This window comes from Heterodontus francisci, chromosome 32, assembly GCF_036365525.1.
Source record: "Heterodontus francisci isolate sHetFra1 chromosome 32, sHetFra1.hap1, whole genome shotgun sequence".
In the NCBI taxonomy this organism is placed as follows: Eukaryota; Metazoa; Chordata; class Chondrichthyes; order Heterodontiformes; family Heterodontidae; genus Heterodontus; species Heterodontus francisci.
The window spans coordinates 26,632,068-26,917,528 of NC_090402.1; the positions used below are offsets into that span (position 1 = coordinate 26,632,068).

Genomic DNA, 285,461 nt, shown 5'->3' on the forward strand with positions numbered 1-285,461 from the left:
AAAAGGGAAATTGTTTTTTTAGTTGTCATCATTTTTAGTATGAAATACATCTCCCATACCAATGAATGATTTTATTTACAGAATAGTATTCAGATTTAAATGATAATTGCTAGCACAGCTGGATGTATGTGATAATTAAAATAGTTTTAATTTTCCAAAATGCCCTCGATTCAGGGAAGGTTCCGTTAGATTGGAAATTGGCGAATGTAACTCCTTTATTCAAAAAGGAGGGAGACAGAAAGCAGGAAACGACAGGCCAGTTAGCTTAACATCTGTCTTAGGGAAAACGTTAGAAGACGTTATAGCAAGGCATTTAGAAAGATTCAATGTAATCAGGCAGAGTCAACATGGTTTTGTGAAAGGGAAATCATGTTTAACTAATTTATCGGAGTTCTTTGAGGGAGTTACATGTGCTGTGGATAAAGGGGATTGTACTTAGATTTCCAGAAGGCATTTGTTAAGGTTATCAAAGGTTATTGCAGAAAATACAAGCTCATGGTCTAGGGGGTAACATATTGGTATGGATAGAAGATTGGCTAGCTAACAGGAAACAGAGCGTAGACATAAATGGGTCATTTTCTGGTTGGCAAGATGTAACGAGTGGTGTGCCACAGGGATCTGTGCTGGGGCCTCGACTTTTTACAATTTATATAAATGACTTAGATGAAGGGACCGAAGGTATGGTTGCTAAATTTGCTGATGACACAAAGATAGGAAAGTAACTTGTGAAAAGGACATAAGGAGGCTACAAAGGGAAATAGATAGGTTAAGTGAGTGGGCAAAGACCTGGCAAATGGAGTATAATGTGGGAAATTGTCCACTTTGGCAAGAAGAATAAAAAAGCATTTTTAAAAATTCATTCATGGAATGTGGGCATTGCTGGCCAGGCCAGCATTTATTGCCCATCCCTAATTGTCCTTGAGAAGGTGGTGGTGAGCTGCCTTCTTGAACCACTGCAGACCATGTGGGGTAGGTACACCCACAGTGCTGTTAGGAAGGGAGTTCCAGGATTTTGACCCAGCGACAGTGAAGGAACAGCGATATTGTTCCAAGTCAGGATGGTGTGTGACTTGGGGGGGAACTTGCAGGTGGTGGTGTTCCAATGCATTTGCTGCCCTTTGCCTTCTAGTTGGTAGAGGTTGCGGGTTTGGAAGGTGCTGTCTATGGAGCCTTGGTGCGTTGATGCAGTGCATCTTGTAGATGGTACACATTGCTGCCACTGTGCATTGGTGGTGGAGGGAGTGAATGTTTGGAGATGGGGTGCCAATCAAGCGGGCTGCTTTGTCCTGGATGGTGTCGAGCTTCTTGAGTGTTGTTGGAGCTGCACCCATCCAGGCAAGTGGAGAGTGTTCCATCACACTCCTGACTTGTGCCTTGTAGATGTTAGACAGGCTTTAGGGAGTTAGGAGGTGAGTTACTTGCCGCAGGATTCCTCGCCTCTGACCTGTTCTTGTAGTCACGGTATTTATATGGCTACTCCAATTCAGTTTCTGGTCAACGGCAGCCCCTAGGATGTTGATAGTGGTGGATTCAGCAATGGTAATGCCATTGAATGTCAAGGGGAGATGGTTAGATTCTCTCTTGTTGGAGATGGTCATTGCCTTGCACTTGTGTGGCACAAATGTTACTTGCCACTTATCAGCCCAAGCCTGGATATTGTCTTGGTCTTGCTGCATTTCTGCACGGGCTGCTTCAGTATCTGAGGAGTCACGAATGGTGCTGAACATTGTGCAATCATCAGCGAACATCCCCACTTCTGACCTTATGATTGAAGGAAGGTCATTGATGAAGCAGCTGAAGATGGTTGGGTCCAGGACACTACCCTGAGGAACTCCTGCAGTGATGTCCTGGAGCTCAGATGATTGACCTGCAACAACCACAACCATCTTCCTTTGCGCTAGGTATGATTCCAACCAGCAGAGGGTTTTCCCCCTGATTCCCATTGACCTCAGTTTTGCTAGGGCTCCTTGATGCCATACTCAGTCAAATGCTCCCTTGATGTCAAGGGCAGTCACTCTCACCTCACCTCTTGAGTTCAGCTCTTTTGTTCATGTTTGAATCAAGGCTGTAATGAGGTCAGGAGCTGAGTGGCCCTGTCGAAACCCAAACTGAGCATGGCTGAGCAGGTTATTATCTAAATGGTGAGAGATTGCAGAGCTCTGAGATGCAGAAGGATCTGGATGTCCTAGTGCATGAATCGCAAAAGGTTAGTATGCAGGAAAGCTAATAGAATGTTATCGTTTATCGCGAGGGGAATTGAATACAAAAGTAGGGAGGTTATACTTCAGCTATACAGGGCATTGGTGAGACCACATTTGGAGTACTGTGTATAGTAGTGGTCTCCTTATTTAAGGAAGGATGTAAATGCGTTTGAGGCAGTACAGAGAAAGTTTACTGGACTAATACCTGGAATGGGCGGGCTGTATCCGCTGGAATTTAGAAGAGTAAGTGGCAACTTGATTGAAACATATAAGATCCTGAGGGGTCTTGACAGGGTGGATGTGGAAAGGATGTTTCTCCTTATGGGAGAATCTGGAACTAGGAGGGGGGTCACTGTTTAAAAATAAGGGGTCACCCATTTAAGACCAAGATGAGGAGACATTTTTTCTCTGAGGGTGGTGAGTCTTTGGAATTCTCTTCCTCAAAAGGCGGTGGAAGCAGAGTTTTTGAATATTTTTAAGGCAGAGGTAGTTAGATTCTTGATGAGCAAGGTAAAGCCCTGCTACCCGCCCCAAACCCGACGACGTGTGTCAGGGTCGGGTCAGGCCCCCACTCTCGTTCCGGCTTTCAGGGTCAGGTCAGGCTCGGGCCGGACACACACAGTAAGTGCTCTGCTGGTAAGTATTGAAATTAAAAAACTTATCTCAGCTGGGAGTCCGGGACGAAACTGAGTCTGCGCAATGAGCGAGTGATGTCACTATGCCGTCATCACGCATGCACTGCAGCTTTCTGGAAGTTCCGAGTTGGAAGGTAATTAAAGGGATAGTCAAGTCAGGGCTGGGCTCGGGTCGGGTCGGGCTCGGGGCAAAATTGGAGGGACTCGGGCTGGGTCGGACTCTGATCTGCCGTGGATCAGTTGGGTTTGAGTCGGGTTCTTTTTCCCAACCTAAGCAGGCCTTTAAAGCAAGGGGGTGGAAGGTTATCTGGGGTAGGTGAAAATGTGGAGTAATCAGTTCAGCCATGAACTTATTGAATGGCAGAGCAAGCTCGAAGGGCCAAATGGCCTACTCCTGCTCCTAATTCGTATGTTCGTGTTGTGTGATATACTTATGTTGAAGAGTTGGGAAAGATGTGTGCATGTTTCCTACCGTGTGCAAGACCAAAGTCATTGCAGGATCCCATATACCTTTATGAACTGACTGCCCGATTATTTAATGTCATATATGCATTCAAAGTACTTTTGAGTATTCAACCCCATTTTTGACCATTTCTTGGCATTATGTCTGGATGAGTTTACGAAGCAGCTGAAATACTAATAGTAGAAAAGTTGGTTTGTGCCATCTATAGGAAAATTATAAGAAAGTAATTTCCACTTTCTGCTAAAGTCATAGAAATTACATGGACTCATTTTAGAGAGTGCAATATAATGGATGGTCAGGAAGAAACTACAATTAAATGAGGCTGAGATGGTTTTAGATCGGAATGTGTAAGGGTGCAGATAGATGCCAAAATCAAAAGGGACACCAGTGGATATCAGTAATCCAGTCTTGAAATATGGATTGTTTGTAAAATCTAGACAGTTTCATCTTTATTTTTCATCTATGAAAAATGTCCAACTTGTCAGCTTAAGGGGGCCAACATTTTAATTTCGGATATGGCCACTTTAATGAGCTGAAATGCTGTGATTTGCAGTGAGAAAATCATGTGATCTTGGAATTGTGGAAATAACTCCTTTTATAAACACAGTAATTTTTTTATGATCAGCATTGTTGAATCTTTATGTAATGTGTTCCAGCGTGAGAAATACATTTATTTGGTGCTACACTTGGCAGAATTTCATTTTATTTTCCCATTCATGTCTGTCAATGCTCATGATGTCTATATGGGAACACTTTACTTCCTTCAAGCATGTTACAAATAATCAGGCAAGATGTTTACCATCCGTGTTTCAACAGGATAGAGCCTTTTACTCCTTTTCAATGATTGGATAACTGCTTGTATGTGATGGTAAAAATCAAAAATTAAAAATGTAAATAATTATATCTGTTTGTTGCAGGGCTTTCTGCTTATTTCAATGTCCTGCACTAGCAATTACATTTTTAAAATTTATTTCCTAATGAAAAAGAAGTAAACATCATATATATTTTTTTGTCCCAGGCACAGTCCCATTGAATTCTAATCATTATCTTTGGATGTGACAGATTGAATCCTCAAATTCTGAGATTGCATGAGACATCTGGGGTTGCAAACCCTAGACGTGTGTGTGTGTTATCATTAACAGCCCTTAGAAATGCCACTTGATAAGCACAACTAAGAATATGTGGTACAGTTACAAAAAAATTTGAATTGTGACCGGAGCCTGTGCGAGCTACATGGTTGCTGTTTTCAGAAAATATATGATATGAACTACCTTAGATATAAAACTAATAAAAGTTTGATAGTTCACAGTTTTTCTTTGGCTGGGAAATTCCTTAGAGCTGCTCCTTCTCTGGCAAAGTAGTGCTAGCAGAGCAGGAGCAGCTCTGAAAAATATCCTAGCCTTTGTCCCTTAACAAAGGTTTGTTTCTAACCATAGTGTATCACACTCAAGTTGACATTTCATTGTCTCCTCTGCACTGCATGATGCTGGCTCTTTGAAAGAGCTATCCAATTAGTCCCACTCCCCTGCTCTTTCCCCATATCCCTGCAAATTTTCCCATTCAAATATTTATCCAATTCCTAATTGGAAGTTACTATTGAATCTGCTTCCACCACCCTTACAGGCAATGCATTCCATATCATCATAGTGCATAAAGAAGTTTCCACATCTTGCCTCTTGTCCTTTTATCAATTACCTTAAATTTGTGCCCTATGATTACCAACCCTCCTGCCAGTGCAAAGTTATTCCCAATATATCGTATCAAAACTGCTCATAATTTTGAACAACTCTATTAAATCTTCCCTTAACCTTTGTTACTCCAAGGAGAGCAGTCCCAGCCCCTCTAGTCTCTCCACATAACTGAAATATTTTGCAAATATTTTTTCACAATTTCTGGCCATGCGCTGCAGAATTTGGAGTTTTATCAAGTCTCTGTCGGTTGTGATTATGCGAAAATGTATGTCCATCCTTCTGAATAGTGCAGAAATAACAGGTTAGAAATTGCAGAGAAAAGTAAGCAGTGATGGAGCAGTCACAAGATATCACTGTCCTTGTAGTTTCTGCTGCAGTTGGTGTTTGACCTCAGCATCCTGCAATGCATATGATGAGTTTGTCAGAGTCATCCTGCAGCTGCTTTGCAAAACTAACGTTTCCACTTGATTTGTGCTGACAGTTGTGGCTTTGTGGTCCCTCAGAAGGTGCACTGGCATGAAAGGGGGATGGGGAATTACCTGCGCTACATAGTTCTCATCCTTAAGAAATGTCACTAGTATTTACCATATAGATTGTGTAATATATCTTACATATAAGAATTGCAATTATGTGATCCTATAAAACTTGACAATTTGATGATCAGAAATGAAACCCTGTTAATTCCTGATTACTTGTCTGCCAGAGTAGTTAACATATTTAAAGTATAATCTTTGTATAAAGTAACTACAATATGAGGAATTATTTAAGAATAAAGTGAAAGTTTGGTAACTGAGGAAGTTCGGTAAGGAGGGAGTGAGGAGCTCCTTTCATTTCCTACCTGTCCTCAGTGAGGGGAGCTGAGAGCTTCCAAAGAGCACAGCTGACTAGGAGAAGACTCGGAGGGCGGAGTTCCGGACCGGTAAGTATAAAAAACTTACCTCTGGTAAAAAAAAACTGAAAGTGAGTCACAGGAAAGCTGTGACCTGATTGGCTGGTAGGGAATTTTTTTTTACTGAATTTGAAAATGAAACTGATAAAAATTGATTAAAACCCTAATTAACTAATTAATAAGTAGCGTAACTAAACCAGAGGGAGGAGATTACTGTATTTAGTTAGCATTTAATATTTATAGTAGGAATCTAGCACTAGGGACCATATAGTTATTATAACAATTTAATAAGGATTTAATAAGTATTTATTTATCTTAAATTAATTTATTAATTAGTGCTAGAAATGTCAGCTAGAGTGGTGAAGTGCTTCACCTGTGAGATGTGGAAGGTCCGTGACGCTTCCACCGTTCTGGACGACTACATCTACAGGAAGTGTACCCAGTTGCAGCTCCTCACAGACTGCATGGATCAGTTGGAGCAGCAACTAGATGCACTTAGGAGCATGCAAGTGGCAGAAAGCATCATAGACAGGAGTTTTAGAGAAGTGGTTACACCCAAGGTGCAGGCAGATAGATGGGTGACCGCTAGAAGGGGCAGGCAGTCAGTGCAGGAATCCCCTGTGGCTATCCCCCTCTCTAACAAGTATACCGTTTTGGATACTGTTGGGGGGGATGGCCTATCAGGGGAAAACAGCAGCAGCCAGAGCAGTGGCACCACGGCTGGCACTGTTGTTCAGCAGGGAGGGACAAAGCGCAGAAGAGCAATAGTTTATAGGGGACTCTATAGTCAGGGGCACAGATAGGCGCTTCTGTGGACATGAAAGAGACTCCAGGATGGTATGTTGCCTCCCTGGTGCCAGGGTCAAGGATGTCTCTGAACGGACAGGGGGCATTCTGAAGGGGGAGGGTGAACAGCCAGACGTTGTGGGACACATCGGTACCAATGACATAGGCAGAAAGAGTGACGAGGTCCTGCAGGGGGAGTTTAGGGAGTTAGGTAGAAAGTTAAAAGACAGGACCCCTAGGGTTGTAATCTCGGGATTACTCCCTGTGCCACGTGCCAGTGAGACTAGAAATAGGAAGATAGTGCAGCTGAACACGTGGCTGAACAGCTGGTGTAGAAGGGAGGGTTTCAGATATCTGGACCATTGAGATCTCTTCAGGGACAGATGGGACCTGTACAAGAAGGACGGGTTGCATCTAAACTGGAGGGGCACAAATATCCTGGCTGCGAGGTTTGCTAGCGTCACTCGGGAGGGTTTAAACTAGCGTGGCAGGGGGGTGGGAACCAGAGCAGTAGGACAGCAAGTGAAATAAATGAGGGGGAACTAGTAAATAAGGCCAGTAAGACTAAGAGGAAGAGCAGGCAGGGAGATGTTGCGGAGCACAGCGGGACTGGTCGTCTGAAGTGCATTTGTTTCAATGCGAGAAGTATAACGGGTAAGGCAGATGGACTTAGAGCTTGGATTAGTACTTGGAACTATGATGTTGTTGCTATTACAGAGACTTGGTTGAGGGAAGGACAGGATTGGCAGCTAAATGTTCCAGGATTTAGAAGCTTCAGGCGGGATAGAGGGGGGATGTGAAAGGGGTGGGGGAGTTGCATTACTTGTTAAGGAGAATATCACAGCTGTACTGCGGGAGGACACCTCGGAGGAGTCGTGCAGCGAGGCAATATGGGTGGAGCTCAGGAATAGGAAGGGTGCAGTCACGATGTTGGGGGTTTTCTACAGGCCTCCCAACAGCCAGCGGGAGGTAGAGGAGCAGATATGTGGACAGATTTTGGAAAGATGTAAAGGTAACAGGGTTGTAGTGGTGGGTGATTTTAACTTCCCGTATATTGACTGGGACTCACTTAGTGCTAGGGGCTTGGATGGGGCAGAATTTGTAAGGAGCATCCAGGAGGGCTTCTTGAAACAATATGTAGATAGTCCAACTAGGCATGGGGCCGTACTGAACCTGGTATTGGGGAATGAGCCCGGCCAGGTCGTCGAAGTTTCAGTAGGGGAGCATTTCGGGAACAGTGACCATAATTCCATAAGTTTTAAGATACTTGTGGATAAGGATAAGATTAGTCCTCGGGTGAAGGTGCTAAATTGGGGGAAGGCTAATTATAACAATATTAGGCAGGAACTGAAGAATTTAGATTGGGGGCGGCTGTTTGAGGGTAAATCAACATCTGACATATGGGAGTCTTTCAAATGTCAGTTGATTAGAATCCAGGACCAGCATGTTCCGGTGAGGAAGAAGGATAAGTTTGGCAAGTTTCAGGAACCTTGGATAATGTGGGATATTGTGAGCCTAGTCAAAAAGAAAAAGGAAGCATTCGTAAGGGCTGGAAGGCTAGGAACAGACGAATCCCTTGAGGAATATAAAGACAGTAGGAAGGAACTTGAGCAAGGAGTCAGGAGGGCTAAAAGGGGTCATGAAAAGTCACTGGCAAACAGGATTAAGGAAAATCCCAAGGCTTTTTATACATATATAAAGAGCAAGGGGGTAACCAGGGAAAGGGTTGGCCCACTCAAGGACAGAGATGGGAATCTATGTGTGGAGCCAGAGGAAATGGACGAGGTGCTAAATGTGTACTTTGCATCAGTATTCACCAAGGAGAAGGACTTGGTGGATGATGAGCCTAGGGAAGGGAGTGTAGATAGTCTCAGTCATCTCATTATCGAAAAGGAGGAGGTGTTGGGTGTCTTGCAAAGCATTAAGGTAGATAAATCCCCAGGGCCTGATGGGATCTACCCCAGAATACTGAGGGAGGTAAGGGAAGAAATTGCTGGGGCCTTGACAGAAATCTTTGCATCCTCATTGGCTACAGGTGAGGTCCCAGAGGACTGCAGAATAGCCAATGTTGTTCCTTTGTTTAAGAAGGGTAGCAAGGATAATCCAGGAAATTATAGGCCGGTGAGCCTTACGTCAGTGGTAGGGAAATTATTGGAGAGGATTCTTCGGGACAGGATTTACTCCCATTTGGAAACAAATGAACTTATTAGTGAGAGGCAGCATGGTTTTGTGAAGGGGAGGTCATGTCTCACTAACTTGATTGAGTTTTTTGAGGAAGTGACAAAGATGATTGATGAAGGAAGGCCAGTGGATGTCATCTATATGGACTTCAGTAAAGCCTTTGACAAGGTCCCTCATGACAGACTGGTACAAAAGGTGAAGTCACACGGGATCAGAGGTGAGCTGGCAAGATGGATACAGAACTGGCTCAGTCATAGAAGACAGAGGGTAGCAGTGGAAGGGTGCTTTTCTGAATGGAGGGATGTGACTAGTGGTGTTCTGCAGGGATCAGTGCTGGGACCTTTGCTGTTTGCAGTATATATAAATGATTTTGAGGAAAATGTAGCTGGTCTGATTAGTAAGTTTGCGGACGACACAAAGGTTGGTGGAGTTGCGGATAGTGATGAGGATTGTCAGAGGATACAGCAGGATATAGATCGGTTGGAGACTTGGGCGGAGAAATGGCAGATGGAGTTTCATTCGGACAAATGTGAGGTAATGCATTTTGGAAGGTCTAATGCAGGTAGGAAGTATACAGTAAATGGCAGAACCCTTAGGAGTATTGACAGGCAGAGAGATCTGGGCGTACAGGTCCACAGGTCACTGAAAGTGGCAATGCAGGTGGATAAGGTAGTCAAGAAGGCATACGGCATGCTTGCCTTCATCGGTCGGGGCATAGAGTATAAAAATTAGCAAGTCATGCTGCAGCTGTACAGAACTTTAGTTAGGCCACACTTAGAATATTGCGTGCAATTGTGGTCGCCACACTGCCAGAAGGACGTGGAGGCTTTGGAGAGAGTACAGAAGAGGTTCACCAGGATGTTGCCTGGTCTGGAGGGCAATAGCATTGAGGAGAGGTTGGATAAACTCGGATTGTTTTCACTGGAACGACGGAGGTGGAGGGGCGACATGATAGAAGTTTACAAAGTTATGAGCGGCATGGACAGAGTGGATAGTCAGAAGCTTTTTCCCAGGGTGGAAGAGTCAGTTACTGGGGGACATAGGTTTAAGGTGCGAGGGGCAAAGTTTAGAGGGGATGTGCGAGGCAAGTTCTTTACACAGAGGATGGTGAGTGCCTGGAACTTGCTGCCGGGGGAGGTGGTGGAAGCAGGTACGATAGCGACGTTTAAGAGGCATCTTGACAAATACATGAATAGGATGAGAATAGAGGGATATGGTCCCCGGAAGTGCAGTAGGTTTTAGTTTAGGCAGGCATCAAGGTCGGCGCAGGCTTGGAGGGCCAAATGGCCTGTTCCTGTGCTGTACTGTTCTTTGTTCTTTGTAATAAACTCTTTTGCCATTAGGAAATGTGCATTTTTAGGAAAAAAAAGAGAAAGTTTCCCTCTTGACAGTGTGCCAACGATGACAAATTGAATTGGTGAACTACTCAGGTCTCCACCAGAATAATTCTAACCTGACCACTAGAAGGTGTAAGAGAGCACTCTGAGGCATGCTCTCCCTCTGATCTTCCTTTGTCGTTTGGCCTGGGGATTTGAATAATTCAAGAATTGAACCTGTATCTCCCTGCTCAGTCATACAACATATTCTGTCACATCACCCACCAAGGAAAATTTGGAGTCGTTCTGACATGGCATTTGATACAGTGCCACACAACAGACTTGTGAGCAAACTTGTAGCTCATGGAAAAAAAGGGACAGTAACAACATGGATTTGAAACTGGCTGAGTGACAAGAAACAAAGAGTAATGGTTAATGGATGTTTTTCGGGCTGGAGGAAGGTTTGTAGTGGAGTTCCCCGGGGATCAGTATTGGGACCTTTGTTTTTCCTGATATATATTAATGGCCTAGCCCTTGGTGTATAGGGCACAATTTCAAAGTTTGCAGATGATACGAAACTTGGAAGTATTGTGAACTGTGAGGAAGATAGTGTAGAACTTCAAAAGGACATAGGCAAGTTGGTGGAATGGGCAGATGGGTGGCAGATGAAGTTCAATGCAGAGAAATGTGAGGTGATTCATTTTGGTAGGAAGAACATAGAGAAACAATATAGAATAAAGGGCACAATTCTAAAGGGGGTGCAGGAGCAGAGGGACCTAGGTGTATCTGTGCATAAGTCATTAAAGGTGGCAGGACAGGTTGAGAGAGTAATTAATAAAGTATACAGTATCCTGGGCTTTATTAATAGGGGCATAGAGTACACTGGTTCAGCCTCAGCTGGAGTATTGCATCCAATTCTGGGTGCTGCACTTGAGGACAAGACGTGAGGACATTGGAGAGAGTACAGAAGAGATTCACGAGAATGGATCCAGAGATGAGGAATTTCAGTTATGAAGTTAGATTGGAGAAGTTAGGACTGTTTTTCTTGGAAAAGAGAAGGCTGAGAGGTGATTTGATAGTGGTATTCAAAATCATGAGGGGTCTGGACAGAGTGGATAGAGAGAAACTGTTTCCACTCGTGAAAGGATCGAGAGCGAGAGGGCACAGATTTAAAGTATTTGGTAAGAGAAGTAAAAGTGACATATGGAAAAACTTTTTCACGCAGCGAGTGGTTAAGGTCTAGAATGTGCTGCCTGAGAAAATGGTGGAGGCAGGTTCAATTGAAGCATTCATAAGGGAACTAGACCATTATGTGAAAAGGAAGAATGTGCAGGGTTATAGGGAGAACGCAGGGGAATGGGACTGAGGGAATTTCTCTTTCAGAGAGCCAGTGTGGTCACGATGGGCCGAATGGCCTCCTTCTGTGCTGTAACAATTCTGTGATCCTTGAGGTCCTGCTCCTTTAAACTATCTCTTAATTTATGGAACCCCCTTTCGAAGACCTCAGTTCTGTTAATTTCTGTGGCTTGGTTCCAGATTAAACTGTTCCATTTTCCGCCCTGAAATCTTTTGCAGATGCTCCATGATATACCTTAGCCTGGCACCATGAGACAGCACACGATTATGGTACTCACTTAAGCTACAAAAGCCTTTCTATTCCCTTATTATTACTGTGTTTCCAAATTATGTTTCCCCCTCTCCACTGTCATGGTTAGCTTCCTCTGAGTTGTCATTGTCACAGGTATTCAATAACAAAATGCTGTTTGGCAGTTGAACAGTCTCAGCATCTCTCTGCTGCCTCCTGTCTCATCTTCCTACCCAATGGATATCACCAAATTCTCAGTCTACCTATGGGGAATGATCAGCTCCTGGAATGTGCATTCCAGGAATGCTGCAGCCTCCTGTATTTCACAGTGTCACATTCAAAAACTTTGAGTTCTAATACAAGAAGTCAGAGACACTTCCACCACATGTGGTTATTCCAGATGCAGAAAGCATCTTCCTCATCATGCAAGCTTCTCCATACAGACTCTTTTCTTAAATGTTTAATGAAATCAAGTTTAACACCTCTCGCATAACAGTAGGCTGAACACTTAACTAGACTGCACATTCTCTTGCTCCCCAGTAGTTAATGACTGCTCAAGACTCACTGTTATCTTTCTCAATCATTTGATGTTTAATCTCTTTGGTCATGTCACTTTAATGTAGCATACCTTTACCTAGCTGTCATCCTGTAGTTCCTGTTTATATTGATGAAATGTAATACTGTTATGGAGTAGCAGCTTATGGATAAAGATTGCCCTAATCAGCAGACCAATAGTTTTCATTAAAATAATGCCAGAAGACAAGAAGGTCTCTCTATTATACTATAAATATTGATAGCCCAAAACATATGTTTATGCTCCACCTAACCCATTCCTGAAGTACAGAGTGGTTTGAAAGTTGGTGCTTTTGAATCTTTAAGCCTGAGATGGTCTGTATATGTAGACTGTGATTTTTCAGCCTTTGCTCCTCAGTGGGTAAAATTAAATTTTCTTCCTGTTTTCTTCAGCATTGTAAGACCCACACGACACTATACAGTCTTCCTTTCTGAGGATTCCTCTGATGATGAACTTCACCATGAAGAGGACTCTATATCTGCCTTCTCTGAAAGCTTTCACTTCACTCCTTTTGAATGGTCTACTGACTCCTTCATTTATATTCTTTTGATTGCGCCTTATGCATGACTTCATTATGAGTAAATGTACAGTATTTAGCATTGTATGTGGTTTCCACAGTATGTATCTATATAAATGCATGACTGTCTAGATTTGGGAAAAAAATAGCAGGCCATGAATATTAAATGTCTATTATATTTTCTTGGTGGTTTTGCAAAACCTAAATGTTTTGCTGCTTTTGGGTATATTTACTTGCAGAATTATATGGCAGCTATTCCTATTGATCATACAGTAACAGTTTTGTGCACTGCAGATATTTCACTTTATCTTGTAACTGTGGAAACCAAAGTGCAGTGATGCTGATCTACATCTATAAACCAGGAATTTGCCAACAGTTAATTCATGACAATTGAAAAAATTCTTGGATGTTTATCTATAATCTAGTGGCCATTTACTCAATAGATCACACTTTCCAGCATTATAACTCTGTTATCTTGAACTATCAAAAGGAAATCTTGAACTATCAAAAACACTTAGAGCATATTTTAAAGCTACGCTACTGTTATATTTTCTGTTAGCTTGAGAGTTTAAAGTGGAATTTCTCTTCTGGTTTCTTTTCTTCCTCTTGCTGTCTAAAATACTATAGCAAGTAAATATTTTCAGGGTTCTCATTTTACCAGTCAAAAAGTAGCCACCTTATTGGCTGTTCCAGGCAGAAAATACCTGCGTGATTGACAATTGGTGGGTTTACCCTTGGGTGGGAATTCTGACCAATGCTCAATTTTTTTAATTGTATTTTTGCATTGGCATCAAGGGCCAGGATAGATGTCTTTGAAGGCAGACCAGTTAAATGTGTACTTCATTCACAATACTACGCTAGAATGATTGAAGTGCTTTTACTAAAAATCTAAACTCTGCATTCTGGTGAAAGCACTACCAGTTATAATTAATGTGATAGCCCAGTAGATGGCACTTCTGTGCGATTTTCAATCATGATGGTAACTGGCTCAGTAATGAACCCAGTTAAGTTTTGGAAAACAGACCAAAACATCACAAAAACCATCTGAATCTCGATATTCATAACACTCCATTTGATTATTTTATCTTACTGATTTTCATATGCACAATAATTTTCTAAACAATTGCTATGACTTATTGAGCATTGCATTTCTCCGAATAATGACAGTTTTGACATACCACAAATTAGCGTAGAGTTGTGGAATTAAGACTTTATTCTATGAGACAATTCATTTCTGAGGTCTTTCTCTTGAATGTTGTAAGCTCCATATAACACTTCTGTTTTGAGTATTCTCTGCAGGCCATTAATATGTAATTGTGTTTTAAATTGCTTTTGATTTGCCTTTCACAATGAGTTTATTGTAAGCATAGAGAGTATTTAATGATCAGAAGGTTCTTTGAGCTGCCTATCATTTCTCTCCAGTAAAATCTGGCAGTCTCTTTAGCAGGACTGAGGAATTAATTTAAGATAGTTCTTAGTTTAAGATAGAAGGTATTGCAGCAATGATTCATGAGGACAGGTAATGTGATTAGAGCTCAGTCAATATGTGAGAATGTAATAGGTTGACTCAGAAACTGTATGATCTATGCTGTTGAAGTGTCCAGTCTGCCACTTGTAATATTATTGTACTTGATTGGAGATCAGAGTTTGCATCCACCAAAAAACTGGCTCCATGACTCAGATCATGTATTTCTTCTTAGGGTAAACTAAATGATGAAAATAATCAGGTCTGCAAACAAACCATTAAGAACCTTTAGGCTATTTTAAGAATTACTTAAGGAATTCTTTAAGCTTAAGAGTAATTTTAGAAAACAACATTTTTAAAACTGTAACTTTAAAAATCAACATTTATTAACAGACTATTCACTTTTTTTACATGTTAAGCAATTAGCATAGCAAATTGGACTCTACTGGAAGGCAGTACTGGACTAAAATTACTTACAAAACTTACACTCCAGCAAAAGTACAATGCATGACGTTGAAAACTGTTATACGTTGGCACAAAACCTGGAATCAATACTTAGAATCATGACAACTTTGTCCTCTGTGTTAATGCAGTTTAACTTTGCATTTCACAACTTTTTTTAATGGCAAATATTAAATTGTTTAGCTAAGTGTGCTTCATTCTCTTAGACACAAACCTAATTTTGTCTTTATTGTCACCCAACTACCAGGCCTCAACCATATAAAACTTTAAAGGAATCTGATATCGCTGATGGAGAGGCTTTGAGTAGAGAGAAAAGGGACGGGCATGCTATCTTTCCCAGCCTCTCGGTGCCGGGAAGGAATATGGATGTGAATTTATTAAATGACATCTTCAGCAGTATGAAGGTAACTTCACAACACCAGCCTCTCAGTCAAGCCAAAAGTATGGAAGATCTGAGGACCCCTAAAGAGGAAGAAATAGAAAATCCATTTGGACATCAGGTTTGTGTAAATGATTTTGTGCTATTTCTATATTTTTTGACCATCCCATCATAACTACATTCTTCATGCACGTACATTGTCCTAATGATGGTGAACTACAATCAGCAAAGTGTACTTATAAAATTAAAAATGTAGGTGTACAGCCAAGGTCCATTTATGCGGTATGAGACCGAATTTGGAAATAAAATTAGTTAAATTGAGAAGCGGTGATCAGATGATCATATTCTTGAGCTTTAAAAGCCTGTAATATTGTAGAAGGAAATAAAGATTGAAAGATTGAAGAGTTATGTGATTATAAAGACCGAGAAAGAATGGATAGAATTTTATTCTGCCCTTGGAAGCAAGAACGGAGGCAGGGGGACAAGCACAATGGCAGGAGGTGCGATCCTAACATTGCCCAGGCCACCTTCCATTATGTTTGGGGCAGGGAAGGCTGAGGACGACCTTCCTGCCTAGGCCAGTTGAGGCCCTTGGCGACTTGAGCGTCTCTTCCCACCTCCACCTCAGTTTTGATGGAGGCGGAGGGTCCCACCGCCACTGGGAGAAGCCACCAGATAAAATCTAGCAGCCTCCTAGTGGTGTCGGGGGTGGTCCCTCCTTTAGGGGCAATGCAGGGCCCCCGGAGGGTCCATATGATGGAAATCACTGCTCCACAACCCCCCCCCCCCCCACCTCCCGCCAGGACCTGTCTGAATTTCCCCGGTGACCATGGCCCCACTTTCCTGTCCTGGGGTCTCTTTCAGTGCTGCTGCGTCTCCTGCAATACCAACAGTGGGCACCACTCCCAGTGGCACTGCAGGTACTGCAGAGCTGCCAGCCTTCCGATTGTCTGCCAACTCTCAAGGTGTGAGCTTGTCACTTAAAGGGATGGTGTCCCCAACGGTGAGCAGTTAATTGGGTGCCCGCCGCCAGGATCCCCTGTCGGAAGAATAAAATTCAGCCCAATGAGTCAGAAGAGGACCTGGAAAGATGCATCTTGATTTTAACGCAGTGAAGATGCAGAAAAGGGGGAGGGCATGTAAGACAGTATATTTGGAACTTTGAATAACCAAGAGAGGAAGGTGCTAAGGAGTAATGGCTTTAGTATCATCCGTAAACTGGAGAGGGATTGGAGGCTGAAGGCAAGAAGAGGAGACAACTTTGGAATGAGAAACTCTCCTGTACCTTGTCCAGCATTGACAAGTCCCATGCAACATCCTAATTAATGGCTCTGCTTCCTTTCTGGGTGAACTTGCCACTGTAGCTAACCGAAAAACAAAGCAGCCCTTGTTTTTTTTGTGGGCTGGTGCAGATCCTCTCTATCCCACTGACCAGTTGCTCCTCCTCATCAAAGGTACACATTGTTTCTTTTTAAAGTCCATTCCACAGGTTAGTTTCAATTAGCTTGATGGTGAGTGAAGAGGTAATGTAAGCAAGATAGAGTCATACAGCACAAAAACAGGCCCTTCGGCCCATCATGTCTGTGCCAGCCATCAAGCACCTACCTATTCTAATCCCATTTTCCAGCACTTGGCCCGTACCCATGTATGCTATGGCATTTCAAGTGCTCATCTAAATACTTCTTAAATGTTGTGATGGTTCCTGCCTCTACCACCTCTTCAGGCAGTGCGTTCCAGATTCCAACCACCCTTTGGGTGAAATTTTTTTTCCTCAAATCCCCTCGAAACCTCCTGCCCCTTACCTTAAATCTATGACCCCTGGCTATTGACCCCTCCGCTCAGGGAAGAAGTTTCTTCCTCTCTAATCTGTCAATGCCCTTCATAATTTTGTATACCTCAATCATGTCCCCACTCAGTCTTCTCTGCTCTAATGAAAATAACATTAGCCTTTTCAGTCTCTCTTCATAGCTGAAACGCTCCAGCCCAGGCAACATCCTGGTGAATCTCCTCTGCACCCTCTCCAGTGCAATCACATCCTTCCTATAGTGTGGTTCCCAGAACTGTACACAGTACTCCAGCTCTGGCCGAACTAGCATTTTATACAGCTCCATCATAACTTCCCTGCTCTTATATTCTATGCCTCGGCTAATAAAGGCAAGTATCCCATATGCCTTCCTAACCACCTTATCTACCTGTGCTGCTGCCTTCAATGATCTATGGACAAGTACACCAAGGTCCCTCTGACCTTCTGTACTTCCTAGTGTCCTACCATTCATTGTATATTCCCTTGCCTTGTTAGTCCTCCCAAAATGCATCACCTCACGCTTCTCAGGATTAAATTCCATTTGCCACAGCTCCGCCCATTTTACCAGCCCATCTATATCGTCCTGTAATCTAAGGCTTTCCTCCTCACTATTTACGACACCACCAATTGTCGTGTCATCTGTGAACTTACCGATCATACCTCCTATCTTCACGTCTAAATCATTAATGTACAATACAAATAGCAAGGGTCCCAGCACCAATCCCTGCGGTACACCACTGGTCACAGACTTTCATTTGCGAAAACAACCCTCGGCCATCACCCTGTGCCTCCTGCCACTAAGCCAATTTTGGATCCAGTTTGCCAAATTGCCCTGAATCCCATGGGCTCTTACCACCTTAACCAATCTCCCATGCGGGATCTTATCAAAAGCCTTACTGAAGTCCATGTAGACCACATCACCTGCTTTACCCTCATCTACACATCTAGACACCTCCTCGAAAAATTCAATCAAGTTAGTTAGACACGATCTCCCCCTGACAAAGCCATGTTGACTATCCCTGATTAGTCCTTGCCTCTCCAAGTGGAGATTAATCCTGTCCCTCAGAATTTTTTCCAATAGTTTCCCAACCACTGATGTTAGACTCACCGGCCTGTAATTACCTGGTTTATCCTTGCTACCCTTCTTGAATAATGGTACCACATTCGCTGTCCTCTAGTCCTCTGGTATCTCCTCCCTTGCCTCATATAACAGCCTGGGATACATCTCATCTGGGCTTGGGGATTTATCCACTTTTAAGCCTGCTAAAACAGCTAATACTTCCTCCCTTTCAATACTAATTTGTTCAAGTATATTCCATTCCCCTCCCTGATCTCTATACTTACATCGTCCTTCTCTATCATGAACACAGATGAAAAGTAATCATTTAAAATCTCACCTATATCCTCCAGCTCCACACACAGTTTGCCGCTTTGGTCACTATTTAAATATATATGTATGTTACTTTCTCATTTTATGTATCTTTGCAGTGGAAAGTAATGACGTCAGCTGAGAAGAGCAAGACCATGTCGGTAGGACTGCATCATACGCTGCCTAATACAAAACTTCGGAGCATGGGCCAAGATGACATGGCTCTAAATATTAAATCTATCAATGGTTCATCATCTGGCAGTATTCATTTTGGAAGTTTCTTAACTGAGATTGATCCAGAGGCTTCAAACAGGGACAGTTCAGTGCCTACTTCAGATATAATTGCAAGTGGACAAGGCAGCATTACAATCCCAAGGCCCCATGGTAGGAAGTCTACAGAAAAGGGAATAGTGCTTCCACCTCCAGTAGCTGCTAGTCGAGGAGTCAAACAGCAGGTATTTCCTGGAGTTAATCAAGTATCAACAGTATTACAGGATAGCTCTAAACTAGATGTAACTGTGTCCAGCACTGGCTCAGTTTCAGAGATGTTACAAGAATCAACTGGAGTTGAAAAGAAACCCCAAGCACCAGACTTAAGACGAACATTGAATTCATCTCCTCAGCCCCTGTTAAGTTCATGTGCTGTTGATATCCTGAAACCTATTAAAGTCAGCATAGAAATGGATAGCAGAAACGATCTCTTAAGTCTTTTGGATCCACTGAGTGCCAGTTCTAGCCTCGACAGAAGCCAATCTCCAGGTCCCAAAGGTTCATTTGCACCTCCACAATCCTTGTCTTCAACTCCTGCTCCGACTGGTTTTGCTCCACCAGGAACTGATCTTGGAATAAGTACTCCACCAGCTTCCTTACAATTCAGCCAAACACTAGGATACTCAACTCCTAGCCCAGCACCAGTGGCTCAGTTTCCACAGCCACCATCCTATCCATTTTCTCAAACAATGCCAGCAGCTCTTCAGTTTCATTCAACGCAGTCCCCTGCAAGTCATTTTGCTCCGCCTGCTGCATCTGGTTTTGTTTCAAGCTTTTTGCCTTCAAATTCAGGTTTCTTCCAACCCCAAATGCCTCATAGGAACTATTCAGCACCTTCCCTTCACCACTTGTACAATCAGCCCACAGCTATCCCTCAGTCTGGTACTTTTATTCAGAAAAGTGCAATTTCAGCAAGCCTAGGTGGTATAAACTACTCAAAAACAGCAGGAAACGCAGTTACAAATGTGGCTGATTCCAATCCAGTGATGAGTGGTGCAACAAAAAATTTGACTGAGCCACCGTTAGTCCCACCAAAGCCTTCCAAAGGTCTTGAAAGAATATTACAACCATCCAATCCTGGGGAGGCTCAAGATCCATTTGCAGATTTGTTTAATGCAACTAAGAAGGAGACATCGCAAAGTAGAGTGGACCAGCTCAGGAAGAAATGGGAGACCTTTGAATAAAAGCAGAAATAAAAATGTTCCAATAATAATAGTGACAGTAGAGCCTCTCTATACTGCTGCCTTTGGGTGCCACACATAAAAGTATCTGATAGCAAAGGGTGCATTATGCGAGAGGATGTTTTGCCTGGTTTCTCTAATGGCTAGAGAACCATAAAGAATGCATGTTGTATCCAAGAATATTATAGCGAGGAGCTACTACACTATACTTAAGACCTACAGCAAGCCTTTTATCGTGGCTTGCATGTGGTTTGTTCTGTTTGGTGATTAATTGTGACTTTTGAACTTATTTTCTTGTAAAGAAACACTCCAGAAAATTGCTGAAACTCAGATTGAGGTTACCTTGTTTCCTTGATTTCTGATTTTTCTTTTTGTCAACTCAGTGATGTCATTGATGTCTAAGTCACTAATATTAATGTACTAATATTGCAGCTCACCATTTATCAGCATTGAAACAAAACTTTTGCATTATATTAAGGCCATTAGGTACACACCTTACAGTTATCAGTGTAGGAATTACTTTTGCTGGTATTACTTTTGCTACATCTTTCTCAGTAGTGCTTTTGATCCTGTAATATTTTGTTAATTATACAGGATATCATAAAATGAATGCTATATTTATCAAAATTTTATCAAACATTCTGCGTTTTCCTATATCACAAAGAGTAAAATCAATGCCTCCTGAACGTAAACATTTTTTGAAAGAGTTAATTACGATAAAGTATTGTGGAATTAATGTAAATGTGTGTGGATGAAACCAAAAAGGAAACAAGGTAATTCAGTATACAGCTATATCATGCGTTTCTCTTACAGCTCAGTGCTGCTGCTGTAATTCAGTCTTGTTAGTAAAGTATTTACACTGGCTTTGCTGTGAGATAAATGCTGTGTCTATTGATTGTGCCTAGGCTAATAGATAATTAGATTTGTTCAAAAAATCCACAGCTCTTTGTCTAATGTACAGCTACTACTGGTGTTGTTAATAACACGCAACTTTGACGAGTATTATAATTGTAGACATAATATGCCTTGCAGTCCAAATGGAACAAAGCTCTTACAACCATTCTATAACTGGATGTAAATGATGCAAACGTGTTCTTACCACTAGCTGTTCAAACAAAAGTACCAATGCACTGGACAGCAAGAAATCGGAGTCTTGTGCTGATTCAGGTGGGTCCTCTTCAAACTATTGTAAGTCCTCACAAGGCACATTGATGAAATTCTTGATCTCTTAATAGGCTTTTAACTCATGCAGGCAATTTAATTCCACTTCTTGATTTGCGCAAACATGACTGTTCTCTTATGGTTTTTTCCAAATAATTTTGGTGATCATCAGAGGAAAATAATGGCTTTGAACTTCCTCGGATCCTTAGAACATTTAAGTTTTTATATCATTAATTTGATTGGAATTTATCCCATTTCAGTCTACTATAGTTAAGTATTACTTTGCTACCATTATGCCATGCATTAAAATTGCCTGAAAGGAAATCTAAAAGAATAATCCATTCTTGGGAATCTCTGTCAACCCATGCATCTAATTAGCATTTATATTAGGACAGTTTTTTTCAGATTTTGAGAAGGGAAAGTTTGTTAATGCATCTGGCACTATTTTTAATGTATTTTTCTTCTTGCGAATGTTAATGAGTTTGAAAGGGCTTATTCAACTGGCATTCAAAGATCATGTCTGACATTCTGCTTTTCTTGGATGGTGCAGCTAGGTGAAAAGGGATTAAAAGGCTAAATTTACATTCTGAAAGCTAAGTATTTCAAACCAGATTTTACCTCTGTTTCACATTTGTTTCTGTAACTTGTTGAACAAATACAATGCAATGTTGATTGGAAATACTGCATCTTCGAAGGTTCCCTTAGTTCTGCAGCCTACTCTAGGTCATTCGATAAACTTCAATCATAAATCCAAGCTGAGCCAAGTTTAAAAGTCATGGGTAAGATAAGACATCTCTCAGTTGTACACTTTATTTGTATTCTTGCAAGTTTTGTAACTGATCATGGATGTAATCACAAGTTCCACAAGTATCAATTCTTAGATTTGATAATAGTGACAAATTCAGTATTTATAAACTTGAAATATATTTATGTGTGACACATGTTACACCCTCAGTGCAGTATCATTTTCCCCATTTTGACCTAATCAGTTGACAGTTTAATTGTTTCAGAAATCATTATTTTGGATATTGAGTCATTTTTCACTTTTCCTTGATAAAAGTGGACTGTTGCTGCTGTTCCACTGCCACTTGTAGGTCTATTCCATTAGAACATGATTGCCTTCAATTGCAGACACTTTTGTTAAGCTTTAGAATTTATTCTTTTCCTTGCATTTCTCCAGGCAGTAACCTTCCTGTGTCCAAAAGGCTGAGGTGACTAAATCACAGGTCTCCAGCAATGCCTTATGAGAGATATCCACTGGGTGTGTAAAAGTAACATGGTTGATAACTGTCACATAGGCATATGCACACACACATTTGCACACGCACACGGTTTCCTTCGTTGATCAAACTCTGCAAGTGTCATTACATTTCAGTACACAATCTCAATTCAGACCACTTCTAATCATTTATAAGGTAAGGATCAGAGTAGGATTGTGATCACTGCGAGAACATGAAACAAGCACCACAAAATAATAGCATTTAAACATCTATATTGTCTATATAAAGTATGTTTGTCTTTCAGGTATGTTAATATTCCAATTTATTGTGATTTTAAAGGTGCATTTTTCCTTTCTATTGGTCATCAAGCCCAAGCAATATCCAACTTTTAATATTTTCTTTTCATTTTTAAACTATTTTTCACCAAGTATTTTCACACATATTGCTCAAGAAGCTTGAAACACTAATTCTTGCAAGTGATGGCTGCTAATAACACAAGCAGCCAAACCTTCATTTTAATTTAATTACAGAATTTGAAATTAACTGAGATGAGATTATTGGTAGCTTTAAACATCGGTATCTTGTTGAGATGTTAGTCGAATGTCCAAATGTTAAAAGATAGAAAATATGGCTCATAGTGCCCAAGATAAACATGCAGATAACTGCTCAGTGTTTTGCTGTTAGTGTTTTATATTGCATATTTTGCACTGGTAAATTGCATACCAATGATAATGGGAGTAGCTTTGTTGGCATGGATACTCTGCAATTGTACAAAGAATTTGCCTTCATGGCCAAAATTCTTTTCATGTATTAGCGCACAAAATAGTGATGAAAATTTATTCAGTTTTAGGTTTATGAACGAGCTATTGTGAAGATGAGAATTGTGGCCATAATAAAACTTAAATGGTTCATGAAACCACAGAAGGTAAAGGTGCTACAGTTCAGTACTAATGCACATTTTATAATCACATTATTGTTCATTTCTATAGATGACTAATGTGGATACATATTAAAGCAAGGAGTCAGTGTGAAAATCTCTCCACAAAGTAAACCTTATATAAGCTTCCAGATAAATAATTGGTCTCAATGAACTTCTATACATACCTATAAGATCTGAGGTACTTAAACATGTGTTAGATTTCTGTATCAATGCAGGTCTTAAATGTTTGAATTAGACTTTATATTCTAAATAATCTAACATTTACTTTTGGAAAATCCATCTTAATGGGTCATTGTTTAGTGTGATATTGCAGTTACTTTTGTTTGTTCTCACGTTAGCTGTGGTCTACACACTTCCTGAGAATTAGGATTCCTTATTAACTTGTGCCTCAAACATTTCTGGATGCTATCATAGTCTGAAGCTGAGATTATATACAAAATAACTCTATATTAGTGAGTCTTTCTGATTTACCCTAGGTTGCTGCAGTAATTCCTTACTATGATATTACTGGCATTGTACAATACGATGTAGGAGGTCCTAGCTTGTTTTGGAATTCTTGTCGAAGCTTACACATTGCTTTTGTAACTTGGCCAAATAAGTTGCTGCTAAATAAGTGTACCAAGTTTCTAGAGGTATTGTAAAGAATATTTCTTATACAACAGTACTTACAGGTATGCAGTTTAGTTCTATGCATCTATTTCTGTTTTGATATATTTGTCAGTAATACTGTGAATATGTGTTCTATGTATTGAATTTTAAAGTATGTAGTCAAAACTTTCAATTCTCCCTGAAGGGTTTACTTAACGTATTTAATAACAGCAAAGCAGATTTAATAAGCAGCTGCGATAGTTTCCGCTGAGCTTCAATCTAGACTGACTGCAGATATAAGTATATCTACAGTGAATTTCAGCTGGCATTGGCATTAACCAATAGCTATTATGTGTTTAGTTGTGATTGGAGTAATAGTACATCTAGTATTTGTAACTAAGGCCCCAGTGACACTTCAAACTTAATCACTGCTATTAGCAGCTTTTCCTCGAGTATTATGGAGGGCCCCTGGTTTTCGTATTAAAGGATCTATTATTTTATAGTAGAAGCTTACTCACGTTATATTTCTCAGTTGAACATTTTTCAAAGATCCTTCCAGTACATAAAAATATGCCACATGTTTGGTCTGATTCATTCACAGAAAAGTGTAATTAAAGTTATTCCACAAATGCAAAACACAGGTTTATTTAAGCATTTCTTCTGCTCTACCCCCTGTGCTCCAAGAGTTCTTTATTCATGGCTACTTTCCCAAAGTTGGTTGTATATACTTGTTTCTGCATTTCTCTGTCCAAAGACACTGTTTGGTTTCTGAAGAGAATTGGAATCAAAGATATTTAGATATTGATTCACTGCATGATTTACTACTAGTAAAAATTGCATAGCACAGAAACAGCAGGGCTGAGATTCAGTGCAATATTATTTTTGTGTTCTGTTATTGGTTCTGACTCAAATGACTGTGAACAAATGATTTTTGTAATTAAGATGGCGAAATGGAATTGTAAACTGACAGAGTGATGCCATGGGACTTGAAAGTAATAAAAGTAATGATTCTCCTGTGTAATCTCTCTCTGTTTTTCCTCCATTATTTATTAGAGGTCTCCATTTTTGTTCCCCGCAGCTGTACTCTTATAGAAAGTTTAATGAATCTCTTAATTGTTGTCTATCTCTGAAGATACTGTCACAAGAAGAATATATTATTATTTTTATATGGCAGTGCTCCAAGTATGCAAAAACGTTGAAAAATAATACTGGAGACATTTTGGCCTGAGTTTTTTGAAAGGGTAGGTCATGCCGCTGCCGGGACCGAAAGCAGGGTTTGACTATGCGCAGGCGGGCAGCGGGACTTCAGGTGGCATTTTATCATTGGTGGCCAATTAAGAGGTGACCTCTGCTGAGGCTGCAGGCAGCAGAAGAGGGCACCTCCCCATTGAGGCACCCTTGAAGGTTAGGTAAGTTTTTTTTTAACTGCGCCGGGGTCAAAGAGGCAAGTCTGAGCGATTAGGCGGGGGTGGCGTGGGAGTGCACCCTCCAACAGCAACACCGTAGCCATGGGGGTACCTAATGTTGCCAGTGCACCCCCTCCGTGGGCCATGGAGCAGCCATAAAGGAGGAATCCCTTCTGGGAAGCCGTTGGAAGGCCACCACGGTTTACCTGGCAGTCTTCCCACATGGCACCAGCCCCTCCCTACACCAGTAAACTGCCACCGGGGCTGGAAGTGATCCTTAATTGGCCACTTAATTGATTTAATTGGCCGCCCTCCTCCTGTCGATGGGCAGCCATACCGCTGAGGTTCCCGCCCTGGAGAATATCCGGTGGTGGCAGAAAGACATTGGGTCCCCACCACCCCAAACACGTTCCGCCATCATTTTACGAGGCCACCCACCTCCCAGCCCGTCTCCAGAGGGCTGGTAAAATCCAGCCCCTGTTGACTTGAGGTTCAGTTGTTAATGCTCAGTTAAAAACCTAACATGCAAAATTGAATAAATTACAAAGGGTTATTTTCTGCAAAGTCAGCAAAACATTGAACACCCAATTAACTAGGGCTTTGAATAGTGCATATTCTTGTGGACATGCAGGGGAAAGGTCCTATTCCAATAGAAAGAAGAGCTTAAAATGCAACAAGAAAACCTGAAATTTCTAAACTGGTAAATTGCAGGTTTTAAGAAGTTTAAAAATCCAGATTTTGAAATGGTTTAATGAGTTCAGTAACTTTTTGTAGGTCTAAGAGAAAAACTTTGTGATTATTTTCAAAATTGGTTGATGTTACCAATCCAAGAGAAATCACACTTTTCTTTTTGAGCTCTGTTTTATTGTTGTCCATCCATATTGCCAGCCATAGTTCAGTTTGCAGCACTCACATCTATGAATCAGAAGGTTGTGGGTTCAAGCCGCACTCCAGAAATTTGAACACTAAATCTAGGCTGACATTCCAGTGCAGTATGGAGAGAGGGCGGCTCTGAAAGGTCCCAGCTTTCAGATGAGACTTTAAACTGAGGGCCTGTTCTCCTCATCAGATCCCACCCCACTATTTAGTAGAACAGCATGGGCGTTCTCCCTGGTATCCTGGCCAATATTTAACCTTGAACCAACATTAATAAAACAGGTTATCCAATCATTATCTCATTGCTGTTAGTGGGAATTTCTACTGCGTGCAAATTAGCTTCCATGTTTCTCTACAATAGTGTTTGCCATGCAGAAGTAATTAATTGGGATGACCTGAAGTTGTGAAAGGCACTCAATAAATGGAAGTTCAGGTAATAGTCAGGGTGTGGCAGCCCAGTGGGTTTCATGGTGGACTTGCGACCCAGAGGTTGTAAGTTCAAAATCACATCATTGTAAATTGGGAGCCTGCCATCCCGACCCGGTCTAAGACTCTAGTCCTCAGGACAATTAGGGATTGTGATGAGAAGCTTTTTGTGTTGTCTGATGCAACATAAATGAGATTCGTAGAGTTCAGGTTGTTGAAGATCTCAAACAGGTTTATTACACAGCAAACAAGTATAGCTAACTATTTACAGGACCTCACTCTTGGTGTTACAGTTACAGTGTGAGTCTGGCATGTAGTCACATGACTGCATTCTAGTACTCAGCTCATTGGCATACTAAGCTCTTAAAGGCAATCACACAACATCCCCTTTCTTTCCAAAGATAAGTCTTGTATGCTAAAAGTAAGAAACATAAAATTAGATAACATCAGAATTATTTACACAGGTATCGTGATTATGAACTTTACAAGTATAGAGGCTGAAAAGTCTGTATGTCATCTCGGTGGTTTGACAATTCTTGCTCGGTGAGTTTGTATCTCATCTGTTGCTGTTCTTTCTGAGGTTTTTCCCTCTCTGCATTCCGTTTCTGTTGCTCAGTCTTCAGTCTGATTATATACTCTGTTGCTTTTCTCGAGATGACCACCTTTGAGGCCTTGTCATTCTTGGAAGGTTCCGGCACCTCATCTTGAAGAGTCAGTAGACAATGCTTCAACTCCTTCCTCCTTTGCCTCTTCAGGACATTGTGTTTCCTTTGCCTCTCCACATGCTCAGTGTCTGAAGGCTTGGGGCTCAAGGTTGAGGACTTGTTGGGGGAAGAGTACTTGGTGTCATTGGAGATACCTATCCGTTCTGGCTCGTTGTGATGCTGGCAGTTCTCTAGAGAGGAGAGGTGAAGGCATGGCATAGTTGTGCTGTTGCTGGGTTTCCAGACTGCACTGTTTGTTGCTGGTCAGAGTCTGTAATCAGGTTCCGGTCCTTGGAGATTTCTCCTTGGCAGTGCTCTCATGGATAGTTATGATGTTGAGGTCGTTGCATGCTGGTAGTCCTGCCACTGCTGGTCCGCTCATGTCTACTAGGTATAATGTTTGTGGTTTCCATGCCAACTTGCCATAGCTGCATTGCATTGTTAATGCGCACTGCAAGGAATGGGTGACCCATTAGATGCAGATAACTTGGCAGTTGTAGGTTGTATCATTGACTTCCAATGACCCCGGTAGATATCTTTGAGGATTCGGACTGGTAGGATATTACACTGGTGTCAATCTTGACCTTGAGTGTATGCCAGCTCTCTTTGGATACATGATATTAATAGTGGCAAAAGCTTCCAGTTGTTGGACTCCATCAACGTTGTGTGTCAGGTTAACAATGTGGAATGCCTGTTCGTCTTATGTCTGAGAACTACTTCTCCCTTAGTCTTGTCTCAGGTCTGTTTGGCTGTGTACTTCGTGTATCTTTTGGGCCTCCTTATCTCGAGAGACAATGGATACGCGCCTGGAGGTGGTCAGTGGTTTGTGAAGCAGCGCCTGGAGTGGCTATAAAGGCCAATTCTGGAGTGACAGGCTCTTCCACAGGTGCTGCAGAGAAATTTGTTTGTTGGGGCTGTTGCACAGTTGGCTCTCCCCTTGCGCCTCTGTCTTTTTTCCTGCCAACTACTAAGTCTCTTCGACTCGCCACAATTTAGCCCTGTCTTTATGGCTGCCCGCCAGCTCTGGCGAATGCTGGCAACTGACTCCCACGACTTGTGATCAATGTCACACGATTTCATGTCGCATTTGCAGACGTCTTTATAACGGAGACATGGACGGCCGGTGGGTCTGATACCAGTGGCGAGCTCGCTGTACAATGTGTCTTTGGGGATCCTGCCATCTTCCATGCGGCTCACATGGCCAAGCCATCTCAAGCGCCGCTGACTCAGTAGTGTGTATAAGCTGGGGGTGTTGGCCGCTTCAAGGACTTCTGTGTTGGAGATATAGTCCTGCCACCTGATGCCAAGTATTCTCCGAAGGCAGCGAAGATGGAATGAATTGAGACGTCGCTCTTGGCTGGCATACGTTGTCCAGGCCTCGCTGCCGTAGAGCAAGGTACTGAGGACACAGGCCTGATACACTCGGACTTTTGTGTTCCGTGTCAGTGCGCCATTTTCCCACACTCTCTTGGCCAGTCTGGACATAGCAGTGGAAGCCTTACCCATGCGCTTGTTGATTTCTGCATCTAGAGACAGGTTACTGGTGATAGTTGAGCCTAGGTAGGTGAACTCTTGAACCACTTCCAGAGCGTGGTCGCCAATATTGATGGATGGAGCATTTCTGACATCCTGCCCCATGATGTTCGTTTTCTTGAGGCTGATAATTAGGCCAAATTCATTGCAGGCAGACGCAAACCTGTCGATGAGACTCTGCAGGCATTCTTCAGTGTGAGATGTTAAAGCAGCATCGTCAGCAAAGAGGAGTTCTCTGATGAGGACTTTCCGTACTTTGGACTTCGCTCTTAGACGGGCAAGGTTGAACAACCTTCGTGTATGGGCTCGCGTTTACACAGGTCTCTGGTGCTTTCTTTGCTGCGGTTACAGTGCTCCTGCGCCTGTCTTCTGTTGGCTCGTGTCCTACCATGGCTTCTGGCTGCGTCTTTGAGTCAGAATTACTGCATAGGTGGGCCCGGTGTCCTTTTGCACCTCGTGCCTTGCACAGGTTGTGAAATGCAGGACAACTTCACTGTGAGTGGGACTAAACACACTTACCACACAGCTTGGTTGCCCTTTTTGACTTGGTTCTCACGCCAATACTGTTGGCCGCACCTAGTTCTTGCAGGTGCTGTAGTCCAGCTACAATGGCTTCATATTTCCTGCCATCTTCCAGCAATGCGTCAATGCTGTGACCTTTCTTTTTCACCAGGAGATCTTTCTGAAATGCTTCAATGGGTGTTGTTATGAGCAAGGCGGGAGTAATGCTCTGTTAATTCAATCCCACTACTCTACAGGTCATATGATATTAGTAAAGTTTGCCACTTATTGGAAAAATAGCCAAATGAAACACACATTATCCCCCAGAATAAAGCATACCAAACCAGGTTTCTTTAAACAACAACAAAATTAACTATTAATCAATTAAATCTTAAGCAATAATGAGATAAATCTATATATGAAAAGATTTTATAATTTCTTATTCTTCCTAACCCTCATGCACCCACCTTATTCAAAAACCAGTTAACCCGGGGTGGGGGGAGCTTTTTTAGTGTTCAACTGTTTCTTCGGAATAATAAAAATAATTGAGTTTTCATGATCTGGTAGGATATTTCCGGGCCAGTGAGGTGTCCCTGAGTCGAACAGTCGGATGCCACTCGAAGTCATTCAGGCGCGGTTGACGAACAGTCTGTGACAGGTAGGCATTCACGGCAATTCGTTTGCAGCAGGCGTCATGCAGATCTTTCAGCAAAGGGTGTAGCAACAGGTCTACTTAGGTTTTGGTATATAGCAGTCTAGTAATAGAAGCTTTCTTGAGCTTTTAGGATCTCCCAAAATATAAGAGGCAACAGGAATCACTCCTGAGGTAGAGATTTTTCAGAGACTGGAGGCAACAGGAGTCTGCTACCTTTTAAAATGCAGGGCTTCCTCTCAGCAAAGGAGTCTTTCTCCACAGCATGCAGCAACTCCTCTTCCTGGGTCTTTCCTCTCCGAGGGGTCTTTTTCTCTCTCCAGACAGACCACAGCCACCACCTCAAATGTAGAATTTGTTTTTACAAGGGAGGCAACCTTTTTTGTTCCAGAGAGTAGGTCTTTTCTCTGGTCTGCAAACACAGGTCTCAGCCAGCTCACTGCACTGCTTCCCAGCTCCCTGGTCCTTTTTACACACTGCAAAACTGAAACTAAAACCCACAATCAAGTTATGTGGCAATCATAAATCATCTTGTCATTTTCCTGTTGAGTTGCTTAGAAACAAGTACCTTGCAGTCTATGCACACAGTTTAAACACCAAGTTTCAGCTTTCAATGTTCACAAAAAATCCTTTTTCTCAGTCTTTAAAAGCACACAGAATTCTTAGCTTTCAATAAAAAAAACAAAGCTCTTATGAAGGTGTTGATACAATCACCAACTCCATTATTCGGTCTGACAGCTCAACTTCTGAAAAATCACGCTCGTTGCCCTTGCTGCAGCATCTACTGATGAACTGGTTGATTGATTCCTGTAGCTGTTGCCTGTAGGATATCAATTCCAGGCGGTGAATTTGAAAATTCACTCTTTTCCTGGGTCTTTTTCTCTTTCCAAACAGACCACAGCCACCACCTCAAATATAGAATTTCTTTTTACAAGAGAGGCAATCTCATTTTCCCAGGAAAGATCTTCCAGCACTTTCCATATCTTTGCGGGATCTTTCTGGTCTTGTTCAGAGAATCAGAGACAATCCCACATTTCCAATTGCTATCATTTTTACAGCCTGTTTTTCTGGTTCTACAATTTACTTGGTCTGTAAAGCATAACTGCATTCTTTGTTGGAATAGTTTGAACTCAGATAGGATAGCCAAGGTTTTCCAGTTCATGCTGGGAAAGCTGGTATCCATGTTTCTGCTGTTCTTTTGCTTTAAAACTTGCTTTAAGAACTTGCTTTGTGACTCTGTACTGGTTCCCCTTTTAAAAAGATTCTCTGTTCTATAGATTGGCTGGTTTGATTTACAGGAGCAGCTTCTCTAACTTCCAGCACTCTGTTTATACAGCTGTACAATAGGCATTTCAAGTGCTTTTTTTTTACTCGAGTCTGTTTATACGGCCGTTCAATAGGCAATTCTTTGCGTTTGAGCGGTTTTATGAGTTTTTTAACTTAGGCTGAGTGAATGAAAGCTCTTCACTCTGGAGTGATTTAATGGGTTTCTGTTTATAGCTCAGCTACGTGAATGGAAGATTCCCATGCTTTTGCTGTTGGGCACCTCCTGTATTGGCACAAACCTGATGATCCTGTGAGTGCCATTGAAAACAATTGATCAGCCTGAGATAGGGATTGGGTTTTCCCTGTTTTTTCTTTTACTGAGCCTTTAGAAAAAACATCTTTGCAAGCACCGCAGAGTATCGATGGCCCACTGACCCACCCGCTCACTGTGATTGATTTGCAGCCTGTCGTTTAGCTCTGTTTTCTACAGCTGGAGGTGAGTTTTTCTTCTTTACACTGTTTGGGCCAGTGTTTCTTTTAACTTTCTCTCTTTTAGCTGTAGGTAGTTTTAAAGCTATTTTCCTATGGTTTTCAATTTTGGATTTTGTCTTCTTACCTTAAAGGGACATCACTCTTAAAGGCAATCACACAACAGGGATAGACGATGTTGCCAGTGTCACCCACATTCCAAGAACAAATAAATAAATTTATTTATGATGTATATAATTACACACAATAAAAAACAGTATGCAACTACCAAAGCAATACGTCCACATTTGTTAAATGGGAAACAAGAAAGCACACAAAATTTTAATGTCCTTTCTGGGATTTTTAATGGAGTTTCTGATATTTTATGTGGAGCACTTTCATCACCACTTGCATTTGAAAACATGGGAATGGATATGGGAAAAAATCAGCATGTGTGCAAAACCAAAGACACATCAGATTGCAGAAGTTATTTTGCACTAACCGCTCAGATTATTAATCAACTTTACTGCTCACATAAATAGGATGTGAGCAGCAATCTACTGGTCATTCTGATGGTTTTGTTTGCTTTTGAAATTTGGGGCTGAATTTTCCGCACACCCCCCCCCCCCCAAAAAGAGCGGGAGGGTGGCGTAAAATGGAGCGGGAGGCTCCAGGAGCCCTTCCCGGCCCACTTCTGCCTCCACCACCACTTTGCGCAGGCGGCGTTGGCAAAAAATGGCCCACCCGCCCCAGGCCAATCACGGCTCTTAAGTGGCCACTTAAGGGCCTTTGCCCGCCTCCACGGGCATTTTACCCTTGGCTAGTCGGATGGCTGAAGCTCGAGAAAAGCCGCCTGTCTAAAACAGGTGACTCTGAAAGCTTGGGGGGAGGGGGCCCATGATTGGGCACCCTGTGTCTGACGGAGGGCTGCTGCCGCTGCCCCAACCACCCCCAACACGCCCCTGCGTCCCCCCAATCGACCTCCCTTGCCTCGCCAGGACCCGCCCGATCACCCCCAGCGAGGCAACCAAAACTTAGTTGTTCCAGGCTCCCCGACATCATCATCTTCAAACTGGGCTGTAGTCCCAGCAATAGCCACCGCTCCCAGTGGCGCTGCTAGGCCAGTTGCCAGCCCGCTGATTGGCCGGCAGCTCTATTCGGTGGGACTTCCTACCTCAAGCAGGTGGAAGTCCTGCCTCACACCAATTAAAGCCCGACGGCCCGAAAAATATGGGTCGGATCCCCAGGCAAAGCAGAAGCGGGTTCGCCACCGACTTTTCAGTCGGTGGCCGGCTCCCGTCCGCCAGGGTTGAATCCCAGCCTTGATCTCCATATCAATCAGTTTGTTTGTTCTCGTAGCCACGTTTGCATTGATGTAAGTTTGCATTTATTAACATTTCAGAAAATGACATTCTTGATGCAATTGTGAATCCATGTATCCATGACTTTGCATTAGGAAATCAATTGCATCAGATAGTCCCCATAAATGTTCAACTGTTTTGACGTGTTGTCTTTTTCTCGCACAAGTACAAGGGACCTCTTTTAAGAATGTGGCTAACTGATGTCATAGAGTCATTTATGGCACAGAAGGAGGTCACTTGGCCCATTGAGTCCATGCCAGTTCTTAAATTTACAAGATCTTGCTTGACTGAGATTATATGAAAACATACGGTTTTACAGATGGAGATTTTACAAAGCTCTGCCACTGCAACAATCCCAGTTCAGTTTTCATCTTTATAACAACCATAACACAATCCATTGTTCTTATAACAACTCATTGTACTCAGATCAACCCTTGCTTAGTTACTGCCTTCATCGCACCCTAAGCTTAATATGTTGTCTTTATAAATATCCAAGCTCAGTTTTTTTTTTACAAACCTGCAGCACAGTTTCTCATCCTCATTAAAAATTCGACTTGTCTTTCACCCTCATAATTGGCCCAGCTCAATGCATGGACCTGATGACAGCTCCAACTCAATCCATGAACTTCCCCTCAGCTCGAGCTCAGTCCACTGTTCTTACAAAAGCTCAAACAAGGCCTGAATATTTGTAAGTATAAGTTCATCAAGCAGCAACTTCGTTTAATTGCCCTCCAGTTTAGAGAAAATGTTTTTAGAGTGCAATGGAAAGAAACAATTTGGAAGATTACCACAGTGGTGACATGGTTTTGATGTGTAGATATAGGACAAAGTATGGTAAAGTCTCATAGTTCATACTACAGGTTTATGCAAAGCATGGTTTCTTGAACTTCTAATCAGATTTTAAACTGTAAATAGGAATTTGTAGCCCAGCAGCTATCAATTTTTTCAAGGCTTATATGTTTGGTTGTATTTTTTTTTTAAAGCTTTCTAATTCTAGATCCTCTGAAATGGACAGGAAGGAAGATTATTGATGAGGAATTTGTTCAATGGGAATAGGTAAGTAAAAACAATGCATGGGAATACATTCCCCCCCCCCCCCCCCCCCCACCCCCTTCACCACTCCACGATGGGACCGTAATTTAAATATTTAAATAAATAAAAATTAATGAATTAAGTATACTTACGCTGCTGCCGTCTTCCCTCCTGCTCCAATCTTCGGCCCAGTGGCCGGCACTCCCATGCCTCGGATCCCCATCCGGGGAAACGAGGAGCCACACTGACGGGGAGGGGGGAGAAGGTCTGTTTCTCAGTGCGAGAAATGATGGGGGGAACAGGGTCAAAGTAACATTATTGGTGTAGGGGATGGTGGGAAGATTGGAGGTTAAAGTTTATGCAGTTTTGGGGGGGGGGGCGGTGGGGAAAGGTCAGATTATACAAGCAAGTGTTTGGGGGGGATGGAAAATTTATAATTTTATGGTTATTGGGGGGTGGGAGAGGGGTGAAATAAACATATTTAATTTTTTTTTAAATCCCTTCATCTTTAAATATTTAAATCTGCCGGTAAGTCTAACAGCCCTTTAAAAATGGCGTCAGCGACTGTACACAGGCAGCTGATGCCAATGCCAGGAACGGACAGGCCGTCCTCTCCAAGTGATCGGAGGTGGGGGGCAGCCCCCCCGGCCACTCAAACGAGCCACTGCAAGGAAGATTGTGGCGGCTCCACGACATGCGGCTGGCGCGGGCAGGCTGCCATTTTCTTTGCCTGCCGCTGACCTCGGCGGCGGGCACAGAAGATTCAGTCCCATGCGTTGATTATGATGCCCACTTGTGCATTTGTGAAATGTTACAACACACAAGCTCTTGATAACACCACACAAAATGTGGTAGGTAATCACAGAACTAGTGAAATGGAGGCTTCAACCGGTATACATTTTTACCATTCTTTTGTGATTTTATAAATTTTGAGGACTAACACAGAAGAATAACTGAACAGAAAATCCTAAACAGAAAATGGTTGCAAACTGAATAACTAAATATGCATTGAAAAATAAAAAAGGCTTTGTGGAGGGCGGTGTTGGGGGCGGGGGGGGGGGCTGCGGCTGGGAAGAATGTAATAAATATTGCAGCAGCAGCATTATGCATATTCAATTAGGCTTATAATGTCTTTCGTGATTCCATCAAAACAAGCAAATAATCTTAAGCATTTCTGGAAAATGAAAGGTAAATCTCTTTCAAAGAGCAATTATTCCAAACCTATATGTGCCTTACTGAGGGGACAAAAACCATGATATGACCAGCAAGAAGCAAAGTAACCTATTTTACCTCTCCATACAAAGTCTTTATTGTGAGTGAATATATGTAATAAATCATATATTCCTAGAAATTATTTTTAATAAAATTTCTCCTTTAGGTTCCTCTCCAGCTGTGTTTTACTTACAGTTTCCGGAGGTGTGAGAGGACATTCTGGGCTGTTACTCAGTAAGCTCCTGGCTTGACTTACCAGTCATTCTCCCTTTTTTCTCCAGAATTGGAATGTTTCATTACCAAAAAGACACACCATCCAGCTACCCAGCCTAAAAGTGGAACAATTTCATCTACTAAGAGCAAAATAAATTAAAATGTCAGCCTTGTTTGGAATTTAAATTCAGTCCCCAAACTGTAGAAAGAAGCCCAAATGTATTATACTGGCATTATTTCTGAAAATGTTGGTATTTTAACAAGTATACAGTGCTTGAAAAAAATTTCAAATTAGGTTACAGAAATTAGACAATCAAGAACTACTTTTGTGTATATTATTCCATGTTTAGAAATTAATATCAACAGGAATATGTTTCTGCCACATTTAACATCCTATGGGTATTGTTTGGTCAAATTAATGAATCAGTAGTTTTGTGTAGATCAAGATTACTATGAAAAAATAGCCAACTTGCATGTCCTTGAAACACAAGTCTTTAATCATTCATTCAACAATTCAGTGTGAACAGAAACTGAACAAGATCATTTTTTACACATAAGCCCTTAGACTAATACAGTGTGCTGCTCTTTTTGAGTTACTTTAAGCAATGGATTGACTATATTTATAGTACTTGTGACAGCTTTATGCCTGGATCAGGAAGTTTGGATATTACATCTGTGCTCATCATAATGAAGGTATTAGTGCTGAGGAACAGAACATGCAGTTTTGCACCCACTGTCTACATTTTTTTTTCAAATCAGTTGTTGCACAGAATTGAGACACAGTAAATATTTTGTGTGTGCAAACAATATGCCTTACCACAACTGTAGAACAGTACTAACACTAGCCTATCATGGCCTCACATTTGATTTTGCAATTTCATGCTAAATTACAGGCAGCATTGTGCAGGGACCCGGGTTCCATTCTGGGTACTGCCTGTGCGGAGTTTGCAAGTTCTCCCTGTGACCGCGTGGGTTTTCACCGGGTGCTCCGGTTTCCTCCCACAGCCAAAGACTTGCAGGTGGTAGGTAAATTGGCCATTGTAAATTGCCCCTAGTGTAGGTAGGTGGTAGGGAATATGGGATTACTGTAGGGTTAGTATAAATGAGTGGTTGTTGGTCGGCACAGACTCGGTGGGCCGAAGGGCCTGTTTCAGTGCTGTATCTCTAAATAAATAAATAAATCCCTTTCGGCTTAGCTTGAGATTACATCAATTCACCCAGGACCCTTACATTGAATGCAAAGAAGAGACTTTCACCTGTATCAGACTTTGCCGGTTCAACCGAAATGGCAGAAGGAAAGGACAATGTACTGTCTTACTGTATCATTGACATTTCCATGGTCACCAAATTATACAATGGGAGTGAATCAAAAATGGATTAAAACATTTGAATTTTATATAATAGGAATGAATGGGAAACATCTTGAGATCTATTTTGGTTCTACAGAACTGAAATGATTAGGAAGTAGTTTAACAATTGAAAATTTTATGCAATGGCAGAAAATAGGAAGTGTTTTAGCCCATTGAAGCAGGTAACATTTCATCTAATGTTAAATGTAAATGTTGTTTGGGGAAAAATACTTATTGGCACTTTTAGGATTTCTGTATAATTTAATGAGGAAATATTTAAAATGTGCAGAATAATGTACATGTAATTTATTTATTTGCCTATCAGTATTATATGGGAAAATTTTAATACAAAAATCCATATTGAAAATAGCCAAATAGTTGAGAAACAAAACTGATGGAGCTTCTTGATAAATGCAATGAAGGGTTCTAGCAGCAATAATGCATTAAAAAAAATTCAAATGCATTATGTATAATGACTCAAAGTAAATAAATATAACAAATAATTCTAGCTGTAGGTACTGATAATGATTTATTTGTTCACATGCTATTAATATCCTGGAGCTAGTGAATGATGTACAAATTATTATCAAACTCTGTTATGGAGTCTGTTTGTTATGGAAAAATGTAACAATACAGTCCAGTGTGAAGTTAACAAATACCCTCAGGAAATAACTGTACAGCCCAGGAGATCATTCAGGGAATATCCTTTTGAATCACTTAATCAGGAAATGGGTTGTATCGCTTTCTGCTTGTTTGTTTCATACAAAATAAACACAAATATTATGCCTCAGCCACAAGAAACACATTTCATTCAATGCCTCTTTTTTGTTATTGCATAAATCTTTTGCCTTTTACTGAAAACATGCTTCATATTTCATTTATTAAGAATATTGGGCCAAATTTTGCTGTCGAAATAATGGTGCTCGCCTTTATTTTTTTATAAATGGTACATCAGCTTCACGCAAGGGGAGATGCGTCATTAAATATGAAATTCCAAAAAGTTGCTGTCGAAGTTGCACTGCTTCACTGTTAGCATCGCTAAAGGCATTTTGCTTTCTGCTTCACCATTGACATGCAGTGAATGTCATGAAGTTGTTTTTGGGCAGTAGATACAAAAATAAACTTGCTGCAGATATTTAGGGCTATTACCCTTTTAACAATTACATAGTTGTTAATGACTGCCAATCGACCTCTCTGACACCAAAAGCTATTATGAATTGTCGTCTCATTCCCTCAGGCTATGAATTATTTTAGAAGATTTTAAAATGCCAATTTTTTTTCTTGCTATTCCTTTGTGTCTAATTTCTCTCTGTCTCTTTTAACCCAATCTTTCTTTCCTCTTTATTTCTCTTTCTGTACCTGATTTGACATTGAATTCACACCTTTGATTTCACCCTCCTACTCTGTCCTTCCAGTTTTTATCTCCCAATCCTTAAATATCATTCATTAAGGAAATACCCTATTCACTCTGGTCCCAGATGTTCTGTTTCCTTGCTGCACAATTATTAACTCGCACTTCCAGCAACTTTGTCGGCAGAAGTTTTTTAAGCTGGAGGGTGCAGGGGTAAATCTAATAAATGACAGATATATTTGGATGCCCTGCTGCAGCAAAATCTAGCCCATTCTAGCTAATGCTACTGCTAAAGGGGCCTGAAAAATAATGGGGGTGGGGTGATGGTGTGGGGTTTACATCTCCATTTCATAATGGTATTACAGTGACTGAGTTTGTTCTCTGACTTTGTCAGTTTCCCGGACAGTCTAGTGATAGTATGCCTCAAGCTCAGCCTTAGTAAAAGACCCAGATTTTAAGCCTTCAGAAGTCACCCCAATATGGTGATAATGCATTTTTCTTCTTTGCTTTTTTTAAACTTTATTACTTGTGTCTCTTCTTGGGTTTTGGGTTTCTGAAGGTACTGTTTAGCACATGATGGGCTGAATTTAATGCCCCCTGGAGACTGGTTAGGAGGCAGGGGGGCCCATAGAATTGGGGAGGAGGGCCTGTCGCCTCCAGTCACACCAGAATTTAGTTAGGGGCAGGATAGGCCGATGAAGGCCTTCCTGCCAAGAGGCCAATTGAGGCCCTTGTGGCCTATAACTGGCCACTTAAGGGCCTCTTTCTGCTGCCGCTGGAATTTAACCAGCAGTGAGGGGGGCCTCCACCATGCAGGGAGGTCGCCCAGTGAAACGAGGCAACCGCCCTGTGAGCTTGGAGTGTGAGCCTGCCTCCGTGGGCAATCTTTGGCCCATGGAGAGCCCTCACCAGCAAACAATCCACCTGTGTGAACTTCCAACAGGCCTGCCAGTCTGGCTGCAGCGACTCCACCTCACTTTCCTTGGGTCCAGGCTCCAGCGCTGGGCCTGGGTCCGAGGCCTCTTATAGTAACGGCAGTGGCCATTGTTCCCAGTAGCGCTTCCGGCCCTTAGATTGGCCAGCTGCTCTTGGAGATAGGATCCCTGTCCTTAAAGGGACAGGGATCCCGGCAGCAGGCACTTAAATGCCTGAGCGCCATTAAATCGTGCCGGGGAAGGCTCCAAAAGACTGAAGTGGGGGTTCCCCTCACCTTTTTGGCCTGATGTGTTTCCGTCTCAACAACTTTCATAAAACATTTGCTTCATAAATTGAATTATTTCTTCTTGGCAGAAGTAAGTTTAAATCTTGAAAGGAAAACCTATATAATTGTTGCTTATTAATGGAAGATGGCACTGCAACTGTGGTAGGCTTTGGTAGAATCCTATTTTTATTGCCTTTTTTGTGATAAAAGTAAGTCATATAACTATAAGTCTTGTGCATAGTGGGTATCATAGCACCAAAACAACTGCCAAACTTTACTGATTGGATGAAATAACTATACTATTCAACTGTGGACAAGTAGAAATCGTACCAACACCCAAATTATTTATTCACCCACCCTACTAAATATCATTGCAAAGTTCAAGAGTTCTGAAAGACTCATACAAAAGTTACCCATTATATTGTAGTATATATTCAAATAATAAAACAGGGAGCATCAAAATTATGCACATTGGGTTGCTGTTTCCTTCTTGTGACATGTAAAATGAATCACTTTTATGGTAAACTGAGTCCCCAAACTCCAAAATGGATGGAGCAGTCAGGGGAAAGGAAAAACAAGGTTAGTAAAAGATTTTAATGTTGTTTTGAAAGGGGCAAAAGGGTTAGAAAAAAAGTAAAAGGTAAAATAAAATGGGAGAACATTTGGATGATGGCTAGCACAACTAAGATGTTTAAAAATATTAAATTAACACTGAAGTTTTCTTAGTTTTTCTTCTTAATCCCATTGTAAGTCAACAAAGTTCAACTGAGCTCATTGTGAGATAGCAACCAGCACATGTGCACAATTCCTGTTAAACAAACATGTCAGATAATTCAATCAAGTGACCCTCAATTAGGCCAATTAAGTCCAACTTTGGTACAATTATACTGATCAATACAAAGTGAACTTTGTGGTTTTGTATTGGTCAGTTTGGAGTATGTGACAGACTGTGCTGCTGAGATTAATCAAATTTTGCATTAGTGACTTCTTCATTAAAGCTCATGGTGACTCTGAGAGCAGTGGTATTACACAAAGAGTATCCGAATAAGCATCAGCTTAATTTACAAACAATACAGAAGTGCTGAAGATATGGTTGTCCCCATCATTATGTTGTAGCAGTACAATGTATACAAATCAGTGAACAACCTGAAACAGAGCTCCTCATTAGGTGTTAACCTTCTGACCCTAGAATGGCAACTGAACAGCTTGAAGAGTGCAGCTTAGACAAGCCAGTTAAACAGTGTTTGTTGTAAAATTTATGAGATCATTGCATTTTATAACTGATGGCAATACTTTTATGGTTCATTGTTATCTGAACTTCAATAGTGTAAATGCCTTGTAAATCACTTGCAGCCTTTGTTCACTGTATATGGCATCAAGTATAAAGTAGTTAACCTCCTGTTGATCAACTGAACTAGAAGCAATAATAGTATTTTTATAATAAATTTTAATGAAAACAGTACTGTTTTCTTGTGTCACTGTCCTCACTTGCCACTACTAGGCTCATTGGAATGAAGTTTGTCTGATTTTTATGAAAACCCTGCTGTCTGTCATCCACCAATCTGCAAATGGACAAATGGGTGCTTGTCCATTAATTTATCCTTTGTTCTGAATCCGTCAACACCAATGAAGCATTTTGTGAAGGTATATTTATATGGGTGTCCGTACTTTCTGCATTTGGTTCAGTGTTCATCCTATTATCAGTGTGATTGATATAATATTGCCATGGTTTTAAATTCAACCTCATTGTCCCTGCTCCTCCTTCCCTGATCAATATTTGATCAAATTGAAACTAATCTAATGAGTCTGGATTGTACTTTGGCTCAAGAATCATGCATTCTATATGAATGAATGTTTGTTGATACCATTTTTACAAATCAAATTCACAATATCATTAGACTAGACTGAGGAGAGAGTGAGTAATTCTGGCTCTACCCTTGGTGCACAGAAGGTTAGCAGTTCTCTGTTCCTTGATATGTATTTGTAAGATGTGTGGGTGTACAAACTTAAACTTTGGAGTAACATGAATCACCTCAGAGGACTGATCTCTTCCTGTAAATCTCTCGTGTATGTTTTGGTGCCATAAAGTAAGTTACAGTTTCAAACTATGAAAAGAAACTTCACTGGATGGTCAGCTGTATCTTTGCAATTGCACTTGGGCTGATAAGTGACAAGTGCATTTCACACCACACAAGTGCCAGGCAATGACCATCTCCAACAAGAAAGTACCTAAGCATCTCCCTTTGACATTCAACAGCATTAACATCACTGAATCCCCCACAATCGACATCCTGGGTTACCATTGACCAGAAACTTAACTGGACCAGCCATATAATTACTGTGGCTACAAGATCAGGTCAGAGGTTGGAAATTCTGTTGCGAGTAACTCAGCTCTTGTCTCCCCAATGCCTGTCCACCATCTACAAGGCACAAGTCAGGAGTGTGATGGAATACTCACCATTTGCCTGGATGAGTGCAGCTCCAACAAGACTCAAAAGTGCAACACCATCCAAGACAAAGCAGCCTGTTTGATCAGCACCCCATCCACCACCTTAAACATTCACCCCCTCCAGTACACAGTAGCAGCAGTGTGTACCATCTACAAGATGCATAGCAGCAACTCTCCAACACTCCCTCAACAGCTCGTTCCAAACCCATGATCTCTACCACCTAGAAGGATAAGGGCAGCAAATACTTGGGAACACCAGCACCTGCAACTTCCCCTCCAAGTCACTCACCATCCTGACATGGAACTATATCACCTTTTCTTCACTGTTGCTGGGTCAAAATTCTGGAACTTACGAACAGCACTTTCGATGTACCTACATCACATGCACTGCAGTGATTCAAAAAGGCATTCACCACCATTTTCTGAAAGGCAATTAGGAATGGGCAATAAATACTGCCCTTGCCAGTGATAGTCACATCCCAAGAACAAATAAAAGAAAAAGTCCTCCCAAATTAGTTTTTCTGATGTAGAGTTCGGAGTTAAAGAAGTTGCCCGGTAGTTTGGAAGGAAAATCTACCTGACCTCTGCTGTTTGCCCTCAGTCTGGCTTTGTGATTTATTATAAAGGGCAATGCTCAAGAGGTCATGCATTCAAAGGGAGCCTATGCATTTCTGAAGTTGACAATTGGTACAAAATGTACCTTGGATGGAGTTAAAAAGAAAATTCCTTTCACAGACTGTTTTGCCTAATAACAAATTATATTTATATTGCACCTTTAACATAAAATGTAACATCCCATAGCACTTCACTGTGGCATTATAAAACAAAATATGACACTGAGCCACATAAGGAGATATTAAGTCAGAAGACCAAAACCTTGATCAAAGAGGTAGGTTTTAAGGAGTGTCTTAAAGGAGGAAAGAAAAGTTTAGGGAGGGAATCTCAGCTTAGGGCCTAGGCAGCTAAAGGCACGGCTACCAATAGTGGAGCTATTAAAATCAGGGATGCTTATAAGGTCAGAATTGGAGGAGCAGAGATATCTGAGGGCTGTAAGAGTGGAGATTATAGAGATAGGGAGGGAACAGATCATGGAGGGATTTGCAAACAAGGATGAGAATTTTAAAATTGAAATGTTGTTTAACCGGAAGCCAGTATAGGTCAACAAGCACAGGGGTGATGGCTGAACAGCATTTGGTGAGACTTGGGACACGGGCAAGAGTTTTGGATGACCTCAAGTTTATGGATAGTAGAATTTGGAAGGCCGGCCAGGCCTGTGTTAGAATAGTCAAGTCCGGAGGTAATAGAGACTTAGATGAGGGTTTTGGCAGCAGAAGAGTGGAGTCGGGCATTGTTGCAGAGGTGGAAATAGGCGGTCTTAGTGACGATGGCATGGATATGTGGTTGAAAGCTCATCTCGGGGGTGAAATATGACAGCAAGGTTGTGGACAGTCTGGTTCAGCCTCACACAGTTGCCAGGGAGAAGAATGATATCAGTGGCAAGGGAGTGGAGTTTGTGGTGGGGACTGAAGTCTTCCCAATATTTAATTTGAGGAAATTTCTGCTCATCCAGTATTGGATGTCAGATAAGCAGTCTGACAATTTAGAGACAGTAGAGAGATGGTGGTGAGGTAGAGCTGGGTGTCGTCAGCGTATTTGTGTAAACTGACCTTTTTCAGCTGATGATGCCAGGGGGCAGCATGTAAATGAGAAATAGGGGCCAAGGACAGATGCTTGGCAGCTAACAAAGGTAACTGTGAGAATGGGAAGAGAAACTATTGATGGTGATTCTCTGGTTACGATTAGGTAGATAAGAATGGAACCAGGCGAGTGCAGTCCCATGCAGCTTAACAAAGGTGGAGAGGCATTGAAGGAGGAGAATGGTGTGATCGCCTGTGTCGAAGGCTCCAAAAAGATCGAGAAGGATGAGGATAGTTTGCCTTCTACTTGGATGACAGTATAGCAAAGGTTGGGGGGGGGGGGAGGTGGGGGAACTTACAGCTCCTATAGAAAGTCCATAAAAGTTCACAAAAACAATTTTATGACAAACCATTTCGTAAAGAAATAAATTGAGACTAAACAAATATTTTTATTTTTAGAGATACAGCTCTGAAACAGGCCCTTCAGTCCACCAAGTCTGTGCCGACCAACAACCACCCATTTATACTAACCCTACAGTAATCCCATATTCCCTACCACCTACCTACACTAGGGGCAATTTACAACGGCCAATTTACCGAACAACCTGCAAGACTTTGGCGGTGGGAGGAAACCGGAGCACTCGGCGAAAACCCACGCGGTCACAGGGAGAACTTGCAAACTCCACACAGGCAGTACCCAGAATGGAACCCGGGTCCCTGGAGCTGTGAGGCTGCGGTGCCGCCACTGCGCCGCCCTGACTTGAGTACTGAGTTCTTTAAACTGATATCTAATAATTAAAACTTAGGAGGGAAGACTTAAAAGTTTATTTGTGTTTGACTAATAAAAGTGAGTATGGTCCTTGTATTAGAAGTAGAGCTAATACTGAGCAATAGCTGGTGGATAAGGTTGTTGAATGGCCATGTCCAAGGCTGAGCAGAACCCCCGCCCCATCATTTTTGGCAGTGGTATCTTGGAAATTCTCAAAATGCGCAGAGCTAAGCGGGTGTTTGTACAATATACCGGAGAAAAGTAGCAGCAGTGTTAGCAATGCCATACCACAAACCCAGCTGATCTGCATTGCAGCTCGCCAACACGGTGCGGCCAGTGGCCCGATTGTGCGCGTGCGCGGCATGTGAAGCCCGGGGCGCGAGATGCCAGCCAATATGCGCCTGCGTGGAAGATGCACTTTGCGCACAGGTGTGTTCGCGGCACGTGCTAGCTCGGCAGGTAAGAATGTGAAAATGTCAGACACTGAACTTAACGGATAAATGAGTGTAAAGCGGGGGGCGGGGACTTACCGAGGAGAATCAATTACCAAAATGTATTTTGTTTTTACAGAAAGTTGAGTTGAAGTTATTATTTATGTCTGAGCTACGTTCTGCTATTGAGCACTAAAGAAATACAAATTGCTGCTGTGTTCTTCATTCGTGTGATTTGCATTAAAATGTTATTTGTTCTTTTCAGTCATTTTAGGATGTGATAAGTAAGCCGCCAACCCTGATGTAGCCATGGTACATACTGTTATACTACCTTGTGATGTTACGATAGACAAGTTAGCAATGACAGTTTACGTTAATAAAGTGCCTTTAACATAGGAAAATGTCCCAAGACATTTCACGAAGCCTAATCAGGCAAAAATTTCCACTGAGCCAAAGAAATGGATATCAGGAGGAGTGACTAAAATTTGGTCAAACTGAGGTTTTAAGGAAGAGAGGTAGGCGGAGAGGTTTAGGAAGAGAATTCCGGTGCTTCAAACCAACCGGGCTCAAGGAGCGCTGCAAATGGTAGGGCAAAGGGAATGGGGGATGCCTATGATGGAGGAATGGAGAGTTCTTAGAGTTATGGACCAGAGCAGGTTATCAAGATGGGGAGGGATGAGGCCATGAGGGGTGTGAACACAAGGATGAGAATTCTAAATTGGAGGCCTTGGGGCACCGGAAACCAATGTTGGTCAGCAAGTAGAGGGGTAAGTGGTTAATACTAGTGATGGATATATCCACACTTTCACATGCAACAAGCTCATGTTCTACCATGTATTTTCATGTCACAGGTGAGACTTCAGATTTTGTTTTTCGTGGTAAATGGAGCAAATTCTGAAATGATTGGAAACCATGTCAAGTATCAGTATTTAACTTATTCGGTCACCTTAAAGCTGTAGCCTCTAGGGCATTGTTGTTGTTGGTTATTATTTTTAGTTTTCAGCTTCTTTGGAGTTGTTAGTTTTCTAGGTTTCCATCTGCGGGCTTGGTCTCGAGACACTTCCCAATTCCTAAAGACAAGATCCCAAATCAGTAAGTTATCAGATGTCTGAGAAAATGTGCTGGGTGTTTTATTGTAATTCTATTTGTGAATGTTTTTTGAGGAATGTTTTCAGATAAGTTTGTCATACTCGATATATCCACCCCCTCCATCACCTGCGGCTGCAGTTAAGTACAATCTACATGATGTACTGCAGCAACTCACCGATTTCTCGACAGACCTTCCCTCTCCTTTGCCTTCTGCCACTGGGTTCAAGAGCAGCAGTGTTTTGGGCACACCATCATCTCCACATTTGTCTCCAAAGTCTCTCACCATCTTGTCATGGACATACATTGCAGTTCCTTCATTGGCGTTGGGTCAAAATACAGGCATTCCTTACTGTGCACCACAAGGTCTGCAACAGATCATAGAGAAAGTCCACCACTGCCGGTGCTTTTTTTTTCTACCAGCATGAACATCACTTAAAATAGTGTTTTGGTACAGTAATAGGGGGTTACATTTGTTCTCTTGAGTTAAGGGAATGGGAGAGTTAGAATGCCATTTATTTTCCTCTAATCATGGTACTGTGCACTCCCAGATCAGGTGCAAATTTGTTATCTCTTTATATGTTTTTACTCCAAACTCTTGTGCTGCATAAACCATGTATCTGCATCAACTTTCTGGAATAGTCTTATACATTATGCATTATTATGTGTTGTAGGTTCACCTTGACTGGAATTTAGGATCAGTAAAAGAAAATGTAAAATATTTTTGGCATAGGCTTAACTGAGACAAACATGTGTACAATGAAGAGGAAAACCTGCACATAAGTTCATTTTTAAAAAATATCTAAATAACAACTTTGCCATTTAACCACACTTTATTTTACACAACTTTTGTCAGTTACAGGTATTTAAATATAGAAGCCTATAAAATTTACAACAAAATCTTATTTTGCAAATACAAAATTCACACCACTTATTTTGTTAACATAACCTAATTTTATGAAAGTCAGCAGAAACGGTATAGAAAATCATTAAAGTAGTTGACTGTGCAGTTATGATTCTGTTTTGGATGTTTATCATGAAGTTGCTCCTGTTTCAGCTGAGAAGCCCTCCTGAATCAATACTTTGATATAACTTGTATCAGTTGCGCCAACCTGTATTTCATTATGTAAACCCCATGACCAAAACTCCATGTTTATCAAGTCTCAATGTTTGTCTCCTTTGATATTGGCTGATAAATAATGGTGGCTCTTTCTGAAGTATTATAAAAGTGAGGGGAGAAAACATTTAATCTGTGGGCATGAAGCCTAATTGTATTGGTGGTTTTTCATCTTGCAGTACTTTTTCATTATCCCAGAACTATTCATTTCAGTAAACAATGGCACTGTATCATATGGTCTTGTTAGTAGAACATTGGACATTATAGGGAATCTTAATCTTGCTGTTGGACTCCTGTGGAGCAGCCTCAGCAGCTGATCTGGTGTCACTGAACAGTCTGAGTTGTACTTCCCAACCACTTCCCACTCAGGATAGGTGGAAAGTCAGCCAACAGGATTTAACTGAGGCCCAGGAGATAAATACCGCAAGGGTCATTTCTGGGTCAGCAGTGAGTTTCTCACCGCATGTCCCGAAAACTGGTCTAGAGTTAAAATCAATTGAGTATCTTATAAACCTATTTTGTCTTAAGGGAGACTGGACTTTCAAACACTGAAATTTAAATTAATAAGGGAATGTCTATGCTGAGCTTGAGTATTTGCAGATCCAGTTACTTTTTATCTTTTTAGGTTTTAAAAAGTACACCGGCCCGTATTTTACAGTAGGAATAATAATGAGGCTATTGGCACTTAGCATTATTAAGGAGTAAATTGGACAGCAACTTCCACCATCCGCACTTACCTAGTTAAATGCAGAACTCAGGAAGTTATTGTCTGATTTGCCCTGCTCCTGTAGAAGCTGTGCTATATCAGTATCTTGCTCAGAGACTCAGCATTGAAATACATGCAATAGTGTAAAGTTGTGACACTTGTGTTATAGATATCCACTAAACAGACCAGAAAAAAGTTTGGGCTTATCCATTCAAGTGTAAGTGATTTTAACAGCATTATAAGTCTTAATTGCTATGAAATAACCTTTCTGGCACTGAAAATTTGCTTTTACAAGTGTGGAGTCTCATTCCTTCAAATTTTGATTACTGTTGGAGAGTTTATAAAAAATAAAATTCCATCTAGTTTATCTCTCTTTAATCCCATTTTCATTCTCTTTACTTTTCTGTCTGTACTTGATTTTACACTGAATTAAATATTCTAAATTACACTTCCTGGTTCCGACTTTGCACATCTCTAAGGATTCTTCAATCTGATTGTTTGAAGAGTCATGCTGTTGTTTATCCTGTTCACACTGATCTCCGAACCCCGGTAGAGGGCACTGTGCTGAAATTATTCTTTAATTACTGTAAATAGCCGTGCAGAAACCCAATGAAATTCTGTAGCCAACTGAAGTGCATTGAAGAGTTAGTGCTGTTTATTCACCACTGACTGCAAAATTCAGGCCAGAGATTTTAGTTGTACATTTAATTGGACCATGCCCAGATCGTAACTTGATGGAATGGTTGGTGTGCTTCATTAAATGTAATAATGCCTTACGGGTGAGTAACTAACCCTAGCTTTGGTGTGGCTTCCTTCAGAAATATTGTAAATTTGCCAGTTTAATGCTATAGCCTTTTGGTTGGTATGACTGCATTCATTGGTGTTGGTATAACCCTACCACTTTTCACCATCACCAAAAACATTATGCTGCTCAAAACAACTAATGGAATGTGGACGTATGAACAAAATGGAAATGTTAGAAGTTTTTGCAATAAAGTTAACTCATCAAAATTGATGCAAATTTGGTGCTTTGACACCAACAGAGATACTTGCATTGAATTTGAACCACTGATTTCTATCCAAATGCAACCCAATGATCATTCAAGATTGCATTATATCTAGTACCTTTATTGTATAGGTGCTAATCTGAAGTGGCATCTTCTAGTGAAATGTTAATGTTTACAATTTGTATGATGATGTACATGCACTCAGGGTAAAATGTAAAATGCTTCAAAGGCAATTTTGCCAAGAAAATCCCTTCTGAATCTAGTCAGACCACCCACTTTTCCATCTGGAATCTAAAATATATTACTTTCATGCACTACAATCTGATTCCTCAACGTATGCATTGATTAAAAAGTTATGGAGGTTTTCACTCATGAATTAATTTTGTGTTATGATCTTATGAAGATCAATTCCCACTGTTTGTTAAAACTACTTAAAAACATTTTATTGAGAATGCTGTTAATTCATCAGTGTTCAGTGCTTTCCCAGTGAATTTGATAATATTCTGTTTTTATACTGTTGTGACATTACCTGTATTAGTGTACAACCCAGTGTTGCACAGCTTTCCCTGCATGCAAGGCGATATTAGTGTGCAGCAGTGAAGTCATCCCAAGATATTTTGCAATATAATTTTCTTGTTTATAAGCAATAAAGTAGAATACCACATTTCCTTCAGTCCTGCCACATTATGTACCATGTTATTTTACTTAGACCTATTCAGAAACTTGTTATAATTATTACTTTGGCCAATGGACCAATATTTTATATACTTGTGCTACAATATTACATTGCTTATTGTGTCAGAGGTGCAAAATTTATTTAAATCTGATTAAGGGAATCAGACTCGAGAAGTATTATTTGCCTTTTATTTTATTTCTCACTCCCAATAAATCCAGATATGTTTTAGTTTCGTTGTATAAAAAGAATAAAGGATAAATCACCTAATATTTAATGGAAGACTAAAATTAATACTATTGTAGAGGTATTGTGGAGCAAGGATTAATACACTTCTTGGCAAATAAAATTACACCTAATGCTCTCCTCCTAAAGTCTAAAAGCAATACAGTCTACAATATACCTTGTTGTCCACTGTCAAGTAAAAGTTATCTACTAATACCATCACTGATTATTGTTCCTAGTGCAATCTCAGCAACTCACTGAGAGTTGTCAGTATCAGTATATCTTATACAAAAAACATTGCTTAACTGAACACTTCCCTTCATTATCCTTAGTGTATACTTTTCAATATTCCCTACTTTTCTGTTTTGTTTATCACTTTTCTTTCTATTACACTTCAGGGACCTTTGTGTACCTCATTCAGGCCATTGGGTAGGCCACCTCAAGCCACCAAAACATATCTGCTCAAAATGAAGATGTTGGCCTAGGCCTAAACTGACTCTTCTGCAGTGGGGAGGAGTGTTTTCCACACATATTCTCCTCCTCCCAGTGCCTCAAGGTGAGAAGCTACTAGGGGAAAAGTGGTAATGAAACCGATGGTTGTTCGAACAAGTACTGGAAGAAATAAGACTTTTTTTTAACAACTTGTGAGCTGTGAACCAACTAGTGAAGTGTAGTGATAGGAACATAGGAGCAGGAGTCGGCCATTCGGCCTGTCGAGCCTGCTCCGCCATTCAAACAGATCATGGCTGATCATCTACCTCTATGTTGTTTTTCCTCACTCTCCCCATATCCCTTGATGTCATTAGTATTCAGACTAATGTATCTAATACTTAAAAACACATTGGAAAATTTCAGTCAGTCTTTTGATCAAACAATGCAATATGGCACTAATGTTTCCATTTTGAAAATGTCTACAATTCAAAAGCGTTAGATTACTTCTTCTGCACTTCTGTTCCTTCAGTTCCCTGTACTTTACTTCACATATACAAAAACATTTCAATAAATGTGCTCCACCATCACCTTCAGAGGGACTCTTTAACATGGGGCATAACTAGTACTGATACAATTTTATGATATGCATTTTATGGAGGCAACATCCAAATATTATGCAGTGTATGGAGAAATTAGCTTTAACTTCCGAGCAGGATGAATGTTGCTAGATCACACTGATGGGATAGTAATAAAGATTTGAGTCATGCTCTGTAATTAAGAACATTTACATTGATATGGCTCTGAGGTCCAGTTGTAAAACACTGCACCTCTTCACCACTACCTTGTTTCCCTGCTATTGGCATGTTGTGTGATATATTTACTACAGTTTGAAACCGTTACAATGCAATAGGAAACATTACAAACAATGGAGTGCTAGTCTAACAGCTTGTGTACCTGAAACAACAAATATTAAAGTTAGCTTTAGGGCTCTTAATGCCGCTGCTACATGTTGAAAATAGATATCCATCATTGTTCGCTATTGCTCCTCTGTCCTGAATTTCTGGTTAAAATTGTTTCTCAAGAATGATTGTGCGAAAATAGAGCTACTTTTCATGAATATAAATGTAATCTTGCATGATATCAATTGCAAGGGGAGAGATAAATTAGCTTACAAAAAGGCCATAATTTTAACAGCACATTGGGAGCTCAATAAATTATCCATCATTCACCAAACCAAGAATTACAGTACTACTGGCAAAACTGTAGTCAAATGCCATCATTGGTAGAACTTTAAAAGGAATTCTTGTTATTTGTTAGTCATCCCACTACCATTTACAAAAGTGTAATTATAAAGGTACACCAAAGTCATGGTCTCTCTTCCAGTGTAGGAAGAAAGGAACATAGGAACAGGAGCAGGCCATTTAGCCCCTTGATCCTGTTCAGCCATTCAATGAGATTATGGCTGATCTGTGACCTGATTGCAAATACCAGCATTTGTCTCATATCCCCTTTTCTTTTTTGAAGACCCGAGCAGGCCTTTATCCCTTAATACTTATGGTTACCACAAATTTATCAATTTCAGTTTTTAAGTTAACAATTGATCTAGCATCAATTGCTGTTTGCTGAAGAGAGTTCCAAACTTCTGTCACCCTTTGCGGATAGAAGTGTTTCTTGATTTTGCTCCTGAAAGGTTTGGCTCTAATTTTTAGACTATACCCCTTAGTTCTACAAGATTCCCCTGTCAGCAGAAAATGCCTCTCTCTATCTACCTTACCTGTTCCCCTTAATATCTTGAAAATTTCCATCAAGTCACTCTTTAACCTCCTAGATTTCAAGGAATACAACCCTGGTTTGCTTAATTTCTTCTCGTAATTTAACCCTTGGAATCCAAGTATCATTCTAGTAAATCTACGCTGCACTCCCTCCGAGGCCAGTATATCTTTCCTAAGGTGTGGTACCTAAAATGTATCAAAGTTAACTGCACTTGATTGGGACTTCATAAAATTCAGTGAAAGGCACTGATGGTTAAAAATCTTCTTAACCCTTTCTCACGCAAAGTCACCAAGCAAAGCCCAACTGACTCCCACTAAAAATAAATAATGGAAATTTCATGATTTGGGGGGGGTGGGGGGAAGGATCGCTGTCCATACTTCTAAAATTCCTGAAATTTTTAGTCCCTAAGGGGGAAGAAGCTTAAAAGGAATGTTCTGATGCAAGGTCACAGACCTGAAACGTTAACTCTGCTTCTCTCTCCATACATGCTGCCTGTTGAGTATCTCCAGCACTTTGTTTTTATTTCAGATTTCCAGCCTCCACAGTATTTTGCTTTCACTTACCTAAAAAAAACATGTTTAGTTCCATTGCGTACAGATGTTTTGATTTACATTGTAAAGTTTTTAAACTTTTTGGCTAATTTGTACTAATTATTTCAGAACTATTTAACCAAATATAAAATGAAGTATCGGCCAGGCAGAAATGTAATATTTAATGACTTAATTTTCAAGAATATTTCATTAAAAATAATAGAATTTACTCTAAGCCCTATTTGAAATGGTATAAGATTAGATGTAGTGTTGCATGCACATTGAATCCCCTAGTGTTGTAGTTTTAGATTCAAAATATTAAGAATTCCAACATATTGGTTCCTAATCTTCCCTAAATTGAAATGGATACAATTTGAGTCTGAGTACAGGAATTCATTGTATTTCCTGACTAAGAATTCACTTGACAACACCTCGTTGGATTATTCCATGTTCTGTGGTCATATTCATTTTAATACTGCAACCAATTAATTACATAATTCAGGAATACTGTTGAAAATTTGTTTCATTTCATATCACACTAATGACACTGTGGAGACTACCGTAAATTAAATGGAAGCAAAGCACTTGATTACAAATTGTAATTGCCTTGAAAGTAATCAATCAGAAAAAGTAAAACTGATCTTTTCAGTAGTTAATCTTATAAGCAGCTCAATTGGCGACAGTGTTAATTATTAATTCAGGCTGCGCCAGAAGACATTAAGTGATAGTGGAGCCAACAATTATTTAGAAAGTTGGAAACTTTTGTGTACCTTAAGATATTTAGTGTAAAATTATGTCATGCGCTGCATTTCTGAGCAGCAAATAATTTTACTCTCACCAGTTATGTTCCTCTGAGATTAACCTATTTCCACACACTACCATTTTAGGTTTTACCAGCTCAGCCATATTTAGTGCCAGAGTCTAGTTCAGATCACTCATTACCATCTGAAACCCATGTATTGTCTTCAGTTCCGTACAGATTAATAAGCTTCTGTTTAATTGTTTCCTGTTTGTAATAAAAGTCAAATAAGCCTTTCTGTTGGTGGAGGCTTCATTATATTCCACATTTCCACTCTTGCTCCATCCTTTTCCTGCCAACTGGGGCTATAGGTTCCCTGGGTTGCCCTCTTCTTTCTCATAGTGACCACCAGAACTATGATGACAATGATGAAGATGACAAGTCCTCCAGCTGCAGCCACAGAACCTGCGATAATGGGTGTGTCATTTCTCTGGGTAGTTCCTATCTGTTGTAGAACATTACCATTGAATAAAATGGAAGTGAGAAAGTTACAGTGTCTATTGTTCTTGTCCAGCAACGTATATCTAGACTCGAGTAACAAATCTTCATTCTGACCTTACTGGGTGATTTTTCACCCAACAGCAATTTGCAAACAAAATAGGCAGGGACACAGTCTGTCAATAACTGTTGATGCAACAACATAGGTATTTTCAAGCTGTGTACAGACTTGATCATAGTGAACATGTCTTTAATTAGACATGAAAAATAGAAGACAGTGATGTCAGACCCAGAGAAGGTTAGTTCTCTTCATTTGCATAAAGAGCACAATTACCTCATGTTAACATGGAACCATTTCCTAGCATATATAGATATGGAAAATGCCTCCTCCATTAACAGTTAAGATTTTTTTTATGTAACGTCAACTTAAATTTCAAGGCTACATGGCATTGTATCTTTAAAAAAAAAGAAACATGGTTCATTTAAGATTTAAAATTACTTAAAAATTCACAAATAAATGAAAAAAAATCCACCCATAATTTCACATCAATCAGATCACCAGAGCTTATTTAAAAGCCTTTCAGTAAATGCAAGATGCTGGTGAAGGATTACAATAACAAGGACACCAGTGAAAGCTACTTCTGAAATGCACATGATCTTAGAGAGGTGATGTTGCACAGTATCGTTACATGAATGGGAATGCTTGAATCTGTCTTGGTTGACTTCAGTAGATAAAAAGTCACGTCATTCATGTGGCATTGCAATGAGCAGCATACTTAGTGTGAATTTTCCCACTAGATGTTTCACTAGCTGCATTTACTTAGAAAAAGTTACACAGCCAATATATCAACCTCTCAATGAAGCAGATGCCTAGAATGAGAGAATTCGCTCATTGTATCAGCAGAAATCAGTAGCTGTGAGTAGGAATATCGCTGAAGAAATGCTACCTGCAATGTCAGATATGAGGTCTACTCAAAACAAGAGCATCTTTTCCTCTAAATGTTCAATCAAGTAATCATATCAAGCGCTCTTCGGGTGGCACTTTAAGGACACTATCCATCTCTAGTCGAGCCCCCGCCACTTCCTGTTGGCTTGGATTGTACGTCCCTTCTGTCTGACGCTTTTTACGTGCAGTAAGAACCACAAAAATAAGAGCTATTACAATCAGCAGCACACTCCCACACACCACAGGCACAGCTACTGCCAGTAACGGGACAGGGTCGGCCTTTTCCCCTCTCTGTAAAGATAATGGGAGACAATAAGTGGGCCGCAAACTGCTGCAGATTCTGTTAAATGCATTGTTCATAGTACCCTCTCCATCACCATAGGAATTGACTAAAATGTAAGTTGTATGATGCAGATACCAGAAGCAAAAGTGCAACAGACAAAACCCTGGACAAGGAAACAGACAAACAGGGAAATTATACTGAGCATTGTTAATAAAACAATAATAGTGTGAACACACCAAATTAATAATGTGGCTTGGATTACCTTAAACAACCATTGACTCATGCCAGTGGCACTTGAGATTATTCAGAGAAAGTGTCCCCCGCCCCCCCGCCCCCACCCCCCACTGGATACGTACCTGAATGATCTCACATTCTCACATATAAACAGCAGAATGTCCCACATTCAGTGGGCTTGCACAAAATTGAGGCAATTGATATACATGGTATGCTTATCATCTGGAACAGAAGGAGAACTTTTAGCATTAATTGAATGCTGGGTGTCTGTAAATTTTCAGGTTTTTTTAATGTGAATAATAACTATCACAGAGAACAACATACCAGAACTGCTCCGACATGAGTTTATGTATCACTTCTGTTTATGGTGATTTCAATGCATTTATTTATGTTTTTTTACTGGTCATTATATTTAGCTTTGCTTGTGAGTCTTATAGCTCTACATCTGATTAAGCAGTTCTGAGGTGATCAATCATTCAATTTATGAAACCTTATAAATCTCTCAGAAGCACAGCACACAGAAATTAGTGCTATACCTCGGAATAACCAGTGAGTACTCTCACCATTAAAGGTGAGATCTACAGTTTTTTTCTCTCTATTTTTTCCTGTTAAATTTCCTTTGTGCACGAATTGATCTGTTGAGAAAATTACTTTCATAACATAAAGCTTCAAAAGGACGAATAGAGTTACGAACTACCCTTGAACTGGAAAGCACTTTTTAAAAATTTAAATTGCAACAAAATGTTCCAACTTGCAATTTAATGTAACTTTCTACAATATTTGCCCTTTTATTACATGATTTCAGATCAGGTTAGAACTGTTTAAGTTAAAGCAGGGCAACAATTATTAACTTGCCTGCTAAGCACTTGGGTTACTCTTCCTGTCCATGAAAGTTTCAACAGTGCATCTGTGTCAAAGAGCACTAACTCCTGATGTTATGTAGAGATATTATTGCTTTTTATTCAGTTACTCCTAACCATTAATCTTCCAACCTGCAACTTGCAACAGACAGCATTCTTGATGGATCTAACCAGTGAAGCTGAAAAGCTCTTTATGAGCCTGCAACTAGTGCATGCTTGATAAGGAATGGAACTGTTCTTCGCAAGCAGCAAAAGTGTCTCTCAAGTTATTAAATATGCTAAAAATGAACAATTATTTGAATTACATAGGATCACAAGCTAATCAAGTTATAATTTACTGGAGATGTTCCACAGATTTTGACTACGAATCTGAATGACAACTGTCTTTTTTCTGTGTAAATTTATTAGCTGCAGTTTGCTATGGGCATTTAAAGCAAGAACTAATCATTAATATTATTTATTCTAGGAAATTTATGTCCTGGACCAAAGTTCAATTTTGTAAAGAAATTTTCCCTGATCCCCATTGATTTCAGTTTTACTAAGGCCACACTCGGTCAAGGGCAGTCACTAGCACCTCACCTCTGGAATTCAGCTCATGTCCATCTTTGGGCCAAAGCTGTAATAACTGGGGCTGGAGCCAAATGGTGCCGGCAGAACCAAAACTGAACATCAGTGAGTAGGTTATTGGTGAGTAGGTGCTGATTGATAACATTGCTGATGATTAGGATAGGCTGATAGTGCAGTAATTGGTGAAGTTGGATTTGTCCATTTTGCAGACAATTCATAACTGGGTAATTTGCCAAATTTTCAGGTAGATGCCAGTGTTACCACTGTACGGGAGTAGCTTGACTAGGGACATGGCTAGTTCTGGAGCACGAGTCCTCAGCACTTACAGGTAGGATGTTGTCATGACCCCATAGCCTTTGATGAGTCCAGTGCATTGATGGCACGTGGAGTGAATCAATTTGGTTGAAGACTGGCATTTGTATTGGAGGGGACCTCAGGGAGGGCTCAGCACTTTCCATAAGGGGGCTAAGTAAGCCCTAGTAACGGTGCCAAGAAGAATAATGAAGTTTATACCTGGTGTCATAGAGAAGAACTATGAAAATGACTTGATAAGCTGCAGCTCTCAGCCTCAAACAGACATCTCCAATGGGACTCTTGCAGATTATACAGGTTAATACAAATAAACTGACTTTGTTAAATTATTGCAGACAGGAATACCGTACAAATGGGTTAACCAGTGTACAGAAGAAATTTAACCTTAATATCATTAGATAGTGAGTGGACAGGTGAGATGCCTGTACAACTTGGTGTCACCTGAGGAGCTTGTCTAGGAGATAATTGAATGATCATTCTAAAAATATTCAAGAAGTAGAACTTACTGTTTTGTGGATTTTGAGGTTACAAGTTTCCAGCTTGCTGCAGATAAAGTCACATTTGATGAATGATTGGGCTTGATTGTCTCCTGGCAGGCCCTGTAACAGGACTACTGAAGCCCTGCAGGTTGCCTGTAGAAGACTAAATCCAGCCATACGGCCACGTATACACATTCAAATACACTGTATAATGAACCACATTGATGCACAAATGATAAATGCTTCACTAATGGGAGAGTTACTATTTAATAATTGTGTAAAAGCTTCAGCGAGGTTTCCATTGCAAACAAGGTGTGAGCATTTTCCTACCGGCAGACAAATTGGAGATAATAGTCAAACCCAGATGAATAAGTACTTGATAAGGAAGCAATTTAAATTAAACAAACCAGCATCCCTTCATTGCAACTAAAATTCTCAACACAGTAATAATTTCTCCAAGCCAACACATACTGCATCTTGATAACACCATTCTTAAATAAGCCTTTGATATTTGGTTTGCTGATGAATTCTATTTAGTGTTGATCCTGCAATAGTAACATCTTTACAATGTTAACAAATGGGAGTAATTGGGGCAATCAGCAGTAATTGGTTCATAATAGGTACTGCAGTCTTAATAGTCTCATAATTTTATTTAAAAAAAATTAAAATGCAATACTCCGGCCTTTGATTTTCAGGAGAATGTGTTTTTATTATGTTACAATAGGAACTTGGTCTCAATAGTAAGTGTGAGGCTATTGTTAGCAGCAGAAGAATCATAGAATGGTTACAGCACAGAAGGAGGCCTTTCAGCCTGTTGTGTCTGTGCCAATACTTTTTTAAAAATGTAACCTATTTTATATTCAAACTGGAAGTTATAATGATGTACAGTAATTTATTATTATTTCAAACAATAGGAATTCTTAATTTCTATTGATCTCTATGGAAAAATGTCTGTTTTACATACTATTCAGATTCTGATATTGGGATGTGACCCTTACTGTGATTTTATTTTTCCTCCCGAGTAATGTATCGATTTTATTCGTTCGTGGAATGTGGGCGTCGCTGTCCAGGCCATCCTTAATTGCCCTTGAACTGAGTGGCTTGCTAGGCCATTCCAGAGGGCATTTAAGAGTATTTCAGCAGATATGGAAAGTTTTGTAGTTATTTGAGTATTAATTGCTCTCATGCTTAACATGTAATTTGTAACATTAATTCTAATCTTTACCTAGAAAAAAATCCAAAGTATTTAATATTAGAGTTGAAGAAGCTGGAGCTGAGAATTGTTTTCATATTGTAAATCATGAAAACCAAAGAAGGCAAAAGCTAATCTAGTAAACATTGGGCAAATTAGTTCTGGTTAATCTAGCAAAACTCTGGGCGTGTTAAGTGACAGGAGCAGTTTATAAGTGGCAACACAGAAACCTGAACCCCTATGGGCTGAAGGTGGCGAGCTGAAAAAAGGGGCCACACACCAAAGATCCGCTGCAATCTTAAGCGAGGCAGCTTATTTAAATAGCCGGGGCGGCCCGCCCCCCTCAAATCACGTGGAGGGAGCGGGCTGTCCGTCCCAGCAATGGCGTCAGCTGCCTGTGTGCCATTTTTAAAGGGCAGTCAGCCCTGCCAGCTTATTTAAATATTTAAAGACATATTTAATACAATTAAATAAATACATTTCTTTTGCCCCTCTCCCATCCCCAATAACAATTACAATAACTATTTGCACCCCCCCCCCCCAAAACACTTGCCTTTACCATCTGAGCTACCCCTTCCAAACTGCACAAAGTTTAAAGTACAACCCTTCCCACCATCTCCCACACCATGACATTTATTTGATCCCACCCCCCCCCCTGCACTGATGAACGTACCTCCTGCCCCCCTCCCCACCATTGTGGTGTGTTGTTTCCTGGGATGGGGATCCAAAGACACTGGAGTGCCAGCCGCCACACCGAAGATCATGGCGGGCCCTCAAGATCTGAGGTCAGTATATGTAAATGCATTAATTTTATTGATTTGAATATGGTGATTGTGGTCCCGTTGCGGAGCAGCAGGTGGGCCACCACGATGCCTCACCGCCGCTGGGAGGATTGGGCCAGGCCCTGCTGGCGTTGAGATCCGTGGCGGGCCTCATCCGGAGCCATCTTCAGGCCCGCCTACTACAGATCTCAATGTCGCGGGATGCCTAAAATCCAGCCCTATAAGTCAGTGCAGCATTAATCTCAAGTTAATATAATGCAATAATAGTTTACACTGATTTCATGTATTTAAATCAGTAACATCTAATCCTATTTTCAAAACAAAATACTGAACACTTGATTGTTGTGCAGATATAAAAATTGGTGCTCACCTTAATGTGCATGTACCTTACTACAATAATACAGCAGTCTCTCTATCTATTCCAAATGACTAGCTTCTTTTAAAATAGATTTTAAGAGTGTTTTATATTTTATATTTTATTTATATTTAGAGATACAGCACTGAAACAGGCCCTTCGGCCCACCAAGTCTGTGCCGACCAACAACCACCCATTTTATACTAATCCTACATTAACCCCATATTCCCTACCACCTCCCCACAATTCTCCTACCACCTACCTACACTAGGGGCAATTTACAATGGCCAATTTACCTATCAACCTGCAAGTCTTTGGCTTTTCCCGCAAGGTTGTTGGAATGGTTTGTATGTGAGCCAGTTGGCTGCAGGAAACTTGCCAAGAAAAGAATTGCCTATACAATTTAATGTGACAAAAGAATGTAATGGATAGGAGCTACACTTTATATCATAGCAAAGGTATTACATATGAAGATCATATGTCTATAACTAACTAATTGTTTTGATACTTAAGTTTAATATGTCCCCAGCAGTTAAACAGCATGAAGCAAAACACAACTACCTCAGACCACAATCTTGCACACTCATTATAAAGTGAATCATGGAAACTAATACAACATTTAAAAAAAAAAAGGATTTAATCATTGAAAACCATGTTACAATATTGGTAACATCTGTGTTCCTATCTTTTTTCATCTGAAAGTCCCATGGTGATTTTCATATACATGTGCAGGAGTTAAATTGCTTCTTGCCACAAAATTAATATTGAAAAATGATCAACTTCGATCATTTAGCATCAGAATTTTTGTAAGTGCATTATAACTGTTAGTACCAGAGTAGCTGATCCATGAAGACTTGGCCCTGAAAGCAAGGATAACACTCCAGTGCAGTACAGAGGGAGTGCTGCACTGTAGGAGGTGTTATGGGACGATCTTAAGAGGACCACCTTAAGAAGCTGTAAGTGAAGGTCACTGGAGGAAGTGCTGTCATGTCACACATGACCAGGGAGTTGTGGGTATAACCTGACAGAGTGAGGTGTGTGTTTGTGTGGCTCCTGTAGTAGCTATGCATACATAAATATGTTCTAGTTAAGTTATAATAAAAACTCACATTTGCGTTGGATATTACTTGCAGTCCTGTGAATTTTACAATAGTTCACATACCAAAGGAACATGGTGGCAACGTTTGGGATATATTTTTTCTGAAAACCACCAAGTATCACATCGCGGCAACGCTGGACTTTTTTCTGAAGAAACACCAAGAGAAAACAAGAAACAGCCGATTACCTATGTGGAGTGGCTGAAGTTTCAGTCAGGGAGCACAGACAGGATCCTGGGAGGTAAGTACAGTAGGTAATTTGTCAGGAGATCGGATCTTTCAACTAATCTGGCAGTGGGTCGAAATATTTGATAAGAAATAGTACAGCCATTACTGCTTTAGTTTTCCATTTTCTGGCTTCATGAGTGGGGCCTAAGCTGAAAAGAGCGAGAAGTGCTCCACAGCACCACTCGAGGTGCAGCACAAAATAGAGGCCTGGTTGTGGCAGCTGCCGATACTGCAAGCTGCAGCTGTCTTTAAAAAAAAACTGCTTGTAGCTTGTTCGTTTTTTTAAAAAAACGATGTAAACAAAGAACTGCTCTCTTGGTTTAAAAAAAAAAGCTATGTAAACAAAGCAGCTGTAGTCTCACTTTTAAAGGGGCAGGCCTGCAAAAACAAACCTATCCATGAAAGGAAACAGAAAGCTGTATCAATGAAAAACCTGTAAAAGTCCTATATTTATATAGTTGGATCATCCAGGAAATGGCTTCCAGGTGTACAGTTATGGACTGGAAGGTGTTGGACATTGTGTCTGAATTTAAACTGTTTCAACAATGGTTGAAATGGTGTTTCCCAGAATAAGAAGTGAGCAAACCAGAGAAATGAGCTAGCAAAATCAAAATCGCACTGGTCAACAAGTGCCTGCAATGGATTAATATATCAGGATTGTCAACTGAGAATCAGAAGGACCTTAGCAAGCTATGGACATTCTGGAGGAGCAACTCAAGGTGAAGGTCAATTTCCGAGTGCATAGGCTTGAGCTTATGGACTACCAGCAAAGGCAAGATGAATCCATCGTCCAGTTTGTTGCAAGGTGCTGAGACAAAGCTCAAGACTATGACTTTGCAGATATTGAATTGTAGGAATGGGTTATAGAGCTAGTAATCACGTTTACCCAATAAAGGCATTTCAAAAAGACCTGCTAGAGAAGAAGAAAGCACACCATCAATGCACAATTCAATGATGGAAGGAAATTTGAAGCCATCATGGCTGGGCACCAACAGTTACAAGCATTGGGTGCGGCCACAACAATTGGTATGGTGCCCAAGGCTCAGAAGTCAGCTAAGCCTTGTGGCAAATGTGGCCTGATTGACCCAATTCGCAGTTGTCCGGCAGACCAGGTACCAGGACCAATGCAAAGCTTGTGGCATGTGAGGACATTGGGCAACGCAGTGCAGAAGGTCAAGCTCAGATACTGCACACAGGAATGGTGGCAGATCACATGCAGAGAGAACGTCTGCAAGAAAGGATGGCAAACGCAACAAAAGAAGCCCAAGCAGATACATCAGGTCAGCAGAGACAGATTAGCAGGAGGACATGGATGAATAATGCACTGGTGCGAACAGCGTGCATTTCAAGTAATTAATTTGGATCAACATGTCAATGCCATTATGCAATCTGAGGCATTTGCCATGATCGGGATTATATGTCTGCAGAAGAGTGGCAGGCATAAGCTCAGAGTAAAAATCGACACCAGAGCAAGTGCAAACATTCTGCCCATCTGTATACTGAGGGACATGTACTTAAAGAAATGGTAATTTATGGTACGACCTACCACAGCTTGGCTGACTGCCTACAATGGTTCTCCAATCAAGTGCATGGAATGATAATCTTGCAGTGCAGCTATAGGAGCCTGAATGGCTACCACAAATGTTTATCTTGTAAACACAACTGAACCTGCTGTCGCAGGACTTTGAGTATGCCAAAATTTGCGATTCGTCACAATACGAGGCCAGCACCGCACCAAAAGATATGGAAGTTTGCAACACAGAGTGCACTGAGTCAGTTAGAGAGCTGAAACTACTAACCCAGATAGATTTGTTGCAATCGGTGATTTCAAGGGTGATGTCATATTGCATGTGAGGAAGGATGCAGTTCCTACTATCGATGCACCAAGGAAATGCAACACGCATAGTCAAGAGATGTTTAAAGTGGAGCTGGATGAGATGGAGCACAATGGACTCATCCATCTAGTGCACCAGCATTCCGATTGGTGCAGCTCCATTACCTGCGTGCTGAAGAAAGATGGCAATCTCAGGATTTGCTTAGACCCATGATGACTGAATTTAGCCCTCAAGAGAGGCCCGTATAAAATCCTGACCCTGGAGGAGCTTAATCGTAAGTTTACTGGTGCTAATTTGATTTTATTTTTATTTTAGAGATACAGCACTGAAACAGGCCCTTCGGCCCACCGAGTCTGTGCCGACCAACAACCACCCATTTATACTAACCCTACAGTAATCCCATATTCCCTACCACCTACCTACACGAGGGGCAATTTACAATGGCCAATTTACCTATCACCTGCAAGTCTTTGGCTGTGGGAGGAAACCAGAGCACCCGGCGAAAACCCACGCGGTCACAGGGAGAACTTGCAAACTCCGCACAGGCAGTACCCAGAATCGAACCCGGGTCCCTGGAGCTGTGAGGCTGCGGTGCTAACCACTGCGCCACTGTGCCGCCCCCCACCCCCCCCCAAATTATTTTTCAAAGCATGGCTACTGGTCTGTCCATTTAACCAAGAAGTCCCAGCTACTCACAACTTTTAGAATGTCATTGGGGACAGTTTCAGACGGTTACCATTTGGTCTGTGCATCAGCCAGGATGTTTTCCAACAATACATGGACAGGATAACAGAAAACGTCCTGGGCTGTATCTGTGTAACTGGCGATATTGTGGTGACGGGGCGGACCAAGACTGAGCATGACCAAAATTTGCATTTGCTCATGCTGGTTACTCGTCGTGAGGGCCTTGTGTTTAATAGCAAGATGTGCCAGGTCAACGTTGGGCACATCAACGTTTTTGGGTCGATATATTCCACCACAGGAATATGCCCTGACCCAATAAGATTGAAAATGTCAGAGCCATGTCAACTCCTCAGGACCGGGAAGACCTACAGCGGTGCCTAGGTCTGTTTAACATTTTGGCCCTGTATATCCCCAATGTTGCTGAGTGAGCAGCGCCACTTGGGGAACTGCTGCATAAAGATACACCTTACTTGTGGCAGAAAGACCACCAGCAGGCGTTTGAGTCCTTAGAGTTAGCTCTGTCAAGTCAAGACCGCATGCTATAGTATTATGACCTGACCAAAGAGAGCACGCTCGAGGTCGACATGTCCCAGAAGGGATTAGGTACCTGCATCAGGCAGGACGGGAAGCCAATCGCTTTTGCGTCAAAGATCCTTAGCTCTGGTTTTTAGTATCACTAGGTTTCACACCTATTTGTTCAGAAAACATTTTACCATGGAAACTGACCACAAGCCAGTTGAAACCATAGGCGCAAACTGCTTATGAGTGCTCCTCTGTGGTTTTAGAGACTTTTGGTGAAGGTCCAGGACTACAATTGTGATGTCCGATATAAACCTGGCAGCAGAATGGTCACATCTGACACCTTAAGCAGGTTGCCTAACCCGAATAAAGATGCTGATGTCTCTTTAGATTTCTATGGCCATGGTGTGGATACTGAGATTGAAGATGTCCTGAAGATCAACCGCATGAGTTTTGGACCCCACAAATGCAAGCAACTAAGAGATGAGATGGCATATGACCCTACCCTATCGTGCTTGTGGAAGGATGGCTAGACACCGTACAGGAAGTAACTGAATGTCGATGCTGCTTCTGGTTATATCGTGACGAGCTCAGTATATCACAAGCAGTGATTTTCAAAGGGAAACAAGTCCTGACACCCGAAGTCTGCATTCTGATATTCTAACCCAACTGCAGCAAGGACATCTGGAATAGAACGTACCAGGCACCTTGCCAGAGAGATGGCCTACTGGCCAGGAAGCAACAGTGATGTTGAATGGTGGTGAAATCATGTGAGGCATGTCAAAGTTGTCAGCCAGTTCAACAGAAGAAACCCTTGATTCCACATGGAACATCTTCACATCAATGGGCGAAGATCGACACAGATTTATTTCATGTTCAAGGTGATGATTTCCTCCTTCTTACAGATTACTTCACCAAGTTTCTGATCATCAGGCGATTACAAGATACATCAAGTGCAGTAGTTGCTGATACTGTCAGTGATCCGTTCAGCCTATTTGGCGTGCCATAAGAAATCATTTCCGATATTGGGCTGTAATATGCAGGAAGACATTCCAAAACATGTGTGCCAGGTGGGGAGTCCGTTACGTGACATCATCGCCAGATTATTCAAAGTCTAATGCATGGCTGAACGCATGGTGCGTACAATCAAGTCACTAATTTTTGAAGTGTAGGGAGATGGGACAAGATCTCAAAGTTGCAATGCTGCACCTCCAAGCTACTTCATTAGATGTGGGTTTACTGTCACCTGCAGAATTGATGTTTGGAAGGCAGATAAGAACTACCCTGCCAAGTCATCATCATCTCTAAGTTTTCCACAGTAAAGTATGTACTTTCTAAACAAGGGAAGATGAAGGCATCGTATGACAGGCAAGCAGGACCAGAATTAGCTCAATTGCGAGTAGAACAGAAGGTCAGAGTCCTCAATCATGCGTCGGGAACTTGGTATCCTGCAGAAGTTGCTAGGATATGCAACCAGCCCAGATTATATGAGGTTCAGACACCCAATGGTGTGATTCTCAGACGGAATTGATGTCAACTCAGAGAGCTGTATGACAACACTACATGTGACAACCCTGTGGCATTGCGGACAGGTTCAAAGACAAAGTCTGAAGATGAACGTACAGAAGCTACGGGCACAGAGGAAGAACATGCTAACCAGAGTTCTGAGTCACCAGAGTCTCAGAGTCGTCGTCAAGATGGTTTACCATAACAAGATCAGGACAAATGAGCAAACCTCCTTTACGTTTTAGACAGTGTTAAATTTACTTGTAAGTAATGTTTTGTTTTAATCATGTATAGTTAGTCCAAACCACAAAATCATTGTATATTGTACATATGTTTTTTATCTTTGGAATAAATGGGGATATTGTGGGCTGACCTTAAGAGGACCACCTTAAGCTGTAAGTGAAGGTCTGGAGGAAGTAATGTCATGTCAAACATGACCAGGGAGTTATGGGTGTAGCCCTACAGAGTGAGGTACATGTTGGTGTGGCTAAGTTATGATAAAAACCCACGTTTTCTTTGGATATTACTTGTAGTCCTGTAAATCTTACAATAGTTAACAAACCAAAGGAACAAGTAATATTACAGGAGGTGCCGTCTTTTAGATGAGACGTTAAACTAAGACCCCATCTACCTGCTCAGGTGGGTGTAAAAGATCCCATGGCACTATTTTAAAGCAGAGCACAGGAGCTATCCTTGGTGTCCTAGCCAATATTTATCCCTCAATCATCATTGCCAAAACCAATTACCTGGTCATTATCACTTTGCTGCTTGTGGAAGCTTGCTATGCGCAAATTGACTGCTGCGTTTCCTACAATACAATAGTGACTACACTTCAAAAGTACTTCACTGGCTGTAAAGATTTTTGAAATGTTCAGTGGTCATAAAAAGCACCATATAAAAGCAAGTCTTTTTTTTCTGTCACCTCCCCGACCCCATTTAAGGACCAATTCCTCTGTGGACTGAAAGAGAAGATTCCAAGCTATCAACATCTTTATTCTTTATAAACCTGTTGCAGTGTAGCCTAAATCTGATCTCACAACATGCACTATATAGTGATACAATTTTGTGTTTGGCGTGGGCAGGGTATATCAAGCATGACACAACTCGAAGGATCTGACTTTTTTAGTAGCCTGAGCCAGATTCATATTTACATGGTTTAAGCTGTTGGTTTCCTGTTGTGGAAGTTAGGGAATGACAGCCTGGAGCACCAGAATTGATAATATAAAATTAGGTTGAAAATTTAAAATTATTTTGTTAAAATATGTTTTTGAAAATGGGATCTTTCAATATCCTTTTGATAAGTCTGTTTCTCATAATTGAGTTTAGCTGGGTGAGTCAAATCAAGACATTAAATCTCATTTTTCTACTGACTCTAAGGGTCATAAGTGGCTCAACCCTCTTGTGGTTAACAATTGCAATGCCAGTTATTTAATCTCTCAATCAGTGATCCTACAGTTGTGACTTCTGAGGCTGGAGGTTGAAATAGTTTGTTGGGGCAAATTTAACAACAACTTGTCTTTATTATAATGCCTTTAATGTAGGAAGATGGAATACGCTCCTTGTTGGGTACAGCTTCAATAACACTCAAGAAGCTTGAAGCCATCCAGGACAAAACAGCCCATTTGATTGGCACCCCATCCACCACCTTAAACATTCACTCCCTCCACCACCGGCACACAGTGTGTACCATCGCAGCAACTCATCAAGGCTCCTTCGACAGCACCTTCCAAACCTGCGATCTCTACCACCTAGAAGGACAAGGGGAGCAGGCGCATGGGAATACCAGCACCTACAAGTTCCCCTCCAAGCCACACACTATCCTGACTTAGATCATACGATTATAAGAACTAGGAGCAGGAGTAGGCCGTCCGGCCCCTCGAGCCTGCTCCGCCATTCAATAAGATCATGGCTGATCTTTTCGTGGACTCAGATCCACTTACCCGCGCTCCCACAGTATCCCTTAATTCCTTTATTGTTCAAAAAGATATCTACCTTAGCTTTAAAGACGTTTACTGAAGAAGCGTCAACTACTTCACTGGGCAAGGAATTCCATAGATTAACAACCCTCTGGGTGAAGAAGTTCCTTCTTAATTCAGTCCTAAATCTTCTCCCTCTAATCTTGAGGCTATGCCCTCTTGTCCTAGCTTCACCTGCCAGTGGAAACATCCTCTCTACTTGTATCTTATCTATTCCCTTCATGATTTTATATGTTTCTATAAGATCCCCCCTCATTCTTCTGAACTCCAATGAATATAATCCCAATCTACTCAGTCTCTCCTCATAAGCCAACCCCCTCAACTCCGGAATCAACCTAGTGAACCTCCTCTGCACCCTCTCCAGTGCCAGTATATCCTTTCTCAAGTGAGGAGACCAAAACTGCACACAGTACTCCAGGTGCAGCCTCACCAGTACCTTATACAGCTGCAACATAACCTCTCTGCTTTTAAACTCAATCCCTTTAGCAATGAAGGACAAAATTCCATTTGCCTTCCTAATTACTTGCTGTACCTGCAGACCAACCTTCTGCGATTCATGCACAGGGACACCTAGGTCCTTCTGCATAGCAGCATGCTGCAACTTTTTACCATTCAAGTAATAATCCTTTTTCCTGTTACTCCTACCGAAATGAATGACTTCACATTTACTAACATTGTATTCCATCTGCCAGACCTTTGCCCACTCACTCAATGTATCTATGTTCCTCTGCAAAGTTTCACAGTCATCTGCACACTTTGCTCTGCCACTCATCTTAGTGTCATTTGCAAACTTTGACACCCTACACGTGGTCCCCAACTCCAAATCATCTACATAAATTGTAAATAATTGCGGTCCCAACACCGGAGGCACACCACTAGTGACTGCCAACCAGAATAGCACTCATTTATCCCCACTCTCTGCTTCCTGTTCGTCAACCAATCCTCTATCCATGCTAATACTTTACCCCTGACGCCACGCATCCTTATCTTATGCAGCAGCCTCTTGTGCGGCACCTTGTCGAAGGCCTTTTGGAAATCTGGGTACACCACATCCACTGGGTCCCCATTGTCCACCTTGCTCGTAACGTCATCATAGAATTCCAAAAGATTTGTCAAGCATGACCTGCCCTTCATGAACCCATGCTGCGTCTGCCCAACGGGACAATTTCTATCGGGATGCCCTGCTATTTCTTCCTTGATGATAGACTCAAGCATCTTCCCCACTACAGAGGTTAAGCTAATCGGTCTATAATTCCCCATCTTTTGTCTACCTCCCTTTTTAAACAGTGGCGTCACATCTGCTGTTTTCCAATCTGCTGGGACTACCCCAGAGTCCAGCGAATTTTGGAAAATTACCGTCAGTGCACCTGCTATTTCTCCCGCCATCTCTTTTAGAACCCTGGGATGCATTCCATCAGGGCCAGGAGACTTATCAATCCTTAGCTCCATTAGCTTGCCCAACACTACCTCTTCCGTAATAATGACGTTCGTCTCTTTGTCAATTACTGGCATGTTATTAATGTCCTCCACTGAGAAGACCGATACAAAATACCTGTTCAATGCCTCGGCCATTTCATCATGTCCCATAACTAATTTCCCCTTCTCATCCTCTAAAGGACCAACATTTACTTTAGCCACTCTTTTTCGTTTTATATATTTATAGAAACTTTTGCTATCTGTCTTTATATTCTGTGCTAGCTTTTTCTCATGTTCCATCTTACTTTTCTTTATGGCTCTTTTTGTAGCTTTCTGCTGACCTTTAAAGTTTTCCCAATCTTCTAGTTTCATGCTGCTTTTGGCCACTTTGTATGCCTTCTTTTTCAATTTGATAGCCTCCCTTATTTCCTTAGACACCCATGGCAGATTACCTCTTTTCTTCCAGTCCTTCCTTTTCACTGGAATATACTTTTGCTGAGCACTTTGAAAAATTGCTTTGAAAGTCCTCCACTGCTTGTCAACTGTCCCACCGTAAAATCTTTGTTTCCAGTCCACTTTAGCCAAGTCCTCCCTCATTCTATTGTAGTCCCCCTTGTTCAAGCACAGGACCCTGGTATTGGATTTTATCTTCACACTCTCCATCTGTATTCTAAATTCAACCATACTGTGATCACTCCTTCCAAGAGGATCCCTAACCATGAGGTCATTAATTATTCCTGTCTCATTACACAGTACTAGATCTAGGATAGCTTGCTCCCTCGTCGGTTCCATTACATACTGTTCAAGAAAACTATCACGGATACACTCAACGAATTCCTCCTCAAGGCTACCCTGACTGAGCTGGTTCGACCAATCTACATGTAGATTAAAATCCCCCATGATAATTGCCGTACCATTTTTACAGGCATTAGTTATTTCTTTGTTTATTGCCCGCCCCAATGTGATATTATTTGGTGGCCTATAGACTACGCCTATCAATGACTTTTTCTTCTTAGAGTTTCTAATTTCCACCCAAATGGATTCAACCTCATTCTCCATAGAACCTATATCATCTCTTAGCACCGCCCTGATGTCGTCCTTGAGTATCAGAGCTACACCACCTCCCTTACCTTCTTGTCTGTCCTTCCGAATGGTCTGGTACCTCTGGATATTTAACTCCCAGTCGTGACCAACCTGTAACTATGTCTCCGTAATGGCTACCAAATCATATTTATTCGCGATGATTTGTGCCGTTAACTCATCAACCTTGTTACGAATGCTACGAGCATTCAGGTAAAGTGCCTTTATGCTAGCTTTCTTACCCTCATGATTTCCAACATCTCTAATAATAAGTCCTGAGTTATTCTTCCTTTCTGCTTCTTTCATCGTCTGCCTTGAACCTAAACCCTCCTGCACACATGTTAGCCTGCTGCTTACATTTTTATTTATCATCATACTCCCTGTAGTTTTCCCTTTCCCTTCCCCCCGAGTCACTAGTTTAAAGTCCTAGAGACCACCCTATTTATCCGTTTCGCTAGAACACTGGTTCCAGATCGGTTCAGGTGGAGACCGTCCCATCGGTACAGATCCCCCCAGTTCCAAAACTGATGCCAATGCCCCATGAAATGGAACCCCTCTTTCCCACACCACTCCCTTAGCCACGTGTTTACTTCCCTAATATTCTTATCCCTAAGCCAATTTGCACGTGGCTCGGGCAGTAATCCAGAGATTATGACCCTCGAGGACCTGTTCCTTAATTTCAATCCTAGTGCTTTATAATCCCCAAACAGGTCCTCCATCCTAGCCTTGCCTCTGTTGTTAGTCCCAACGTGGACCACAACAACTGGATCCTCCCCCTCCCGCTCCAATATCCTTTCAAGCCGGTCAGAGATGTCCTGCACCCTGGCACCAGGCAGGCAACACACCATGCGGGACTCCCGATCCGGCTTGCAAAGGATAGTATCTATCCCCCTAATTATAGAATCCCCTATAACTACCACTTGTCTTTTTGCACCCCCCTCTTGAATGGCCTTCTGCACCATGGTGCCATGGTTAGTTGGCTCATCCTCCCCGCAGCCCTTTTCCTCATCCACACAGGGAGCAAGTATCTCATACCTGTTGGATAAGGTCAAAGGCTGAGGCTCCTCCACTCCAGAACTCAGGATCTCCCTACCTGGCTCACTTGCAATCACACCCTGTTGTCCCTGATCACTAACTGAATTTGAATTACTTAATCTACCAGGTGTGACTGCCTCCTGAAACAAAACGTCCAGGTAACTCTCCCCCTCCCGGATGTGCCGCAGTGTTTGAAGCTCAGATTCCAGATCATCAACTCTGAGCCGAAGCTCTTCCAGCAACCAACACTTGCTGCAGATGTGGTCCCTGCCGCTCACAATGGGGACAGCCAGCTTCCACATCATACAGCTACAGCACATCACCTGCCCAGCCATCTCTACTTAGTTAATTACTTTATTACTTTATATAAATTGATGAGTTAAATACTTTCTGATACTTCTCTCCTATGGTCTTTTTTAAATAACCAATAGATAAATCAAAAAAAGTAGTAAGTAAAAAAAAAAGAAAGTAAATTTTTAACCAATCACACGATACAGAAGAAATAAAAAAAGCTTACCTTATCACACACCAGAGTCCTTTTTTTTGGTTAGAAGAGGAGGGCGGGTGGGAGACACTACATGTGTAGTGTCTCGGGTTCAGCCACTGCCCAAATATATAAGTTTTTACTTACCCAGAAGTCCCCTGTTCTACCGAAACAAACGGTAATCTACTTTAGGCTGAAACTGACTTCCCAGCTGTTCTTTCGCTCCCACAGCCTCTGCTTCCGAAAAAGCTGCTGCACTTGGAACTATTATCACCATTCCTTCACTGCCACTGGGTCAAAATCCTGGAACTCCCTTCCTAACCGCACTGTGGGTGTACCTACAACGCATGGACTGCAGCGGTTCAAGGCGACGGCTCACTACCACCTTCCCAAGGGAAATTAGCGATGGCAACAAATGCTAGCCTTGCCAGTGATGCTCATATCCCATGAAAGGATAAAAAAAATTCAAAAACATAGGTGTTTCACAACCAACGACTGACACAAAGCCATCCTCGGAGATATTAGGAGGCAGCTAATGGCTTGGTCAAAAAGTAGGTTTTAAGGAAGGCCTTAAATGCTGAGGTTTGGTTGGGGGGGTGGTGGGAAATGCCAGAGCTTAGCACATAAGTGACTGTAGGTACGGCCGCCAATTGTGGGGTGAAGCAAGTGGGGATGGGCATGGCCAAAGTTACAGGAATGCAGTGTTCCGAAGGTTTTTAAAGCTGAAGGAGGTTATAGAGATGTGGAGGGGTGAGGCCATGAAGAGAACGGAAGACAAGGATGAGAATTTTGAATTGGATGTATTGGATCACTGGAGGCCAATGTAGGTGAGCAGGCACAGGGGTGATGGGTGAGCAGGACACCTTGGCTTAGACTATGAGCAGCAGAGTTTTGGATGAGATGAAGTTTATGAAGAATGAGAGACTGGCCAGGAGTGCATTTAAGTAGTCAAGTCTGGAGGTAACAACATGAGGGAGCAGATGAACTGGGGCAGGAGTGGAGATGAACAATGTAACAAAGGCAAAAGTAGGTGGTCTTTATGATGGAGGAGATACGGGGTCAGAAACTCAGCTCTGGATCAAATAGGATTTGGAGGTTGCAAACAGTCAGCTTCAACCTGTGATAGTGGGCATGGAGGGAGACGGGGTTGGTAGTGGGAACTTTTGTCTTCCCAATGAAATTGCAGCTCATTCAAAACTGGATGGCAGACAAGCAGGCTAGGGCAAAGAGTTTCTGATGTGTTCAGGAAAATATTATTGATCAGTATGTTTCCAGCCCAACAAGGAAGGATGCATTGCTGGATCTGGTTCTGAGGAATGAGGTGGCTCAAGTGGATCAATTAGGGAACAATGATCATTGTATCATAAATGTTATGTTATTTATGGAAAAGGACGAGGGACAGTCTAGAATAAAAAAACTTAATTGGAGGAGGGCCAATTTCAGTGGGTTGAGAGCGGATCTGTCCCGGGTATTTTGGAATCAAAGATTGGGAGGCAAAACGGTAAAAATGGGCTGCCTTTAAAGATGAGATGGTTCAGGTACAAGTGAGGTACGTACCCGTGAAGAGAATAGGTAGGACCCCAAAGACAGAGTTCCCTGGATTACAAAAAAGATAGAGAGTAAGATGAAGCAGAAAAGGGGTGTTTATGACCGATGTCAGGTTGCAGGTTGATAATACAAATGAGAACCAGGCTAAATATAGAAAGTTCAGAGGAGAAGAAAAAAAGAAAATGATAGGCAAAGAGAGAGGATGAGAAGAGACTGGCAGCTAATGTAAAAGGGAATCCAAAAGTCTTGTATAGGCATACAAATAGTAAAAAGGTAGTAAGAGGAGGGGTGGGGCCAATTAGGGACCAAAAAGAGCATCTACGCATTGAGGCAGAGGGCATGGCTGAGGTACGAAATGAGTACTTTGCATCTTTCTTTACCAAGGAGGAAGATACTGCTGGTCATAGTGAAAGAGGCACTAGTTGAGATACTGGATGGGTTAATGGTTAATAGAGGAGGTATTAGAAAGGTTGGCTGTATGTAAAGTTGATAAGTCACCAGGATCAGATGGGATGCATCCAAGGTGAGGGAAACAAGGGTGGAAATTGCAGAGATAGGTGCCATAATCTTCCAAACCTCCTTATATACAGGGTTGTATCTGGAGAATTGCAAATGTTACACCCTTGTTCAAGAAAGGGTGTGAAAATAAGTCCAGCAACTACAGGCCAATCAGTTTAACCTCGGTGGTGGGAATGCTTTTAGGAATGATAATTTAGGACAAAATTAATAGTCACTTGGATTGTCTGGATTGATTAAGGAAAGCTAGCACAGATTTGTTAAAGGCAAATCATGTTTAACTAACTTGATTGAGTTTTCTGATAAGGGTTAATGTAGTTGATGTGGTATATATAGACTTCCAAAAGGCATTTGGTAAAATTTCACATAATAGGCTTGCGAGCAAAGTTGAAGCCCATGAAATAAGAACAGTGGCAGCATGAATACAAAGTTGGCTGAGTGACAGGAAACAGAGAGCAATGGTGAACAGTTGTTTTTCAGACTAGAGGAAGGTTCCCCAGGTGGTGATACTCAGACCACTGCTTTTCTTGATTTGGGTGTATAGGACAGAATTTCAAAATTTGCAGATGACACAAAACTTGGAAGTATTGGGAACTGTAAGACAGATAGTGATAGACTTCCAGAGGACACAGACAGGCAGGTGGAATGGGTGGTTACGTGGCAGATGAAATTTAATACAGAGAAGTGTGAAGTGATACATTTTGGTAGGAGGAACATGGAGAGGCAATATAAAATCAAGGGTACAATTCTTAAAGGGGTACAGGAACAAAGAGACCTGGGGTTATATGTGCACAAATCGTTGAAGGTGACAGGACAGTTTGGGAAAGTGGTTAAAAAAGGTATGAGATCTTGGGCTTTATAAATAGAGGCATAGAGTACAAAAGCAAGGAAGGATGGCCTCAACTGGAGTATTGTGTTAATCTGGGCACCTCACTTTAGATGTGAACACTTTAGAAAGGGTGCAATAAAGATTTACAAGAATTGTTCCAGGGATGAGGGACTTCAGTTATTGGAGAAACTGGGCTTGTTTTCCTTTGAGAAGCGAAGGTTGAGAGGGAGGGGTCTAGACAGAGTAGATAGGGAGAAACTGTTCCCATTGGTGGAATGGTCAAGAATAAGAGGACACCAATTTAAGGTGATGGTACAAAAATCAACAGCAACATGAGGAAGAAATTTGTTATGCAGTGAGTGGTTAAGATCTGGAATGCACTGCCTGAGAATGTGGTGGAGGCAGATTCAATCATGGCTTTCAAAAAGGAATTGGATAAGCACCTGAAGAGAGAAATATTGCTAGGCTACTGGGAAGAGGCAGGGGAGTGGGACTAGCAGAGTTGCTCTTGCAGAGAGTAGGCACAGACACGACTGGGCGAATGGCCTCCTTCTGTGCTATAACCATTCTATGATTCTATTCTGTGACACAGTGAAGGGGTCAAGAGAGATGGCAGAGAAATAGATCTCGGTGTCATCAAATATGTGGAACCGGATGCCATCTCTTTGTATAATTTGCTGAGGGGCAGCATATAGATGGGGAAGAGGATGGGAGCAAGGATAAATCCTTTCCCTAAATATATTGTGCTACACATGACCTGAAGTGTTAGTTATTGACACTGAGCTGAAAAAATGTTCCATTCTGCAGCACAGACATACCATGCTGCAGTATCAGCAAAGGGATACTTAACCCTATACCAGGAAGAGGCATCAATGTATATATTTGTTCCAAAATAGTATATGCACCATAAAGCCAGCAGAATTTAAATGTACCCCATTTCCCCACTCCTCGTTAATTTGGCTTTAGCTGTGATAGCGAGGCAATAAAAAATCTTTATGCACGCCAGATACAAATAAGGCAAATTTGAGCCTCTGTTGGGTAACAAACAGGAGTATCCACTTATTTTTGTTAATTGAGAAACATAAGTGAAGGGTCAAAGCTCACAGTGCAGGGTTGCATCAAGTCTGAAAAAAGATTAGATAAATCAAGAAGCCATAATTGGGCAGATCACTCCTGGTTTCAAATTCAATTTACCAGTGAACCATTATTAAATTTCACTCTGTGTCTGGCATTATTGACTAATTTTAAGAAGTCTGGTAGTTCTAAACTAAGGTGAGAAGATGGCAGTATGACAAACTAACTGCAGTCTATTATTCGTGAACTGTTCTAATTGCTGCACTTAGTCATAATGTAAACATCCAAGAAGTGTTTGCAACTTCTATAATACTTAGTCATCTTTTTAATGTTTCTGATAAGTAACAAGCTGTTAACATAATGAATCTGCATGAATAATAAACCCCTTCACTATATCTTAATCTTAATGCTAATTGCACACGCAGACGCAGCATGATCAAACATACAGCCATGTGTCTCGGAGATTACCAATTAATGCTACAGTCCCGTCGGTGACAGAAGATTAATGCCATCCTTACTGAAATAACTGTCAGTCACATCTGTTTGTAAACCTGGACCAATGCTTATTCAGATAAACATCCCAGCAGGAAGTACCACATGAATGTATCCATGGGTTGGATAATTATGTAAAGTGCCACTGGTATGAGCAAGATCCAATCTTTTTATGCACTCCGCAAATATATCTTGGTAAGGACCATTACACTGAAAATGAAAAAGCACATTGAAAATGAAGGAGCACAACCAGCAGAAAATATACAAATGGTTTATTCCAATGCAGTGCACAACTTGGAATTCAGGGAATGTTAATAGACAAAAATGATTGTAATAATGATAGAGCAAATTCTTAGTAAAAGCTATATCAGAGAAATTATCTCTGCTTGTTAGAGAGAAACAGTTAATGTGGTTAAAGGGAGAACAGACGTACAACAGCTAAGGTATTACCAGCAGATTAATCCCCTCCTATTTATTAACTTTACAAAAGGACTTCTCTGCCTTTTCAGGGATCCAATGAGCATGGAGTTCCATACTCCTGCCAGCAAGATATAAACAAATAAAACTATACATTCTGGCAGATATACTACATAGGAAAAGACTGTGGACCAACTATATTTTAATGAGGTGTCGTCAGCCATCCTGAACGGGAGAGGATTAGTCTTTTTGGATGCGCTAAATACATTGGAGGAAGGGAAATTTGGAACACTTCCTCTTCCCAAACAGATAACAAAATACACATGGTGACGGACAAGAAGACACAAAAACAAATACTTAAGGCAGATCACCTTATCTTTTAAACATTGCCCCAAGTCTAATGTGTTTTTTGCTGCAGATTAAGAACAGTTCTGAGGTGAGGAGAAGCAATAGCAAATGAGGAGTAAGAAATTCCAAGGTCATAAATAAAGTTATCCTCAGTGTCAAGTAAGGCACTTGATTGCACACATTAGCATTCTCCATGGTAACCCATGCTCTTTCATAAACTATATCCAGTGCCGCCCTAAGAACCCAGCACATTCCAGATATTCATTCCAAGACCACATTAGCAACAGTATAAGTTCATCCTATGAAAATAGGGTAGAAGAAGCAGTGCAGTCTGAAAGAAGGAACCATTTGAATGATAGCAGATTCAAGCATTCCCATGTGATTAAACAAGCATTCTCATGTGATTAAACAAGCATCCCAACATGCACTAAACCCTAGAATGAAAGTATTAATGGTTCCCTGCAGATCTAAAAAAAATTAACATGATCTATTTATAACCCATTTACAGAGTCCAAAATATTCTTTATCCATTAACTGTGATCAAGTAAAAATGATTGCAGCTGTTCATCATGCATATTCTTATTCAAGCTGGTTAGTTTGTGGTTATACAGCACATAAAGGTGCAAGGAAACCCCTGAGAGTTGATGATGTTTCTATTTTGTCAAAAATGGCAATAAATTTGGTTAGAAGTGTTCATACTTGTCACTTTTTCTCATGGGGTTTTATAAAGCCATTTATTTTTAAATTAAGGTAATCTATTTTAATAATCAAATTATTTCAACTTTGAAGTTTTCTTGTTACTTGGCCTTGTTAGTGAAATGATTGCATTCAAGTTCTATTGAAAATCATCAACCCATGAAATCCTACCAGGTTAATCAAAAGTATTTATTTGAGCAAACACTTGCTGTAAATGTTAATCATATTTGTAACACAGATTTGTCTTCAAGCCCTTCTACCGAGTGCTCGTCTTTATTAGACAAAATAGGGCATGCAATGCTTTGTCCTGGAGCTCCAAGAGTCAAGGTAGGAAAAGGTGCAAAGTGTATATGCAATGATTCAACCTGAACCTGTACAAACTTTAGTAGATGGAATAGTTGCAGCTTAAGTGCTGGTGCTGTAACTTGTATTGTACAATATACTGAGGTTCCTTTCTTCAACAGGTTTTGAGTTTCTAATTTACTGCCAGTTTGCTTTTACAACCATCTTAATTTAGGGAAAATGGCTGGGATTTTGCTTGCCAAAATCAATTCTTTAGATTGATAATTGAAATCTCACCGAGTGCTCCTTGGTTTATTATCACTTTAACCTTATAGTTTTGGATAAATTCCTTGCACCTTTAAACTCTGTGATAGCTATGATACAGCACAGCTTTAGAAAATACTTTTTTCCCGACTAATAAATTACTAATGAAGTGGAACCATTGGAGAAATGCTTATTAGTACCATTTATTAGGAAAATGGTGAATTTTTATAGTGGAAATCAATCTTGGGAAGGTGTGGTTTGTCTATGTACACCCCTAAATTCCTGAGAGTTGCAGTGTGATGACTTGGCAATCAACCACTTAAGTACACCTAACAGACCAGGAGTTTCCACTAGATGCACCTACACTAATGCAGTTGAGGGGAATCAGGGCAGTAGTTGTCGGGTCAAGATGAAGGTACCGCTGTTGCATGATTTAAATGTAAGAGATTTAGAACTGAGGACAGGAGAAACCTCTTTGCAGAGTTGTGAGGTTGTGAAATTCATTTCCAGGGCTGGTGCTTGAGGCAGAAACTGTCAACATTCAAGATTAGATTGGTTAGGTAAACGAATAAAAAGGAGTTGAGTTGGATATGGAAACAGGGTATATAAATCTGATTAAAACTAGTTGCTTGTGCAGAGGGTAAACACAGACCAGTTGGGCCGAATGGTCTGTTCCCATGTTTTTAATTCTATGTGCTAATGGCAAGAACTGAAAATTTTGTCAAAACAACATTGAGCAGAAGAAATAAAGATTGCTTACATCAAGCTCACAGTGTTCGCCTGCAAAATTGGCTCCACAAATGCATGCAAACTTGTTGATCAGGTTCTGGCAGGTCCCTCCATTCCGGCAGGGATTTGAATCACATTCATTGACTTCTTCTTCACATCTAAATAGTCGAAGGTGGAAATTCAGTAAAGAGAAACCGTACTAATTTGATATACCAGTCCCTTTCCCAAGATGACGCTGTGTGGTACAGACTACTAGTCATGTGTAATGTTTATCAGTTTGTTTCTTACTGTTTGAAATTCACACAGAGGTAACTGACTGCATTGTTCATCAACACTGTACTTTATGTACAAAATTTTAGTTTAGAAATGCCATCTTATAGCATCAATAATACAAAGCCTTTCACTCAAGGCAATGGCTTTTATTGCCTGTTTCTCATTGTAAGGAAAATCTATTTATATTCCAAACCTCTAAGACATTTTAAAGAATTAAAATTAATTTCAAAGTAATCGCATACCTATCTTAATAAAGTCAGCAGTGCAATTTTTTAAATTTCCATGCCAGTACTTTGATCGTGTAAATTTCTGGAGCGTACAGCACCCATTTCCAGCTGTAAAACTGAAGAATCTGTAAGAGACTCATGGCCATCCAGAAATTATTCAGATCTATTGTCTTTATGAATGTCATTACTTTTCAATCGTGTGATAGTTCAGAGTACAATCTGTACCCTGTGAAGTTGGAGTGACTGAACAAAAACCCCATGTACAAGATCAAAGTTGTCTGGACATGTTTAAGGGTTCAGACATGATGCCTAATATATAGGTGCATTTTTAACAGGTAATAGTAGGCAGTGCAGTGCACAGGATTTCAATATTTTCTTTTCATAATTTTTTTGCCAATTTTCTCCGCTGACCTGAAGGCATTAACAAGTCCCACTTGCAGTCATCATTCAAGTGTCCATCATTCAAGTGGAAGCCTTAGTGAGTGTCAGCAGACTATATGGCTACAGGTGTGGGTTGGGGGAAGGAAAGTCATCACATCCAAGCCTGTTCCTATAACCAGCTTCACAGGGGCACCTACATATGTGTACTTGCAGTAGGGGGTGCTAGATAGGTACAGTTTTAAAGGAGGTGAAAGAACAAAGAAACCTGGTGGTCTATGTATACAAACCTTTGAAAGTTACAGGATGTTGAGAAGGCTGTTTTTTTTTAAAAAGCATACGAGATCCTTGACATAAGAAATGGAATTATGGGAGAAATTTTCACCCTTAAGAATGGGTGGGTTTGGGTCAGGTGGGATTTAAAAATCTGAAACCTGACCCCACCCAATTCTATTTTTATTCTCGGTGGGATGGAGCAGGCAACCAATCCTCTTGCAGGAGGTGTGTTGGTCATTTAAATGTTATAATGAAGCTGCATGCCACCATTTTAAATTTAACTCTGATCGGCTGGTTTCCTGGGCCTTGGGAAGCCCGGTAACTAAAGGGAGGAGAGGATTGTTGGATGCAGGAGTTAAGTGCCTTTCCACTTACCTTCTGGGTTTGGTTTACTTGCCTCATCCACCCCCTGTGATTGGATCCCTCTCCAATCCCGACCTTTCTGATCTTTCTTCTGGCCTCCAATCACCTCCAACCCCAGCCTCCAATCTGCTCCGGACCCCAATCTTCCCCCGAACACAGTCTCTGAACTCCTCTTTGCCACATCGTTGCTATTTCCCTATTGTCCTACAAATTTTCCCCTTTCAAGTATTTATCCAATTCCCCTTTGAAATCCACTTTTACCATCCTTTCAGGCAATACAGTCCAGATCCTAAAAATTTTGTGTGTAAATTTTCCCCTCATGTCACCTCTGGTTCTTTTGCCAATTGCCTTCATGCCCTCTGGTCACCGACCCTTCTGCCACTGGAAACAGTTGCTCTTTACTTATCTGTAAAAACCCTTCCTGATTTTGAATACCTGTATCAAATATCATCTTAATCATCTCTGATTTAAGGAGAGCAACCCAAGCTTCTCCAGTCTCTCTATGTAATCGAAGTCTCTCATCTCATTTTAGTAAATCTCTCTGAACTCTAAGGCCTCGACATTCTTACTGAAGTGTGATGACCAGAATTGGACATGTTACTCTAGCAGGAGCCTAACCAGTATTTAATAAAGGTTTAGCTTTTTTTCCTTGATGTCGTATTCTTATGGCCCCAATCTTATTTCTGGGGGTGTGGTGCAATTTTGCTGTCAGGCCCAGATCCTGTCAAATATATTGGCAGGACCTGATTAACATTTTTGTCTCCATTTCCCAACCACAGCCAGGCAGATTGAGAGGCTGGCTGGCTCTTTTGGGTGAGTAGGCCTTCAGCACAAGGCTGCAGACAGGGAGCAAAGAAGAGGGAGGGAAGGATTGTAAAGGCTGAGGGGGTAAAGAGAGTGGTCCAAAGAGCCAGCACAGGCGCTTTGGGCCAATTGGCTGCCTCTTGTGCTATGATTCTATTGTATTTAAGAATGAAAACCCTAGCTACGTTTTCCCTTTCTGACCCAGGGGAACTGAAGCAAATTGGAGCACCTCTACCAGTATTCCAGCTGCGAATGACTAAACACAGTTTGAGAATTGATCTGAGACTTCTGTTGTGTAAGGCTCAGACAGTCACTGGATATACTTACTGAACCATTAGTGAAGTACAAGATTTCCATATCTTCAATTAGAATTCATAGCTGTTATTTAATTATTTGAGTAGGATGATCGATGTGTAAAACTATATCAGTGAATGAGAAAACCTGATTTTCATGTTTTCTATCATTTCTATTTCTAAAATTTGATGTTGTCTAATTTGACTACTAAGTACTGCCTCAATATTAACATTCTGATAATACCCAGCAAAGAGCGCACATTATTTGAGATGCACAGCTAACAGCAAAGTTGATCAATTTAAAAAGAAGAATCAACAACAGGTCTCTCAGGCCAATGAGCCTCTTGCTTGCAACCAACCAAATACAATTTCTACTCTCTTGAACTCCTCAAATTTATTTTTATCACATAACTAGGTAGACAGGAGAAAACTTCTTGATCCCCATTGCAATTAGGTGAAAAACACGAGGACACCATTATTTAATTGCAACCTGTTGTGTTCACACATAAAATTGTTGTGTTCAGGACAGGATTTAAAGGCACAGTCCTATATAGAGTAATTAACTATGGCATATTTATCTCTTCAAAGTTTCTACGTCTTTCACAATGAAAGTCAGTCATATTGCTGTGTTTTAATAGGATTAATCAATAGAGGATTAACTAACTTTGTTAATGTCTGATAAGTTCTGTTCATGGATGTTAAATACCAAGTAGTTGAAGGTAATAGGGTGAACAGGTGTTGGGTGTTGATTAGTTAATTGTACTCAGATGTATATATAAAGAGCCAGCCAGCACTGGCTGGATGTTGTTAGGAATGGAGAAGTAAGCAATAAACAGTCTCCACCACAGCATCCTTGTCTCAGTGTCTTTTTTACAAACTAGCTTGGAAGTTTCTCTAACATTGGTAGCAGAGGATGGTTGCCTGAAAGTGAAGATTGGAGACTAAGATTTGTTTTCAGACAGGAGATTAGAATTTGAGTTTTTTTTTTGAGAAGGCTGCAATTGGATTTTTTTTTTGAAGAAAGATGACTGAAACCAAGTATAAGGTGTCAGGATATGATTTTCCACCACTGTTTTGTGAAGCCGAACTTTACGATGAATGGATGTACAAAGCTGATCTATGGACATGGGTTATGTCTTTGTCAAAAAGGAACCAAAAAATAACCCTTGCACTTTCACTTCCTGTCAGAAGCAAGATCAGGGGCAAAGTGTTATCAGAGCTAGAGGCTCATCATTTGGACAATGAGGAAGGTTTGGACAAACTCTTTAAAGTTTATGGATAGAATTTATATGAAAGGTGACTGATTGAGTGCCTATGAGGTGTGGTCGGACTTTGATAAATTTAAAAAATGGATGGTTCTTCCTAGAAGAATATATTGAGTTTAACCGACTATATGCAAGGTTGCAGCGATTCTACTTGGAAATTCCTACATCAGTACTTGCCTTCAAATTGTTGGATTGTGCTAGGATATCAAACCTGGATAGGCTGTTGGTATTAACCGGAGTTAGATTCACAGAAAGAGATACGCTTTTTGATCAGATGTCTGATGCCCTGAAAGGATTTTTGGGAAAACATTCCTTTCCGGCAGCTTTCATGGCGCAAATGGGATCTTCAGTGGTAACACTGAAGGTGGAGGATACACTGCTAGCAGCATTTTGAGGCCATTCAAATATGGGGCCCAAACGTCAGTACGAAAGGAGAACCACAAACAAAATGCATGAGGATAGAGACCCTTTTCGCAGCTATAAAAGCCGGCAGGAATTGGGCAATTATGGCAGAAGGATGAACCCCAAGTATAACCAAGGGGTGGTCAACCGGAGTTTCTGATGTAACTCAAAGTATCATTATGCGTTGCATTATCCAAAAAGGAATAACAGGATTTTTGAGATGACACATGACCTGGAAGGTTCAGAAGGCGAGGATGATTCCAATGATCAATCAGAAGGAATTGTACTGATCACGAGCAGCTTCAGTCCGGTAATGAGTGTCCTAGTCGCAGATTTATTCAATTGCGCAGTACCAGACAGTGGATGTATGTCCATGGTATGTGGAGTGGATTGGTTATGGTGTTACATGGATCCTTTAAGTAAGGAAGACCGAAGTAAGGTCAAAGAATATGACAGTTCTACCTGTTTCAGGTTTGGGGATGATAACATGTTGAAATCACTAAAAAGAATGGTAATTCTGTGTAAAATAGCAGGGGTAAACAATTTTATTAGTACTTATGTAGCATCCAGTGAAATACCTTTGCTGTTAAGTAAACCATCTATGAAAAATGCTCAAATGAAATTGTATCTGGAACATGAAAAGGCGATTGTCTTTGGAAAATCTGTAGCTTTGCAGTTTACACAGTCGGGACATTATTGTATTCCTTTAGCGAGACCTAACATCTCTAAGGATAAAGAGATATTAATGGCATCCGGGGGTAGGGATTTTAGGAGACAAGGCAAATGACTTCAAAACTACATCAACTGTTTGCACATCCATCTTGTCATAAGTTGAAGATTCTGTTAAAAGATGTAGGGGTAATAGATGATTACACTAAACTTATTGAAGATATCAGTAGAAAATGTGATATCTGTAAAAATACAGGAGGATGTCATCGTGACCCATAGTGAGTCTCCCATTAGCAAGGGACTTTAATGAAATCGTAGCGATGGACTTGAAGGTGTGGGATAAATATTTTTCTTCTACACTTTATAGACATAGGGACTAGATTCAGTCTGTCAACAGTAATTTATCGTAAAGACAAAAAAGTAACAGTGGTCTAGATAATGGAAAGGTGGATAGGAACAGAACTGGGAGCACCAGCTAGATTTCTAACTGACAATGGAGTAGAATTTGCCAATGATGAGTTCAGGGGTATGTGTGAAAATATGATTATTGTACAATGCACATGGCAGGCAGGAAGTTCTTTCAGTAATGGGATTTGAGAAAAATAACGCGTGATTGGTGAAATGCTTCAAAAAAGTTTAGCCGACCAACCAAATTGTAAATTGACGGCTTCTCTGGTGTGGACAGTACATGCAAAAAATCTGCTTCAAATGGTTGGGTGCTACAGCCCCTATCAATTAGTTTATGGCAGGAATCTGAAAATACCTTCGGTAATGTATGGTCATCCCCTGGCTTTAGAGGGGCCTACAATAAGTTCAATCTTTGTGGAACATTTGAATGCCATGCAGGCAGGGAGATGAGCATTTATTAATGCGGAGGTTTCAGAAAAAATCAGGAGAGCTTTGAGATATCGGATCAGGCCATCAGAAAAGAATTTTAATACTGGGAACATGGTCTTATTACAAAAGAGAAGGGCAGAAAGAATGGAGAGATCCAGGAAAAGTTATAAGCACTGATTGCCATGTTGCAAAATTACCGTTTTGCAATCAAACCATTAGAGTACATTCCTCGTGGCTTATTGGCACTGATTATACATTGACAGAATCTGAACAAATGATGGACACTGATGATGCACCACGTACTTTGCATGCATATATGTCAGACCTTTACGAGCAACAGATTGTGGCAAATAACGTGCTAACTGAGAGTGAACCAAGTGATAGTGAAGATCGAGAAAAGGCCATTTATCCCAAAGGACAACTCCCAAATGTTGGGACTAGAGTGACGTATATGCCAGTAAGGGGCTAGTGAACGGAGGGAAGCCACTATTATAGGAAGGGCAGGAAAGACCACAGGTAAATACAAACATTGGCTGAATGTGCAAGACAAGGGACGGGATATCAGACCTATAGATTGGCAGGAGGAAGTGAAAATGTGGAAGGCCAGAAAACATAGTGAGAGTTCAGACAGTGGGCCTGAAGATGATCGTAGTCCAAGGAAAAGGTCACAAACTTGTGAAAGGAAGTATGGTCGGAGGAGGGATAGGTAGTAGCAGTCCAGGACGGGATAGGAAATCTAGTAGGGGATGTGGTTTCACAGGAGCAAGGACCAGACAGCAGGCAAGGAGGGCCACAAGAAGTTCGAGTGCTTACGATAGAGAAGTTCTAGTGGTTACCAACAAATTAGATAGTAAGTTGGCAAAGGATGAAAAACAATAAGAGCTTGACAGTTGGAGAGAGTTCGGTGTATACACAGAGGTGCCAGATAGAGGACAACCAGCATTGTCCATAGATGGATCTGTTCAGGGAAAGTACTTCCCGATGGTACATATAAAGCTAAGGCCAGACTTGTAGCTCAGGGATTTGAGGAATGACTTGGCAACCAAGAAGTTAGAGTGGACTCCAACAGCAGGAAAAGCAAGTTTGAGGATTTTCCTAGCCCTTTTAGCGACACATTCATGGGAATGTAAGTCCATTGACATCAAAGCAGCATTTTTGCAAGGGGAGAAATTTCAAAGGAAAGTATTTTTAAAACCACCAAGAGAAGCTGAAGATATGGAGGGGAAATTATGGAAGCTAAACAAGTATGTTTATGGGCTAAACAATGCATCCAGGGTGTTGTATTTTTCAGTTAGTTTCATCCTACTAAAAGCTAGTTGTATTCAACGAAAAGCAGATCTGGCAATGTTTTATTGGTATTATGAAGAAAAACTAGCAGTCATTTCTTGATGCATGTAGACTTTTTTTTGTGGAGGATCTGCCGCATTTGAGAAATTTGTGGTAGATAAAGTTCTACAAGAACTTAAAATTGGAAGTCGGGCTTACGGAGCTCTTAAATATATATAGGGTTGAATATTAGGCAGACTAAGTAGGGGGTAACCCTAAATCAACAGTCTTACCTAGAGAATGTTAATAGGATCCCAGTAAATCAGGCCAGATCCACCCAAAAGGAAGACTCTGCAACCAAGGAAGAAGCAGACCAGTTAAGGAGCTTAATCGGGCATTAAACTGGTTGTGCACACAAACTAGGCTGGATGCTTGCTCTGATGTATTAGAATTGATCACGGTGCTGAAACATGCTACTGTTGGGGAAGTGCTGAAAGCAAATAAGATATTGAAGAAATTGAGTTTAGACGAATGTACACTCAAGTTTCCAGCATAGGTGACCCAGAAGAAATGAAATTAGTCATTTTTAGTGACGCTTCACACGCTAATCTTCCTGATGGTTAGGGTTCATTATATTTTTGGTGGGAAGAAATTATAAATGTTGTCCATTAGTCTGGGAATCAAAGAAAATAAAGAGGATAGTTAAAAGCACCTTAGTTTCTGAGACACTTGCACTGATAGAAGCGATAGATATGGGTACGTATTTATCGAGTATTTAAAGGAGCTCTTATATAAGGGGCAATCAGAGAAATATTTTCCTGTAGAATGCTATATAGATAACAATTCTCTCTGGGACAATGTCCATTCAACAAAAAGTGTCATGGAAAAGAGGTTGTGGATTTATCTCATGAGTATAAAAGAAATATTGGAAAGAAAAGAAATTTCCAAAATAAAATGGATCGATGCAAGTCAAGTCATCAGTTGTTGGATTGTCTTACAAAGAGAGGTGCTTGTTCAAAGAAATTGTTGGATGTCCTCGAAGAGGGCCACCTTGTGTTATGATGAGTTAGAAAAATGTGGGAAATTTTTTATGTTACGATCACTTTGTAATTCCTTTAGTAATGGGATTTGTTTAAAGAGAAAGGAGGGGAATATACAGTATGTTAATGGCTGACGCTGTTTTATTTTGTCTCTTTTTTCATTTATTTTTTGTGCGTGTGTGCGTGCGCGTGTTTGTGTGTGAAGAAAAGAGAGAAAGCTGTTAGTGTCTAATATGTTCTGTAAATGGATGTTAAATACCGAGTAGTTGAAGGTAATAGGGTGAACAGGCGTTGGGTGTTGATTAGTTAATTGTACTCAGATTATATGTAAAGATGAGCCAGCCAGCACTGGCTGGGTGGTGTTAGGAATGGAGAAGTAAGCTCTGTGATGAGCAATAAACAGTCTCCACCAAGCATCCTAGTCTGTGTCTTCTTCACAACCAAGCTTGGAAGTTTCTCTAACAACCTTCACTAAAATAATATTCCACATCTGTTATCTTATGCAAAATCTTACATCTGCATGTCAAATTTGACTTATGCCCCACCCTGTAATTCCTGTTATGACCAGGTAAGGGAGGGGTCTCGGACTCCCCTCTCATCCCTTCTCTGGTTTGGCCATAATAGGATTTATCTTTTTTAAACAGTGATTTTAGCTTACCACCTCAGTGAGCTCTTGCTCACTTCATTGGTTCATTTGCAATTGCAATTAGAATCAGTCGGGTTGTCTTGAGTTTAAACAAGAAAGATGTAAGTTTATTAACCTTATCACTCTAACCTGGTTAAAATCACTAAAATATACGATGCATCCACGCTCACGTGCACACGAGAGACACACACACACACAAATAGATACAGAGGGGGAGAAAGAATTGGGAAGTTGAAGTCGAGTTGGCAATAAATGGAACACTGTCCTTAATATCCTTAATGTAATGTCCTTGATTGAAGTTAAGATCTTAGAGTCCTCACTAGGGCCACATGCACAATTCCAGGCTTGCTTCTCTGGTACCAGAAGGCTGAAGGTAGGTTTCAACTGTCTTTTTAGTGGTCATCTGTAAAGATCTGCAGTCTTGAGGTTTTAAAAACTGCCACCGTGCTTTCCCTGGGACTTTGGACTGGCAGAAGAAAAGTCTCTCTCTCCCCCTCTCTCCCTCTCCAGCAGATGCAGTCTTTTGTTCACACTGAGGCACAGTTCAAAAAACCTCTGTTACCAGCAGGTATGTTATGTGGCCATCTCTTTGTCTGAAACAGCAATTTCTAGAGGAGTCTTTGAACATCAGAGTCCATCAGACATACTCGGTAGGGGGGAGTTTAGCTGTTTCAAAGTCAAAGGGTGTTGATCATCAGTATTGCCAAGACTAATCTCGCCAATTGAATCAGGGAGCACCCCCCCCCCCCCCCACCCCTTGTCTCTCTCAGCCAGCCCTTGCCTTCTCAGAATGCAAATGTGTGACCATCTTTTTAGCTGTTCAGTTCTGCATTTTTCTTTTTAAAATAGTCATTTGTAGTGTGCAGTAAAAGATTCAAGCAGTGTCCCATATGACAAAATGAATATGTTTCCATTTGGCAGGTGTTGTTTCCGTCACATTCCCCTTCAACTAAAGATTGCACTTGATCTTGATGCCTGGTGTGGACTATCTCAACAGATTCCTCTACTCTCTCGTCTTACTTGACGTTTGTGAGCATTGTAGGGGTGTCTTTTTAGTCTTGAGTTAATGGAAAAATTATTTTTGTAAAATGGGAATACACCAAGGAAATGTTTTATTATAAGGAACTCAGGGCAATAATACACATTTCAATTTTCACACTTGCCATATGCTCGCCAGTAAGATTAATGCCAGGACAAATATTCATATGGCCTTTATTTTCATGCAAAATGGCAGCTGTGGAAATTTGTGAAAATAACTCTTCTAGCAGCTGTCAAACAGTGTTTTAAAAACCTGAATATTCTATTTTCTTGATCTTTCTAATGATGAGATATCCAGATATGTTTACCTGCTATTCATAACTTGTATAAGTTAACAGTGTAAGGCTTTGAAATTGTGCAAGGTGACGTTTGAACAGTTTCTGCATATTTTTTGCTAACAAGGCAAAATATACTATTGTGTTTTTTCTTGGTATTAACCCCTCCCTCTAGCCATACCCACCTACTTATTCGTACCCCCCTCTGAATAGGATCCCCACATTTGTGCAACTGACCACATGTAATAAATAGTTAATGTGAAGTACATTGGAGTTCCAATAGCACGAATAAGATATGAAATATGCCACCACACCAAGCCAAGAAACAAATTCATTTATTAAAATATGGAAACCAAGTGAGTAATAGATTTATTGGGATTTAATGATTGTCATTACCTTACTCCAGAAAAGCCTGGCCTGCAGGTACAATTGGCACCCCACAATCCATCAATGCAAAGCCCTCCATTGTTACAGCTGAAACTCTCTCCACACTTGACTGGTGGGTAGAACCATCTGGAAAAAAAACAAGAATGCTTTTCATTCAAAAGCAAATTAGAATTCACCACAAAATCTGTTTCATGGACAAAAACAAGTAAAATAGACTTTTCAGTAAATACATACTGTATAGTATGTCTTGTATAAAAGTCAGAATTAGTACACATGTTTGAGTCGTTTGTCTCATGTCAGCTGTATGCCATTTGGACTGCATACAACACCAGTTTTATGAGAAGTATGTCATGTATTCAGCTGCTAAAAACTAAATGTCAGCTTGTCCTGCTAACATTAACCTTTTTATACAATAGACATAGGATTTGTCAGTTTAAAGCAGACAGGACAGCTCACCACAGAGACAGGTGAGCTATTAATGAATTCTCCCATTGGATAATTTAAGTTTCAATTTTAAGTTATTGTGTTTAGTTTTAACTTTCATTTGAGAAATCTAATCCAATTCTTTTTCTTTCCTCCAATTTTTCCCTCAGATATTCTCTCCTTACCTCCCACTCCCCACCCACACACAAACACAGTAATTTATATTGGGACATGTTTTGTCCACCATGATGGTACTCTGCCCAATACAGGGATGAGATTTTCCATCAATTTATAGAGTTATAGAGAGATACAGCACTGAAACAAGCCCTTCGGCCCACCAAGTCTGTGCCGACCATCAACCACCCATTTGTACTAATCCTACATTAATCCCGTATTCCCTACCACATCCCCTCCTACATTAATCCCATATTCCCTACCATTCTCCTACCACCTACCTACACTAGGGGCAATTTACAACAGCCAATTTACCTATCAACCTGCAAGTCTTTGGCAGTGGGAGGAAACCGGAGCACCTGGCGGAAACCCACGCGGTCACAGGGAGAACTTGCAAACTCTGCACAGGCAGTACCCAGAATTGAACCCGGGTCGTTGGAGCTGTGAGGCTGCGCTGCTAACCACTGTGCCGCCCCAAATTTAATGTCAATTTTTCTAATCCCGTTGCTCTTCTCTATTCTTATATTACATATGCTCTGATATTTTCATGGTATTGCACATTCTATGACTTCAGATACTCAGCAGTGCTTCAAATGCTTTGATTTTCTATGAGGAAAGAGCTCAAATTTATGGAAAACTCTAAACCAGCATTGCCTTTATTGACAAGGAATTCTTATCTGAAAATTGTGCTAGAGAATTTGTAATTGCAAACCTCAAACTTGGGAAGGCAATTTTTCAGTACTTTATAAATTTATTACTTTACTAGCATTGCAGAGAAATTGTTTCTTTCCAGAATTTTACTTGTATATATCTAGTCCATTTGTAACATACATCAGGGTACATATAAAATAATTTAAATGTGTTTATCAGTCAAGTACTGGATATATTTAAATCAAAAGAGTTCACCGTTGAAGAATTTAAAGATTTTATCTGATTCTATTATTTATATTTGATTATTTATAGATTTGAGATTTAGTTACTAATTTGCATTCTTTTAAATTCTGCTTTCTTTACATTTAAATCCTAACACCACCAGCCCCAAATACCCTCGTTTAGGAATTAGATGAGCAATTTTGAGGTTGTTCCACATCCCTGCAAGAGAAATTGGCAGGACATGGATTCAAATGAAAAACTAGAGGCTGAATTTTGTTGGCGCGCTGCACATCGCAACGGCACGCATTGAACTCGGCGGGTTTCAGAGCCAGATGCTCATTTAAATGGAACGGCCGCCCCCAATAACGTAGAGGGGATGGCTGCTCCATCCCCAGCAATGGCGTCCGTGCTCTGTTGCCAGGTCTGGTGCCATAAAGATTTGTACACATTAGCCAGAGGACAGTGTGAACAGCAGCTTGTAGTACATACTGACAGTGCAGGTACTCTGCCAAAGACAGGTAGTCTCAGGTATCTGTCCCTACTTTACCATGAATTTACAATGATAACTGAAGCGAGCAAGGCCTTTAAACCAACTGGCATTAAGGTAATAGGAATCCCAAATTAAGATAAATTAGAATTGGAGGAGTCTGGCAGAAATTCATAATCTTAATTCCTACCACTTTTTGTTGCTAGTTGTTTTCAATGCCTTGTTCAATTTTTGAGGAGTTTCAGTATATAAAACCGTATGCTTACTCGCAGTATTGTCCAGTGAAATGGTTCGGACAGCTGCAGAAGTATGAGTTGATGCTGTCAAGGCAGGTCCCATTGTTTTTACATTTGTGGTTCATGCAGTCATCTATATTATTCTCACAGTTCATCCCGGTGTAGCCCAGATCGCAGCTACACTCATAGCCTTCCACCAAATCGCTGCAATTACCATGAATACAGAGACTGGACACACAGTCATCAATGTTGTGTTCACACCTTGTGCCTTCCCACCCTGCAATGCAGTTACACTGGTAAAGGTCAAATAGATCTTCACATGTTCCATTATTCTGGCATGGATTTGAGGAACATACTTCTGTGCCAAAGCATCCAATTTGAGCTGGGGGACCGCTCAATATAACAAACTGTTCAGTGTTTGTCGAAGAAATTTGATTGAAGTAGGGAAGATATATTCCACCAATTTTAACCACTCCAAGGCAACCTGTAAAATTGTTGCTTAGTGTTATATTCACATTGTCTCGAAGAAAATTTAAGTTCCCAGCAGTGGCTGTGCTGGTAAAATTGGAATTTCCATTAACAATAATGATCCACCTTGATGACATCATAAAAGGCTCCACCATAGTAATGAGCACTGAATGCCACTGTCCATCTGAGATGTTGATCTTGCTGGAGAGAGTAAGGGCTTCTACGCTGTTTCCACTGTACAATCTGAACTGCAACTGAGAATTATGAAAACCAAACCAAACAGAATCAGCACCATCGCTGGCCTGCAGCAAAACAGCATTCATATCTCTGGTTTTGAAGTCCATGGAAATGCTAATGAGATCTCTTGTGATTAACTTATTGCCAATGTATACAATTGGATTTTCACCTTGAAATGTTGCATTAGCATGACCTGTGAAAAGCCACAAAAATAGAAGATACATTAAGTTATCTCATTGATTCGTCCACACCCTTGGATCCTTCAACAACCTCACCTTTCTGACGCATGGATCTGCTTTTGGAGAAACAAAGACATTTGCAACTAATGGTTAGCACATTTAGAACTGACTGCCTCCAATTGGCTACTATTTTGCTTGGAAATACCCACCATTGTGAAGAATTGCCAAATTACATTGGTTGAATTGTTGTATTTTAACCCAAAGTTCTAATGACACAAAGAAAAGGCTGCAATCCAGTAAGTTTCTTTAAGGATACCAGAATCTTTTTTTAAAGGATTTGTTAAACCAGCTTTCTTAGCAACTAATATCAGACCTTCCAAATTTCTCCTTATTCACATTCTGTGCATGGTATAGGAAGATGAGGAAGAAAAATAGAAGTTTAAAATTAAGTTAATTCAGTGTAGTATGTACTTTACGCTTTCAAAATGTGCAATAGATTTTTTAAAAATGTTTGTTTCTTAGTGTCTGAATATTTGATAAATGAATTCTTGTAGTTCTTACATTCATATCCACCTGGAAGATTCTGACAGTAACATCCTGCAGGACATGGATCAGTGTCACACCACACTTTCACCTCACAAGTTCTTCCAGTGAACGCCCGTGGACATTTACATTCAAAATCGTTCCATGTCACAGTACAATTGCCTCCATTTTGGCAAGGGGTAGTCTGCATAAAAGCAATAAGCATGTCGGTCACAGACCAATTTCTTGTTCATTATATATCATTTTGTCACATCAGTCAGTGACTACACCATCCTCTAGATTATGTTTCCTACGTTACAACAGTGATTGCATTTAAAGTACATAATTGGCTGTAAAGTGGTTTGGGTTGTCCTGAAGTCATGAAAGGCGCAATGTAAATGCCAGTCTTTAGTTGGTAGATTGTAATGAGACTGTACAAGGATCAGTTTTACTTTTGTGTTTGAAAATGCTAGTTCACTGAGAGTGAATCTCTTTAAAATTCACCACCATGCTTTTGGAGAAATGTTCAGCTGTCACCCAGCAAGGATAGTTTAACCAGACTGCTAGTTAAATATGTTTACTTGTACAATACTCCAACCTACAAATAGACCTAACACCAGCAATACATAATCAAGTAAGAAGATTAGCAGCGACTCACTGTAGCATTGAAATAAGCATCACCCTAATTAAAGGTTAACATTTTCAGGTTCCAGGAATACATCAAAAATAAAATGAAAATTTGTTGAGAAGTTCATAAACACGCTCTGTTTTGAATTACCCATAACTATTGCACTATTCCAGCAATGCTAAGGAAATAGAGACTAAAAGTTGGCTAACTTTCCATATAGTCTGGTTGCATAAATAGTTAATATCTATGTTTCTACTTCTAAATATGATATTTAATTTTATTTTTACATTTTTATTTTCTTCCCTTTTATTTTCTAGTCCAATTTTCACAATAGGTAGCTTGACTCAGTCAATAACACTCTTGATTCTTGAGCTCAAATGTTTTGGGTTTTGAACACACAAAACCAGGCTTGAAAGAGTGCTGCATTATTAGAGGTGTGGTCCTTCAAATGAGAAATTAAACCAAGTCCTTGCACGTCTGTTTCTCTTCTTCAGGTTGACCTGAAAGATCCTGAGGTACGTTCCCTCCCAACCAATACCATCAAGAAGTTAAATAATTATTCATTTCATTACACAATCATTGTGGCATCTCGTCGTGCCAAATTGCTGCTGTCGTAGCATAACATTGACTATACTTCAAAAAAAATTTATTATATATGAAACACTTTGCAATGTTTTTGAGAGACATGATTAATGTCCTTTTATCAATTCAAACAGAAAAATACCTAAATTGTAGAGCAGGAGTATAGCATCTTTGATCTCAATTGATAAACTTTTTTTATTCGTTCATTTGATTTGGGCGTCATTGGCTAGGCCTGCATTTATTGCCCATCCCTAATTGCCTTTGAATGAGCCGCTTGCTAGGCCATTTCAGAGGGCATTTAAGAGTCAACCACATTGCTGTGGATCTGGAGTTACATGTACGCCAGACCAGATAAGGACATTAGTGAACCAGATGGGTTTTTACAACAATCGACAATGGTTTCATGGTCACTATCAGACTATCTTTTTAATTTCAGATATATTAATTGAATTCAAATTTCATTATCGAATCCGGGTCCCCAGAGTACTATCCTGGGCCTCTCCTCTGCATTCCTAGTCCAGTGACATTACCACTACGCCACTACCTCCCTCATATCAAGTATACAAACCAGTTATTTTCTTACCGTACAATAATTATCACTGATGCAATCCTTGATCACATTTACAAGTGTTTTATTGTTGTAAACAGCCAGTGAAGAAGTGTAATTCCAGATTTCCAATGGGTAAAACTCCAGTTGGTTATTGTTGAACCTTATATCCTGCAGGCAGCCCTTGAAAGGTCCTCCCCATGCAGCAGAATCATTAGGATCTTGGCCAATGTAGACAATGTCTAAAGGTTGAATCTTCACAGAAGACAATAGATAGTCTAATAGAATAACATCTGATTCACTAACAGTTACCCAAGCTTCATCAAAGCGAATTTCTATCAGTCGTTTAATGCCATCAGCAAGGTTCATGGATGAGTCTACCATCATAGCTTTTGTCTTGATGTTAATGCTGCTGTTGTTCAGATATATTGTGAGATAAGGAACTATACCATGGTTGAGTTGTAATAATAAGCCATCTGCCTTTACTGTGCGTATGAAAAAAGAAATAACAAATTTTGTGCCAGGATCATCCGTGATAACAAAAGAGGCAAAGCTGCTTGAATTCTCATTGCTGAATGTTGCAGAGATGTATTCTGCAGAAAGGAGAAGAAAATGGATTTGTTTTATTGTTTAAAAATATACAGAGCACATTTAAAGATTTTTGGGGGAGAAATAGGTTCATTTCATGAGTTAGTTTATGGATGACGAAACAAATACTTGGTTCAGCATTCAATAGTTTTCTTTTGAATATTGATACGATTAGCTTAATGCTCCTTGGAGACAAACCAAATATTTACTGGTAATTTCTCTCCAAATTTGTGTTCGTTTCACATTCTTACAGACGAAGGCTGCAGCTTAGTGCAGGGTACCTTTTGATAAATTACTATTCTTTATTCACCACATTCTTTGGCCTTTTGTTTCAAGTCACTTGAATACAATCTGCAGCCTTTTCACAAATATTTCTGTTTCTCACTTTTTCTCCATTTCTGTTGATTAACATTTTCAGTGATTAGGAAATTACTATTGATTTTCACTTATTGCAGTTCAATTCCTGTTCTTTACAGTGCATGTTATCTGTCAATTTGTTTAAAGAAAAGAATAGCAAAATAGAAGTTTTATATGAATAAAATAAATTGCTTAGGTTCTTTGCTGTTATTTTGCCTGTGGTATTTAATCTGATTTCTTGCTGTAATTAAGATGGTATGATTACTGAAAGTAAATAATAAAAGCACCATTAACCATCAGGTAGTTGAAGTACATGCAAAATCTGCCATGAAGTTTATAAAGAATACAACCATTTCCAGACGTGTTTTGGGAATGTTCTAGTTAATTCTTTGAACTCAAATAAGTGTTTTGATCTTAAGGCTGGAAAAGATGAAAAAACTTTGAATACAAAAACCCATGTTACTATCTCCAGAGCTAAAGGGAATCTACTAATCAACATTCTCTTGTTTTCTTCTTCTCATGAAAAATTTTAAACCATTTTTTATCATGGGTCTTGTAAGCTGCTGCTGTATGCAGTGGCTCTGCAGCTGACCCACAAAACATCCAGAGCCAGTTTGGGTATCCTCATGATGCCAAACACAATAAAGATGCCCAATTAAAAATGTTTCAGTTGAAGTGGACTCCTATAATGACCTGGATGAAGGGACTGAATGCTAAATTTGCTGATGACACCAAGATAGGAAGGAAAGTAAGTTGTTAAGAGGAGGCAAAGAGTCTGTAAAGGGATTTAGATAGGTTAAGTGAGTGGGAACAAATTTGGCAGATGGAGTATAATTTGGGAAAATCTGAACTTGTCCACTTTGGCAGGAAGAATAGAAAAACAGTATACTATTTAAATGTAGAGATATTGCAGAACTTGGGTGATAGAGGGATCTTGGTGTCCTGGGACATGAATCACAGAAAGTTAATGTGCAGGTATAGCAAATGATTAGAAAGGCAAATGCAATGTTGGCGTTTATTGCAAGGGGAATCGAATATATGAGTAGAGAAGTTTTACTGCAGCTGTACAGGATGTTGGTGAGACCACATCTGGAGTATTGTGTACTGTTTTGGTCTCCTTATTTGAAAAAGGATATAACTACCTTCTCAAGGGCAATTGGGGATGGCAATAAAAGCTGTCCTTGCCAGTGACGTCCACATCCCATGAACAAATAAACAAAAAAGCAGCAGTTCAGAGAAGGTTCTTTCGACTCATTCTGGGGATGAAGGGCTTCTCTTATGAGGAAAGGTTGAACAGGTTGGGCCTAGGCACGTTGGAGTTTAGAAGAATGAGAGATGATCTTATTGAAACATATAAGATCCTGAAGTGACTTGAAAGAATGGATACCGGGAGGATGTTTCCTCTAGTGGGGGAGACGAGAACTTGGGGACACAGTTTAAGAATAAGAGGTCTCCCTTTTAAGATGGAGTTGAGGAGAATTTTTTTCTGAGTGTCATTCGTCTGTGGAATTTTCTTCCCCAGAAAGCTGTGGAGGCTGAGTTAGATTTTTGATAAATGAGGAAGTCAAGGGTTATGGGGGGCAGACAGGAAGGTGGAGTTGAGACCACAACCAGATCAGCCATCTTATTGAAAAGGCGGAGCAGGCTCGAAGGACCAAATGGCCTACTCCTATGTCCTATGTTTCTATAATGTCCACACACTGCACACATGCATAATAAAAAGGGTTTCTGCATTCTCTACTATTCTCTTACAAGCCTACAGAGAGTGGTGCCAGGAAGGTATTGTAACTAGGTGGAGGGAGGGTGGATGTGTGCAATGGTTGGTATAGGGCCAACAACTAATACAGTCTGCTCTACTTATAGTGAGTGCATTGATAATGTGATTCTTCCACTGTAATTGTTGGATGGTAAAACCATCATAGGATGTAGAAATTAAACATTAACCCCATACATTTCCCACAGAATTTAGAGTACATCATTAAAAGTTACAAAGCCAAAGCAAATCCAAGTATGTTAAAGGTAGCATCAGATGATGGAGACTAAATCAAATAAACTGCAAAAAAACAGTTCTAACAATTAAGTTGAGTTTAATATATTTGGATATTCATATTAAATGGTGCTTATATCTTACATGTTAATTTTTGAAAGACAATTACAAAGCCAACAGCTGCAGTTCAGGAGCTTGAAAACTGACCAGTGCATATTGAAAAAGGTAGGTGTTAGCAACATGTGTTTTTTTCTTAGAAAATAGTTTGTGAAGATTTACAATATCCACTGATTTCTCCACCTACGTACCTGACCCTCTCCCTCTCCCCCATTCATTACTCACTCACCTGGGCAGCTCGTAGAGGGAAACCACCACTGCCATTTGCCCTGTAGCCCTGGAGGCTTCAAACTCTTTCATTATGATTTGTCCAAAATGAGTCAATACAGTTTCTTTTGTTTAATCTGTTTTGCTGCTGAAATGGCGGAATGCTTTAGAGGATTTAAAATGCTCTCCATCAGGAAGGAAGATGCAAATGACTTATTGAATTGCCCGAAATAGCTGACATGGTTAATATGTTGTAACTAGCAGAGACCCGCAAAACATTTGCAGTCAAATTAGTATCTCTACTGCAACAGTACTTCTTTAAATACAGGATTTATTGTTATTCTTTCACTGAAGAATTTAACAGAATTGAAACTTCTCACTCTGGAAAAAGCTACATAAAGCTGTCCATGTGTAAAAACAGGCCTAGGAATATAAATTCAAATTTTGTCAATAGTCTGGCCTTGTGTCCTGTTTATAGCCATAGAATATGAAAGTAGAATTGGGAACTGTTTTTCTCTCCTGAGTTGAAAAGGCAGGTTTACTTCAAATGGGCTCAATATTATTCGAGGAATAAACACTCTATTTCCTTGAAGTCTGCCTGTTATCATTTCAGCATCTATCATTGAAGAAAACAGCTTCCTAACTACCAATCTTGTTCCATGACACAGTCCGTATTTAGGATTCAGGTTTCATAGAAATATTGTAACTGCTTCTTCCTTGAGTCTAAGTTTGTGTGGTGGCATGCCCATTGGAGTTAGTCTTTGAAACATTGGAGGGTGTAGATTGCCATCATCATCTTCGTCTATAGAATCAATGCTCATGTAGTCTTTTAATGCAGCTGACCGCTTTTCTAAAACATTTTCATTCAAATCTAGTGAATCTTCATTTTTAGCAGAGAATGTGTATCAAAAAATTTCCCCCCCACACTCATTGTGCCACACTGAACCAATCCCATCATTTCATCCACCTCTCCCATGCCATCCCCATCCCATGTCATTCCATCCCTCTCCTGCCATCCATATTCCCATGCCATCCCCATCTTGCCATCCCAATCCCACCCCATCCTTCACAGAAACAATCTCTCAAGTCAGGGTAACTTTGTTATTGGGCTCCCTTTATCGTCCACTGTTTTGTTTCTCCACCAACGACTCCCCCCACTCCCCCAAATCCCACCGCCACCAACCGTTGGCAGCCACACATGCGTCAAGTGCTCCAGTCCTCCGTGCACTCCATGTGCGCCAGACACCAAATAAACTCACCAACTAACCAATCAAAATAGACGGGACAGATAAAAACTGAATATTATTTAATTTCTTTGGCTCAGTATAGACAGTTGCCTGCCATATGTTTCGGTGGTATAAGTGGTGGGGACTGTAAGTAAAAATGACTTTGCTTTTTAAACTATTTTTTCTATTTATTACCCTTGTGCTTTTTGTTAAAGATTAGCTAGACCTCCATGAGTAAAGAATCAGAGGTACCAGGACCAGACCTGTACTGGCCAGTCACAACACTCCTATCTGAAAAGTTGCCTTAATATCTATAAACTAAATCCTGATGGAGAATCTAAAGTAGAAGTATAATAATGTCTTTGGTGTCATACTCTGGAGTAGAATAACCCTACATAAGTACACTCCTTATCTGTTCTTCTATCATATGTTCCGAAAAGAGATTGGATTGGGTGAATTTTGTGCTCATTGTTGGAAATGAAAGTCTGGATTAAGCACTACCATGTAAATAGAGGCTCAATTTACTTTCCTGAATAATGTGTCCAAATCACAACCTTAAAATAGTATTATCCACTACACCAATCAAAATTTCCCACACCAACAACTGTAGTGGTATTTTTGAGTGAAACTTCCAACTTAGACTAAATTGTAAGCAATTCTGAGCTGTGCACTGGTAGAACAAAGTTACAACTACCCAAACTCATTTCCTTCAGGACCTCAGAACTGGAGCCTTCATCCAGCTTTTTATATGCCACTGAATATGCTATGTAATTCCAGGACATTTTGTATTTCCTGAAAAATGCTTATTTGTGAATAGTTTTCTCTAAAGCACTTTTTTTTATTATGATTCCATTACCGATCCTCTTCAGAAACTAGGAGATTAGGGTTGCCATAAGAAAACTGGAAAAGGCCATAGCAGCAAATGCATACTGATACACAGCATCCTGGAGTTGATTTCTGTCCCTGCCATACAATGAGAAACTGATGGGTGGGGCATTGACTCTACTTGCCTGATGACTTGCCAAAAGACTTGCAGGTTGGCAGGTAAATTGGCCATTATAAATTGTCACTAGTATAGGTAGGTGGTAGGGAAATATAGGGACAGGTGGGTATGTTTGGTAGGAATATGGGATTAGTGTAGGATTAGTATAAATGGGTGGTTGATGGTCGGCACTGACTCGGTGGGCCGAAGGGCCTGTTTCAGTGCTGTATCTCTAATGTCTGATCTATTTTCTATCCGTGCTAATTGTGCTGCTTGTAGGGAGCTCACTGTTTGAGAGTGTGGAACTGTGACTGGGTAGAGACTGAAGTGGGCCTGCAGCATTATCTTAAGGGGAAGGGCTAAAAGGATTGCGGATGATTAACAGAGTAGCAGATTAAAGTGGCAGGGAAAAATATATAGAGCATACCGAGGAGCAAGGAATTTAATTTAAGGGAGCCTCTAAAATTCCAGAGTCTCAAAAGTAATCAAGTAAAAAGTCATTGCAAGATCTACTTCCAGTTTAGTCTGACTGGATATTCCTTTTAAATAGCGCTGCAAATAGTCGTCTTCCAACCTGAACTGTCCGTGGTTTGAGGGCAAGTTGAAGAAAAGGTAGGGACAGTGATGATTGCTCAAAGATGGCGGTCAAACATCCAAGGGCCCTCATTTTAATGTATTAATTAGGCTCCATTAGTTTTGGGCAGGAGTGATGGTTGTATAAATTGAGGCACCCCCCCCCCCCCCCCCACAACTCTCAATGGGCAGAACCTCACAGGCAGTAAGTAAACAATTTTTTAATGATTGTTATCACACTACAAAAAAGGCAGTAAGGATCCGAATGTGTAACTTTTTAATATGTTTTATTTCAAAATGAATCACTTTTGTGCTTAGATATATATCTGAAACCTTTATTTTCAAATCCATATCTAAATTCTAAGATCTAATAAAAGACCAGACGTACAAGACTGGGGACTTCCTTAACGAGGTCTAGAAGTTATCCTTGAGTATGATTTTAGTCTTGTTAACTATTATTTAGAGTGAAATGACCATTTTACTTTTCTTAAAGAACCTTCCTCTCTCTGCTCGGCTAATGAATAGTAGTTTAAACATTTATATGGCCCTTAGGAAGTGAAAATCAAAAACATGTTACTCCACTGATGACAGTTGCAGATTAACTTAAAAATTGGGAGGAAAACTTGTTAAACTCTGTATTTATAAATAAAGTAATTAATATATTCTTGTGCAAAATGGCTTTTTATTTTCACTCATGAGCCTGACATTTTTCTCCTGTTCATCAACACTTAAGAATTGCTATCAATTCCAGTAATTAAAGTAAGCCTTTATTACAGGGATTATGCCAAGTATCATAACTATTAAATATCTTAGCATTTCTTTTGGTGTTTTTTGCAGGTTGGGGTTAAGGCAGGAAGTTACCAAACTCATCATAATTTGAGCTGGCTTCACCAGGTCATAAATGCAGCTCTGATTGCAATTGGCTCTCAATATCTCTCAACAAACACAGTAAAATAAATGTTTCAATATGCTTACCATGAATGCACGTGGGACCTGCAAATGGCCGGAAGCAATCACACTTATAGTTCGTCCACAGATCCACACACTTCCCATTACTATTACATGGGTTCTGGTGGCACCAGTTTGTCTTCTTGCAACCAAGTGTAAAACTCCTTGACATATTTTCTGAAATAGTTTGTGGCAATATAGTACTGTTATCAATTTTCAAATCCTGTAAGCAACCAGTAAAATAATCCTGAATTGAAAGGTACATTCCTGGGTAGCCACCAATGTGTGTTGTCCTAAATGAATTTGGTGAAGGAAGGGAGGCTGTATTTATGGTCTTTGAGTCTGAACAAGTATAATTTGGACAACTTGGATGTGATAAGGTTACCAGGAAGCTTTTCCCCAGAAGAATTGTTAATTGATGCCACTCGCCATCATTAACTTGATGAGTGAATGAAATGCTAATTGTCTGACCATTTATCACAGCTATGGACATTAGCTGGCCGCTATAAAGTTGAATATGTATGTATTCATTGAGTAGATCTCCTCGATAGAGCAATAGCACATTTGGTATGGTTGTCCTAAAGCGTAGACTGATGTTAAATGGCTCATCACGTGCCGGAGTCCTGCTCTGATTAATATTTGCCATTTGCACAATCACATAGCCACTGAATAAGGAGAAAGTTGTTGATTTTGAACAAGTAGTGTCATAAAAACCAGGAGGACATTTGCAGATGTAACTGTGAATGTCATCCACCAAGTTTGGGATGCATGTTGCTCCATTATGACAGCGATGCTCAAGACAGCCAGCTAGTTGAATTGAACAGTTCTTTCCTCCCCATGTGACATCATCTTCATCCATTGTGAGGCAATGGCATGTGTAGTCTGCAATAAAGTCTTCACAAATGCCTCCATTTTCACAAGGACTGTTCTTGCATTCATTGATATCAATTTGACACATCACCCCTGAGAGAGGAAAAAAAAGTCATAAGACAGCGTACTTGTGGTTTCAAAACGATATAACTGTTTATGTTCTGAATATAAACTATTATTGTGTGAAATGTACCTGCCTTAATACTGTGGGATTCATCATAGCTACATTTTGAAGTGCATTGTGCTTGTTGAATGATGCTTGTATTGAGCAAAGATAGAACAGTAACAACCTAATCAAACAGAACTATTCCAATGTGATTTAGACAAATATGTATTGAACTCTTATGTAAAGGATTTTCAAGCCTAAAACCAAAATATACTAAACTATAACCAGATTTTGGAAATAAATAATGTATGTGCATACCTTTTTAATCCCTAATACTAGTAGTCCATGGCTTTCTGGGCCAGCTGTATTATTAGGTTTGCAGCTTACAAACTAACCAAAACTGACAGTAAAGTTATTTAAATGTCAGGACGGGTTTCATTGCTGTAATAACCAGATGCTCCAAAAAATTGTTCTGTTTGTGTTTCTTTCACTTTACTTTCTGTTCCTTTCTCCTCCCTCTCCTATTTTTTTTATTTTCTATGGCATATGTTTGAAATTTGTTACTTGCCTATTTTCCATATTGTTAGTCAGAGATAAGTCAAAAAAAAACTTAGGCTGAAAACTGCCTCCAAAGGTCAGTTTTTCAGACAAATAAGGCTCAGTAATCTAACTGTTGACATCCTATATCTTTGACATAATTTTCTCACATTAAATAGTGGAATCCTATCACACAATGAGTTATCTTATCCACTCCTCAGGCTGAGAGATCATACCCTGTAACCAATAGTTAATATGGAGTATTTAAAAATCTCAATGGCACAACACAGTGGCATTCCGACACAGATTGGTAGAAGGTAGTGTTTTGCACAACTTTCTCCCATCTCTCGAATGAAATAGGTATTCTGAGTGAATTGTTAAGTGCTTACATATAATAAAAATATCAGCAATCAGAACATAGTGAGAAGTTCGATACAGAACCATTACCTGGAGGCACTATACGATTCCTCTTACAATCCTCTGACATTGTACATGTCATTAGATTGACCAACTATCAACAGAATATCTTTGTTTTCAATTGGTTTGTTGTTCTATGATCTGAAAATATTTTGAACTATGTTTCTAATGTGGAAAGCCTCTGATGGGCAACATAGGCATCTGTGCAATAGCTTCAGCTTGTAAAGCGCAACAACTAAAATCTGTCCATCAGGCCGATATATCTGCATCTAAATACAAGACTGTTTATCAGCAGAATACCAGCACTGCCTTCATTTTGATATTTCTATATTGTTATAGTCAAGCGAGGAGGGGTTGAAGGGCTTCCCTCTTTCCCTCTCCTTGTTAAACCACAACAGGTTTAATTCTTACTTAAAATGGATGTACTGACCAATTCAGTCAGTGTTTGATTACTTACTTGCGATGAACATAAGAACCAACTGGGCAGATTTTCTTGAGTTAACAAAGAAAGTGGTTAACTTTATTGTACTGAAACTGAACTTTAAAAAAATAAACTAAGCACCAACTTCCACTCTCTCTCTCTCTCACACACACACACACACACACTAGAGCTTTACATACACACAAATAGGTTACAGAGTGGAGGAAAGTAGATTGGTTGAGTTAGAGTCCATAGAGAAAAGGTATACAGTCTGTGAAGTTTGGTGATTTGGCTGGCTTCTAGCTGAAATCAGTGGTCCTGAGGCTTTCAGTTTGAAGTGGTAGATGATTGGTTTGGTGAGTCTCTTGGAGATAGTGATGCTGATGATTTTCTCCAAAGGGGTTTCTGATTATAGCCGGAGTATGCAAAGGTGGTCAGTCAATATGCAGGAGAGTCCAGTTGCTTCTCCTCTGCAGCAGAGAAAAACACCAGTTTAAAAACCACAGATGGGGAGGGGCTTGTCACATGACCATCACTCAGTCATTCAAACCTAGCAGTTAGCAGTGTTTCTCTGCTTGCTGAGAGAACAGGTAGTTCCTTTAAACTTCCTCTTTCTTGCTTCTTGCTGGGGACGTCGCAGACATTTTGTCTCTCTCCTCACCATCCTTTGCAATGCAGGATACATTGTCTTTTTTTAAAAAAATACAAATTCAGATCTCCAGCGAGTGAACCAAAAAAAATGATCAATCAACAAAACGCACTGACATAACACCTGCCCACCATGTGAAATGCAGTCTGACAACAGGAACATTTCATTATGAGGCAACAAATTTTTTTGAAAACTGTACACACAAACTCGGCAGTCTCACTGTCATGGCCATACTCTAGTTTAATTAATTTTCCTTATCCGGGATTGTGCGCGAGCATAACTGGACAATTCCAACTCCTCTGATTGGGCTCAATCAGCTTGTGCTGCAGCATAGGCTGAATTTCTTCTTGTATTTCTACAATATCTTCCCTTTCCATTTTCTCTATATCAGTGAACTCAACCCTGGATTCAAAGTTGTTCATAACTTTGTGAAAATCATCCAGTGCTTTTTGCACATGTTTTTCTCTGTGCTCATCCAGCCTGGCCCACAATTTCTCCTCAGTTTGGATACTTGACTTGCAGTCACCACCACCATCTTCCAAATCTGCCACAAAAACCTTTTCGGTCTTAGGGTTTTCCTTTGGTTTATGAGCTTTTCTGTGTCTCCCTTCAGAATTTAAATCTTGAATTTCTAGGTCTTCAGTCTGAATTTCCTCCTGAACTGGGGTCAGTTTCCTGGGACCTAGGTGATAGGGATTTTGTTTTCTGGGAGGGGTCTCTCCTATATCCACATCGTGTAGGACTTGGTTTGTCCCTGCAAATCTCTTCAAACACTGTGAGCAGCCTTATTCGGTCTCCTCTCTGTTCTGCGTTTAAATAGGAGAGTACAGTGTCTAATTTCCCTAACTGTACGGAAGGGGGTTCAATTTGAGAGTCCTCCAGGCCTCCTTGTAACTTGTCCTTGCAATACTTTCACCCTCCTCTTTCCTGACTGCCTGACATACCTGTGCTTGTTTGTCCCCTTCCCGGTTGTGATACAGTTTTGACATATTGATGTGGCACCGCCTTTGCTTTTTGCTATGATCTGGGGTGTCAATTATATAATTCACTTGGTCAATTCTCTTTATTACTCTCTACGGGCCACTGAAATGGGCTATCAGTGATTCTCCCTGTATTGATAGCACAAACACATGATCTCCGGGCTGAAATGTTCTGGCCTTGGCATGTTTATCCACCTGCCTTTTCATAGCTATCTGGGAGGTTCTTGGGTGTTCCTGAGCCACCACACAGGCTCTCGTGAGCCATTCTTGGAACATGGAGATGTAGTCTAAAAGGGAAGATTCATTCCTGGATTCCAAAAACCTCTCCTTGATTAGTTTTAGAGGACCACTCACCTCATATACATAAACTAATTCAAAGGGACTAAAGCCAGTGGACTCATTAGGTGAGTCTCTGGTAGAAATGAGAAGTTCCAGTCATGGGGGTACTCATAGAAGTATGCCCTGATCATTGTCTTTAGGGTCTGGTGGGACCAAAGCCCCTTGTGACTGTGAGTGGTAGGCTGAAGAATTTAGCGGGTTAAGCCAAGATTACCCATAATCATTTGAAAAATACTGGATATAATATTTGTGCCCTGATCCGACTGGATCTCAGCAGGCAGCCCATATAGGGTGAAGAATTCGGTAGCCCCCCTACCACTACCTTGGCAGAGAGTTCTTAGAGGGGATAGCCTCTGGAAATAGAGTAGCCACATCCATAATGGTGAGAAGATACTGGAAGCCCTCTTTTGTTTTCAGCAGGGGGTCCCACACAATCTACCAGCACTCTGCTGAACGGTTCCCAAAAGTCAGTATGGGAATCAGGGGTGCAGGTTTCATTGCAGGTTGAGGCTTCCCCACAACCTGGCACATGTGGCAAGTCTCTCAGAACACGCCCCCGCCAGATCATTACCCAGGAGCAGGTCAACCCAGTCCACAGGTAAACTAGGGACATTCCCCAGGGTTAAAGGTATAAAGGTATGGACATATACTTTCCTCCAATACTGTTTACTAGCACTTTAGCATTCAGTGCACTCCCTGGGCAAAAGGTCATGCCTTTTCCCAGCAGAACGGATTGGGAGGCCCCTTTATCCCTAAGTAAAGACAAGGTTAAGGGCGCTCTACCTGAATGCAGGCAGCATTCACAACATGATAGATGATTTAAAGGCACAAACAGAAGTAAATGGGTATGATCTAATTGCCATTATAGAAATGTGGCGACAGGGTGACCAAGACTGGGAACTGAATATTCAAGGATATTTGACATTTAGGAATGACAGGAAAAAAGGAGGTGGTGTTGTGCTGATGAGGGCTGATATCAGTACGTTAGTAAGGGAGGATCTCAGATCGGAAGAACAAAATGTGGAATCTGTTTGGAGCTAAGAAACAGCAAGGGGCAGCGAACGTTGGTAGGAGTTGTTTATAGGCCACCAAACAGTAGTGGTAGTGTGGGGCATGGTATTAATCAGGAGATTAGAGAAGCATGTGGCATGGGTAATACAGTAATTATGGGTGACTTCAATCTGCACATAGACTGGGTAAACCTAATGAGCACTAATGCTGTGGAGGATGAGTTTCTGGAGTGTGTTAGGGATGGTTTTCTAGAGCAGTATATTGAGGAACTGATTAGAGAACAGGCTATTTTAGATCTAGTTTTATGTAATGAGAAACGGCTAATTAATAATCTTGTAAAAGAACCTTTAGGGATGTGTGATCATAATATGATAGAATTTTACATTATGTTTGAAAGTGAGATAGTTCAATCTGAAGCCAGGGTGTTAAATTTGAAAAAAGGAAATTATGAAAGTATGAGGGGCAAATTGGCTGAGATGGATTGGGAAAATACATTAAAAGGTATGACAGTGCAAAGACAATGGATAGTCTTCAAAGAATTATTATAGGTTACAGCATTTATACATTCCTTCAAGGCACAAAAACCCCAAAAGTAAAGGCAGTCAACCGTGGCTAACAAAGCAAGTTAAGGATTGTATAAGATTAAAAGAAAAGGCCTATAAAGTTGCCAGAAATAGTAGTAAACCTGAGGATTGAAATAATTTTAGAATACAGCAAAAGAGAACCAAGAAACTGATAAAATAATGTAAAGTAGCAAAACACATAAAAACGGACTGTAAAAGCTTCTACAGGTACATAAAAAGGAAACGTGTGGCTAAGACAAATGTGGGTTCATTACAGACAGTGTCAGGAGAATTTATAATGGGGAATAGAGAAAGGGCAGAGAAGCTAAATGATTACTTTGTGTCTGTCTTCATTGAGGAAGATACAAGAAATCTCCCAGAATTAGAGGTCCTAGGGATTAGGGGGAAATGAGGATTTGAAGGAAATTAGTATTAGTAACAAGGTTGTATTGGAGAAATTAATGGGGCTGAAGGTTGATAAGTCCCCAGGACCTGATATTCTACATCCCAGTGTGTTGAAAAAGGTAGCTATGGAGATGGTAGATACATTGAAGATCAACTTCCAAAATCCTTTAGATTCTGGAGCAGTTCCTGCAGATTGGAAGGTAACAAATGTCACCCGACTAGTTAAGAAGGGAGGGAGAGAGAAAACAGGCAACTACAAACCTATTAGCCTTACATCAGCAGTAGGGAAATGTTAGAATCTATTCTAAAGGATGTGATAAATGAACAATTGATAATAATGATCTGATTGGGCACAGTCGACATGGATTTATGAATGGGAAATCCTGTTTGACGAACCTGTTGGAGTTTTTTGAGGATGTTACTAACAGAATTGATAAAGGGGAGTTGGTGGACATAGTATATTTTGATTTTCTGAAGGCTTTTGATAAAGTCCCCCACAAGAGGTTGGTTCGCAAAATTAAAGCACATAGGATAGGAGGTAATATACTGGCATGGATTAAGAATTGGTTAACAGGCAGAAAACAGAGAATAGGAATAAACGGGTCATTCTTGCGTTGGCAGGCTGTGACTAGCGGGGTACCGCAAGGATCAGTACTTGGGCCCCAGCTGTTCACAATATACATCAATGATTTGGATGTGGGGACCAAATGTAATATTTCCAAGCTCGCAGATGACACAAAACTAGGTGGGAATGTGCATTGTGAGGAAGATGCAAAGCGGCTTCAACGGGATTTGGACAGACTTTGTCAGTGGGCAAGAACGTGGCAGATGGAATATAATGTGTAAAAACATGAGGTTATCCATTTTTGTAGGAAGAATAGATGTGCAGAGTATTTCTTAAATGGCAAGAGATTAGAAAGTGTAAATGTACAAAGGGACCTGTGTGTCCTTGTCAATAAGTCACTGAAACCGAATATGCAGGTGCAGCAAGCAATTAAGAAGGCTAATGGTATGTTAGCATTTATCGCAAGAGGATTTAAGTACAGAAGTAGTGAAGTCTTGCTTCAGTTGTATAGAACCTTGGTTAGACTGCACCTTGAGTACCGTGTTCAGTTTTGGTCCCCTTACCTTAGGAAGGATATTATTGCCATAGAGGGAGTGCAACGAAGGTTCACCAGACTTATTTATTTACAGTTGAAAAGGAGGATAACTTGCCGGAAGTCCCGAAAAAAAATTAATAACCAATAGGGGACAGGGACTTAATACAATTAACATAAGTAAAACATCAGTAACAAGGAAATTAATGGAACTAGTGAGAAATCCCCAGGACCTGATGGTTTCCATCCGAGGGTGTTGAAGGAAGTAGGGGAGCACATTGTAGATGCCCTAACTATAGTCTTTCAGAGTTCCCTAGATTCAGGAGTGGTCCCCCTGGATTGGAAAGTTGCACATGTCACTCCACTTTTTAAGAAGGGTGAAAGGGGAACCAAGGAAATTACAGACCAGTTAGCCTGACATCTGTGGTGGGGAAGTTGCTGGAGTCTATAATCAAAGATAGGGTGACTGAACACCTCGAAAAATTTCAGTTAATCAGGGACAGCCAGCATGGATTCATGACAGGAAGGTCATGCCTGACAAATCTCATTGAATTTTTTGAAGAGGTGACTAAGGAAGTGGACAGGGGAATGTCTATGGATGTTATTTATATGGACTTCCAGATGGCATTTGATAAAGTCCCACATAAGAGACTGTTAATTAAGGTAGAAGCCCATGGAGTTGAGGGCAAATTATTGACATGGTTAGGAAGTTGGTTGAGTGGTAGGCGACAGAGAGTGGGGATAATGGGTAAGTACTCCGATAGGCAGGATGTGACTAGTGGTGTCCCGCAGGGATCTGTGTTGGGGCCTCAATTATTCACATTATTCATTAACGACTTGGCATAGTAAGTCACATATCCAAATTTGCTAATGATACAAAGTTAGGTGGCATTGTAGACGGTCTAGATGATAGCATAAAATTGCAAGGAGATATTGACAGACTAGGTAAATGGGCAAAATTGTGGCAGATGGATTTCAAAGTGAGCAAGTGTGAGGTTATCCATTTTGCACCAATAAAGGATAGAGCCAGGGTACTTTCTAAATGGGAAGAGGTTAAGTACAGTGGATGTCCAAAGCGACTTGGGGGTTCAGGTGCATAGATCTTTAAAATGCCACGAGCAAGTGCAGAAAATAATCAAAAAGGCTAATGGAATGCTAGCCTTTATATCTAAAGGATTGGAGTATAAAAACACAAAGGTTATGCTGCAGCTGTACAAAGCCCTGGTTAGACCCCACTTGGAGTACTGTGGGCAGTTCTGGGCACCACACCACAGGAAGGATGTATTGGCCTTGGAGGGAGTGTAACGTAGGTTTACAAGAATGATACCTGGACTACAGGAATTAAGTTACGAGGAGAGATTACACAAATTAGGCCTATTTTCGCTTGAATTTAGAAGGTTTAGGGGTGATCGGATCAAAGTCTTCAAGATATTAACAGGAAAAGACAGACTAGATAAAGATAAATTATTTCCACTGGTTGGAGATTCAAAAAATTAGGGCTAGACCATTCAGGAGAGATGTTAGGAAGCACTTCTTCAGACAAAGGGTGGTAGAGGTTTGGAACTCTCTCCCACAAACAGCAGTTGAAGCTAGAACAGTTGTTAATTTTAAATCTTAGATAGATATATTTTTTGTTAAGCAAAGATATTAAGGGATATGGGCCAAAGGCAGGTATATGGAGTTAGGCCGCGGATCAGCCATGATCTCATTGAATGGCAGGACAGGCTCGAGCGGCTGAATGGCCTACTCCTGTTCCTATCTTCCTATGTTCCAGACTTGTTCCTGGGTTGGCGGGACTGTCCTATGAAGAGCGATTGGAGAAACTGGGCCTGTATTCTCTAGAGTTTCGAAGAATGAGAGATGATCTCATTGAAACCTACAAAATACTTCAAGGGATAGACAGGATAGATGCAGGTAAGATACTTCCCCTGGTTGAAGAATCTAGAACCAGGGGACACAATTTCAAAGTAAGAGGGAAGCCACTTAGGACAGAGATGAGGAGAAATTTCTCTCCTCAGAGGGTTGTGAGTCTTTGGAATTCTCTACCCCAGAGTACTGTGGAATATCCGTCATTGCGTATGGTGAAAGTAGAGATTGGCAGATTTCTAAATACCAATGACATAAAGGGATACGGGGATGGTCTGGGAAAAAGGCATTGAAGTGGATGATCAGCCATGATTGTATTGAATGGCGGGGCAGGATCGATGGGCTGAATGGCTTACTCCTGCTCCGAGGTTCCTATTTTCCAATGTGTGACTATGGGCTTACTCACCTCAGTCAAGGAGTACTGTGTCGCTTTTCCTCTGGACACGCAATCCTGGTAACTCTCAAGGATTTTGTTAAATTTTCCCGCATTCTCAGTGGTAGGTTTACTCGGGTTTTACTGCCACAGTTAAAGTCACAGTCTGATCTGCTGTGCTTTCCATCAGGGTCTCTTTTCCTGCACTGGTCTGGTGTACCCTGACTAAGCCTATGGGTTTTCCCCATAATTTCCAGCAGTCAGCTTAAAGGTGACCTGCCTTATTTCAATGGAAACATGCAGGCTTCTGGGCGTCATTCCTGTTCTCAGCACCTTCCTTTTTGGCCTGAGGAGGTTCCCTTATGTTTCCAGTTCTCCCTTCTCGCTCATAGCTGTTCATCCTCCTATCATTCTCCAACCTTCTATCCTTTTCAGCTTTTTGGAAGTGACTAGGGAAGGGTTTCCCTTGGAGCAAGGGCTCGTGAATAAGTGTATAATCATCAGCCAGGATTGCTGCCTGCGTGGTTCTTGAAACCTTTTGTTCCTCCGTGTGGTTGCTTATGGAAAGGGGAAGTGAGTTTTTGAACTCCTCGAGGAGGATCACCTCTCTAAGGTTTTCATAGGTGGACTCTATCTTTAGTGCCCATATCCATCAGTCAAAAGCGAGTTGCTTAACCCTGTCGAACTCAATGTAAGTTTTTTCCAGCTACTTTCAGAGAGTTTAGAACTTTTGATGGTACACCTCTGGTACTACTAGCTCGTATGCACTCAGGATAGCATTTTTAGTTATCTCATAATCTGATGAACTCTCATCAGGCAATAGTGAATAAACCTCATGGTCCTTTCCTGTCTGTTTGCTTTACAATAACAGTGTCCAGCTGTCTACTGGCAACTTCAACTGTTTTGCAAGTTTTTCAAAACCGATGAAAAATGCTACCACGTCCCCCTCATTAAACTTTGGTATCAACTGGGAGAACTTTAAGAGCCCAGTACCTAGTCCTGAGCTAGGGGAAGTTCCCTCAGTGCCTTCAGTGGGTACATTGGGTCTTCCCCTATTGCGTTCGAGTTGCCTTAACTCCCTTTGGAATGCTCTCTTTTTCCCTTTCCTCCCTTTTTCCCTTTCCTGGGATTCTGTCTCCTCTTTCTCTCTCTGAAAAACTCTTTTTCTTTTTCTTGGAATTCTTATTCCAATCTCCTCTGTTCTAGTTGTATCTTAGCTAACGTTAGTTTGTCTGCTTCAGATTCTATGCCTGTCTCCGGTTATTCAGTATTAATTTTAAAATAGTTGGCCACAAGTTTTAAGATTTTAAACTTCCTAGCTTTTGGACGGATAATAATTTCTAACTGCCCAGCTACATTCTTCAACTCTTCAACAGATAGAGCTTTTACCTGGCCCAAGTTACTTCACTCTGTTCTAGGAAGGTACTAGCCTTGAATGTGTACATTTTAGTACTCTAGCACTGAAAACCACAAGAAAACCTGTATTGAAGTTTTAAAAGTATTACTAGGGTTCAATTTGGTTTCCCGCTTCCAATTTCCCATTTGTCTTTGGGTTTGATCTCAGATATGAGCCACCAAATTTTTGTTACAGTCAAGTGAGGAGGGGTTGAAGGGCTTCCCTCTTTTCCCTCTCCTTGTTAGACCACAACAGGTTTAATTCATAAAGTGGATGTATGGGCCAATTCAGTAGGTGTTTGATTACTTACTTGCTATGATCTTAACAAACCAATTGAACAGATTTTCTTGAGTTAACAAAGAAAGAGATTAACTTAATTGTACCTAAACCAAACTTTAAAAAATAACAACTTTCACTCTCACTCACAGTAGAGCGGCTAGATTTTAAGAGCTGCTCAAAACATGGCAGCCTGCAAGCGCAGGCCACGCACCGTTGAACCACCACGATCTCACATGCAGCGGCTCATTTAAATAGCCGGGGCGGCCCACCACCCCCAATTATGTGGAGGGGGCAGGCTGTCCAACGCCAGCAATGGCGTCAGCTGCCTGTGCGCAGGCACTGGTGCCATTTTTAATTGGCAGCCAGCCCTGCTGGCATATTTAAATTTTTAGAGGTATTTCCCGCACCCCCACCCCGCTACACAAAAATTTAACGAAATAAATTCCCACCCGCAATAAAAATTACGGTCAATATTTGCCCTTCTCCCCCAAAACACTTAGCTTTGAATTCTGACCTTCCCCTCCCCAGACTGTACAAAGTTGAAAGTTCACCCCTTCCCACCCATCCCTACTCTGCTGATGCTGATTTGACCTTGTTTTTCCCCCCACCCCTGCAGTAAAAATCTTAACACCTCCCCCTCCACACCAGTGTTCGGCCTGCTTTCCCCAGACGGGGAATTGAAGGCACGGGAGTGCCAGCTGCCACTCCAAAGATCGTGGCGAACTTGGTATATTGCTGGTTAGTCTATTTAAATTTAATCATCTCCTTGATTTAAATATTTAGATTCAGTTCCGTCGCCCAGTGGCGGGGGTCTGCCACGGAGCCTTGCCACTGCCGGGAAGATCGGGCCAGGCCTTCCTGGCATTGGCCTCCGTGGCGGGCCTCTGCTAGAACCATCTTCCAGCAGCCACCAAACCACCCCCCCCCCCCCACCCCTCTCTCCAACCCAAGGAGCCTGACAACAGGGGCTCAGTAAAATCCAGCCCGAGGTTTACACACACACAAATAGGTTACAGAGTGGGGAAAGGTTGATTGGTTGAGTTAGAGTCCAGAGAAAAAAGGTTTACAGGCTATGGAATTTGGTGATTCGGCTGGCTTCTAGCTGAATTCAGTGGTCCTGAGGCTTTTAGTTTGAAGAGACTGGTTCGGTGAGTCTCTTGGAGATAGTGATGCAGAGGATTTCTTCCAAAGGGGTTTCTGATAGTAGCTGGAGTATGCAAAGGTGGTCAGTCAACAAGCAGGATTTGAAATTTTTCAAGCTGGAAGAGAGAGGGAGAGAGGGACCCCTACTTAGGGTCTGCTCATGTCAGAGTCTAGTTGCTTCTCCTCCACCAGAGAAAAACACCAATTTAAAATTCACAGATGGGGAGGGGCTTGTCACACAACAGTCACTCAGTCATTGAAACATAGCAGTTAGCAGTAGTTCTCTGTATGCAGAGAGAACAGGTAGTTCCTTTAAACTTCCTGGGTCTTGGTTCTTGCTGGGGACTTAGCAAACATGTTGTTCCTCTCCTCATAGTCCTTTGCAATGTGGGTACAGTGTAGCAAACTAGGTGATCATTTTAAGCTGAAAGGATGACTTTGCTGGCAGCTTGTCTATTTAAAAAAAAGTGTTTTTAAAAAAAATACAAATTCAGATCTCCAGCCAGTGGAGTAAAGAAAATTATCATTCAACAAATCGCACTAGCAGAACAATATTAATCACACAAACTTTCACTAACTTTTTTATTTCAAATTGCAGTGTTTTCTGCAAGTAGTTGTGCTTCTTTATTCATGGCTATTTTTGTTCCATGTTTTACATCATTGTTTTTCTTCATCGGATCATTTTCTTTTGCAATGATCTTCCCAGTTAGCTCAGTTTTAATGCCACTTGGTACAGTTGCATATTGTTTAACCCCAGTGGCCAATCTCAGCAGTTAAACCCTACACCTCCTAATATAGTGTTTAAAACCCTTCAATCTGGTTTCCACCCAGCACAGAAACTGCTCTTCTCCAAGTCAACAACAACATTGTGACTGTAATCCGTTCTCACTTCTCATTGCTAGCTGTTTGACATTGTTGACCAAAGTTTCTCCTTGGCAATTTGGCTTTGTAGCACTGTTCTTTCCTAGTTTCATTCATACTGTTCCAACAAGAACACTATCTCCCTTACAGACTTTTTTCCCTCCATCCCTGCAAGGTCATGTTTGATGAATGCCAGATTAGGTCCTTGGTCCTTCCTGAAGGTTATCTGTATACTTCACCTTGGTGACTGTAGCGTTTTAAGATTTGCATTGTACATTTTGTACACTTGATGCTGCTGTACAACACACATGAGCCAGCACAGGGAAAGTAAAAGTAAAAAGAGAATACAGAAAAATCCATTGTCGTTCAATAGAATGCTGTTTCTGTCTCGCATCTTTTACTAAACCTCGCTCCAGTTCCAAGAACACCACTGTGTTGACGAGGTAAATAAAAATGGATGGTGAAAAACAGGAAACACTGCTTTCAGGTATGAACATTTTTTGAAGGTTTTAGTGTTCATTCTGAAGACTGCATTTTAAGTTGGAAACTGTGTTAGAGACAGCCAGGAAGCTTGTACAGTGTAAACACACACTGATCTCTGCAAAATAACAACCAATCAAAAAAATTTAATCTTGGATCATTGCAGAGAAGTTTCCTCTGAAAGGAAAGTGATCCCAGATCCTTAATCATGCATTATCAGTGCTCTGCTGATTAATATGGCACTGTCTATGCCCAATCTACCACCTTTTGATGTACATTCAGGGCCATCATCTATATTCCCACGTTGGCAAAAGTGGCTGCAATGGTTCGAAGGTGCGATGGCAGATTTTACAATCACAGATAACAAAAGGAAAAAGGCCCTACTTCACTATGGAGGTGAAGAATTAGAAAATATCTTTGAGATACTTATGCCTGAGCAAAATGACTACAATTCAGCAAAAAATGCACGAACAGTCTACACCCAAGAAAAATACCATATTTGAAACTATCATCCGGCGCACTAAGCAAGAAGCAAATGAGATAATTGAGATGAAATGAGAAATATTGCATGTGATTGAGGCAACAAGAAACCAAATGTGGCTGGTGATGTTTTTTAGTTTTAGAGATACAGCACTGAAACAGGCCCTTCGGCCCACCGAGTCTGTGCCGACCATCAACCACCCATTTATACTAATCCTACACTAATTCCATATTCCTACCACATCCCAACCTGTCCCTATATTTCCCTACCACCTACCTATACTAGGGTCAATTTATAATGGCCAATTAACCTATCACCCTGCAAGTCTTTAGCATGTGGGAGGAAACCGGAGCACCCGGAGAAAACCCACGCAGACACAGGGAGAACTTGCAAACTCCACACAGGCAGTACCCAGAATGGAACCCGGGTCGCTGGAGCTGTGAGGCTGCGGTGCTAACCACTGCGCCACTGTGCCGCCACTAATGTTGAACATGTCGAACGGGAAATCAATACGCAAATAATCAAAGGCTGTCTCTCCATTCAACTATGCTGAAAAGCACTCAAGAAAAACAGAAAGCTGTTAGAGTTAGCTGTCAGAGTCCAGAGGTACTGAAGTTGAGGCTGCTAACAGTAACTACCACACTCCAAGTTCAACTCCTGTGAACACTGTTCATCGTTCACGTGCTGGGAAACCACCTGGAAAGCAATAACAACCGTCTCGCAGAGTTGCAGCTTGTCCTAAGAATGTTTCCACTGTGGTGGTCCTTACCCACACTGAACAGTGTCCTGCTACTGGTAAACAGTGTAAAGCCTGTGGAAAACCCAACCACTTGGCTTGTATTTATCGCTCATCAGCAAAATCAACTACTAAGGCCAATACCAACAGAAGGATGCCACATATGCGTAGCACAGCAAACTGGTGAGAGAATGTAGCTAATGTACAGGCAGCTGACCCTGAACATACTTTTGTCATTTCTCTCAGACACAGCAAACAGCCACATGTGACAGTGACCATGGGCTGCTCGGACATAGAAGTCTCAGATACAGGAGCATCCATCAATGTCATGGGAGACGAAACATTCAACAAACTTCAGGATTGCCCCATTCCCTGCAAACCAGGGAATACAAAAACTTTCCCTTGCAACAGTGACAAGCCACTGAAAGTCCTTGGGGCTTTTGAAATGCCAACCTCATTCAAAGACACTAGAACGAATGTCCAATTTTTTTTTAAATTCATTCATGGGATGTGGGCGTCGCTGGCCAGGCCAGCTTTTATTGCCCATCCCTAATTGCCCTTGAGAAGGTGGTGGTGAGCTGCCTTCTTGAACCACTGCAGTCCATTTGGGGTAGGTATACCCACAGTGCTAGAGAATGTGACACGCTTATCGGTTTCCACACAGCAACATATCTGCACACGATTGCAGTCATATACGCAATTCCTACACATAACAAAAACATTCTCAAACTGCATGCTGATTGCTTCACTGGTATCGGCAAACTGAAAGATGTTACATGCAAGCTGTATGTGCTCCCATTTGCGCATCAATGGTGATGAATACCATTTCATATCAGGAAACAGGAAAGAAGGAACTTCAATGTCTACTTGACCTTGACATTATTGAGAAAGTTGTGGATGAACCTACTCCTTGGGCCTTACCCATACAAGTTGTCAAGAAACCCAAGAGCAAGAACCAGATTAGAATCTGCGTTAATATGCAATCACCAAACCAAGCCATACAACGAGAAAGACACTTGACACCAACAAACAATAATATCATTAAAAAAGTAAATGGTGCTAAACACTTAGCTAAACTTGACCTCAATGCAGGCTATCATCAAAAGAAGCTTGCAGATGAATAGAGATATTTAACTGTATTCTCTACTAACATCGGACCGTTTCGATACAAGAGGCTCAACTTTGGAGTCAGATCAGCAGCTGAGGTATTTCAGCACGTTAGAATCAGCACGATACAATCTAGAATAGAATCATAGAATGTTTACGGCTCAGAAAGAGGCCACTTGGCCCGGTGTCTGCACTGGCTGATAAACGAATCACCCAGCCTTCAAGGACTTGAATGCACTCTCATCTACGGGTGCACTGAAAGGGAACTCGATATGCCTACATACATACCTCCAATGTCTCAATGAATGTAACCCCACTTTGAACAAAGACAAGTACTTGTTTAATGAAAGCAGAATTGAATTCTTAGGTCATATGTTCAGTGGTGAAGGAGTATCACCTGATCCATGGAAAGTTGAAGCCATTGCAAATGCTGCGGATCCTATAACACTGTTCATAAAGTCCGAGTCTGCTAGGACTTATCACGTACTGTAGTTGTTTCATTCCTGATCTTGCTACACTATCTGCGCCCCCCCCCCTCCCCTCAATGCAATCTGACAAAAGAGACCACCAAGTGGTAGGTAAATTGGCCATTATAAATTTCCCCTAGTATAGGTAGGTGGTAGGGAAATATATAGGGACAGGTGGGGATGTGGTAGGAATATGGGATTAGTGTAGGATTAGTATAAATGGGTGGTTGATGGTCGGCACAGACTCGGTGGGCCGAAGGGCCTGTTTCAGTGCTGTATCTCTAAACTAAACTAAAGCGGGAATGGACTAAATCACACAAACAGGCAGTACACCAGATCAAATAACGTTTGTCAGCAAGTTGCACAAATGCCTATTTCAACCCTGAGAAAACCACCCAGCTAGTTGTGGATGCAAGCCAGGTTGACTTAAATCCAGTTCTCATACAGAAAGACAAGACAGGTAACCCATCAATCATTGCGATGGCACGCAGATTGTTAATGCCTGTACAGCAATGTTATTCACAAACAGAGAAAGAAGCCTGCTCAATCATATGAGGTATCTTACACTTTCATCTCTACCTATATGGAAGTGAGTTTGAAGCGATCATAGACCATGGCTTGTTCAACAATTCACATTGCAAACCACCCACTCGAATAGAACATTAGATACACAAACTGCAAGAGTACAAGTTCCATGTTGAGTATCAGCCAGGCAAGCTCAACCCAGCGACTACCTTTCACGACATCAGTTGCCGATGGTCGGTCCTACTAGTCGTGAGGAAAAGGTTGCTGAACAACATCTTAACTGCGTAAGCATAAATGCGGTATCAAAATCGCTAAAATTAGCTGACATCAAAGCAGCAAAAAAACAAGATGAGACTTTGCAATTATGTATGAAGGCTATGGAATCACGAAACTGGAAAGATGTGATTGAGATCATCTACAAACGAAATCGCTCACACACTACAAGGTCCTTACAATGTTCGAAATGAGCTCACCATTAAAACCACATCTGATCTCATAATATGCAACAAATGTATTGTCATTCCACACTCATTGAGGGACTGGTTTGTCACTATAGCACAGGAAGGACACCAGGGAATTGTCAAAACCAAACAACTCCTTCAGGAAATGGTATGGTTCCCAGGAATTGGTCATATGGTAGACCACAAAATCAATCAGCGTTTGCCATGTCAACAACCACAATGTCAAATTTTTATGATCCTTTCGAGATGCCCAAACTACCTCCAGGACCATGGATTGAAGTTAGTGCTGACATCCGCGATTTTGCCACAGGTGAATACCTCCTTGTTGTCACTGATGACTACAGCCGATTCCCAATTGTGGAATTAGTTAACTTCAATGGAAGCTGTCATCCAAGAGCTTGACCAGATCTTGTTTGGAATCCCTCAAACGGTAAGAAGTGACAATAGACCCCCATTTAACAGCGATGAATTCAGTACATTCGCAATCTACCAAGGGTTCACTCATTGAAAAATCACACCCCGTTGGCCAAGAGCTATTGGTGAAGTAGAGAGATTTATGCAAACCTTGAAAAATGTGATACGTACAGCTACAGCTGAGAGCAAGTCATGGAAGCAAGAACTATATAGCTTTCTTCATCATTACGGAGTGACTCCTCACTTGACTACTGGTAAACCTCCAGCTACACTCATCTTTGCCCATCCTGTGTGCACCTGTTTTCCTGAGCTACCATGCAGAGCTAATGATCAATATGTACGTGAACGCGATCGAGCACAGAAGGATCGAATGAAGATAAATGCAGAGTGAAACATAAAATTTAGAGCTACACTGCTAACACCAGGAGATAAAGTATTTGTGAAATGTGATGGTCATATTGGAAAACAAACAGCCCTTTATGACATCCAACCATTTGTTGTGACCAACACAAAGGGATCAAATGATCACTGCTAAGCACGATTTGCAAATCATCACAAGAAATGTGTCATTCTTCAAAGCACTGAAAACACTATTTGTAGCATTGAATCTGATTCCGACATCATCATCGCAGATGAAGAACATGAGTCAAATGAGACTACACCTGATGTCAGACGATATCCTATTCATGAGAGAAAACGTCCACCATACTTAAGTGACTATGTTACGAAGTGAACTGTTTAAGTTTATTGTTTACATTTTTGGAAACTAACCTTTGAAACATGCTATGTCTCTCATTTACTAAGAAGGGAAGGGATGTAGTGTTTTGATATTTGCATTGTATATTTTGTACCCTTGACATGGCTGTACAACACACATGTGCCAGCACAAGGGAGTGAGGGTAAAAAGAGAATGACAAAGAATTCATTGTTGTTCAACAGCATGCTGTCTCTGTCTCGTATCTTTTACAAAACTTAGCTCCAGTCCTGAGAACGCCACTGTGACATCATCTGGAAGGGCAGAATCAGGTCATAAATGTATGTTGATAATACATAGCCACCAATCCACTTCCTCTTATGATTCCAAGGGTGTTGCTTGACTCTCCAACTAACTGTCCAACATTTAAGTGTTCACGGAAACAAAATTTAGGAAGCAAGACTGAACTCTTTTTTTTTTAGCTCCTTTGAGTATCTATCCTTAACTCCATCAACCTCCCCTGACTGCCACTGCAGGCTAAGTCTGGAGGTGAAGGACATAAGGATGCTACTTGATCCCAAACTGAGTTTCCTTCTCTATAATTCGCTCCATCATCAGGTTCTTCCAATGTTACCTGCCTTTGTCCCAATTCTCCTGAGAGTCTAATCCATGCCTTTTTTGCCTCCAGGCTTGATGTTTCTAATGACCTCCCGGCTTCAATCCTCCACAAACTGCAATGCATTCAGAATACTGCTGGCTATATCCTTACCTGCTGAAAGCTCTGCATTTCCATTATCCCAGTGTGTACAAGGCCCCATTTTTATTTTACACCACTCCATCTCAGTGAACTTCTTCAGCCCTGCTTGTTACCTTTGCTCCTCTGACATTGACCTGCTCACTATTGCTTGTCCTTCTCACTCCACCCTTGGTGGCATCTCTTTCAGCCCTTGCCCTCTTTAACTACCTTTCAAAATCCCTCCTTACCTCTTCCTGTCTGATTTCAAAATCCTATGTAAGAGTTTATTTTTCTACTGCTCTTTAGCTCCTGCTCTTAAATTAACTCAACTCAGCTCTAGCTATTCTTTTCCCTTCCACATTTCATTCTCCAATCTGTAAAGCATTCGGATATCTTTCTGACATAAGGAGCACTATATAAAAGTAGTTTTTAAATAATCTATTGTTTATCATGTTTCTTTATGTACTGTTTACTTTTCATAATCTGCACTATCACCATTGAAAATGGTGCTAATTTATTTTAGAATTAAATAAAAATTATATGGAAATTTGAAATATGTGATATAACTCTGTTTTATACACAATTGCAAAACTTCCTGAAGCAAACCAACAAATCTAACTTTTGTTTGGGCTTTTGTCCATTGTTTTTCCTCTTTAACTGAGCCTTCCACATGTGTGTTATCATCATTCAAGTGTTCTATTCTTAAGTAGCCTGTCCGTGATTAGCTCTCATTTAGCAAGGCTTTGCACCAAGGGTACATCATCAATTAATTTACTGTATTATTAAATGAGATAGATAAGGTAAATTAAGGTAAGCCAAGCCAATAGAGCAGGGAACACGGGCTAAAATTGATGTAATCAGTATTTGGAATTGTCTTCCAGATAGAGTAATGAAAACAAAAACTTTTGATTTATTCAAGACCAGTTAGATGTGTGTGGGGAGATTACGTTTATTCTGTTTGGATGATTAAGCAAACATAGACAAATTGTGTCTCATCTATATTCATCCTGTGATCAAAAGAATGGAATAGTTCAGACATGTGCATTGCTACAGACACACCTTGGCTGACTAATTAGGAATTACGCTTAAGTGCTGTGTCCTTGGACTAGTTTTCTTTCTGCCTTCCAAAAAATAACCAGAAAGACATCAAGGAATTTGACTCTAGGAGAACCGTGAGTAGAATTGTCTGTTGAGCATGGAAGATGAACCATAGGACTTCCTGACATGGAGTTCATGCTTTATGCACTATGTACCAGATTGTTCCAGATATTTAGCTTCATTATCATGTTTTTTTCCTAAGATGAGGTGAATATAATAGTCATGACAAAAATCATCATTAGGAAAAAGTACTTTAAACAACTTACTTTCTCCATACCTAAATAATCCCATGACTGCTATTCTTACAACTGCTTTTGATATTGTTTTAAACAATTCTCTCTCTTCCTCCTCCATCTCCAATTTTTGCCTCACTGCCATGTTCCCTCTGTTACTGAGGAGGGTGCATGCTCTCTAACTATGGGGTTCTTCACATTCATTAATGTGAGTCTGTGATCTCCCAATGGAATGCATAGTGAAGCAAGACAGCTGCTTTAATTTCTTCCCTATCCTCTAACCCTATCACTGGAGCCACTCAGCTGCCAGCAGTAACTGTTTATATGCAATTTTTCAATGATTCAGATTTTGGTTTTGGAATTGTGCAAAGATCTTAACATGAAATAAAAGGTATGAGGACTTAAAATGCAGTAATCAGAAAGGGTCATTCAGACCATCCGCCTTGCTCTGTCATTCAAACCCTGACTTAGGTCTTGATCTGATCATTTTTCACCTCTCTCCTCCTCAGATTCCTGTCTAATTTTTATTGAACCAGGAATTGATCTATGTCCATATTGAATGCTGCAGGTGAGCCAGCACCACTGACCTGGTGACCATCTGTTCCACAAGTCAACAACTCTTAAGCACAAATAAGTTACTTCAACAAAACAACTAGTATTTATAATGGGCCTTGAATGTAGTAAAACATCTCAACGCACGTCACAAGAGCATTATCAAACAAAATTTGACAACAAGCCACATAAGATATTAGGTCAGATGACCAAAAGCTTTCTCAAAGAGGTAGGGTTTAATGAGCATCTTAAAGGAGAAAAGAGAGGTAGAGAGGTTTGGGGGAGAATTCCAGAGCTTCAGTACACAGCAGTTTAAAAAAAATTATTTCATGGGATATGAGCGTCGCTGGCAAGGCCAGCATTTGTTCCCCATCCCTAATTGCCCTTGAGAAGGTGGTGGTGAGCTGCCGCCTTGAACCGCTGGAGTCTATGTGGCGTAGGTACGCCTACCAGTTCTGTTAGGAAGGGAGATCCAGTTTTTTGACCCAGCGATTTAGTTTCAAGTGAAGATGGTGTGTGGCTTGGAGGGGAACTTGCAAGTGGTGGTGTTCCCATGCGTCTACTGCCCTTATCCTTCTAGGCAATAGAGGTTGTGGGTTTGGAAGGTGCTTGCGAAGGAGCCTTGGCGAGTTGCTGCAGTGCCTTTTGTAGATGGTACACACTGTTGCCACTGTGCGCTGATGGTGCAAGGAGTGATTGTTTAAGGTGGTGGATGGGGTGCCGATCAAGTGGGCTGCATTTTCTGGATGGTGTCAAATTATCTAATCTCAGGTGGTACTTTTATGAGGGTGTTCTACTTGGAGTGATAGCAAGCTTAATTTCCTGGGCTAAACTGGCAAATAAAATCATCTGCCATTGCTGTTTGCTATCGAATGGCCCCTATGTGAGTGTGGATGTCAGGTGAGGGTATAAATGACAGTGGATCTGATGTCCATCCTTTTCCATACCATTAACAGACTGGCTGTTTGTACTATCTACACATGATGAAATCTTTGGTGAGACAGCACCTGAAGTATTGTGTACAGTTTTGGTTTCCTTATCTGAGGAAGGATATACTTGCCATAGAGGGAGTGCAACAGAGATTCACCAGACTAATCACTGGGATTGTCTTATGAGGAGAGATTGCCGAAATGGGCCTGTATTCTCTAGAGTTTCGAAGAATGAGAGGTGATCTCATTGCAACTTAGAAGATTCTTACAGGGTGTGGACACTATTGATATGGATAGGATGTTTCCTCTGCCTGGCAAGTATAGAACCAGGGGACACAGTCTTAGAATAAGGGGCAGGCCATTTAAGACTGAGATGAGGAGGAATTTCTTTACTCAGGGTGGTGAATCTGTAGAATTCTGTATCCCAGAGGGCTGTGGAAGCTCAATCATTGAGTATATTCAAGACAGAAATTGTTAGATTTCTGGATACAAATGACATCAAGGGATATGGGGATAGTGGGGGAAAATGGCATAGAGGTAGATGATCATCCATGGTCTGTTTAAATGGTGGGGCAAGCGCGACGGGCCAAATGGCTTACTCCTGCTCCTATTTCCTATGATCCTATGAATGGTCACTTGGACAGCAGGCAGCCAGTATCAGAGCAGCATCTGAGTCACGAGAGAAGAACAAACTGGGATAGTATGAGATGGCAGGTTCTCGAAGTGAAAGACAATCAGCACAGAATTCATTGCACTTGTGACTATGTGGGGCTGTATGTGTAACTTTCCTAGCCTCCATTCCCTCCCGTAACAATGGTTCTTGTGGAGTCCTTTCTGATTCCCTCTTTTGTACCTGTATTTGCTCCTGGCATTTTTAAACAGTGTAGATTTTATGCAAACTCACTTTTTTAAAATCCATCCTCCCTGTGTTGAGGTTTTCAGTGACCTAAGGGAAGCATTCATGTGATAAACTTTAAAAATATGCATTTTAAAAGTCAAAATTTTCACAAAATCTCTGCAGTACCATATTGTATTTTTGAGAAAAGAGCCAACATTCACCACCACCAGACTCTCCTCACCCTATTGGATGCCCCTTTCCCATATTAGAAAAAAAACCATAAAAGTAATCCGTGGGCACAGTATGATTGTAAAGTCAGCCAAATTTTCAAATTGTGAAAGAAATTCAGTGAGTTCACATGGAATATATATTCATCTTTTATACTCCTACACACATGAAATAGTATTAGTGTATCCAACGTTGAAAAAGTGGGATATGAATACAATATTATAACTTTATATGGAATAGTTGAGTTTAGGTAGACAGTATCTCTTTAAAAACTTTGAATCCTTTTTGAAACTGAAACTTGTATAAATCAATACTTCACAGAAAATTCACTGGCTCTCTAATAGGTGATTTGCAATTAAAATAACTACAAAGGTAATGACTATGCAATTGAGGACATCTGGCTTATTTCTGAAGATCGTGAAAAATTATGCACTATTCCGCTAAACACCAATTGGAAAGAAACAAAATAGAACTTTCAGCAAAAGGCTGAACTGCGCGTAAAAATACATTGGATGGATTGTATTTAAAACTAAAGCAACAGCAGAATTTCGTTCGTGCATATCTTGCCTGGAACACTACACTCTATTAAACAGTAACAACAGGTTAAAATTAAGCTTATATTCCACAAAAAGGCAGTCTTAAATGTTAAAAACAAATAACGATGACACCAGTACCTGTAATGAGAAAATGTCCACAAAACAACACTTGAGAAAGGAAAGATTTCATTGTGGTTTTCCTCTCTGCATTTATGCAAGTGTCCGACTATAACAAAACACTGAATGTGTGTGTGCTATCCTGCTGCCAGTCAGGCAAAAGCGATTAGTAATTAAACCAACCAATATAGAGAGGGTTGCACTTTAATATAAGTTGGTCTCGCTAGTAATCCGCCTCCTTTTTATCCCTTCCCAGCTGGCTTCTGTCAGGACTGACATGAAGAATGCTCGTTTCCTTTTTCTTGGATGTTATATATTGCTACAAAGGCCAATCACCATCAATTTGACCTAACATTTCTTTGAACTTACAGGGTCTTGCTATACGATGGAAATAAGTTAGAGATATACAAAAGAATTTTAGACTTCTACAGCTATCTAATTTTAGGGTTGCACTTTTCAGTGTATGGTTCTAACTTCAAGTCTGCAATGCACAAGTGCAATTTGCATGGTGTATCACAGAATTAACTACACACTGGACTGAATTGTGTTTCACTTTTAATTGGTTTGTTCTACTCTACGTGTTTAGTTCAGTAGGGAAGTTAAGGGGAAAGTTCAGTGGGGAAGACTCCACTGGTAGATTAATATGAGTCACAGAGAAAATGGCTTTGTATACTCAGTACTTGAGCTATGGAGTTGTTCCAGTGGACTATTGTAAACTGCATCTGTGGATTGAAGATTATTCTGTAATTTCCCTTGTTCATTTGTTTACATCCCTTTTTTTCATAAAATGACTTGATCCACTATGCATATCAGGTGGCAACTAAATCTCGCACACAATGTCAGCTAGAAAAGCTGCAGCACAACAGTAATTGAGCTGTCATGCCTGGCTCCCTTCCCCCTCACTAAATCCTGTCCTACTGTGCTTCAGAAGCTGAAAACAGGACTAGTAAAAACAAAGGCATTGCATGGCTAACTACAACACATGATCTGTTTCCTTCAAAGTGTACATAATGAGCCAAATGGCTTATTTGCTATTTTTATATTCATAAGCCTGTACAAGCATAAGAAAAGATCTGATCACAGAAACCATGGGCAGCATCAATGCAAACAATAGTTCTGTAAACTATGGATGCTTTCTCTTTAACAAGGACTGTATATTCTCATTTTGCTGTGTTGTCTGCATTTTTGCAACTTTTCTCAAAATATGTAAGTTTCAGTTCTATTATTTGTTCCAGCAAATATTATCTCGCAGGTCAGATTCTATGTCCTCACTCTGTTTACAATGTTCAAGATTGTAGATTTATGAAAGTGACAAAGAAGGTGAATACTTATTGTGGACAGTGAGTGAAAACCCTCTGAAGTGTTAAAAGTTTAATCTTTAGGAGATAAGAGCATTGGAGGCTTATGTAAGTATATTCTGAATCGTCAGAATTTGTTTTATTGCTGCAAAACATATTCAAAAATAAAAATTATAAAATGATTAACAGGAACAGCAGTAGGCTAGGAATTTATGTTTAATATCCTCAATAAATGAAAAATTAGTACTAGACTAGCAGGATTGAAGGATGCAAAGCCCATAAGTATATATGCAAAACCTTCATTTTCAAAACTCATAGACGCAAATGATTAAAGACATTTCCTTCTTCCGTTAAGTGATACCAGAGCAGTGCGAAACACTATTACAAAAGAAAAGGCTGTAAAACATAATTTGGAAGAAATCAAATACCCTAGGAAAATATATTTTCATGATATGTTGATTCTGTTTATCAAATATGCCATAAATTATGCTCATCAGCACACTGTACTTCATGAGGCATTATGATATCAGTAATGCTTTGTAATAATAAGTATGCAGAGAAACTGGTCTTATTATACAAAGTGATCTATAAATTCACAAGAAAAATCCTTAGTGTACATGACTGGCTAGGAACAGTTACTCTTCAAGAGAAAACTGGGACTTTCTCCTCTCCTCCAGCAGAATACCATGGGGATCATTTTAACTTTGGGTGATGGTGCATAATTGGCAATAATTCAATATCGCCCATTTTACATCATCGGTCATAGTTAAAATTAGCTCACACATTTCTACATGGTATGCGATCTTTTGACCTGGCTAAGATATAAAATGTATTCAAGGTCTCCCTTAACTTGAGTTTGCAACCTGCTTGGAGGTTAGATATTGAAATCAGTTAAGTTGTTTGCACACTTCCTTGGGGCTTTTTTTTGAACAGAACTCTCCAGTATTTATCACCATGCAGTGATACCATGCTGTCACACAGTATATTGCAAATGATGACATTCTTGCATGGAGTAAATTGCAAATCATGTTATGCCTGCATGCAGTGTATTGCAAATGTAGTTGCTGTATTATTGCTCAGAACGTGAATCATTTAGTTCAGTTGAGCCTGAACCTTCACTGGATATTTCTATACTCAGCACGTTGTCAGTTTTAATTTTCCATAGAATCCCAATATTTTAAAAGGAAACAAAACTTCAAAAAAGCAATATTACTCTAAGATAAATTGGGGCAAATCTCATCTTCGTACGATGTATTACTGTTTGCTGGAGATATTTTATGCTGATTCAGGCCCTTATTTTATAGTCATTATCAGCTTCCCTAAATCCACGGACTCAACTGACTTGGGTCAGGGGTTAACTTAATCATAATCTGTTCCATCTGAAATTGGTCAGCATGGGCCATTCAGTCAAAGCTTTAAAGTCTGATCAAATTCTGACTCACCAGAGGTCTGAGGTCCTACTCTTTGATTTGCTGTGTTTCTCAACTGAAATGTTTCTGGAACTTTTTCGATTGTTCTGTGATGCTAATTTGATGTAATAAGCTGCAACCAGAAGTTTAAATAGTGCTGCCATGGCTGGACTAATTTACAGAGCAGAGAAGATTAGCCGCTATTATTTTGCTGTCAGCTCCGCTCCCACGCACATTCATTCAGCCCACTGAATTTATGAGAGGGGTCAGTGTGACTAAACCACCTGCTGCTGTTTATTCAGTTCCCCTAAATTCTTTTCAAAACTTGTTTTGTAAAACTAAAAAAGTGACCTTGTATTTTAGTGTCTTGTATTTTCTCATTACTAAAGTTTGCTCGATTTCACCAACTGTAAAAACCATCATGGCTTTCCAACAGGCAAGTCAAATTTGGGTCAAAGGTCAATAACCAACCACCCTTTGCAGGAATGTAGCACTAGAAATCTCAGCAATGAGCAACTGGAATTCTCTATAAAAACTTTGGAAATTCTTCATAGTGCAAGAATTATTAACTGTCCATAGGGATTTATACAATTTTCCATAATTACAGAGATTGAACAAATTAGTTACCATATTGATATTAATCCTCTTCCGTTATATGTATAATCTGCTGACTACACTGACTAAAAGTTTCTCTAGTTCTTTACAGCTCATCAGAAAATTATGGGTAGTGGAGCATGATTTGTATCTGTGTTCACTAAGATGAGTTGTGACAGTGCTATGAATGGAAGATTTAATTATCCATTAACCAATGTATTTTCCCAGTTTTTACTTGACATTATTGGACATGTTGTAGGAATTACTAGCTTTGGGTGTGATGAGGAGAGCAATAAACTGCTAGTGTAACTTGAGTTCATGTTCAGTCTGAGTGAAAACCCATGGGACCCAGACCAAAGTGTTTTCAATCCCACCGTGCACATATGTAAAATGCACCCACAGCAGAAATATACCTTCTGCGCAAAATTGGGAAGGACTGGCCCCAGCACTACACAAGGAAAAATTTTTTCCTTGCCATACTACAGGGTAGTTTCAAATCAACAATGATCAAAGAGTTTGAAATATGCAATAGTTTTGCAATTTTAAGCTTCAGTTTCCAGTTACACAAACAAAACAATGTTTGCTGAAGGCAGTTTAGCAGCCTCGGATCTTGGTGTATTAATGCATCGTGCTATGGAGTGATAAAATGTAGGTCATTGAGGGAAGCACCTGATATTGTATGGGTACTTGCCCACAGCAACCCAGTTGCTCATGCTCACCTCTTATTGGATAGTTGCAGGGCAATACCTGAGCAGTTGCTTACTGATACTCTGGGGAAAAACGAACAGCAGGAGTCCAACTTACAAAATAGGAGAATGTTTTAATAAAAGAAGTAAGCATTAAACCAGATTCTTGCTGTTGATAATTATCCTGACTTCTGCCAACTGACAAGCTGTCAAGTAAAAGATCAACATTGAAAATGTGGAAATGGGTATCTCACAATTTACCAACTGATTGCCAGTTACAAGAAGCCTTCTATACCTGCTTTGAGAGACAAGCTTGGTGCACAGGTTTGTACAATGATTATTTTTGCTGAGGTTTGATGCCTGTGGTCGTGTGCATTAAATGAGCAGACCTCTTACCTACAGAGTAGTACATATTTGTCCAATTTCATTTCAGGATATAAATTCAGGTACTAAAAAAAAATCCCAATATGTGTTCAATTGTTTAATAATTTAAGCCTATCCGAAAGAAATGTTTTGTATGCAGACATCCTCGAGCTGTAACCAATGAAAGATGACTAACAGCATGATGTGCTCTTGTTCCAACATTTATCTGTCAGCCAAGACAATTTATTTTTGCCTCTTAGTTAAACAACACAGCTACTACCCTGGATTCATGCTGAATTCTATACATAGTTCGTGTACTGTACTTTTGCTCCAGTTACACACTGAAACTGACAATTGTGCTGAATTCAGTCATTTCTCCAGATTTTATACTTCTCTCAATTTACTTTCAGACAGTGAGGATAGCTTTAAAAAATAAGTCAAAGATGTATGGTCTTTTATTTAAACCTCAATTTAATGTCAAATGGGAAATTCCTCTGGTTAAATAACCTATGGGCTGGAATTTGTTCCCAGCCCGGCGTCGGGTTCCATGGTGGGGAGTTTGGAGAATCGGAGCAGCAGTGGTTGCCAGGGAACCCGACGCCAGGATTGCCAGACCCGATACTCCCGGGGGCAGGATAGGTCGACATCAACCTTCCTGCTCAGACCAATTGAGGCCCTTAGGTGGCCTACTCCCACCACCGCTGGGATTTTATTAGTGGGGGTGGTGGGGGGTACTTCAGCGAGCAGGGACAGCGCCTTGGAAAATCAGGTGCCCTCCCTACGGACTTGGGGAGGGGGGGGGGGGGGTTGTCCCTTCTTCATGGGCAATTCGTGGCCCATGGAGGACCCCCCCTTCTGGAAACTGCTCCACCTTCTGGGACTCCCCTCCCCCGAACCGAACGCCCACCCCGCCCCAACCGTCCTCATCGGACCCCTGCGGACTGGCCCCACTTACCTGCGCCCCAGGGTCGTCTCCATCTTCACTGCAGACCTCCTGCAGTACTGGCAATGGCCATGGCTCCCAGTGTGCTCCACGGTTGAGAAAAAATGCAGAAGCGTGGTTTCCGACACCCGGAGCCCCGCCTCCTGCATAAAATTCAGCCCTACGTCTTTTAAAAATTGCCATCTATAAAGCTCAGATATTTTTCCAGGACATAGTTTCCATAAAACAAGGTACAGAGCTAGTTCCTGGTGTTTGTAGTTTGCACTGATTTGCAAATTGATCATGTTTCTGACGGGTGCTGAATTTCAAAATTTGAATATGATTATTTTGAGGAGTCACAATGCTGCACCCCAAGTGCATTTGTTTTTTGCGGCTTGTGCTAGGAGAAATTTCCAAATCTAGAGTCTAAACCAATAAGAATGAAAGCTTAATAGTCTATTACAGAAAAAACATTCCCAAAATGTATGTTTGAAAAAGGAATTACTGAATCACCACAAAGATTATCTCATTTGAGCAGCTGGGTAAAAATATAGAAATTAGGAGAAGATAACTTACTTCATACGGATGAGAGAGCACTTTGGCAGGTCAATTATGGTCCTCTCACTTCTCGAAACTGATATGTTGAAAGTCTTGTACTTTTACTAAACCTGACTCGCAAGATTCGCACATAAATAATGGTCAGTTGGTCAAGGAAATGCAGAGCATCCCACAACTGTGGAAGCATTCCCTAGCAAGAAGTAGATCTCCTCAGGAGGGGTGGGAAGAAAATTGTCAGAAACACTCGGACTATTACCTGTAAATCCAGGTGCACAATGACATTGGAATCCATTGATTTGATCTTCACAAGTTCCTTTATTCATACAAGGATCAGACTCGCATTCATCAATGTTTACTGAGCAGTGCTCTCCTTTAAAACAAAATGAATAATTAAAAATCTAGTTGTATAAAAATTCTTAGTCTGCAAATTGAATTATCATTGGACTACCTTCTAATGAACATACTGATGCATGTAGTCAGAAGCCATGTGTTGAACCCTAAAATAAAAGCAAAATACTGCAGAAGCTGGAAATCTGAAATAAAAACAAGTAGTGCTGGAAACACTCAGCAGGTCTGGCAGCATCTGTGGAGAGAAAAAGGTCACAGACCTTAAACGTTAACTCTGTTCCTCTCTCCACAGATGCTGCCAGACCTGCTGAGTGTTTCTTGCACTTTCTGTTTTTATTTGTGTGTTGAACCCTTATAGGTAAAGGGCTTTGTTGAACACTGGCAAACACAAAGGAATCCAGGAAAGGGCAGTAAATCCTTGTTGCACCAGATTATAGTACCTTTTTCATTCCTTTATTCCCCATTAAGTAAGGTTATCACCGTTTGCTGAATTCCAACATGGACAGGAACAGAATAGGGATAAGGCAGGAGTAATATGACTCCGGTTTTGATAATTATGAAATTCTATTGAAAATCAGACACAATAATTAAGAATCCAAATTATAAGAGACAGAAGTACAAAGCAAAAATGGATGTCTTTGAAAAAACAGACTTTTGCTATCTTTTTATTTCAGAAATTTCCAAGAATCCTACTTAAAGAACGTTCAAAAGGAGTGCAATTTATTCAATGTACCTCACCAATACAGTAACATAATAGTGTCACCAGAATTTTGTTTGATATCTTGCAAAAATATCATCTTTCTTAGCCACACAAAAAAATTTTGAGTGGGGTCTCGCTGCTGTGCTACTCTAGTGATGTCAGTGAAGGGCACTGCCTCATCCATTCTGAACTGATTCAATAGGACGTGGCAGTAGCTGTGATTTAGGACTGGCCTGAGAGCCCAACCTTGAGAAATGACACTATATGCTAGGAAATCAGAATTTTCAATGAATATACAAATAAATATTTACTATTTAGAAAATCTTCCCATTTAATTTTGGCTTGCAAATTTTATTAGAGCATTATTCAGACCTGAGTGCTTCCTATCTCTATAAACTAGCTTAGTTGTGAGTCTGGGACTCAACCATGCTAATAAATAGACTGGGCAGCTTCATTTATTTTAATTCTGAACGACTGTTAATTGCTGTATAAATAATGTAGCTTTAGTACTTTTTTCAGCACCATATAACAAGCAATCAGCAAAGCTGGTTGTGGTGCTTGGACTAAAAAGTTGCTGGCTCACAGTGAGTTGTTATGATCTGGAATGTACTGTCTGAAAGGGTGGTAGAAGCAGATTCAAAAATGACAATCAAATGGGATTACATATACACTTGAAAAAGGAAAAATATGCTGGGCTATGGGAAAAAAAGAGGAGAGTGGAACTAATTGGATAGCTCTTTCAAAGAGCCAGTGCAGGTATGATGGGCTGAATGGCCTCCTTCTGTGCTGTATCATTCTATGATTTCATGATTCTAGTTTTGGTACTCTCGGCACAAAATCAGATAGATCCTTGTGCTGGTTTAGTGATCTCACTGTGAAACATTTTACAGGGCAACTACAGCGTAGTAACTAAGTTTGTAATGTATAGTGTTTTCACTGAGTACAAAAGGGAGAAAAAAGACCATTGTCCTACTCTAAAATTCTGCGGACTCCACTTGTAAAGAAAGTTTCCCAAAATAACAGAAGGGCAATATTCTGGTGGTAAAATACGTAGCTTAATTTCATGTTCATTGGACAAATTAATAGGCAATTTGAATAATCCCTGTTTATCCTATGAGTAAGGAAGGCTGCATAACTCACCACTCATGAAATCATGAATGAGTTTGAAAGATCTTGATTCTCTCTATATTCAAGTAGGTGACACTGTTCTGCTTTTTAAAGCCCAAAATTTAAGTTTTATAACTGAGAAACTGCTGTGGGCCAGCAATGTTTTAATCCCACTAGTTGTCATCTTTGCGAGGCTTTAAAAATAAAAACCCCATTTAAATTTGTCCATATACAGCAAGTTCCTCTAGAATGTTTAGGAGAGTGAGCAATGAAAGATACCGCTACCCTGCCTGCCTGCCCCCACTCAGTATTTTGCCCTCTACCTGTAAGAAGAGGTATTGAGAGCTGAATATTAAAATAATGCCCCTCCTCAAATTTGTAAGCAAATACACTTGCAACTTCCAATGTATTGGGAGTGTGCAGAGAGCTGTCTGCTTTTGTTCCATTTCACAACACTTCTAAGCCTGTACTTTTGAGTTCTGAGGTTCAAGTTTAGGCTGACCCGCAAAGCCAAGTTGACAAAGGCAAATGTAGCCAGATGCATCGGCATAACTGAAAGGAGACTTGAATTGTGGGAGATTGCCATAATATTCTTGAGTGGAACGTTCCAAACATGTGCCATTATTCATACAAGGCTCCATCGTGCATTCATTGATATCAATTTCACAGTGTGGTCCAATGTAACCTGTTAAAATGGATACAAATCACAAACATTAGATGCTTGTATTAATATAATTCATAACATTCGGTGAACTTATAACCTTATAGGACTAATCCAAGCACTACAACTAGCTTTGCTGATTGCTCATCACATGGTACTGTAAACAGTACTAAAGCAACATTATTTACACAGTAATTAATTGTAGCAGTTCAGAATTAAAATAAATGTGGCCACATGGCCCATCAGTAGCATGGTCGAGTCCCTTACCAATGTTAAGAGAAACGAGAGATGATAGAGATGAGAGTGGAGGGTGAAGCCAGATATCCCATTCATCTTACCATAGAAACCTACGGTCCTGTCTTCCTTCCATACATCAAAACACATAGTGGTCTTAGGAAGGAAAGTCGGAACATATGATTAGGCCATTTAATCCCTTGAGCCTGATCCGCCATTCAGTTAGAACATGGCCGATCTGTATCTTAACTCCATCTACCTTCTTTAGTTCCATAACCCTTAGATTCTTCTTAGGCAAGGGTATTATCAGTCTTCGTTTTAAAATTTTCAATTAAGTATCCCTAACAGCTTTATGGGGAGAGAGTTTGGTCACTTAGACACACCCGTATCATGTTAGTTACTTCCTCAAAAAAAAAATCAACTAGGTTCGGTAAACATCACTTGCCCTTTAAAAATCCATGTTGGCTCTCTCTGATCAGTTCATGTTTGTCCAAGTGCTCAGTCACTATGGCCTTAGTAATAGATTTTGTGACTCTTGAATGATTCACAGAACCTTTGCCTCCACAATACTACCCAGAAGATGTTTTTAAGTATTTATCTATCTTTCTGATGCCAAAGCAGCCTTTGATCACAGGATGATTTGCCCATCTTGATTCATCCTTCCAGAAAAATCCTACAGTCCCCCATAGCTGCATCTAATTGTTTTCTGAATGATTCACCTCCACTAAATAAAGAGAGGCTCCGGTCTCTGATTAAAATGTCAACATCTTTTATCTCTTCGGATGCTGGTGGCTCCTTTTTTTAACATTTTCTATTCATATTTGAGAGAAACTAAGTTTAAAAACTACCCCCAATGACCATTTGACTCCTTCTAACAGTTCTTGACTGGGACCAATTCTTTGCCTTAGTGGTAGCATTCCCACCTCTAAGTCATAAAATGCAGAGTTTGGACCCCCCGCCAGATGGTCTCGGCGAGCAGAGACCAGGCTCTGGCTCTGAATTAACATTCAGTATAATACTCATTTCTAGTGCGGGTGGGTTGCTCCCCTCATCATATGGGGCTATCCACATTGTTGTCTCTTATAAAAGATAGTTATAGCCCTGGAAGGACCGATCACATCGTGGCCTCAGGCTGTTAATCAGCTTGCAAATCATAAGATATAAAAAACAACCTGGTTCTTGACTGGGCTGCTGGATAGAGCACTTTTCAGGTTTGAAGCCAGAAAATCTAATGTAAACAAATGGATTACATGTCAGTTAACAGGATGGTGGTCACTCAATGGGCTGGATTTTGTAGTCCCGCCGCCGGGAGCAGCAGTGGGTGCGGAAAAGGGCAGCTGTCCTCCACCTGTGATTCTGCGGCGAGCAGCCAATTTACATATTCACGGCGGCCGCCTCCTCCCCCAATCACATGGCAGGGGCAGCATTGGTGACACCGTGAACGGCGTCACCAATGCAGAAACAGGTGCTGTTGCCATTTTTAAAAGGCTGCCAGCCCTGCAGACAGGGCTTTACCCACCCCCCCCCCTCCACTTCCCTATAGACAAAGTGCAGAGTTCACCCCTTCCCCACACCACTACCCATCAGAATGCAGACTTCACCCCTTTCCCACCCCTTACTCATCAAAGTGCAGTATTCACTCTTTCCCCACCCCCTTAGCCATCAGAGTGAGTTCACCCCTTCCCTCCCTCCATACCATCAGTGCAGAGTTCACCCCTTCCCCACCCCATCACCCGAGTGAAGGGTTTGCTCCTTCCCCACCTCGGTGGCGGCAGCTTTCCCTGCATGGGAAAGTAAAGGCGTGTGAGTGCCACTTGTTGCGCTGAGGATCAGGAACTGAAGGTAATTCGCTGCGGTTTATATTTTATTTCATGCAAATGTGTTATTAAATATGCTAAGTCAGGTCCCATGGTAGAGCAGCAGAGGGGCCGCCACGGAGCTTCCCCGCCGCCTGGAAGTCCTTGGCAATCCTGGTGTCGGGTTCCGTGGCAGCCACTGCCGCTCCGATTTTCCAGCCCCCCGCACACCACAGAACCCAACATTGGGCTGGCAGCAAAATCCAGTCCAATAAGCTTAACATTTTTCACAGAAAAACCTCTGCAGACAGTTGGAAAGTTGTTGATGTTAGTTGACTGCAAGCTTGCTGGAAAAAATAGAATCAATGTCTCTGGAGTTTTAATATTCCCTATCCCCTCCCTTTTGTTCCTGCGGAGCATACTCACCAGCCCAGCAGAGACAAATGTAGTCTTTCACTCCTTCCAGACAAGTGGCGTTGTTAGCACAGGGATCGGATGCACACTCTGGGATGTCTATCTCACAGTTATTGCCCACAAATCCAGTATCAACACAGTCACACATGTAACTACAGAAACAAAATGGAGCATGTGAGTATTGATTCTCAATTTCAGCAAAGGGGCTTAGAATTCAAATGTAGATTATCGGTGATTTTATGGCTCTAAGCATTTTAGTTTGGTTATTATGAGAGAATGGCAGATCCTTTGATACAGTATCCTTATGTCCTCATGCACTGTGTCACAGGTATAAACTTGTGCTTTCAATTTCCCCACACCAAGTTTGTCAGGTCCACAATAAAGGAAAAAGGATGGAGGGTAAGAGGCCACCTGAGCCAATGTCACGCCACATAGTTGCTGCTTAGGTGCATATTGTCAAAGGCCTTGCCTTTTTGCTTCAGGAATACTGCGCAGTGTGATGGAGGAAACTTAATCTTTTTGAAGTTGAAATTCCACTGTGCAATTTTTGTAATGCATTAGTTAACATGTTGTGAAATTCCTCTGGTGAGTTTAATATTAAATATTACCCAGAGGTATCCAATGTGATACCTCATGAGCATGTTAATCAATATGTTACAAATATTTAACAGCGGAATTCCAAACCTTCAGCCTTTTTAAAGAATGTTTGTTCTGTATTAAAATTGGTCTGTGGTTCTGCATTAGGTTCTCTTGTAGAACTAATCACTTTTTTAAAAAAAAGTGGTATTTGGAGGATTAGCAATTGTCCTGCCCAAGACAAATGCTGCCCAGATTGCAATATTACTACAGCTGTGCAAATAGATGTAGGATGCAGTATGTGTTCAGTCAAGAATGTTGCACAATGATGAATTGAAAGTGCAATCATGTGGCGAAAAAGTGAAAACCCACATCATTCTCAGACACAAATGTCTTTTCAGTGTGGTGCCAATACCAAGTTCCATTGCTAAGCAGCCATATATGTCCAAGCACAGATAGAGTGACCATATAGTAAGCACTTCTTTCTCTTCCAATCCTAAGATATTATGCACTGCAAAAGGATAAGATTCCTGTGGAGTTTCAAACTCCCAATGTCCTGCATCTCAGCCTGGCTAAGCCTACTGAGCTTACCATGTGGATCACAAGCTGGTTAATTCACTATCCTACCCAAATATGATTTTGTCGCTGTTGTGATTCACATTGCATCTGTGACAGCTTTAAAAATGTCATCGCTTTCAGTAATAAAAAAGCAGAAAATTCTCCTGGCATCTTTGACAATATTCACCCCTCAACACATCATCATCAAAAAAAAATCACTGATCATTTGTCTCATTTGCATTTGTGCCATGGTGCAGAATGATGACCACATTTGCCTCTATAGAAATTACTGCACTCAAACTAATTTGCTATGTGAAATGAAAACTATCTATCTCCCCTTTTGTCATTGTGGAATTTATGTAGAATTCCAGTTCCCTGTTACCATAAACCACTGGGTACCACATCAAGCTCATGAACCAATTTGAAAGATGTCACTTGAAGCATTGAGGACCTCAGACCACAATGGAATCTTTACCTCAGCTGACTCATTGTGGAGTTAGTGATCTTACCAATGGAGCAACCAGACAATTTCAGGAAATGTCCACTTGATCAATGAACCTGCTTCCTTATCCTCCTAATTTAACAGATTCACAGAATCACATAATTGTTACAGCGCAAAAAGAGGCCATTCAGCCCATCGTGTCTGCATGGCTCTCTGAGCAATTCACCTGGTGCCACTCCCCTGCCTTCTCCCCGTAACCCTGCACATTCTTCCTTTTCAAGTAACAGTCTAATTCCCTTTTGAATGCTTCAATTGAACCTGCCTCCACCACACTCTCAGGCAGTGCATTCCACACCTTAACTACTCACTGCGAGAAAAAGTTATTCCTCATGTTGCTTTTGCTTTTTTGTGATGAAAACAGCAATATTTGACCCTCTGGCCAATCCCACCCCTGCTTATCCATTTGGCTATGTACATGTAGGAGTCAAGAGCTATGGAAGTTTTCTGGTGCCCAACTCTGAGAAAGTAAGTTTTTAAATTTGTTAACATGAGCATTTACAGATCAGCATGAGCCAAATTTTGGCTCATTAATGTCACTGTGCTTACTTTGCACTATATAATGCATAAGATTAAGCTATTAAGTTTGGGGTTGGAAAACAGCCTTGCATCATTTTGTCAGGGTGAGATAGCTCACAAACCATGCAATACAATGTGTTGACATGAACAACATCATTGTATCCAAATTAGCAAAAAAAAAGTTAAACATTTTTGGCAGAAACTGTCCTATAAATATTCTTTTAAAAATGTCAAAGCAAGACATGAGGAAGATTTCCTGTAGTACTACATGCTATCAACATCATAGCATGGTGAGATGATTTCTTAGTCATTTCTATTTCTAGTGTAAACTTGTTGTTTTATAATTTTTTTTTTAAAACAGTGACTTTTAGAAATCTTTCTGCAATATTTGATGTTGACAACCAGGGGAAACCTTCGGCCAGTGTTGTGCCATTTGTGTGCCTGATGCCTGTGACATGTTAATCTTTTTGCCCCGTATATTAATCAGTAGTCAGGCACTGCAATACATTTTAACAGGAGTTCCATGAAATGCTCTTTTTTCAGATGTTAATCTGCAATTTATTTTAGTTCACAATAGTAACCATCTCTTAGTGTAACAGAATATAAATTCTCCTGTAGCCCCTGAGTACATTGAAAGAGCTAGCTGTAAGGTACAAATGTTGAGTTACATACTGTGCCTCCACCTAGGGGTAGAAATGAGAATACCATTTGAAAAGGTAAGATGTGAAAAATCACTAGGCTATTCTTTTTTTCTTTTGCATTTTAAATTGATTTTTCTTCCCTCAATTCTGAGGATGTTCCAGTAGCCAAGAGTGCAGGTAGGTTGCCTATACACAGGACCATACGTCTTCAGCCAACCACAAGAAGATGTATTAGAGTAAACCCTCTTTCTAACTTGCCCTTTCTCACTACTGGGAACTGGGTAACCTCTGTTTGCCAACTTTCCTGTTTCCATAGTTGAAGTTGGAACTTGTGTGGAAAAACAGAGGTTCAGTATTTGCTGTTGCTCCCAAATCACAGCTGCCTCCTATTTACTGTGTGCAATACTGTAATTGTCTTGGTGTCGGTCTATATAATGTCGTGAAGACCCCCACCTGCCAAGAATGAGGCATACTAATTTCATCATATGAATGTTAATTTTAAACTGTTGCTGGAGTGAAGAAATTACTTGTTTAAAGAGATCAGCAGTGGCTGGAAGAACATTTGCATACTAAGACAGTGCTTGGTGAGACAAAAGAATTGCTCACTGATTCAATTAACAGAGATTGTTCTGGGCAATGGTGAGCCACATCTTACCGGTTTAAGAGACAGCACTACACCCCACCCACCGAGAGCTTTGGAATCCAGAAAAGACGGAGACAGGAGAGTTTGTTGGAAAAACTTAGTCACATGACTAACCTGCTGGTCAATTTGGAGGTTTGAATTGGGCTCACAGGACAGTTTGGGTCAGGCTGCAGATTGTAACTGAACTGGAACAAGACAGACACTCTCCTGGCTGGCTCGCTCTCACTTTCTCACAGGCCTCCAGACCCACTGAAGACATGTAACCCTCAAGAGAGAAAAGACTCCTACATCGAAACAAGTTAAAGCATGCATTGGGCCCCAACGAACAGCAAGACTTACCGGCAACCAAAGACTCCACATTGAACTCAAAGGACCATAAATAACTACCAGATATTGCCTCAAACTTTTCCCCTTTATTCTTTCTACTTTTTCTGTCTCTATCTGCGTGTGTGTTTATCACTTTTGCATGCTAGTGTGGTCGCATCGCATATTCGTAGTCGTTAACCAAATTAGAGTTTAAGATTAATAAACTTCCACCTTTTTTGTTTAAATCTAAGAAAACCTGTCTGATTTCTTTGCCTTACAATTGGAAAGCGATGAACAAGGATTAATTGAGGGGGAGATAAAACACAGTGTTTTTAAAAATTAAACCCTGTTACGGTTAAACCAGGCAAAGGGTGAGAGGGAACCCCTAGAAGCCTATCTCATCTGGTCGTAACAATAGCATATACAACAAGAGATCTGGGAGTAGAGATCGTACATTTTTGGGGGCCCAGATTTTGCAGTGGTAATGACATTGAAACGGTCAGCCTTCGCCATCAGTACTCCACTGAAACTGATAATGAGTATGCGCATGTGTGAAATAATGCAGAAATCCAGAAGTTGCTATCAGTGATTCTTTGCTTCTCTGGAGGGTGCACTGTTAAGGCACCCCCAGACTGCAATCAATGGGAAATCAATTGAATTGTTGACAACTTCCACCCTTATGCTGTTAGTCTAGCAGCAAAAACCCTTGAAAAAGTTACATCTTGTTGAATGAGGTGTAACTGGGTTTTTAGTTTTTTTTTAGTTTTAGAGATACAGCACTGATTTTTTAATGGTGTATTAGCTTCATAATTACTTCTAAAACACCTTATTGGCCCTAAGAAGCTAATTTTGTATTTGTAGAGTATCAAATTTATACATAATTTTTAAAAATCCACATTTTAAAAAAAAGTTCTCTTTTTAAAAGTTTATCTTTAGCTTCTATGTTAATCCAATCATTAATTTTTAGATAGCAAAATAAATTAAATTAAGAATTGAAGCATATTAAGTGTTTTTAACTTTCTGATTGCTTTGTGTGTCTATTTCAGTGTGATTGGCTGCTTACCTGATTTGCTGACACCATTGCTGCTGCACGCCAAGAAATCCCCTTGACATGATGCTAGATTTAAACTGATGTCGGGAAAGGGGAAAACCACGCCGCTAAGATTGTTACATCTTTGTGGGCAGCTTTCTTCGAGGTGAATGGCGAGCACTGTTGCTTCACTGCTGACCGCAAAATCTAGCCCATTATTACAAACTCAACAGCCAGACTAGGGAATACTTGTCAAATGTTGCACTTTTAGGAGAATATTTCACCTGAGATTTTCAACTGACAAGCCAGGAAATGCAAGAATCCATTAAGGTTAAAAAAACAGAAAATACTGGAAACACTCAGCAGGTCATTGATCTGAAATGTTCACTCTGTTTCTCTGTCCACAGATGCTGCCTGACCCGCTTTGTATTTCCAGCCTTTTCTGTATTTATTTCAGATTTTTAACATCTGCAGTATTTTGCTTTTGTATCCAATATAGTGGTTTGTCAAGTTTTAACTGATTTCACAAGGAATCTTCTATATCATGTTGCAATTTTTAAAGGGGCACTATCTTCATTATGGCATCCTTCTGTATGGCATCATCAATTCTCCACACAAAGTCCTCCCTCAACTTCTCTCTTTCTCTGTCTGCCAGTCTATTGTCAACCTAGCCGTTTTCTTTAAACCTTTGAACACAACATTACTATCCGACTACATGTTCACCTCTGTCACTGCCCTTTGTTTGAGTCTCTCCATTCTGCCTACAGTATTGAAACCACCTAGGAGAAAGACACCAAAGATGTTCTGTGTGATGGATCCTGTCGCTCTAAATCACCTCTTGTCTTTAATGAGCTCTCTGCCACCTTCACTGTTGATCATTCTATTCTCCTCTGTGGTCCCTGTCTATGACACTGCCTTCTCATGGTTCCATTCATATCTGTTACTGTGCAGTTCATTATGCCCACACATTAACGCGACATGAAATCGTGTGACATTGATCACAAGTCGTGGGAGTCAGTTGCCAGCATTCGCCAGAGCTGGCGGGCAGCCATAAAGACAGGGCTAAATTGTGGTGAGTCGAAGAGACTTAGTAGTTGGCAGGAAAAAAGACAGAGGCGCAAGGGGAGAGCCAACTGTGCAACAGCCCCGACAAACAAATTTCTCTGCAGCACCTGTGGAAGAGCCTGTCACTCCAGAATTGGCCTTTATAGCCACTCCAGGCGCTGCTTCACAAACCACTGACCACCTCCAGGCGCGTATCCATTGTCTCTCGAGATAAGGAGGCCCAAAAGGAGGAAGGAACTTCTAGTGTATCCAGAACACCATCCTTTGTTATTCCCTATTCAACGTGTTGGTGGAAGGAGCTGTAAGCAACATGTTAGCAGGTATGGAACACCGAACTCTAACTCTTTATCACTGTCATCAAACCAAAGTCTGATGCTATATACTTGCTGCTAGCTTATCTGACATCCGGCTTAGTCTGAACAAAGTCGCCAGTCCATAACTTCATGGCAGTTGGAAAATGAGACGTCATCAGAATATCTGTGGGCTCAACATCAGCAAAAATTAAACAATCCTGTGTGACTTCCACCAACACCCACACTTCACCATCAACTTGTATAACTGTCATAATCAGTCACCAGTCTGCATTCTTCCATCTCTGAAATTTTGCTGCTTGTACTCCTATCTCTTCGCACCGCCCCCCCCCCCCCCCCTCAGTATTAAAATCCTAATACAATCAGAGGCTGACCATTGCCTTAAGCCTGTCCTCTGAATGCTCCCAAAACCACTTTGACTTAATACCTTTAGAAGCCTGTTTGATTATGCTTTTGGTGCGCCCTCCTACATTTCACATAGGGCGGCACAGTGGCGCAGTGGGTAGCACCGCAGCCTCACAGCTCCAGCGACCCGGGTTCAATTCTGGGTACTGCCTGTGTGGAGTTTGCAAGTTCTCCCTGTGTCTGCGTGGGTTTCCTCCGGGTGCTCCGGTTTCCTCCCACATGCCAAAGACTTGCAGGTTGCTAGGTTAATTGGCCATTATAAATTGCCCCTAGTATAGGTAGGGAAATATAGGGACAGGTGGGGATTTGGTAGGAATATGGGATTAGTGTAGGATTAGTATAGATGGGTGGTTGATGGTCGGCACAGACTCGGTGGGCCGAAGGGCCTGTTTCAGTGCTGTATCTCTAAATCTAAAACTAAAAATTTCCTCCTTTATTCTGCCCAGTGCACACCTTTTTCCTCCATGTTAAGAACTTTGATATTAATGAGCACTGCACAAATACAAGCTGTTGTTTTCCCAACACAACAGCGCAATGATAGAAATTACACTGAAACATAAACCTACATCACTTGTATGGCACAGTAACAAAAACCACATGGGAATTTTCCCTGTTTCCCTGTTCATACAAGAAGATTGCACAGCATTCAACTCTTTAAAAATAGAATTCTTTTCAAAAATGTAGCATAACTCTCAATTGTTTGTCAGCTTCAAGATCAACAAGAAATTATATTTATGATAACTGTCTGGACAATTGTAAGTAGTTGTCACTTTTCTTACTATCCTTTGCAAGATACCATGGCAGACTATTGTACAATCACAATGCACCGTGAGGTTGGCAGGACATAGGCTCCCTCATGAAGTTCCCCACCTGGTATTCCCTAAGGAGGAAGACGTGCTGTAGCAGGACCAAAGCAGTATCATAGTCCTACAAGCTGCTTTTGTGAATCTCCAAGGCAGTCATGATTAGGGATATCTTACTGTGTCTATTTTCTAGGTTCAAACATGGTGCATTATTCCAGGAATTATTTTATGCAATAAGTTTGTAATTTAAATCTCAAATTTGAAACAAACCACACTTGAGTTATGCTATATTTTCAAGTAAACTTAGCGTATTTTTATGCATGAGATTTTTTTTTTAAAAGTGTCCTATTGCTGCTTCTCACATCATGTCCTAAAGAGAATCTTGAAACACCATTGTTATGCTATATATGATCCTGTCTATGTTTCAAAAGTAAGATCATACTATGACATTACCTCTCTCCCACTGTGTTTTAAACTCTACCCTTTAAACATTAGGTTTGTGTTTGCTTATGCACAATCCAAGGTAAGTAAATTAGTAATTAATTTATTTTTCTTTCTGCCCATTTAGTTTTCAGAAATATTTCAACTTTTGAAATATTGTTTAATTCTATTTCTATAACTATTTAGTCAAAATTTTAAATATGGCAAAAAATGAGAATTAAAAAATTAAAATAAGGACACGAACATTTCTTAATTCCAGATTTAAAGTTGAGTTACTGGTAGTAATAAGAGGCTGTAAGCAAATTCTTTTTCTAAAATCATCGCTATCACTGAGGGCGTCATTATTATTTCTAGATAGTTGTGGATAAATTAGAATTTTTAACTGTTCCTCTCAGAATTATTAGTTTTTTTCTTTTTTCTTCTGAGGATTCACTTCCCCTTCTACAAAGCTTCTATTTGTGTCACTGATTGACTTTCCTTCAACTCAAAAATAGATCCAGGTGTGACATACTAATGGATCTGTGATGACCTTGATGCGCATTAGAATGACCATCCTGTGAAGTCTACCTGTTTTGTAAGAAAGTAAAATCATTAGTGTCAATGCTTGATAAGGAAGCAATGCAGTGTGTTCCTTACCCATTGATCATGTCCTTGCATGTTCCTCTGTTGATACATGGATTGCTGGCACATTCATCAATATCTGTCTTGCAGTCAACTCCCTCATAACCAGAAGCACAAATACAGTCATAGAATGCAATGTTGTCTTTACACGTAGCACCATTCTGACAGGGGCTAGACTCGCATTCATTTATTTCAACTTCACAGTTCAGACCTTCGGAAATTAAAAGACAAAGGTAGATTTTAAACAAAATCTTGTACTTGCACTTTTGATTTTCAGTCGGAGGATATCTATATAGAAAGTAATCCAAGGTTTGGAAAATAGGTCCTTTTATAATAGAATGAAAGGAAGGGAATGAGATAATGAGGGGGAAACAGGTAAGTAAAGAAGAAAGGGTGAAGAATTTTCTTTGGGGGTCAGCTAGAATTCCAGTATTAGCTAATATAGGTGTCAGCCAAACCTCAATCTGATGGGCACTGCTTATGTTATTCCTCCAGTCAGAATCAAAACAGTTTACCATGGTGACAGTCGGTTTCATTGATTGTATATTTGAAATAAACTAATTTAATTTTCTTTAAGTTTAGTATCTAAATGCCACAGCAATCTTCAATGGTTTAAGAAATGTACCAAAAGACTGAAACAAGAAAAATAGACAGTGCGTGTGATTTTTGCTAGATTTTAAATAATTGATTGAGAACAAAATGGGAAGCTTCTGCCCATTGGTGAGATTAATCAGCCATAAACATCTGACGGACACTATTTGAGAGCCTTCATTGCAGTTCAAGACAGCCATTTCTACATCTACTTACCAATGTTTCCATCATTACATAGAAATTTGAATGAAATTATCTTTCAGGTTTGGAAAATACTCTTTGTTCCTTCACCTGCAGCATTTTGCATTATGTCTGCTTGTCTGAAATCTGTTATCAATCTAAACTCCTCTAATTCTTATCTTTATCTCACACACTCACTCCTAGTTGAAGCAGTTCTGTATTCTGCTGGGACTCCTAAAAGTGTTCAATTTGTATCTATTCACGTTGTGGCATTTAAAAGTTGTGAATCATTACTCTTAATTCAGGATTTTTTATTTATTCTTTCATGGGATGTGGGTGTCGCTGGCAAGGCCAGCATTTGTTGCCCATCCCTAAAGTGGCTTGCTAGACCATTTCAGAGGGCAGCTAGGAGTCAACCACATTGTTGTGGGTCTGGAGTCACATGTAGGCCAGACCAGGTAATGACCGAGCAGATTTTCTTTCTTAAAAGGACATGAGTGAACCAGTTTGGTTTTTATGACATTCGATGATAGTTTCATTGCACCATTCCTTTGACTAGCTTTCAATTCCAGATTTTTATTATAAATTAATTGAATTCATATTCCATCATCTGCCATGGTGGGATTTGAACTTGTGACCCAGGGCATTATCATGGGCCTCTCAATTATTAGTTCAGTGTCATTACCACTATGCCACCATCTCCCTTGGCTGCTGCATTCTCCCTGATGAATGGGGAAAGACGACAACTGCAAGAAAACTGAAGCCACACTGGTTCTTCAGGGGACAGAGTGCTGGTACTGCACTTGACCACAAAAAATGGCAGGTAGTGTAGCTGTGCCTCTGGCATTGTAGGAGAAAACCACCTGTTCAGATGGTTCTTCACTCCTTAGGAGGCAGTAACACCAAAGTCAGGTCTGCCACCATTGAAGCAACACTTAATGGAAAATGCAGCATAACTCAGGACCCAGAAGACAGGATAAATACTATCTGACAATCAGTCTTACTTGTTTACCCATTCAGGTAAGTATTGCTGATAGTAAAACTTCAACAGCTCATAGCGACTGACAGTGTATTTTATCAAACATAACTTTCACTGTAGGAAGTGTCTTTAACATGAAGTACAGTGGTTGTCACCACATCACCTAGTGCCACATGAGCCACACCAACTTCTCTTAAGCCCACTAATCACTGGGGTTCAACAGGGTATTCACTGGATCCATAGACAGTGTGGTGACTAAATAGTAAATAATTATGCTTTCTTTAAAATTTAGTCCACTACTGAATGCATGATATTTTTTTTAAATGAAGTACATAGTAATTGTGCAATATGTTTTGTGAGAGTCAGTTGTCTTTATTCTTGTCTGGACTGTATGTCATGAGGAAATGATGACTAGTCATGGTCATTAGAATTCCTCACTAACAATCACTCCACACACACACCAATTAAGGATGGCGAAAGGGCTTCTGATGCTGCTGGCCCAATCAGAGGGCTGGAAGATCTGAAGCCTCAACAGCACCACCGAGGGAGGTGGCCGCTGCTGAGGAATGCAGGAGACCTGAGGCCTACAGGAAGTAAGTATTAAAAAAAACATAGAGCCCAGGGTCAGAGGGGAAACCCCTCTGGGGAAATCGTTGCCCACAGCCCCCCTCCCTCTTTGTTCCATTAAACCTCCCACCCAAACCCCAGGCTGCTGTTGGGGGGCAGCCTCCATTTAGGTGGCAGCCTCTCCATGTGGCAGGCGGTTGCCCCGCCATTGGCAAAATGTCAACGGCGCCATACTTAATTCGACTTTTAATTTTGGAAATTGGCTGGCTGTCTCCTGGTCGCGCCATCAATTAAATGCCCCGATGGCGGGACCGTATCAGGGAGTCAATCTGACGCATCTCTCCGCAATTTTGCTGGCCCACTGCCTCGCAGCCTACCTCCCGGGGACCGGTAAAATCCTGGTCACTAATTGTTTCTCTCTTCACAGGTGCTGCCTGACCTGCTGAGTATTTCCAGCATTTTCTGTTTTTGTTTCAGATTTCCAACATCTGAAGTTTTTGCTTTTTTATTATTTGTTCATTCATGGGATGTGGGCATCTCTGGCTAGGCCAGCATTTATTGTCCATCCCTAATTTCTCTTGAGAAGGTGGTGGTGAGCTGCCTTCTTGAAGTCCATGTGAGGTAGGTACACCAACAGTGAGTTAGGAAGGGAGTTCCGGGATTTTGACCCAGCGACAGTGAAGGAATGGCGACATAGTTCCAAGTCAGGATGGTGTGTGGCTTGGAGGGGAGCTTGCAGGTGGTGGTTTTCCCATGCATCTGCTGCCCTTGTCCTTCTAGATGGTAGAGGTTGTGGGTTTGGAAGGTGCTATCTATGGAGCCTTGGTGCGTGCTGCATTGCATCTTATAGATGGCACACTCTGCTGCCATGTGCAACGGTGGTGGAGGGAGTGAATGTTTGTGGATAGGGTGACATCATTTGGGCTGCTTTGTCCTGGATGGTGTCGAGTCGGACCCATCCAGGCAAGTGGAGAGTATTCCATCACACTCCTGACTTGTGCTTTGTGGATGGTGGACAAGCTTTGGGGAGTCAGGAGGTGAGTTAGACGCTTCAGGATTCCTAGCCTCTGACCTCCTCTAGTAGTCACGGTATTAATATGCCTACTCCAGTTCAGTTTCTGGTCAATAGTAACCCCCAGAATGTTGATAGTGGGGGATTCAGCGATCGTAATGCCATTGAATGTCAAGGGGAGATGGTCATTGCCTGGCACTTGTGTGGCATGAATATTACTTGCCACTTATCAGCCCAAGCCTGGATGTTGTCCAGGTCTTGCTGCATTTCTACACGGACTGCTTCAGTATCTGAGGAGTCGCAAATGTTGCTAAACATTGTGCAATCATCAGCGAACATCCCCACTTCTGACCTTATGATTGAAGGAAGGTCATTGATGAAGCTGCTGAAGATGGTTGGGCCCAGGACACTACCCTGAGGAACACCTGTAGTGATGTCCTGGAGCTGAGATGTTTGACTTCCAACAACCACAACCATCTTCCTTTGCACTAGATATGACTCCAACCAGCAGAGGGTTTTCCCCCGATACTCGGTCAAATGCTGCCTTGATGTCAAGGGCAGTCACTCTGACCTCACCTCTTGAGTTCAGCCCTTTTGTCCATGTTTGAAACAAGGCAGTAATGAGGACAGGATCTGAACCCAAACGGAGCGTCACTGAACAGGTTATTGCTAAGCAAGTGCCAATTGATAGCACTGTCGACGACACCTTCCATCACTTTACTGATGATTAAGAGTAGACTGGTGGGGCAGTAACAATGCATCTTTGTTTATTCTTCTATTAGTTTAACTCTATGATAATTTAATAAGATTTGTCTTTGATAAATTTGTGCTAATTTCTCAAGTGCATTTATTCTCCATTATTGAACAGAAGATACCAGAAGGTGGCCATGGCTGAACTGCCTTGAATGTTAGTCATGATTTTTAAAAGTATTATTTCATAACGTGTAAGAATACTTGTGTACTCTGAATTAGCTCCTCATTCTTCTGTGAGCTGGCTTGACAAAGAGAAGAAACCTATCAGTAAAAGAACCTGTCTTTATCATTCCTCGGTGAGACATACTGGTGATTATGTGCACATGAGCCTCTCAATTCTGGACTAATTTATTTTAAATTCCATTTTTATTCAGATAATTTGGTGAATTTTCCCCCTTTTTAGTATTTTTCATTCTTTTCTTCTACATGGATAAGACCATATGGCATGGTTCCAGACTTCAGCTGGTGCCCCCTGTCGGCACTTGCCAGGGACTGCAGAGGCGCCGCTCTTACTTTTCCCCCCACCTCACCTCTCCCACGAGAAACCACAGATTCCATTTGGTGCATATCCTTTGAACGTGGCTCAGATCAGGAACTGATACAACTGCTTATTTAGCCACTCCATGGTACTGCACATTATTGTTAACATTCACAACACTTGTGCCATCCATTATCACCTTAAATGTGCATGCGTCAACTGTATTTCCTATGTATCAACAGTTGCTACACTTCAAAAGTACTTTACTGGCTGTGAAGCACTTTGGAATGTCCTGAGGTTGTGAAAGGTGCTATATAAAATAAAACCTCCTTTAATTTTATAATAAAAGTGGAATTTTATCTACCTTGGTGAGTTTTGGCACAATCAAAAAAAATCTAAGATTAAAAATAGGTATGACTTGTACAAATAACTGAGAGGTAGCCACAGCAAATCTGCAGAATTTCTTTTTAACATACACCAATGGTGTAATGACTTTGGAATTTGTGGAGTTTCAACAACCTTGTTTTAACTTTCATTTATGGCTGCAAGTAATTGCACAGAATTGAACTCCTTCAGAATCTAATGGAACTGAGTGCTTGAACCTTAGCTGCTGATAACACTGACTGCTTTAACTTCACTGCCTCATCTATCAGACGTAACGCATGGCGTCAGTCCTCTGTAAAGCAGCACGGTACCAGGGTATGAGTGGAACCTGGGGCTTAAGGTCTCTCACTTGAGATGTTGCAGGTTGTCCTAATCCTGCTTTTACTATTCAGTGTGATTCATGGACTCTACAGATACCAGACAAGAATGTTCCAGGCTGTGTCACAGGTCATGGCACTTTGGTGGGAATTGAAATGAGTTTTAAAAAATTCCAGTCAGCTGAGGTCTTAAAGGAAGAATAATTTTACAAATACAGTCCCAGTTAATCACCAGTACCACATAGGAGTTTTACCTCTTCAATCTGTTATGGTATAATTGTGCTTTAGGGAAAAAAAAATTTCCTCTATTACATGAGAACGTATAAATATACATTTTTAGAAACTGTTTAAAGGAAATTTTATTTGTTTCTGAAAAACACAATTGAAATCTTACGAAGGAGGACACAATCTAAGCCCTGTTTAGTTATGGGAGCTTTGCAGAATATTGAAGTAAGATTAAGAATGGATGGTTATCTTTTTTCTCAATCGGAAAAATGTGCGCCAAAATTATGTAATGAAAATAGATTTTATGGGACAGTAAGCATTAGAATTACTTTCACAAAAATTGTGCCTCTTTATCCCCTTGAACTGTTGATACAGGAATTCTGCAGTTTGTTAATTAGTTGATGTATAGTCACATTATTGGCCAAACTGACACGGTAAATTCAATGGGCATAATTTCGGTATGTGCACAGGATGGGTTGGAAAAGATAAATATGCTTTAACAATGACACATCTTTTTTAAAAAGACCCCACTCAAATATAAACCTGTTCACTATATATAAAAAATTATCATTCAAAAATTAAAAGCTTAAAAAATGATTCAATTTGTTAGGCTGACACCCAACAAAGAACAGAAAGTATTTCCCGTATCTGAATATTGTAGTTTTGTGTTAATCACTTTCTCACTTGAAAATTTTAGGAATCTGTAATATTTCAATGGGAATTCACATCTGCTTATGGCCGCCTTGAGTAAGGAAGGTTTTTTTTTCAAAGTGCTTCTACTTCCGAGGTAAAATATATATTTCCAAAAAAAAAAATCAAATAATTTGAATACAAAGAAATTTGTCCAAGCTGTCAATTATTTTGTAATTTTAATGTACTGTCTAGATGATCCCGTATGAAAATATGAGTGCACCGACAGTATTATACTGCCCTATTCTACATGAATAACTACTATTCAAATACATTGATAGTTTTAAAACAAATAAGTTTGGGTCTAAACTATTTCTTTATAATTGCCTTTATATTTTATGTGCAATTATGATATGGAAGATTTTAATACTCATGTATTTTAGGTATAGACACTACATGTTCATGCATGTGTTTAACATAGTTAAGTTTACAAATGGGTTAGAATTTGTTGCTTTGACCCTTGTACTGCTAAATAAACAGGAAATGCATAGGATTAGCCTGTTTTTTTTTAAAGGTCAAAAGAACAACAAAGAAATGTAGCAACAGCACCATGCACCACACCAAGGCTGGTGGCAGTAACAAAGTAGCTAGCATGTGACAGACTAATGGAAATTTCAATGATATGCAATCTGCTCCACTGTGTGCTCATGGAATGGGTACTTAGTACATACAACTTTTCTGGTTCAAATTAGGTAGGAAAGTAAGAAAGAAGTTCATTTTATTTAGTGTATGACATCTCTTAGAGACATCCAAAGCACTTCACATCCAATAGACTACTTTGAAGTGCAGTGGCTGTTGTTACATAGGGCACATAAACACATATATAATACATCACAGGCACTAAATTAAATGGTCAATTTTTCTTTTGGTGGTAATATTTAAGGAAAGAATGTTGACCAGGACATCAGAAGAGTTCCTTGTTCTCCAAATAGTGCCATGGGATCTTTAGCAACTACCTGAAAAGCCGGAGGAGCGCCTCTAACAATGAAGCACTCTAAATACTGCACTGAAGTGTCAGCGTGGATTATGTCATGAAGAGCAACTTGAACCCACAAACTTCAGAAATGAGAGTGCCCTCAACTGACCCAAGTTGGCACTTGAAGAAATGCTTGGTTGAAATAGTAGTAGGAAGACTGATGGAAAATTATAGCTTATGAACTTTCCACCTTGATGCAGACAATAAATTTTTTGGAATCACAAATTCAAACAGTTTGTGATAAAGGTCACAGCATTTAAAGAACTGTTTTGAATTATTTTGGGATTTTCTGGTTTCAAAATAGTTACAAATATGTTTTAGAATTTACTTAAACTGCCAGCCTGGCTGAACCCCGTTTTCCTCCAGTCCTGGCTATGTCTCTGTCCCTATAGATCACGTTGCCAGAAATGCTGCTACATAGAAGTGTGCTTCCAGAGCTGCCTCAGTCTTAATGTTGTCCTAAAATCATGCAGTAACTGCAATTTACAGAAATGTCAAATTACAGAATTTCGGAACAAACTCCAAGGTTATTTTAGCATAGCATTTTGCCCCCAAAATTGCTTAATTGCAGCAATAGTGTTAATTTCCAGACCACATATTCTACATTTCTTTTTGAAAACCTATGTAACTGAAGGACAGTCATTATATTTCTGCACGCAGTACATATGTTGTTTGGTGGTTTGGTATGGGTAGGTAATGGGCATCTACAGTATCTGAAGTTTCAGCCCATTGGGTGAAGGTAGCAGCAAATTTAGATGAGAATTGATTGTGAAAGTGGAGGCATTATTCAGAATTCTTAAGTGCAACTAAGCACCCAAACTATTGCACACTAGAGGTCACTCTAGAAATCTGAGGATGAAGCATTTTTTCCTAGTCTGTATGTGAACATGTAAAAGTTGTCTACGGAGTGGGCGATTTAAGGTATGTCATTTTTAAAATGTGGTTGATGCCACCACCCACTCATAAGAGAATAACAGCATGATGGAAGCTTGATTTTTGGTTTAATATGGGGCATGTGGAACAACATATAATTTCTTTTATATTATAGAGTTCTGCATTTGTCATAAGAGAAACAAGATAATAGAAAGTTAGTAATCCATAATCTTCAAACCTATTGCTAGGCTTGCTGGACTATGTCGAGCATTTACTCCTTTAGCTTAATGCTACCATTTCCTACATTACAACAGTGACGACACTTCAAAAGTATTTAATTGGTTGTAAAGTGCTTTGAGACATCTTGCGGTCATGAAAAGCGCTATATAAATGCAGGTATTTTACTTATTTAATGTGCCTCGTTATGGAAAATTAGGGTTCATGGCCTTTCTAAAAAAAAAAATTGTGTTCCATAAGTATTTTGAAAAGTGGGCATCATATTTGCAACTTCATGATTCTGGATTTAGCTTATTAAATAAGGAATTTCTTCAGTACACTGTTGAAGGTTAGCTGTAGATTTCTACATCCTAAATTATTCATATTGTACCAGCTGGTTTAGTTAGACAGGAGATGGAGAAAGGTGGATGATCTTGAATGGCAAAGATTGCTTATTAGAAATATGCCAGTAAAAAACCCTTCTAATTGTAGGAAGTTAATTCATCATAATTATCTAATCAGGAATCGGCCAGGTCATGAACTGGGGTTTTAGATTGTGCCAACATCCAATTCTACAGACAAATGTAGAACACAAACCAACTCGATTCTGCACCAAAAACTATATGATGTATTCACAACATACTGCTTTGCCACGTTACGAAATGTTCTCGAACAGTTTTGCTCATGGAATAGTGGTGTGATTTTATTTTCTTTGGGTTCAAACTCACTTTAGAAAGTCTGGAATTCAAATTTTTGCATTAGACAAATGAGTGCTGCCATTCTGAATTCACTTTGAATTGTTACAATGATGCTGATGGATGTAATACTACCATGAGGTTTCCAATAAAAACTATTCTCTCACTACCGAAGACATTTGAACATAGTTAAGGTGAAAAATGTCATTGGGCTCAATCATGTTTACCTTAGCCATACTACTTCATGCACCATCATCTCAATTCTACTAATGCTTACTCCTGGGGGCAAGAAAAAAAAAACATGTAGGCAATTTTGAACAAACCATTATGAATTTCCTTTTTGACTCCATAAAACAATCAAACAAACTCTAGGAAACCATGGTTATCTATAACACATCACAAGATTTACTTAAACTAGTTATTCTACCTCTCCATCTAATATGTATTTAATTTCGTGTTATGGGGATCTAATAGAGATTTTTTAGAATAATGATGGATTTTGAGAGAGTAAATAGTGAAATATTGTTTTCACTGGTTTGTGAATAGGTAACCAGGGAGCATAAACTCAAGATTACTCAAGAAACTAGAAGAGAAAAATGAGAAGGGTTATTAGGACATGAAATGCTTTACCGCAAGTGGCTATTTTGATAGAGACTATAACAAGATTTAAAAAGGGAATTGGATCCATTTCTGAAAGGGTGAATATAAAAGAATATAGTGAAAGAGCAGAGAATTGAGATCGGAGCACACTACTTCTGTTGAGCTAGGGCTGAATTGTCTTTTTCTGCTTTGTAAAATTCTATGATTCTGTGCCGTTGATTCTACGTGTTTTTGTTAGCTGTTTAGTTCACATTTATTTGGAATGAATCAGTCATGAATACATAAATTGGTGATATGTTTCTTAGGATTCAGCTGTACTTATGAGCCAATGGATGCTCCACACATTTTCTGAGAGGCCATTATGACTCACAGCTTCTGGTACCAGTGTCACTCCACTACCAACTTGTAGAAGATACATTTGGAATACACCAGTCTTTCAGATGTGAAGCATATTGTTTCCATAAGATGTCCACTAGTTGTGAGCAACAGTGAAGGAACAGTGATATATTTCCAAGTCAGGATGATGAGTGAATTGGAGGAGAACTTGCGGGCGGTGGTGTTCCCATGCAACTGCTGCCTTATTTTCCTATGTGGTTGAAGACACTGGTTTGGAAGATGCTGTTGAAGGAGACTTGGTGAGTTGATGCAGTGCACCTTGTCGATGATACACACTGCTGCCACTGAGCATTGGTAGTGGAGGGAGTGAATGTTCAAGGTGGGAGATGGGGGTGCCAATCAAGCGGGCTGACTTCTTGAGTGTTGTTGGAGCTGCACTCATCCAGGCAATTGGGGAGTATTCCATCACACTCCTGACTTGTGCTTTGTAGATGGTGGACAGGCTTTGTGGAGTCAGGAGGTGAGATACTTACCACAGAATTTCCATCTTCTAACTTACACTTGTAGTCACAGTATTTGTTTGGCTGGTCTAGTTAAGTTTCTGGTCAATGGTAACTCCCAGGATGTTAATGGTGGGGGATTCACTTGAAGGTAGTACCATTGAAAGTCAAGGAGAGATAGTTAGATTCTCTCTTGTTGAAGATGGTCATTGCTTGGCATTAGTGTACTCAATATTTGCCACCTGTCAGCCCAGGCCTGAATGTTATCCAGGTCTTGGTGCATGTGGGCATGGACTGCTTCAGTATCTGAGGAGCTGCGAGTGGAACTGATTGCTGTGCAATCATCACTGAGCATCCCCACTTCTGACCTTATTATGGAGAGGTGGTCATTGATGAAGCAGCTAGAAATGGTTGGGCCTAGGACACTGCCCTGAGGAACTCCTGTTGCAAAGTCCTCATTGGCCTCCAACAAGCACAAGCATTTTCCTCTTTGCTAGCTATGACTCCAGCTGGTGGAAAGATTTCCCCTTGATTTCCATTGACTTCAGTTTTACTAGGGCTCCTTGATGCCACACTCGGTCAAGTGCTACCTTTATGTCAAGAGCAGTCACTCTCGCCTCACCTCTGGAATTCAGCTCTTTTGTCCATGTTTGGAACAAAGCTGTAATGAGTTCTGGAGCTGAATGGTCCTGGCAGAACCCAACCTGAGCATCAGTGAGCAGACTGTTGGTGAGTAAGTGCCTCTTGGTAGCACTGTCAATGACACCTGCCATTTGCTGATGATTGAGAGTCGACCATTGGGGCGGTAACTGGCCGAACTGGATTTCTCCTGCTTTTTGTGGCCAGGGCAAAACTGGGCAATTTTCCATTTTGTTGAATAGATACCAGTGTTGTAGCTGTACTGAAACAGCTTGTCTAAGGGACACAGCTAGTTCTGGAGCGCAAGTATTAAGCACTACAGTGATGTTGTTGGGGCACCTAACCTTTGTTGTATCCAGTGTGCTCAGCTCTTCCTTGATATTACATGGAGTGAATTAAATTGGCTGAAGACTGGCATCTGTGATGCTGGGGACCTCAGGAGGAGGCCGAGTTGGATCATCCACTTGGCACTTCTGGCTGAAGATAGTTACAAACACTTCAGCCTTGTCTTTTGCACTCACATGCTGGGCTCTGTCATCATTGAGGATGGGGATATTTGTGGAGCCTCCTCCCTGGTTAGTTGTTTCATTGTCCACCATCATTCGTGACTAGATGTGGCAGGACTGCAGAGGTTTGATCTGATCTGCTGGTTGTGGGATCGCTTAGCTCTGTCTATTGCATGCTGCTTCATCTTTCGTTAATTTTTCCCGGCAAATCAGGGTTTGAATCCTAGTTTGGGCTGTCACTTGCATTTGGGTTTCCCCTTGATAGAAATAGCTGATAGCAATGAGATTTCTAAGCATAACAATGACCAGACGGGAGATGCCCAGATAAGAGAAATTGGCAGGTTGCATATTATCAGCTGCTACTGGCTGGTCACAGACCAACATAATCAAAAACTATGAGAAGGAATTCAGTTGTCTTTGTATCATCCTTGGTGGCAACTTGTGTGTAGCCAATAAGAAGGAAGCCAAATGAGGGAGAAAATATTTTTTCCTCCATTGGGCCAGTATGACTTAGCAAGTTGTTCTGAAGAAAATGTACTTTCAAGGGAACTCCACTATAGTAGTATTTTTTTTCAGTTTAAATCCGTGTACAAGGAATAGTGACTATCGAATCCTAGATCCAGAACCATTGTTACAAAACACTAAAGGTTAGATTGTAGAGATATCTGTATTGCTCCAAAGTAGAAATGTAAACATTCGAGACTAACACAAGTTGCCAATGTATTATTCAATTGGTATTAATCCCTCAATCTTGATGCCATACATTTTTTACACAGGCTTGACACAACTATTTTGCAAAAATTGCCTGTGACAAAAGTACCTAAATTAGCAGTATAACTGTTTTACTTTAATTTACTACATGTCCTATGGAGGAGACATAAATTACCTTTGTAGCCAAGAAGACAAACACACAAGTATCGATCCACATCATGGATGCATGTAGCCCCATTTCTGCATGGTCTGGATGCACATTCGTTGATGTCAATTTCACAGTTAGGCCCTTGGTATCCAGGGACACAGAAGCATTTATACTCATTTATCCCTTGAATACATAGAGCCCCATTTAAACAAGGATTTGATGCACAGTCATCAATATCGGTTTCACAGTTAACCCCTGTATAACCAGGTTGGCAATCACAGGTATAATTCCCAATTCCATCCAAACAAGTTCCATTGTTCTTGCATGAGTTGATAAGGCATTCATTGATTTCTGTTGTACAGTTTTCCCCTGCATACCCTGGAGAACACAGGCAACTGTATCCATTCACTCTATCTATGCAATCAATATGAACCCCTTGGCAAGGATTGCTCTCGCATTCATTTATATTTAGGCTGCATTGAGTACCTGCAAAGCCAGGTAAGCAGGTGCAGTTGTACTGCAGACTTCCTGGTGTAGTCTTACAGGTGCCATTATTCATGCACAAGTTAAAATAGCAGGCATCAAACTGTAGTTCACAATTCTTCCCCAAGTAGATCACAGGATCCTGTGGACACTGACAGGTGTAGTTATTTAAACCATCAATGCAAATCCCATTGTTCTGGCATGGTTGTGATGCGCACTCGTTGACATCTGGAGAACATAAATTACCTGTGTGATTTAAAAAAAATATATATATTTCTTCAATATATTCAGTCAAATGAAATTAATCTCCAGTTGCCAATGTAAATGTTATGATATTGCAGGTCAGATTTATTAATTTTAAAACTGTGAACTCTGGCACATAGTTGTTAATATTCCAAACATCTTGTGACTCTCTTACTGGGCTGAATACACCAGGTTTTATTTAGATAATTTAATTAATTTTCTAGTATTCAGTCACCATTTGTTATATAACAGGAAAACAGGACAGAAGTTAATATATACCAAGATCAATTTGCATTTAACATCGGAAATATCCCAAAATGCTTTACTGAAAGGGGAAAAATAGAATAGACGCAGAGCAATGGTGGGAGAGCTATGAGACTTGACTGAAATGTTGGCCAAAAAGATAATTTTTAAGAAGGTTTTTTTAAAGGAGCTATAATAAATAAGGAGATGGAGAGGTTTGGGCAGAGGTCCAGGGAGTCGGATTGAGGCAGCTGAAGTCTCTACTACCAATGGTGGGATGCAGGAAGGAGCAATGAACAATATAAACTGCTATCATCTTATGCATCATTTAATGTGAAGACATTGTAAATAGTAAGAATCGTAGCAGGCTTCAGGAGGAAATAGATTCGTGAAATGGGCAGACACATGACCTCTGAAACTTAATGCAAGGAAGGTGAAGTTGCATTTTGGAAGGTAAAATTGAGATGCAACATAAATTAAATGATGCAATTTTAAAGAGACTGAAGGAAAATTGAGACAGTGGCCAGAATTTTACACCACCTCAGCGAGCTGGATGGTGGCGTGGGGAGGCGTAAAATGGAGCGGGACGCTCTGGGAGGCCTTCCCAACCCGCTCCCGTTTCCGCCCCACTTTACGTGGGGGGGGGGGGGGGCGCGGTGGTGATAAACAGGCTGCACACCCCAGCCAATCAAGGCCCTTAAGTTTTCAATTAATGGCCTCGTAAGGCCTTCGCCCGCCTCCACGATGATTTTACTCATGGCAAGCGAGCGACCTGGAGCCGGGAAAGGCTGCCAAATGAAAGCTGGTGGCATCTCAGCGCCCCAGGGGTGGGCCCTGACAAACGGGCACAGCGTGCCCAATTGAGGACTGCCCCCGCTTCCCCAACCACCCCCAGGACCCAAGATGCCCCCCTTCCCTACAAACGACCAACCTTGCCTCGCCGGGGCCCGATCGATTACCCCCGACGAGGCAAAATAAACTTACCTGCACTCCTGGCTCCATGTCCTCGGCTGGGCTGCAGTCCCAGCAGTGGCCACCGCTCCCAGTGGTGCTGCTGGCCCGATGATTGGCTGGCAGCTCAATGAGGTGGGACTTCCTCCCTCAAGCGTGTGGAAGTCCCGCCTCGGAACAATTAAAGCCTGGGGACCCGTAAAATGCGGGACGGAACCCAGGCTAGGCAGAAGTGAGTTCACCACTGACTTTTACGACGGTGGCCAGCTCCCGTCCGCCCGACGTAAAATTCGACCCCTGGGATTTCAAGTGCACAAATCTTTGAATGTCGCCTGGACAAGTTGAGAAGGCTGTTAAAAATGAATATGGGATACTTGGCATTATAAATAGAGGAATAGAATACGAAAGCAAGGGATTACTCAGCAGTCTGGCAGCATCTGTGGAGAGAGAAGCAAAGTTAACGTTTCAGGTCAGTGACCTTTTATCAGAACTGGCCAGCACTTTCTGTTTTTATTTCAGATTTCCAGCATTCACAGTATTCTGCTTTTACATAAGCAAGGAACTTATGCTAAACCTCCAGAAATCATTAATAGGCCTCATCTAGATTATTGTGTCCAATTCTGGACACTACACTTCTGCAAGGATGTTAAGGCCGTGGAGAGGGTGCAGAGGAGATTCACCAAAAGAGTACCAGAGTGAGGACTTCAGTTATGTGGAGAGACCAGAGAAGTTGGGATTGTTCTCCTTAGAGTTGAGAAGGTTAAGGGGGAATATGATAGTGATGTTCAAAATTATGAGGGGTTTTGATATAATGGGGAGAGACTGTTTCCACTGGCAGGAAAGTCAGTAACCTGAGGACAAATTTGAAATAACTGCCAAAAAGCTCCAGGAGGGAAATGAGAATTTTTTTTTACAAAGCAATTTGTTATGATCTGAAAGAGTGGTGGAAGTAGATTCAATAGTAATTTTCAAAAGGAAATTGGATATATACTTGAAATGGAAAATTTTGCAAGGTTATGGGGAAATAGCAGTGGAGTGGGATTAATTGGTGAGCTGTTTCAAAAAGCTAGCACAGACATGATGGGCTGAATGGTCTGTTTCTGTGCTGTATGATTCTATGATTTAATAGGCCAAGTTGATCAGCAGAACTTGGGCTGTTATTGACAAGAAACTTTAAGTGTACATGATACTTCCATAATGGTTATAATACATTTTACAAGCAAGTATGTTTGTTCTTGAAATTCTTTTAAAATTATGAAAATTACGTCTATCGCTGAAAATGGCTATGTCAAAAGATGATTAATATGAGAAGCTAGTACTCTAAGAAAATTTGTTGATTGGTTTTTGTTCGTAGTGGAGACATGAAGTCCTGTGACATTGATCACAAGTCGTGGGAGTCCGTTGCCAGCGTTCGCCAGAGCTGGCGGGCAGCCATAAAGGCGGGGTTAAAGTGTGGCGAGTCAAAGAGACTTAGCAGTTGGCAGGAAAAAAGACAGAAGCGCAAGGGGAGAGCCAACTGTGTAACAGCCCCGACAAACAAATTTTTCTGCAGCACCTGTGGAAGAGCCTGTTACTCTAGAATTGGCCTTTATAGCTACTCCAGGCGCTGCTCCACACACCACTGACCACCTCCAGGCGCTTACCCATTGTCTCTCGAGATAAGGAGGCCAAAGATGGAAGATGGGAGATGGAAGATGGAGTAAGCATCTTCAAAATATATATATTTGTAATATCCTTCCAATAGGTAAATGAATTAAGTTTAAAATGTTAAAATAGTTAATACATTTATTGCCTCATCATTCTTAAAAATGATCTTACAAAGAAAATACATTCAAGTTGAGGTGCTAGTGATTGAGATGTCCAAGTAAAATTTTTCATAATTTATATTATTCACTATTTGGACTACAACATTTAATTTCATATATAAATGCCCTCCACCACGCAGATCTGTTCATGCCCTGTTTATAATCTCCATGTGTTGGGGAGTATTCTAAAGTACTTGCCCTCAAGCTGCAAAATACTCTGCTCACCTGTTTCATGCACTGGGTAGACCTAAAGCTTTGATGCAATGACTTAAGAACCAGCAAAGACAGAATATCTGGTCCAAGATCACTATCTGTTATAATTTCAGTATAAATGCTGCATTTGTACAGTACTGGGCAGATTATGGGGACAGATTTATTTTAATGGTGCTGTAATCTCTCAAAAATCATACAGATTTCAAATTGGAGTAGCAATAAACTTAATATAATTATGATTCTCATGCACATCCTTAAGTACTCCAACACACTGGCATGAACGCAGGAACTAGTCCTAGCACTAACATTCACATTCAGGCACCACATGTGTTTGATAAGTTCTTGTCTGGATCAATGTGTGGAATGCCTTGGGGGAAGCAGAACATCTTACCATTTCACTTTATACCAAACACACCTCCTGACATTTCAACAAAGGACGGTAATAGTCTTTGAAGTCATTTAAGATCTATTCCATTTACCATCCTCCTGGCAAAGGGAAGATGAATGAGCCATCAGGGCAAGCGGCCACAATTAACCCTGCAGTAATATTGCACAATGGCAAAAAGAAAATGCTCCATAACCACAGGGGACAGAAGATCTGCAGCATGTGAGGTTCACACAGAAACTGTTCTCTGAAAAAATTGGAGATCGTCTCTAATCTCATGTACACTCCATAACCAGGTCACATTAATCAAATGTATTAGCTAAAAATTGCATTTTCTGAATCTTTAGCTGGGTATACCTTAACAAACTGCAAATGAGTTCTCTCTGGCCTTACAATGATATTGAAAGAAAGGCAATTAACCCCTTAACCTGCAGTGTTTGAATTTCTCTGTGGAATGGATCTACTGTTGTAAACAACAAACTGCTAAATAACTGAAGTTTTACTTATATGCACAAGTGTTTAGTTTTAAGCAAAGATTAATTAACTGAAGAATTTGCTGTTCTTTAAATTTGGAAGAATCCATAATAAGTGAAAATCAAGTCTATCCCTTCAGGGAGCCAAAATGCACATTGAAATGAATTATATTTGTAAATGTATTCAGCGAACACTATTATCAGGTAAATAATCACAAGTATAATTCCCAATTCCTGGCAACACAATTAAGTGCACAAAAATATAATAAATGCAATATATAATATTCCTCACTTAAGGACAATTAATCTCTTGAAGATGAAAATAACATGGTACAGCCCATCTCTATAATTCATAGGCAATTTACATAGGGAAGTTTTACTAAATCTCATCATTCTAAATGCATATTTATTTTGTGTTTCACTCTTGGCTTTTTTTTAAAGCATGTAGATGCTTTAAAACTACTAGTTAGCTGTATCCAAAGAGTGTATGTTTTATACTGAGCCCCCGCCCCCTGTTGTGCCATTGTAGAAATGCACTCTGAACATGAATGAGAATGGTGGGCTGTGCTCATTACTGTAATGCATATTATGCTACATCAATAGAATGCACTTCCCTTTCATGAGCTCACCCGTTTTGTCCTTGATGCAAAGTACAATCCTCACTGACTAATTTCTAAACTGAGCATCGTATAAGATATCATGAGTGTGGAGAAAGCTGCTCCACCACACTTTTGTGTACAAAATGATGCACCTGGTGTTGGTGTGGGATTTTTGACTGACATACTGTTGTAAATCAGTTTGTTCAATAAAGGTAATACTGCTCAACTGTGCTTCAGATTTTTTTTTAAAGTCATGATCTATGGATGAAAAATGGTAATCAATGTGCCTGTGATTTTCTGATATGTGCTCCCAGCAGGCCAAGTTCCTAGAAGTGCAATTTCATAAAAGCAAATACACTGCTCAAAAGGTAACATGTACAATAATACATAACTGGGATGCTTACAAGACAGTTATTGCTCAGGGAGGGTCAAAAAATGTTCTGAATCATGACAGCAAAGCCTAGAAATGATAGTGAGAGATATCTTCTTGCAAATTCTTAATGAATTCTTGTCAAATTACATTCTCTGCTATTTTAACTGAAGCACTAATCCATTTATTTCCAATTAATACTTCCATTAAATTACTAGGGAGGAATTTGATATGAACACATTACATATAACAATATCATCACACATCATTTCCAGGCTCTCTCACAAGTACTTTACAGGTGTTATTTAACTATGCAATAAGATTATCTCAAAGCCTTAAAATCATTTTTTTTTAAATGGTCTGTACATATATATATATATGTGTGTCTAAACTATCTGGTAAGGTGCTAAAAGGCTTGGATCGGTTCTTGTGCTTTACTGGTTGCATATGCTGACGTTAACAACCTATCCTCACAGTGCCATTGTTGGTGATATTGCTTGCACTGAAGGATTAGTGTCACCAGAAACTTATCTTCTAACTAACATTTAACAGTTGAGTTGATTTAACAAGGAAAGTACTCACAGAGGAAGCAGTTTTACTTCTATGATCTAGTCAATTGTTTGTTTGAGTCATTTTAGAACAATTGGGTTGGATTGCCATGTGACTGCTACACCCACCTTCCACCCACCTGTTAAGTGACTCAAGGCCCAACCAATTTTTGGGTCAATGCCAGTGAGTTGCTTACCAATTTAGAGCAGCAGCAGATTCAGGTAAATTAAGAGGACAGGAAGGTGATCCTGGGGAGAGCCAAGGAGAGTCGAGCATCATGGCGATCAATTTTTGTGAAGCCAGGAAAACCATTAACGTTCCTCCTGACCCCCTCAAAAATCATTAATAGATCTGTTTTTAAACTTTTGCCAAGCAGCCTGCAACAGTCTCTTTTAAGGACTGATTAGGCAGCTCAATGCCAAGTGCCATATGTGATGTACACTCTGCTCATTGGTACTTCAAAATTGCATCAAAATTGAAGTTGCAGGACCCTGATTTGAATGGGCTAATGAGGCTCTTGCCAATTTCAGGGCCACAGTCTAAATTACAGAGACCTGAAAGACATCAGGAATAAGGTCGTAGGTGCTGCACTGCTATTTTAATTGCTGTACCGGCAGGTGCAGGGGATGAAAATCAATCCAGTTGTATTCTGTTCATGTATAGTCAAATGCCGAGAAACCAAATCAGCCTATCGACTGTGGCAATGATACAGAACACCAACCAATCATGAGAACTAATTGCAACTATACCAACACTAATATTTAGTTTTCAGATTATAAAATTATACCGTGATAAATTAAATGAGTATAAAGCTGACCAGACTGGTATTTGGTGATCGTTATGGTCCCAAATTACACTGCCTGTTCCTATGTCACTCGCTGCCCAGGGATTATTATATTGAGAGAACTTTTACCAAGAATCTATTACCAAGTGGACACCTGTGCTGCAATAATGACAGAGGAGTAAATATGAGAACCATCATATGGAATATGCTATAAAATATCTGGTAGTGGGCGAGCATAAAGCAGACCATTCTGGTATTTGTTGACTGTAATGCATCCCATGTTACACTACTTTTTTTTATTTCATTCATGGGAAGTGAGCATCACAAGGTGTCAGTCAGCAGTCCATGTGGTCTAGGTATACCCAGAGTGCTGTTAGGAATGGAACCTAGGATTTTGATACAGTGACAGTGGAGAACTGCAATATAGTTCTAAGTTAGGATGGTGTGTGACTTGGAGGGGAACCTGCAGGTGGTGGTGTTCCCATGTGTCTGCTGCATTTGTACTTCTAGGTGGTAGAGGTAGCAGGTTTGGAAGGTGCTGTCGAAGGAACCTTGGTGAGTTGCTGCACTGCATCTTGTAGATGGTGCACACTGCTGCCACAGTATGCTGGTGGTGGAGGAAGTGAATGCTTAAGGTGGTCGATGGGGTGTCAATCAAGCGGGCTGCTTTGTCCTGGATAGTGTCAAGTTTCTTGAGTGTTGAAGCTGCACTCATCCAGGCAAGTGGAGAGTTTTCCATCACACTCCTGACCTGTGCCTTCTAGATGATGAACAGGCTTTGAAGAGACAGCAGGTCAGTTGCTCGCTGCAGAATTCCCAGCTTCTGACCTGCTCTTGTAGCCACAGTATTTATATAGCTGGGGCAGTTAAGTTTCTGGTCAATGGTAACTCCCAGGATGTTGATGGTAGGGGATTCTGTGATGGTAATGACGTTGAATGTCAAGGGGAGCTGGTTAGCTTCTCTCGTTGGGGATAGTCATTGCCTGGCACTGTGTGGCATGAATGTTACCTGCCACTTATCAATCCAAGCCTGAATGTTGTCCAGGTCTTGCTGCATGTGGACACTGGCTACTTCAGTATCTGAGGATTTGGGAATGGTACCGAACATTCTGCAATCATCGGCAAATATCTCCACTTCTGACCTTATGTTGTAGTGATGAAGCAGCTGAAGATGGTTGGGCCTAGGACACCACCCTGAAGAAGTCCTGCAGTGATGTCCTGGGGCTGAGGTGATTTGCCTCCAACAACCACAACCGTTTTCATTTGTGCTAGGAATGACTCCAAACAGTGCAGAGTTACCCCCTAATTCCCATTGACTTCAATTTTGCTAAGGCATATGATGGCATACTTGGTCAAATGATGCCTTGATGTCAAAGGCAGCAGTCACTCTCACCTCACCTCTGGAATTCTGCTCTTTCTTCCATGTTTGGACCAATGTCTGGAGCCAAATGGCACTGGTGGAACCCAAACTGAGTATCGTTGAACAGGTTATTGCTGAGAAAGTGCTGCTTGATAGCACTGTCAACGATACCTTCCATCACTTTGCTAATGATTGAAAGTAGACTGATAAGCAGCAATTGGCCGATTGGATTTGTCCTGCTTTTTGTGGACAGGATATACCTGGCAATTTTCCACATTGTTGGGTAGATGCCAGTGTTGTAGCTGTACTGGAACAGTTTGGCTAGGGGTGCGGCTAGTTCTGGAGTAAAAGTCTTCAGAACTACAGCCGGGTTGTTGTTGGGGCCCATAGCCTTTGCAGAATCCAGTGTGTTCAGCCGTTTCTTGATATCATGTGGAGTAAATCGAATTGTTTGAAGACTGGCAGCTGTGATGCTGGGGAGCTTAGGAGGAGGCTGAAATGGATCATCCACTGGAAACATCTGGTTGAAGATAATTGGAAATGCTTCAGCCTTGTCTTTTGCACTGATGTGCTGGGCTCCCTCATCAGTGAGGATGAGGGATGGTTTTGGAGCCTTCTCCTCCGGTTACTGGTTTAATTGTCCACCACCATAATAAAAAAATAATAATAATTGGACATAATTGCTCTGGAGAGAGTACAGAAGATATTTACAAGAATGTTGCCGGGGCTATGAAGAAAGATTGGATTGGCTAGGTTTGTTTTCCTTGGAACAGAGGAGGCTGAGGGGTGACTTAATTGAGGTGTACAAAATTATGAAGGGCCTTGATAGGGTACACGTGAAGGACCTGTTTCCCCTAGCGGAGAGGTCAATTACCAGGGAGCACTGATTTAAGGTAATTGGTAGAAGTATTAGAGGGGACATGAGGAAAAATTTTTTCACTAGAGGCTGGTGGGTGTCTAGAATTCACTGTCAGGAAAGGTAGTGGAGGCAGAAAGCCTGAACTCATTTAAAAGGTACCTGGACATGCACCTGAAGTGCTGTAACCTGCACGGCTATGGACCAGGTGCTGGAAGGTGGGATTAGATCGGGCGGCTAGTTTTTTCAGCAGGTGCAGACACAATAGGCTGAATGGCCTCTTTCGGTGTTGTAATTGTTCTATGACTCACAATTCACATTGAATGTGGCAGGACTGCAAAGCTTTGATCTGATCTGTTGGTTGTGGGATCACTTTGCTCTGTCTATTGCTTGCTGCTTCTACTGTTAGCATGCATATAGTCCTCTCCTGTAGCTTCACCAGATTCCTATGTTGCTGTCTGCTCAAGGATTATGAGGCTCTCGCATGTGTTTACAAATCCTAATGCCAATTAAGCTTCAATGTACAGAAGGAACGGATAGCCCTGTCAGCTCTCTGCTCACTTTAGATAGTAAAATAAATACTACCTCCTGGAGCTGGTCTCATACTTAATCAAGGGGACTTCTGATGTCTTCATACTTGAATTACACTGCATAGTTTGTGTAGATCTGATGGTGTAATAAACCAGCCTGTTTATGGATGTCATCTGGACTCTGAGATAAATAACTTAAGGTTGACATTTCTTCACAATGTCACCTGGGCTCCTTAATAATATCATTACCTCAATTCTTTCCCATTCTCACACATGAATGAGATTTTAAGCAGACAATATTGACACTATAACGAAAAATTGATTGCAAATTACAAAATAATTCATTTTCTCTAAAGCCCCAAAAGTAAAGTGTACCAATATCAACCAAATATCAAGCTGTGACCTGATTGGCTGGTAGGGAATTTTTTTTTAGTGAATTTGAAAATAAAACACTGATAAAAATTGATTAAAACCTAATTAACTAATTAATAAGTAGAGTAACTAAACCAGAGGGAGGAGATTACTGTATTTAGTTCGCATTTAATATTTATAGGAGGAATCTAGCACTAGGGACCATATAGTTATAACAATTTAGTAAGGATTTAATAAGTATTTATCTTAAATTAATTTATTAATTAGTGCTAGAAATGTCAGTTAGAGGGGTGAAGTGCTTCACCTGTGAGATGTGGGAGGTCTGTGACGCTTCCAGCATTCCGGACGACGACATCTGCCAGAATTGTACCCAGCTGCAGCTCCTCACAGACCGCATGGATCAGTTGGAGCGGCAACTGGATGCACTTAGGAGCATGCAGGTGGCAGAGAGCGTCAGAGACAGGAGTTTTAGAGAAGTGGTTACACCCAAGGTGCAGGCAGATAGATGGGTGACTGCTAGAAGGGGCAGGCAGTCAGTTTAGGAAGCCCCTGTGGCTATCCCCCTCTCTAACAAGTATACCGTTTTGGATACTGTTGGGGGGGACGGCCTATCAGGGGAAAACAGCAGCAGCCAGAGCAGTGGCACCATGGCTGGCACTGTTGTTCAGGCAGGGACAAAGCGCAGAAGAGCAATAGTTATAGGGGACTCTATAGTCAGGGGCACAGATAGGCGCTTCTGTGGACATGAAAGAGACTCCAGGATGGTATGTTGCCTCCCTGGTGCCAGGGTCAAGGATGTCTCTGAACGGACAGGGGGCATTCTGAAGGGAGAGGGTGAACAGCCAGACGTTGTGGTACACATCGGTACCAATGACACAGGCAGGAAGAGTGACGAGGTCCTGCAGGGGGAGTTTAGGGAGTTAGGTAGAAAGTTAAAAGACAGGACCCCTAGGGTTGTAATCTCGGGATTACTCCCTGTGCCACGTGCCAGTGAGACTAGAAATAGGAAGATAGTGCAGCTGAACACGTGGCTGAACAGCTGGTGTAGAAGGGAGGGTTTCAGATATCTGGACCATTGGGATCTCTTCAGGGACAGATGGGACCTGTACAAGAAGGACGGGTTGCATCTAAACTGGAGGGGCACAAATATCCTGGCTGCGAGGTTTGCTAGCGTCACTCGGGAGGGTTTAAACTAGTGTGGCAGGGGGTTGGGAACCAGAGCAGTAGGACAGCAAGTGAAATAAATGAGGGGGATCTAGTAAATAAGGCCAGTAAGACTAAGAGGAAGAGCAGGCAGGGAGATGTTGTGGAGCACAGCGGGACTGGTGGTCTGAAGTGCATTCAATGCGAGAAGTATAACGGGTAAGGCAGATGGACTTAGAGCTTGGATTAGTACTTGGAACTATGATGTTGTTGCTATTACAGAGACTTGGTTGAGGGAAGCACAGGATTGGAAGCTAAATGTTCCAGGATGTAGAAGCTTCAGGTGGGATAGAGGGGGGTGTAAAAGGGGTGGGGGAGTTGCATTACTTGTTAAGCAGAATATCACAGCTGTACTGCGGGAGGACACCTCGGAGGGGTCGTGCAGCGAGGCAATATGGGTGGAGCTCAGGAATAGGAAGGGTGCAGTCACGATGTTGGGCGTTTTCTACAGGCCTCCCAACAGCCAGCGGGAGGTGGAGGAGCCGATGTGTAGAGACAGATTTTGGAAAGATGTAAAGGTAACAGGGTTGTAGTGGTGGGTGATTTTACCTTCCCCTATATTGACTGGGACTCACTTAGTGCTAGGGGCTTAGATGGGGCAGAATTTGTAAGGAGCATCCAGGAGGGCTTCTTGAAACAATATGTAGATAGTCCAACTAAGGATGGGGCCGTACTGGACCTGGTATTGGGGAATGAGCCCGGCCAGGTGGTCGAAGTTTCAGTAGGGGAGCATTTCGGGAACAGTGACCATAATTCCACAAGTTTTAAGGTACTTGTGGATAAGGATAAGATTAGTCCTCGGGTGAAGGTGCTAAATTGGGGGAAGGCTAATTATAACAATATTAGGCAGGAACTGAAGAATTTAGATTGGGGGCGGCTGTTTGAGGGTAAATCAACATCTGACATGTGGGAGTCTTTCAAATGTCAGTTGATTAGAATTCAGGACCAGCATGTTCCTGTGAGGAAGAAGGATAAGTTTGGCAAGTTTCGGGAACCTTGGATAATGTGGGATATTGTGAGCCTAGTCAAAAAGAAAAAGGAAGCATTCGTAAAGGCTGGAAGGCTAGGAACAGCCGAATCCCTTGCGGAATATAAAGACAGTAGAAAGGAACTTAAGCAAGGAGTCAGGAGGGCTAAAAGGGGTCATGAAAAGTCATTGGCAAACAGGATTAAGGAAAATCCCAAGGCTTTTTATACGTATATAAAGAGCAAGAGGGTAACGAGGGAAAGGGTTGGCCCGCTCAAGGACAGAGAAGGGAATCTACGTGTGGAGCCAGAGGAAATGGGCGAGGTACTAAATGAGTACTTTGCATCAGTATTCACCAAAGAGAAGGACTTGGTAGATGATGAGCCTAGGGAAGGGAGTGTAGATAGTCTCAGTCATCTCATTATCAAAAAGGAGGAGGTGTTGGGTGTCTTGCAAAGCATTAAGGTAGATAAGTCCCCAGGGCCTGATGGGATCTACCCCAGAATACTGAGGGAGGTAAGGGAAGAAATTGCTGGGTCCTTGACAGAAATCTTTGCATCTTCATTGGCTACAGGTGAGGTCCCAGAGGACTGGAGAATAGCCAATGTTGTTCCTTTGTTTAAGAAGGGTAGCAAGGATAATCCAGGAAATTATAGGCTGGTGAGCCTTATGTCAGTGGTAGGGAAATTATTAGAGAGGATTCTTCGGGACAGGATTTACTCCCATTTGGAAACAAACAAACTTATTAGCAAGAGACAGCATGGTTTTGTGAAGGGGAGGTCATGTCTCACTAATTTGATTGAGTTTTTTGAGGAAGTGACAAAGATGATTGATGAAGGAAGGGCAGTGGATGTTATCTGTATGGACTTCAGTAAAGCCTTTGACAAGGTCCTTCATGACAGACTGGTACAAAAGGTGACATCACACGGGATCAGAGGTGAGCTGGCAAGATGGATACAGAACTGGCTCTGTCATAGAAGACAGAGGGTAGCAGTGGAAGGGTGCTTTTCTGAATGGAGGGATGTGACTAGTGGTGCTCCGCAGGGATCAGTGCTGGGACCTTTGCTCTTTGTAGTATATATAAATGATTTGGAGGAAAATGTAGCTGGTCTGATTAGTAGGTTTGTGGACGACACAAAGGTTGGTGGAGTTGCGGATAGTGATGAGGATTGTCAGAGAATACAGCAGGATATAGATCGGTTGGAGACTTGGGCGGAGAAATGGCAGATGGAGTTTAATCCGGACAAATGTGAGGTAATGCATTTTGGAAGGACTAATGCAGATGGGAAGTATACAGTAAATGGCAGAACCCTTAGGAGTATTGACAGGCAGAGAGATCTGGGCGTACAGGTCCACAGGTCACTGAAAGTGGCAACGCAGGTGGATAAGGTAGTTAAGAAGGCATACGGCATGCTTGCCTTCATCGGTCGGGGCATAGAGTATAAAAATTGGCAAGTCATGCTGCAGCTGTACAGAACTTTAGTTAGGCCACACTTAGAATATTGCATGCAATTCTGGTCGCCACACTACCAGAAGGACGTGAAGGCTTTGGAGAGGGTACAGAGGAGGTTTACCAGGATGTTGCCTGGTCTGGAGGGAATTAGCTATGAGGAGAGGTTGGATGAACTCGGATTGTTTTCACTGGAACGACGGAGGTGGAGGGGCGACATGATAGAGGTTTACAAAGTTATGAGTGGCATGGACAAAGTGGATAGTCAGAAGCTTTTTCCCAGGGTAGAAGAGTCAGTTACTAGGGGACATAGGTTTAAGGTGAGAGGGGCAAAGTTTAGAGGGGATGTGCGAGGCAAGTTCTTTACACTGAGGGTGGTGAGTGCCTGGAACTTGCTGCGGGGGGAAAATGGTGGAAGCAGGTACGATAGTGACGTTTAAGAGGCATCTTGACAAATACATGAATAGGATGGGAATAGAGGGATACGGTCCCCGGAAGTGCAGAAGGTTGTAGTTTAGGCAGGCATTAAGATCGGCGTAGGCTTGGAGGGTCGAATGGCCTATTCCTGTGCTGTACTGTTCTTTGTTCTTAAAACAGCTTATGTCATTAAAAGGGGCATAAGCTGTCGTCATGGCCAGTCCTGAAGGAGTAGTTCGAGAAGGTTTTACAGACTTGTTTGCTGAGGCCAATAAAATAAGTACAGCATGTTAAAAGCAGAGCAGAATTACTTTCTGCTTACTGAAGATTTTTTTTTAACACATGTTCAAGCATATTATGCATTTCCCTATTGAATATTTTTTCATGAAAATATCTTTAATGCTCAAGCCACTTATACCTTCTCTTAATTAAAAAAGGTATTTTGTTGTTTGAGAAATATGGGAGAATAAGCCAAAACACGTATTTATTCGATTCTTAGTTTTATAGTGAAACCACTTTGGTAGAAGCTTCCAGAGTGACGCAGCCTAATATTGTGTCAGCAAGTGCTTTGGAACTGCTTTGTGGGTCAATAAAAGTTATTTTGACCTTTTCAAGCATGCAAACTTTCCCACTTCCTGGAATCAAAGTATTTCTTTTATGAAGGCCACCCTGCAGGAGTAGTGCAGATGAAAGGAGATTGGTTAGAAATGTGGAGAATGGGCATCAAAGGAGCTGTGCTCAAGGGCAGCTTTCAGAAAAAAAATTGTCCAAATTAACTGCTGCATTTACTAAATGGAAGACGATGCTGATTATTTTTGTGAGTTTCTTCAATGGATTGTAAATGTAGTACAGAATGTTTAAACACATACAAATATTACATTTACAGTTCGTATCATGTACAAGGTCACTCTATGAGTATCAGTATTCAGCATCATTCTGTGTACAGCAGTGTTGGTGGTTGTAATGAGTATGTTTGATCTCCACAATGATTAGAGATCTCAGTTTCTTTTAGCAAATACTTGTGAAAATAAATAAAACACATCCAAATATCCTGTGATGGATTTTACACTGGGTTACTGGCATGATCTGTCTTTGTTCAGTAGTCATACCAGATCATCCCTGGTGTTTTCTGACAAATGTGCATTTGCATTATGTCATGTTGTCCTGAAGGTTTTGCTATTCTCCCCAGTTTCCCAGCTGGTGTTGCATTTTCAGAGCTGCCAAACTTTGGCTGGCATGTGACTGAAAAGCACTTTGACACCTCGGACAGCTGCACCCGAAGGAACTGTACCAGAGAGTTTTCTCTATACAAGTAAATGTTAAAAATAAGGGCTTCATCCTTTATCAACATGAACAAGCTCTCTTTTGTACTAAGAATGGCATGTTTTAAGAGATTATGTACCATAGATCTGATCTTTGACCGTTTTGATGCACATTGGATGCTTTATTCTCTCTTTCCCACTCTTTCTCTTTTCCTGAGGTGGCCTATGCAGGGGTACAGTGCCATGGATATCAGCAACCATTTGGTATCTCACCCAGGTGGCCATGATTGTATAAGAGATGAAATTGAGTGTTGGCTGTTTAATTGACCTTGGAAGGGACATTACTACCTCATGGTCCTCACCACAAGTTCACAAATGAGAAATTTCCAGCAGGGATTACTGGAAAAAGGATCAGGAGGAAGAATTCTGGGCCTGGCTATTCCTTTGCCCCTTCTTTAGTCCAGGGATGCTATGGCTAATCTGCTTTGTCAGGACTGAGATCAACTAACTGACCACTGATCGAACCTGGGATCATCTTTTCAGTGAGAGCCCACACCATATTGAGCCAAATGTTTATCAACTGAGCTTTTCTAAGTGGGGTGATTTTTAGTGGCAAATCTGGAACACTTTTGGATCAACTGTTCATACAAGCCTAGTTCGGTTTAATTCCGGGGTTAATATGAACTAAAGATATAAATCATTTTAATTATCAATAGGTATTTCCCCAAAAGAAAAGCAATGCCTGATAGCGCCAAGTACATTATAATAAACTGTACCTGGTTTGTGTAAGTCAAGCCATTTAAAATGATTGTCCCCACAGGCTCCTATTATGTGATGGTTCAGTTTAGTTGGGAAGCCATTTTCTCTTTCATAACTTTGCACATTGTCTGCCATGAGCATTGTGCAGTGGTTGTATAAGAGTTTTATGGTTCTACCATTATCATGATTTTATAAAGACACTTGCACTAGAAGCCATCTCCGTATTCAGTGGCTGTTGCCTGCTGTGTCCAGCTGCAATAAACATAACTCATGACAACCACAGCGCTGTTGAGGTCTAGGAGATGAAGTTTATGCTGTGGTTTGGTCCCAGCAGAGAAATTAGAGCACATGCAATAGGAAGCTGTGCTTTATAAGCTTCAAATTTCAGATTTTTTTTTTTGTTGCAACAGCGGCACCTTGGTACTGTTTGAAAAGTTAACCCTTGGATAAGCAACAGAAACAATGTCACTTTTTAAGACTTGCAATACAAAAGTTGGTTTTAATTTAGCTAGACTGTGCATTTTGGTGTATGATGAAAATTGTTACGCATTTACAAATACTGTATATCCACTGTTCAGTGCCTCTTGTTGTGGCTACATTGCATTGCACTCTGATACCTGCTATTTAACACCCATACTTGTGATCATTTCTAACATCACACGCTAAGGGCTGGATTTTGTGGAGGAGGTGGGGCTCCCGGTGCTGGGTTGAAAAGGTGGGGGGAATCCCTCCTTGGCCTTTTCATGCCCCCCCCTTCCCCCCCGGCCCAGAATAATCATCTGGTATTTTCAAGCCTAACAGTCCCGCGCCGGGATCTCCGTCCTTTTAAAGACAGGCATCCCGCCTTCAAGGGCTGCCGGCCAATCACAGGGCTGGTAGCTCAGCAGTAGCGGCAGCGCTGGAACCCCGGACCTCAGGTAAGTGAGGTGGGGTTGCCGGGGCCAGTCTGGAAGGCCCCGGCAAGGGGGGATGGCAGAGTGGAAGTGCAATCCAAGGGGAGGGGGATCTATGGAGTTGTAGGTTTTGCCCACAAAGGAGGGACTGCTCCCTCCAAGTCTGCAGGGAGTGCATCTCATTTTACAAGGCGCCCTCCTGCGTGACGGAGCCACCCCTGCCTGTTGGTTAGTTCCCAGTGGTGGCGGGAAGAGGCCCTTATGTGGCCTATTAACGGCCACATAAGGCCTCAATTGGCCTCTGAGTGGGAAGGCTGTAGTCGGCCTATCCAGCTCCCAGCAAAATCTCTGGGCGACAAGCTCTTTGACCCGCCACCCGTCGTGATTCTGTGGGCCCTTCCACCTCCATCCCTGCGTCAGGGGGGCCCTTGTATCCAGCCCACACTGACTGACTAACCATTTGTTAAATGTTCATGCATTCAAGTTTTGATTCTCATTTTGCTGGAAAACTTTGCATCTTGCAAAATTGTTAATGCTGTGATTTTTTTTTGTAAAAAGAGGCATATTTGCTACAAGTCTTAAACTGCATAGAATGCTTATCTCTGTTACTTTTAAAATCCCTTTTAGTGACCAGATAAATGGTTTGTAAAAGTATCTCAAAACAATGACAAATGTCAATTGGCAGGGAGGAGATATTTGTACAATTAATTGTAAAAATGCAGTGCAGCATCAGTTTGCTATTTTGTGCCATTCTGTTTGCATTAAAGAAACAGAAAATTATTTAAGAATAATGCAGAAGTATTGACACCTTGTTGCTGATCCCCTGGCTTTTATCAGAGTGACAAACAGCCACCAAATCATTATCAGGTCTAAAGCAAGATAACTGATTCCTGACGTGTTTTTCCTTAATCCCTTTGTGCCTCAGATGAACAGAATTATTTGTACAAAATAGTGAATAGGTCAGGGCCTGTTGATGACAAAACCAGCAATCAGCAGCTGCACCCTGGACACAGAGACATTTTGTTTCCATGTAGTTCCTTTTCTCTGTGATAGTGGAGAATTTCAGGAGCAGGATTTTGCACTCTTAGCCTAAAGTTACTCTTGTACTATCTGGTCTATATTATGCAATAAGCGTGATTTTATTTAATATGTTTTTATATAATTTACCCTGCTTTATTTTATAATTGTAACTGCTTAATATGATAAATTTTTCTAAAGTGCCCAGTTTGTAATAGTTAATTGAATCCTGAGGCGAGTAACTCACCTCCTGACTCCCCAAAGCCTGTCCACCATCTACAAGGCACAAGTCAGGAGTGTGATGGAATACTCTCCACTTGCCTGGATGGGTGCAGCTCCAACAACACTCAAGAAGCTCGACACCATCCAGGACAAAGCAGCTCGCTTGATTGGCACCCCATCTACAAACATTCACTCCCTCCACCACCGACGCACAGTGGCAGCAGTGTGTACCATCTACAAGATGCACTGCAGCAATGCACCAAGCCTCCTCAGACAGCACCTTCCAAACCAGTGACCTCTACCAACTAGAAGGACAAGGGCAGCAAATACATGGGAACACCACCACCTGCAAGTTCCCCTCCAAGTCACGCACCATCCTGACTTGGAACTATATCGCTGTTCCTTCACTGTCGCTGGGTCAAAATCCTGGAACACCCTTCCTAACAGCACTACGGGTATAACCTACCCCAAATGGACTGCAGCGGTTCAGGAAGGCAGCTCACCACCACCTTCTCAAGGGCAATTAGGGATGGGCAATAAATGCTGGCCTAGCCTGCGACGCTCACATCCCATGAATGAATTTTTAAAAACCCCACTTAAATCTTTTCACGCTCAATCCAGGTGTGAACTGCATTTTCAGAAGTTGCATGAAAATAGTAGCTTGTGAACAGCCATGAGAATTTAGTTATGATGTCGCCTTTAATCTGCTTTTATATTATAATTTTCAAACCAAAGACAAGAAATTACTGCTGGTGATATTAGGGATGAATACCTCCAAGGCATTCATGTGACGTTCCTTTGTCCACTTTTTAAGAAAGGTGTGTTTAAATAGAAGACAGGTGAATTTCCTACTAAGACGAACAACAGAATTTCTAGGCTCAACATAGTGCAGTGGAACAGCAATAAAAAAAACAAGCAACTATATTCTTTTCTTAATAAATTAACACAGCATTCGTAATTCGCCACTTTACTTGCCTAGTTTAATGGGCTATATCCTCTCATGAAATACTGTCCACATCAGAAAGTATTTCCATGTATGCTATTTTGAAAATCCTAATGTTTGTGCATAGTTCCTATCAACTTTTTCCATATGTAAACTTGTGCTACAATTACATTGCTCCCCTCACCCCACCCCACCAGATGGGGAGTACTGTCTTGCTGGTATTGGTTGGAGAATACAATCACAGGTACATTCATTTGGGCAATGCCAAAACAACTTATTTGTATCGCACCTTTAACATAATATAATGTCCCAAGGTGCTTCAGAGGAGCATTATAAAACAAAATATCACACCGAGCCACATAGGAGATGTTAGGTTAAATGATTAAAAACTTGGTCAAAGAGGTAGGTTTTAAGGAGTGTCTTAAAGGAGAAAGCAAGGTAGAGAGGTGGAGGGAGTGTATTTCAGTGCTTAGGGCCTAGGCAACTGAAGGCAAATGGTGGAGCGATTAAAATCAGGAATGATCAAGAGGCCAGAATTAGAGGAGCACAGATATCTTGGAGGGTTGTGGGGCTAGAGGAGATTAGAGAGATAGGGAGGGATTTGAAAACAAGGATGAGAATTTTAAAATCAAGACGTTGCTTGACCAGGAGCCAATGTAGATCAGTGAGCACAGGGATGATAGGTGAACAGGACTTAGTTTGAGTTAAACACGGACAACAGAGTTTTGAATGACCTCAGTTCACGGAAGATAGAATGTGGGAGACCTGCCAGGAGTGCGTTGGAATAGACAAGTCTAGAGGTAATGAAGGCAAGAATGAGGGTTTCAGCAGCAGATGAGCTGAGACGGGGGCAAAGTCGGGCGATGTTATGAAGGTGGAAATAAGTGGTCTTAATGATGCCGTGAATATGTGGTTGGGAGCTCACCTCATCTACCATTATAAATATGGACATAGGAATTTATAATGTAAACGTACAAATATGGACAGAATGCTTGACTTTAATTAGGGACTGAATTATGTCTGTGCGATCTCGTTCAATGTCCTCTGCCCTTTAACCCTGTTGCACTTGAAAACTGCACTTGTAGATAGTTGTAAAAACAAAAGAAATGCTTTCACAACACTGGAATCAGATCACTCAGCTAATCAGAAGACCGCCCAAAAATATAAAAACACGACTCAAAGATGTGGGAAAGTACACCATATGAAGCATCTAAAATCTAATATTCTGTGGAGCATGCCCTCAGATTTCCCCTAGAGAATAAATCCCATGCATGATGTTTAGTATACACAGACTCTCAATTGATTCTCAACCAATGTTTTCAGTTGTGAAGATGCTTAAAGTAATAAGGACTTAATATTGGGGAGAACAGCAATCCATCATGTTATGCAGACCATCAGGCCGGCCGTAGCTGTTAATACTGGTATGAGCTGGTAATAGCATACCTACCAAGTGTCCCAGATTGGCTTAGTGATCTGAATCCAGTGTCGCAAAAGCATTTCTTTTGTTTTCACACCTGAAGACAAGCACAGAGTGCTGCTTACTTCTCTCCTACAGTATTTAGTGATTTGAGTAAAACTAATAAATTAACTCAATGAAACCTGTGAGGTAGTACACTGGGCAATCAGAATTTAACGACTATAACAGCTTAATGCTTTGCTGCGGCTTCACTTCAAAATCTTTTGTATCACAGCTTATCTTTACTGGTACAAGACCATCACTTCCAAACATTCACTCATAGTGCGCTGATGTATATTTGCCCATTTTTACAAAATGTGTCTCCAGTATGGAGAGAAGATGAATGGAGATTGAGTAACAGGAAGGACAGAAACTTTGTTTAGGGAATTAGTTTGGATGTGATTTTCATTTTTTTAATTTGGTGTAGAAAATGCTAAGCAAAAAATTCATAAGGAGGAAGCAGCTGTGCATATGTTAGTATATTATACAAGACCTCATGGCAGCACCTTTGCTCCAGGCATTGGCATTTGCTTGACTATATCATCATCTGAGCAAGGGACGGCAAGGATGTTTGTATCACACATGCCATGATAGGAGCAGATGACTGCTGGACCGCCCATTGCCTAATCCGAGCTACTATCTCCATAAACCCAGTCCAAAAATGGCAGTGGCAGCAGAAGCACTGTCGCAGGAAAATCAACATCAATGGTATCAAAGACTCTGTGAAGAAAGACCTACTCAGGCAGCGTCCTACAAGCAACTTGGCGACACTCAACGAACAGGAACCACAGAATGTCAACAACGCCTGGTCTGCCCTCAAAGCTACCATAATCAGCACTTGCCAAGATACTCTTGGTTTCTCGACCAGGAAACATCAAGACTGGTTTGACGAGAACAACCAGGAGATCTAAGAGCTACTAAATCGCAAGTGCAAGGTGTTCCTGAACTGGAAGCATTACCAAAATTCGAGAGAGAAAAAGCAGGTATACAGACAATTGAAGGCCGAGGTGCAACAAAAAACCTGTCACCTAAAGAACAGCTGGTGGGCTGAAAGAGCGCAGTAAGTGCAGCAACTCGCCGACAGCTACAACATGCATGGATTCTTCAGCGCAGTCAAGACCATTTACGACCCAAGCACCCAAGGGCCTACCCCACTGAGAGCAAAGAATGGAGCGGCGCTGATCAAGGACAGAGAGGCAGTCAGCGCTCGTTGGAAGGAGCATTTTGAAGATCTCCTCAATCGCGACTCAGTCCTTGATGTGAGTGCCCGTGACCACATTCCACAGCCGGCATAGTCGGAATTCCCACCGAAATGCTAAAATAGGACAGAGAGGCACTCGTGACACAAATACATGGACGCAGCTCCCTCATCTGGAAGGAGGAGAGCATGCCAGGGGATCTCTGAGATGGCGTAATTGTGACCATCTTCAAAAAAGGCGGCAAGTCCGACCCTGCAGTAACTACAGAGGGGTATCCCTGCCGTCCACCACAGAGAAGGTCATCGCAAGAGTCATTCTCAACCGCCTCCCCCACTGTGGCTGAAGAGCTACTATCGGAATCACAATGCGAATTCCGTCCTTCAAGAGGCACAGTGGACATGATCTTTGCAGCAAGACAACTCCAAGAAAAATGCAGGGAGCAGCAACAACCTTTATACACGGCCTTCCTTGACCTCACAAAGGTCTTCGACTCTATCAGTGGATGGATTATGGAACTTCCTCCTCAAATTTGGCTGCCAGGAGAAATTTGTCACCGTCCTCCACCAGCTGCACGACGACGTGCAAGCTGTAATCCTTGCCAATGGAACTGTGATGGAATATAGGTATAATAGGCTTAATTAAGTAGAATTTAGAAATAGTTAAAATATTATACCTTTTAGAATTAAAGATTGAATAAATGGTCAGTTTTTAGAACTCACTGACATTCCCCTTTAAGAAGGTAGAGTTAGAAAATTTCAAGGTCCTTGTTATGAACCAGAAACAAGTTGGGAAATCCATTTGTGTCTCTGTTGTCAAGGGCTTGGAAAATAAACACACACATTGAAATATCCTGTCAGTAAGAGGTAGCAATAAACCTAATTGGTTTGTGCAGACAGGTCAGCTCTGGAGGTTGCTTTGGGGTGCCATGGAAAGGGCAATTATAGATAATGAAACAATAAATGGAATGGACTAACAGGAACAACAGAGGTTAAGTAAACACAATTATAAACATTTTGACCAGATGAATGCTCAGAACTTCAAAAGCAAAGGAAGTCCAGTAAAACATTAAGTGGAAATGGTAATTAAAGACATGGATTTTAAAAAGCAAAACACACACAGGAAGGTCACATTTAAATGCTAAAAGTTAGATGACACATCAGAAACAATATAAAATGAGAGGTTTTGAAGCAATGATTAGAAGTGTTGAATCCTCAAACAATGCTTCTCAACTAAGGGGAATTTAAGGTAAAAAGTTTACTTTAAATTTTGATGGATATTCAAAGATATTTTGCTGTAACATGAGCAAGGTTAAACTTTTGGATTCTATGTTAAAAATAAGATTATGTGTTACATCTTTTAGGAATATTTGATATTGTGATGTACTTATCCACTTAGTGTATTGCATGTTAAATTCTTTAATCAATCTATAAAAGTTAATAAATCGTCTCATGTAGCATTCTGTATACAACCACAAAGAACTCCCTCTGTCTCTCATTAAGTGGAGAGATACGTATTGAACAGAGTTCCCAGACCCTTATATCTGGGATATTTATGACTTAGCCATATTTATTAAAAATAGGCTATCTGAAAGATGGTAATATTCTCTGTTGGTTTTCTTTGAGGGAAAGCTAATACAATTCTTTGGACCCAAATAAGTGTCTATGAGAATTTGTCTGATTTGAACTTAATTAAAGGAGATTCATAGGGATGTACTCCTGATTTGGTTTAGTCCCTATAAGGGGTTAAAGTCATAAATCACTTCAGATGTGCCACTGACCCAATCTGAGTGTAAACTGTGACCAAGCAAGGCTATGTCATCGCACCAACGCTCCTTTCCATCTTCCTCGCCGCAACACTCCACCTCATCTCCATGAAGCTCCCTGCCGGAGTAGATCTACTCTACAGGACGAGCGGGAAACTGTTTAACCTACGTCACCTCCAGTCCAGAACCAAGGTCATCCCAATCTCTGTCATCGAGCTGCAGTACGCTGACGATGTTTGCATATGCGCACACTCAGAGTCTGAGGTTCAAACCCTCATCAAAGAACAAAGAACAGTACAGCACAGGAACAGGCCATTCAACCCTCCAAGCCTGCGCCGATCTTGATGCCTGCCTAAACTAAAACCTTCTGCACTTCCGGGGACCGTACCCCTCTATTCCCATCCTATTCATGTATTTGTCAAGATGCCTCTTAAACGTTGCTATCGTACCTGCTTCCACCACCGCCCCTGGCAGCAAGTTCCAGGCACTCACCACCCTCTGTGTAAAGAACTTGCCTCACACATCCCCTCTGAACTTTGCCCCTCGCACCTTAAACCTATGCCCCCTAGTAACTGACTCTTCCACCCTGGGAAAAAGCTTCTGACTATCCACTCTGTCCATGCCGCTCATAACTTTGTAAACCTCTATCATGTCGCCCCTCCACCTCCGTCGTTCCAGTGAAAACAATCCGAGTTTATCCAACCTCTCCTCATAGCTAATGCCCTCCAGACCAGGCAACATCCTGGTAAACCTCTTCTGTACCCTCTCCAAAGTCTCCACGTCCTTCTGGTAGTGTGGCGACCATAATTGCATGCAATATTCTAAGTGTGGCCTAACTAAGGTTCTGTACAGCTGTAGCATGACTTGCCAATTTTTATACTCTATGCCCCGACCGATGAAGGCAAGCATGCCGTATGCCTTCTTGACTACCTTATCCACCTGCGTTGCCACTTTCAGTGACCTGTGGACCTGTACGCCCAGATCTCTCTGCCTGTCAATACTCCTAAGGGTTCTGCCATTTACTGTATACTTCCCACCTGCATTAGACCTTCCAAAATGCATTACCTCACATTTGTCCGGATTAAACTCCATCTGCCATTTCTCCGCCCAAGTCTCCAACCGATCTATATCCTGCTGTATCCTCTGACGATCCTCATCACTATCCGCAACTCCACCAACCTTTATATCTCATCGATGCATTCGTGGAGGCGTATGAAAGAATGAGCCTTAAGCTAAACATCCAGAAGACAAAGGTCCTCTACCAGCCTTTTCCTGCAGTACAACACTGTCCCTCAACTATCAAGATCCACGGCAAACCACTAGTCAATGTGGATCACTTCTCATGCCTTGGGAGTCTCCTCTCAGCAAGGGCAGACATCGACGATGAAACTCAACATCGCCTCCAGTGTGCCAGCTCAGCCTTCAGTCATCTGAGGAAAATAGTGTTTGATGACAAAGGCCTCAGATCTGGCACTAAGCTCATGGTCTACAGGGCTGCAATGTCACCTGCCCTCCTGTATGCATCGGAAATATGGACACTGTACAGCAGGCATCTCAAAGCCCTGAAGAGATATCACCAGCAGTGCCTCTGCAAAATCCTGTAAATTCAGTGGCAGGACAGGCGCTCCAATATCAGTGTCCTCTCTCAGGCCAACACCCCCAGTATCGAGACACTGGTCATGGCTAGTCAGTTAGATTGGGTGGGCCACATGGTCTGCATGCCTGACACAAGACTCCTAAAACAAGCTTTCTACTCTGAGCTCCGTCACGGTAAGAGGTTATCAGGAGGGCAGAGGAAACGCTACAAGGATGTTCTTAAAGCCTGCCTGAAAAAATGTGACATCTGCACTGATTTGTGGGAATCTCTTGCCCGAGACAGCCCAAAATGGTGAAGAAGCATCCGCGAAGGTGCCAGCCAGTTCAAACAATGTCGACATGTCCAGGCAGCAACCAAGCGCAAACAGCAGAAGGAGCATTTGGAAATTCGAGCATCCCATCCATTCGCCTCATCAAACACCACCTACCCTACCTGTGGCAGAGTGTGTGGATCTAGAATTGGACTATTCAGTCACCTAAGGACCCACAACCCTGGAGTGGAAGAAAGTCATCCTCATTCCCGAGGGACTGCCTAAGAAGAAGATATTATACAATACAAACCAACCCAAAAATAAACTACCACTTCTCTGCTCTGCAATGTGGTATAACTTCAAATAAACCCTTGCTCATGAGAGGTTTATCAATTGATGAGTAGGCTTGGCTAGTCCTCCTGAGAAAAACAAACTGCTCTTTTATTTTACAAACTACTAGACTTTGCATCTGAAAACAGCTTAATATATTAACACTTTCAGAATAACCCCCTTGGGCTTCACTTTTATTCAGAAGATTATCTTACTATTGCTGCCAAAATAATAGTAGTAATGCACTGTAATTCATTTTAGTGGGGAAATAAAAGAGCTGGAAATCCCACTGCCAGGAATACCTTGCATACAGAAAATACTGTCCTCACAATTCATTTGTAATGTTAAGTAAAACTGATAGAGCTAGTATTGACCTTTCAATAATAGAAGATAATGAAAATATTGCACAATGATTACATGCTAAAATGCCTCTTATTCTCCTACAGCGAATACAATTTACTGCAGAGTGCTTAAGCTATGTGAGAGTGTGTTTTTTGTTAAATGAATATCTTTCCTCATACGCTCCATTTTTACACTTTTTTCCGATCTGTCTGCCTGGCAATAGTACTGAAAAAGGTACAAGAGACTGGTTTACATTTATTTTTGACCCATAACCTTTATGAAGCTACGGATGATTTGGGGCAATGAAGTGAGAGGTTTCAATATAGTTTTGATGTTGCATATTGGTTTCTTGTGCATTATTTTTCTTACGTATGTACCAGCTTGGTATAACATTTTTAAAATACCAGTATATTTAAATGCCAATTGTAAAGTTTTTTTTTCTGTTGCTTTTAATATAAGAAATCTGTTATATTTTCCATAACCCTGGTGGTAGCAGGAACATCTTGAAAGGTGGAGACTGAGGGGAAACTACGTAGAACTATATGCAATTGCAAATGGTATGGAATAAGTAAATCAAGAACACACTATAAACTAAATCATAGTTGTAGAATAAAGGGGTACAGATTTAAACTGGAAAGTGGAAAATTTGGGATTGATCTCGGGAAGATCTTCGGATAAAGAGTCACAAACATGGAATGTTAGATAGGGCAGTGGATGCGTTGAAGAGAACACTGTATTCTCTTTCCAAATGGATGAGTTAGGATGGGCCAGATGGCCTTTCTTGTCTATTATTTGTTAAGTTTTCATTTGGCATGTGACGTATTTAAATAATACATCATTTGTATAATTCTGCAACCAGTACACAAATACATACATTCAGAACATGGATACTGAAAATGTTAAAAACAGGAAATATACCATATTACAAAGCACTGTCCTATTGCCTGGTGTAACAGCAAACTTCACAAATAGAGTTTAGAATCACCAGAGTTGATTTTATTTGGAAACTTGCACATGCAGTGGTACTCAGTGAAAGATGTATTTCTTTGAGCCAGTGAGTATGAAGAGATTTTTTTTTATTCATTTGTTTGTAGGATGTGGGCGTCATTGGATAGGCCAGCATTTATTGCCCCTCACAAATTGCCTTTGAGAAGGTGATGGTGAGCTGTCTTCTTGAACCGCTGCAGTCCATGGGAGGCAGGTACACCCACAGTGCTGTTAGGAAGTCAGTTCCAGGATCTTGACCCAGCGATAGTGAAGAAATGGTGATATATTTCCAAGTCAGGATGGTGTGTGGCTTGGAGGGGAACTTGCAGGTAGTGGTGTTCCCATGCATCTGCTTCCTTTGTCCTTCCAAGGGGTAGAGGTCACGGGTTTGGAAAGTGCTGTCAAAGGAACCTTGGTGAATTGCTGCAGTGTATCTTGTAGATGGTACACACTGCTGCCTCTGTGTCTTGGTGGTGAAAGGAGTGAATGTTGAAGGCAGTGGGTGGGGTGCCAGTTAAGCAGGCTGCTTTGTCCTGGATGAAGTTGAGTTTCTTGAGTGTTGTTGGAGCTGCACCCATCCAGGCAAGTGTAGAGTATTCCATAACACTCCTGACTTGTGCCTTGTAGATGGTTGACAAGCATTGGGGAGACAGGAGGTGAGTACTCGCCACAGAATTCCTAGCGTCTAACCTGCTGTTGTAGCCACAGCATTAATGTGGCTGGTCCAGTTCAGTTTCTGATCAATGGTAACCCCCAGGATCTTGATAGTGGGGGATTCGGCGATGGTAATGCCATTGAATGTCAAGGGGAGATGGTTAGATTCTTTCTTGAGATAGTCATTGCCTGGCACTTGTGTGGCACGAATGTTACTTGCCACTTATCAGCCCAAGCCTGGATGTTGTCCAGGACATGCTGCATATGGACATGGGCTGCTTCAGTATCTGAGGAGTTACGAATGGTGAACATTGTGCAATCGTCAATGAACATCCCCACTTTTGATCTTATGATGGAGGGAAGATCATTGATGCAGCTGAAGATGGGAGGATCTAGGACACTACCCTGAGGAACTTCTGCAGTGATGTTCTGGGACTGAGATGATTGACCTCCAACAACCACAACCATCTTCCTTGGTGCTAGGTATGACTTCAACCAGTGGAGAGTTTTCCCCCTGAATCCCATTGACCCCAGTTTTGCTGAGGCTCCTTGATGCCATACTTGGTCAAATGCTGCCTTGATGCCAAGGGCAGTCACTCTCAGCTCATCTCTGGAGTTCAGCTCTTTTGTCAATGTTTGGAACACGGCTGTAATGAGGTCGGGAGCTGAGTGGCTCTGGTGAAAGCTGAATTGAGCGTCAAGTCAGCAGGTTATTGCTGAGCAAGTGCCGCTTGATAGCTCTGTCGATGACCCCTTCCTCACTTTGCTGATGATCGAGAGACTGATGGGGCAGTAATTGGCCAGGTTGGATTTGTCCTGCTTTATGTGCACAGGATGTATCTGGGCAATTTTCCACATTGCTGGGTAGATGCCAGTGTTGTAGCTGTACTGCAATAGCTTGACTAGAGGCGCAGCCAGTTCTGGAGTACAAGTCTTCAATACTATTGCCGGAACGTTGTCAGGACCCATAGCCTTTGCAGTATCCAGTGCCTTCAACTGTTTCTTGATATCACACATGGAGTGAATCGGATTAGCTGAAGACTGGCATCTGTGATGCTGGGGCCCTCAGGAGGAGGCTGAGTTGGATCATCCACTTGGCACTTTTGGCTGAAGATAGATGCAAATGCTTCAGCCTTTTCTTTTGCACTGATGTGCTGGGCTCCCCATCATTGAGGATGGGGATATTTGTAGAGCCTCCTCCTTCTGTCAGTTGTTTAATTGTCCATCACCATTCACGACTGGATGTGGCAGGACCGCAGAGCTTAGATCTGATCTGTTCATTGTGGGATACTTAGCCCTATCTATCGCATGCTGCTTCTGCTGCTTGACATGCAAGTAGTCCTGTGTTGTAGCTTCACCAGGCTGACACCTCATTTTTAGGTATGTCTGGTAGTGCTCCTGGCATGCCCTCCTGCACTCTTCATTGAACCAATGTTGGTCCCCCGGCTTGATAATGGTAGAGTCGGGGATATGCAGGGCCGTGAGGTTACAGATTGTGTTGAATACAATTCTGCTGCTGATGGCCCACAGCGCCTCATGGATGCCCAATTTTGAGTTGATAGATTAGTTCAAAATCTATCCCATTTAGCAAGGTTGTAGTCACACAACACGATGGTGGGTATCCTCAATGTGAAGATGGGACTTTGTCTCCACGAGGTCTATGCAGTGGTCACTCCTACCAATACTGTCATGGAAGATGCATCTGCGATAGGTAGATTGGTGAGGAGGAGGTCAAGTAGGTTTTTCTATTTGTTGGTTCCTTCACCACCTGCCGCAGACCCAGTTTAGCAGCTACGTCCCTTAGGACTTGGCCAGCTTGGTCAGTAGTGGTACTACCGAGACACTCTTGGTGATGGACATTGAAGTTCGCCACCCAGAGTATGTTCTGTGCCCTTGCTAACTTCAGTGCTTCTTCCAATTGGTGTTCAACATGGAGAAGCACTGATTCATCAGCCAAGGGGGTGCGGTAGATGGTAATCAACGGGAGGTTTCCTTGCCCATGTTCGACCTGGTGCCATGAGACTTAATGGGGTCTGGAGTCCCTCCCAACTGTAGTGGCTTTCTAGGCTATTTCAGAGAGCAGTTAAGAGTCAAGCACATTGCTGTGGGTCTGGAGTCACATGTAGGCCAGAGCAGGTAAGGACGACAGATTTCCTTCCCTAAAGGACATTAGCGAATCAGATGGGTTTTTACAACAATTGACAATGGTTTCATGGATGATTCAACTAGATATTTTAATTCTGGACATTTTATTAGTTGAATTCAAAATTCACCATCTGTCGTGGTGGTATTCAAACCCATGTCGCCAGAGCATTAGCCTGGACCTCTAGGTTACTAGTCCAGTGATATTACCACTACACCACCACCTCCCCCATTGTACTTGTGCCAGTAGTTTGGGCAGTTCAATGTAGATCTGATGGGGATTTCACGATGTTTGTTAAATGGGACATTAGTCTCAATTTTGGGAAGCACTACTGGTGGTGTGGGGTTCACCTGAATGGTATAGTGCAACCACGTCTTAATTCACATTTTCTAAAAGGCTCAGAGTGAGAAAGAAATGCTGCTTTTGGATTCAAATTATATCTGACTTTCACATCATTAATTCTGTGTTAAAGAAGAATACTGTGCAGAGAATTTTCAGTATGGAGTGTTCTCTCTGCTTTTCCTCTCTCACACCCTCCCCCCACTGCCTGCTCATCTAGGAGTTCATGAAGAAGAGTTTGATATCATCCTGAATTGTATTTGTTACCTTAAAAGTATTTACAGACCTTGACTAAATTACTAAAATATTCGAAGAAGGACCCATGCCATAACTCATGAATTTGGACAGGACTCTGCCCAAAGAAAGTAGGAGAATGAATGCTGAGCAGGCCTGTCCCGTTTAGTACTCCTTCTTAAAGGGAGTTTACTGTTACTTAGGTTGATTTGCAAGTTCCAGTGTTAGAACTAGGACCAGTTTCCAGCTTCTGCATTTAATACTTTGAAAGGTTTTTCTTGAAACTTTATTTGCACAGTACCTCATTTTGTTGTGCTCTACTTTAGTTTACAATACCAACTTGTCCTATAGGAATGGAGGAAAGCTTCTTAACAGAACGTCACCTGCACGTGCAAACACACATCAGTCACTATGTATGTGCTCTCATTATTCCAGGACCAGTGTTTACATACCATAGGCCGGATTTTATTCTGGCAACGGGGATCCTGGCAGCAGGCTGGAAGGTGGGGAGATCCCAGCCTGACCCTCTATCAGACCCTGTTGCAATCAAATGGTGGTCAGCTAATTAACTGCCCAATGTCGGGGATGCCATCCCTTTAAGAGACGCACTCCCACCTCCAGAGCTGTAGGCCAATCAGCAATCAGAAGATTGGCAGCTCTGCAATACTGGCAGTGTCACCAGGGGGTGGTGGCCACTGTGTTACAGCAGGAGACTGAGGAAGTCAGAAAACCCTGGGACATTTAAGTGGGGTTGGGGTCGCCGGGGCCATTCAGGCAAGTGAGTGGGAAGGGGGGGGGGGGTTAGTGAGGATCGGGCAGCCATCACTGCCAGGGGGGACCTGGGTTGCCCTCAAAGGAGGGCCCCCATTGACCCCTCAAGGCCACCAGGCTTTACCTGGAGACTTCTCCACATGGCAACGGGCCCCTGCGTCCTCCATAAAATTGGAGTGGAGGCAGGAAGAGGCGCTTAAGTGACCAGTAATCGGCTAGTTCAGGGCTTCAATTGGCCTGGGGCAGAAAGGCCATCCTCAGCCTTCCCCGCCCTGGATAAAATGGCAACAGACCTGGGCAATGTCAGGATAAAATCCTGCCCCATGTCACTCTTGCCAAGGCTTATCCAAGGAGATTTGCTATTATCATCTCTACTTAGCTATTTGCTGCTGTCAGAATTACAGATGGTCTCGAGGAATGGGACCATTTTTCTTATTGTCAAGATCATCACCTCGTTAAGCTTCTAAATAATGGAATCATTTTAGCCCATTTCAGGGGACATTGGCCAAATAAGCATAAACAAAGTGACTGATTCCATGTTTGCTGAGGGAAATGCCTTCCCTGAGGGAAGAACACAGAAAGGGCAGGGAACCATTGGCGTGCTTCCCAAGGGTTTAGGATATTGTCGATTTAATCCCCATGGCTATGAACTAGATAGCCTACAGGGACCCAAAGGGAGGAATTTTGACTGAGTGATTGTGTAAGATGGACACTATCGAGTCAGCCACTAGCTATACATCTCTTCTGATATTCATTGGAGTCAATGGAAATAGAAATTGGGAGGGATGTATAATGGGGGGCTGAATCCATGATTGGCCATTTTAAACTATCACCCATAGTCAAAGTTTCCCTCGAGGGTTTGCACTCAATAGAAATAATTTTCAATTTCAACCCAGCCAGTCACCTTGCCAATTTCAATGGAACGAAAATCGGATGAGTTCTACAATGGGCGGGCAATCAGCTTCACCAGGTTACCACTCAGACAGTGAAATTGCAAAATGCTCCAGTTATTGTACAAATTACATCTGACCACAGAAACATCATCGTGCATGTCAAGGGCTGTTATCCAGGAAGTAGTTGTCATTCTTCAATTATGCAGCTAGCCACAGTGCCCACATTTTTGAAAAGGGTAGCAACATTGAGGGTGGTTTTAAGTGACCAATGCTACATCTACAACCATGGCTACTGGCCCCACTGGGAGCCACCATTAAGAGTAGAGGAATACCTTGGGCTGGAAGCCTGAGTGTCTGCTTGCTGTCCCAAGATGCTACTTGCGCAAACAAGAAAAGTGTGCCATCCAGCTTTGGCACAATGAAAATGTGTTTGAAAGAGAGCATTGACTGTGTACAATAGTTTAGATAGTACCTTGGAAACTGGGAAAAGACTCGAGTAAAGATACAGGGCAACTGAGACAAAATAAATTGTGTGAAAAAGAGCAGTGCTATTAAAAAAAAGTTAACGAACATATATTAAAATTCACTGTGCAAAATAAACTGGGAGAACTGGAAGCAATTATTTTACAAGAAGATCTAAAACTTGATCTATTTGATGAGATGTTAATCCAAGGCCTTGTCTGCCATCTCAAATTCTCAGGTAATGAAAGATCCTACGACACTTTTTGAAGAGCAGCAGTGAGTTCTCTTAGTGTACAGACAAATATTTACTCCTCAACTATACCATTAAAACAGATTAACTGGTAATTTTTTTTTCATTTGTTGTTTGTGGGTCCTTGCTGTGTGTAAATTGGCGGCTGCATTTGTCGACATTTCAATAGTAACTACATATTATAAGTACTGCATTGGCTATGTAATGCTTTGGGATGTGCTGAGGCCATGAAAGGTGCTATGCAAATGCATGTTCCTTCCTACCTTGCAGAGGGTGCAGGCGATCCCAGTTTGAAATTGTGCTGGGTGAGATGTCATTCAATTGACATTCCTACCTGGTCTGCTTCTTTGTTCGTCAATTACTAGTGTAGAATTATGATTTGATAAATCTGATGTTTGCGTTGGAGCTGTGTGACATTTAAACCTATCTCCTCTCGTGCCTTTGTAACTGCACCTATCTGAACCCTCCTTTTCACCTATTCCATGACATTTCTAATCCTGCCTGATCTATTTTCTTAAACTGTGTTTTCAGGAACATGGTCAAAAGATAATTTATTTTGGGGATTAGCTTCATTCAATTTATTGTCACTCTGGCCAAAATGATAATTTTTCTACACAAATAATTTTCTAACATTCTTAAACCAAGTGGTGACATTGGTGTTTTCAGTGGATGATCCAGATTAAATTGTTATCTTTCCTACACTTGGCTTAGAGCTAGGTCATAACTTTCATGCTTATTTCAGTTCAAGAATGTATTAGCATACCTTTTAAATGAGAGTTTGGTTGTAATTCCTCAGGCTTTCCAATGTGTGCTCGGCAAGAGGTTTTCAAAAAATTGAGTGTCATTATTAAATAGAGCATCTGTAGAGCAGTGTTAAATTTTAATTGGATATACTAAATAGTAAAAATTTCCATAACTATCTGAAATGGTTCATTGTATTTTTAATTAGTTAGCTTAAATTTTTAATTTGCCTTTCCGTATTCTTGCTGCAGGCTCCGATGAAAGTCAGCTTTGAGCTAAGTCAGGCTTCTTTACTCTACCGCACTGTTGTGGCTGTCAATTGCTAAAACAGATTAAAAATAAATAACATGGTGGCAGATTTCTGCCATGCTGTTGTCCTCTTGTTGAAATGTGATGGGAAGGTACATGTACAGGACAATGTTGTGCAGGTTCAACTGCTCTTTGCGATCTAGTCTACCGCTGTCAATACTGGTTCTGGAGTGTACTAGCCCTTACTGGAAACTTAGAAGCACTTTAAAAATCACCTCTAAACAGTTACAGCCAAAGAGGTAGTTACTGAGGAAATTATCTCAGGTACCCAAATCAAATTTACATCATGCACTTTAGAGCCTAAACCCCAAAGAAAAGGTCAAAATATGGTTGGATGGTTTTCAATTTGTTATACAATGTTTGACAGTACAGTATTGGGTCTTATGTGCAATATAATTTCCCTTCCCCCAGTGTATGAAGCACAAGCAGGAGAATGGAAACAAGTATGCGGCAAGTATACTGGTTAGTAAGCCTTCCCACCCCTCTCCCTCTGGCTCTATCACTGCCTCTGGCTACAAACCTGCATAATCCATCTAGAATCAGAAAAACATTTGTTTTCCCGACACACTTCATAAATATTGACTGACACATTGAATATTTAAAATATTAAAGAGTTGATTCCAATATCTCAACCACTGCTGTGTAGAATTTAATGTTTTATATATCACATCACAGAATCTTTTGTCCTGGATTAATAGATTTCTTAAGGCCACACAATTACTTCTTTTATTATCATTAGAATCTAATTTAGAACTGTTCCTGTACACCTTAATAGTGAAATTTTAAATGAGAGTTATCTATTAACAATTCAGTAAGTCAGTGAGTGCAAGCTAACCTCATGCTTGCCCAGTCTTGTTTCCTTCTGGCACTATTCCATATGCTCCATGTGTTTAAGTCATTTCTGCCACTTGCTGTTTAATCACCCCTAAAGGATTTGTTTAGAGGAAGCTGAAGTAGAATCTCCAAACCACCTGGGAAGAAATTGCCTGGAGTCTTTAATGATTCATGAAACACAGCAAATGTGTCCTCACCCTTGCAAGGATTGAAATGAAAGGTGGGAGGTGGAGCATCAGCATCTATACTGACAATGTTGAATAGTGCTGGTGTTTGGTATTGCTTCCTTTTTATATTCTGACTTTCAGCCCTTCCTGTCTCCATCCTATACTCCTCCAGTTTGGATGGTTTGTGCCCCTCAGGTTTCTCTATGGCCATCATTGAAGCAATTCTGGGTCAGCTCACAGCCATATTTTATAAGGTCAATTGGAGCATCACACACATTAGCCTCCCTCTGGCAAAAGACAAAACCCACTCATGGAGAAATGAATGCCTTGTAAAACTGAGATTTAAATACAGCACCACATCCCCACCCTTCTAAACAAAATGTTCAGTGCTCTACCATTAAAACTACCGAGACATCACTAGTGAAATAAAGTTTTGAAACAAACAACTGTACAAATGTAAAGTGAGTACTAAATTACATCTGCAGTGCCTTGGTCCAGTTGTCACTGCCATCTCTGTCCCTGCTTCACCTGAAGATCACACTTGGCCTTGTCTCTGTGTGCAACACCATGAGATCAAATAGTGCATTTTATTTTCTAGATGTGACACATCAAAACACCAAATGTAAGGAAAATACAATAATTTTTCTAACCCACAACTGGAATTTTACAAGGACCTGGCATTCTGCAAAACTTCCCTCATCTCAAACTTTGACCTCATTTATACACTTCCCCATTGGAAGCATTTGAGTCTTAAAGGGACAGACCAGGTTTGAAGTTAAACATTCAAAAGCATGCTCCAATATTTTGTCCACCCAAACTCTTTTTAGACTTCATCTGAACAGATACTGTGCTTTGAAAAACATTATAATAAACTGGGTCAATTAACAAAGTGTAGTGCTATTTAGAAATAAATCCTTTTATTACCCAGATTATTGTAGTTCAGTACCACGTTGCACAGTACAGGTGCCATTTCCTGTATCAGTTTCAAATACTGGTCCTTGTTAATTCAGTAGAACTCATCTTTGACAATTGTGGAGGAATTATCAAATCTACACAATATAATCATCTGAAATGTAAAACTCAAGCAAAGTAAGTTTCTAAAAGTAGTGCATCAGGTGGCCACTCCCATTTAGTTCAACAGCCACTCAAAGGGAATTAGCAGCTTTTTATATTTCCCTCAATCTGGCATGGAAGTTTTTATGACTTTAATTTATTCACAGCGGAGTGACTGATCTTGAGGTGAAGAAACAAAAACCTGATAAAATCATGTGACTTGACATTTGTTCAAGGGATCTAACACAACTTGCCCATATACTGGTCTCAAGAAATGTATAAACTTCAACAGTAATTTGAAATGAGCCATAGAAACTGATCATTTTTCTTTAAATTCTTCTCTCTGGATTAATCAACCAGCATCAAACCACCATTGTCAAACAACTTTAACACGCTAATATGCAAGTGAATGCAACAATGAATAAAAGAAAGGCTGCATAAAACATTGAACTGGAACAATAGTGAATTAATTCATTGACAAACCCACAGCGTTTCTCTGAAGGGGCTGGAATAGAGCAGCCTTAAAATGGTAAATGGAAATGATAACACAAAATAACTTTTATATAGTGCAGTATAAATATTGTCTCGGCTATTTCGAGGGCTTCTGAGCTCTGTTATCTCCACAGATCCCCATTTCCTCGTGATTTACACCTCACTCAAATCTCAACAATAATGAAACCTGCCAATTACAGACAGCTAAGGGACTGTCATTAACTCCGTTTTTGCAGGTGTCTGTGTTCTAAGTAAGTTCATTGTTCTACAATAACTGATCCTAAAACCAGATATAGATGCTGCCTGTCCTGCTGTGTTCCAGCATTTTGTTTTTATTTCAGATTTCCAACATCTGCATTATTTTGCTTTTATTGTAGAAGATAATTTGGTGATTTCTTTAGTTCTGTTTAGAACACAATTCACCGTGCCACCTCGCCATGCAGGAATCTAATGTCAATCTATCCATTGATTCACCAATGCCTCAGTTTTCCAGACCTGCTGAGTGGTTCCAGCATTTCTTGTTTTTATTTCAGATTTCCAGCATCCGCAGTATTTTGCTTTTATTTTATTTCCTTTTAATCTTGCCAGGTTCGCGAACTAATTATTTAACACAGCTCCAAAGGAAACAGCCACATGCTTTACAATCCCAGCTCATTTGTTTCCAACAATTGGCTGATACACTACAAGAATGGGTTCGCATGACAGACACGAAACTGAAAACATGAAGGTTTCCAAACCGCACAATGTGACGGAGGGGAAAAGGGCAACGAGACTCCATCCTGGATTTCTGTTGCGATGTGGTTCCCAATCTCCACTCTGCTACTGAAACTACGCTCCAAGCATACGCGCCCAGTACTTTCTGCCCCCAAAAGACACCAGTGATGATCAGAAGGGACAATTACAACTCCTTCACTTCTGGCATCGGTCTCTGGGTGGAGGGGGGTTGATAGCAGCTCATACTAACCTATCCACCCTCCCTGCTGCCGCTTATACAAGCACTTTTACTTGTGTAGAAAGTAATAAAAGGCTGTCGGCGTATTGCATTTTCTCACTAGTACTAACTGTGGCTTTTGAGCAGAAAGATCGACCATTGACATGCTGTTCTCCCTTCGCCGGCTACAGGAGAAATGCTGTGAACAACGGATGCCCCTCTACCTTGCCTTCATGGATCTCACCAAAGCCTTTGACCTCATCAGCAGACGTGGTCTCTTCAGACTACTAGTAAAGATCGGATGTCCACCAAAGCTACTAAGTATCATCACCTCATTCCATGACAATATGAAAGGCACAATTCAGCATCGCGGTTCCTCATCAGAGCCCTTTCCTACTTGAGTGGTGTGAAACAGGGCTGTGTTCTCGCACCTACACTGTTTGGGATCTTCTTCTCAATGCTGCTCTCACATGCGTTCAAGTCTTCAGAAGAAGGAATTTTCCGCCACACAAGATCAGCTGGCAGGTTGTTCAACCTTGCCCGTCTTAGAGCGAAGACCAAAGTACGGAAAGTCCTCAACAGGGAACTCCTCTTTGCTGACGATGCTACATTAACATCCCACACAGAAGAGTGTCTGCAGAGATTCATTGACAGGATTGCAGCTGCCTGCAACGAATTTGGCCTAACCATCAGCCTCAAGAAAACGAACGTTATGGGAAAGGACGTCAGAGATGCTCCATCCATCAATATCGGCGACCACGCTCTGGAAGTGGTTCAAGAGTTCACCTATCGAGGCTCAACTATCACCTGTAACCTGTCTCTCGATGCAGAAATCAACAAGTGCATGGGAAAGGCGTCTGCTGCTATGTCCAGACTGACCAAGATGGTGTGGGAAAATGGCACACTGAAAAGGAACACAAAAGTCCGAGTGTTACAAGCCTGTGTCCTCAGTACCTTGCTCTATGGCAGCGAGGCCTGGACAACGTATGTCAGCCAGGAGCGACGTCTCGACGCAGTCCATCTTCGCTGTCTCCGGAGAATCCTTGGCATCAGGTGGCAGAACCGTATCTCCAACCCAGAAGTCCTTGAGGCGGCCAACATCCCCAGCATATACACCCTACTGAGCCAGTGCTGCTTGAGGTGGCTTGGCCATGTGAGCCGCATGGAAAATGGCAGGATCCCCAAGGATGCATTGTACAGAGAGCTCGTCACTGGTATCAGACCCACTGGCCTTCCATGTCTCCACTTTAAAGACGTCTGCAAACGCGACATTGACCACAAGTTGTGGGAGTTAGTTGCCAGCGATCGCCAGAGCTGGCAGACAGCTATAAAGGCGGGGCTAAAGAGGGGTGAGTCGAAGAGACTTAGCAGTTGGCAGGAAAAGAGACAGAAGTGTAAGGAAAGAGCCAACTGTGTAACAGCCTCGACAACCAATTTTATCTGCAGTGCCTGTGGAAGAGTCTGTCACTCTAGAATTGGCCTTTATAGCCACTCCAGGCGCTGCTCCACAAACCACTGACCACCTCTAGGCACTTACCCATTGTTTCTCGAGACAAGGAGGCCAAAGAAGAAGAAAGAAGAAATTTCAAAGATAAAAGCAGCAGAACTCATGTCTTATGTTCATCAGAACTCTGTTCTGGTCACTGACCTGAAATGTTAACTCTGCTTCTCTCTGTCCACAGATGCTACCAGAACTTCTGAGTATTTCCAGTACTCTGTTTTTAATTCAGATTTCCAGCATCCTCCATATTATGCTTTTATTATAGAAAAACCAACATACATTTCACCTTTGCTGCTCTCATAGACTTCCTTGAGGTTTTGGCAGAGGCTTTAGAGGGGATTATGTGACCACCCATTCAGGAGAAAACTGGCTTCAATTTAAATTTAGGAGCTAAAGAAAAAAAAGCATGTTCCCAATGGTTGAACTGCCTAAGGTAGTGTATACCTGCCCCATAACATACCAGGAAAGGTGTCATAATTAGTCCCCTCATCTGCACTTAGTTAACTGATCTCACCTGGGGTGGTTGTAGGAGCATTACAGTTGTCCAGAGTTATTGCTTTTATCGGTTATCCAAAGGTGCCTGTTAGAGTGCCTATTGGTAAAACAAAAATAGCCTTCTCAAGCTCACATTTGAAGAATGTCCACTTGGGGTAGCAATGGAACTACAACCCAGCATATTAGGGTATAAAAGGATGGTTTTGGTCTATACGCTAGCAAGTTGAATTATCAGGGAATGACTATGGAAATATATCCTAGCAGGGTGGGGTGCCAAAGAATGCCTGTTGAACGATATCTTAGTAGGACCAGGTTTCAAAGGGCATCTTTGAAATTGTAGCCTAGTCGAGAGATAGTGCCTTCACAAGAGGAGATATGAAGGGAAAAAAGAGAAGGAACAGGAAAGAAAAAAGAAAAAAAATACCAACTAATGTCTTTTTGTATTAAGTGATTGTTCATTCTAGGGTTCCATCAATTTCATCTCAGTCCAAAAGAAAATTTATATAGTGCCTGTCACATCTTCAGGATAACCCAAAAGGCTGCATAGCCAATGAATCACTTCAAAATATAGCCACTGTTGTAATGTAGGCAAACACAGTAACCAACTTGTGCACAGCAAGGTCCCACAAACAGCAGTGGGATAACTGACTGGATAATCTGTTTTAATTAATGATGTTGAACGATAAATGTTGGCCAGAACTGCCCTGCTCGACTTCAGATAATGCCATGGTATCTTGCGTGTACACCTGAGAGGACTGATGAGGCTTCAGTTTAACATCTCATCCAAAGATGACACCTCCAATAGCACAACACTCCCTCACTGTTGCGCCAATGGTCTACTTTTTGATCATCACAAAAATTTAGTATCTGGCATCCTGCACTAAATATGCTGTCGTACGATCAGCTCACATTTATTTCCCAGTCTGTTAGTGCTCCTATTATTCCTTCATTTGTGCACAGGGAAAAAGACATCATTGAAGCAGAGCATGTTAATGGTCAGAGAAATTAGGAATTTGTACCAATTAGTACCAATAGTGAGACCAGGAAGACCTTTCTGCTATGTAATTCATTTTTATGGCAAATTATCTTCCTTTGTTCTCATAATGAACAGATGCCTTTATTTCTGAGCTTTTAAAATCACAAAATCAGCAACTGTATCATATGATTCAGTTCATTCTGTTGAAAAATCAAAAATCCAAGGGATGTAATTTTAACAATTTCTTAAATTCACTCAGGTTTACGGTTGAGAATAAGTGAGCTGGTATCATTTGAAAAAGAGGTTTGGTGTACTAAGTAAAAACTTCCAGACTACTAGTAATCTAATAATTTGCTGTCTGTTTGGATTTTAGCTGCTATTTCATTTTCCAAACAGTAAATGTAAGTAATTTAGTTATTGATCCGATTTATAAAGCTGACAATGTTAGGGGTATGGTAGCTTATGTTACTGGACCAATGATCTGGAGACATGAGTTCAAATGCCACCATGGCAGCTGGGGAATTTAAATTCAGTTAATTAATTCAATAAATCTAGAATAAAAAAGCTAATATCAATAATGGTGACCATGAAATTACCAAATTGTTGTAAAAACACATCTGATTCATTAATGTCCTTTAGGGAAGGGAATCTGCCATCTTTACCTGGTCTGGCCTTTTTGCAACTCCAGATCCGTAGCAATGTGGTTGACTCTTGACTGCCCTCTGAAATGGCCGAGCAAGCCACTCAGTTATATCAAAACCGCTACGACCTTCACTGCACAGACCTACAGCAGTTCAAGAAGGTGGCTCATCACCACCTTCGAGGGCAATTAGGGATGGACAACAAATACTGGCTTTGCTGGCAATGCACACAACCCATGAATGAATAAAAATACTGTATTCCAAGCAGCTTTTCAATTTCTGAAACTGGTAATTGGAATGGGACAGTACAGCTTTGAAAGTTCAAGAAGTTCTACAACCAGGTTTGTTTTAAACTTTGGAAGTACCCATTAATATAATTTTGTTTTAAACTCCAAAATCTGTTCATTTTTAAAATAAATATAACTATATTAAGTGTTTGAGCTTATCCTCATCCTGGCCCAACACAAAATGTAAAATAAAAACAGAAAGTGCTGGAAATACTCAGCAGGTCTGGCAGCATCTGTGGAGAGAGAAGCAGAGTTAATGTTTCAGGTCTGTGACCTTTCATCAGAACTGGCAAAGGTTAGAAAAGAATTGGGTTTTAAGCAAGTGAACAGGGTCGGGGGGGGGGTGGGGTGGGGTGCGAGGCGTTGTTGGGGAAGATAACAAAAGGGAGGGTGTGTGATAGGGCAGAGGGCAGGAGAGATTAAATAACAAAGCTAAGAAAATGTAACTTAGTACCAGCTACTTCTATAGACCTGCAGATTGAGAAGCATTTTTGTGTTGAAGGCACCTCTGTGATGGGTTCTGTCAGTTCTCATGTTGTTTGGTAGGTGGTGAAACACTTTGCAGAGGGGAAAATAGCATATTGCTTTTCAGTAAGCACACCTCCTGTCAACTGAACAGCATGTGACGCTTGCATTTTGCTTGTGGTTCCAGTTGTGTCTCACCAGGTGGTGATCTCAGCAATCTGCATCACTGAAAGGAGCCCTGTAGTAATAAGGTTAGTGCACTGGACCCTTGGTAGGAGATATTGCTTCAGTTTTCCCAGCTGATCACTGATGCAGAGCAATGGCAGCACAAATCACTGTTGTTTCATCTGATTTTCTGGCTAAATCTGATGCATCTACCTCTATCATTGTTTTACAAAAACATTGAGTGTTGCATACTGTTGACACGGGATATCAGTTAGCTGAACAGTTGTATATCAAAGCTGAAAAGTAGCACCCAATTGTCGTACTATGTGCAATATCATTGACTAATAATGATTGTAGCCCTGTTCTTTTGTATTTTTTTAACAGTGGTTCTTAAAAATTATTAATGCAAATTATTTTCTAGCATCTTTTGTTATCTATATCTAAGATGTTTTGTTTTGTAAAATAATCAGTAGAAATATTGGCTACTCAGTAATATTTTGCAGATAGTATACAGATGAGAGATCCAGGTCAGATCTAAGGTTGCAAGTGGGATACATTTCATCAGTTATTCACTGTGGCATTAGATGGAACACTGTGCGGAATGAATATTCGATGAGTGGGAAGGAATACATCTGTATCGTTGCAACACATGTCACTTATACCAGCTGTACAGAGAATGAATGTGATGTAACTGTGGGCTAAAACCCTCACTGCTTGATTAAGGTTAGAGGAGAAGGCAAGAACCCTTGATAATGACAGTCTTTCTGGAAAAGGAAAAATTTAGTACAGATAAAATGTTGCACAAAGAAATAAAAAATTATCTGGCCTTGAGAAATTAAAATCCCATATTTTGCTGGATGTTTTTTCTTCAAGATGGAATCAGTACTGGCAGCTTCTGCTGAGCTGTTGTTCTCTACAACATGTTGTAGGAGTTGTCTTTGAGGAAAGATTGAGCAGGTTCGGCCTATACTTATTACAGTTTAGAAGAATGAGAGGTGATCTTATTGAACCAGGTGAGATTCTGAGGGGGCTTGACTGGGTAGATACTGAGAGGATGTTACCCCTCATGGGGGAATCGAGAACTAGGGGGCATAGTTTTAAAATAATAGGTCTCACATTTAATACGGAGATGAGAAGGAACTTCTTCTCTGAGGGTAGTTAATATTTGTAATTCTCTTCCCCAAAAGAGAATATACAAGGCTGAGTTAGACAGAGTTTTGATCTACAAGTGAGTCAAGGGTTATGGGGGCAGGCAACAAAGTGGAGTTGAGGCCACAATCAGATCAGCCATGATCTTAATGAATGGCAGGGCAGGGCTTGAGGGGCCAAATGGCCTACTCCTGCTGTTATTACTTATGAATATATGAACTCTATCAGTGGTCGCCACCACTCTTCTTAGAAACATAGAAAATAGGAGCAGGAGTAGGCCATTTGGCCCTTCAGGCCTGCTCCACTATTCAAAAAAGATTCTGGCTGATCGTATAATTCAGTACCCTGTTCCCGCTTTCTCCCCATATCCCTTGATCCCTTTGGCATTAAGAAATATATCTATCTCCTTCTTGAATATATTTAATGATGTGGCCTCCACTGCCTTCTTCGTTAGAGAATTCCACAGCTTCACCACCTTCTGAGTGAAGAAATTTCTCCTCATCTCAGTTCTAAATGGCAAACCCCATATCCTGAGACTGTGATCCCTGGTTCTAGACTCCCCAGCCATCCTCCCTGCATCTAGCCTGTCTAGTCCTGTTAGAATTTTATAGGTTTCTATGAGATCTCTCTCATTCTTCTAAACTCCAGTGAATATCAGTCTAGTCGACCCAGTCTCTCCTCATCCTCAAAAAGGGGGCAATCACTTGACTACTACAGGCCTCCAAACAGTCAGGGAGAGATAGAGGAGCAGATATGTAGGCAAATCTCAGAGAGGTGCAAAAATAATAGGGTAATAATAGTCGGGGATTTCAACTTCCCCTATGTTAGCAGGGATAGTATTAGTGCAAAAGACTTGAAGGGGGTGGAATTCTTCAAGTGCATTCAGGAGAGCTTTTTGAGCCAGTACGTAGACAGTCCCACAAGAGGAGGAGCGGTACTGGACAATCCTAGGGAATGAAGCCGGACAAGTGGTAGAAGTGGCAGTGGGGGAGCATTTTGGGGATAGTGACCATAACTCTAAGATTTAAGGTAGTTATGGAAAAGGACATAGAGGAACCGGAAATAAAAGTATTGAATTGGAGAAAGGCAAATTTCAATATGATAAAACAGGATCTGGGCAAAGTGGACTGGGAGCAGCTTCTTATAGGAAAGTCTACATCAGACTAGTGGGACTCATTCAAAAAGGAAATAATGAGGGTTCAGGTCCAACATGTCACCATAAAGGTGAAGGGTAGGACCAGCAAGTCAACGGAACCCTGGATGTCAAGGGATATAGAGGATTGGATAAGGAAAAAAAGGAGGCTTATGGCAGATTCAGAGCACTGAAAACAGTGGAGGCCCTAGAGGAGTATAGAAAGTGTAGAGGAGAACTTAAAAAAGTAATTAGGAGAGCGAAGAGGGGGCATGAAAAAACACTGGCAGACAAGAGAAAAGAAAGTCCCAAGGCATTTTATAAGTATATTAAGGGCAAAAGGATAACCAGGGAAAGAATGGGGCCCATTAGGTATCAAAGAGGCAATCTGTGTGTGGAGCCGGAGGACATAGATGAGGTTTTGAATGATTACTTTTCATCTGTGTTCACTATTAGCATAGAGAAAATTAGCATTGAAAAGGAGGAAGTATTAGCTGTATTAGCGGGCTTAAAGGTGGACAAATCCCCAGGCCCAGATGAAATGTATCCCAGGCAGCTATGTGAGGCAAGGGGCTCTGACACAAAATTTAAATCCTCTCTGGCCACAGGAGAGGTACCAGAGGACTGGAAGACAGTGAATGTGGTACCATTATTCAAGAAAGGTAGCAGGGATAAACCAGGTAATTATAGGCCTGTGAGTCTAACATCAGTGGTAGGGAAATTATTGGAAAAAATTCTGAGAGACAGGATTAATCTCCACTTGGAGATCAGTCAGCATGGCTTTGTCAGGGGGAGATCATGTCTAACAAACTTGATTGCATTTTTCGAGGAGGTGACTAGATGTGTAGATGAGGGTCAAGCTGTTGATGTAGTATACATGGATTTCAGTAAGGCTTTTGATAAGGTCCCGCATGGGAGATTAGTTAAGAAGGTAAGAGCCCATGGGATACAGGGTAATTTGGCAAATTGGATCCAAAATTAGCTTAGTGGAAGGAGGCAAAGGGTGGTGGTCGAGGGTTGTTTTTGTGAATGGAGGCCTCTGACCAGTGGGGTACTGCAGGGATCGGTGCTGGGACCCTTGCTGTTTGTAGTGTTCTTTTGGGCCTCCTTATCTCGAGAGACAATGGATACGCGCCTGGAGGTGGTCAGTGGTTTGTGAAGCAGCGCCTGGAGTGGCTATAAAGGCCAATTCTAGAGTGACAGGCTCTTCCACAGGTGCTACAGAGAAATTTGTTTGTCAGGGCTGTTGCACAGTTGGCTCTCCCCTTGCGCCTCTGTCTTTTTTCCTGCCAACTACTAAGTCTCTTCGACTCGCCACAATTTAGCCCAGTCTTTATGGCTGCCCACCAGCTCTGGCGAATGCTGGCAACTGACTCCCACGACTTGTGATCAATGTCACACGATTTCATGTCGCGTTTGCAGACGTCTTTATAGCGGAGACATGGACGGCCGGTGGGTCTGATACCAGTGGCGAGCTCGCTGTACAATGTGTCTTTGGGGATCCTGCCATCTTCCATGTGGCTCATATGGCCAAGCCATCTCAAGCGCTGCTGACTCAGTAGTGTGTATAAGCTGGGGGTGTTGGCCGCTTCAAGGACTTCTGTGTTGGAGATATAGTGTACATTAATTATTTAGATGTGAATATAGGAGGTATGATCAGCAAGTTCACAGACAACATGAAAATTGGTGGTGTCGTAAATAGTGAGGAGGAAAGTCTTAGAATACAGGACGATATAGTTGGGCTGGTAAGATGGGCAGAGCAGTGGCAGATGGAATTTAATCCTGAGAAGTGTGAGGTGATGCATTTTGGGAGGACTAACAAGGCAAGGGAATATACAATGGATGGTAGGACCCTAGGGAGTACAGAGTGTCAGAGGGACCTTGGGGTGCTTGTCCATAGATGACTGAAGGCAGCAGCACAGGTAGTAAGGTGGTTAGGAAGGCATACGGGATACTTGCCTTTATTCGCCGAGGCATAGAATATAAGAGCAGGGAGGTTATGTTAGAGCTGTATAAAATGCTGGTTAGGCCACAGCTGGAGTACTGTGTACAGTTCTGGTCACCACACTATAGGAAGGATGTGAGAGGGTGCAGAGGAGATTTACCAGGATGTTGCCTGGGCTGGAGCATTTCAGCTATGAAGCCAGACTGGAATAGGCTGGGGTTGTTTTCCTTGGAGCGGAGAAGGCTGAGGGGGGACCTGATTGAGCTGTATAAAATTATGAGGGGCATTGATAGGATAGATAGGAAGAAACTTTTTCCATTAGCGGAGGTGTCAATAACCAGGTGGCATAGATTTAAGGTAAGGGGCAGGAGGTTTAGAGGGGAGTTGAGGAAAAAAATTTCACCCAGAGGGTGGCTGGAATCTGGAACGCACTGCCCGAAGGGGTGGTAGAGGCAGGAACCCTCACAACATTTAAGAAGTATTTAGATGAGCACTTGAAACGCCATAGCATACAAGGCTATGGGCCAAGTGTGGGAAAATGGGATTAGATTGGATGTATGCTTGACGGTCGGCGCAGACGCGTTGGGCCGAAGGGCCTGTTTCTGTGCTGTATGGCTCTCTGACTCATACGCCAATCCTGCCATCCCAGGGATCAGCCTAGTAAATCTTCTGTGCACTCCCTTCATGGCAAGAACCTTGTCTCATTTCATCCCAGTTTACTTTGTCAAGTTGCTTGGGGCTCACTGCCTCTTAATTTTTTAACTTTCAACTTAAAGCTACCAGCTGCAGATAGCCTTTGACAGGATGCTATTTCTACCACTGGGACTCTACTTTCACTTGATCTTCTGCACTCCTGCTCCTCCATTGCACCACTTAGGATTCCTCTGCTGCTGGGACTTTTATATTTGTTCTCAGGACATAGACTACACTGGTAATGCTACATTTAGTTGCCCTAAGAAGGTGGGCCTACTCCTTGAATAGTTGTAGTGTGTGTGCTGATGGTGCTCCCATGATGTTATAGGTTAGGGAATTCCAGGATATTGACCCAATATTGATGATGAAATGGTGGTGTAAGTCCAAATCAGGATGGTGTGTGACTTGAAGGGGGAATTGGAAGTGATGATATTCCTAAGATCTTGTTGTTCTCGTACTTCTTAGTTCTAGAAGCCATGAGGCTGAGGGGGTGCAGAGCTATGGGACCTCCCAGCGTTCACTGCCTACCACTGCAAACTTTGTACGTGGTTTCTGCTGCACTTGCTGTCCTGTTTCTCTGCACTGCTGCTATCCGAGCTTACTCAATGCAAATCAAATGAACCCTACCTAGTCCAGCATACTCCGGACTACAAACAAGAAATGCTGGAAATACTCAGCAGGTCTGGCAGCATCTGTGCAGAGAGAAGTAGAGTTAACGTTTCAGGTCAGAGACACTTCTTCAGAACTGACAAATATTAGAAATGTAAAAGGTTTTAAACAAGTAAAGCGGGGGTGGGGCAAGAGATAACAAAGGTGAAGGTGTTGATAGGACAGGATCACAGAGAATAACTGACCAGAAGGTCATGGAACAAAGGCGAACGGTTTGTTAATGGTGTGCAAAGCATTAGTAAAGAGAGGGTGTGAATGACTGTAAAGCACAGAGCACTCCAAGCACAAACATAAAAAAACACATTAAAAAAAAACCAAAACAGTGGGTAAGTACAGTGGAAACAAACTAAACAAACTCTAAAACCTAAAATAAAATGACCAAGTAAAAAAGGAAAAAAAAAAATAACTAAGCATAAAAAGGGGGACCCGTCATGCTCTTAAATTATTGAACTCAATGTTCAGTCCAGCAGGCTGTAGTGCACCGAATCAGTAAATGAGGTGCTGTTCCTCGAGCTTACATTGATGTTCGTTGGAACACTGCAGCAATCCCAGGACACAGATGTGAGCATGAGAGCGGGGGTGTGTTGAAATGGCCAGCAAGCGGAAGCTCGGGATCATGCTTACGGACTGAGCGGAGGTGTTCCGCAAAGCGGTCACCCAATCTGCGTTTGGTCTCCCCAATGTCTCCCACAGATCCTTGGACAACTCTCAAACCCTTCTAGCTGACCACAAATCCTTTCTGACTAAAGTATTCTCCTTGTACTAAGACGCTTAAGCCTCAATTGTAACTTGGGGCAGGAATCGGGCAGGCAGGGGCCGAGGTGGGCATCAAACCATCTGAACTCTGGCAGTGTGGATACTCACCTGCAAGTCCACAATCACTTTCCTGCCTGAAACCTGTGGGAAGCAGCAGGTGATTCGTGGGGACTCCAGGAATTATCTGTGGGACTCTGGGAAGTGGTTGGAAGGGCCCCATGATCCTGCTCTTCCTCGCCCCAAAAGGAAAGTAAAAACACATATAAAGACTTTAATTTTTTGAACAACTTCTGGCCTGTTCCTCTTATCATTAGGCAGACCTATCGAGAAACCAAAAATGATTTCCCTGCTTAGGCCCATGGTTAAAATAACCATGAAGGTTGTTGCCAGTGCCCAATCTGCATATTCAAAGCAGGACCTTGTCAGCTTCCAATGGGTGCCCTTCCCATCAGATCAAAAGAGCAGGTTAAAGTCATAACCTGTGGGACCTCAGTGAGTGAGACCCACAGTGACTTTAATTGTCCCCCATCTGTTTTGCACCTGAATAAAAATGCCGATTTAATGTTGATGTTTAGTATTACTAATATTATTGGGATTACTAATACCAGTATTTCTAATAATGCCTTAATCTTTGTTGCTTCTCCTTGCATTTCATGTAAAATGGCTGCCAACCCAGACTTAAGGTCCCTGTCTCTCCACCCTCAACCTCATTACCTTGCTTTCTGCCCTCTCCACACCTAATCATCTGTCATCTGCCTCTCATACATCCCTAATTGACTGGCTGGGTCCTCTGTTTCCTCCATCTTCTCAGACTTTCATCCCTTCTCAACAGGACAGCTGCCTCTCTACGCAATAATCAGACATTCTTCGTTACATTTTTTCTTTTGTGCTTCCCGCTGGCAACCCTTCTCCATAAGTCATCTTAACTGCACCATTCTCCTGGCTCATCCGCAACCTCAACCAGGAAAATATCTCTATCCTGGGCCTAATAGAAACTTGACTCGCTGATGGCAGTGAGGCTGCCCCATCTGATTTCAAGTTTTACCATGTTTCCCTGCTCTAACTGCTCTGATGACAGAGCACCTCCAAATGCCACCTCATCCTACTCCTTTTCACTGCCAACCTATTTCTCTACCTGCTCTGCTCCACCATTGGTAATCGATCCTTCAGCGGCTTTGCCTCTGCCCTCTGAAGCTCTCTCACCCATCATCTCCATGCTACATCTCTCTTTTGCTTCAAAAATCTCCATAAGATTGTTCTCTTTGCCTGCTTCCTGCCCCTCCTCCCATGTTTTAGTTTTTTTTAGTTTTAGAGATACAGCACTGAAACAGGCCCTTCGGCCCACCGAGTCTGTGCCGACCATCAACCACCCATTTATACTAATCCTACACTAATCCCATATTCCTACCACATCCCACCTGTCCCTATATTTCCCTACCACCTACCAATACTAGGGGCAATTTATAATGGCCAATTTACCTATCAACCTGCAAGTCTTTTGGCTTGTGGGAGGAAACCGGAGCACCTGGAGAAAACCCACGCAGACACAGGGAGAACTTGCAAACTTCACACAGGCAGTACCCAGAATTGAACCCGGGTCGCTGGAGCTGTGAGGCTGCGGTGCTAACCACTGCGCCACTGCACCACTAACCACTGCGCCACCCATATGCTATCCACCAGCCTGTAATGCACCATTGATGAATTTCTGTATGTAATGTGTGCTTACAGAAATTTAAGTTATATGTTTCTCAAAGCTACCAGCTAAGGGCAGTATTTAGTATTCTGAAGCTACTGTTGCTGGCATTTTTTGAGGTGCACTTGCTGTATGAGGAAGATTCGATCTTTTGGAAATATCGAGCAGAAATTAAAGAACGATAGCTTTCAACTGCAGTCTTTAGCCCCAACTGTCTAAATAATTGTTTATGCTTTTTTCCCCAAAACATTGTGTGTCAGTTGCAATACATCTTTTTATCTTACAATTAAATTAATAGATTTCATGGATTGCAGTTACGATAAAATAATTTAGATGAAGATAAATCATCAAAACATAAAGTAGAGAGAGTTGGAAAGCATACTTAACTTCAACATCTTTTGTTTTCTGTTTATTTTGATTGGTGCAATGAATAGTTTTCTTCAATTAGGGTGTGATGATGACATAGTTAGGTGTGCTGTAAGGAATTATGAAATCTGATATTCAAATCTCAGTAGAGGTGAACCCAGGGTGCTGTACCAATAATTCTATTCAGTTCCTACCATTGTAAGGAGTCAGTACTCTTTCAAGTTCATCCAATTGATGCTATCAGCACTAAATGTTTACACAAAATATTGAAAATTTGACCAAAAGAAAATCAGCAGGATGTGAAAGTTCATTATAATACTTTTTAAACAGCTTAATTTAGAAAAGGTGCTCATGGAGAAGCTTGTTTAAGTTACATTTTTACCCTTTCAACAACTGAAGAATTTTTAGCCCATATGATTAATTAACTTGGATTTTAATCAATGACAATTCTACTTAAATTGTAGTTACTGGTGAAATATACAATGCTACTATAACTATCAGCACCGAGTTAAGTGTTCACTTTGACTGTTCAGATTACTGCTATAAATATCTAGTGGTTCCCATTGGAGCCCTCAATGGTTTTCTGCAAGAGGTTTTCAAGGGACTTTCTGCCAATTAGAGGTGGAACTAATTCACAGAATTGACTTCAGCTGCTAAACAGTACAGTTTTTCTTTCAGTTCTTGGATTATGTCAGAAGTTCCAATACTAATAAGCATCCGATATCTTCCAAATAAAGCCGTGTTTCTATGTCTTGTCCAACTAAGTGTAGAGGTGATAGTTAGGTCAAGTGTTAAAAGTTATGATACAGTCCCTGAGCTGATTCTGTTTCATCACCGACTACTTATGATGTATTTTTTTTTATTCATTCATGGGATGTGGGCGTCACTGGCCAGGCCAGCATTTATTGCCCATCCCTAATTGCCCTTGAGAAGGTGGTGGTGAGCTGCCTTCTTGAACCGCTGCAGTCCATGTGGGTTAGGTACACCCACAGTGCTGTTAGGAAGGGAGTTCCAGGATTTTGACCCAGCGACAGTGAAGGAACGGCGATATAGTTCCAAGTCAGGATGGTGTGTGACTTGGAGGGGAACTTGCAGATGGTGGTGTTCCCATGTATTTGCTGCCCTTGTCCTTCTAGTTGGTAGAGGTCGCGGGTTTGGAAGGTGCTGTCTAAGGAGCCTTGGTGCATTGCTGCAGTGCATCTTGTAGATGGTACACACTGCTGCCACTGTGCGTCGGTGGTGGAGGGAGTGAATGTTTGTAGATGGGGTGCCAATCAAGTGGGCTGCTTTGTCCTGGATGGTGTCGAGCTTCTTGAGTGTTGTTGGAGCTGCACCCATCCAGGCAAGTGGAGAGTATTCCATCACTCTCCTGACTTGTGCCTTGTAGATTGTGGACAGACTTTGGGGAGTCAGGAGGTGAGTTACTCGCCTCAGGATTCCTAGCCTCTGACCTGCTCTTGTAGCCACGGTATTTATATGGCTACTCCAGTTCAGTTTTCGGTCAATGGTAGCCCCTAGGATGTTGATAGTGGGGGATTCAGCGATGGTAATGCCGTTGAATGTCAAAGGGAGATGGTTAGATTCTCTCTTGTTGGAGATGGTCATTGCCTGGCACTTGTGTGACGCGAATGCTACTTGCCACTTATCAGCCCAAGCCTGGATATTGTCCAGGTCTTGCTGCATTTCTACACAGGCTGCTTCAGTATCTGAGGAGTCGCGAATGGTGCTGAACATTGTGCAATCATCAGCGAACATCCCCACTTCTGACCTTATGATTGAAGGAAGGTCATTGATGAAGCAGCTGAAGATGGTTGGGCCTAGGACACTACCCTGAGGTACTCCTGCAGCGAAGTCCTGGAGCTCAGATGATTGACCTCCAACAACCACAACCATCTTCCTTTGCGCTAGGTATGACTCCAACCAGCAGAGGGTTTTCCCCCTGATTCCCATTGACCTCAGTTTTGCTAGGGCTCCTTGATGCCATACTCGGTCAAATGCTGCCTTGATGTCAAGGGCAGTCACTCTCACCTCACCTCTTGAGTTCAGCTCTTTTGTCCATGTTTGAACCAAGGCTGTAATGAGGTCAGGAGCTGAGTGGCCCTGGCTGAACCCAAACTGAGCATCACTGAGCAGGTTGTTGCTAAGCAAGTGCCGCTTGATGGCACTGTTGATGACACCTTCCATCACTTTACTGATGATTGAGAGGAGGCTAATGGGGCGGTAGTTGGCCGGGTTGGATTTGTCCTGCTTTTTGTGTACATGACATACCTGGGCAATTTTCCACATTGCAGGGTAGATGCCAATGTTGTAGCTGTACTGGAACAGCTTGGCTAGGGGCGCGGCAAGTTCTGGAGCACAGGTCTTCAGTACTATTGCCGGAATGTTGTCAGGCCCCATAGCTTTTGCAGTATCCAGTGCCTTCAGTGGTTTCTTGATATCACGTGGAGTGAATCGAATTGGCTGAAGTTTGGCATCTGTGATGCTGGGGACTTCAGGAGGAGGCCGAGATGGATCATCAACTCGGCACTTCTGGCTGAAGATTGTTGCAAATGCTTCAGCCTTATCTTTCGCCCTGATGTGCTGGGCTCCCCCATCATTGAGGATGGGGATATTTGTGGAGTCACCTCCTCCAGTTAGTTGTTTAATTGTCCACCACCATTCACGGCTGGATGTGGCAGGACTGCAGAGCTTAGAGCTGATCCGTTGATTATGGGATTGCTTAGCTCTGTCTATCGCATGCTGCTTAGCAGTTTGGCACGCAGATAGTCCTGTGTTGTAGCTTCACCAGGTTGACACCTCGTTTTGAGGTATGCCTGGTGCTGCTCCTGGCATGCCCTCCTGCACTCTTCATTGAACCAGGGTTGGTCTCCTGGTTTGAAGGTAATGGTAGAGTGGGGGATATGCCGGGCCATGAGGTTACAGATTGTGGTTGAGTACAATTCTGCTGTTGCTGATGGCCCACAGCACCTCATGGATGCCCAGTTTTGCATTGCTAGATCCGTTCAAAATCTATCCCATTCAGCACGGTGATAGTGCCACACAACACGATGGACGGTATTCTCAGTGTGAAGGCGGGACTTCGTCTCCACAAGGACTGTGCGGTGGTCACTCCTACCAATATTGTCATGGACAGATGCATCTGCAGCAGGCAGATTGGTGAGGACGAGGTCGAGTATGTTGTTCCCTCGTGTTGGTTCCCCCACCACCTGCTGCAGACCCAGTCCAGCAGCCATGTCCTTTAGGACTCGGCCAGCTCGGTCAGTAGTGGTGCTACCGAGCCACTACAGAGATTCCCTTTTGGGATGTTGTATGCATGTGTCGACATTAGCTAAGACAGGTTTGGGCTTGGCTGTGATACTTATCATCGTCTAATAGGACACCCAGCACTTACTGTAAAGGTTCACACATAAATATTGTCCACTTGACTAAAAGCAATGATTCAGGAATGGAACAGAGAAAATTATTGAGAAAAAATAGTCAGGTTATTGCATTCCTAATGCATCCCTTTCATAACAGCCCTGACACTTTTCTGAACCTGCACTTCAAAGCTCCTCACTGTTGAATGCTCATTTTGTCAAAACCTAGCTGGTCAAATTCACTCACTGAGCTTCTCAGCAATCAAGGGCGGGGAGCAAAGAGGATTGGATTTTTAATAACTCAAAGATATAACAACTTGTTTGAATCACAGTGGCTGCTTCCTTTGAATTCCAGAGCTAATTAAAAAGTTTCTATCAAAGAATCTCGATCTGCATCGATTCTCTCATTCCCTCATTTACTCTATAGAATATTATTTGATTTTGTTGTCTTTTCTTTCCTTCGCTCTTTTTATTTTCATATACCTACATTTGCAAATGCTTACCAAACTTTATGAATCTAATTGTATTTGAGGAGTAAAAATCCTCCAAATCTTTTTTTCCATTTGTAAATGGATAAATAATTTGCATTTATAGTGCACCTTGGCACAATCGAAAGTGTTTCATAACCAGTTAAGTATTTTTGAAGTTCAGCCATTGTTGTTATGTATCAAACATGATAAGCAATTTGCATATAGCAAGGTTCCACAATAGCAAATAAAATCAATGACTTAGATCTGGTGGTCTTGATTGAGGCTTGAATTTTTGCTAGGATATTCAGAGAACTCCCTGCTGCTCTTTATATACTTAACATCCACTTGAACCACTGGAATAGGCAGAAGAAACATTAGTTTAGCATTTAATCTGAAAGATAGCATCTCCAAGAATGCAACATTGTCAGTTTTACTCTGAAGTGTCAGGCAATATTATGTCCTCCAGCCCTTGTGTGGGTCTTAAACATGCACACCTGTGACTCAAAAGCAAAAATGCTACCAACTGAATCAAGTTGACGCAAACTTTTTGCTGTAAAATACTGCGCCTATTTTAAATTTTGCAACATACACGATATACATTTCTCTGTATTCTGGTATGTAGAAATTCGTCTCAGGCAGTATCAAATCAGCCAGACGTACATAGCGCCTGATATTCAGTGGCACTGCAGTCAATCGATTAAATAACAGGTGCTGTTTTTAATGGGCAGCCGATTTGTTCTGTTCTGCGTAACTCTTGTAAATATTTAATTTCTGTTGGTTTTTGGGTGAATTGGTAGGAAATTTGACAACTTTAGGTTACACATAAGTATTTCATACTGATAGTTCAGCAAAATGGCTATTGCAGAATTAGAAAGCTATTTCAATTAGCAAAATAGATCATCTTTCCAACACTCATGATATTAAAATACCTTTATTCTGCATTGTAATTATATTGTTGTAAATTCCTCCTCAGGTAGATTAGGATTACTGATGCACTAAATTAACAATAATTGTTTTCATTGATAGGATTTTAAGTCTTTTATATCATAACCACTGCCTTCAATGTGATGTTTCCATAGAAATTGAACTAGAGAGCAAAATTACAATTATATTGATGATAAATGATACTCAGATCCATTTTAACCCTGATTCCTCCGCATTGCCAAATTGCACTTAAAATAACTAAACAAGAACACAAAACATTTTGAGAGAATTATTCAATAACAATCCTATTGTATGTGAATGACAATCATTTATATACTACAGCAAAATAAAACAATTCTGTAATCTAAAACTGTTGCAATAAAACACTTGGAAATTCTAAGTGGTTCTGGGCCTTGTGGTTATTGGCTTTAACATCAGAGCATTCATGAATTAATTAAAACAACATTTTAAAAATACATTTAAATGCCCCTTTGAAGAAAATATTGTTCTGCGTTTTGCTGTAATAATAACATTGACCCTGGAAGATTTCAGCAAAGCTGTTCTGGAGCAACCAGAAATCACTTGCTCTGAAAATTCCCATCTAAACATTACTATGTTATCTGCCAAACGCAGATGTGTGCAATCAGGTTTCTATGTAGTTAGGAAATGTTTACATATTTTTAAAATCAGTCCCAGCAGGTGCAACAAGGCCTTCTGCCACCAACTACATCTTGCAGACACTTCTAGTTATATATCTGAAGTGTTTTGCAATACTATGCCTCTTTGAAGAAAATATTGTCCTGCATTTTGCTGTAATAATAACAGTGAGGCTATCAGTGCTTGCCAATATTCCAGGGTAAATCTGACAGCAACTTGGGAGATCATCACATGTGCATTTAATTGTGTAAATCTGAAATTGCTGTCAGAGATGCCTTGCTCCTCCTTAGGGTGCACTGTTATAGTCCTTCTTGATAGACTCAATACTGAAATCACTATAATGGCGAGAACATCGGGTACTTACCGACTCATTCTGCACTAAAGATGGATGAAAAAATTAGGGCCAGTACATTGAGGAGTAAGTGAGTTTTTAATGGTGTAGTAAGTGATAATTACTGCTGAACACCTCTCTGGCCCTGAAAAAATAATTTTACAAATGTGCTCAGAACAAAATTAAACTTGCAGATTTTCAAAAATAACCTTTTACATTTTTTCTCTGTCTCTTTAACTCTCCTTTAATCCATCTGTATTTCCCAATCTTGATTTTGCTTTGTTTACATCATTTAAATGTAATTTATATTTCCTGGTTAGGAAGTGGTTCTGGTCCCCTTATTTGAGGAGGGATGTAGTTGCATTGGAGGCAGTTCAGAGGAGGTTCACTAGATTGATTCCAGAGATGAGGGGTTTGTCTTATGAACAAAGATTGAGCAGTTTAGGCCTTTACTGTCTAGAGTTTAGAAGAATAAGAGGAGATCTAATTGAGGTATATAAGATGATTAAGGGGATTGACAGAGTAGACGTAGAGAGGATGTTTCCTCTGGTGGGGCAATCTAGAATGAGAGGTCATAGTTTTAGGATAAGGGGTAGCAGATTTAAAACCGAGATGAGGAGAAATAACTTCTCTCAAAGGGTCGTGAGTCTGTGGAATTTACTACCCCAGAGTGCGGTGGATGCCGGGACATTGAGTAAATTTAAGGAGGAGATAGACAGATTTTTAATTAGTAAAGGGTTGACGGGTTATGGAGAACGTGCAGGAAAGTGGAGTTGAAGCCGAGATGAGATCAGCCATGATCGTATTGAATGGCGGAGTAGGCTCGAGGGGCTGAATTGCCTACTCCTGCTCCTAGTTCTTATGGTCTGCGTGTGTTGGTGAGGATTCTTCAATCTGATTGGTTGAAGAGCCTTGCTGTTGCTTTTCCTGCTCAGAGATGCCACAAATCTCTGTAGAGGGCGCTGCACTTGAAAAAATGCCAAATTAGAGGAAATCTCTGCTGACAAGCCTGCGAAAAGTCTGTATGCAGTTGTCAGCGAGGTGAATGGCAAAAGCCGTTCCTTCATTGCCGAGAATAAAATCCGGGCCATTAAGACTCGGCATTTGGCAAAATGCCTAGTTCTAAGCTAGATGCTTTGAGTGTTCTCTTGAAGCGAAGACCCAGCATATTCTTAACCAGAACATAACAGCTGATCCTAGTCAGAGCATAAGATAATTACATTTTAAGATCTCATAACCAAAAAAATCATTTGCTTCAGGTGATAACCTAAGAGGAAGGATCAAGCTTAAAATTCCTGAGAGAAAAATGTTCAGTCTTATCACCAACCTTTATCAAAATTTAAGGTTTAAAAAAATTAGTTAGCTCTTTGTAAACTCTGTTCTCCCTCAGTTGAACATTAATCGATATCATTAGTGGAACACTTGAATGAAATGAAATGACACAGTAATGTAACAGTTAAGATGATTGCTTCTCACTTCAGGGCTACCTGAATTTGTCAACTATGTGTGAGTTTTGCCAATTTTTTACAATATTGACACTGTCCATGTACCAATTGTGCCTTATTTGGCTGAACATAAAATGGCACCATGCCACCAGATATCGATATGGTTGCAGTCTATCTAACCACATGAAAAACATTAGATGCAGATGAGAGTACCTTGTGGAGTTAACAATGAATGGGCCTATGTGTCTTTGTCTACATTGTATGGTATATGTGGTAGTTTATTATGGATCTTAATTCTTCTGTCACAATTGTCTTCTGTTGTTTGCACGTCAAAGATGGCATAATTGTAAACTTACAAACTGAAATGTAGTGATGTGCATAATTAACAACGACAAAGCCTTTCTTTATACAGCCACATTTGAACTATTCACCTCTGATCCAAATCATACTGCTCAGCCTGTGACTAATGCATTAACCCTACTGAATCACCAGTGAATTCAGCATGAATCCCCTGTACCTGCTACTTTCATCAAACATGTTGATCGTTCCAGCAACTTGGTTTATATTTGAAATGTATAATTCCTTTAAAGGAAATCAAACAGAATAAAGCAATCGATTCAGTTCTGTGAAGATCTTAACTCAGAAGTGTTATATTGTTGTGTAAACTAATCTGCATACTTATTACCATTTTGTCTTAAGACAGGATCAGAATTTATTTTATTTTATTTTATTTAGATACAGCACTGAAACAGGCCCTTCGGCCCACCGAGTCTGTGCCAACCAAGAACCACCCATTTATACTAACCCTACAGTAATCCCATATTCCCTACCACCTACCTACACTAGGGGCAATTTACAATGGCCAATTTACCTATCAACCTGCAAGTCTTTGGCTGTGGGAGGAAACTGGAGCACCCGGCGAAAACCCGTGCGGTCACAGGGAGAACTTGCAAACTCCGCACAGGCAGTATCCCGAACCGAATCCGGGTCCCTGGAGCTGTGATGCTAACCACTGCGTCACTGTGCCGCCCGTATTAACATTGTCGTATTATCATATGGGCTAGCCCTTCTGATTAAATTCGTCCATTGCATTAATGCACAGTGCCGCTAATGATTGTGTAAATTTCCTATATTTCACCCACTGTTTACAGAAACTCAGAATTATTGATAATTCTGCAAGTCTTTGGAAACCGGAGCACCCGACGAAAACCCATGCGGTCACAGGGAGAACTTGCAAACTCCGCACAGGCAGTACCCAGAATAGAACCCGGGTCCCTGGAGCTGTGAGGCTGCGGTGCTAACCACTGCGCCACCCTGACTCATACATGCCAGGGTAGAAAACTAACAAAAGCTGATATAGGCTCAAAAAAGTTGACAGCTCAGAAACAGACGTGAATATAGGGCTGTTGACAAAGAGTTAGAATGAAACTGCAGCAGAACACAAGCGCGTCACAATTTAAATTATGGGTGTACCCGACATTCAGTGGGGGTAATTTAAACTTTTATCGCAGGGCAAAAAATGGCTGAAGATGAATTGGCAGACCACTTTAACCTTGCCTGATTTTCATTTCCATTCAAGTCATGCTCCCGAACCAAGAGGCCCGAGGATTGACAGGAATTGGTCATCTGGCCTCATCGGCATATTCAATATAAGTTGTGCCTCCATAGGTACCTCGCTCTAGCAAAGACATCAATGTTGGGCTGCCTACTTTGCCAATAGTGGCCCTTGCATAAAACCAAGGCGGGGGTAATTGGAGCATGCTACAGGGGTGGAGGGGCGTAGCTGAACATGACTCCTATGGAGTCATGGGAGCGCTCCTGCTTCTCTGGCTCCAGAGGAACTTTAAAAAAAGAAAAAATTCCACCTACCTTTGTTGGTGGCCAAGTGGTCACTGTTGTATGATTGCCTTTAAGAGTGATGTCCCTCCAAGATCTTAGTATGCTAATTAGCTAAGTACCAGGACATAGTCATGTGACTCACAGTTGCAGAGTGATGCTGGCTTTAACACCTCGAGGAAGGTTCTGTAAATAGTTTGCTCTGTACTGTATATAATAGTTTAGCTGTAATAAACCTGTTTGAGATCTTCAGCATAACTGGACTCCACGCATTTCATTTATATTGCATCAGACAACATAAATAGCTCTTATATGGTGGCAGCTGTGGTGAGAAAACGAGTCTAAGTTGAAGACCACAGGTCAAACAGCTTTGAAAACGACCTTTCCTACAGCCACTGGAGAGAAAATGCAAAAGAAATACTGGCCAAAAAAGTGGAAAGAAAGAACCCACCTCCAGCTGTAGAAGACACAGCTCAAAACGACAGGCTGCAAGTAAATTGGGTGAGTCATTGTGCTGATGGTCAAAGGATACTGGTTTGAAAAAAAAAAGCCTGAAGTGCTTAAAAAGATTTTTTTTTCTCTAAAGACTGCATTAAAAAAAGGGTAAGACCCGATTCTTCTCCCAGGCTGATCCAGGTCGATGTCATTACAGGAGGCATCCGATTGCAAAAAGCGTGAGAAAACCCCGATCACTGCAGAGCCTCCCTTCACACAGCCAAAGTTTAAAAAATCAGTAAATCATATGAGCTTGAAGAAGAGTTTCCAGCCACAGTCTAAAAAACCCATTAAACCACTTGAGCATGAACATAAAGAAACTCTAGCAAAAAAAGCAATTGAACTGCCTATTGAACAGCTGTGTTAAAAACCTAAGGGCTACAAGCAAGATAAACAGAGTACCATCAAACACCTGCTCCTCTCAATCCCAGCAGCTAGTCTAAATAACAGAGAGTTTCTTAAATGGGAAACAGTGCAGAGTCATAGAACAAGTCTTAAAACAAGTTTTAACCAAAAGAACAGCAGGAAGATGGATACCAAATTTCCCAGCATGAACTGGAAGGCCATGGATATCCTATCCAATTTCCAACTTTTCAAACAAAGAATGCAGTTATGCTTTCCAGACCAAGTGATTGCAGAACCAGAAAAACAGGCTGTAAATGTACGAATAACAGTTGGAAATGAGGGATTACACAAAATCAATATCACTGGCTTATCTGAAGAGGACCAGAAGGATCCTGCAAAGTGCGAGATCAGTTGCGATTAAGAGTGAATTTTAGAATTCACCGCCTGGCAACAGCCACAGGAATCAATAAATCAGTTCATCAGTGGATGCCGTAGTAAGGGCAATGAATGCGATTTTTCAGAAACTGAGCTGTGGGAGCGACTAATGGAGCCGGTGATTGTCTCAATACCCAATGAAGCATTCAAAAAAGACCTTGTGGGGAAAAAGAAAGGTCACAGCATTGATGCGCTGCTAGAATGTGGCAGGAAAATATGAAGCCACAGTAGTTGCACAACAGCACCTGCAAGCACTAGGTGCAACCAACAGTATTGGCATCATAACCAGGTCAAAAAGAGCAAGCAAGCTGTGTGGTAAGTGTGGTTGGTCTCTCTCACCGCAAAGTTGTCCTGCATTTCAAGACCTCTGCAAGGCGTGTAGTGCAAAAGGACACTGGGCCTGCCTATGCAAGAAATCTGGCTCTAAAGATGCAGACAGAAGTCAAGTAGGACACAAACAAACAGATGATAGGTGCAGCAACAGGGCAACAGCAGCAAGGAAAGTGCCAGAGACCTATGTAAATACAAACCTATGCGAAATCCACAATGAAACAGACCTGAGACAAGACTCGGAGAGGAGTAATTCTCAGTCAGAAGATGAACAGGCATTTCACATTGTGAACCTGACACATCATGTTGATGAAGTCAAACAACTGGAAGCTTTTACTACCATTAACATCATGTGCCAAAAGAAAGTTGGCAAACATACACTCAGTGCTAAGATTGACACTGGATCTAGTGCAAATATCCTACCAGTCCGAACCTTGAAGGAGATGTACTGAGGTCATTGGAAATGAGTGATACAACTGACAAATGCAAAGTTATCTGCATACAATGAGTCACCCATCCCTTGCAGTAGCACACTGACAATATAATGCAGCTATGGCAAGTTGGCATGGAAACTGCAAACATTTTACTTGGTAGACATGAGCGGACAGCAGTGACAGTACTACCAACATGCAAGGACATCAACATCATAACTATCCACCAGGTCACCAAGGTACCATTTACAGCAGGAGAGACCTAGGGTACCCGCATTGAGTCACAATTCCTCCAGGATCTCCGTGTTTCTGGTATGGAGAGTATCAGCCCCTTCTCAGAGATGCCAAACCAAGAGAATGAAGATCCAAATACAGATGGTGAAAGTTCTCTGTCAACAGGCAGTGTTTCTTCACGCCCCAGCAGCTCAGAAGAAGAGATTGACATTGTCACTACTGAGAAGCAAAGGCTGGCAGTGGGGAGCATTGCCAAGGGGAAATCACCAGGACCGGAACCCGCTCGCAGACTCTGGCCAGCATCAAACGGTGCAGTCTGCAAATCCAACAACAGCACAGCTATGCCACGCCTTCAATTCTGCTCTCTAGAGAACCACCAGAATGGACAGGGACTTCCATGCAGCCAAGTACTCCATCCCCAACAAGTCCTCGACCTTGAGCCCCAGGCCTTCAGACGAGGAGAATGAGGAGAGGCGAAGGACAAGCAATGACCCAACGAGGCAGAGGAGGAATGGGTTGAAGCATTGTCTGTTGCCTCTTTGCAATGAGGTGCCAGAACGTTCCAAGAATGACAAGGCCTCAAAAGTGGTCATCTTGAGAAAAGCAACAGAGTATATTAGCAGGCTAAAGGCAGAGCAACAGAAACTGAATGCAGAGAGGGAGAAACTTCAGAAAAAACAACAACAGATGAGATGCAAACTCCCTGAGCAAGAGTTGTCAAATATATGGATATATGGACTTTTAAGCTTCTGCACTTGTAAATTTCACAATCTCTATCCCTGCGTAACTCGCTTTGATATCTAATGTTACGTCTTTTTTAATTGTAGCATACAAGACTTATCTTTGGAAAGAAAGGGGATGTTGTGTGATTGCCTTTAAGAGTGATGTCCCTTTAAGATCTTAGTATGCTACAACCAACAGCTGCAACCAATCTTGAAGAACATAAACCTTCAAATAAAATATCAACTGGACATGGCATAGTACGTTCCTTTGCAAAAATGAGATTTTTTTAAAACTACAATTATACATAATTTTAAATATTAAATAATCACATTTGCAACTGTTGGAAACCCATTAGCCCATTTTAAACTTCATTGTCTGTAATTTCTGGGGTGGGGGGAAGTTCTCTTGATCTCTATCACTAGGGATTATACATTGACACTTCACCTCAGAGCAACTCTGCCTATATGCCACCAATGACCCATTAGACCTGCCAGGGAAACTGGTTCTACATTTACCACATGGCCACCAGAAATCAGATACTTCAGCGGAAGATGAATGGTAACGCAGAAGAATTATTGTTTCTCCGGGGTTTCCATCAATCTTCTGCCAAAGGTATGGCAGAATTCTGATGGGCTTCTGTCCTATTCTCAAATTGATCTGGTTGGTTCTGAAAACCTTCATTTTTTTTCTTCTACCAATTGGTTGATACTGACAACCTTCCATCCCAATGTAAAAAAACTGATTTTGCTTGTGGACAACTAATAAGCTGACTCAAGGGGCTGCAGAGCTGTCAAAGCTGACAGTTGCCGCATATGCACTCGCTGTCAACTGTATGTAGTGACTTTTTCTTTTCTGACGTGGACTTGACTTTTTGCATTTTTTTCTCATTGAAAACATTATTCCCGAATCTCGGTTGAAAAAAAGAGCACTACAAAACACTTTTACTTTACAGATTTTGATATGGATTGTATCAAAAGATGTACATTAAAATGTAGAAATACACTAACACTTTTGATACTAAATTAATCCCAAAATTGCAAATAAAATTAAAGTGAAAATATCAGGCTAAAATGTTCCGGAGTCCAGTACTGCCTTAATAGTACATCCCATTGTATTTCTGCATGCTTCATTACTCAGTATTTTATGTCAAATCAACAAGGCGGTGATCTTGAAGCCTGCTGTCATTTTTGAAATAAGAATATTTTGAACAGTTTCACAGAGATGATCAAACAGGCACATGTGCCCTCGTTATACTGCTAGGAAAAATGGGCACATATTCATCTCTATCACTAGGGATTGTACATTGACACTTAATGTCAGATCATCTCTGCCTATATGCCACCAATGACCCATTAGACCTGCCAGGGAAATTGGTTCTACATTTGCCATATGGCCACCAGAAATCAGATACTTCTCCTATCTCCTGGACTGCTGAATATATCTCTAACGGGGATTTTGCAATAGCCAGCAGCTATCAGTTTACAATGGTTGCAAACCAATTATGGTATCTGTCTCAGTCATTTTCACTGCTGGTGGTATACCAGTCTGTTAGATGGTTGGCTAAATCTGTCAAGTCTGCTGCTTAAACACCCAGCCCACTTTATCTATTTAGCAAAACTGAGGTCCCATTATAGACAAAGACTGGAACAGCTTAACTCATATTAGACCAACGTTTAGTTAAAAAAAAAACTGTAGATTCAAAAACACAGCACATCCACTCTGAATAAATTGGTATCCAATGTTATAAACACTTACACATATTAAGGACATAAACAGCTACCCTCCTACACTTGTTATTTTGAAAGACTTTTCTAAATCTTCCTCTTGCCATCGATATCTATGCCCCTGACAAAACAAGACATCTTTATATTCTCACCATGGAACAGACTGTGACACCAAGGATTCTTAATCTTCTTGTGAGAGAGATTTACCCACAGAGATTAAAAGCACAATTCAAGTATTGTCCTATTCTGCTAAATATAATTCTTGGCACAATGTGTAATGTGATTTTTTTCAGCAAAAGAATAAAATTACATTCTCTTTGATAGCACCACTGTAAAATATTACAGCCCATCACTGGGAGGGAGTAAGAACAAAATAATCATAATTTAGGCAACACATAAAGAGGCAGAATTATGAAAATCAGTGGAGCACCTTTGTGGTGGTTTTATGTGTGAAAACATCTTACAATTACTTTTAAAGCATCTAAAAGAGAAGTAAGAATTTTGTAGATAAGGCCCTTCCCTTAGAACCAGTGTCCTGAATGGCATTGTGCACTTTTTTGTAGTACAGAGATATTTATAGGACAGTATTACTTTTTGGGGTGTGGAGGGGGTGGTGGGGGAAAGGGAAATACAGCAACTGACCCATTCATTTATCAATCTATGTGAGGTCATTAACCGCCCACTCTGAACACCCAAATGGTGAGGGTGGCACTGGAGGACATGAGGGCGAAGAGGATATTATTCCAATAGTGGGATTATCAAGCTGCAACACTTAGAAAGTCACTTTTGCATCATGGTGTACTGGATCACCAACAGTGCCAACTGGCAATGATGATGCAGTAATAATAATGTGCTAAAATGTACATGCTATCCTTGTGTTTTAATTGCATCATTAAAAAGTTTTATATATAGCATGTCACAATGCATCCGCAGCCAAAATGTATGCGGTACTTTTCTGACTGATTCAAATAACTAAACGATTCATTCAAATATATTGTTAGGAAAAACTACCAGTGGTCATATTGCTTTCTCACCCGACCTGCCATATTTATCTACAAAAAACATAGCATAAAAAAGAAAAGCAGACAGTGTTCAAGAATTCTAAAAAGCAAATACAAATGAATACAATTACTCATTATGTATTATCATATATTCACCAACTTACAACGCCCCATTATCAGCAACTTTAGCCCCGTCTTTTGCTGTCTCCAGATTTCCTATTCCTCATCTTCCGATTAGCACTCTACAGCCTTCTGGGATTAACATTGAATTCAACATTTTCAGAGCATTACTGCCTTTTTTATTTATATATTATTTAAAAATTTTATTTTAGTTTTTAACCATGTGCCTGTCTTAAACTTGTTTTCATGTTTTTGCTTTCGGACATGGTTGGCTAAATCTGTCAAGCCTGCAGCTTAAACACTCAGCCCACTTTCTCTATTAAGCAAAACCGAGGTCCCATTATAGACAAAGGCTGGAACAGCTTTACTCATATTAGACCAACGTTTAGTTAAAAAAAAAACTGTAGATTCAAAAACACAGCACATCCACTCTGATTAAATTGGTATCCAATGTTATAAACACTTACGCATATTAAGGACATAAACAGCCACCACCAGCAGTGAAAATGACTGAGACAGATACCATAATTGGGATCATTATTCTGCCATTAACGCTCTCTCTGGACTCATGCTTTGTCTTTTACTACAACTACTAGCCTTCTGTTCCGTGACATCTCTGTCATTTAATCTCTCCTGCCTTCTGCTTTATCACACACCTTTCCTTTTGTTCCTCTTCCACCCTCACCCCTTTCAATTGCTCAAAGCCTATTATTACATTTCTAAATTTTGCCCATTCTGATGAAAGGTCACAGACCTAAAACGTTAACTCTGTTTTTCTCTCCACAGAAGCTGCCAAACCTGCTAAGTATTTCCAACATTTTCTGTTTTTCTAAGTTATTCTTCTCCCTGCCCTTTATCACTTTACTTAAATATGGTGTACTTTTTATCTCCTTGGCTACTGCCATTCAGGCCTTTCCACCTGCGTAACCTTTCACTTTTCTACACATGCACATTCTCACTGCCACATACCAGAGCTTCTATCACCCAGGGTGTCTCATTGTCTCTGCTCCCTGCAAGCAATGTCCTGGATTAGTTGGAATCATTTGATCCAAATGAACAATTGAGTGCATAATCTGAAGTATTAGGCAGATTAACACATCAGGAACGTGTTTTCTTAAAGTTCTGAAATAATATTTTTTAAGAAGACTGGTTTTAATATCTAGCAAACATCACCTTGAGCCTGCTCCGCCATTCAATAAGATCATGGCTGATCTGATTGTAACCTCGACGGTACATCCCACCAACCCCGATAATCTTTCACCCCCTTGCTTATCAAGAATCTATTTCCCCCGCCTTAAAAATATTTAAAGACTCTGCTTCCACTGCATTTTGAGGAAGGAAGTTCCAAAGACTCATGATCCTCTGAGAGAAAATATTTCTCCTCATCTCTGTCATAATTAGGCGACCCCTTATTTTTAAACAATGACCCCTAGTTCTAAATTCTCCCACAATGGGAAACATCCTTTCCACATCCACCTTGTCAAGACCCTTCAGGATCTTATATATTTCAATTGTCATGCTAGGCCCCCACCTGCCAAGAATGAGGCACATCAATTTTGTCATGAACATTGATTTTTAACTGTTTTTGGAACAAGGAAATAACTTGTTAAACAGATCAGCCATGGCTGGAAAAAAACATTTACATACTAACAGACATTGAAGGTGAGGAAGTGCATTCCAGGGCCTGCTAAGGAAGATACAATCCACAAGGGCCAGGACTGGTTAGACCAGCTGGTCACATGACTACCTGGCTGTTCCAGGGTTTTCTTTTGAACTGGCCACAGAGAGTTTGAACTCAGGCTAAGGCTAGTGACCAACCATTTTCCCCTTGAATCTGCAGAAGCAGAAACAGTGTTAGAAGTAGACCCCGACAGGGTATGGCTAGCAAAGCTACAACTGGAACAGAGGAAACTTGAATTAGAGGCAAAAGAGAGAGAGAAAGAGCCTTCCAGAAAGAATGCGAAGAAAGAGAGCTGAAGCGACTTGAGTTAAATAGGGGGTGACAGAATAACCCCAGTGAAAGCATGGCCAATATGGAGGAGCATAATTCAGGGCTGGGTACATTGTTAAAACTAGCTCAACTAATTCCAAGATTCAATGAGGAGGATGTCGAAGAATCTTTTGTGTCCTTTGAGAAACTGGCAAGGCAGCTAAAAAGGCCAGCTGAGACCTGGCCTCTTTTGCAGCAAAGCGAACTAACCAGAAAAGTTATGAGGTTTATTCCTTGTTGCCAGATGAGAGTTAATCAAACTATGAACTGACCAAAAATGCTATCCTTGGGCATATGAATTAGTACCCGAAGCCTATCGCCAAAAGTTTAGAACCTTCAAGATGCAAGCTAATCAAACATCTGGCATTTGAAAGACATAAGCAGCTGGCTTTTGACCAGTGGCTGAGGGCTCTTAAAGTACAGCTCAGCTATGAGAATCTCAGGGAAGTAGTTCTGTTAGAGGAATCTCTCATTCTCCACAAAGACCCATGTAGAGGAGCAGTGGGTTCAGAGAGCCTGGCAAGCGGCCATTCTGGCCGATGAGTTTGCTTTAATTTATAAGTCGGTTTCCCAGGGGAGAACCTTCCCTAGTCAGCCCCACAAATCTGAAAAGGACAAAGGGTGGGAAGGTGATAGGAGCCCAAGCAGTCCTGGGAGAGAAAGAAAAGCAGGGGGCACAGGGGGCCCTCCTCTAGCCAAAAAGGAAGGTGCTGTGAGCAAGAGTGAGACGTGGAGACCTATGTGCTTCCATTGTAATAAAACAGGGCATTTAAAAGCTGACTGCTGGAAACTAATGGGTAAACCGGTAGGGTTAATCAGGGCACACCCACTCAGTGAAGAAAGGAACCTGATGGAAAGCACAGCTGAACAAGCTGTGGCTTTAACTGCAGTAAGAGTGAGAGCCAGGAAGCTTACGGCTGCAAGAGCCAGAAAATTTAATAGGATTCCTGACGGTTATCAGGGTTTTGTGTCTTAAGGGAAAGTAACCCCATACCACTTTAGTGGGGCAAACAAGCCCATAGTAATTATCAGGGACACAGGGGCCACTAGATCCTTTTTACTGGGAAAAGGGCTGACCTTTCCCCCAGAGAGTGCAGTGAACACCAGAATGGTGGTGAATGTTATTGGAGGGCAGTGTATGCCTGTACCTGTACAGGTACACCTGTGCACCTGGAGTGCGATCTAGTTTTGGGACCAGTAACCGTAGGGATTGTCCCTAGTTTGCTTGTGGACAGGGTTGACCTGTTCCTAGGTAATGATCTAGCGGGGGTGAAGGTGGTTGCACCCCCAGTAGTGAAAGAAAGACCGCAGGAGGTCAGAGAGACAGGGCATTGGCGGGAGATGGACCCCTGCAATTTTCCTGAATGTATAACGGATCCCATGATCAAACCTGCACCCCCAGAGAAGACTGCATTGGCACTGCAGGCAGATAACCATGAGGTCTGCCTGTCCGAGACTTTCTTTGGAAAGTTAAGAGACTCAGGGAATGAATTAAATAGATTTTCCCTAGTTGAGGTTCAGCGAGCCGACCCAGTATTGCGAGAATTAGCACAGGCTGCCCAGTCTGAAAGTGAAGCAGAGGGAGTTCTTGATTGTTACTACCTAAAGAAAGAGGAAATGGAGTTCTCCTCACAGACCTGAGAGCAAGGAGTGGGTGGTAGTTCACCAGTTAGTGCTGCCACAGAGGTACCAGGGAGAAATATTAAGAAGGGCCCACGGGACTACAGTGGCTGTACATGCCAGTATACGAAAGACCCAAGTCCACATAAGACAGCAGTTTGACTGGCCAAAACTCCACAAAGATGTGGTGGAGTACTGCAGGAGTAGCCACATGTGCCAGGTTGAGAGGAAACCCCAACCTACAGTGAAACTTGCACCCCTAAGTCCTGTACCAGTGTTAGGAGGACCCTCCAGCAGAGGGCTGGTGAACTGTAAGGGACTCCCACCAAGAACAAAAAGGGACAGGCAGGCACAAGGCTGGCAAAAGGTTAGACAGGGAAGGGGAAAAAGTGACCAAAGGAAGTCCAGGAGGAATCCCAATGAAAACCCTTACTGTCTGGTCAGCCAACCCCAAAAAATATGAAAAGTTAGACCCCACATCCTCCTACATAAACGCAGACACAAGAAGCACCCCACCAGAGTTGCTAACAGCATTTACAGGAACCTGCAGAGACAAAAAGACCTCTAGGGGGCAAAGAAACCATGAGGGTGATGCCTCACCTAGTCAAAGTGCCACAGGGGAGCACAGTAGAGTCTTCATAAATACCTGCATACAGGAGTGTCCTCTGGGACAAAGAGGAGATTAGCAAAAAATCCTCCCCCACAGTCAAAACCAAAGAAAACTGTCCATCCTCCAAAGTCAAAAACCTTTGTATGACTCAGCAAAGCACTGATAGGACAGACCCTCCCATTACTGACTCTACTGAGAAAAAAAAATTCAGTTTAGGGCTCATTAAATCTAATCTCCCCCCTTTTAAGACTTCATCAGGAACAAAGACCCTAGGCAGCCATGGAAAGGGGCAAATGGAAGAGAAACTTCCCTACAAAAGAACCACATGTTTATTGGGATGCCAAAAAATGGGGCGATTTTAATATGTTTTAGGATTTGTGAATGAATGAGAGAAATGCATTTTTTTCTGTACCTTATATTTTTCTCTCGACCCTTTTAATGAAATGCGCTTTTATCAAATCACATTTCATTCTCCTGTGTGTGGAGGTCTCATGCTAGGCCCCCACCTGCCAAGACTGAGGCACATCAATTTTGTCACGAACATTGATCTTTAACTGTTGGAGCGAGGAAATGACTTGTTAAACAGATCAGCCATGGCTGGAAAAAAATATTTACATACTAACAGACATCAAAGGTGAGGAAGCGCATTCCAGGGCCTGCTAAGGAGGATACAATCCACAAGGGCCAGGACTGGTGAGATCAGCTGGTCGCATGACTACCTGGCTGTTCCTGGGTTTTCTTTTGAACTGGCTACAGACAGTTTGAACTCAGAAAGTCTGTTTGCTCCTGAACTGAGATGATCTCTCCTGTCTGCTCCCATCTCTTTCTCACAAGCCTCTGAATCTACTGAAGACACATGAACCCCAAGAGAGAAAAGTCTCCTGCAGCGAACAAGGTTTAAGAAGAATACTGGGCCCCAACGAAAAGCAAAATCTACCTACAATCAAGGACTCTACAGTGAGCTCGAAGAACCATAACAAAAACTCTTCAGATATTGCCTCAAACCTTTCCACTTTATTTTTCTTCTGCTCTTTTCTGTCTCTATTTGCATGTGTGTATCGCATATGCATGCTAGTGTGGGCACGTCGTGTATCCGTAGGCATTACCCAAATTAGAGTTTAAGTTTAATCCATTTCAACTTCTTTAAACCTTATAATTGAAAAGCGGTGAACAAGGATTCACCAAGGGGGAGCTAAAAAGACAGTGTGTTTAAAAATTAAACCCTGTTACGGTAGGTTGAAGACTGCGAAGGACCCCTAGACACCTTTCTCACCTGGTCGTAACCCAACAAGTCACCTCTTACTCCTCTAAACTCCAGTGGATACAAGCCTAGCCTGTCCAACCTTTCCTCATAAGACAACCCGCCCATTCCAGGTATTTGTCTAGTAAACCTTCTCTGAACTGCTTCCAACGCATTTATATCCTTCCTTAAATAAGGAGACCAATACTGTACACAGTACTCTAGATGTGGTCTCTCCAATGCCCTGTATAACTGAAGTATAACCTCCCTACTTTTGCATTCAATTCCCCTCGCTATAAACAATAACATTCTATTAGCTTTCCTAATTACTTGCTGTACCTACTTACTAAACTTTTGTGATTCATGCACTAGGACACCCAGATCCCTCTGCATCTCGGAGCTCTACAATCGCTCACCCTTTAGAGCTTTTTTATTCTTCCTGCCAAAATTTGCCATGTCTTTGCCCACTCACTTAACCTATCCATATCCCTTTGTAAGCTCCTTATGTCCTCTTCACAACTTACTTTCCTACCTAACTTTGTGTCATCAGCAAGTTTAGCAACCATACCTTCAGTCCCTTCATCTAAGTTATTTATATAAATTGTAAAAAGATGAGGCCCCAGCACTGATGCCTGTGGCACACCACTTATTATATCTTGCCAACCAGAAAATGACCAATTTATGCCTACACTCTGCTTCCTGTTAGCTAGCCAATCTTCTATCCATACCAATATATTACTCCCTACACGATGAGCTTTTATTTTCTACAATAACCTTTGATGTGGCACCTTATCAAATGCCTTCTGGAAATCTAAATACAGTACATCCACCAGTTCCCCTTTATCCACAGCACGTTACTTCTTCAAAGAGCTCCAATATATTGACTAAACATGATTTCCCTTTCACAAAATCATGTTCGCGTGCCAGCTCACTCTACTCAAGTCTTCTCATTTCCCATCTCTCTCTGTCTGCCCATAGTTGGTTTATTTTACTTTACATTGTTAGTTTGTGGACATTCGAATCAAGGAACTATTTAAAGAATCATAAAAAATTCCTTAGCACTCGACAGGATTTACTCTTATTCACAGTCATTTTCTAATACATTTCCCTTTTTCTCCAAAATACCTTACAATTTTGCAAAAAGGTAAAACTGTGTTCTGTAAGTGAACTTTTGACTTATGGATAACTGAAGCATCATGCATTAGAAAATCATTCCTTGACTACAAAAATACTGTGTTGACACACCTCTAGCATTGAGTGGATCTGAAACACAAATAAAAGTGAGAGCTTGAACAGATCAACACAACAACCTGTTTGATTCAGAAGTCTGTATTTCACTTTGCTAATGGGTAAAAACTTTGTACTGCTCGCATAATCATAACAGATACAGAAATGCTTCACTCTCAATGTGACTGCCTATTCTTCCAATGATCCTTTAGCCAAATGCTCAGAAAGACCAGTGAAAGCTAAAATTCCTGATTACTTTATTCAACAAAATCATTCTCCCGCTACTGAAAATCTGGACACCAAGGACTTTCAAGGGAGCAAAGGGCTGCAGAGGTAGAAATTTCCTCCTGTGACTATGAAAGGGGGAGAATTCTTCAGCAAATTGATCTTCTACAGGATTATCTGGCACAGTAGTCGTGATACTGAAAATGTTTTACATATTCTAATTAAAGCATTTCAACGCCGCTAACATCAGTGTTAGATTTGAGAACTTTTTAGTTAAAGCTGTAACATGATTATCGTGAAATAACACAAAAGCCTCAAAATGACTGATAGCTATATGAGCAGACAATTGCTTAATATGTTTAGAATTCCATTAATTTAACATAGTTAAATATTTATTTAAATAACCTTTTAATTTAAATGGCAAATGTATTCATGTGTGTGTTCATCTGCTGATATTTCTAAACTAATATTTTCTGTTCATCTTATTTTGTCCTTACTTCCTTAAAAACTTCAATAAAATTTAAATTAATATGGAAATGCCCTCTGTAAATATACAGTAGCAACACACTGGATCTAAGCTAGTAAACGCTCATTTAAACCTGGCATCCAGATGATGCTTGTGTACTCTTAAAGTGTATGATGAACTATTCTTCCACTTCCATGGCCTTCCAATGTGTTTCTGAGCACCCTTCCAATTCCTGATGCCTCTTCGCACCTGATTTCACAAGAGTTTGAAAAACTTACCTACAGGCAGAACTATTCCAGTCTCTCCCTTGATCTGAAACCAGTCTGTTATTTATAGTGAGAATAGAGCAGTTTTGAAATATAGGTATCTCCATGCATTAGTTGGAGTGACATTGGCAGAGGATGATGAATAACCTAAATTTCCACGACCTTATTTGGAATTGGTAAGGTTAAAAAAAAAAAGACTTTTTAATGACTTGTGAGAAACAGACTTTTTGAGAACTTGTTCAGAAATAGAAAGCTTCCATGAGTACCTCCTTATAATCCATCCTCACAATAACACCTCTATAGAGAACATTATAGGAGGAGCCTCTACATTCAGACTGTATTGCTATCTCTCTCTTTTCAGAACAACGCTGTACATTGGATGACAATGTTGTACGAAGGGCAGCATGCAAGAAGATCTTGTAACCTAATATTGTAGAAGAGAATGATATAACTGATGATTTAAGCAACTAGAAAGGAACAGCTGATGGATGCAACTGGTTCACTCACCAGTATCTGTAAACATGTACAATGCTAGCCACAGTACATCAGAATAGTGTTTTACCTTCAGCTATCAGTCTGATATTTCTGAAAAAAACTGCCAGCCTTGTAATAATTACCAGCCTGTGTTTTTGCCTGTAACATAACTCTGCAGAATATATTCAGCCCAAACTTTGTTGGATGAAAATTATTATTTTTCCTGCTTAATGATCCATCATTATTTTTTTTTTAAGTTACAGAAAATGAACTAGCCTCTTCCACAAACTAGAGCCAACATATGCCTGACTCCCTGACAATCTACAGCAAAATGTGTGTCTGACTCCCTGACAATGTTTGTCTAACTCTGATAATCTCGAACCAATGTGTGTCTGACTCCCTGAAAATATACAGCCAATGCGTGTCTGACTGTCTAGGCCAATATGTGCCTAATTCCCTGGTAACCTAGTTAGTATGTGTCCAACTCCCTGATGATCAAGAGTCAGTACATGCCTGATTTTTTTGTAATCTAGAGCCAAAATGTGTCTGACTCCCTGATTATCTAATTCCAGCATGTGTTCATTCCCAGGTGATCTGGAGCTAGTATGTGACTTTGTGACAATTTGGAGCTGATAAAATTCAGACTTTCTGAAAGTCTAAAGGCAGTGTGTGTTTGACTCCATGACTTTATATTTTTGATTGCTGAAATATAGAAGTAGTATATATCTAATCCCGTGTTTTTTTAAAATATGAGCATTGGTTTAGGAAACTGCATCCTACACGCTACATAATTTAAATCTGAAGTCCAAATTTTTCAAAATATCCATGGTGACAAAGCATTGTGCTTTCAGTGCAGCAGCTTTTTCGGGAGCAGCGTGTGAGCGAGTGAGCAGCTGGGAAAGTCAGTTTGAAAGTAAATTTAATTTCCTTTTGTTTTTCGGCGGAGGCCAGGGGGCTGCTGGGTAAGTAAAACACTATATATTTGGGCGGTTTAAAATAACTTTCCTTTCAGTGCAGCAGCTTTTTCGGGAGCAGCGTGTGAGCGAGTGAGCAGCTGGGAAAGTCCGTTTGAAAGTAAATTTAATTTCCTTTTGTTTTTCGGCGGAGGCCAGGGGGCTGCTGGGTAAGTAAAACACTATATATTTGGGCGGTTTCTGAACCCGAGACACCACACTTGTAGTGTCTCCCACCCGCCCTCCTCCTCTAACCAAAAAAAAGGACTCGGTGGGGTGTTTATAAGGTAAGGCTTTTTCGATTTCTCTGGTTTTATTGTGATTGGTAAAAACTTTTCGTTCCTTTTTCATATAACTAAGTTTAAACTTAAGATTAAAAATGGCAGGAGATCTCAGACCCGTATCATGCTCCTCTTGCTCAATGTGGGAGCTCAGGGACATGGCTGATGACCCTGACTCCTTCACGTGCAGGAAGTGTGTCCAGCTGCAGCTCTTGTTAGACCGCATGACGGCTCTCGAGCTGCGGATGGACTCACTTTGGAGCATGCGCGATGCTGAGGAGGTCGTGGATAGCACGTTTAGTGAATTGGTCACACCGTAGATTAGGATTGCTGAGGGAGAAAGGGAATGGGTGACCAAAAGGCAGAGAAAGAGCAGGAAGGCAGCGCAGGAGTCCCCTGCGGTCATCTCCCTCCAAAACAAGTATACCGTTTTGGATACTGTTGAGGGAGATGGCTCACCAGGGGAAGGCAGCAGTAGCCAGGTCCATGGCACCGTGGCTGGCTCTGCTGTTCCGAAGGGCGGGAAAAAGAGTGGAAGGGCTATAGTCGTAGGGGATTCGATTGTAAGGGGAGTAGATAGGCGGTTCTGTGGTCGAAAACGAGGCTCCCGAATGGTATGTTGCCTCCCAGGTGCACGGGTCAGGGACGTCTCAGATCGGCTGCAGAACATTCTAAAGGGGGAGGGTGAACAGCCAGTTGTCGTTGTGCACATAGGCACTAATGATATAGGTAAAAAACGGGATGAGGTCCTACATGCAGAGTTTAGGGAGTTAGGAGCCAAGTTAAAAAGTAGGACCTCAAAGGTAGTAATCTCAGGATTACTACCAGTGCCACGTGATAGTCAGAGTAAAAATGAAAGAATAGTCAGGATGAATGCGTGGCTTGAGAGATGGTGCAGGAAGGAGGGGTTCAGATTTTTGGGACATTGGGACCGGTTCTGGGGGAGGTGGGACTATTACAAATTGGACGGTCTACACCTGGGCCGGACTGGAACCAATGTCCTTGGAGGTGCTTTTGCTAACGCTGTTGGGGAGGGTTTAAACTAATGTGGCAGGGGGATGGGAACCAATTGAGGTCAGTTGACAGTAAGGAGGTAGTAACAAAAGCCTGTAAGGAACTAGATAATGAAGTCAGTGTGACTAAGGGGAAGAGCAGGCAGGGAGCAGATGATGAATATAAAGGGACTGGTGGTCTGAGGTGCATTTGTTTTAATGCAAGAAGTGTAGTAGGTAAGGCAGATGAACTTAGGGCTTGGATTAGTACCTGGGAGTATGATGTTATTGCTATTACTGAGACTTGGTTGAGGGAAGGGCATGATTGGCAACTAAATATCCCAGGATATCGATGCTTCAGGCGGGATAGAGAGGGAGGTAAAAGGGGTGGAGGAGTTGCATTACTGGTCAAAGAGGATATCACAGCTGTGCTGAAGGAGGGCACTATGGAGGACTCGAGCAGTGAGGCAATATGGACAGAACTCAGAAATAGGAAGGGTGCGGTAACAATGTTGGGGCTGTACTACAGGCTTCCCAACAGCGAGCGTGAGATAGAGGTACAAATATGTAAACAGATTATGGAAAGATGTAGGAGCAACAGGGTGGTGGTGATAGGAGATTTTAATTTTCCCAACATTGACTGGGATTCGCTTAGTGTTAGAGGTCCAGATGGAGCAGAATTTGTAAGGAGCATCCAGGAGGGTTTTCTAGAGCAGTATGTAAATAGTCCAACTCGGGAAGGGGCCATACTGGACCTGGTGTTGGGGAATGAGCCCGGCCAGGTTGTTGAAGTTTCAGTAGGGGACTACTTTGGGAATAGTGATCACAATTCCGTAAGCTTTAAAATACTCATGGACAAAGACGAGAGTGGTCCAAAAGGGAGAGTGCTAAATTGGGGGAAGGCCAACTACACCAAAATTCGGCAGGAGCTGGGAAATGTAGATTGGGAGCAGCTGTTTGAAGGTAAATCCACATGTGATATGTGGGAGGCTTTTAAAGAGAGGTTGATTAGCGTGCAGGAGAGACATGTTCCTGTGAAAATGAGGGATAGAAATGGCAAGATTAGGGAACCATGGATGACAGGTGAAATTGTGAGACTAGCTAAGAGGAAAAAGGAAGCATACATAAGGTCTAGGCGGCTGATGAAAGACGAAGCTTTGAAAGAATATCGGGAATGTAGGACCAATCTGAAACGAGGAATTAAGAGGGCTAAAAGGGGTCATGAAATATCTTTAGCAAACAGGGTTAAGGAAAATCCCAAAGCCTTTTATTCATATATAAGGAGAAAGAGGGTAACTAGAGAAAGGATTGGCCCACTAAAGGACAAAGGAGGAATGTTATGCTTGGACTCAGAGAAAATGGGTGAGATTCTAAACGAGTACTTTGCATCGGTATTCACCGAGGAGAGGGACATGACGGATGTTGAGGTTAGGAACAGATGTTTGATTACTCTAGGTCAAGTCGGCATAAGGAGGGAGGAAGTGTTGGGTATTCTAAAGGGCATTCAGGTGGACAAGTCCCCAGGTCCGGATGGGATCTATCCCAGGTTACTGAGGGAAGCGAGAGAGGAAATAGCTGGGGCCTTAACAGATATCTTTGCAGCATCCTTAAACACGGGTGAGGTCCCGGAGGACTGGAGAATTGCTAATGTTGTCCCCTTGTTTAAGAAGGGTAGCAGGGATAATCCAGGTAATTATAGACCGGTGAGCCTGACGTCAGTGGTAGGGAAGCTGCTGGAGAAGATACTGAGGGATAGGATCTATTCCCATTTGGAAGAAAATGGGCTCATCAGTGATAGGCAACATGGTTTTGTGCAGGGAAGGTCATGTCTTACCAACTTAATAGAATTCTTTGAGGAAGTGACAAAGTTGATTGATGAGGGAAGGGCTGTCGATGTCATATACATGGACTTCAGTAAGGCGTTTGATAAGGTTCCCCATGGCAGGCTGATGGAGAAAGTGAAGGCGCTTGGGGTCCAAGGTGTACTAGCTAGATGGATAAAGAACTGGCTGGGCAACAGGAGACAGAGAGTAGCAGTAGAAGGGAGTTTCTCAAAATGGAGACGTGTGACCAGTGGTGTTCCACAGGGATCCGTGCTGGGACCACTGTTGTTTGTGATATACATTAATGATTTGGAGGAAAGTATAGGTGGACTGATTAGCAAATTTGCAGACGACACTAAGATTGGTGGAGTAGCAGATAGTGAAGGGGACTGTCAGAGAATACAGCAGAATATAGATAGATTGGAGAGTTGGGCAGAGAAATGGCAGATGGAGTTCAATCAGGGCAAATGCGAGGTGATGCATTTTGGAAGATCCAATTCAAGAGTGAACTATACAGTAAATGGAAAAGTCCTGGGGAAAATTGATGTCCAGAGAGATTTGGGTGTTCAGGTCCACTGTTCCCTGAAGGTGGCAACGCAGGTAAATAGAGTGGTCAAGAAGGCATACGGCATGCTTTCCTTCATCGGACGGGGTATTGAGTACAAGAGTTGGCAGGTCATGTTACAGTTGTATAGGACTTTGGTTCGGCCACATTTGGAATACTGCGTACAGTTCTGGTCGCCACATTATCAAAAGGATGTGGATGCTTTGGAGAGGGTGCAGAGGAGGTTCACCAGGATGTTGCCTGGTATGGAGGGTGCTAGCTATGAAGAGAGGTTGAGCAGATTAGGATTATTTTCATTAGAAAGACGGAGGTTGAGGGGGGACCTGATTGAGGTGTACAAAATCATGAGAGGTATAGACAGGGTGGATAGCAAGAGGCTTTTTCCCAGAGTGGGGGTTTCAATTACTAGAGGACACGAGTTCAAAGTGAAAGGGGAAAAGTTTAGGGGGGATATGCGTGGAAAGTTCTTTACGCAGAGGGTGGTGGGCACCTGGAACGCATTGCCAGCGGAGGTGGTAGATGCGGGCACGATGGAGTCTTTTAAGATGTATCTAGACAGATACATGAATGGGCAGGAAGAAAAGAGATACAGAACCTTAGAAAATAGGCGACATGTTTAGAGAGAGGATCTGGATCGGCGCAGGCTTGGAGGGCCGAAGGGCCTGTTCCTGTGCTGTAATTATCTTTGTTCTTTGTTCTTGCATTAGCAATTTTCTGTTGGTCTTGCTTAATCTTGCTAAAATGCTGGTCAGCGTATTGGGATTAGAAGAGTGCCACAGGCTATTCTTTTTATATATTGTGCTGGTCATAGAATTAAATGGGTGAGGGTTTGTTCGGTGACTACAGTAAATTCTGGCCCATTGTAAATGCACAATATGCCCACACTGATTCTGCTTAATTAGAAATTAAATATTTAGGTATTAATTTTTTTCAATATTCTGTTAAGTAGGAATTCCTTCTATTTATCCTTGTCCAAACCAGACTAGTTTATTTAAAACAAAAAAAATACAGTAACTAATGGTGGGGTACAGTTTCAGAACCCCCGAGATAACTCAAATGTGCAGACTTTAGTTGTAGGCCCAGGAGACGGATGGCAGACCATTTGACAGCTATTGTCCTCTTCCAACCACCACAGATACACTTTTCAATAAGGGTCATTGGATACTGGTTAACGCTTCTTGGTCTGGGGATGCTGAAGCAAATTAAAGGGTTGCTGCTACTGCCCGTGGCTGAAATTAATTAACTCTGCACAGAAGAAGGACCAGACACGAGATTCTCTTGCTCTGTATGGCTCAGTACAACTTCACATGGTCCATGTCCTGGGACCAAAGGAGAGAAAAATAAAGTTAAATGGAGGGAGCTAATAAAAATGTAAATTTCTACAATACAAAAATATTTCCACTTTAATTAGGTTAAATTGCTATGTATCTGGATCCCTCCATGGAGTCCTCATAGTGGAGAGTTGTAGACAATCCCTAACCATAAAAAGGCATTGGAACCCCCGCCTTCCCCACCCCCAAAAAACTCATGACAGGGGTGAATGATCAATGGTTAAAATGAGTTAAAATTGTGTAAAAGGTAAGTGTACTTAACTGAAAACACGTAGTGGAAATGGAGTAATTTCCCTGGACGTTCTTTGCATAGTGATTTTTTAAAATTTTAATCTTTTTTTGCACTCTTTTATTTCTGCTTTACTGTTTCCTGTGAAGTACTGAACCACCCTCTGTAGCTACACAGTTGTGAAAATCCAAATGCCTACTGCCCTTAATAAGTGACTCTACAGATGCAAGTACTCCATTGTTCTCAATACATTCTGCATTGTATCTGTTCTTCTATTTAATATTCATTAACAGCTATCTAATGAATTTTAATCCTGTTTCAAAAGTGAGGTTCAAACTTACACTTGGTGTTTGATAGCACTGTAATCTACAAACTTCTTTAATGCTTAACAATATAGGGATGTTCTTTCTTTCTTTTTCTTTTGGGCCTCCTTATCTCGAGAGACAATGGATACGCGCCTGGAGGTGGTCAGTGGTTTGTGAAGCAGCGCCTGGAGTGGCTATAGAGGCCAATTCTGGAGTGACAGGCTCTTCCACAGGTGCTGCAGAGAAATTTGTTTGTTGGGGCTGTTGCACAGTTGGCTCTCCCCTTGCACCTCTGTCTTTTTTCCTGCCAACTACTAAGTCTCTTCGACTCGCCACAATTTAGCCCTGTCTTTATGGCTGCCCGCCAGCTCTGGCGAATGCTGGCAACTGACTCCCACGACTTGTGATCAATGTCACACGATTTCATGTCGCGTTTGCAGACGTCTTTATAACGGAGACATGGACGGCCGGTGGGTCTGATACCAGTGGCGAGCTCGCTGTACAATGTGTCTTTGGGGATCCTGCCATCTTCCATGCGGCTCACATGGCCAAGCCATCTCAAGCGCCGCTGACTCAGTAGTGTGTATAAGCTGGGGGTGTTGGCCGCTTCAAGGACTTCTGTGTTGGAGATATAGTCCTGCCACCTGATGCCAAGTATTTGGGATGTAGGGATGTAAGGACATAGTAACATGTGGAATGTTCCCTACCGGCAAAGTTCTGATGTTTTGCTAGATCATCTGTTCAAGAGATTCAAACCAGGCAGTATGTTGTGCCCTCTGCCACATCTTGCAGAAAAATCAAAAAAAAGTGCCACTGAGTACATCTTGGGAGATGTTTCCAGCCTGGACCATTCTCCCCTTCAGGCCGAGAACACTACCAATCCAGGGGCTAACTTGTGATTTAGAGGTGGGGTGCTGAGGAAGTTTTAGACTTGAATTTCATTCATAACTTATTAAAATGGAAATCTGACTAATTGTTACTTCTTTACATAGCAGTGCTAATATTTAATAAAATTATTTCACATAATTTTGGTTATTTTCTCCATCTTTGGGTCCCCTCTATCACAGACCATTCTCAGAGGAGAGACAGCTAGCCTGGAACAAGACTTGCCAGTACTATTCAGACAGCTTGAACAACTTCCATTCAGAGTGTGTTTGTATGTCAATATGCTATATGCCACTGGACCATTTAACAGTTCAAAGCCTGTGTTGAGTGAGTGCTAAAAGCTACCAGCAAGAACATTACAGGACTGTAAATGTCAAAAAAAAATGCTGCAGCACAGCACGAAAATTTAAAATTTCTAAGTGGAGATAATGTTGTTCAGTTAGTAAGGTCCGGTGTTGTAGTATTCATTAGAATCTGTTCTTTTACTTAACCTGATAAGTACCTGAGAGCCATTAATGACTATGCATTCCAAAATGCGGTTAAAGGTATAAAGTAATAAACTTGTATAATATCCCATAATCTTTATATTTAGAAGAGCAAATATTGCTTTGCTACAAACCGTGAGGTAATTTTAACACTTAGTTTATTTGAAAATGAGATTATTGCAAAAAAAAATTTTTTAAAGACTTAAAATTATGAAATACAAATCAACCAGCAGTGAGTATTGTCAGCTGAAACAGAATTCTTTATCTTGGATAAACAATGAAAAGGGGATTCATTTACAACTCATAAATCATCTTAAAAATAAGCTCATCTCTTCACACCAATGAGTTCAGTTTTAAAATGCAAATCCTATTGAGAAATTTGGAATATTGCATCCAGAACCCTAGGTGGTTCTGGAGGCAACACTCCACAAACAGAAGAATTGTTGTAATGGCTTGGCTAGGTCCATAGACAAAGCTGCTTCCAGTGTCTGGGAAATTAACAAATTCCGAAGACAGTACAGCGCAAGAGGTAGGAATCCATTGACACACATTGAAATTCAATTTGGACAACCAGCCAAACCCAGCAGCATTTAAAACCTAGCAATCACCGACCAGATATAAAGCACCACACTTATCCTAAAAGCAGCTTGAAGTCTTGAGTATTCAGTGCTGGCAAATTCTTCAGTTTCCCATAGCAACAGTTAATTGAAAAAACTGTGACGTGTTTTGAGGTGGAAGAATAGGAAAGCCCCACTGCATTCATGGCTAATGAAGCCACTAAGAATATTCAAAGCCATCTTCAAACAATTCTCCCATCACCACCCCCCACCCCCGCACAGTATAAAAGTATTTTTTTGCACAAAAAAATGTGGATTAAGTAACTATAGAGACGAGTGTTCAAGTTCAAAGAGACCAGGTTTGGCTGTAGTTTGCACCTATATTTGCAACACTATCAGCATTTTCAATGCTCAGTATATTCTGTGCCTCTACTCTTTCAACAGAAAAGTAAATTCAAACTGTTGCAACTTTGTGAATTTCACAAAAATAGGTATAAATGCTGTTAAGCCTCAACAAAATTGAACAAATTTTATCAACTGGCTTAGGCGGTAACTAGCCAGATTACTGACCCCCAAGGCAATGATCACATTGTGATTTATAAATATCACTGGGCTTTGACCTGGCTGGAACTGTTACAGGACTTGAGACAATCAACATATAGAGCAGACTAAAATCACAGGCAGAGGTTACACACATAAGAGGCAGCTCTAATGGCAACATTCATCTGCCACTACCATCTGGCCCACTCAACATAAGAATAGTCATCATCTAACCTTTCAGACTGAAGAAGAATACTATATTATTGTAAATGTCATCTGCAGTTTCTGAAACCATTTCACTTTTAAAAGCCTATGCGTAGATTTAATTAAGTAGTTCCAGATATCATTTACATGCATCCAGGCTTGAATGTTTATGCTCTTATTGAAGCTATTTTTTAACTTCCTGCAAAATGCTCCTGAGATTAATCAAATAAAAATTGATTATTATTTATTGAATCATTAGAAAACTAAACAAACATAACTGTACAACTCTCAGATTGCATTGCAAGAGCTCATTCCAACAGGCCAGTGAAGAAGTTAGTTTAGGGCAGGAAGAGTTTGGATAACAATATCACCTGAGTAAGCCCTGAAACTGGTGTAATATCTATACTAAGCACTGAGTCACCATGCTAGGCTGCTTCCCTATAATCATTTTACTTAAAGTAATGTAACAGATGAGATTACACCTTTATGCCCAATGAAAGATCTAAAGAGCAGAGCCCTTTTACATTCTTTTTACTAGTAATTCCTGCACGTTATGTTTATTTCATAGGCAGAACCATGTACCCACTGTGACTTTTCTAACTATTTGGGTTTAAAATATTAAACCTACTCATTACTCTTTCTGAGGAATTTCTACTCTATCACAAAGTGAAAAGTATTCCATATCAGTTTGATTGTATGAAGATCTCAATTCAGATGTGCACCATTTTAATGAACTGATCCCTAAACAGTATTCAACCTCAATATTGAAGGAAATCATAAAGTAAATAAGTATAGCTACAGATAATTTTCTTTTGTTATGCAGTTTTAAGTATAACTGTAAACAATTTGCACTCCCTCCAGAAAGTGCTGTGGATTATAGTAGTGTTATTGCCCAACACCGCTAACTGTTGTAACTATGGTTACCGCAAGAAAATGCCAGTGTACTACTTTTGTTTCATAGGTTCAGAAGTTAAGCAGCTTACATCCAAGTAAAACTAAACGTAAGTCAGTGGTAAACAGGACAGCAATCTGGTTTGAAAAATAATTAATCAGAAAAAATGCAAAGATAATTTTTAATCAAATACAGTTTTAAGTATTATGTATCATTCATACAGACAATCAATGCACAAAGTATTCAGATTAAATGATTAATAAAGTACTAACAGCTCTCCAGCAATCCAGTTTAGTGCTTTGGAAATAAAGACCATGCAGATTGAGTTAAGCCAGTCTATTTCTGCTTGCTTCAATAGGCAGTTACACTATCAAAACTAAACTTTAGATCATAGTGTTAAAAAGAAAGTTTAGTACAAAAGACTGACAGTTGACCTACCCCAAACGAAGAAGAACAGCAGAATCAGCTCAGCGGAGAGCTGAAAGTGGGAAGTTGTTTTCTCTACTTCCATGGTTACTGGAGCGGACAGCCTAGAGATTCTGTATAAAACTATTTGTAACAGCTCCCACGGTCATCTGCCTCTCCAGCATGTTCTCCGAAATCTGCCTACGAACTGATGAGAAGAACATCACAAGCACTCCATGCTCTGTCACTTCTGTGAACACCAATGATGCTCTGCCCCTGTCCAGTTCCACAAGCTTTACTCAACCCATTCGAGCACGTTATAATATCTGGTCTGGAGTTCTGAACTGGGCTGGGAGTGGATTAACCATGACTGGGTCAGTGATACCCCAAACAGTTGAATTTTGAAGTGCTCTTGTAACTTCTAGCATCGAGACATTTTCATAGCACGTTTTCCAAGTGCCTGCTGGTCCATGAGTCTTTACAGAATTAATTAATTTAACAGTTTGCTCATGGCCTAATAGTGTGATGATCATCTCTACTACAGAAAGACTTTCATATAATTTCAAAAGTGTAAGCTTCAAGGGATATTTTGTAGAAAGATACTGCCTCAGGGATTAGGGCTGTACCAACTAATCTTTTACTATACTGATTATTGAAATAGCTTATGGTTTAATATAGTATAGTTGGAAAGTCAATCTAAACATTATTCAAGGCTTCAGATTGTAATCATAAACTTCCTTTTATTATCAGTGACATGGATTTTTATAAAAATAAGCAGCTCTTTCTTTTTGATGGATTATTTTCTTATTTATTTTTCAAAGTATATATTTTATAAAGTCATTTTGATTGCACAGTACATGTGGGATGCGAGTAAGTTTTTTACAGCTAGCTTTCTTGTCATGATGGTGCTTGTGCTGGGATCAGTTCAGGCCAAAGGGTTAAGGCACCTTAGAATTAGTTGGAAATGGGGGAATGCTGTGCCTACTAGTAGTTGTGCTGGTTGAGGTTTTTGCCCTTAATGGTTAGTAGTTGGTTGCTGTGCTGGGGAGGCAATTTGTGCTGATTGATTTCTGAACTGTTTTCCTATGAAAATTCATATTGGCAGTGGTCTCACTTCGGCAGTGTGTTAATGTATTGCACAGTGACAGGTGTGTTCATGTGTTCCCTAGTGATAGGTGTGTTAATGTGTTATGCAATGACAAGTTAAAGAAGAGATAAAACCCATTGGGGAAGTCATTATTTTCACTACATTACGTAGTTCTCCAGAGTGATGGTGAAAGCTTGCTGTCCTGTGCTCACAACACTCTGTACTCACTTCAGCTGCTACAATATTTATTTTCCTCCTAAATTTAAATTTGTCTTTGCTAATTCAATAAATTGCTAATCTGAAATGTCAAATTAGTCAACACTTAATTTTGTGAAACATCCCACATAGTGAAATGCTAGCATGGCAAAGAGGAAACATAGTCAATAAGAATATTTGTACCGGTCCCACAAATTCAGTACCTTTTATTATAAATCTGAAAAACAATCATTCCATCAGATTACTTTATTTCTGATTTTAACTCTAAGTTCCGCACTAAAAGTGCACCTGGCAGCAAAGATTTTTTAAATTTATTTCGCACTTTTCACAGTCAGGATGTCTCAAACATTCCACAGTCAATGATTTTTTTTCAAGTATATCCACAGTTGTTATGTAGGCATATGCAGCAGCCAGATTGCCCACACCAAGGCCCCAGAAAGGAATGAGATAAATAACCAGTCAATCTGATTTGGTGGTGTTAGTTGAGGGGTAAGTGTTGGTGAGGACACTAGGAGAACTCTCCTGCTCTTCTTTGAATAGTCTCATGGGACTTTTACTTCTACATGAATAGGCAAACAATGCCTCAGTTTAGAGGCTCATCCAAAAAACAGCACTCCTGACAATAGAGCACTCCCTCAGTACTGCAATGAAGTGCCAGTTTAGCTTACAATCTCAAATCCTGAAATTGGGCTTGAAGCTAGAGGCAAGAATCATACCACTGATTCGTATTTGCACTAGATTCAAGAACTGTGAATCCCATTTTGCACCAGACAGAACTCAACAGGGGCCATGCAGTCATGTGTCCATCTCTCCAGAGGTAAGGCGAAATTTCTTTATGGACTGTGGAATGCTTTGCCATTGGAAACAGCTGAATCAAAGACCATTGCATTTTTAAGGGAGGATAAACATTTGAAACTGAGGAAGGTACAGGGGTGTGGAAGAAAGCACAGCAATGGTATTTCGGATTGCTGTTGCAAAGAGCCATGCAGGCACAATCCAAAGTACCTCCTTTTGTGCTATAAGCTTCTATGGTTCTATGATTAGCTTTTATTCCAGTTTTGAACTGTAGAAATGACGTAAGTAGAACTGTACCTTTGGATCAAATTATTTTGAAGTATTTCTTTACATAATCTCATAGAAACACACAATCTCATGTAAAACACATTTGACCCCTATAATTCTGCAGAGCTTTGGGGTTCCTGAGATAAATAAAATAGGCAAAACAAACAACTTTAGACATAAACTATCTGAACACCAACACCTGTCAATGTAATCATATTAAAGCAAAATACTGTGGATGCTGGAAATCTGAAATAAAAACATAAAATTATGGGAATACTCAATACCTGAAGCATAATCTGTTTCTCTCTTCACAGATGTTGCCTAACATGCTGAGTATTTCCAGCATTTTCTTTTTTTGTAATAAAAATACACGTTGGTGCAGGACTAATCTGCCACAAGATGTCACTAGCATATTTAGTAAATACTATGGGTGGGAGGGGCAATTTTTGAAGTGATGCACTCAATGTGGAGCCTTGCAAGTAATGACTACAGGCTGGAAAATCTGGGTTACAGTATTGTATTCCTAGCTCAGTTACTGGGTTTCTCACTTACAAGGGTCCCAAGCCTTGCAAAAAATTTTCCCCATACTATTTAATTGTCTTTGGAAAGCCATGCCAAAGTCAAAAGGGGGAAAACACCATTAGTGCATCAATTGTTCAATTCCCTAAATCCAATATCCTGCCTCAAAGTTGGCACCGGGAATCCAAACTGGCTCTTTGTTTCAAAATCACAGATCTAATAACCCTGTTGGTGATGAGCATTGGATATCTTTAATCAGTAATTTTCAAAGACTTTGTGTTATTAATGAAATATTTCTGCGGAAGTATATTTAATTTCTCTAATAAATATTGATCTCAGTCATGTTTGCGTCATTTACACCTCTCCCTGTACACAGGAGAGCCATTCCTTTAATAAATCTCTGTTCTATTGGGGGATGATCAGTACTCATAGTGCAAACATTCTAAAGAAAATGGTCATTCGTGTAGTAAAAGCATCGACTTTACTGCTGTGTTGGAGCATTTTTGAACAAGCTTTTGGTCAATCCTCCTATTACGTCCTTCCTTGGCCTGGTGTCCATTTTTGTCTGATTATGCCTCTGTGAAGCACCTTGGACATTTTCTATGTCAATTGCTTCATATAAATATGGGTTTAGTGCATGTTGTATTGTGCTAAACAGGTCAAGATCATTCAGATTACAGTGTTATAAATATAGTTATATTACAATTATTCAAATAATATAAATTGGTAAAAATTGTCTTCAAAGGAAAAGAAATTGTGCAAAGTGCCAAACCAGTGGCCGAGTCGTGATCACCCGTGTTACATCCGGTGTCATAAGTTAAAGTTATTTCCAATGTGTGTTCCATTCAATAGTACACCCCATAAGAGGCAGTTCACTGATGTAATACTTGTAATCAATGAGGGAGCTTTGTCCTCCAACCTCAATATAAAGACCCAGTGTCATCATTAAAAAATGAAACTATTTGGGAATTCATTTTTGTGTTTGTCAAGTAATGTTAAATGACTCAAATCACACGTAAGTGTATTATTATACTGTAAAACCATCATTCCTGCAAGACAGTATCCCATCAGAAATGATACCTATTTAAACATCAAACTATTATAAAGAATTAGAATTGGCTTCAGCATCTTGTCTACTTTTGGTAGAAATAAATGTTTTTGTGCAAGCAATAAGGGTAGATGCCATTATCAGAGGATTTGAGAGTTTGGGGGAGTGGAGAGGTTACTGAAAAAGCTGAGTAATAACTGAGTAATAATTCAAATGTCTAGCTCTGTAACTCTTTCCATTCAGGCTTCAGAAAATGTCATCAGCCATCCTTCATTTACAACAGGAAATGAGTACTGAAAAAATAACAGGAGCAGGTTGAATTACGATGCTGGAGATGTCAATTTGCAGATCCAGAATCCAACTCCACTCATCCATTCCAGGTCACTGAATGCTCTCTGCATAGGTTGTGAGAAGCCTGACAGAGGCTGCACAGAAGAGAAAGCCGCATCTCCGGAGTGCAAAAGCTCTTAGATGCTCAAAACCGTAAGCAAGCATGGTGACGAGCTTCACGCACTGCTGGCTTTTGTGCATTGGCTCCCACAGAGTCCAGCTTGGACTTATGGCTACATGTTGTAGATAGACAATCAAGTTAAGTAAAGCCGTTTTAAAGTATATACTTCCTCGACAAGGCAACTTTTATTTGTTTTCAACTTTCTCAAGTCAATCATATTTTAGATCAGCTTCCATGTAAAGGGGCACTGCCTTCATTAAAAATGTGCTTGGCAAATATCTTTTTGTTTAAGCAAGGAGAAAAGCTCGGAAACGGAGTCATTTTTGTCATAACAATGTAAAATATAAAAAAAGATATTCTTGCCATATGTTTGTGTCATCTTGTGTGTTTATTCATAAAGATTTGCCAAACCTTTAACATCAAAATACATATTGTAACGTTGGGCCGATTATTTTATTCAATTATTTAAAGGGTGGACATTTTCAACACAACCTTTAAAAAATAAACTTTGATCTTCCTGCATTTCGCCTTACAGTTTTCAATGTTTTTCTTTATTCAAACTGTTTCCAGAAATGGTTAGCTGGTGAACTTTTCTCTTTGAGCATCTAGGACCAATAGTAAATCCAGAATCCACTTTAAAATCCATTTCAGGTCACCATCCAACTATTCTAGCTATGCCAGAACAAGTTGCTTTCCAGATAAGGAACACATTTTATGGAGTTCTTGAGCTGCAAAAACAAATGCAGGAATACTTGTCTGTCCTGTATAGAAAAGGAATGATTCATTTTTTCACAACTGCATATAAATTTCTCTTATTTCTCTCACTTTTCCCTTTCCTACAGAATTAAAAATAACTGACTTTTTATCCTGTTGATCAATAATATTTTAACATTTAAATGAATCTGTTTTGGACAGTTTCTGCTTGAATGTAGCACGTGCTGCAGCTACAAAGCGATGTTGTCGGGTCAGGTACAAACCACATTAAACAAGGACAGCATTGTGAATGTGATATGCTTCAATCCTATCACTAGGACTGGTTGAAGATTCTGAAGGCAAATCCTTCATGAGTACTCTTTTTACCATTTTATACAAAGTAGTTCATACAAGGTCTTGTACACTGAGCTTCCAAATTCCAATAATCTCTCTCCCTCTCCCCAACATAAACTACGCTTCAAAAATCTCATGAAAATGAAACACACAGCAACTGAAGAGATCAGATTTTTTTTTTTTTGCTAGTATCTCTTAAAATGATGTACTTCAGTTTTTGTTAACCTTATGCTGGTTCTTGAATTTAAAATTAAATTACTTAGAATCTTGGTTGTACCTCTGAGTTACAATGGTTGAAGACATGAGAGAGCACAAAACTTTTGAGTGTTTTACTTGTGAGCCTTGCCTCTCAGAAGTTAAAACTGCTATTTGTAGTATAGTTTACAAGAAAACACAAAAACCTCTCCATCAACAAAGCAATAAGCATGGTACAGTTAGTCTCATTTCAGAAAATACTGCATTTTTGTGTATTTGCTACTTGATATCATTTTAGGAATACCACAGATGAACATACTATCCCTTCTATGCCTCAGATAACTTTTATGCCCCTGTATTTGTCAGTACATTTGTGAAAAGAGATATTAGTGCATTACTGTGCAGTTCCTCCTTCTGTTTCTCAAAAGCAGAAACTTTTGTGCACTTTACAGACTTAGAGCAAGGTCTGTCATCAATGTGAATTCTGGACAGAAGGGTTGTAAGATACAATGTAATGCATCTGATACCAATCCCTGTACAGATTTATTCATCATACTGCTCAATCCCTCACTGATGAAATATAACCCATGTCCTCATCATCAATCACAGCATTAGTTTCAGGTCATGGAGATCTTTTAATATATTGAGGCATAACTGATCTTTGGCGACTGCTGGGAAGCATTCAGACAAGAGATATACAGATAAAAACAGATGATCATAGTCAGGTCAGATTTTAGAATATTTCAAACCATTCCAGATCTTGCTGACGCTCATATTAAAGACCTTGTGAAGCAGTGCGTTTGTAATATTTGCTACAAGATTTATGTACCAATTTTTCTGAGAGTTTAGGCTGGTGAAAGATAAGTGAACCACATGGTGATATCACTGCCTGTGTTTGTATGTTAGGATGCTGTTTCTAGCTCAAGGATCACACCAATATTACAGTGAATGTGTGTTATTACCACTAATGAAATTAGCACTTTAGCAGCTTTGGTGTTTCCATTGGGAAGGGAAAGCAACTGCCCTCCTTCCTTACAAAATTGTTGGCCTTTTGGAGAGTGGGAGGGAATGAGAGAACATGTGAGTTTTTCTGATTAAGTGAGACTCACGATTAAGGTTTCACATTCCTGAATGCTCTGACAAGTAGGTCGTTTGAAGTATCCTGTTAATTTGTGAAAGTTCTAATTTGGTAAGAGTCCATTTTTTATTGAGTATTTTGTTAGTTTCAGGTATGGTTAGTGCTGGACTTGACAACTGAAAATCTAGCTACCGTATTGGTTAAAACCAGGTCAAGACAGATTGCCAGAAACAATAATGACTGATTACAGAGGACTAGATCATCGGCCTGTCCCCTCAAACAGTTAATGGTAAAGGGCAGGAGATGAATTAAATAAGAAACAAAACAACTAGATAATGTGAAATAAGATGAAAAGTTAACTCTTAGGTAATTGAATTAACATGAAGGTAGTAGCAGTTGATTCAAATCGCAGCTCACCTCCTCTAATTGTGTCTTTGACATTTCAAATGTGACCTCAAGAACAGGGTTTCACATACCATGCCTACGCTACTTTGTAGAGGTCAGATTCAGGTTTGTGCTGGAATAAGCCAGCAGTGAACTTTATTGAGAATTACTGAGTAGACCAGCCATCTCCTCTCATGCCATGCAGTCCCTATCTGCTTGCCATCAGCTGATGTGTATTCCAATTTTTAAAAACTATTATATTTCTGTGTATCTGAATAGGCAAAAACCAATTTCCACTGAGAGAACTAGTCAAACTAAGCAGCTTTGGCCAATTTTGACTGATGAGTCTGAAAACACTAAACCAGGATTCAATTCTATTATAGTCAGAGCAGAAGAAATAAATCACATTATTTACTACTTCATGGAGGGGGGGGGGTTTCACAACAAAGAAAAAGAACTTGCATTTGTATCGCCTTTCATAACCTCAGGATGTTCCGAAGTGCTTTACGGCCAATGAAATACATCATGAAGTGTAGTCATTGTTGCAATATAGAGAAGCACTGCAGCCAATATGTGTACAGCAAGGTCCCACAAATAACAATGAAATTCATGACCAGATAATTTGTTTTGGTGATGGTGGTTGATGAATAAATGCTGGTCAAGACAGCGAGATAATTTCCCTGTTCTTCAAAAACGTACCATGGGATCTTTAATGCCCACCTGAGAGGACAGAGAGGACCTCAGTTTAAAATTTCATCTAAACAATGACACCTCTGACAGTGTAGCACTCCCTCAGTGGTGACTGTGTGCTTAAGTCTCTGGGAGTGAAGGTTGAATCCACTGACCCACATCAGATGCAACAGACTCTTTAACTCTCCACTGTCAGAGTTTTTAGGGCCTATTTTTCCAGCCAACACCCCCTCCTGGTACTGCCAATTGATAGTAGCAGGCTCACATGCATCAGAAATTCCTATCCCAGGTCATTACCATGGCTTAGAAACTCTTGCAGTTCAGGGCTTATGCCAGAAAAAGAAGAGTAAAGTCGAATGCAGCTGTGCTTCTACCAATTGGCCTCAGGTCTATCTAGCTGCTTCTAGAGAACCAAGGTCTGAAGACCCAATGGGTAATTTGTAAGAAATTTTCACTTATCAGAAGACAGAGTCGGGATTAATGGGTCTTTTTCAGGTTGGAAAGACATAACTAGTGGAGTCTCACAAGGATCAGTCCTTTCTTTTGGGCCTCCTTATCTCGAGAGACAATGGATACGCGCCTGGAGGTGGTCAGTGGTTTGTGAAGCAGCGCCTGGAGTGGCTATAAAGGCCAATTCTGGGCCTCAATTATTTACTATCTATATTAATGACTTGGAGGAGGGGGCAGAGTGTAATATATCCAAATTTGCTGATGATACAAAAATAGGTGGGAGGACATGTTGTGATGAGAACATAAGGAATCTGCAAAGGGATATAGATAGGTTGAGTGAGTGGGCAAAAACTTGGCAGGTGGAGTTTAATGTAAGAAAGTATGAGGTCATGCACTTTGGTAGGAAGACCCAAAAGGCAGAATATTATTTAAATGGAGAGAAACTCCAAAAAAGTGCAGCACAGAGGGATCTGGATGAAACACAAAAAGTTAGCATGCAGGTGCTGCAAGTAATTAAGAAGGCAAATGGAATTTTGACCTTTATTGCTAGGGAGCTGGAGTTTAAAAATAGGGGAGTCTTGTTACAACTGTACAGGGTGTTGGTGAGGCTGCACCTGGAGTACTGTGTACAATTTTGGTCCTTGTATTTAAGAAAGGATACACTGGTATTGGAGGCAGTTCAAAAGAGATTCACGAGGCTGATTCCTGGGATGAAGCAGTTGACTTATCAAGAACGGCTAAGCATTTTAGGCCTTTATTCATTAGAGTTTAGAAGAATGAGGGGTGATCTTATTGAAACGTACAAGATTCTGAGGGGACTTGACAGGATAGATGTTGAGAAGATGTTTCCAGTAGTGGGGGAGTCTCGAACTAGGGGACATAGTTACAGAATAAGGGGACACTCATTTAAAACAGAGGTGCGAAGGAATTTCTTCTCTCAGAGGGTAGTGAATGTCTGGAATTCTCTACCCCAGAGAGTTGTGGAGGCTAGATCACTGAAAATATTTAAAGAGGAGGTAGATAGATTTTTGAAATATCAGGGAGTTGAGGGCAATGAGGAGCTGGCACGAAAGAGGGGTTGAGGTCTGGGGCAGATCAGCCATGATCTTATTGAATGGCGAGGTAGGTTTGAGGGGCCGAATAGCCTACTCCTGCTCTTATTTCTTATGTTCTTATGTTTGGGCTCCTTCAGCTTGCTCCTTGGCCCTCTCAGATGCTCTGCTTAGTGCAGGCTAAGGGTAAGTCCTGTTTTATTTGACATCTACTAATGCTGTATCTGAATTGAGAGTTCTTAACGTTTACACTGGATGTCTAAAATATATTGTTCCCTATTCCCTTCACTAACATCCTAAGAACACTGTGATAAAAAATGTTAAAAATTATGTTTTACAAAAGTTTTATTTTAGTCCAATCGTTCAAGAACTGCCCCTGCTTGCCCCCAGAGGTCTGGTGGCCAGTTCCCTTTTCCTCTTCAACAATTTTTTGTCAGCTTTGTCAGCCTGTCTGAAACCAGCCACTGGGATGTGCTGCAGAGGGTAAAGACTGACCCACTTCCTGGTTATTCTGTCACTTGGAGGCCTTGATGTTGCTCATTATCTTCCATAAATGGCCCACTGGCATCAGGAACTCACGGCATAGGGATTAATATGTTGGAATGCCAGGTCACCTGCTATATGATGGGAAGCAAAAGATCCATTTGGTCACTCTGGCTGCTTATGGTCAACCCCTTTAAGGTTCAAAGTCTGATCTGCTTTAATGTTTGCATTTATGCACCAATTTATATGTCAGAATTTAGTGCTTGATTTTTCCACAGTACAGTTATAACAGATAGTTGTAGAAATGGGTTATCCTATAATGGAGATTTTCATCAGATATCTTGTATTCAGTCTTACCAAATGGCTGCATCTTTCCTATTGGTTTTCAACACATTCAGTGAACATGATATGTAACAATTCTGCAAATCCTTGGAACTGTTGTTTGATAAATTCTGCCTATGTAAATTGGTCAGTGAAGAAATAAAGGGTTCCTCCACAGACTAACAGCCTAGCTTTGATAACACTGATGAGAAGTTGTCTGGCTTGTCCAGCCTCTCCACACTAGTAAGAAACCTTTATCTTGCCCCACAAGAATATGAAGTTGTTAAAGTATGCCATGAATGACAACAAATTTGAATAATTCTTTTAAAAGCTTCATCAGCTTCCACAAGCACTTTTCTTATCTCTTCACCCACACAGAGGAATTAGCTTATTTTAGAGGTTTCCTTGATCAAATCTACATTGTTCTAAAAATAGTTTCTATTGCATTACTCAACACAGGAGTACATCACACTTAAATTGCCAATTAGTGAAACAGTAAACATCTGAATAATCTGCTTAAATTTGACTATTTTATACCAATTTTGTATTTGTTTCTTATGATAAATATTTTCAATCATAAGGTTGTTCCAAATGTGTAAATGATTTTTTTTTAAATGTCATTAAAGTCTTTCCCGAAAGGTAATTTTATTGAACTTGTACTACATTTACGTAAAGGCTGTGGTTACATTATTTGTACATGGAAAGCAAGAGGAAGCTAAACATTTTGGAAATAGCATCCAAAACTACATATTAACATGTTCCTGATGACAAGCTATTAACAATCCTGTAGCAGGGAAGCCAACACCAGATTCTCAAATGGAGGATAGGCGATAGGTTAGAACTGAATGGTGAGCTAACACATCCCCATTTATTTTCTGCCAGTCATACTGAATAGTGATCTGTACAAGGGGGAGGAGCCAACAGGAGAAATGAATGTTTCAAAACAAACCAGAAGCTACAAAATCACTTTTATGTTCTGCAACAATACATAAGCATTGTGGAATCATTTTTAAAAATCAGTTAATCTAATTTCTGCACTATTTTTTCCTCAGATTGTTTTTCCTGCTTGACCCTTTTTTTCTGAAGGCACTGACTTGTGCTGGGAATGTGTTTCCTCAAGCACCCCAGCCCTCGAGTGTTTTGTCCTAATGCTCATTTTCTAGTGCTCTACTTTTTGACTGTCTCCATTTTCATCAAGGTCTCAAATAGTTTACTACCTGCTCTCCTCCCTCCCTGCAGTCTCCAAATTTGTCCCACCCACCATCTTCCCCCTTTCTCAAGTGACAGTGGTCTGTAGTTTACTGATTCAGACATGACTCATTCCCTGTCACCCTCACGTGCCTGCAGTCACTTAATAGTATTTTGATATCATTTTGCTATCAAGGGTATTTTGAAATCAATTTTATGCGATGTTTGAACGATCTAGCTGTCGAAAAAAGAAAACAATTGTGTTAAAGTCAATAGCTCAAAGAGATTTAGGTGAAGGTTGACTTTGGGTTTATTTAGGTGAAGATATTTACAAGAATGGCACTCTGGATCAGTGACTCAGTTATATGGAGATACTGGAAAAACTGGGGTTGTTTTCCTTAGAGGAAGATTTGTTAGAAGTGTTCAAAATCACAAATGGTTTTGATAGGGTAAATAAGGAAAAACTGTTCCCAGTGGCAGAAGGGTAGGTAACCAGATACACAGATTTAAGGGGCTGAATTTTACTGGCCCCTCGACGCTGCAGCACGGGGCCGGTAAAATGCTGCGGGGAGAGACCCGCCTCAACCCGCGACGTCGAGAAGGGCCCGCCACATATTACTGGCGGCGGGACCTCGGTGCGGCTCCCCCGTCACACGGCGGCAGCACCACAATCAACATATGGTAATGATTACTTACCTTTGCTGATTATGCAGCCCGCCACGTCTCCACGGACACTACCGGATTTTTCGTTGAACTGGCGGCTGTCAAGTGTCGTCCTGTTCACAATCTGAAAAGCGGCCGGTCCTCACTCTGCATTCTGGAAGGGAGGGGGGATATGCAGGGGTCTAACTCTGCATTCTTAAAGTGAGGAGGGAAGGTGGGGGGGGGATACACAGGTCGCACTCTGCATTCTGAAAGGGAGGGCTGGGATTACTGCAGGGAAAGCTGTGCTGGCATGAAGGGTGGTACCATGTACCATCTCTCCGTTAACAGTGTATGCTCTGTATTTGTGAGGGGGCAATGGCACACTAGGCACCCTGTGTGTGGGGAGGGTGCCAGAAAGGGCAGGAGCATTAAGGTGTTATGGATGGTTGGGGCAATCGATTCAACTGGTAGGATCTTGATGTGGTAATTTTGTGCCACTCTGAGTGTTGGCCAAGATGGGCAATGTCATGGCACACCACATAGTTGATGCAGGAAAGCAACTGATGTACCCGTCAACACCAATCCCTGCCCTGTTAGGAACCTTCGAATACATGCAGGGCTCAACTTTATTTATTACATGGAAATAGGTATGGCTCATCCTACATTGTGTGATCCTCTGCACTTGTATGCACCAGAGGCAATATCAACAGGCAGGTGTGATCCACATAGAGGCCCCCGATCGTGAGCATGAGCCCTCAAGGGGAGCCCACCATTACAGTTGCCGTGCATCTACAGGCCCCATATGACATGCCATCGGATGTCAGAGCTCCAGTGTCAGAGGAGATTGCGCATATAGAGAGGGTAGTGACACGTCTCTGTGCCCTGCTCAAGAACGACCTGCAGCCCATGGGCTCTGGTGGATATCCCAAGCCTTTGTTCCTCATAGTGGCAGCGGTTCTCAAACCTGACGCCTCTGCAACCTTTTAGGGGCTTACTAGAGACCTTTGTGGGGTCACACAGTCAGCAGTGCACCGCTGCATCAGGGAGGTCACCAATGCCCTGCACCGGAGGACTAGTGAGGATGTCCGCTTTAGGACGGACTCTCACAGCCAGGCCCAGAAGGCCATTGGTTTTGGGACCATTGCCAGAGAACCATAGGTTGTAATGTTCATAGACTGCACTCATGTGGCCATCAGGCCTACTGCCAGGCTACCACCTGCAGACATCACCATTAAAGGAGTCTTCTCAATCTAGGTGACGCTGGTATGTGAACACCGCAGATGCTTGCAGCAAATGTGTGACCGCTTCTCAGGCAGCTGCCATGACACCTGGGTCTTGCGGCTGTCCCGGCTGTCATCGCTATTCACTGAACTGGCTCAGATGGAGGGGTGGCGTCTTGGAGATAAGAGCTATCCTTTGCAGACATGGCTCCCGACATCGGTAAGAGACTCCACCACTGCTGCAGAGGAGAGATACAACGCCAGCCACTGAACTACATGAGCCACCATTTAGCAGGAGATCTGAAAGAGCGCCTCCAGTGCCTGTCGGGATAGGGTGATGCCCTGTATTACGGGCTGAAAAGGCCAGCTCCTTTCTTTGCTCCTCTGCACAACTACACACTCAATAGGCCTGGCATGATAAGGAGAGACGTCAACAGGATTCTCCTCGGACTATGAGGACACTGAGGACCTACAACGTGAAAGACGCAAGGGAGGGCAGATGGCACCCAGGCTCTGCACGCAGGGCTAGCCGTGAGGTAGTTATGTACAGAAGTGGCTTATCAGACAAAGGGTGTCTGACAAATACATGAATAGGATGGGAATAGAGGAATACGGTCCCCGGAAGTGCAGAAGGTTTTAGTTTAGGCAGGCATCAAGATCGGCGCAGGCTTGGAGGGCTGAATGGCCTGTTCCTGTGCTGTACTGTTCTTTGTTCCATAGGAACTGACATGAGCTCTGCAAGCCACACATCACCCTCACTCACCTGCTGTGCACCAGTCCACATCTGCAGCATCCCCGTGTAAACCATTAGAGGCAGCAGCTGACTGAGCCAATGTCCATGTCACTGCATCCGTGGAGATGCTCATGTGTAATGGTGGCATGGCAATGATGTTATTGCATATGTTGGCTCTTCTGAAGGGCCAACGGTGCAAAGGGATGTGACATTGGCGCTACATGCTGGCACACATCATTCGCACAGAGAAAAGGACACACATGTTGGTGAGGAACATTTAGTGAAAGATGTATTTACAATGCTGTGACACCCATGCATTTCCATTTGTGTCAGTGTGTTCTCTGTAATACCTTTTATGGTCTATTTAAGTCTCACGTCCTGGAATGTGCAAAATTAAGATTATTCACCCAGGTGCAGTACTCCTACAAGAAGGAATGTTACACCTGAGTGGGAGAAGAGGATGGCAACTTCACAGGACACTGGGACACAGCAGGGTAAGTATGTGGCAGCAAAGCGGCAAGTGCTGGGGTCACTCTGCAGGTCAGGCAGCATCTGTGGAGAGTAAAGCAGAGTTAACTTTCAGGTCTGTGAATTTGAACAAGTTAACTCTGCTTCTCTCTCCACAGATGCTGCCTGACCTGCTGGATTTCTGCAGGACTTTCTGCTTTACTGCCAGATTGACAGCAGCCTCACTCTTCAGCAGTCAGGTAAGTATTCTTTGAGAACTGTCAGGAAGCAGGTGCTAGGGCGCTTAAAATAGGGCCCCAGCACCTGCTGCACAGCTGTCAAAGGGTTCCTCACTGTGCCGAATGTCCCACCTCTCCCCACGTACTATTGTGGGGGCTCTGTGGTGGCTGCTAAATGCGGACGCTGCACTGAATTGAAAGGGCGCCGCTGCGCAGCGCGAAATGGTGGTGGAACAAGATTCAATAGTAACTTCCAAAGAGAATTGCATAAATACTTGAAGGGGAAAAAAATTACAGGGCTGTTGGGAAAGAGCAGGGGATTGGGATTAATTGGATTGCCCTACCATAGAGCTGGCACAGGCTTGATGGGCTGAATGGCCTCCTTCTGTGCTCTAGGATTCTGTGGAAGAATTACTTTTACAACAAGCCCATAGAAAAAATACCATTTGTAGCAAATGGAATTAATTTTGCAATGAAGAGTGAATCCTCAAGGTAGTTTAGAATTTATTTATTTGGTATCTAAATTCAACAGTGTTACACCAATTTTACAAGCATATTTTCCCCTTTTCCTTCCTGTGCTGATTCATTCTGTAGTAACGTTACATGAGCACTGGCAGCTTTCTAATGCCTCACTCCAGCAGCCATGTTCTCTTTGTATGGACCTAAACAATGAGTACCAGCAGACAACTCAACCAGAGTGCCTTTAAAGCCTTTGCTGCAGTGGATATTTGAGAACAATTAAAAGCAGGAGCATTACCTAATTTTTCTTTCCCTAACTCAAGCTGTGAAGCCAATTCTAGCTCATGGTGCCCAACTAAGATGACTCTTTGCAGACCAGGAATTTAACCTGGGACCTTTCTGATATTTATTGTTTTGCACTACACTTTACAGACTGGACTATTGGGAGTAGTACTGTTGTAGTACAAAGTTGCACTACAGAGCCATCTTGTTTGTTTGAGTAGCCAAATTAATCCAGTTTCATAAAAAGGGTTCCACAATTGCTTTTGCTGGGGGTATTCTTCATTTTACATTGTGATACTTTTTAAAAGCTACAAATTGCACAAATATCTTATCTATCATAACTGACCTTTATGAAATGAGTTGATGTTGTAAAAGTTCTCAACTGCTTCCTGGTGAAGATGATGATAATGCCAATCAGAAGAGCAGTTAATGAAGCTGTAGTAATGATCTAGCAAGTCTTACAGTTGAGTAGAGGGCAACAATTGAATTAAGACCAAGGGCAGATGGTGGCATCGTGGTAATGTCACTGAATTAGAAATCCAGAGACCCAGGCTAATGCCCTGGATATGGGTTCAAATCCCATCATGGCAGCTGGTGGAATTTAAATTCAATTAATTATTTTTTAACAAATCTGGAATTGAAAGCTAGTGAGTAGTTATGCCATGAAACTATCATTGATTGTTGTAAAGACCCACCTGGTTCACTAATGTCCTTTAGGGAAGGAAATCTGCCATCCTTACCTGGTCGGGCCTACATGTGATGCCAGACCCACAGCAATGTGGTTGACTCTTAACTGCCTTCTGAAATGGCCAGCAAGTCACTCAGTTGTCAAGGGCAATTAGGGATGGACAACAAATGCTGGCCTTGCCATTGCTGCCCACATCCCATGAAAGAATAAAGGATCACTTGAATTAATGTGAGATTCCTCATTGTGCCATGAAGCCAGCTGGAACATTCACTGTTTGTGGTAGTACAAGCCCCAGGGTTTATTTTTAGTTATCTTAACAGAAACAATTTTTGCCCTAGTGACACTCACTGATAATTGTTTCAGTTGCTACGTAAGAATTTTGAGTTTGTTTTTTTGAATGCAACATTTTGTTCTGTCCCTTTTCTGTTGCCAGGGGATGGGATTGATCCTTCAAATGTTACTATTTTGTTCTATTCTGCCTGTTTCCAAGTTAACTCTTCAGGCGAGTAGCCTTTATCAGGTTTATTCACTGTTGAACCAACCAATCAGAGCCTTCGGTTTTATTCAACCATCTATTTATAATTATTTGGCATTCTACTGATTCTACATATTTGTAACTGTTTACATCCTGGCAATTATGAAATGAATTCTATTTCTTTCACTAGATTGCTTCTGCTATGTGAGTATTTACAGAATAAAGTACTCCAGCAGCAAGATTTTCCTCTTCTTTGCTGACTTTACACTGGTACTGAGGCCAGCAGCCGCAGCAGAGAATTAGGAAGGGAACATAAGAAATAGAAGCAGGAGTAGGCCATTCGGTTACTTGAGCCTGCTCTGCCATTCAACTAGATCATGGCTGATCTTTTACCTCAAATCCATTTTCCTGCACTATCCCCATATCCCTTGATGGCTTTAATATCTAGAAATCTTTCGATTTCTGTCTTGAACGTACTCAGTGACTGAGCTTCCACTTCCTTCTGGGGTATAAAATTCCAAAGATTCACCACCCTCTGAGTGAAGAAATTCCTCTTCATCTCAGTACTAAATGGCCTACCCCTTATTCTGAGACTGTGTCCCCTGGTTCTAGCACCCCCCCCCCCCCCCCACCCCCCGCAGCCAGAGGAAACATCTTTCCTGCAACTACCCTGTCGAACCCTGTATGTTTCAATGAGATCATCTCTCATTCTTCTAAACTCTAGAGAATACAGGTCCAGCCTCCTCAATATCTCCTCCTCGGACAATCCCACCATCCCAGGAATTAGTCTGGTGAACCTTTGTTGTACTCCTCCTATGGCAAGTATATCCTTCCTTAGATAAGGAGACCAAAACTGTACACAATGCTCCAGGTGCAATCTCACCAAGGCTCTATACAATTGCAGTAAGACATTTTTCCTCCTGCACTCAAATCCTCTTGCAATAAAGGCCAACATACTATTTGCCTTCCCAATTGCTTGCTGTACATGCATGTTAGTTTTCAGTGACTCATGAACAAGGAATCCAAGTCCCTTTGGACATCAACACTTCCCAATCTCTCACCATTTAAGAAATACTCGACATTTATGTTTGTCCTACCAAGGTGGATAACTTCACATTTTTCCACATTATATTCCATCTGCCATGTTCTTGCCTATTCAGTTAGCATTTCTAAAGCCTCTTGAAGGCTCTTTGCATCCTCCTCAGAGCTCACATTTCCACCTAGTTTTGTGTCATCAGCAAACTTGGAAATATTACATTTGGTCCCCACATTCAAATCATTAATATAGATTGTGACTAGCTGGAGCCCAAGCACTGATCCTTGCAGTACCCCACTAGTCACAGCCTGCCAACCTGAGAATGACCTGTTTATTCCTGCTCTCTGTTTTCTGTCCGTTAACCATCAATCCAAGCCAGTATACTACCCCCAATTCCATGTGCTCTAATTTTGTTTACTAACCTCTTGCGTGGGACTTTATCAAAAGCTTTCTGAAAATCCAAATGCAGCACATCCACTGGTTTCCCCCTTATCTATTCTGCTAGTTACATCCTCAAAAAACTCCAATAGGTTTGTCAAACATGTTTCCCTTTTATAAATCCATGTTGACTCTGCCCAATCCTACTGTTATTTTCTAAGTATCCAGTTATAACATCCTTTATAATAGATTCTTGCATTTTCCCTACTACTGATGTCAGGCTAATAGGTCTGTAGATCCCTGTTTTCTCTCCCCCTCCTTTCTTAAATAGCAGGATCACATTTGCTACCTTCCAATCTGCAGGAACCATTCCAGAATCTGGTCCATGTTATGATGTATCACTACCCATTTTTGGCCTCGTAGTATTTTCCTCCCTCAGTATTTACTATCAATACTGCCTTGGCAATACTTCATTTTTAATGCTTGTATGCAAGAAGTGTCCAATATTGAAAAATGAGATGTACTGACAGAAAAATTTTTAAATGACCAAGTCTGTAAAAGGACTATTGATGTGAAAATTCCCATAACTTTTATTATTGGGTCTGCATTGAGGCAACAAAATGTTTTTTTCCTTGAGGCTGCTTAGCCCTTTAAACTGCGGCAGGTGTCCAAAGCTTGCAGCAACATCCATTCCCACCTGCCACCCACAGTGGGGAGCCCCCCTGTAAGAAGAATTGAATAAGTTTGATCTGGAAGCTTCACTGGGTCAGTAGTGTCAGTCCTGCCCCATCACACTTCCACCAGTGATCATTGCCAGAGTGGAGAATCTCTGCCAATATGCCTAACTTAAAATAGTGTAGGTATTTCCCACCTAGTTAGAGCTATGTTCAATATAGTCAGTTTTTTCTCATCATGGAGACCCACCATTTTCCTTATTTGCATTTGGACTGGCTCTGATGAGGTAGTTTACAGCAGGGGTGTCCAACCAGAATCCTAGAGCCCTATTTGAGAGATTGAGTAGAATGGGTTTATATTCTTTGGAGTTAAGGAGAATGAAAGGTTATCTCATTGAAACATATAAAATCCTTAGAGGGCTTGACAGGGAAGATACATTTCCCTAGCTGGTGTGTCTAGAACAAGGGGTCAGAGTCTCAGGATAAAGGGTCAGTCATTTAGGACTGAAATGAGTAGAAGTTTCTTCACTCAGATGGTTGTGAATTTTTGGAATTCTCTACCCCAGAGGACTGTGGATGCTCAGTCATTGAATATATTCAAGACTGCGATCGATAGATTTTTGGATACTAAAGGAATCAAGCCGTATGAGGATCAGGCAGAAAAGTAGAGCTGATGTAGACGATCATCTGTGAACTTATTGAATGGCTCAAGGGGCCATATAGGCTACTTCTGCTCCATTTTCTTATGTTCTTATATGGTTCTGGAGACTAACAAATTCAGTCTTCAAAGATTTAGTCCTATTTGTGCTTATATTTCATATTTTCTGGTTTCTCTGTTTGAATTTTGTGGCCTGACGGTTTGGAAAGGGTTGTTTTTAAAACTGTTGTTTTGTTGATGGATACATTCTAAATCAGAACAGTTGTTAGTATCAGCAACTTGAAATAAGGTAAAGACACACTGGGTGATTATAAAGGTGGAACTGGGCAGTCTTGGCAATGAACAGAATATGAAATTTGAATCTTAGCTCAAACACTGTTGGGTTCAGCATGAAGAAGCATTAGAGACTGGGATGGATTTGTTTGGAACTGAACAGAAAGGATGCTAATGTGGAGAATGTTCTGGCTTAACAAGAACTTAATATATACACAAGCATTCTGACACAACAGTCATGGACTTGAGGGCAACGTTGGAGAGGTAAAGATGGGTATTTTGGAATAGACATTAACTCAGTGCTAAGATAAAATATCACTAAAAGGCAGCACCTAGATGAGGAAAAAGAGGGGAGCAGGAATGGAACTTTGGGCCATTTCAGAGGTGACTTTGCAGGAGAAGGAAGCATAAAACCATGATAAGGCAGTACCACAGAGGTAGACCATGGAGAAGAGGTGATGAAGCCTGATGGGGACATTGACTGTGTCAATGGCCACAAAGAAGTTGAGGTGGATAAGAAGGACACACTATCACAATGGATGTCATTCATGACTTAGACTGAGACTGTCCCAGTGTAATGGGTGGCAGGGAAACCAGATTAAGCAATTTGAAAAGGAGTAATGGGAGAGGCAAACACGATTTGGGTGGCAACGACACATTCAATTAATTGCAATGTCATTATTGTTCTGTGGCATTCCAGGAATATTGGATTTTACCAAGTTAAAATTTGCTTTCAATATTATAAAAATGTCATATTTTTCAATTTGATTGTAAAGGCTAATATAATGACAAAATTTTTAACAAGAAACAATTTTACAAAACTGCAAGGCTTCAGTATTCTGGCAGCATGCTGAAAACCTGAGACTATGCTATAACTAATTTGAATGCAGTTTTACTTCCAATGCATGAATGTGGCATGTGACCTATTCTACCAGTAGTGTCACTCTCTTTATCTGCCAAAATCTTGCTCATCAAATATAAGCAGCATTTAGTCCAAATTGTTAATTCTAAGTTGACTGAAATTGTCAGGATAGGGCAATGGGTTAGCATTTCCTGAACTTATTTGAAAAGATTCTTTTATACAGCTTACAAATAAATGATTCTTTTTTTTAAAAAAACTGGTTAAACACCTCCATTAGGATAGAGGGTATTTTTTGTTGTTTTTCAAACAGCAGTTTAGCAACCTGGGGAGAGCTCACAGTCAGGGGCCCTGTTTCTATAGAGGACTGCTCAGGACCCAATATGCTTAAAACAAACAAAATCAACAGCTGATGGGTTTAATTAATGCAGCATAGCATCCATTGCCAGTAATTTCCCATCAGATACCAATCTCTCACATCAGGATACATGAATTTCTTTTTCCAGAGTAATTAATAACTTAGACACTCTAATCCAGCCTGCATTTCCCACTTTCCACTCCAGTGCACTCAAACACCATTCGTATCTCTTCATAGCACGTAACAGGTCAGTAATGTGGTCACAGGGTTATCAGAATTTGAAAAGAAAACAGAAGAGGCAGGCTGCAATGTTAGAGCAGCATCTGACAGCATGTTTGAAAGCAGCTCTATTGATGCGTTTCTGCAATGGTTCATTCAGTGTTAGTTGTACAAATGGAAACTGAAGAAAAGGTTGATATCCATTAGCATGAGTGGCAAGATCAGACTATTATTTTTATTTTAGACACGTTTTCTTTATTGTGCCTCCTGCAGGGCACTGAGGGACGGAGTTGATAAAGCTGATGGGAAGCAGTAAATTCACAGCCATAATACCTACCCCATTCAGTGAGCTCTTGATCTCAGTCAGATGAGAGAGAGAGAGAGAGCAAAGGTGAGAGGCGTTTGTTCACACAAAGTTGGTGGAAGGAGTGAAATCAGAAGGCAAGGCTTCAAATGGCAGGGATAGTACTACAATGGTGGAGAATGGGGGTCAGGTCAAATGCTTGTTCCCTTGCTGGGAAAGTGGTATGTTGCATATTCAGACAGGACCAAATGGGGGAGAAAATAACAAAAAAAACCAAATTTTTTTTTTAAGCCGTATTCCAGCATTAAAAAGTGTAGAATTTTATCTAATTTTTAAGGCAACCAAAAATAAGCTCTGGTTCTGAAGCAAGTTGACTAAGCACTGTAGAAAAAATGGCAGTTTCAATTGCAAGCTGTACATTTATTACACAAACTGACAATGGGTATGGAGAAAAGCCTTAAAAATCAGAAGGAGAATTCTCTGTCAGCAAGATAGAACGTACCCCTCACCAAAAGTAGTTATGACCTCCGCCACAGCTAGTGTATAATCATGGTTGTAAGGAACTTGTTACAATATTTTTATCTTTTGCGAGCTGTAGCGAAACATTTTAACACCTGAAATGAAGAATACCACAGGCAAACAGGGGAAGCTGAGATCGCCCCAAGTAGGAAGTATGGATCAGAATTATTTTTTATAATTTAAATAAAGAATCAAACTGCAGCTGATGGCTGAGAATTTACTTGGTTGCAGTCAAACCTCGAATGCCAGCCATATCAAAAATAATTTTAAGAGTATTTTTTTACTAGCTGGTACAGTGGAAAAGTTTATTACATATGCCCCCATAGTCAAAAGAGTTTCCAACTATTAGTCACTAACAATCTACCGTGTCCAGGTGTGATCAAATTGTTGGTTTCACAGTCAGAACACTGGAAGCTAACATCAAAACTTGTCCCAGAAATGAGCCTGCCTGCCTCATTTATTAAATAAAAACAGAAAGTGCTGGAAAAACTCAGCAGGTCTGGCAGCATCTGTGGAGAGAGAAGCAGAGTTTCTCTCTCCACAGATGCTGCCAGACCTGCTGAGTTTTTCCAGAACTTTCTGTTTTTATTTCAGATTTCCAGCATCCGCAGTATTTTGCTTTTATGCCTCATTTCTTACTTCTGTGTTAGAAAGCTGTGATATGAGGCCTGTACCAGGACTTTGAGCTCATAACCTAAACTGACACTCCAATACTGTACAGATAGAGAGCCACATTGCTGAAGGTGTCATCCTTCAACTGAGATGTCAACCAAGGCCTCTTAAATGCCTCTTACAGTAGCTTAGGTAGGACTCATGGCATCTTTTAAGGTAGAAAAGGGAGTTCTTTTGGTGCCTTCACCAACATTCCTCCCTCAATTACTATTACAAAAAAGCAGATTAACTGGTCATTCGTTTCATTACTGTGTGCAAAATATCTGTCATGCTTGCCTATATTTGAGACAATTCTGAGAGGCATAATAAGGCACTGTACAAATGCATGTCTTTCTTTTGCATCATGTCTACGATCATGTCAATCTTCAAACTTCTCGGCCAATTTTTTCAATGTGGGGTCCTACCTTCATATGATTGTTTTTGCAACAGCCCACTGTGTAACAAAATTTCTCCTATTTTATTTGCTGCTCTCTTAGTGACGATTTTTACTTGATGTCCTCTTGTCACTGATCCCACAACCAGAAGAATTAGCCTATCACCCTGTTCTATTAAAACCCATCAATAATTTTAAAAGTGTCTACTAAATCTTCTCTCACCCAAGTATGAATGAGTGACTGCATTTGTAGAGGACCTTTGTCACTGATGCAGAATTCTTGAAGCACCCTATTTCTGTGACCCCTAGGTTTCGAGCAAAGGCCCAGTACAAGGTCTGAGATATTTTTTCTTACACCAGCAACTCCAGTAAGTATTCCAATATTAATTGCTACTGAATTTATATTTCCATCAAAGTGGACATTTCTTTGTAATTTAAAATCTGTAAACAAAAAATAATGATGTGTACAGCTATGTAAAATATTCAAACTCATTCCAAAAAAGGTCATGTAACCTGCTTGGAATTCTCTTGGATGAATTCCAAATCAGATTTAATGTTTGCTCTTTATTACAGTAAAAATTAATCTTGAAGTTTGAGGATTTCTCTAACTTGTTCCTCATTTGAGTCTTTCACTTTCTGCTAGGTTGTTGTGGCCAGGAGAGTAGGATGGTTTGGATAGAAAATGACTCCATAGTTGATAGATCTGCCATGAGTAATATACCGTTTCTGTTATCATGACTGGAGGATGGAGCATCTATAAAGGTCACTCAGACTGTGTCTGTCAGGCAGACAAGCAGCTGACACTTAAACCCATGATATTTTGGGTATGAATAAGCCTGATGTTGCTAAGCTGTCACATACCAAGCAAGAGGATTGTAAACAGTTTTACCCACTGATTAGAGGGTCTGTTTTACTTATGCTCATGTATGAAACCTTTACCATTTATGTAGCTCTACTTTTTGATATGGTAAGAGCAGGTATTGGATAGCTACATTGTGTACATCATTTATCTCTTACTCTGTCCTGTTTAATCTGGCCCTGCAATGGAAGTGTAGTACATACCTGTAAAACCTGGAGTACAGAAATTCAGGAAATGTTGCAAATTCACTGATACATGAAGCATTGTTCTGACATCGGTTCCATTCACACTCATCAATTCCACAGTCCCATCCAGTGAATCCTGGTGAACACTTAAGTACATAACTATCTATTCGGATCACATGTTGGCTACCATTCTGACATGTTCCAAACTGGCATACATTGATATTGGTGCCACCAGCAAACCCAGAGACAAGTGTGCATGTTGATGCCATTGTTAAAGCAGATACTTTCCTTGCAATCATTGATATTCAGTTCACATTGGCTGCCTGAGAATGCAACTGGACAAATGCAGCTAAAACCATTAATAAAGTAATGGCAGGTTCCATTATGAAGACATGGAGAATTCCGACACTCATCAATTTCCACGCAGCAAGGTCCTAAAAATAAAAACTGCAAAGCAATAAATGAACAAACTCCATACCACATTCATCCAAGGCATTATTATAAATGAAATCAAACGCAAGTAAAACAAATTGTTCTAATTTTTTATTATTCTTTATCAAAGGACCAGATAGATGCTTGAACTTTGAGAATTGTATATTCAGAATTGAAGCATCTTCCAACATTCAGTAACCACAAGTGATTTGCTGAGGTGGGCAGGTACAAAGTTATGTAAATTTAACATTAAATCACATGGACCATAGCCAAATCTAATTTTTAATAGATATAGTTTGATGAAAGCAACCTATTTAATTTATAAATAATGAGCTTTGGCTATTTATTCCACATTGCATTTAAACTGTAATATCAATAAGATACAATTGATAGCAGTAACATAAGGAGGCTTTGGTGCTATGTATACTGGCCAACAAAAGGAGTTTGAAATTAGCCTTTTCATTTAATCCTCACGTCTGGTTTTGTCAACCTTTGAATTTGAACTAGTTTGAAGAGGTAGATTGGAGTGTCTGCATTCATTCCACTGTCTGGTAAAGACTTTGCAGTGGTAAATTTTAGATATAAAACATTTGAAACTCTCCAGGAGATGTTCATGTAGAATTTTACTCAGTTTTAAAATCTTAATGTTTAAAACTTAAAAGCAGTTGACTGCCACTGGTTCATGTAGTGCAAGCAGCCTCCTGCCATCCCCTCGCTCAGTAGGTAAATGTACCATATGGTGTAACACTGAACCAGACAAGCCCCAGGTAATAAAAGTGCTCATTCAAAGGAGGGTTCAAATACAATGGGCTGGATTTAGTGAGGCCGTTTGGAGTGGGAATGGAGGCGTGGGGTCTGGAGAATGGCATTGGGTGTGTCCACCTGGAAATCTGATGTCGTGATGTCGGTTCTGGATTTAGTTAACGGCAGGAAAGCTCCAAGGTGGCGTCGCCGCCCCAGAGCACAGAGCAACGGAACTGCCATTTGAATTACTGAACAGGTTGTTGTAATATATTAGCATGCAACTGATTGCAATTAAATGGGGGCTTGGAAGTAACTGAACAGCGGGCAGCTCTCATATGTCTTCAGATCCCTGGCTGTTGAAAGGTGACGGCACCAAGGTGAGGCTTCAGTGCCACAACGGGATGGCAGCCATGACGAGCACTGGATAGGGGAAGAGGGAAGAGCGGAGGCCATTGTTGGCCTGCATTGCTGTACGCACTGCACAGCTGGGCTGGTCTCGGGTGGTCTGCATGAGTGGACTTAGTCTCGGGTGGCGGTCTTGGGTGGCAGTACGAGTGGGCATGGTCTGAGGTGAGAGGGGCAAGTGGCCACACAGCAGGGTGAGAGGGTCAAGTTTCCAAACTACAGGGTGAGAGTGTTGGTGGCCATACTACTGGGTAAGAGCGTCGGGTGGCCATACTGCTGGGTGCTGGGTAGGCTGTCAGCAAGGCTGGGCACTGAGGGCCATTAGCGCATAGGCTGAAAGGAGTAGTAAAGGCAAAGATGCCAAGGCAACTTTTTCTCTGCAAGGACCATGCTCTGGAGACCGACTGATCAGCTGACATGGGTCTTTGTGGACCCCTGTGGTGTGATGCAGCGCCTCCGAGGGACAGAGGCCCAGGAGGCAGCAGCGTAGGCGCGTGAAGCTTCACAATGGGTGCGACAGCAGGCGGCCATGCCACCTGCACCAGAGAGTGTACCAGACTCGACTCAGCTACCTCCAAAAGTACGAGCGGCATTGTCAGCAAAGACTGCGGCTCTCCAGGGAGGCCATCACAGACTTATGCTCCCATGCTGCAGGACAAGTTGTGATCTATGGGATTTGGTGGTCACCCTATGTCAGTGGCCCTGACAATCACCGTGACACTCAATTTTTACGAGTTTGGATCTTTCCAGGGATCCAATGGGGATATGTGTGGGGCCTCCCAGGCAGCAGCCCACCGCTGCATCAAGGAGGTGACCAATGCCTTGTTAAGCCATTGACTGTGCACTATCAGATTGTCAGGCAGAGAGGGCCATCAGCTTCGGGGCCATTGCTGGATTCCCCCGGGTGCAAGGTGTGATAGATTGCACGCATGTGGCCATCAAGGCTCCAACGGACCAGCCAGCCACCTTGATCAACAGGAAGGGCTTTCATTCCATCAACGTTCAATTGGTCTGCAACCACAGAAAGCATTTCTTGCAGGTGTGTGCCCGCTTCCCAGGAAGAAGCCACGATGCCCACGTTGACAGTCCCATGAGCTGCAGCTTTTCAGGCCCTCCACTCACCTACGGGGATGGATTCTTGGGGACAAAGGCTACCCATTGAAGACATGGATACTGATGTCTGTGAGGAACCCTCGCACAGCAGCAGCGGAGAGGTACAATATTTGCCATAGCTCCATCTGAGCGACCATTGAGCAGGTCATTGGGCTGCTGAAGATGAGATTCCAGTGCCTGGATCGATCTGGGGAAGACCTGCAGTATGCCCCAGTGAGCGCATGTCATGGTGGTCTGCTGTGCTCTGCACAATCTAGTACTGGTCCTCCTCAGAGGTTGATTGCTGTCCCCCTTCAGTTGGAGCCTTCTGCAGATGCTGACTTGAATGAGAGAACACAAACATGTGTGGGTTAGGCAGTCCAAATCTTGTCATGCCAGCCATGCATGATGTGGATCTCCATAAATGTGCTGGATGTTGAATGAAGGCAATCCTCGCTCTCTTGCGTGGAGACTCCAGTCTCACCATCCGCTACTGAGTGGCCGCCCTGGGCGCCTGCTAGCTCCAGTGCCCCCCCCCTCAGCTGTCAACAGAAGTCATATATCTGGAATTCCTCCACCAGTCACAGAGTCATAGAGACGTACAGCATAGAAACAGGCCCTTCGGCCCACCGCGTCCATGCCGACCATAATGCCTATCTATACTAATCCCACCTGCCTGCATTAATTCCATATCCCTCTATGCCTTGCTCATTCAAGTGCTTGTCCAGATGCCTCTTAAATGTTGCTACTGTTCCTGCCTCCACCACCTCCTCTGGCAGCTGATTCCAGATATCCACTATTCTTTATGTGAAAAATTTACCCCTTGTCCTTGAAGTCTCCTTGTTTGTTATGGGACCGCTTGTCCTGCAAGGAGAAAGAGGGAGATAGTAAGAGCTCCCAGGAAGAGTGTAAGAAGAGCTCTGCTAGTGGAAGCCCCTTGTCGCCAGCTGGAGTTTCCTACGTGACTCCTCCCCATGTCTGCTCTCAGGGGATGTAATGGGGATGCGCTGTGCATAAAGGTGGCCTGTAGCTGAGATGCAGCCATGCAACTGGCAGGTTGTGGTGATGCCTAACCCCCTTTGCCAGCATTTCTGCGGTGACTCTCCATGTCACGCTGCCTCCCGCTTAGCCACATGCAAGCCCCAAAGAGGAGAGAGGTAAGGAGCACTCACCTTGGCAAAATTAAGGAGATCATTGACTCTCTTTCTGCACTGCACCCATGTTAGAGGGGTGACCCCCATAGCTGCTGATTTCATCTGTGATCTCCATCCAGGCTTGCTTGGTCAGGGGTGCGACCTCCTTGCCATCCCTTGGGAAAAGGTCCTCCCACCTTTCCCTTGCAACTTGGAGGAGAATCTCCAGGGAGGCATCACTAAACCGTGGGGCCACCTGGTGTCGTGCCTCTGTCATAGTGCGCCTTCCTTCTCTGGGGTGAGGGGGAGTTCCAGGAGTTACTACCACCCTGGGTCCAGCAGCAATCGGCAAACAGTAAATCTCTTAAAGGCTGCAATGCCAACAGGGCTGGCAGGGCTTAAATATGATGCCAGCACCTGCTCCAGTGTCATTGGACGCTGCAATCAATGCCTTGGAGCCTGCCTTCATCGTGTAATTGCATGGGCCCCACGCCCCCATTATGATAAGTGGCCGCCCACAGTGTAACCGCAGTCGGCAGGGCGCACACGTGATGGGCAGCGATCGTACCCACTTCCGGGTCTGCTGTGGGGACTCACGACGGGCTTACTATATTCAGCACAATGTGCGCTCCTGTGCACTTCATTTCAATTTGATTGGACAAGATTTAGTTACATGGTTATGAATATATCGTGAGAATTGCAATTTGTAAGTAAAATTAAGCCTCTCTCATGATCTCACAAGTGAACTCTGAAGTTTCAGGAGTTTTCACATACGTTCCAAAACCAGGGTGATTTCTTATTTCAGTGCATTTGCGCATGTGCAACAACATTACAACAGAGAAGTCATTGGCTTACCTTACTGACAGAGAGAAGGATGCAGCTGTATAGTATAAAAGTAAATTTCCCCCCCCAACCCTGGAGCTGCACCTCTGTTGGCTCCCTCTTTTGTGCCAAAGTGCTGCTCATCCTTTCACTTTCTATAAAGCCCAACTCCTTTCGATATTTGAATCATGCTCCCCTGTGTCTGAAAACTTGTCCAGCACTGTTCTCTTGCACTGATTACAGAACACAACACAAAATCAGTTATGTGACAGTCACTCATCTCTGGCTTTCTGTCTCTCCTCTCTGTGTTCCTCGCTCTCTCTCTGTGTGGCTGTCTCTGTCTCTCTTGCTGTCTCTGTGTAATTCTCACTCCCTGGGAGGAATTTTATGCTATCAGTGGGTTTGGATGTGGGGAGAGCGTAAAATTGGGTGGGATGGTGATGGGGGAGGGGGGAAAGAGAACCTGCCACCATCCCACCTCCACCGAAATTTAGTCCAGGGCAGGAAAGCCTGTGAACAGTCTTATCACTAGAGGCCTGCTTTAGGTTGGGAAAAAGAACCCGACTGAACCACAGCGGGCCCGAGCCCAACCCTACCCGAATCCCTCCGATTTTGCCCCGAGCCCGACCCGAGCCAAACCCGCCACTACTCAGCCCGACCCAACCATTCCTTTACTTACCTTCCTGACATCGAACCTGCAAGAAGCTGCAGCGCATGTGTGAGACGTCATAGTGACATCACTCGCTCACTGCGCAGACTCAGTTTCGTCCTGGACACCCAGCTCAGGTTTTTTTATTTTTAATACTTACCAGCAGAGCACTTACCACGTGTGTCCAGCCCGACCCGACTTGATCTGGACTTGGCCCGACCCAACCCAAGCCTGAAAGCCGGCTCAGATGATGGGCCTGACCTGACCCGAACCCGACACATGTCGTCGGGTCCCGTCGGGTTCAGGTTGGGTAGCAGGCCTCTACTTCCCGCCCTGATGCCAATTGAGGTCCTGAACTGGGTAATTAACCCTCAATTAAGGGCCTCTTCCTGCCGCAGCCACAATTACCCATGTGGCGGCCGGCCCTGTCGCCGCACAGAAAGCACGGCACGAAAAACCGTGCGGCTGCTTCCTGGCTCCGGTGTGGGTCCCTCGTTCAAAGACACTTAGTGCCTAAACGAGAGACTCAGCAGCTGGAACAGGGGGGGTCCCACTGAAGGCCATCCCCTGCCCTTGCTGCCGACCCCTTTCCTCCACGGCCCCCACCCCGTGTGACCCCTCCCGCCCTGACCTACCTTAACCCTGGTTCAAGCGCCGCTCCTTGCTGTCTGGTTGCTGCAGCGACAGCAGCAGCCACCACTTCCACAGTGGAGCTGCAGCTGCCTACCTCTGGCCAGCAGCTCTCCAAGGAAGCAACTTCTGTGGACGGGGTCCTAAATCCTATTGAAAGCCTGCCACTGTCCAGTTAAGCACCTGGTTGGCACTAAATTCGGCAGGCCGTCTGTAGAAAAGGCGACACGGGGATTTCGGCGTTGGTTTCCCTTGACATCGAGACCCCCGACACCAGCATAAAATTTCCCCCTCTGTCTTCACGTGTCTCTCACTCTCTCTGGATCTGTGTATCTTTCTGTCTCTCTTTCTCTTTGTGTTTGGCAATTTGTATCTCTGTCTCTCTTTCAGTCTCTATCACTATTACTATGGTCACTGGTGCTCTATACTTGGGTCTCCATGTCCTCAGTCATCCCTACTGTTGAAATGAATAGGATAAATTCAGTGATCCTGCACTGTGCAAGAAGACTGAGGGAAGAAAGAGAAAAAAAGACAAGCCACCCACTTGGTATAAATTAACAGTAGTTAGTCATGTCTAATTTTAGAATGCTTTTTGCCATACAGAACTGTCAATCAAAATACAATATCCCCCAGAAAGCAACCTCATACAGCTCCATAAACCAGAGATGCTAGGCTGGTAAACATGTCCCTCTATCTGTTGAGGCAGATTGCGCAACTGATAACTGGAAGGATTTTTGAAGAGATTTTTCTAAAGAATTTTCACATGTGGCAATATCGTTTTTGTAAAGAGCTCTGACCTTTTAGAGATTAAATAAGCCATTAATGAGATTTATAAACCAACTGTCAATCTATGTTGGTCTATGTTTGGAAAATCAACTTTTAAAAATTCTTTCACAGGATGTGAGCATCACTGGCAAGGCCAGCATTTGTTAACCATCCCTAATTGCCCTTGAGAAGGTGGTGGTGAGCCACCTTCTTGAACTGCTTCAGTCCATCTGGTGTAGATACACCCACAGTGCTGTTCATGATTTTTATACCAAATCTTTTGATTTTTAAGTATCTGTCTGTTGATTTACGAGACAGTGGGATTGACATGCCTGCACGTAACATCTGAATGATGTGCAGCACAACGACCTATGATCTTTGAATAACGTATGGGCTACTGTACTTTGTTTCTAATCGTTAAAGTACTCTCTTGACAATTATAGCAAATATTGTGAAGATTATATTTGTAAGCACTTCTATAACCATAGCCCACAATATTATGGAAATATCAAAGGAAGTGTGGAAAATTGGAAAGGTTGTATTGCTGGGGTCTCTCTTATACACAACTCCAAGCAGTGATCTTTAGGATAACACTGATGAGGGTCACGGAGCAGGTCACTTCTTCCCCCTCAATCTCAGCTATGTCTGGTGTGGCACAGGAAGAGCCAATCAGAAAATGAGGACCGATATGAGATTAAAAAGTGAGATTGATCCCCTGAAAGCTTTGTAAGTAAATACGCTTCATACTATGCTATTGAGCATACAGACCAGAAAAGTCCCATGTTAAACCCCCAATGTTAGCTGAATAAGCTGATCTTAGTTAGGGCACCAGCAGCAGCTTTACAATTGTACTTGGTGTTCCTAAGCTCAGGTGGAGAAAAACCTTCCAACCAGAAAATTAGATAACAGGCCCTTGGATGAGTTTAATGGAGTACTGCCACTGACTTCAAAACCACATCCCAGCATGAATGATTTCAGTAGAAGAGGGAATAAAAGGGAATGAACTTGGATGAAAGAAAAGGTTACCTTAAAAACCATTTCCATTTTATATAGTTCTAAGGTATCTAAAGTTTTTTTTTAATGAAGGCGTCAGAGAATTCAGTTCTTGAGAATAAGGATGTATCTTCCTGTCTTTCACTTTCCCACCCACTCCAAAAAAAACTGACTTGTTTGGAAACATGACTCACATAACAAAGTAAGGAACATGAAAGCAAGCGATTAATCAGTAAGAGACTCCGTGGGTTGCTCTCTGGCTAAATCCATGGACATGATCATGGACCAGATGCAGGGGGTTTGCACAAGCTAATGTGGAAAACCTGTTTCAGCAGGAAATGTTTATGGGAATTAGGAACAATTAAGGCAAAATTCAGCCACAATGGAACAACTGGAAATGGATGGTGCATTCTGGTTTTTAACTTCACAGATGTTTAAGATGCGATTAAAGAACAGCTTTAATGGTTTCCACTTCGCAGTGACGTTAAAATTGTAGTATAAATCCAGATTCAAGAGACAAGGTAATCTCTCAATGCTGGGGTTTGGCATCTTTGGATCTACATTCGTGCCAGGCAATGACCATCTCCAACAACAGAGAATCTAATCATCTCCCCTTGACATTCAATGGCATTACCATCGCTGAATCCCCCACTATCAACATCCTAGGGGCTACCATTGACTAGAAACTGAACTGGAATAGCCATATAAATATCATGACTACAAGAGCAGGTCAGAGGCTAGGAATCCTGTGGCGAGTAACTCACCACCTATCTCACCAAAGCCTGTCCACCATATACAAGGCACAAGTCAGGAGTGTGGTGGAATACTCTCCACTTGCCTGGATGGGTGCAGCTCCAACAACACTCAAGAAGCTCGACACCATCCAGGACAAAGCAGCCTGCTTGATTGGCATCCCATTCAGAAACATTCACTCCCTCCACTGCTGATGCACAGTGACAGCAGTGTGTACCATCTACAAGATGCACTACAGTAACGCACCAAGGCTCCTTGGTGTACCTACCTCACATGGACAGCAGTGGTTCAAGAAGGCAGCTCACCACCACCTTCTCAAGAGCAATTAAGGATGGGCAATAAATGCTGGCCTAGCCAGCGAAGCCCACATCCCAAGAATGAATTAAAAAACTAGACGCTCTTTAAACCTACTTGGAGTTCGTAGGCATTGTTGACCACAATCTTTTTTTCTTTTTTTTATTTGTTCGTGGGATATGGGCGTCGCTGTCTAGGCCAGCACTTATTGCCCATCCCTAATTGCCCTTGAGCTGCCTTCTTGAACCACTGCAGTTCTTGGGGTAGGTACACCAACAGAGCTGTTAGGAAGGGAGTTCCAGGGTTTTGACCCAGCGACAGTGAAGAAACGACGATATAGTCCCAAGTCAGGATGGTGTGTGGCTTGGAAGGGAACTTGCAGGTGGTGGTGTTCCTATGCATCTGCTGCTCTTGACCTTCTAGGTGATAGAAGTCGCAGGTTTGGAAGGTGCTGTCGAAGGAGCATTGGTGACTTGCTGCAGTGCATCTTGTATATAGTACACACTGCCACCACAGTGTGTCAATGGTGGAAGAAATTAACGTTGAAGGTGGTGGATGAGGTGCCAATCAAGCGGGCTGCTTTGTCCTGGATGGTGTTGAGCTTTTTGAGTGTTGTTGGAGTTGCACCCATCCAGGCAAGTGGAGACTGTTCCATCACACTCCTGACTTGTGCCTTGTAGATGATGGACAGGCATTGGGGAGACAGGAGGTAAGTTACTCGCCGCAGAATTCTTAGCCTCTGACCTGCGCTTGTAGCCACAGTATTGATGTGGCTGGTCCAGTTGTTTCTGGTCAATGGTAGTCCCAGGATGTTGATGGTGGGGGATTCAGTGATGGTAATGCCATTGAATGTCAGGGGAGATGGTTAGATACTCTCTTGTTTGAGATGGTCATTGCCTGGCACGTGTGGTGCAAATGTTACTGGCCACTTATCAGCCCAAGTTTGGATGTTGTCCAAGTCTTGCTGCATATGGACATGGGCTGCTTCAGTATCTGAGGAGTCAGCGAATATCCCCACTTCTGACCTTATGATGGAGGGAAGGTCATTGATGAAACAGCTGAAGATGGTTGGGCTGAGGACACTACCCTGAGGAACTCCTGCAATGATATCCTGGGACAGAGATGATTGACCTCAACAACCAAAACCATCTTCCTTTGTGCTAAATATGACTCCAACCAGTGGAGAGTTTTCCCCCTGATTCCCATTGACTCCAGTTTTTCTAGGGCTCCGTGTTGCCATGCTCGGTCAAATGCTGCCTTGATGTTAAGACAATCACTCTCACCTCACCTCTGGAGATCAACTCTTTTGTCCATGTTTGGACCAAGGCTGTAATGAGGTGAGGAGCTGAGTGGCCCTGGCAGAACCCAAATTGGGCAACAGTGAGCAGGTTATTGCTGAGCAAGTGCTGATTGATAGCATTGTCAACGACCCTTTCTATCACTTTGCTGATGATTGGGAGTAGACTGATAGGGCGGTGATTGGCAAGGTTGGATTTGTCCTGATTTTTGTGCTCAGCACATACCTGGGCAATTTTCCACATTGCCAAGTAGATGCCAGTGTTGTAGCTGTATGGGAAAATCTTGGCTAGGAGCGTGGCTTGTTCTGGAGCACAAGTCTTCAGTACTATTGACGGAATGTTGTCAGGGCCCATAGCCTTTGCAGTATCCAGCGCTTTCAGCTGTTCCTTGTTATCACGTGGAGTGAACCGGATTGGCTGAAGACTGGCATCTGTGATGCTGGGGACTTCAGGAGGAGGCCAAGATGGATCATCCACTCGGCAGTTCTGGCTGAAGATAGATGCAAATGCTTCAGCCTTGTCTTTTGCACTTATGTGCTGGGCTACCTCATCATTGAGGATGGTGATATTTGTGGAATCTCCTCTTCATGTCAGTTGTTTAATTGTCCACCACCATTCACGACTGGATGTGGCAGGACAGCAGAACTTAGCTCTGATCCATTAGTTGTGGGATCGCTTAGCTCTGTCTATTGCATGCTGCGTCCACTGTTTGGCATGCAAGTAGTCCTATGTTGTAGCTTCACCAGGCTGACACCTCTTTGTTTTTATGTATGCCTGGTGCTGCTCCTGGCATGCCCTCCTACACTCTTCATTGAACCAGTGTAGGTCCCCCGGCTTGATGTTAATGGTAGAGTGGAGGATATGCTGGGTTGTGAGGTTACAGATTGTGGTTGAATACAATTCTGCTGCTGCTGATGGCCCACTGCACCTCTTGGATGCTCAATTTTGAGTTGCTATATCTGTTTGAAATCTGTCCCATTTAGCACGGTGGTAGTGCCACACACTATGGTGAGTACCTTTAATGTGAAGACGGGACTTTGTCTCCACAAGGACTGTGCAGTGGTCATTCCTACCAATACTGTCATGGACAGATGCATCTGCAACAGGTAGATTGGTGAGGACAAGGTCAAGTAGGTTCTTCCCTCTTGTTGGTTCCCTCACCACCTGCCACAGACCCCAGTACTTCAACTTTCGCACATGAAATTTCTCCTACACAGGAAAATTGGAATTCCAGCCAGGAAGTATAAGTGGGTGATGGTCTGACTGTAGTACAAATTCTGCATTAATATACATAAAAAAGAGCGTTTGAGTTCCTCCATATTCAACAGATCAACAGACTTTAATTTTCCCAAAAAGATATCTGAACACTCTCCCCTTTGTTAGAGGCACTGTTCACAACAACTTGTGTTTATGTAGCAGCTTTAAATTGGCAAAGCATCCCAATGTCTTTCACAGAGGTATAAGGGAAAGGGAAAGTTTAGCAGGGGTGATCAAAAGCTTGATTAGAGATTGGGACATAGGTGCCTGAAGGCACGGCCACCAAAGTTGGAATAAAGGGAGTGTAGATGCATGAAGAGTATGGGGAGGTAGGACTGGAGAAGCTTCGAGAGGGGAAAATATTCCCCTGCAACCCACCCAAACAATGTAAGAGGTATCCACCATCTGTACCCTGCAATTCACAGTAACTCTATCCTCCCTCTGGTCTTCTACGTAGATGATGTGCTATTCACTACTCATTTTCACCCTTGTGAAAATTTACCCATAAAAAGCATACGTGGTGTGTAGTGTATCATATGCCTGCCTGAAGACAGTGGCTTAGTGGTAATGTCACTGGACTAGTAATACAGAGGTCCAGGCTAACGCCTTGGGGACACTGGTTCAAATCCCATCACAGCAGCTGGTGGAATTTAAATTCAATTAATTAATAAAAATCTGGAATTGAAAGCTAGTCTCAATAATAAAACCATGAAACTATCATTGTTGCAAAAACCCATCTGGTTCACTAATGTTCTTTAGGGAAGGAAATTTGCTGTCCTTACCTAGTCTAACTTACGTGTGACTCCAGACCCACAGCAATGAGGTTGACTCTCAACTGCCCTCTGAAATGGCCTAGCAAGCCACTCCGTTCAAGGGCAATTAGGGACGGGCAACAAATGCAATGCCCACATCCCATGAAAGAATAAAAAACAATTCTGTGTTTAACTCAGTGCTGACTGGAAGAAATCTACCTATCTGAGAGAGATGAGGAAAGCTATCAGAAAATTCATCTTTGGGTCACATCCCATTATACCTCCACTGGCTACTCAAAGAGTGGCATTGACGTGTGTTGGTCAGCTTCTGTAATGGGGGAGATAACTTGCATGGAAAGTAATAAAAGTGTTTTTAAAATTACTTTCTATCTTACTTGTACTCTTATGAGTACAGGCTAGTAAGGAACACCATAGATTTTGCTAACAGGTGAAAAAGGAAAACACTATGATTGCAGATGCTTGAAATATGAAATGATAAAAGAAAAACCTAAAAACACACTGAGGGCAAATCAGCATCGGTGGAGTGAACATACAGTTGCTATTTCTGATGTATGATCTTCAGAAATAAAATCAGTGATGGACAGGCATATGAAGATGATTTTAAAATGTGTATAAAAAAGACAAAACAAAAGGAAGCATCAACAGAATGATACAACAAATCATCTAATCAAGTAATAAAAGTATTGAAGAAATAAGAGAAGTTTAAAAAGACAAAGGACATGTGAATAGCTAAGGAATAGGAGGACTGAGGAAAAAGGCAGAGATTGAAAACCTGGAGTCAGGTATGAAATTAAGCAGTTCGAAAATGAGGATGTAGCTGAAGTCAGAGGGTTGCTAGGTGCCTAGCAGGAAAATGAATTATTGTTCCTGAAACATGTGTTGAGTTTTGATGAAATAGTGTATGAGATCAATGATCAGAGTGGGAATGGGAAGGAGAAGTTAAAGTGGCAAACTATAGGTAGCTCAGGATCATACTTAGAGACAGTGAAGGGTGTTTGGCAAGCAGTAACGTTTGGCCTCTCCAATGTAGAAGAGATTGCACCATAAGCAGATAACACAAAATATTAGATTACAGGAGGCATATGTAACTTGCTGTTTTGCATGCAATAAGTTTTTTGGGGTTCAGGACAATGGGATGGGTGGAGATGAAAGATTGTTGTTGCTTCTTCTGCATTTTCAAACATATGAACAATAATGGACTGGTAAAGACCCTCTGGTCCATCTGGCCTGCCTCACACAATTGTGATACCTTGTGTTAGAATGGAGGAAGGCAGCTGTCAGTTGAGGGAGTGAAAGAGTGGACTGGGCTATCATGGAGGGAATGGTCCCTCTGGAAAGTCAAGAGTGGAATGGAGGGGAAACTTTGTTTGGTGGTGGGAGCATGTTATTGGCAGAAATGGCAGATGATCTGGCAAATACAGAAATTTATGTAGTGGAAGGTTAAGATAAATGAACATTGCTGGAATATGTTTATTTCAAGTTTGCATATATCTGAGTGGCAGTCTCCAATCCTGCATGGTGCAAAGATTTCCAATCCGGTACATGCAGTCTTGAAATCAACATATTCTGGGTATACATAAACAGTTATCAGGGTCCAATTTGTTCCTTCCTAGCTTGCACTGGTACAGTGAATACTGTCATTTGTGATTACAGTGTGATTTTAACAACAATAATTTACATTTCTATGGCACCTTTAACAGAGAAAAACATCCCAAAGTGGCATAAAAAAATAGACACTGAGCCAAAGAAGGATCTATTAGGAGAGGTGACCAAAAGCTTGGTCAAAGAGATGGGTTTTATGGAGGGTCTTCAAGAAGAAGCAGCAGGTGGAAAGGCATAGGTGCCAAGACGGGGAATTCCAGAGCAATGAGGCCAAGGGGGCTAAAGCACAGCTGCTAATGGTGGGGCAAAGAGAGAGGGAGGCATAAAATAAACCATTTATAAAACATTTTGATTACTTTCCTTGCAAGTTGTCTCCCCTAATATTGGAATGAGTGAGGTTTTCATGTCCAGCGCTCAAATGTCATAACATAAGAATATTCTGGATTGTAAAGGAATAAGGGTTAATTCAGTATGCCCAACATGGAGACGCAAAAAGAATGAGAGTCAGAGCTAGAGCGATAACATATTGCACTGATTCTCTGGAGGTAATTTTAACCTAACTCACCCAGCGAGAAGGGTGGATTTAGGTAGGGTGCTCACTTTACACCCCACCAGTTTTGACACTCATTTGAAGTTAGTGGAGTGTATGACCCAAACGCGTTTCTGCCAGGCACGTAAAGACAATCCCACCATCTCAGGGATTAGTCTGGTGAACTTCCGTTGCGCTCCCTCTGGCAAGTATCTCCTTCCTTAGATAGGAAGACCAAAACTATACACAATACTCTAAGTGCGGTCTCACCAAGGCACTGTACAATTGCAGCAAGACATCTTAACCCTTGTACTCAAATCCTCTGGCAATGAAGGACAACATACCATTTGCCTTCCTAATTGCTTGCTGCACCTGCATGCTAGCTTTTAGTGACTCATGAACAAGGACACCCAGGTCCCTTTGGACATCAACACTTCTCTCACCATTTAAGAAATAATCTGCCTTTCTGTTTTCTCTACCAAAGTGGATCACTTCACACTTATTCACATAATATTCCATCTGCTATGTTCTTGTCCATTCACCTAGCCTATCCAAATCCCCTTGAAGCCTCCTTGCATCCTCCTCACAACTTACATTCCCACCTAGTTTTGTGCCATCAGCAAATTTGGAAATATTACATTTGGTCCCCACATCCAAATCATTTATATAGATTGCAAACAGCTGTGGCCCAAGCACTGATCCTTATGGTACTCCACTTGTAACAGCCTGACATCCTGAGAATGACCCATTTATTCTTACTCTCTGCTTTCTGTCTGTTAACCAATTCTCAATCCATTGCAGTATATTCCCCCCAATCCCATGTGCTCTAATTTTGTTTACTAACTTCCTGTGTGGGATCTTATCAACAGCCTTCTGAAAATCCAAATACATCACATCCACTGGTTCTCCTTTATCTATGCTACAAGTAACATCCTCAAAAACTCCAACAGGTTTGTCATACATGATTTCTCTCATAAATCCATGTTGACTCTGCCCAATGCGAACATACGAACAAACGAATTAGGAGCAGGAGTAGGCCACTCGGCCCCTCGAGTCTGCTCCGCCATTCAATAAGTTCATGACTGAACTGATTACTCCACATTTCCACCTACCCCTGATAACCTTTCACCCCCTTTCTTATCAAGAATCTATCTCCCTCTGCCTTAAACATATTCAAAGACTCTGCTTCCACCACCTTTTGAGGAAGAGAGTTCCAAAGGCTCACGACCCTCAGAGAAAAAAATTCTCCTCATCTCTGTCTTAAATGGGCAACCCCTTATTCTTAAACAGTGACCCCATTATTTTCCAAGTGTCCAGTTATCACATCTTTTATAATAGATTCTAACATTGTTCTTACTACTGATGTCAAACTAACAGGTCTGTAGTTCTCCGTTTTCTCTCTTGTTCTCTTCTTAAATTGTGGGGTTACATTTGCTACTTTCCAGTCTGCAGGAACCCTTCCAGAAACTATAGAATTTTGAAAGATAACCACCAATCCGCTATCTCTATAGCCACCGCCTTCAATACTCTGGGATGGAGCTCATCTGGTCCAGGGGACTTGTATTCCCTTTGAGCATGTGTATCTACAAGATTAATAAATTTACTTTCTAGCATCTTAAAGAGACTCTGTCATCAGTCATTTTTGCTTTATGAAAGAGAGATCAATGTGAGAGAACAAAAACACTTGAAAATATCAGAAAAGTCTAAGTGTAGGTATGGAGAAGTGAGAAAATCTGGTTATAATTTGTTTTGCATGAATTTATTTCCTATGATGACAGATTGTATTACTGCATATTAGAACAGGGAGTTCCAGTTCTCAGACAAGGCCTTCTGGGGAGGTGCTAAATAGATAGGAGGTTCTTCTCATGAAGGACAAAATTTCAGAACAAGTTTGTCTTTATTCTTTTCATTCATCCTGTATGGACCAACTCACTGCAATTTAGTCAAGCACCCAGCTAAGAGCTCCTCACTCTCCATCTTGGCACCTGAATGCAGGATAAAATTGGGTGAATGGATTTGAATATGTAAGTACAGTTTGTGGTGACATACTAACAATGTAAAAATGTCATTATTAAAGATGAGTCAACACTCATTCTCACAGCTCCCTTTTATGTTCTGATCTTTTGTTCCTACCCGCTTTCCTCAATTAATTTTATAAGGAATAAAATGATTTTCGCAGATAGCCTTTAACCCAGATTTGTAAGGGCAGGAGTTGTATTTGTTCCTTCTAGCCAGTTTCTATCTGTCAATCAGACCAGAGAGATATTGGGAATAGTTACCAATCTGTTCCCACAGCTAGAATTTTGTCAATCTAACTGCAATTGGCATTAGAAAGTGAAACCATCAGGGCAAAGTGTGAAGAGACAGCAGGGAGTAAATGAGGTTTTAATCTAAAAATTAATGATGTGTTTTATTGCCCTTTTAAATTGCTAGGTTCCTTTCTAGTCTACGAATTAAATGCATGACTACACTTCATCATACAAAACAGTGCTAGGTTCCATAATCACTGCCTTGGAACTACAGTAAACAATGATCAATCCTTACTCATAAATCACCCAGCATCAAGCATTAGCCTTACTGTCAGGAACCCTTACTGTCAGACACTTTTCTATTAATACACAAACAAATAAGCACTGACTGACTGACTGTAACACAAATACTCCTAATTGACACCAGAAAAATATTACAACTAAATAGCTTGTCAGACTGCCATTTTACAATGCAAATCAAAAAGATATTTTAAACTGAGCGATGCACGCATAGCATGTCACTATTTGTATTTCGTTTTGTCACCAATGCTTGGTTTAAAACAATACACAAAATACTCTCACTGTGGTTAAGGACAAGAAATCTAGAATGTATCTGCTAGAGTTACAGATGTATGTAATAAAGCACCATCTAGAGTAATGAAAGCAAAGTTTCTGATTCATTCAAACAAGAATTTTGCATTTCATCTCTAGATCAGAAGGGTGACCACTCCCAGTACTTCCCTTCCAGCACCTTCACACCACCAAATAATTCAGTCAGCCCTTAGGCTACAGACTCAGCTATTCCGACACAGACAGCATACTGCTTGCCTAGAGGTCCCGCATATAGGAATCCTACTTCTTTGTAGGATTAAAAATGGGCTTTAATTAAAAAAACAGAAGTTATCAGAATTAATAATAATGCTCAAACTCTCTGCCCTATAAAAAAACAGCCTGGCCTCCCCTCTTCCAGTATATAGACAGACCAGAGAAGATAGTATAGCTTGCACATCTCACTGCCAAGAACAACAAAGATGAACATTCTCTTCTGCCTCCTTTATCTCTTCTAAAGGTTGCCCACCCACTGAGCAGCTCCAGAGCCTTAGAAGGCACACCTATAGATTCCTGACCATTGGGAAGACTCCAGATGCCTAAAACAGTTCCAACCTACCAAGTAGAGGAACATGTTAAGCCTCCAAACCTCACACTATTATTCAACGTTTTATAAATCACCAAAACTATAGTATCACTTCATGTTCTGATTTGGATGATAAACATATCTGCTTGGTTCTGACTAACCCCATGATTATCAAGGACCAACCTCTGTGCTCCCATCCTGTTCCTCCTTTTCTGCAGCCAGCCTCCTACTGCTTCACATCTTGCACCTGCTCCATCTTAACCATCTGAACCCTAAATCTCTGCCAGGCTCTGATCACCTGCTCATCGTCTGTGCCAGGTCCTGACCACCTCCTCCCTCCCAGGTCACAGTTTCTTTCTGACCCATGTAAACTAACTGAAATAATGGGCTGAATTTTACAGATGCCCCCGACGTTGGGGGTCGTGGTGGGGGGGGAACTGGAAAATGCCTCCAAGAGAGGCCCGCCATGGACCTCGATGCTGGCCCCATATTGGCGGCGGAGAGGCCTCGTAGTGGCTCCCTTGCTACTTGGCGACGGGAGCCCAATTTCAATATGTAAATTAATTTACATACCTGAATTAATGACCATTGTGCTCCCACTGTCCATCCCGGAGCAATACTGGTGCCGGTGGCTGGCACCCCTACGTCTTCGTATACCCATCCGGGGTTCCAAGGTGGAACACTGGCGGGGGGGATCAGGTAGGTTTTCCAGTGTGATGGTGGGGGGGGGGGGCGTTGGGGGAGGAGGGGAGAGCGGGGTCAAACTCATCTGCTTGGTGTAGGGAATGGTGGGAAGGGTCACAGTGCACAGTTTATGAACTTTGTGGTGGGGGGGGAAGGTCAGGTGGGCAGGGGAAGTGTTTGGGAAGGGAGAGGGCAGCTAATGAATTTTATGGTTATTGTGGGGTGGGAGAGAGGCAATTTAAATGGATTTAAATTTTTACATTAACTTACCTTTAAATATTTAAATTGAAATTTAGGGCTCGAAGCCCTTTAAAAATGGCATCACCACCTGCGCAAAGGCAGCTGACACCCCCTCCAAATCATTGGGGGCAGAGGGGCGGTCCTCCCCGATCATTTAAATGAGCATTTAATATCCGCACAGGTGGACTGCCATTGTTTATCAGCGGTGGCAATGTAAAATGCAGCCCAATGAGTTACTTTGAAAGTAACACCTTGGAAATCAGGCCACATGGTGGGAGAAGAGAAGACAGGAGAATCGATCCTAATTGCCTCTGTCAATAATGCAAAGTTGTAAAAATAGACTGCATAAAACTACATAGAAAAGACTGGGTCCATCCACAGCAACACTAGGACATAAAACAACCTGATGCACCAATTCTTCCAATCATGTATTTTATTTTACTTATTTGGTCTATTGGCTGATGGATTGATTTAAAATTTTTAATTCCCAGAGCCAGGTTTATACTAACCCACTCCTTTCCACTCCCAGTTTCTGTCCCTCATTCCCTCAAGAGTGGTTAGGATTTGGAATGCACTGCCTGATAGGATGGTGGATCCAGGTTCAATAGTAGCCTTTTTAAAGGAACTGTATAAATTTTTGAAGGAGAAAATAATTCCAGGGACATGGGGAAAGAATGACAGTGATACTAACTGGATTGCTGTTCAAAAGACTCAGCACAGACTCAATGGGCTAAATTGCCGCCTCCTGTGTTTTACTATTCTATGATCCCAGACCTAGCTGCTGGTTTCTTCCCAAACTCAGCCCTGCTCCCAGTCCTTACCTCTCAATCTCTTTCAGCTCAGGACCTATCTTCTTCCAAAGCCTTGCCCCCACCCCACCTTTGACCCCACCCCCCACCACCAAGTCCTTTCCCAAATTCAGTTAGGAACACAGGAACAGGAACATAGGAGCAGGAGTGGGTCATTCAGCCCATCGGCCCTGCTCCGCCATTCAATACGATCATGGCTGATCATCCACCTCAAAGGCTTTTTCCCACACTATCCCCATATCTCTTTATCTCATTGGTATTAAGAAATCTGTCAAACTCTACTTTAAACATACTCAATGACTGAGCTTCCACAGCTCTCGGGTAGAGATCTCCAAAGATTCACAACCCTCTGAGTAAAGAAATTTCTCCTCATCTCTGTCCTAAGTGGCTTCTCCCTTATTTTGAAATAGTGTCCACTGGTTCTGGACTCCCCAGCCAGGGGAAACATATTTGCTGCATCTACCCTTTAAGTATTTTGTACGTTTCAATGGGATCATCTCTCGTTCTTCGAAACTCTGGAGAATACAGGCCCAGTTTCCCCAATCTCTCTTCATAGGATAGTCCCACCATCTCGGGAACAAGTCCGGTGAACCTTCATTACACTCCTTCTTTGGCAATAATATCCTTTCTAAGGTAAGGGGACCAAAACTGCACACAGTCCTCCAAGTGTGGTCTAATCAAGGTTCTATACAATTGAAGCAAGATTTCACTACTCCTGCACTCAAATGCTCATGCGATAAAGGCTAACATACCATTAGCCTTCTTAATTGTGTGCTGCACCTGCATGTTAGCTTTCAGTGACTTATTGACAAGGACACCCAAGTCCCTTTGTACATCTACATTTTCTAATCTCTTACCATTTAAGAAATACTCTGCACATCTGTTCCTCCTACCAAAGTGGATAACCTCACATTTTTCCACATTATATTCCATTTGCCATGTTCTTGCCCACTCACTGAGTCTGTTTAAATCCCCTTGAAGCCGCTTTGCATCTTCCTCACAACACACATTCCCACCTTGTTTTGTGTCATCTGCGAACTTGGAAATATTACATTTGGTCCCCACATCCAAATCATTTATCTACATATGTAGTGAACAGCTGAGGCCCAAGTACTGATCCTTGTGGTACCCCACTAGTCAAAGCCTGTCAATGTGAGAATGATCCGTTTATTCCTACTCTCTGTTCTCTGCCTGATAACCAATCCTTAATCCATGCCAGTATATTAGCTCCTATCCCATGTGCTTTAATTTTGCTAATCAACCTCCTGCAGGGGACTTTATCAAAAGCCTTCTGAAAATGCAAGTATACCACGTCCACCGATTCCCCTTTATCAATTCTGTTAGTAACATCCTCAAAAAATTCCAACAAGTCTGTCAAACATGATTTCCCATTCATAAATCCATGTTGACTATGTCCAATCAGATCATTATTAACCAAATATCCAAGTTACCTGGCCTTACTGGTCTGATCTT

The 285,461-nt window shown here is 41.4% G+C and overlaps 2 protein-coding genes across 8 annotated transcripts in view; one reads left to right on the plus strand and one right to left on the minus strand.

Annotated features, from left to right (window-relative positions):
• The window catches only part of LOC137347710 (DENN domain-containing protein 1A-like), a 623,024-nt gene extending 598,336 nt beyond the window's left edge, over window positions 1-24,688 (plus strand). For 4 of the 5 annotated variants that reach the window (XM_068012518.1, XM_068012520.1, XM_068012521.1 and 1 more), the window contains 2 exons: window positions 15,013-15,265; window positions 18,437-24,688. In XM_068012518.1, the coding sequence (XP_067868619.1) occupies window positions 15,013-15,265; window positions 18,437-19,771 (1,588 nt within the window). In that variant the 3' untranslated portion in view covers window positions 19,772-24,688. Of the gene's footprint in view, window positions 1-15,012; window positions 15,266-18,436 lie in introns of those variants that run through there. The other variant, XM_068012523.1, reaches the window with a different exon arrangement.
• A 21,726-nt stretch (window positions 24,689-46,414) lies between these two features.
• Window positions 46,415-241,062, minus strand: LOC137347711 (protein crumbs homolog 1-like). 3 transcript variants are annotated; one of them, XM_068012525.1, is made up of 13 exons: window positions 240,908-241,062; window positions 157,002-157,703; window positions 144,614-144,809; window positions 136,193-136,332; window positions 133,578-133,760; window positions 131,177-131,290; window positions 101,173-102,108; window positions 94,197-94,753; window positions 92,443-92,608; window positions 91,028-91,895; window positions 88,814-88,930; window positions 78,397-78,523; window positions 46,415-53,307 (listed from the first exon to the last, which is right to left on the minus strand). In XM_068012525.1, exons 1-13 carry the CDS (start codon window positions 240,978-240,980, stop codon window positions 53,086-53,088), a joined length of 4,401 nt encoding a protein of 1,466 aa, XP_067868626.1. In that variant the 5' UTR covers window positions 240,981-241,062; the 3' UTR covers window positions 46,415-53,085. The 3 variants fall into 3 exon arrangements, with proteins under 3 accessions (XP_067868626.1, XP_067868625.1, XP_067868627.1); XM_068012524.1 differs by having other exon boundaries at window positions 53,232-54,537; XM_068012526.1 differs by lacking the exon at window positions 157,002-157,703 and having other exon boundaries at window positions 53,232-54,537.
• Window positions 241,063-285,461: the final 44,399 nt, after the last annotated feature.

Bases quoted from the DNA above. Each gene is read 5' to 3' on its own strand.
- LOC137347711 (XM_068012525.1), bottom strand. From the start codon at position 240,980: ATGGAAGTAGAGAAAACAACTTCCCACTTTCAGCTCTCCGCTGAGCTG. The intron at 133,761-136,192 runs GTGAGTATGCTC...CCATTTTAACAG, and splicing joins CATTTGTCTCTGCTGGGCTG to GTTACATTGGACCACACTGT. The intron at 53,308-78,396 runs GTAAGCAATCTT...GTTCTACAACAG, and splicing joins GCGAACACTGTGAGCTTGAT to ATAGGAACTACCCAGAGAAA.